The 288,358-nt window shown below is 40.5% G+C and overlaps 1 protein-coding gene across 1 annotated transcript; it reads right to left on the reverse strand.

Moving 5' to 3' along the window:
• Positions 1-4,638: 4,638 nt before the first annotated feature.
• On the reverse strand, positions 4,639-235,487 carry TCERG1L (transcription elongation regulator 1 like). Its single transcript, XM_030570766.1, has 13 exons — positions 235,125-235,487; positions 232,830-232,976; positions 231,951-232,131; positions 211,573-211,764; positions 69,429-69,554; positions 55,932-56,026; positions 52,736-52,824; positions 45,874-46,028; positions 32,303-32,372; positions 21,690-21,825; positions 12,985-13,074; positions 8,257-8,375; positions 4,639-5,565 (listed from the first exon to the last, which is right to left on the reverse strand). Exons 1-13 carry the CDS (start codon positions 235,422-235,424, stop codon positions 5,409-5,411), a joined length of 1,857 nt encoding a protein of 618 aa, XP_030426626.1. The 5' UTR covers positions 235,425-235,487; the 3' UTR covers positions 4,639-5,408.
• Positions 235,488-288,358: the final 52,871 nt, after the last annotated feature.

Below are 288,358 nucleotides of genomic sequence, written 5' to 3' on the forward strand. Positions count from 1 at the left end.
GTGAAATCTGTTCCTCTCTACGGCATTCTCCTTCTGAAAACCACAGCAGATATTCTGCAACTGATTTGAAATTATAAGAGGGAACTTTTCCATAACTGAGTCCAGCTGAATCTCTGAATCTCCCCTTCCCTGGCAGCCACTGTGTGCTGGTAATGTGTCAAAGTCAGACTTTGGCTGCCAAGGTTCCTGTGATTTCCAAAATTTCCATGAAATTATCACTGTGGACAGATTCTTGGGCCCTGCTACAGTCACACTCGTTTGAAGACATTGCAGGGGCATGGGTTCACTGGCTAGAAATTCAAATATCAGCACTCTCTTTGCCTAAGAAGCTGCTGGATTTGCCATAAGGAATATTCTCAATGTTCACCCCTTGGTGGGGCCAGTTAAACCCACACTGTAGTACCAAAAGCTGTCAGTATCAGCCACAGTGCTAACATGAGCACCCCCTGTTAATCCACAGTTGCACAAATTCCCTCACTTGACCCACCAATCAATTGGATTGGATGTGAAATCAGTCAGTCACACTTGGCACATTTCTGCAATGAGTGGAATCAGCATTGTAGTGGAAATGCTAGCATTTGGAGAAATACTCTAGATCAGAGAAAAGTTGTGAAATTTTCAAAACTTCACAGAGAAGAAAGGGAAAAATGACACTTATGAGATCTTCAGGGTCCTGCAGCTCATAGAGCATTTACATTTATTAAAGTGACATGAATCTAAACAATAAAAATAAATGCTTTCAAATATATTCATGGATACTCTATATTCTATATTATCTCAATCCACAAGATGATTCTGTACATGCAAAAAACCCCACAAATCAAGATGAGACTGTACTATTAAGTTTTATTAAAGGGAGTTTCTCTAGCATATTATGCATGAATAATAAATATTTTATATGTAAATATATCAATGTTTTGTTTAATTACAAATATGGCAAAAATGGTACATGAATAAAATTGATTGTAATGGTTTCTTCTGGACTGAAAAATCTATGAAAATCATTATCTATGCTCCTGTATCTATATACAACTATTCAGAACTGTAAAGAACTAGTTTTGAGTTTTCTGTTACAGTATACACATACCTCAGCTGATGTTCTGAGGCACATGATTTGGAGGCAAATGCTCCCAACATCTGAAAAATTGCACATATTTCATTATGGCCTGTCATGTATAGAACATATATACAAGGTTGGCAGTGGCATATCTATCCTAACTGTTCAAAAGGGAAGTCCAAATTCAAAGAGAGATGAGCAAACATGCCTGAACACTCACTTGTAATCAGGGGAATAAACTATTTCTAATAGATGCTCTTCCAAAATATGAAGACCTAAATAACACACCAAGATTATGAATCAAATCCAGAAAATCTTTGACTTGTAGCATAAGAGCTTGAAGACTTGGGTTTTCCCTCCAAAGATCAATGGCAAGCAAGGTGGAAGGACACCAATATCTCCAACTAATACCTCATTAAAGACCAAACAATCCAGTGGCTTTTCATTCCCATAGAAAATATGGTCCACCTTGAACAGCATCCACACCTCACATGGCAGAAGCACCTACGATCTTCATAAATGGGGACGGATACAATCCTATCTGTGACTGCAGAAATAGACTTCTAACTATGGAACACTCATCAATGTCCCAAACGATCATATCCCAGCAGTATCTCTGACATCCACTCTGTATCACTTGAAGTAATCAATTGGATTGCCAGTCTGGACTTGGACATCTAACATTGCTGGTTTTAAGCCGTACAAAAGAATAAGGTGGAGAATAAATATAGCATCCTACTGTCCATCAGTTTGTATCTTATTTTCATTACAGTCTTTGTATGTGTGTATATCTATCTATCTATCTATATAGATAAATAGATAGATACACACACACACACACTTGATGTTTTCCAGTAGTCTCCTAATATATGTTCATTACTTAGCTCTGTTTCATTTTGTGCTCCCGAAGGAGATGAAATGTTGAATGTTGTCTTTGCCCATTTCTTGAGGAGAATTCTGACACTGGTAAATCTTTTGAAGTTTGTTTGTGTAGGAAAGCATAAAAAGAAATATGACAGACTCAACTGACAAAGTCATTATATGTTTTCTGAACTTTTGTTTATGGGACCAAGATATAAGGGAGAGCAGATGTCATTATTTGTGATTTTTTTTAATTTAATTCAGATTAGGTTTAGGAGCATCATGGCAAGGTGACAGAAGATAAGCAGCAATATATGATTTTGGATAAGAGCATGTCAACATGTATAATCTTGAAGGGAATTGTCAAGGTAAATACCTCATATTACATGCATTACTACTACTATCTAATATGCTAAATTCTGTTGTAATATGACACTTTCTGGTCAATTACATCTGGACCATCTGCACTGATTTTAGTGAAGTTTGTCTAAATTTAGAATGGCAGAACAGAGCAGAATTTGGCTTTTAGATTATTATTGTTGAAAGTATTATTAAAATTGAAGTTACATATCACCATTTAGGGTGCTTACTTTTTGCATTTCACTCTGCTACACTAAGAGAATCGGACAAGTCTCATGCACTAGTTATAACAATGGTGTTGTATTAATGGTTTCCAACAATGCAAGGGATTAAATTAAAAAAAAAACGAAGAAATTATTTTATTTAGATATAAAGGTGACTAGCCTTTCTTCTGATTTAGAGAGACAAATATATGTAAAACTTAAAGCAACACAGGACAAATCACTGGAAATTGGGTGGTCTTCTCTCACTGGAGTAAGACTTCATGAGTTTAACAAGTCTTCCATTCATTTAACCTGGAAGAACTTCCTTCTTTTGAAAAACCCATGCACTTTTAGTGGTCTGCACTCACCAGTCACATCATATTTACAGTAAGTGAACTGCACCTGTCTAAGCAAGATACTTCATACATATCTCTGAGCTACACATAGCTAGAAACACACCAGTGAATTCTGGTAGTGACGTCCAGATAACCATCAAAGCAAAGCTTGTAAAGTGTGGGGTGTCATAAAACTTCCAAGCTGCATGTGTAAGTACATTGGCCATTTATTATAGTTGGTATATCTGTGATGAATCACACAAAAGATTCCCTCTGTCCTTCTAAACTCTAGCTCACTTCATCCTGAAGTATCAGTCTGGCACTTTAATGAATACAAAATGCACATAAAAATTAGACCTGGCTGAATTTTTTTGTGTGAACCACTTTTTCCATGAAAAAAAGACATATTTGACTGAAACAATTCATAAATTTGGGTTGATTTTGGCAAACTGTCGATTTAAAAAAAATGTTGACAGCTCATTTCTGTCTTTTGGAAATGTTCCACCTTTTTTTGTTCAGAAAGACATATTTCAGAATTTCATTCAAACATTTAAAGAAATTACAAACTCTCAAACAAAATGTTTTGATATTTTGTTCAAGCCAAAACAATTTTTCCACAATTTTTCAGTTTGGCCACCAAACTGAAAAATCAATTATTTGCATTACATAAAATGACAGCATCTATGTAATATAGTGATACTAATAGAACAACATGTTTTCACACCATTGTCAATATGAATTTTGGGACCTGATCCTGCTTTCTATGAAATAAATGGGAATTTTGCCATTCAATGGATGTAAAAATAGGTCCTCTCTATGTTGTTATGTTGCTCCGTTTCATGTGATTCATCAGATGTATTACTTAAATCAAATTGGAAAAAAGTTTAAATAATGAACAAAGATGAAAAAATATATATACCCCAAAAAAGCAGCAGAACATTAACATTTTTGGTTTACAAGTTGGCCACTTGGAGTGCTATACAATAAGCACTTCATTTTAATGGTTCATAGAATCATAAAAGTAGTGGACTGGAAGGTGCCTCAGTAAATCATCTAGTCCAGCCCTCTGCACTCAAGGCGAGACTAAGTAATAACTAGACCATTTCTGACAGATGTTCTTAAAAACCTCCAGTGACGGAGATTCCATAACCTCCCTTGGCAATTTGTTCCTGTGCTTAACTACCCTGACTGTTGGAGAATTTTCCCAAATGCCCAACCTAAACCTCCCCTGCTGCAGTTTAAGCCCATTCTTCATTTTGAATTCTTTGGGGGTAATTATTTAAATTTAATAAGTAGATTTTATTTTCTTAAATTGTAAGAAATACACGAGAAATACCTATGGAAAACTTAACTTAACTTGGAAGAAATGGCAAATTTCAAGCAGAAAATAGAAAATCTGAAAAGCATCCAGACTGACTCTGAAGTATTTACATTAGATCTTAACAGAAATAAGCTCAGAAACTGCATGGAATATGGAAAGAAGACACAGGACAGTTTAGTCCTCTGCTGGTATAAATTGGGCTAGCTCTATTGACTTCAGTGGAACTATACTGATTTACACTAGATGCTTTATATAATTTATTGTTATTGTGGGATCTATTTGGTCCTCAATGCTCTCATAACTCCAGTTGACATTAGTAAAAATTTACATAAAAATCAAGGGCAACAACGTGTTCCTCATACATATAGTAGCTCTCAAACCAAATATTGTCTGAATTCTAATGCTAGAGACTAAAAAATAAAAATGAATTGGCTTAAAATATTTATTAATTAAAAAAGTTAAAATATTTGTTTATACAAAGATGATGAGAAAATGCTCATGCAAAATCTTCACATACAATAAAAATAACTCAAATATTAATATGATAGTTTTATAAGATAGCTTCTTTATAGTAACTTTGATGGGGAAGTGTTGCTGTAATCTGTATGCCTGAAAGCACCATTCAAAGTAATTCCAAAGCCATATTTGAAAGTTATAAGTTTTTCTATGACACTTATACCAAGATTTACACACTCATTACTATGATTAACAATAAATACCCTATTACTACTACTCAGAAAACTAGCCATAAACATATGAACATTGAGTGATGAATTCCTCAATACCACTGTACTTCTAAACAATTTATGTTAATGCATAAAGTTGCCAAAAAATAGATTTAGATAATTCCCTTAAATGATGAACATATATTGTAATGGATGACATGTTTTCTGCTTAATTACAAATCTGCATTGAATTTATAATTTGTGTATATTACAAGTAATTTGCATAATTAAAACAATTAAGGGATTGACATATCATGGCAATTAGAAATGCATCAAACTATGACTGTTGTACAAAAGAGAGCTTCAATATGAAACATTAATTCTCTGAGAACTAAATATCTTACAGGTTCCTGCAGAGGAACCTGAACAAATTTAACTTGTGTTCACTGAACCTCAGTATGAAAAGATATTTCTCAGGGATATCTGGTTCTTCTTTAAACTGTTGGAAATTGAATCAGAAAAAGACAAAAAATGCTGTTTCTTCATTTCATTTTCTATGGCAGTCACAGTATTAACTTGTGTGTTTATTGCAGATTTCAAGAATTCTTATCTCATTTTCCGTAGCCTTATTCTGTTTTCTTTGTCCCTCTTTTTAAGAATAAGAATGAACTGGTTGAAAAAATGCTCTTGGTCTTTTTTCTTCTGAACAAGTCGAAACCGCTGATCTCTGCCATATTTCTCTGCAAACTCTTTAAATGTTGTTCTGCAGAAAAAAGTCAAACATGAGCAAGGCATCATTTAAAGCTTTGCACTTTTGAATATATTATCAGATTATTTAGTCCTTAGTTTTACATCTTACTTTTCATACTGCTCTTAAAAGTACCAAGATTGTTCTTCCTGAAACTATTTGTCAAGAAGGTCAGTGTCACAACTGTGAGAGAAGAGGCAACACCAAGGTTAAAATCAGCTTTGCTCCATGATTTGCTTGAGTTGTCTGCACTAATTATTATTCTCATATTCATATACTGTATATTTATTGAATTTTTTAACCCTGGTGATATAGAATCATGGACATGGTGGTTGCTAAAATATGTTTTTTATTTACTACTCTAGCTAGGTAATATTTTTTGTTGCTGAATGATATTTTTAGAGAGGCTTATCCTCGGCTTTTCCATGATTATTTAGCATCATAACAGAAAATACTATGATGTCTAACCAACAGCAAAAAATATTTGTCAGCAACACATGGTATATGATACCTGAAGAAAGAACTGTAGTTTGATCTCTTCTAACATGACACAGGAAATTTGCCTAAGGATGACATGATCAGGCCTAGTATTTTCAAATGTGATTGCTATATATGAGAACAAAGCTCCTGGATTATATTTGACTCAGATATTATGGTGCTGAGCATGGTAAGCACCTGGATAAATAGACATTTGGCTGAACAAACTCATATGATGTGTAAGTAAGTTTCTGCTCAGAAATCGCCAATAGCAAAGTCAGGAAATATGTTAATTAGTTATAGAATATAATAAAACATTGGCATTCTGTTTCACTCAAAAGTCACTAATATGTTATTTTCTTTTCCTGGATATCTAACTTGATATTTCCCCTTTGTTGTTGTTTATTTTAAGTTACACTCAAATTATTTTGATAAGTCCTGGAAAACTACAGAGGTAACAGAATATTGGAGAAAAGTAATTATAATATGTAGGAGCTGGTATACAGAATGTGATGTGAACTGGAGATGGGCCCAAACTGCAAAAGCAATACTGGGATCTATCTCTGATTCGGCCATTAACTTGCTGTGTGACCTTGCACAAAGTTATTTATCCTCTCTGTGCCTCAGTCTCTTCATTAGTAAAATTTGGATTGTGATACACTCTTTTGTGAAGTGCTTTGAGATCTTCAGATAACTGGTATTAAACAAAATAAAAGATCTAAATGTCACAAAAGTTTAGTTGGAATAAGATCCAGAGTTTTGTCTTAATACATCCATGCAGCACTTGGATATTATCGAAAATTTATAAACATAGAATTGTGTGTGTGTGTGCGCGTGTGCGTGTGTGTGGAGTTGTGACATTTGGATCCAGAAAGTACAAGGGGGGTTATATCTAGAGATGGTTTAGGATCATCTCTAGAATGAATGTTGGGAATTCTGGAGATTGGTTTGCTATGTGCTCCTCTGTGTCTATTGTGACAATACTTGTGGCTGGTTGCTTTACACTCCAATTGGTTTATTTTGTCAACATTGGGGCTAGCTTGCTGCCTCCTTCTTTATTTTAGTTACTATTCACTCCCATAAGAATGTTGGCAATGATGGTTGTTCACTAACTGTGTGCTGTTGATAGTACACAGATTTGTACGTTCATCTTGGAAATTATCCGTTCTCTATTTGATAATACTACAGACTGATCAAGGATAATTTAAAGGGTGAGATTATTACTGCAGTTTGGGTGTCACAGATGAATAGGGCAACCTGAGAAAGTGTAAAATCCTCTATACTCCTGTAGGCCACGAATATTACAACTACACCCAGAGTAGTTTTGTTCTTGCAAACTAAAACACAACTGCTGAGCAATTATTAGCTGTCACATTAGCCTGAAGTATTCTTAGTCCCATTGTCAAAGAGATATTTTTACTTATTACTTCAATACAATCTGAAAAAAGGTTTACTTCTTTTTGTGTGTGAGCACACAGTGCCATGTAATTGTCTTCAATTTTTAGTAACAGAATTGTAATTTCTTCTTTATTTCTAATGATTTACCCAAAGTCAAAAAATAAAGAAAAAATATTTATCTACACGATTTACAATGAAAAAGGAGTATCATAAGAATTTTATTTCTTATATATGGTTCTTGACCCTATTACTTGAAAAGGCTTTGAAGAAACAAGCAATAGCAACTTAAAATCTCATTGAGATGCACAGGCACGGCATTAATGATAACTTCTTTAGCAAATGTAATTTCTTTTTTGTCAAAAACCAACAAATGGAAAATGCTTAGTGATTTTACATTAAAGACACTTATATATATATATAAAAGTCTTCACTAGCAAGCCCAAGTACTGATTTTGCCCCAGATTCCTAAAGTGGCCCCCTCAAGGATTGAACTCACAATCCTGAGTTTAGCAAGCCTACGCTCAAACCACTGAGCTATCCCTCCCCTTGTGGTATATACCTCTTCCCAGTAATGTCACAAGGTACTACATAGCATTATTGAGAAAGAAAGCATAAGATAACCTTAGCGTTTAGGGCAACAGTAAAAGAAGAATAAGCCAATGACTTTATCCCACCCACAGGACTCAATTTGCAATGTAATTTTTTTCACAAAAATTGACATTGAAATTTTACTGGATGCCAAGAATAACAATCATAAACTAATGTTACTATTTTTTGTTTTCATTAAAAAGAGACAATAAGTATTAATTGTTTCACAAAGTAGCTCCATACCGTGGTGACAGTTTGGATTCCTCCAGAAGTTTTTTAAATTCTTCTTTGGCTTGCAATAATTTATTTTTCTTTTCCTTGTACTCTTCTCTTATTCTGGTCTTGACAAACTGCTCAAATATCTTTTTTTTTAAAAGAGAGAAAAATATAGAAGCATTTATTAACAAACACATTGGGGTATACCTGCTTGATCTAAGGGTTACAGACTTTCACAACTGCAATGCTTTATCTGCATAATGGGCTGGAGGTGCCAGTTTAGGCAGTTAGTGTCTACATCCTAACACAAAGTGCAACCTTAATCAGAACTTCTTGTCATAGCTGTAGATCACTCGTCATGCTCACAGCTAAATATTCATAAGATTCACATTGTGTTTATTTGGTTTGAAGTATGCATTTTCCCTGAACTGCTTGAATTCCTGACTGTGGACCAGAAAACAGTCCATGGTGCTCAGATAGCAATTTCTGGAAGTTACATAAAGAAAGATTGAATGATCCTTGAGCTCAGCTTGATGCACTGTACACATGTATATGAAGCCAATAATGCCTATGTGAGATCAGTGGGATGCAGGCACCTAGATTCTTTAAAAAATCCCTCAAGATGCCCATCTGCATCTCTAGGCACCAAAATATCTCTGTGAATTGTGCTCGAAAAAGAAAGAGCTGTGTAGGCACAAATAAAATTAAATGTTTTGCTTACAAATATTTACAGTTGTTTAACAGTGAAATGGTGGAACAAAAGGAGCTGTTCATCAAAACACTCTCAGTTCGCTTTATCTGCCAATTTCTTGTTTGCACTGTAAAAAGTACACAAACCTAGTCTGGGTACTAAGGAGTTTCCATTTACTCATGAATGATGCATCTGTGCAAATCTACATTTCATGCAAGATAAAGTGAAAAATCATTCGGTCTACTCTATGAAACTGAAATGAAACTGGTATGTAGTAACATGGATTCTTATCCGATGCACAGTTAAGGGAAGAAATAGATCTGGTAAAGTGTACACTCAAAAGTGGTATAAGAAAGAGGGACCAGGAAACTCAAGCCAAAAATGGAGATGAATTGATTGTAAGTGTTCTTACATTTTGGCTAAATAAGTGCATGATAGGAACAAATGAAATACATAAAAACAGTTGATGATGCCTCTGCTAGTGTTACCGCCATGCTTTCACCTTCAATATTGGCAAAGCCATTATCATTTAGTTCTATCGACTGCAAAAGTGCTGGGCTAGCAGGGCTGGTGCAACCATTTAGGCAAACTAGGCGGCTGCCTAGGGCGCCTAGTGGTTGGGGGCGCCTAAAAGTCCCCTCAGACGAGGAGGTGGAGTGGAGGTGAGCTGGGTAGGGGGGCGCGCGGGGAGGGCTGCCCGCAGTAACGGGGGGGGGGCGCACAGAGGAACAGCTCCCCGCCCCAGCTTACCTCCACTCTGCCTCCTCCGCTGAGCACACAGCCCAGCTCTATCAATCAATCTCCTTCAATCAGCTCCGCAAGCCTGGGCAAGGAGAATTAGAGCAGCGCCAGTGTGCTTAGTGGAGGAGGCGGAGCCGAGGTGAGCTGGGGCGGGCTACCCAGGCAGGGTTAGCTGCCGTGGCGGGGGGAGGAGAGGGAGGAAGTCTCCCCAGGCAGGGTTAGCTGCCGTGGGAGGATGGGGGGGAGTGGGGTTAGCTGTTGCGGTGGTGGGAGGTAGCTGCTGGGGGGGGCGCTCCCTGGGTCGGATGCTGAGTTAGCTGCTGTGGGGGGGTGGGGTTAGCTGGGGAGGGGGTGCAAGGTGGAAGTTTCGCCTAGGGCGTGAAACTTCCTTGCACCGGCCCTGTGGGCTAGCAATCATAATTGTTTTCTAAAAGTACTAACATATGAAAGAGCTTGTCAAAGAATATATAGTTTGCCTCTTGAGGCCAATGGAAGGCACTCCGATCATACTGCTTACACAGTATTTATTTTTGTCCAAATCTCTCAGTGTTCAATCTCTCCTTTATCAACAGACAATTCCAATGAATAATGGAATTTTTAAGCAACCTCTTTGTTAGTGTTACAGAAAAGGAGTGTCTAAATTGACACTTGGTGATCTTAATAAATCAAAATTAATAGATCACTTATTATCTAATACAATTATCTCCTTCGCACATCATTATTTCTTGCCATAGGTTTCCCCATACTCTAATATATGATGCTGTCTTTCCACTGAGTGGTAAGAACCCTTTGGGAAATGCTGATAAGTAAACAGACAAAGCATGTAGTATTCCATAAAAGATCATTCTATTCCTCAGACAGCACCAAGAAGCTACACACAAACATAAAAACCAGAGTTCACATCACAATCAAACTAACACTAGTAAAAGATCAAGTCAAGAGACCCTGCTCTTTCAGACACCTGCAGCTAAAATGGGTTCCTGCCCTTTCTGGTTGTGGGCAAAATTAACCTATACTTTTCAAGCTTCCTCTTTGTCTGAGACCAAACGAAGAAGGCCGCATCAATTATTTATATAAAAAGCCATCACGTGGACACTGATTCCTTTATTTAATTTGTATGTGTTCTTCACAAACTCATCATAGAGTCTCCACAACATGGATTAATTCAGATAACTCCAAAACTGCATGGACATGCATCTACCTAATGCCAAAAACTTACAGATTTACAGCAGAGATGATTTTTCTCCCTCCCACACTGATAGTTTAACCTGAAATAAGGCAAAATTTTCCATGTATCTGATGATAGGGGAAATAATGTTTCTTACTAATTTTAGCCATATTGAAACTAATATATGATGATTCATTAAGTCGGTCATCTAATCTTGTCCAAGGCCACCCTCCCACTCAGGTCACTTGAAACAAAAGAGAATAATGGCTAAATAAGTGTAATTGGCTCCAGTTCGAGGCCACAATATCTAAGTGTCCATAATTCCAGTATTCAAACCACTTACTAAAATATGTTAGACCCATGGCACTTGGCTCACAGTTCAATATTTCTATCCAGCAAGTCATCTAAGATTGGAAATCTCTGTTTTGATTGACCTTTACTTACAATGAACTATTTTAGGTAACGGTCCTCAAAAATGCATGGATTAGTTTTTAGTATATGCACATTTAAAAATAGTTCCCAGACTGGTTCATTTGATTGCTGGCTCAGAAAATCCAGGGCTCACTCTCTCGTCACCTTCTCCATGCTTCTTAACACGGCGTCTAATTATTTTCCACTTCTACATTGATTTTAAGTTTGAATTATTTTCTGTCTCAGTACCAGCATTAGCATGACTTTGATCTTCTCTATATAGTTATGCCAAGTCCTTGCTTTTCATAATCATTTTCCTTGAGTATTTAATATATCCCATAAATGAGGCCCATGTCAGCAAGACTTCAAGCTAAAGCCTATATGATATGTTTTTATTATGTGTATTCATTATGGTTTTTTATTGTATCATGCATACGCTTGATAGAAAGAAAGAAGCAATAAAGCCTGATTGATTGAGCAAGGTCTACATTGTGCCCTTGTTGAGTCACTGAAGGAAATACAAAGCCTTCTTGCTATGTCATCCTGTCTCCTTGATCAGTTACTAAGCTCCCATTCTAATTGTTTCTCTCATATTTTCACAATCAAACATTTAAAGAAAAAAAAATTTGGAAAGGGATTACATGGAAACGGTATGTTAATATATTTTTAATATTAATGACAAAAGAGTATTACTGTATGTGTTTCTTTAAGGAGTTTTCCACATGTACTCTGTATCACAGGCAACTGTTCCCTCCCTATAGAGCCCCACAGTGCTTTTCATCATCCCAGTCAATAACTATATGAAGCCATTTTGGGAACAATAGAGATAATAATATCGGCGGAAGCATCAGCAATACATCCGGTTCAGTTCAACACCCGGACAATACAAGTTGAGCAATACAGTTCAACACCCGGACAAAAATCACTTCTATATCTCTTGTATGACAAAAGTTAACATGACCATATCCCAGCTTCCCCAAGCTCTTGGATGATGATTGGGAGCTAAACCCAGAGTGACTGAGGTAATGATAAGATGGAACATTTTGGAGAACAGACCTTCTTCATAACATTCCTATTATTGGGAGCAGTTGTCCTCAGTTTGTTAGGTTGGTTTGAGCCCTGGATTCCTTTTAGTACTGGATACCCAAATAACCATGGTTACAAAAAAAAATCTACTTCCATTCACAGCTTGCTAGAAAACTATGCTCATCCTATCAGACACAAACCTATCCATCCCAATTCCATTCATCCATTAACTCCAGGGCTGACTACTGCAACATATCTCAATGAATAAAGCCAAACACTCTGAGAAAATTTTAGCTGGTACAAAGTGCATCAGTACATCTGCTAAAGTAACACAAATCACTGTAGAAACAGCACTCTATTGTCCACCCTCCCTGATTTTCAAAACTATTTTGGGGATTGGTCCTAGCTATATGAGCGCCCATCTATCTGTCTCTACAATCCTGGCCAACAGTGACAAATATGTTCTATGGGTTGATCAACATGGAGACTTGTGAGTACAGGAGACAGGACTTTCACAAGAACAGCGCCCAGACTCAGTCTCATTCACAATTTTTTTTTAAATCCTTAACTGTAGTTAACATTATAAATCCAGGGAGGAAGAGAGGGAGGTTACTCCTGTTTATTTTTTAACAGTTACATACAGTTACAATGGTAAGTGTCACCAATAAGATACTGGATAGACAGATAGCATACATTACTAATTCTCTTTTGAACTCACCTGTTTACGTTCTTCAGAGTTTAGCAGAAGGTAGCGTGGGTCAAATACTATTTTGTGTAATTCTTTTTCCCATGTAGAAAATGCTGAGACCTGAAGAAATACATGAATGCATCTGCTTTAGACAATATTACTAGAAGGTTCTGTAATAAAGAAGTGTTCCAATTTCCAAAACAATGTTTAATTGCATTGATTCTCCTGGCAAAATATTCAGTAAAAGGTGACGGGTAGAATGTTTTTGGAGGGAAATAAAATGAAGAATCAAAGTTAAAGGGAAAACTAGATGAAGAAAACCAACCTGAAAGTGAGAGTACCATTTCAGAGACTTGTCAACTCAAACAAACAAGATAGCATTCTGATAGATGGCTTTCTTGAACTAGTGTGGGAAAATATTGTACCTGACAGGACAAATATAAGGAAGCAAACATATATGAGCAAATAAACAGGGGAAATTATTGTAATTTTTCAATCCCTTGAGTTAATTTTAATTGCTTTCTCACCTTCGCTATACATTATTTTATATTTTCACTTACTAGACACCTCTATTTAGCCATCTCTGCTTATCTCTAGTTAAATATATCCTTTGATCTTTATTTACATGTAATCTGACCATCTGACTACTAATATTTCCTTAAATATAGCCTTTAATTCTATTTTTTCTGGAAGTTTGTCTGTTTATGTGAAAATTTTTATAATCATAAGCCCCTAAATAGAAAGAGGTTGGCTTTAACTAAAAAAACAACAATTAAAAACCCTCTTGTTGTGGATATTGTGTGGGGCAAGCACACCTGAAAGCGGGAGAACAGACAGATAGTTAATGAGCACTTTGAAAACAGGTTGGTAAAATATATTGTGATTGAGTGGCAAAGGATGGTTGAATTCTAATCTGTGTGTGCAAAGTGACAGTTTATCTGATTAGTGCCAGACTATCAATACTGATTGTTAAAGATACAGTGTAACCATTAGGTAGGTTTACATAAAAAAAGGAAATTCCACATGCCTTCTCTCCCTCCCCCCAATAAAAAATTTCACTGAACATTTTTAAAAACAAGTGACTGAATGATGCATGTAATCTAGTGGATTAAGATATGATTAGTTATTTACATAATGGTAGTGAGTAGAGGCCTGGGCTCCATTTGCTAGGCACTGTACAAATATATAACAAAAAAGATAGCCATTGTCCTGAAAAGGTAGCCCCCTCAATGCTCCTGAAGAATACTCTCCACCAGTAAATCAAGTCAAACTTCAGTTAATTTAAAGCAATATATATCATCATCTTTACCCAAATAAAATTAAGGGCCCAATTATGGCTGCTTATGTGAAGGTGCACTAAGGAAATTTATAATAATTGGGCCTACAAATTTACCCTCATTGTAAGCTCAACTTGGGGGGGAAGTGGTTAAAAATTTATAAAATGCCACAATAACCTTTACTAAAAAGGGGAGAGGCTGATGGGGAATGACTGAAGCCTGAGACCCACGGTGGGGGAAGACAGCCTGAATTTTGCTGGGTGGGGGAGAGGAGGCTCCAGCATCCACTGCCAGGGCAGCTGACAACTCCAAGCCCTCGCCGTCCATGGCACTCCAGGGCCCCCACTGGCTGACAGCTCCAGCCCTGCCACTCCAAGGCTGAAGCTGCAGGACAAAATGTCACGGAGGTCTCTGAAAGTCATAGAATCTGTGACAAATGCTTATCCTTAACCATAATGCTTCCTTCCACCACCCTTCTTCAGGTGTTCCAGCAGTTCCATCCTGCATTGCGCTCATCCTAGTTCCCCACTAACCCCGCAGAATGACCATTTCACCCTAGATTACATTATTTTATATATATATGTAGAACTGATAAATGAAATTGTTTTATTAAATGAAATTTATTTATTAATATTGTTCACTTTATTAATGTAACTTCTGTTCACCATTTATTATACTTGTCTATATTGTAACTTCTGTTCACTGTTTGCCATAATGTAATTCAAACCCCATTTTAAAACGCTCACTCCATTCTGTAAAAGTTTCCTCCAACCTTCATTTTTGCAAACCCTGCTGTAATCTTATTAGTTTAGTTTAGATGTGCGACTGAGGTGTGTATGGATGATGGAATCAACCTCCAACCACCAGTCTGTCCTGATGAAATAAAGTTCAAACACCAACGGCTGAAGATGCAGACAAGAGCTCTAACAAAGTAAGAAGAGTCCACCCTAAAAAGAAAAGGTACAATGGAAGGAAGTTCAAAGCCAGGTCCCAGGCTGAAAGTCACGCCTGCAACTGATGGGTGATCAATCACCAAACCCAGAGGCAGCATGACACAGCAAGACCTATAAACTCTGGATTCAAACTAAAGCCTACAAAGAGGATGGGTGAGATGGAAGACTTTGGAGGGTAACATTCTGCTGCCAACATGGAAGGGCATCGGTGCATGCCCAACAGAGACCCAGCCCTTCTTTGTGCCCGGCTTTCCTAGCCAGTTAGCTGCCACAAGCTACGAACCCAAACTGCAAAATCAAGCCACAAACTCAAGCTATATCCAGGACTGGTAACTATGCAGCAGCTGCAGAACATCTGATGGATATGTGTGTGTATAGGTATTAGGTATAATGTGTGTGTATAAGGGTTAAGATATTAGTTATTGGTCATAAATCAAATTGTTATCATAATAAAAGTGGCATCTTTGTCTTGCTCCCTGAAAAGATCCTGTGTAGTTTTGTCTGTACAACACACACACACACACACACACACACACACACACACACACACACACACACACACACACACACACATTTTAAAAAGGCTTCATTCAACCAAACAAGAGCTGTTTAGTAATATTATGAAAGCTCAACTAAATCCAAAAAGGTATATACACAAATCAGTGGAATGAGAGAAACACTCTAATGGGGAGCATCTGCCTTTTCTTTTAGACTGTACACTCTTCGTGGAAGGAACTGTGCCTCCATCTGTTTTTGGAAAGCAGCAGCACTTTAGGTGATAGAATAATCTAAATAATAATAAGAATAAATTGTAACAAAAAGACTTCCTGATGTTCTCAGAAACATCCCTGCGGTTCCTCACTCTGAATGTGTTATTCTTTTAGGAAGCCATCAGAGGCAAGCATGCAAACAACTCCGCCTCTTTTGGTGCAGAATTATCTTTCGAGTGCCCCAGGCGGACTCATTTTGCTGCCATTAGCTCAATTATCAATCAAGCATTTTTCTTTGCAGCTAAGTCCCTGATATCAGAAGCATCATTAAACTCATAAGGCCAATGGGGACAAAACATTAGAGATGAGGATCTTTTATTTTCTTATAGACCTTTGCCCAGAAACTTTTATGATGTGGCATCCTCAATACATATGTGTTAAATCCTTAGCATGGCTTTCAAATTCCTACATCTAATTACAAAGAAGAGTAAATCACTAAAAATAAAATAAGTACGTGAAATATAATTTAAAAAGAATAGTTAACAATCAATCAGGAAACTTTTGATTACGCAAAATGGATCTAAAGGAATTGGCTTTGCTACTAGAAAGCAATGGGAGCCAGAAAGTTTCAAAGTTATCTCAAGCAAATGTATAGAATTTAAAAAGATTGATTAACTTAAAAGTTGCTAGTTAAATTGTTACTATCCCTTGTGTCCTTCTGTAACATGATGCCATTGGATGGGTCATCATCATCTGTGAAGATTGAATGTGGATCCTTGGATCTAGAAGCACAAAAAGAACTCTAAAGCCCCCTGAAATTTTTTAATTTTTTATATTTTATTTTTCGAGACTTTCATGTTATTTTGTTCAATCCATTTAAAGCATACAAGAAGAGTGTATGTGTGGGGTTGATGGCCCTGGATAGGGCGGAGTTTGCAGAACGAGCTTGCCCCGTACACACTGCACAGTGGCAGCTTCTGTTCCACGGGTGCTAGGCCCAGTTCTTTGTTTCAGGTGTTGCAACCTCATGTATGGGGTCACAGTGCTGCTCAGGTTTGGCTCAGCCACCCCTCCATCATGATGACAGAATAGAGGCCGAGCCAAATTTGAGTGAGTGGTACTGTGATCCCATGCACCAGCTGCAACTCCACACACTCAAATTTGGCCTGGCTGCCCCCTTTTCCTGATGGAGGGGCAGTCAGGTCAAACCTGAGCAGTACCGAGACTCTCTTCATGAGGTCACAAAGCCTGGAGCAGGGCGCCAGGCCCAGGCCTTCAGGACACCAGCTGCAACTGCAGGGTGAGTTTTTTGTTTTATTTCATTTTATACATTGATTGTGGTTTCATTTCATGTCATTTTGCATTTGCAAAAAACCCCAGGGCTCTAAAAATCTCTCTTGCCTGAGCCTAAGAATCAATGTAACTTAGTTCAAAGGCTGTAGCAGCCTTAAACCCCTAGATATGGAATAGTCACTGCAGGGGACAGAGAGTCACATTATGTTAGTGTGGGTAACACTTCCAGAGTCTCCTTGTATCTTGTGGTTCAAAGTCAAATTAGACCAGATGAAGGACTTCTCCATTCTGAGTAATCAGCTCTGGAGGAGTGGGGATCTACTCCTGCAACTGTTTTTTGGAGTCTGTCTATGGCATATGACTTAGGGTTGGCTTATCATTTACCATTTTGTCTTCCTTTTTTATCCTTGGTATTTTTTAAATCTCCCGAGTATATACACAAATTCTCTTTTTTTGGGGGGGAAAAAAAAGTTGAGCTATTAAAGTCATTATTGTTTTAGTTGCTGCTATAGATCTCTGCATGATGTTCCAGCTGTTTGTAATGGACATTTTAGAAATCAATTTGAAACAGTAAATATCCTGACTACAATAAACTAAATTCCATGTGAACATTGTACTGTGGTCTTTCTACTGATTACATGCTACTTTGTCAAAGAACTGGAGCATGCAGAGTGGAAGACAGGTAGAGATACTCTGATGACATCCAGAAATCAAGCAAGAAAATCCTCCCAGAACAAACCATGACCTCTGCAGCCTTATCCCCTAGCACAGAAAGAAGAGAAAGAACAGATTTGAGTTTGCTCTTGCTTTTTAATAATGCATTTGTGCTTTTTACCAGTGTTCAAAGCACAGTGAACAAATTCATTAAATTCAATATATTGAGTTTGAAGAGTGTGTTTAGAAGTTTAAGGAAGTTGAAATAGTTCATGTTATTACCCTTAGATTCCAAGGCTGTGTGTTTAATATAAAAATTTATAAGAACAGAAAAGAGCAAAGAGTAAAAGAGTCCCAGCTTTCGGTGACTCATCAGACCAATGAGAAAGAATGCCACAGCATGACACCATTTAGTGAGGCCAGGCAAAAGTGGCAAGACATAGTTAGCTAGTTGCCCTGTCGGAGATACAGTTCAGGTGATGTTATTGTTCTGAGACTGTCTGGAAAAGGCAGCCTTGGAAGAAACAGTACATTATAGCATAGTTTTAATTCGGCTGCTCAGTTACAGCAGGAGCTATCTATTTAAGTACATATATGGCCCGCTTACCCCAAGTACTCTGACTTCTTCATGTGTCTCGTTCCCAAGGCCAGCCACCATAAGCAGCAAAAGTTATATCAATGTGTGATAACTACTGCTATCTGTTGCATGAAATTTCAGGGGTGAATGTGTGTGAGAGAGAAATCGTAGGAACTCTATTGCCTAAATACTACCATAAAAGTTATTGACATTTTAAAGTCTGTGCAATCCTGACACTCTTTAATAGCTGCATCCCATTGGACTGTAAACTCTATTACTTCTGCCAGGGGCTCCTAGAGTGTGTGTCAAAATCTGGCCCCTCCTCTCCAGTAAACCTACAACTGCATTAGTTTGTGTCTATACTGGTGCCTTATTTGACATGCTTTCTCTTATCCAAGGGGACAACTACAAAAATGGAGGCACTGGATTACACAGAACCGCCATCCACAACCTAGCAGAAAATGAAATGTATTTTACTAATGGTTAATATGAGTAGGGGTATAGTTCTGTAGTCCCTAATAAGGCGAAACTGCCTTTGACTTCACTCTAAGTTTTGCCTTTGTACTGAATATTCAGGACTGGGCCCTGGAGCTGACAAAATTAATCCTAAATAGGAGATCATATCATTGAGACTGGGCTTTTACATAGGAAATCTTGCCATATACTTACATGTAGTGCTACTGTTTTACACTATAATAAATAAAATCATATAACTGAAAACTATATTTATGTTTAGCATTCTGTTATTCACACATATATATAAATATTTTATATATGTAAAAACACACACACACACACACACACACACACACACACACACACACACACACACACACACACACACACACACACACACAGGTATACGAACAGAATATTCTGTGCTAAACAGTAATCTTGACTGGCTGATGTGCTCTGTATTCTTAAAAATGCCTGCAGCAGCACTAATGCTATTCCAAGAAATCATCTATGAAAAAACAATGGCACTGCTGGAAAATGGCAAATGATATTTAAATAATCAGTGTGAAACAGCAGTAATGACTTCACTCCACTGCATTTCTTGATGAAGTTATAACCAACTGGGATTAACCATCAACTTGCCCTGGACAGTTAGTGTTTAGTAAGTGCCTTGGGCCTCAGTCATTAAGCAATGTAGAATCAATATATATTTAAGTAATAATGGAAATGGCAAATTTCTGATTGTTCTAACAAGTTAATCTGAATTTCAGCAATATACAGCAATTTCAAAATGCCTTTCATATAACAATGCTGGTACTTTTAAACTTTGAGCATGTCATTTGACCTGAATCATTGCACATTTATGGTGCTATAAAAATGTTTAGTAAAATTTTTAAGTATTCTGTACATTTTTGAGCATAAATAATGAAATCGTAATAAGATAATTTACTGATAGACTGCAGACATGCATATCTTAAATTCTGTCATCCCACAGTGTGTGGATTATTGATTAAAAACTTCCCCCCACCCTACAGTGTGTGTGTGTGCTTTTGCTTAAAAATCACATATTTTCCTATAGGAAATATATCTGGGGGCTCTATCCTCCTTTTGATGCAGGGAAGATTAAAGGCTCTGATTCTATAACACTTATATATCTGATTAGCCCACCAAATACAGTGGGACTACGCATGTACTTAGATATGTATGTGCATAATTTTTTGCAGGATCAGGGCATATATGTATAATGTCTGTTAATTCCAACAGGATTTTATTGGTGGTGGGGATTGTTGGACTGATATATCTGATTTATTCTAGCTGTAATTTAAATGTACACTTTATCTACCTGGTCATAAAGTTGATTATACAACATTAAAATGGCCTGGACAACTCCAACTACTTCAATAACTAATAATAATAAATCCAAGTAGGCTGGTCTAATTTACAGCCAGCAACCAAAGGCCCTAGCATATGGTCAAGAGTTGAGTCTCCACACCTGAAACCTGCACAACTTTCAGGAATTGTGTGGATTCCAGGAGATATTCTGCAGGAGGCAAGAGTCACTTGTGCAGATGCTCCTTGCATTCGTGCTGCTGCCCAGCTTCACTGGTCCCTGGTAATTCAGCTCTTGTGTTTTCAGGGTCTTCTCTCTTCATAAAAGTGAGTTATCAGGCAGTATTAACCTGTGCTGCTTTCCCTTGATGCTTCGGGCAAAACATGGTTTGAGCCCAGCCAGTCCCACCTGTCTTTTAAACTTCAGCTATATTAAGCTGGAACCAGGCTGAGTTCATATGACCAGAGAGAAGAGCATACCTCATAGAGCCCTGAGGCTCCAGTCTCACAATCACAAACAGTCATGGAGGGAAACATGGAGCTATTAATGCTTGTGTCACTCATCTTTGCCGAGTGTCTAACAAAACACTACATAGGAAGTGTATGTACTGCAGCTGCATTTAGTGCAGGCACCTGAGCTGAAGCCCCCCCTTCAGTATAAGAGAGAGTGCGTGGTTCGCAGGGTGTTCACTATTAGAACCCTAGACTTTTGGAACTCTCTTCTCCCCCAGGTTTGTAACAAAGTGAAGTGTTGGCTTTCAGGGCAACCTCCAAGGTCTACATTTCTCTTTGCCTCAGGATGAAATCGGTGTTGGGCAGGGCTGATGTGGGATTCTAGGGACTGTGTGTGAGGTTGATTAATTTCACTTATATTGATGTTGCTGAGTATTTGAATCGATTAGGGGGAATTGATGGATCTTTTAATTTTTGTGTATTTTAAAAAAAATTCTCAATAGTGCCTACACATTAGTGCTAACATAAATCTAGATGAAGAAATAAATAATAAACATTTTCTGAACATCACTGATCAAGTAAAGTAAGGAAAAATAAAAATGTATTTATAGAAAAATGTTCACTTTTTAAGATATTGCAGTGACAAACTATGTATCTTTGCTGGAAGCTTTTATAGGCCACTCTGCCAAAGCAAAACACAATTTCATAACAACACTATTTTATTGCCAAAATGCTGGGTTAAAATCATTTACTCTGGTTCATTTTAGGTTACAAAGCAGGCAATTTTCTTTACAATTCTTTCCAATTTCTTTTTTCTATGGTGATTCCTTCATATAACATTAACATGAATACATTCCACAGTGCCAGATGTTTACAGGAAAGTGACATAGCATCTTAAAAAGCAAGCAAAAAAAAACAAACTCATTGCAGTTAGATTGGGGGCTAGAATTCCAAGGTGCTTGCTATAGATTTCAGATTAGGTATAGTATTTCCATAATTTACAAGATTCAAATAAACAAAACCTGTTTCTTACCCCTCTTTCCAGAAGCATATCTCGGAAATGGGCAATGCGTTCTTCTAAAGGAAGAATAATCTGATGGGCTGATGTTTTCACAATTTTCTCTTTCACGTCAACCTTCTCCTGATCAGCATTCTGGGGAGCTTCCGTTCTTTAACAATGTAAGATATGAATGGTTCAGTAAATACACTGTGTATCCCTCTACTTTCTCTAGAAAACACTTTAGGAAAGAGGTTTAAAGCAGGATTTCTTTGTAAAAAGTATGTAATATTGACAGCTAATTAGCTAAATCTAATCTTTGGTATTTAATTAATAAAATAGAATTGTTCTTGAGGACACTTCATTGAAGATGAGGACAAATATGTATATTGAAGTAAAGTATTTCTGTGTGGTCAGAGCACATGATTGAACATGAGACATTACACTGCGCTTCAAGTGATGGGAAAACTACTATTCTCTGTTATGTTTGACAATGAGTGAAGATTTCAGAGTAGTGACTAGAGAAAATAATCTTATTGCTTTTGAGCTTAAAAATCAACGCTAATATTTATTTTAAGCTCCCAAGAGTCCCTTAAATTCACTCCTAGAGGAAACGGTTTGACATATTGTTACATGTACACAACCTGTAATGAAACATCGGTGAAGAGTGCCTCTATCAGTGTAAAAAATCTTTACAGACATTTATAATAATTTTCCAGGATGACTTCATTTTAGAATAAATAGCTGCTTCCAAGGAACTAATTACCACTTTGCTTTAAAGATTCAGTGGAGGATGACAGACATTTAGCATGACTGTGTTGATTGAAGTCATGCACATTTTTACTTAAATGTATATCAATAAGATATTAAAAATACATGGACAGATTTTCATCAGGTGTAAATATGCAGGGCTCTCCGTAGGGAGGCACGGGGAATGGGGCGGGAATTGACAAATCCGTCACTTCTGGGACCAACTGCACTGACCAATTGCACCGGCCCACAGGGTCCCCCAAAGTGCAGGGCCTGGAGCGGTCGCCCCCATTCGCCGTACCCAAGGGCTGGCTCTGTAAATTTGTATAGTTCCCTTGGAACCACATGAGCTACACCAATTTACACCTACTGAGGATCTGCTCCATGTATTTTTAACTTAGTCTAGTGATCACTAAAATTACCATTAAAAACTCCAGACCAAAGCAAAACAAACAACAAAACAATGCACACTACTTGGAAACTAAAATTCACTATTTTTCTACTGTGTAAGTGCAGCACTGTAGTACAAGCTCTGCCTTAACACTGGCTTTGTGAGGAGCAGCTCCAGCGATAGGCTAATTAGAAACTAAACTTCAGCTCGAACTTGTCAATAGCTCTGTCAATAGCAGTTTTGTTTGTTATGAAGCAGATATTTGTCCACATGGACAAAAGTGAAACCATAAACTCATGTCACAAAGTCCACTGAACATCTGTGAGTATAGAATGACTTTTGGTCTCTACTAATAAGTTGGATTACAGTGGCAGATGAATCCACGGCTTTAGTGTGGACCTGAACATCCATAATTGAATTGTGGAAGTATAGATCTAGACTCAATTTTTTTGTCTTATTCCCATCTCTACTATCAATATCCTAACCTATGTTTAAAAAATAAGGACCAAAAGATGTGATAATATTGGCCAAATTTTTCAGACCTCAGTGCTACACTAAGGCACTTTCATTTTAGGCACTTTATTCAAGGTGACATGATTATCAGAGGCACTGCAGTTCTCACTGAAAATATAACTAACTTTCTGCATCCAAATTTGAAACTGTTGAACATCGGGTAGAGGAGGGAGGAAATAATATCCAAAGTGCTTTAACTTGCACAGTTTGAAAATGGAAAAAGTTAAAATATTATTTTCATTTAATAAATTCTATCAGTCAGTAATGCAATATGAGTCCTACCATATTATCTCCCTTCTATCAATAACTGCACTGTACTTAAATCATACTAAAATTGTATTATATAGAATTAGCAGTTTCAAAGGCATCAAATTGTTACTCTTCATATTATTATTGTGATTTTTATATTGTGTTAGCAATTTTCATTTTCCCTAAATCATACTATTTCATAATATAATCCATGAACCTTCCATTCTAATTTATAGTATCCACACAGAACTTTTTCAAGCTGAAACTGATAGAAATCCACAATGCTACTCAATCAGCTAAGACAGCAGGAGAGACTGTTTCTCCTTTAGTTTGGTTAATTGAAAACGATCCTTAAAATCAGTTGGATTTTTCATTTATTCTCAAACCAAAAACTACAATAAAGGAAACAAAGTAGTGACACAATGCAATCAAATATGGAAATTCATAGTTAAAAACACACATTAAAAGTCTATTTTACTTTTTACTTTATTCCTATCACAGTTTTTGAAGCCTACAAATCTCAAAATAGACAGGAAGTATTTTTTTTTTACATAGAATTCTGTTTCTTATTTGTACTGGGATTTGCAGATGAATATTACAAACTTTCTATGGGGACAAGAATCACAGTGAAAGCTGTCATTCCTGATAGGGGATGAATCTTTCTAGATTTCTACACTTTCCAAATTATCGCATCTGATTGACCTTAATATGCTCTTTGGATTACATTCTGACCAAATACAGCAAGATAGCAGATGGGACTCAGTTCTGAAGATGACCAATTAAAACCTATGACATGAATGGTGCTGATGAATTTTTAAAGTAGACCAAGGCCTTAAGGCAAAGTTGGTAGGCAAATATAGTTGTCTGTATTTAAAAAAACCCTGATCTTAAACCCATGCATTTGGAGTTACAATCTGGACTCCTAGAGCCTTTAAAATCTAGTGTAAAAATGCATTGGATCTTCTAAGCAGATAAAGGTATTAAGACATATGCTGCCTTAGCTTCCACTGAAGTAAATGGCAGCCATGTGGTAATCCAGAGACTGAACAGGTCACACTACATTGCACATTCTGTCACATGAGAACTGAAAATTTTTCACACGATCTCACAGAAACAATGTAGTAGATGTACTCACAATTGCCCCATATTATTAAGCAATTAAGAATAGGCAATTTGAAGACATTACAGATAAACTCCTGCTTCTAAGTAATTTGACTCTTTAGGAGAAAAGAAAGATTTTGCCGCCTTTGCATACAGTATAATTATTGTATTGCTTGAGTAAGTATGTGGTCTGCATACTTTAAGTACTATAATTAAACTGTAAATGCAAATTAAACTACAGTAATAGGTACAGAGCTTCTTACAGACAATAGCTTGTTGAATCCCAAACTACTGAACTGTAAGTGTAGATTCAGGACTGGAAATATGAAATAAGGAAATATAAAACAGACTTGATCCAAAGTCTGTTGCAGTAAAATGGGTGTCTTTCCATTCACTTCAGTGGATCAGGCCTTAAACCAGCTATTGAAAATATATTACCATTGCAAAAAACAATGAGAGGAAGAGAATTAGAGTGTGAAGTATAAACCATTTCTGCTAATGTGCACCTGACCTGTCCATGAGAAAATCAGGAAAGGCAACAGACATAAATATACAAGGATTAGCAAACTTTAACATATATATACAGTATACAGTATACTTGCTGAGCACTAAGTATAATGAATTATGGTTTAATTTTGATGAAAGTGAATATTAGCTTTAGAATAAGACTTTCTTTGTATCAAATGATTTATTGTGTGTCAAATGAATAATATAATTTACTTAGGTAAGTTTACTTTCACTGATGGAAAATAACTGAAAATTCAGTGAGGAACAGGGCAGGTTTTCCAAACCATTATGTTTATGTTTATCACACTCAACCAAATTTGACATAGTAATTATCGAATAGGTATTTCCTACAACATGTAGCTACAAGTCTATTGGCTGGGGCACAAGGTATTTGGGAGTTCCCAAGTTCAATTAACTGTTCTGCCAGACTTCCTGTGTGAGGCTGGACAAGTTACTCTGGGGCAGAGTTAGTCTCAGTGTTGCAAAACTAACTTTAGTTGCTGTACCACCTAATTGAATCCACAGTCCTGAGTTAGGTGTCCAACTCTCTATACAATGCATGGGGAAAGTTAAGCTCCTAAGAATAGGAATCACTGAAGCCAGCATACTGAGTGGGGAGCTGCCTGAGCTAGCAAATAGGTGTAGGCCAGTGGGCTAGCTTACCTCTTTTATAGTCACTGCTTTGTATTATATTCTGCTTTATTATAGTCATCAGTACTGCAAGGAACTTGCATCCTGTAAGACATTGGCTTCAGCAGTTGGCATGAGGCTTGAGGCCTATTAATTTTAGCATAAATAAACTTAGGTAACCCCTACATTTTGGGGAACTGGAAGTAGAGAAGAGGGAATTTTGTCCATAATGATATTCAGCCAGCCACAGAAACATGAACACACACCAGCTTCTGGAAGGTTTTGGATGGATCATCCAACTGCAATAGTGCCATGGGAACGAATTGATATATATGATAATGGAGTGAAATCACAAATATACTAACCTATAGAAAAAGGACACTTTAACATCGGTAAGGGGAGGAAATACAAATAAGGAAGAGGGAAGAAACCCGCACTGAATATGTATTAGACATGGTAATGTCAGCGTAACATTCTATAAAAGTGGCATCCCCACCTGTGGGCAGTAGGAGAGAGAGATGTAGCCCTTGGGAGGGACCAGATCGATGGCCACTGGTGAAGATGAGGAAGGGGATGGTGATGAGGAAGAAAATGGCTAACATTTCAAGTGGTTCTGCAAGGAATGGTGTGAGTATGGATGTTCAGATGTACTTTCTGTATTCTATCTATCTACCTTACTGAGTTAGAGTGTGTGTGTGACTTTGCTAAACGTATTAATAACTTATTTATTTGTAAAAATAAAAGAGATCCTATAGTGTGAGTGTTGCACCTGTGCACATCGGGGTTCTCAACTGTATAATATTCTAATAATACTGGGCCTGATATCGGGACAAGAACCTGTCTTCCCTCAAAGTGATAACTTGGATCTCTCATATAGATCAGGCTACATAGGAAATGTGGAGAACTGAAGTATGGCATAAACTCCACCCCTCAAAGGGAGTTGGAGGAAAACACTTATCTCCACTTGGGACTCATAATCATCCATGAACCTTCTCCTGGAGGTAAGCACCTAAGTCAGGTCTGTGCCCTCTCACCAAAAAAACAATAAAAAACAAAACAAAACAAAAAGTTGTTGTAGTAGTGCTCCCCCTAATAGCCCAGTGGTTAGGGCACTCACCTGGGCTGTTGGAGAATCAGGTTCAAGTTCTTGCTCCAATAAATAAGTATTTTATACAAAGTGGAACAGCCTCAACAGGAGAAATGGAGAGACATCCACCCCAGAATACCCCATAAGACAGTAGTTAGGGCACTCACTTGGGAGGTAGTGGGAGACCAGAGTTCAAATGCCTGCTCTGAATCAGGCAGAGTGAGTATTCTCCACATCCAGGTATCAGCTCCAACCAGTGGGCTAAGGGGCATAAGAAGGGGGGGCACCCCCACAAGCCAGGAATGCCTGGTGGGGCTTACATATTCCAAGAAAGGACTATCTATTTAGGAGCCCAATTATCCTCTCACTTACAACTGTATGGCAATATCTCCAAATGAGTTGCCATAGCCTTACACAGATATGAAAGGCAGAACCAAGACTATCGAGCCAAATTGTCCTCTTCATTCTGGACTCTCTGTGCTACTCAAGCAGCTGAAAAGGTGTATAGTCTTAATTGGGTGGAAAAGGTAGAGATGGCTCCAACATCACCCACCCTTAAAGGCTCTTGTGCTCATGCTATTCTTGGGTGGCATAACAGGCTTATAGCTAGCTGGTATATTTAGAGAAGCCCAGAGACTACTGGAAAATATGCCAGGGCTGGAGACAATATAGAACTAGAACCAGGCAGGATTAGACGCTGCAATTGGTTGTTCTGTGGCCCACCCCTCTCCAACAGCACAAATGAGAATCTGAAATAATGAACAATAATATCCTCATGCTTCTAATAAGTTTATATCTGAGGCCTTACTACAAATATAGGTAGAAGGACTTTCCAATGGCATATACATGTCATGACCTCCAACCCCTAAGAATCTCATTCATAACCCAAGTATTATGGCAGGAGAGCTTGTTAGGAGTGTTAACTATTTCAAAATATTCAACAAACTTTTAAAGGGGGAATAACTGTACTATACCTTTATCAATACAGATTCCACCTGGCCCTTATGTGGGCCCACAATGTGAGGGAGGGAGACTATTAACCAATACTATGAGCAGCCCAAAAGCGTGCCAGCCACAATTCCTGATGTAAGCGGGGGAATGGTCCCGCTATTGTGGGGAACTTTCCTGGCTTCTGCACTACCCCGATGAAGTGGGCTGGCGAAAGGATCTGAGTCCTCACTCCCACTTCCTTTACCCAGAGGCCTCCCTGCCCTTGAGGACTCCCCTTCCATTCTCCTGTCTGGCAGAGTCCTCGTAACCCCAACAAGGCTGGGCCCAGGATTCCCAGGGAGCTCAACCCCCAATCCTGCTGTGGTCACCCAGGACAGGGGCAAGGGTGTCCCCACTCCAGGGTACTCTCTTTGCACTGCGCACCTCCCTGACCCGCTGATCACATCATACAATTTAAAGCAAATACAAGTTATTTAATTAACAATTAATTTTAAAAAAGAATAAGGAAAAATGGGAAAGGTTAAAGGAAAACACATCACCCCGCTCTGTGGCAGGGACCATTACAAACAGTGTCTCTGGTCATCAGGGCGCTTCACAGTCTGTTCCTTGTAGGTCCCAGGCCTCCTTCTCAGGCCCTGGCTGTGCTGCAGGAACACTGCGGGTCAGACAGTTGCTCTGGCGGTGGCCACACTCTCTCAGGCTCTGGGTGGCAGGACCCTTCTCCCCAGTGTCACCCCTGCTCTGTCAGGGTTATGATTCCCCTACAAGTCTGGCCTGCAGAGCCTGATGGCTGAGGCGTCTCCCTGTGCTGGGCCCACTGCCCAGGATCCCCCTCGCTCTCCTCAGCTGCTCACCGCACCCAGCTCCGGACTGCTCCAGCCCCAGCTCCGCACTGCCTCAGCACGGCTGCTGCTGCTGCTCTGCCTCCAGCTCCCTGGGCTGCTTCTCTGGCTCCAGTTGTACAGCTCTGCTCCCAGGGAAGGTCTGCTCTGCAGGCTGCTTCTGTGACTCTGCTTTGAGCTCTCACCTGCTTCCTGGGCTGCTTGTCTGGCCCCTCTGGCTCTGGTTGCTGCAGCTCTGCTCCCAGGGCAGGTCTGCTCTCCCTGGGCTGTGCTCTGGCTTTCTGCGTTGCAGCTCTGCCCCCAGCAGCTTAGCTTGGGCCCCTGCTCTCGCCTTAGCTCAGCCCCACTCTGTCAAACCCAGGCAATTTCAGCTCACGGGACCCACCCTGGCCTTCTGTCTCTTTGATTAGCCTGCCCGCCCTGTCAATCAGGCTGACCTGGAGCATTGGCCTCTAGCCATTGTTCCTGGGGACTGTCAGTCTCATGGTCCTGAATTGCCATCGATCCCTCCCCTTTTAGTGCTGGGAGCTGGCAACCAAAACACTCCCACTGAATGTTAGTAAGGGGATAACAGTCCCCTTACACTGACCTTGTGCTCAAGTGAACAGGGACAGCTCCCACCGTACTACCCCGATGGCACACACAGCCCAAAGGGAACAGGGAGTAGGTGGAGCCATGACTCTTTTGCCATTACCCACAAGCCAGTGGAGCTGGCTGTGTTCATAGAATGAGGGATGGAGAATATGCTACAGCCTTCTAAGTAAGAAATTTGTAGGAGGCATTCTGCTGCCTTGAGAATGCATCCTTATGCTGTCTCTGAGACAAGGTATTTCTGTCCCATCTCTTACTATAGGGCAGGCTATGTGTCATCATTTTAAAATAAATTCTCCTTTCAGCTACAGAACATCTTGTACACATAAACATGCTGGCATAGGGAACCCATTGCTCTTAAGCAGCTGTATTTCAGTTCCAGGTGCTGCTGGCTTTTCAGTGGTTCCTACTGCTGCAGAAGCAACAATTATCAGCTTGAGGATACATAAATTTCCTTGTTGAAGCAATTACCTGGAGAGACTAGAAATATATAGAAGGAACATTTGACGGGCTTTCTATCATCAGTGGGGTACACAGAATACCAGAATGACTAGTACTACAAGAAAGTCACCTGGAACATTCTCTTATGTATCTAATTAATTAAAAAAACTAATATAAAAGACAGAAATAGAACTAAGAAAGTAAGATAAACTCCATTTTATGAAAAACTGCAGTTTATTTCTTAGAAATTCTTTGAATGCTTTAATGTCATAGATTTGCAGCTACAGTCCAAATGTTGATATATTTAAAATATATATTTAGACTAAATATCTTTAAAGTAATTGTTGAAATGTTAGCTTTCTAAAAATCCATGTAAGTGCTGATTTTCCTGTAGGATAGTTTCACCATGTCAGGAATTCCTTATATGTTACTAGAAATAAAGTAAAATTCAAAAGGATACTGCTTAAACCATATAGTAATTTGTGCATGTTTGTATGACTACTGAGATATCAATACATTAGGGAGGTCAAATCATTGAGGGATTGGAATCACAGCAATGAAGTTTGAAGGACTACTAAATTTTTTAGCCAATTATATGAATCATGTAAATAATGTCTTTGATTTATTCCTTGTGAGAGTAAAGCAACCATTCCTCATCAGGACAGTTATTTTTAAAAAGTGGAAAATTGTAGGGCTCTCAGTGTCTTTTAAGATATGTGTATATCTTGTCGCAAATTTCAAATATGATAAAAATTGCACTATTTGTTACACTTGTGCAGTATATTGTTTCAGGCAAGAGTGAGAAAACCTTGCTATCAAATTCAAAATTCTATAGACGGTATGTAATGCACTTTTACTAGGTGCTCTTTTGACTTCTACTGCTATGTAAATTTACTCCTGATAGCAGTCTCTGTTGCTTGTGTATCAAAATACGCTTAGAGTAAAGAAAAAAAGAAAGATAACTTGCCATCCTTTATGTACAATTCACTATAGGCAAAATTCATTTGTGGTGTGGATAGCCAATATAAAGCACTCTACAGTAATTATTCATCACACTGGAGCGTCCCTGGTCCTTGCTCACTCTGTGTTTGCTGTGGAAGTGGTCTCTGTACTGGCTGCACCATGAGATCTGTGATGGAGGAGATAAGCCAGAGGAGCTATATTTATGCAAGTGATGCAGACATGCTGCCCTAGCGCATTGGGAGCGGAGGGCTGTGTGACAATTCAGAGGTCTGGGCCCCCAGGTGTGGGGCTGCATTTAACTGCCTCAACCTGAATGACATTTATGTATTTAAAACAAAAATATGTATTTCATGGACTTTGCAAGGAAAATATAGACAAAAAGGTAGGTCAAATTTGGGGTCTCTCAATTTTGACAGTGCCCTTTTGAATGTATAGAAGATAAGAGACCATAAAAGAGTCACCTTTTAAAAGATGAATAAATAATTGCAATCCAACCAACATGGGACAAATAATCTCTATTCACAAGTAGGCAGTGGAGGAGTCACTGTTTGACCTCATGACATTCTGGGTAGCAAATTTTTTATGATCAACACACAGGAATGGAATAAATATGGTTTTCTTGAGATTGCTAAAGAACAGTCGCTGCCAGGAGTTCTTGGAACTTTTAGATCGGGCATATTAACAGCCAGAGGTTTTAACACTTTCCCACCCTGTCTTTAAAAAAACCCATCTTACTCGAACGTTGAAAATATTCACTTACACTGATATAATGAAGCTATGACCTATTGAAGAAGCAAAACTGACAATGACTTCTATAAGGGCAGGTATAATCAAGAGGAACTCCAATGAAGTCAGTAAAACTACAGTGGCAGAAAAGCAGCATAAATGAAAAGATAATTAGCCCCACAATGTCCATCTTGGAAATGTAGAAACACTTTGTCTCCACTGTTCAAAATTGGCCCAAAGCATATCAGTTGACATCTATACAGACTCTATTATGCAGGCAATGCTTATGCCATCTTATATAAAAGCAACAGTGTTGGAAATAACTACTATTTGGGGTAGGAAATAATTCCTCACTAACCATCCTCCAGAATACATTTATTCCCTATTTTATTTTATTTTTTGCAAGGAACTATTTTTGTCCTGTTCTGGTATGGCATGTGCAAAAGGATATTGGATGAAGACAAATCCAACAACACGTAGCAGAAACATCTTGAAATATAATTTAGGGACCAAATTCTCTGCTGGTTAAACAGGCATAGCTTTGATTGAGTTTTGCCCAGTTAAACCAGCAGAAAATTTGACTCATTGAGTGAAATCCTGGCCCCATGGAATTCAATGGCAAAACTCCTATTGATTTCAGTGGAGTTAGGATTTCATCTAATGTTTTTAACAGTCATCATCTTTCTTGAAAGCTTAATGTAAACATTTATTTGTTCTGATGTAAACAATTTCCAGTTACAAAACGAATAGATGGTATGTATGGAAAATGGCTCTTCTGAAGCACAAGGGTGAATAGACATCTTGAGGATTGCTGTCACCGTTGATGCATACAAATGACATAAATTAGTTTCTTCTTAGACTTTGGCTTCCTTACAGAACATATGAATTAAGAAAGAATAAAACTTACTTATTTCTCTTGGTTTTGGTGCTATGGTCATCACTTACTTCCTCTGGACAAGAACTATCACTTTTATCTGCTAAAAAGAAATGCATAAAATTGGAATTATTAGACAGTTACTATATACATGAGAATAAAAGTCTTAGAAGTCACCCTTCACTTGCCCTTTTGTTCTGATACTCATAATATTGGCTAATTTCTGCAATGATTTTTTTTTAGCTTTACAAGATACTTCATAAAATCTGCATAGGTGAGCTCATCAAAACAGAGGGATAAATACCAAAAAATGACACTTTTCTTATTTTTGCTCTGAAGGGCTTCTCACTGTACATTTGTGATTGTTTAAATATCACATTTGGCTGATAAACTGAAAAAATATAACCACAAAGATGTTTCTGTTACATTGTTATTTCAATCCTGACAGGGTGAATGATTTGAGAATGCTCACTTCCATCACAACTGCTTCCTTTTTCCTATTTTTCATTCCCATTTACTGAAACATAATGCTGTTTTCTTGTTAAATCTGACACACTGTATGGGTATGGAAACAAAGATAAGCAGATATTGTGGACTCTCAAACTCACAATGTACCAAAACCTACTTTGGCCTTTGAGGGCTTTGAGATGAGGTTGTAATTCATAATGAATGTGAAGGTTATTGAGAGGACATCTATTTTTACAATTTCAAGTACTTCATTGTTTTTTTCATATACAAATTACAATCTCCAAAGTAACAGTGCTCTGAATTCAAATGCACTGGCTACCAGAATTTACTTCCACTCAATGCCTACGTTGATTTTTGGAGTTTTAAGCAGTTTACTGGGAAAAATATCATCCTATACGTACTGAGCTCCTAGTATATTTAAACAACAGGAAGACCAACCCTGAGCCTCTCTGCAGCAGACTGCCAATCCTGAAATTCTATGTGATATGAACACAGAACACTATGATGAGATAAAAAAAACATAATTTCATTTGTGACTTTAAAAATAGATCTGAATCCAGATTTCCAGATCCACAGCCTTACATTGACCCTTAGGGCTTGTCTACACTACTCGTCAGATCGGCGGGCAGTGATCGATCCAGTAGGGGGTGATTTATCCCATCTAGTATAGACAGGATAAATCGACCGCTGAGCACTCTCCCATCGACTCCGGTACTCCACTAGAATGAGAAGCACAAGCGGCGTTGACGGGAGAGCATCAGCTGTTGACTTACTACAGTGAAGACACCGCAGTAAGTAGATCTAAGTACATTGACTTCAGCTACGCTATTCATGTAGCTGAAGTTGCATATCTTAGATTGACCCCGCACGGTAGTGTAGGCAAGTCCTTAGAGCATAATCCTATCCTCATTGAAGTCAGTGGCAAAACTCTGACTTCAGTGGGGTCAAGATTTTACCTCTAAAGCCTACACTAATTAACATATAAATAGTAGTATGATTTCTTAAACTATATTTAACAATATATATTATTAATTATTTTAAATCAATAAGTCCTTTGTATTTGTGCTTAATACTAAATTTACATTATGGGTCAAATCCTCCTTATATTGAGGCCAATTGGAATTTGGCATTTTACTTCAAAGGGAGCAAAGTCTAGTCCTTGACTGTTTTTGCCTCCTTGTTTTAAGGAATATTGATTGTGTTTCAATGAACAGAACATAAACCAAACTACAGCATAAGGGAGAACTACAGTAATATAAAAAGCCTCAAAAACTCTGATCACAGGTATTTGGAGGTTAAGGACAGGAGCAGAAACCCTAACAGAAGGAAATATATACCAGATTACAATTATTTAAACTCTGCTGACTACAGAGTAAATTCCGGGGAAGCAAAAATGAATGGCACTTTAAAATAAAAAGGCTATGGCCTTTATAATACTTATAAATACATCAGCACAAGTATCATGAATATACTTTGATATATGGTAATGAACCTAAGTATTGTTTTCAGTATCAGTACAATGCATGAAGATAGTTATCCATAGCTGCTAAATTCTTCTATAGAGAAGCCTCCATACAAAACAATTCAGGGACTCAGAAAATAGAGTAAAATAATACAGTCTTGCTATTTTAAAGCCATTAATCAGTAGCTATTCATCCTGCTGAGACAGCAGTGATCTTAACTTTAATAAATTCCTAAGAGAGTAATATGTAATCTTTTAACAGCATACTTGATGTTGCTTTCAAAGAGAATTCAAGTTAAAAATGACCTGAGGTTCAGGGCTGATTGGGCAAGCAGAATCCTATTTCTACAAAATGGCACCTCTAGTAAAAAAAAAAACCAAACCATGCTCAGCAGGCATCTATGCCAAATAAAAATCAATTGTCTCTTATCTGAGTTAAGCTTTAACACGCTAGCAAACTTCTTAGACTGAATATCTACAAAACCCTTTATCATGCCATAGATAGCCCTCCCAGAGTTGATTAGAAGATACGTACTGCAAATGTTATTAATCTCAATGTGAGACCATGTTTCTTGAATAAAGAAGGTAGGGAAAGCAAGTAGAAAGAATATGAGTCCTGTCTGAAGTAGTAAGATTCTACTCTACATCTGAATAGGGCAAAGAAAAATACTGATCAACGACAGTCCAATACTATGCGTAGTTCTGAAGCAACTGAAAGTTGGATATATAAAATTGACTGAAAAACAGTTATAAGACCCCATATAGTTCTCTAAAGAAAGCCATCTATCTGTTAATCGTTGCTATGAAACAGATATATAAACTGTAAATCTAAGAAACCTAGCAGAGGTCAAAAAATGTAACAGAATATTAGGAACCATTAGGGAAGGGATTGATATTAAGGCAGTAAATATCATAATGCCACTATATAAATCCACCTTTGATACCGTGTGCAGTTCTCGTTGCCCCATCTCAAAAAATGTATATTAGAAATGGAAAAGGTACAGAGAAGGGCAACAAAAATGATTAAGGTATGAAACTGCTTCCATATGAGGAGAGATTAAAAAGATGACTGTTCAGCTTGAAAAAGAGACAATTGAGGTGAGGGGGCATATAAGAGAGAAGACAGGGTACTGGGTTGGATGGACCATTGGTCTCACCCAGAATAGTCATTTTTATGTTCTTATAGTGTATAGTTACTGTATGCATTTTAGAAAGAAAAAAATCTGAAATCAAATTAGAGTGTAGTAGTATTTTTATGTTGTTTCTGATGCACAGCCTCATCTCAAACTCTCCTATCGTCCTGCTTGTCTTACTCACTTGAGTTATCCTGTTAACTGCAATGGGACTACTTGCTTGAGTAAGTTGTGCAAAATCTGTCCCAAAATGTTTACTTTAAACACCACCTATGCAAATTTTAAGTGGCAAGCTCTGCAACACAAGACAGAAACTATCCAAGATCTCCCACAAGGAAATAAAAATCAAGTATGGTACTATTATTGGGCCCAACTGCAGGATCATATTCTTGGGAGATGAGGGACCAGAGGAAAAAAAAATCTAATAATGGATTTATAACTTGAGAAACAATATTACTTGATTATAATCACTCTGTATAGTATTAAGAAGGAGTGCTACACTGAATCTGATGAACTGTCAAGCTTCATTCTAACTAGTTCATTAATTCTTTGCAACACTGAAAAAATATCACCACATTACTAGTGTTAAGTTGGTTAAGGATTCCATGATGACAAAGAAAACATCACTCATTATTTTATAAAAATAATTTAATTTATAAGTAAACTTAATAAATATATTCCACTGGTCTGAGACAATGTTTTACACATCTATTTAATAGACCTGTACTAATATTTTTGCCTGAATATTAATGAAACCAAATTTCTTGCTGAATTCTTGAGTAAAGAGGGTGGATCAATTCATATTTGTTTTTGAATATGGCTCCTGTCCAAATATAAGAGCTAAATACGAAACAGAAAACAGTTCTCTGTGCATAAAAACTGCCTTTCTGTTCAGCTAAAAAAAAAAATCCCAAAGCCTGATTTCAATATTATGGGGCACCACAGGCACTGTTGTCAAAAGAGATTGAAAAATCATTCGATTAGGGTCCTCCTCTCATCCCAAACTGCCTGGAGTTTTTTCTCTGTGACAAGAATTCTTATATCTAGTTCTATCTATATGGTTTCAATCTCTCTTGCTAGTGGCTGAATGAGAAGGAGTAAGCCAAGAGCACAGCCTTTGGCTGGAAACAAATGGAGGTTAGGGAAGGCATTGGCCTGAGGCCATGGTTCTCTTTTCTTGGTTTCCTATATGTGCCAAGTTCCATTTTTCAGTTTCCACCTCTGGAGGCTGTTCTGTGTGGGAGGACAATGACAACAACTCTACTGAATCCCTGGTGCAGGTTTCATTCCAACCAACTTTTTAAAAGTACATGTTTCAATAATAAGTTGGTAATAACTTAACCTTGCCTCATTAGTCTGTGGGACTTTTAGTCAACTGGTCCCTTTCTGGCAACCACTGGACTACTCAGATGATTACTATGGAGTGGAATGGACATTAGATGGACATTTATGGTGATATTGCTTTTGCCCTGGTGTATGGGACCTGTAAGGCTTATCTCTTGTTTAGTTTTTTTTTAGGTAGGAATGGACAAGAAAGAAGGGATATTGGTACAATTTCATCCATAAAAAAGTTTGACTTTATTCATATCAGAATTTTAGACCAAATAGTAGATGCCCCATTCTGCCTTGTATCCAATACACTCTTTTAAAAAAGCAAAATATTATTGCTCATAACCTCAGTAGCCTATCCTGGCATTCCATTGGGTGATAATTTTTCTAGTTCATTTACATATTCTAATGATCTGGGTGGTTTTATGACTTTGGATACACAAATTGAAGTAGACACATGTTTCTGAACACACCGTTCCAATATATGAAAATGTCATTGCCTATAGAAATAAGCTGACAAAAATCCTCAAAAATCTTTGAAAAGAGAAAGGGATATCATGGTTGGTATCTGATCACAATATGATTCAGTGGAGTAATGATACATAGCACCAACAAAATAGTGCTATTGTCAAAATGAGTTACAGCAGAGACTCTTACTTACAAGAAATGACAGGTCAAGGATATGCCCTCTTACATGTATTGTCTAATCTTAAAAAGTTAAAGTCTATAAATTGGCCATAAGCTTTGCTGTTAATGATTTGTACTTTGCCTGTAAAGATCAGTAGGAGTTGAACATATGTCTGCAGGGCTACCAGGCAAACAACAGCCCCACATTGCTACCCAGCTGTAACCTGGTCACTTCCTGTCACCCACAATCCAGAGGTTCAACACCATGGGAAGTTTAGCCTTCAGTGGTCTGACTGACAGTGGCTTTAGCAATCCCTGATTGGCTCATTGTCCTGATATAAACTCAGGGGAAGTATCAGGAAGCATTTAGGCAACAATGTGGATCCCTATCTAGCTAGCTGCCTGCCCTGACTCTCTGTTCCTGAACTCCTTGTATTGGTCTCAGCTCTGAGTTAGATTATAATTCCTGATTGATCCCTGGAATCCCAATACCTGACACTGACCCTCAGCCTGATTCTGATTATGGCTTGACCCTCAGCTTGACTCTTGACCCTGATCCTGGCTCTGATCCTTGGCTTCAATTCTGGAAACCCAAGCTCCTGCTACTAATCTTGCTTACCTTCGCCCAGGATCCTGACACTACCTAAATTGATATAATTCCAGCTTCTCAATTATGTTACAGTGGTGTGATGCTGGTGTAACTCCATTCAAGACAACTGAGTTGCACTAGTGTAAAGCTGGTACTGAGGGGTGGAGAATGAGGTCTTCAATCTCTAAGCAGCTGAGTATATTGTATTAAATCACACATTCCTTACCATGTTCATACTCCAACTCCTCCCATAGATTTCAAAGACAATGGAAATTTTGCCCACATTTGGACTGAGAGAAATGGCCCAGTATGAATCCATTAGTAAAGAATCATGACACCTTCATAAATCTCTATAAGAACTAATTTTAACAAAGGTGGAATAATTGATAAATGCCTAAATGTCATTCCTGAATTACAAATGCACTTGATCTTTTCATTCAGTGATGTACTGATAACCTATGATACTCTGAAAATAATTAGGCTTGTTCACATTTTTGTGTGCCTTTGATTTAAAAAATTTAATTAAACTCAACAGTAACTAAACTAAGTACATTTGGCAACTATCTCACAAACATGTAGTTTATTTGGTTTATTTATTTACTCAAGAGTTTCAGTTAATTGTTATGCTGCAAATAATTTATTTGATCTCATCAGCTAATATATTCTAAGTATAAGCTGATTTTCTGAAATACTCATACAAATCCCATTTATATCAATGGAAGCTGCAAATTATTAGCAACAATGAAAATCCAGCTATAATTCATCAGAATAACTTGACAAAATACTCAAGGCATAATGTGACACACACACAATAGCATGGAAAGAATAGGACACACAACAGAAAAGGAATTTCTTAAATAACACATACCAACAATGGCACTGGCACTATGATGTTTTGAGGATTAATGATAGGCTAATGAATGGCCCTCAGTTTTGTCTTGGGTTATCATCCCCACCTACCCAGTCATTAGTTAATCCTCCAGAATGCCCTACACTTTATTGCTGTTGCTAAACAAAACCTATGTTGCATTGTGCTTCTGAACCAGAACTTCAGAAGATTTGGTCTTGAAGCCTTTGGTCACTGTGTTTATCAGAAAGTTATCTGCTTCATATGAAGAAAGCTTTGATTTTGTTCCAAGTCTCTTTTAAAATTGAATTTATATCTCATAGACTCATAGGTCAGAAGGGACCAATCTGATCATCTTGTCTGACCTCCTGCACAAGGCAGGCCACAGAACCCCACCCATCCAATTTTATAACAACCCCTGTCCCAGGACCGAGTTATTGAAATCCTTAAAATTGGTCTGAAGACCTCAAGCTGCAGAGAAACCACCAGCAAGCGGCCCGTGCCCCACGCTGCAGGGGAAGGCGAAAAACCTCCATGGCCCCTGCCAATCCGCCCTGGAGGAAAATTCCTTCCCGACCCCAAATATGGTGATCAGCTAAACCCTGAGCATGTGGGCAAGAGTCACCAGCCAGCACCCAAGAAGGAATTCTCTGCAGTAACTCAGTTCCCATTCCATCCAACATCTCCCCGCAGACCATTGAGCAGACCTATCTGGTGGTAATCCAAGATCAATTGCCCAAATTAACAATCCTATCATAACATCCCCTCCATATACTTATCAAGCTTTGTCTTAAAGCCAGGAAAGTCTTTTGCCCCCACTACTTCCCTTGGAAGGCTGTTCCAGAACTTCACTCCCCTAATGGTTAGAAACCTTCGTCTAATTTCAAGTCTAAACTTCCTAATACCAGTTTATACCCATTCGTCCTCGTGCCTACATTAGTACTAAACTTAAATAATTCCTCTCCCTCCCTAACGTTAACCCCCCTGATATATTTATATAGAGTAAGCATATCCCCCCGCAGCCTTCTTTTGGCCAGGCTAAACAAGCCAAGCTCTTTGAGTCTCCTTTCATAAGGCAGTTTTTCCATTCCTCGGATCATCCTTGTAGCCCGTCTCTGAAGCTGTTCCAGTTTGAATTCATCCTTCTTGAACATGGGACACCAGAACTGCACACAGTATTCCAGATGGGGTCTCACCAACGCCTTGTATAACGGTACTAACACCTCCTTATCCTTGCAGGAAATACCCCGCCTGATGCATCCCAAAATCGCATTTGCTTTTTTAACAGCCGTATCACATTGGCGACTCATAGTCATCCTGCTATCAACTAGTACCCCAAGGTCCTTCTCTTCCTCCGTCGCCTCCAACTGATGCGCCCCCAACGTATATCCAAAATTCTTATTATTAATTCCTAAGTGCATGACCTTGCACTTTTCACTATTGTATTTCATCCTATTTCTATTACTCCAGTTTACAAGGTGGTTCAGATCTTCCTGAATAGTATCCCTGTCCTTCTCCGTGTTAGCAATACCCCCCAGCTTCGTGTCATCCGCAAACTTTATTAGCACATTCCCGCTCTTTGTGCCAAGGTCAGTAATAAAAAGGTTAAATAAGATCGGTCCCAAAACCGATCCTTGAGGGACTCCACTAGTGACCTCCTTCCAGCCTGACAATTCACCTTTCAATACGACCCTCTGGAGTCTCCCCTTTAACCAGTTCCTTATCCACCTTACAACTTTCATATTCATTCCCATCTTTTCCAATTTGACTAACAGTTCCCCGTGTGGAACCGTGTCGAACGCCTTACTGAAATGTAGGTAAATTATATCTACCGCATTTCCTTTATCTAAGTAATCCGTCATCTTCTCAAAGAAGGATATCAGATTGGTTTGACACGATCTACCTTTACTAAATCCGTGTTGCAATTCGTCCCAATTACCATTGACCTCTATGTCCTTAATTACTTTCTCCCTTAAAATTTTTTCCAAGACCTTGCATACTACAGACGTCAAGCTAACAGGCCTATAATTACCCGGATCACTTTTATTCCCTTTCTTAAAATAGGAACTACATTAGCAATCCTCCAGTCATACGGCACAACCCCCGAGTTTATCGAATGCTTAAAAATTCTCACTAACGGGCTCGCAATTTCACGCGCCAGTTCCTTTAATATCCTCGGATGGAGATTGTCCAGGCCCTCCGACTTCGTCCCATCGAGCTGTTCAAGTACGGCCTCTACCTCAGTTGCTGTAATATCCACTTCCATATCCACATTCCCGTTTATCATCCCTCCATCATCGCAAGGTTCCTCACTAGTCTTATTAAAAACTGAAGCAAAGTACTTGTTTAGATGTTGGGCCATGCCTAGGTTATCCTTAACCTCCATTCCATCCTCAGTGTATAGCGGCCCCACTTCTTCTTTCTTTGTTTTCTTCTTATTTATGTGGCTGTAGAACCTTTTACTATTGGTTTTGATTCCCTTTGCAAGGTCCAGTTCAATGCGGCTTTTAGCCTTCCTCACTTTATCCCTACATGTTCTGACCTCACCAAGGTAGCTTTCCTTACTGATCCTGCCTTTCTTCCACTCCCTGTAAGCTTTCTGCTTTTGTCTAATCCCCTCTCTGAGTTGCTTGCTCATCCAGTTTGGCCTACAACTCCTGCCCATGGTTTTTTTCCCCTTTCTTGGGATGCAGGCTTCCGACAGTCTCCGCAGCTGCGACTTAAAATAATTCCAGGCCTCCTCCGCATTTAAATCCACTAATTCCTCTGTCCAATCCACTTCCCTAACTAATTTCCTTAACTCTTTAAAATTAGCCCTCGAGAAGTCAAAAACCCTAATCCCAGATCTACATTTGTTTATCCTTCCATCTAGTTTGAACTGAATCAGCTCATGATCACTCGAACCAAGGTTGTCCCCTACCACCATTTCTTCTACAAGGTCCTCACTGCTCACCAACACCAAATCTAAAATGGCATCTCCTCTCGTAGGTACTTCAACTACTTGATGAAGAAATCCAACCGCTATCACATCCAGAAAAATCTGACCCCTATTATTCTTGCAAGTACTCGTCCTCCAGTCTATATCTGGGAAGTTGAAGTCCCCCATAATCACACATTTCCCCTTTGTGTTTACTTCATTAAAGACATTAAACAGGTCTCTATCCATATCCCAATCAGATCCTGGTGGTATGTAGCACACGCCAAGCACTATCTCAGGGGAAGCTCTAGTTGCTTTTTTACCCAGTGTGATTTTTGCCCAGACAGACTCGGTCTTATCCATTCCATTGCTTCTTATTTCGCTACAGTTAATTTCATCATTGATGTACAAGGCTACTCCACCAACCTTTGCCTTTCTTCCTGTCTTTTCTAAACAGCACATAGCCTTCAATAACCGTGCTCCAGTCATGAGTACTATTCCACCAGGTTTCAGTTGTCCCTATAATATCCGGTTTCACTTCCTGCACCAGTAACTCCAGTTCCTCCATCTTGTTACCTAGGCTCCTCGCATTAGTGTACAGACCTTTTAATTTTCGGCGTTTGGTGTCAGTGACATTCTTTCCCCCGTCGTGCAGAGACCTTTTACCACCAGCATCACCCGTTACTCTGGTTTCTGCTCCACTATTCCTCCTTGGATCAAATCTTGGGACCGCAAGGGTATCCCCTCTCACTTTGTTTACTTTCCTCTCCAGGTTATATTCCGGCGTGGAGATCTCCCGAACATCTCCCAACCATTGCCCCCAACTTCCTAGTTTAAAGCTCTCTTGATGAGGTCGGCGAGCCTCCATCCTAGAATTCTATTTCCCTCCTTGCTTAGATGAAGTCCATCCTGAGCGAACAGTTGTCTATCCGTAAACGCTTCTCAGTGACCGTACATCCCAAAGCCCTCCTTATAACACCACTCCCTAAGCCATCTGTTGATCGCCATAATCTTCTCACTCCTTCGTCACCCCGCTCTAGGAACCGGCAGAATCCCACTGAAGATCACCTGAGCCTCCATGTCTTTGAGCCTCTTCCCCAGTCTGGCATAGTCCTCCTTGATACAGTCCAGCGAGTAACTAGCCGTATCATTCGTTCCCACATGAAGGATAATCAACGGATTCTTTCCCGCTCCCGCTAAGATCGTATTCAGCCTCAGGTCCACATCCTGTATCTTAGCCCCTGGCAGACAGCACACCCTTCTGTTCTCCCGATCAGATCTAGTTACAGGCCTATCTACTCTTCTCAGTAAAGAGTCTCCAATCACGTAGACTTGTCTTTTCCTGGCGACAGTGTGATTCTGCGGTCTATCCCCCACAGCAGGTGGTCGCAATTCCTTTCGATTTGTATTCGCCCTTACAGTCCTCCTAGGGCTCATATTTGGTGTCGCCTCCATTGACTCCTCCCCTCCTTCTGCAGGACTAGCTGCTCGCCTCTTCTTCCTCGCCCTTTGTCCTTCAGCAGCCTGCTGTGCTCCATCTTCATTTCCCAACTCAGCAAACCTGTTCCTGAGTTCTATTTCTCCATCGCTGGCCCGTCTTTTCCTCTGCCTGGTTCTCCTAGTCACATGCTTCCACCGTCCACTTTCCTCACCCAGCAGCCCCTCCTCAGAGTCCTTTGGTCCTGCTTCTATCTGCTCGTCTGAGCTTGTCCCCTGTGCCTCATCATGTCTGTGTTCCATCATCTGCTCAAATCCCCTTCTAAACTCAGCCAGAGTTTCCACTTGCATCTCCAGTCCCCTTACCTTTTCCTCCAGCAGCTCTATCAGGCGGCACTTCATGCAGATGAAACACCTTTCAGGTGCTCCCTCTAGGACCATGTACATGCCGCAGCTACCGCATCCGGTCATCCTCAGTGTGTCTGCACCTGCTACCTCCGCCTCCATCGTAGCGCTCCAACTCTGTGCCTGGCAATCCACGCCTCACACCACACCGCAGGCCACCAACAAGGGTTGGGCTGCTGGCAGACCCCTGCCTCTTCCCTAGTCTGCCTTCCTGGTTCCTCTGCCTTGGTCTCCCCTGTAACCTCCCCCTGGAAACTCCCACTGGAACTCCCCTGTTAGCCGCTCTGTTCGCCGCCTCCTGTGCCGCTGCAGCTGACTGTGCCGCTGCCTGAGTGCCTGGCTCCTTATATAGGTATCAGGTAAGCCCCGCCCCCAACTCAGGGCTCAGCCTCGCTCCCAGCACACAGCCCCTAGCAGCCTGCACACACACTCACTCACACACAAACACCACAAACTACAAAAACTACAAAAACCTGCTCCTCCAACAGCACTCCCACTGAAACTCCCCTGTTAGCCGCTCTGTTCGCCGCCTCCTGTGCCGCTGCAGCTGACTGTAAAGGAAAGAAACTCATCTCCTAAATAATGTTAAGTGATATATAAATACATCCCCTATACTAACAATGAGGAGTCCAGTGGCACCTTAAAGACTAATACATCCCCTATAGTAACAGTCTATGGAATTTTTTCTATCAAACATTTACAGCAAGGTCCTGATTATTACTTACTTATATCAGCTTGCAAGAACACCCTTTCATATCCTCAGTTCATCCTCACAATTCCTATTTAGGAGTAGTCCATTGGGAATTGTTTGCGGATCAACAATATACACTATGCCCTTTAAAATTTACTGTGTCTTTTTACTTTCATCATAGATGAAAAATAAATCTCATTTGATGTACCTTCATGGGAAATGTGGGGATTGTTTTCGCTTAGTTACAATATATTAGGTTTTCAAAAATAATTTTTAAGTTTACTTTTCTTCTTCATGGACCTCACCACTAAGTATAGACATGGATTAAAGAAGCTTTGCAAGTGTAACTATACTATGAAATACATTATTCAATCCATATGTGCTGGTGGTGATGATCCCCCAATGCAATCAGCTAATTAAATATAAACAATGTATCAAATAATTGGTGTGCACGTAGACCTTTTCCTAACAAGGGCAGAAAAGTTGTTGTTCACCCAGTGCTAATGTCCAGACAGCGTGGCTTAATCTTTCTAGTGGTTCCCCACTTCAACCAAAAAAACCCCACCTGTCAAAGTACCACACTGGGGAGAGGGAAGAAGAGGGAAACAGCTGAGGTCTGCATTGCGCCCAACTCCCTCACAATAACTGCAGCCAAGAATTATCACACAGCTCAAAAAGCAACACTAAATGTTGTGGAGACCAGTAATAACCCAGGGCAGACAGGCATCAGCTGGCAAAGCAGGTTTTTAAGGAGCAGTATTTACTTTTATAAGGCTAAATAACTGGTAAAGGGGGAGATTGAGGGCCCAGCTCATGTTGCTGAGCAAATACTGACATGAATTGTCTCAGTGGGGACTACTCCTATAAGTGGCCACTAACGTAAGTAATTGCTGCACCACTGGCGGCTGAGTGAGCAATTAAATAGGGGGTGGTAGATTAGAAATACAGTGAGTGAGCTGTGAGCAGGAAAGCTGAAAGAAGTGGGTGGGATGGGATAGAGATGAGCAGGGGAAATTAGTTCATCAAATTGACCTTCTTCATGGCAGACCAGATGGCAAATCGTTGTTCTCCAAGAAGTGATCTTTAAAAAAAAAATACATTTGAAACACTTAACATGCACTACTGCAAAGCAAATTCTCTCTTCAGTCAACACCAAGAATGTCATTCTGAAATCTACAGTGCTTGAGGGTTGATTGGCAAAGCCATTTTTGGATTGTGGTACCCAGATGTCCGCCAAACCTTTCAGCAGTCCTCAGAGATTTACTTTTGGGATTATTTTCTTACAGCTGGGTTAAATAATCCTTTATTACTGTACAACTGCTTTTGGTAGCATGGTCAATAAGATATTTGCAGAAATCATGCTATCCAAACACATTCCTAAGGTATGTTTTGGAATTATGAGTGTATTAAAGGTAAAGACAAAGTCTTTGAAGGTGTTATTTTTTAAATCAAAGATTCTTTCAACATAAGAAGCCACCTATTTTTACTTCCTTGCTAATAATGAGAGAACTCCAGTGCAAATGTTAGAATTTCAGTGTAAATAAAGATTTTGCAAGCAGCATCACTGTTAACAAAATACTTTACACAAAATCCAACAGGAAAATCATCATTCTGATAATTTTTACTTAATATATTTAACAATCAAGTTTCATTTAGCATTTAAGTTTAAATAGATGCAAATAATCACAGCTTTAGTTACTTGCTGAAGTTTCCAGCTTGCGTTTATGAGGTGGATCTTCAATGATTCTATTAATATCACCACGATTCTTTAGATCCACTGGTTTCTCCCATACTGACAGCTGCATTGTAGGGTTGAAGAAGAAGACTCGGTCATCTCCAGTCCAGACTACACACCTATTTTAATTAATGAACTATGCTTAGATAATCTCACATATACATAGAAACAAGATATTAAACTCATGGCTAATTCAATATTCTCCATAGTCATATACAGCCTGGGTGAAATTCACCTCAGGCTGATAGCCCTCCTCTCCAACTTAAGGCCTCTGCACTAAGGAAATTTCTCCCCATACTAATAAAATGTCATTATCAGTGGTCAGAACAGTACATGGGCACATGCACACACACACACTCTCTCTCTCTCTCTCCAACAGGGAAAAAACAAACAAAAAAGGGACCAGGGTAAAACAATGATGCTTATAACAACTGAGGCCAAGGTAAAGGATTACATTTCATATTTTCAAAATGTACCTGTGAAGGTGGTGAACCACAGAGGTCTCAAGCTGTTTTGCATAGTCAGTGCCTACTCAACACCCATATATGATAGATTCAGGGGGGTTGCCATTGGGTAGAAGGCAGCCACAGAAACCTCATGTGGCTGCCTCTAAGGTAGAAGGCCTAGCCAGAATTCCATTAGGCCTCTGTGGCCATGGATCTCAGCCAAACCCTACAAAGGTTCCATGCTACAAAAGACAGAAAGGCCCTGATCCAAAGTCCACTGAAATCAATTAAAAAAACCCCTCCCATTGATTTATTTGAGCGTTTGGACCAAATATGCAATGTGCCCAAGCCATGACTGCTACGCAAACCAGAATTTCCTGACTTGTGCAATTTAAATGTCAGCCTCCACATTGAATTAAATTAGTTCCTTGTATTAAATTTGTGTTTTAAAACAGGAAAAATATTATTTTAATAAGAGGTATGATATCACAATAATGGATATTCACGTAAACCTGGATGCACTTGATTAAACGTATAGTTTTTACAGACATATAGTACCATATATGCATCTGAAGCCTGTACTTTGTGCATACTTAAGAAAAGTAGTATACAACACGTATGCATTATGCCATTCTAAAACACATATAAAGGGCCAGCTCCTGACCTCCTTGAATCAGAAACATCTGCAAGTTCTCCACCACTTGGTGGTTCTCAATGGCACAGGGGAATAGAGCCATCAAAAAGACATGCTTAAAACGAAACCTGTTCTGTGTAAAAGACTGAGAACACAAAAAGTGATATATAAATGCTAAGATCTATTATTGGATAATTGGAAGTTTTCTGTGAACTAATAATAAGAGAGCACCATTGATTGCCTGTCCAGGTAATAAACAATATATATAACCTTTGGAGTGGCTAAAGGGAGACTGTATATCTTTATAGTGCAGAAAACAGAGGCAAGAAGTGTTTTCTATTGGTAAAAGTAAGAAGATAAAAGTAATTGAGAATGCTTTCTTGGGAATACATTCCCAAGGTAGAAGACAAAGTTGGAACTGAACACAAAACTGTCGACTTCTCAGTTACAGTTATCCCTCGTACCTTTGGAGTTAAAATAGTGGGGACCTGATACATATTTTAATGATTTTCATATTATTATAATATACAAATGCTTCAGCTTTGAAATTAGCATCCCAGAATGGCTGACCTATTCTTTTATGTGGTAATAATTAGGTGAAAACAACATTTGGTACTTTGTGTCCCAGAGCTGTAGTTCTCAGTTCTATCACAGACACCGTTAATCAGATCAAGAACTCTAAATGTACCATTAAGCATTAGTCTTTGGCTCACAATAGATCAGGATGGAGTTGATGGAAGACTTTAGGAACAAGAAATCAAACTACCATAAATATCACAGTCCTACTGGCAGGCACCTTAGAAGTCAAGCATTAGGGGGAAGAAGGGAGTAATTAGCAGTTAACTGATTTATTTAATAATACAGTTACATTTCTCCCTTTACCTAAATCTGTGAATAATGGGCCCAATAGTATCAAATGGTGCATGCCTCCCGCAAAATGCTGAGCACTCTCAATTGTAATTAGCTTTAATGGCAATTGAGCTCATTCAGCCCTTTTGCAGAATCTGTCCCTGTAGGAGTACTATGTGGAGCTCATGGTGTGCTTCAAAAGCAGGAAGCCAGTATACTGTGAGTGTCACAGTCATGCCATCATACACATTTAGGACAGTCTCAGCACCTGCCAATTGTGCACATCAGCATTTCTGGCTAGGAGGAGATGAGAACAAGGCTATTTTCAAAAAGCAGTTGATGCTGCTCTCTAGTAATTTAATAGTGACCTCTCTCATGCACAAGTTCAAAGTCTCTGATCTCACACACAGTTTCTACCACTTTGGGTGATGGGAGACCACATTTGAGGCTGATAATGTATTAGTCATTTGAAGCGTACTGCTAGGCCATCTGGAGTCTCAGCATTTATCTAATAAAAACAAGGTGATTGCTAAAATGGAAATGACACATTTCCACATCTGATTGAAAGACCAAGAAAGCATCTCTAGAGAGCTCTAAAAATGGATCCAAATGGCAGGTCCCTCATGAAGACTTTTCATTTTCCATAACTAACCCAATTTGACATTTAATTTAAAAATAGTACCCCCTTCTCCCACATTACATATCACCTGTACCTCTTTGGCATAATAAAAATTTCATTATCCAAAAGGGACAATATGGTATTTGGTTTCAGTCACAGATCACAAACTGAAAAAGTGCAGATGATGCTATGTTCTTTACACTGGAATTATTTTTTAACTAAAATAATGTCATTTAAATATGTAAGAAAATAAACTTAATATTACATATACTGTATTTACGTGGTAGTTAGGCAGGGTTAACTAATATTTCTGAGAACTGTTTAGTCATATAAACAAATCTGGCTAATTGTTGCCCTGCTCTAATCTCTCCTTTTTATTGGAATTTATTCATCAGGTGGAGGCCAGGAAATGTTTATGAGACCTGAAGTCCTTAAATTCGCTAGTACCTTTTAGTCAGACATTAGTTTTCTGGTCTCATTAATATATGCTCTCCTCTGAGCAATAAACAATAGTTGGGTGCCCAAGTTGCCTCAAACGTGCCATAAAACCATAGATTCATAGAATCATAGGGTTGAAAGGAACCACAGGAGGTCATCTATTCCAACTCCCTGCTCAAAGCAGGACCTAATCCCCAACTAAATCATTCCAGCCAGGGCTTTATCAAGCCTAACCTTAAAAACATCTAAGGATGGAGATTCCACCACCGCCCGAGATAGCCCATTCCAGTGCTTCACCATCCTCCTAGTGAAAAAGTTTTTCCTAATATCCAACCTAAACCTCCCCCACTGCAACTTGAGACCATTACTCCTTGTTCTGTCATCTGCTACCACTGAGAACAGTCTAGATCCATCCTCTTTGGAACCCCCTTTCAGGTAGTTGAAAGCAGCTATCAAATGCCCCCTATTCTTCTCTTCTGCAGACTAAAAAATCCCAGTTCCCTCAGCCTCTCCTCATAAGTCATGTGCTCCAGCCCCCTAATCATTTTTGCTGCCCTCCGCTGGACTCTCTCCAATTTTTCCACATCCTTCTTGTAATGTGGGGCGCAAAACCGGACACAGTACTCCAGCTGAGGCCTCACCAATGACAAATAAAGGGGAGTGATCACGTCCTTTGATCTGCTGGTAATGTTCCTACTTATACAGCCCAAAATGCCCTAAGCCTTCTTGGCAACAAAGGCACACTGTTGACTCATATCCAGCTTCTCGTCCACAGTAACTTCAGTCCTTTTGATACCATCAGAGGTCAATCAAACTGGGGAGAAGAAAAGAGTGGAAGCAGTCCCTTCTCTTTGGCTCTCCCATCTTCATCTTGCTCTTTCTCCAATGGCCTCTTGTACTTTCACTGACTGTTTCCCCCTTCCCCTGTCCCTATCCCTTGAAGCTCTCTCACTCTCTGCTTCTCTTCCATTTCAGGCCCTGAAAATGCTTCCTGAACTTTATCCACTGTCCATGGTCCTTATGAAATCAATGGATCTACTCAGTGCATAAAGTTAAGCGTTTGTCTTTGTAGGATTGGGGTCTTAGCAGCTAACTTTTTTTTCTGTCCTGTTCCCATGGAGAATCCCATTCAGATTGAAAATTCTCCCTAGGAGTTATGGAATGAAATGAATGAAGGAAAAATTCCAGCTGAAAAAATTAAGCAAAAATTCCTAATGATGAAGATTCTGTTAGGCTGTGGAAAAGTCATCCATTGCGAGAGGTGAGGGAAGTGTAACTTCTTGGGACCTTTAAAAATAGACCGGACAAACCATTGGAACCATATTGGCTGCTGAATTTTCTACAGAATTCATCAGCACTTGAACAAAATTCTACATCAGAACTTAAAGTTTTCATTAAAAGATTTAAAGCAGAGTCACAATGTGCTCCGTCTCTTTCAAGTCACGTTGATGACAAAAAATTAGTGTAAACCCAGCTTAACTCACGAACTAAATTTAGTTGCCCAAGCAGTGCAAAGCAGCCAGAGTGGACTGGTGAATTTGGGCCTAAATTTCTAGCCCTTATAGTTGTGAGGTGTATAAACTTCCAAAAGTGAGTCACACAATGCTGTGTTTTCTGCCTGAATCTGTGTACAGATTGCCTGCAACAACAGCTCTAAGAAGCACAAATTGCTCTTATTCACTGTAATGGGATATTAACTTCAAATAATATGCTTCACATGTATTTGTTATTCATTCTATGATATGTACTATATATATATATATATATATATTTAAAATCAAAGTAAAATATTTATTTTTGTTGTAAAATTGGTCAATTTCACTGGATATCTGGAGGAACTATATTTATTTAAAATAGTTTTAAATACAACACATTGTATGTAAAACATATTAATGGGATTCCATACATTTTAAATATCCACATTACAAAACACGTACATCAATGCTTTTACAAAGCACAACAAGTGCCTTACTTTTCTTCTTTTCAGGTGACCCAGACAAAGGAGGGTTTTTCACTCTACTTTGCAACTGTTTTGCCTGAATAAGAAGTGCAAGATGGGGCTCTGAATTTCCTACATTCCATTACCTTTGGCACTATGTGCTGAATGCCCTACAAGACTAAGAGGGGCTGGCAGCACATTAACAATTGAAAACTCACCTTTTGGTTTGTTTTAAGTGGCAAAACCTCCAGCCCCACTCTGGTTTCTCCAGTATGACACCCCAGCATACACCTAGTGATGTTACATCAACCATGGAATCCTGCGGAAGCATGGAGCCAACCTATAGGTGGAGAGGGGTTGAAGTAAATTCCAGGCTTTTGTTGAACTTGTTAATATATTTAGCTATTCGGCATGGCTTTGTAAACCTGTTCTTAAAGAACGATTTTATATCCCAAAGGGTGTAAATTATATAGACGCCTCACACAGGCATGCTCCATGTTCCAGTGTGATTCATGGTGGATCTGAGGGCATCAGCATGGTGCATATTGGGTATTGCCACATCAAGCAGGGAACGACTGTCAGTAATAGGGCTAGTCATTGTGGGACCTAATAAAAAGGACCAGATTGTGATACCATTATTCCCTTTGAGTAATGTCTTGCTCATCAAATAGTCTTACTGAAATCAATGGCACTATTAGAAAAGTAAGGTATTAATCATTGTGAGTAAGGGTATCACAAATCAGGACCAAAGAAATGTGCAACTTCAACTGATGTGCTGAATGGTCCTTTCACCATTCAACACAAGCTGCTCAAGATGATGGAATGCTGTGAATTTCTTTTTTAGGTTTTCAGTTGATTACAGACTCTACTATACAAGAACAGATTACTAGGATATGCTATAAATGGCTTATGATACTGTTGGATTTAAATGGTTACAGTTCCCTAGGTATCACTATTTTCACATAGTAGCAGATGTCATGAAGAGGAGTGGTTATCAAGGATCTTAAACATAGGTCATGATTAATGATTACATTATACTGTATGTATATCATGTTGACCTGCAATAAGACACAATATAATAATAAATCATAATTATAGATATTTACATAGGACCTTTTATCCAGAGATCACACAAATCTCTACAAACCAATGAAAACAACAGGGATCACTTCCTCTGCCACTAAAATGTAGCCATGTCTGGGATAAAGAAAAGAAACAAACACACACACACACACATACACGCAGAGTTCAGGACAGAAAGTAAAGAATTATCTTTGTCCAGTTGAAACCACAGAGGGGTTTTAGTTAGGCAGATTGCCTGAACTGGGATTTGGACAGAAAAACAAGCTCACAGGACACAAGTTACTCATAAATATCACCTGAGATCTACTACAAACCCGCAAGACAATGAGTTTCCTCAACTCCCACTGAAGTCACTGGGAGAGGAGGATGATCAGGCCCTAAATAATCAATAGCATTTCTTGCAGTACTAAAGTTGTCTTTTCTGGTCATTCAAGCACTAACCAGACCTGACCCTCTTCATTTGTGAGATCTGATAAGATCAGAGCTCAAGCTAGTGATATGAACTATCAAAAAAACCCACAATCATTACATTCTTAAGCCTGAGTTGGTATCAGGTGCAAACTCAACCTTTCTTATAAATGCTTGATAGCTGTCTTAGACTGTACCTGTGGCTATGTCTTACCATTTTGTGTAACTATATGAATAGTGATATAAATCTACAAAGCCACTTTGTAAAAGAAAATAGTGCAATATTGTTAAACATCCAGAATTGTATTACTGTTGCTGCTATGCATTCATAAAGACACAGACCATTAATATATGTTTGGCAATAACAATGATATTGATGAGTCATTATTATTTATCCTGAATATACTTACCATGGCGATCCTGGTACAGGAGTAGATGCCACAGGCTTGTTGCCATTTGATATGCTATCATCTTCATTTACTAGTTTCAAAGGATGATCCTTGACATAGAAAGACACAAAAATTAGTCAGAAAGTGAAACTGATGCTCAGGAGTGCAACCATTATACAAACAACTCTGTTTAAACTGGAGGTGGATTATTAAATCATCATTATACCACTGGAGACCATATGGACAACCATCTACCTGTAAACCAGCTGGTTAGATTGGAAAGAATATAAACACTGCCCTATTTGGAATGTTATGCATGCAAAGCTTGAGAGATAAAAAGTCTTCCATATACAGCACAGGTGATAGCTCACTTGGAATACTGTGTATAATTTTGTGCATCTCACCATAACTAGGACAGGCCACATCATCATCAGAAAGAAAGAAACCAACCGACCATGTGGGTTGGAATACCCAGAAAGCTCAGGATCAGGTGGGGCTTTGGAACCAGAAAGCCAGCGAAAAAATGCAGAGTGCTCTGAAGGAACATGCAGGGGCAAAGAAAACTTGCACATCTGGACGGGTGTGACAAAGAGGTTAGAAGGCAATGCGTGCTGATGTTTGTGCCTCGGGTGGCAGCAAAACACTCTTGTTTGGCAGTGAAGAGCATGTGGTTGCAGGAGGCAGTTTGCATGGTAAGCAACTGGAACTGCTGGAAGTCAGGCATCAGGGGAGTTGAGGGTGCTCTGCATAAGTTAACAATTCAGTTATTTCTATTAATAATTCAGTCCTCTATTATTTGTAGACAATTTTGCCTTACTTTGCTCAAGATAATGCTGTTGAGAGTGATTCTCCACTGGCCTGTGTGTATGTCTGACAACCGTTCTTATGATACCAGCCATTGCACTAAGAGATTTTTGCTCTTTAGCTGGAAGCCTGGCATATATAGACCAGTTAACTATTTGAAAATTGCAGACAGGCAATCGCCGAAACATTTATTTATCAGGTCATCCGGAAAGCTACAGGTAATAAGTGTTTTAAGGGTGAAAAAATCCATTTATATCAGTAGCTTAAAAAAATGAATGGAACGGAGGAAGGGAACGCTATGATAGCTCCCATGCAGTGTCAATGCTTGAGAGGATGTAATATGATTAAAAAATAATAAGCACATATACAGAGCTCTTAATCTTCAAAGTACTTTACAAATTTTAAGCACTCAATAATGTTTCTGAGAACCAGTGCAGCACTCTGGAGCAGCTGCAGTCTGAGGGATGATGGACTGAGACATTATGATTATATAAAGTGTAATGTCTCCAAGGTGCTGGGGGAGGGTGGGATAGGAATGGGAGTGGAGAGAATGAAACACACTGAACAGTGGCACTTGTTATACCTTTCCAAAAGGTTGAGGGTGTTCTCCGTGCAGCACTGCCTTACTGGGGTAAACTGGTGCGGCAGGGAGAAAAGAGAGGCTGGCCACACATATCACCTTTGAGTTGTGTGACACTGCCAGTAGTTGGAGTAGTCTCCTCTTGTTTTCAAGGGAACTAAGCAGACTCCTTATTGTTACCTACAGCATGGAGGTGCAGAGGGTGAGGTGCTGAATATAAGGGTAGGGCTGTCCCATGCAAGCACACTCATTAAAGACATCCCTAATTTGGCCCTAGCTGTTTAATCTCCATATTGTCTTCATGAGGAAAGCAGCAAAGAGTCCTGTGGCACCTTAGAGACTAACAGACATATTGGAGCATAAGCTTTTGTGGGTGAATACCCACTTCGTCGGATGCATGTAGGATTCATGAGGAAAGTAAGTCTTTCTGCAAATCTTAAAAGATGTTGATTCAGGCCCTATCTCATAGAATCATAGGACTGGAAGGGACCTCGAGAGGTCATTTAGTCCTGTCCCCCACACTCATGGCAGGACTAAGTACCATCAAGACTATCCCTGAAAGGTATTTGTCTAACCTGCTCTTAAAAATCTCCAATGATGGAGATTCCACAACCTCCCTAGGCAATTTATTCCAGTGCTTAACCACCCTGACAGTTAGGAAGTTTTTCCTAATGTTCAACCTAAACCTCCCATGCTGCAATTTAAACCCATTGCTTCTTGTCCTATCCTCAGAGGTTAAAGAGAATTTTTTTTTCTCCCTCCTCCTAGTAACAACATTTTATGTACTCGAAAACTGTAATCATGTTCCCTCTTAGTCTTCTCTGTTCCAGACTAAACAAACCCAGTTTTTTCAATCTTCCCTTATAGGTCATGTTTTCTAGACCTTTCATCATTTTTGTTGTTCTTTCTGGGCTTTTTCCATATCCTTTATAATCCACTGAGAAAGAATTTGTGTATGAAAAAGCTACACAAATACTACGTATGTACAATGCCAGTGTTGCTGTTAATCTCTACTCTTACCTAAAAGTGTAATGATCATTAACATTTGTAATCCATATATATAAAATTATGATCTTTATGTAATGACCTCATTAATGATCTTTAAGAAGGGGTAAAAGTATATTAATTATATACACAGAGGGTATCAAATTGGGAAGTGTTGCAATGACAGGGAGGTAGGGCCCTAAAAATGAGTCCTGGTGCACTTATCTCTCATGGCTTGTGGACATTTCTGCACACACATCTGGAGTTTGGGGGTCTCTAGATGCTTGATGTTGGGGCCTTGGAGATCCTGATTCTTCAAATCATTTAAATTGGCATATAAAGGGACAAAAAAGAGCTGGTCTCTATTAAAGTGTTGCCTTAATGTCCCCTCTCCTTCACTCCCCAACACTATTTAGAACGTACAAGGTTGCAAAATTGAGAGAGATTGGATGGGAAGATAGAAAGAAAGTCTCCCACAATGTCTATGGAACTAAAACACTTTCAGAATTAAAGGGAACTCTATTCTTCTCTTTAGTTTTCTATCAACTGAGTTTCACACATAGACATACCCCACACTCTCTCACTCATGCACAAACATAAACAAGTAAATAATTAAAAAAACCAGTATTTAAATACTTAGGAAGCACTCAGATGCTACTGTACACAAGGCCATATATAAAATACCACAATGGACAGATTTGACAAAAACATCTAGAAAAATAGGGAGTAGGGAACACTCCTGACTTGATAGGAAGCGCTCCAGATCACATGATAGTCCTTTACTCAATCTCTGATTTCCACAGTTCAATATTTTAAAAATGAGAACAAAATCCATAATGAGAATCAGACCTTATCCTCATCATTCTCTGTTGGCTTGCTTTTCCTGTCAGTATGTAAAATCAATGTTGGTTGGCAGGAGGCTCTGCTTGATTCTTTGCTTTTATCTGTAAGGGAAAAATATATATATATATATATTTAAATTCACAATAAACATATTTCTAATGACCCACTGAGATATCTCAAGAGTTTATATTCTATCACTTGGGAGCTTAGAGTTTAGCTGTAAAGACAGAGTCCTCATTAGTGAATAAGCTGTATGATGAGACAAAACGTTCCGTTATTTAAAATAAGTGATTGTGGTGTTTGCTAGAAGTGATCTATTCAGTTTCCAAGCGTATGCGGCCACATCACAGGACCTGCTTGAATCCTCTATAAGGTGTTGGGATGAAGTTACACTAACAATGCTAGGTCAGGGATAGAACAATGAGCCTGTAGTGCTGGAAAATACAGGAAATAAAAGCATTCATGGGCTGTCTGGACTGTGTGTTTATGAATTTCATCCTAGCACATCACCCAATTCAAGACAGCATCTTTTTTCTAGAACAAGGAATATGGAGAACTCCACGGAGATCTGAATCTTCTCCTACCTACCTCAAAACTCCCTTCCCACACAAAAGGAAAGGACTATATTACATTACAAAATGTTGACATAAATCAACACATTTTACTGTGCTACATTCGAACACACCATAACTTGCTGAGTATTTATTGTACTGTATTCTCCATTCTGCTCCTATGGAAGTCAATGGCAAAACTGTTTTTGAGTTCTACAAAAGCATAATCATTTGTCCTTAGCTGCTTAGAGCATGGAAGAAGCTGGAAAATCTTTTGGAAGTTCATTGTCTCCAAAGTTTGTTGGGCTATCATCTCCTCAGTACAGTGAAATTGTTTTAAGCAAACATTTAAGGGACTGACTGAAGTCTAGCTGCTTAACAAAAGTGGCCAAATAAATGGAGTACAAAAATGCATTCAATAAGTTTGGGGATATCTTAAAGTTGTTCTTTAAACAGGAGGTTCATAATTAGAGTGGTCTTCAGTACTACAGATTTAATTCTATTTACTGCTGTGTACATTAATCAATTATACCCAAAGTGACTGCAAATTGGGTGTAAAATAATGCCGTATCAGAACAGTGCATCTTACACTCACTTTTGCATAGGGGCAAACAGCAACATAAGGAGTACGGGCAGTGGAGAACTAGCCCCTGACTTGTGTGATAAAAAGTGTTCAAAATGGAGGATAGGATACTTTGGCTCTTTCCTACATACTACTTTGCCACTCCGTGAAGACAATAAAGTTACACTGGTGAGTAGCAGAGTGGATAGCCAGACCTATGAGCACACACACAAATTTCCCCTTGTTAATGGACAAATTTAGCTCCAGAAAAGATAAGATCTGGACTATTTTTGATCCTTAAAAGAGAATGTCTTTCCTCATTCTCCTTTCCCTGATATGTCTATTTATTGATTCCTTCATCATTAACTTGCACTCCCTCCGTAATCACATTGTATTGGATGTGATTCTCTTCTTACTTCCAGTAGCTTTAAGCTTTTGAAACTCAATTGACTTAATTGGAATTACCCCAGTGTGAGTGAATGAGTGAAGACATATGCCCTATACACTGTATTACAAAATCTGGATACAGGATTGCCACTTCTTACTAGAAATTTCTAGCAGAAAAGATGATTAACCACTGGAATAAACTTCTAAAGGAAGTGTTGGCTTCTTAATCTTTGGATGTCTTCAGATCAAGATTGGATGCCTATATGGAAGATATGCTTTTACCAAATACAACTTATTGGGTTCAATGCAGGGATGAAATTCTAGGGTCTGTGATATACAGATCAGAATAGATGATCTAATGCTCCTTTCTGGCCTTAAAATCTATTAATCTATCAAATGGATCCCACACCAGGAAGTTCAGATCTCCAAAGTTCAGGGATATTTAGCGGTAAGGTTTCTCTGTTTGGAATCCTCCACTACAACACACCAAGCAATGATGATGCTTCAACATATCCAAGCTAAAATTTCCAGCAGTAGCATTTACGTATAAAATAAACATTATCATATTTTCCTAAATTCATAGATGAAGAGCTCTGATCATGAGAGCCCTGTACAAATTATCGAAAGGAGAACTGGATCATGAAGAAATGAGTTTTCTTACAACACACCCTTTGGGACTATAGTACATCTGAGAGCCCTTGGCATATATTAAGCCTGCTTCACAATGAAATAGCCATTTTATATTTTGTCACTTACTAATATTAACAGATTATTCATAATCCAAGCAAAAGTTTATATTTGAACTCCCAAAGAGATCTGTTAACACTATAACATAAAGATGAGGAGATGCTTCCATCTTAGATCCAAATTGGTGGGATGAGGGCAATATACAAGGACATTCCTACATCCTGGTTGCCAACCGCCTTAGCTTGGAGTCCAGAAACAGTTGTCATTCTGCAAACTATAGTCTCTGACTTTTGTTCAGTATCTTATAACAGATATATTTGCAATTATTATTGGAGAATTCATTATATGATTATTGCAATGCTCTTTCGAGAATGCATTATAAAGCAGAACCACATACAGGAATACTACACACAAATAGCATGGATGTTACTCAGAGTACAGCGTGTGAACATGTCAGCAAACACATAACAAAAAATAAAATGACACCAACAAGCATGCCTCAGAAAATTCCAGTCTGACCATTACTCTCCTAATAAGTGAACAGAGACATTCTCCTTTTATCTATGAGTTCTCCAGTGAAGTCTTCCCACTGGCATTCTATTTTCCTCCATTATTTGTAGGAAGAATGACTCCAGCCAGTGCTGGTGTGCTTCTCCTCAGCACACACTTCTCAAAATCACAATACAGCCATTATTTTGTACATAATGAATAGGTAGGAGAACCTGATTTTTAGAGTGATTAATCTCACTCACATTGTTTTGCTTAACATTGTAAAATGAGATTAGAGCTGCGAACAGCCCGTCTGACATAACAGCTTCTCACAGATCCCCTCACTCAAGTCTAAGGGCTTGCATCCCATACTTCTAGGAAACAAGAAGCTTGATGTTTACCCAGACTGTATTAAAGCCATGATGAACGAGAAATATACATTTTTTAAAAAAGCGAACACCACTCTGGAGAAAAAATGCTGGATGCATGTAAATATTTGACACTGCTCCACCAAAGTGAAAATATATATTTTAGCGGGTGATGGAGAAATCACTTTTTCCAGAAAGGATTTGGATTAGGTGTTCTCTTGTTAAATGTCATGGATAATCAGGAGGAAGACTGAATAGATTTATCAATTGATTTCCCCATTAGAGCACGGAAGAGTGCAGAGTGGCTATTACATATCCAAATAATCTCTAAATATATTTTCCTACACTAGACACCTGTTAATACTGGATCAAAGCATTAAGGGCAAGATCCATGTCTGATATAACACAATGAAGTCACACCTGGCATGAATTCGACTGTATTCCAAACTATGTTTCACCATATTGAATTTCTCAACATGCTAATCTCTGCCAAATCTAAAGGAACACCACAGTGATTCTGGTAGATGAAACTTCAGTCATGCTGAGAAGGAGGCTGTGGCATGCATAGACATGCAATTGAAGAGAGATGTTTTCTTAGGGAGGAGCATTCTGGACTGATGTGGAGCATCCTGCACTGATGCATGACTATGCTTTTTGTGTTTTGGTTCTGTTGCTGATTGTAACACAGTGAGTCATGGGGCTCTCTCTCCCTGCCTCTCACAACTCTCTCTCCTGAAGACTTTATGTTTGTTTTTATTGTTTGTCCTTTTCCTTCATCTGTAGTAAATGTTCTCATTAGACTGAAAAATGTATTTTGTTCTATGTTTTTTGGGGAAAAAAGATTAAAAAAACCCTTCAAAACCTGTTTGTTAACAAAACTAGAGAGAAGTGACATTTGAGAATCCAAGCTGACTCTGACCATCATTAGAGAAATATACAAGATGACTCTCACAATCATTAGAGAAATATGGAGGATTCACTTATGAGAACCTAATCCAGACTCAATTCTGATATTATGTTATCACTGTTCTAGAGTTGACACCTCTGAAATCTTTCTCAGATTTGCAATTTCTTCTGAATTGTTTCACAAAGTCATCCTGTCCATTAGCTCTGCTCTATGATATCTTTCCATTAGTTTGATTCTCTCTTCAGTGTCAGCCTCAAAGCCATCTTATGGTTATTTGTTTTCTCTTTATTTTCAATACCACAATAGGTTTAGTTCTCTGCTTGTATTTTACTAGTGAAATCCCAGACGTTCACCTTTTTATCTGAAACTGCAGAAGCAATGGACAAACAAAAGGTGTTATTTATAAATTCCTACCCCACTGATAGGGATTTTTAAATTAAATATCCTTAATGTGTCTGCTGAAAAAGCTGGAGAAATTTCCTTTTGTAGTAGGTACTCCTTTAACAGACATTGATTTTGCGGCAGCTTCAGAGGCATGTGGATTAAGCTGACTACTCTAGGCTTTTTACACACATAATTGCCTCCGGTGCTGTGCCTATTCTAGCACAGCAGAACTTATTCTAGAGCTCTCTGAGGGCTAGCGCTAGTGTAAAATATAACATGTCTAAGTACTCCTGGCTTTGTGCTCTTCCACAAACTCTGATGCTTTTGTCATGAAATAATCCCTGTGTGGAAAACAGACATTTCATGATGGAATAGTCAAGACACTAGATGACTATAAGATAAAGTAACAAAATACTCCTAATTACATAATTATAATCAGAAGCAAGAAAACGTGAGGCAAAATCTTTTGTACATGAATGCCTAATAAAATGGAGATTGTGATTTTTTCCCTCCCAGTTTAGGTGGAAATCACAATAGCCCTTCCTCCAGTTCTTCCTTCTGACTTGGATAATCCAAGGAAGAAGCTGTTTTATGTTTTATTGAGTATTAATCACTGTTCTGGTTTAAAATTGGTTAAGATCTTTTTGTTTCTTATTCAGACATATTTATATATATAATGCATATATTTATAAGTGTGTATGCGGAGCTCAAAAGAAAGAAAGAAGGCATTAGTAAGTTTAAACAGTCACAGTTGTAATTTAATTGGTAAATATAATAAATTCATTTGGTACATACACGCAGGGCCGGCTCGAGGCACCAGCTCAGCAAGCAGGTGCTTGGGGTGGCAAAGGAGTAGGGATGGCTCGTCGGGCTCTTCAGTGGCAAGTCCCTCGGTCCCTCTCAGAGGGAAAGACCTGCCACTGAATTGCTGCCGAAGAAGAAAGCAGCGCCGTGGAGCTGCCACCGATTGCGGCTTCTTTTTTTTTTCCACTGCTTGGGGCGCAAAAACCCTGGAGCCAGCCCTGCATATATGAAATATTTTTGAATATGGGATGGGACACTTAACTCAGCAACTCCTCAACACTTTGTTCCTAGACCTGAAATTGCAGGAATTAATCAAATGAGATACACAAAGATATGACTACATCCCAAGCAGCTAAGACTGAGAGCACACACGATTACTAAATCACTGCCGAGATACTGACATGGTGACAAAAAGTGGAGGCCTACAAATTCAGCCAATGTTCTTGTTTTTCTTGTATTTTTGTATATATGGGTATCTAACCTTCGCTCCACCCAAATATCTCCCACTCCAGACAGAATCCTGGCATCAGCACTATATACTCAAATGGAAGATATGTGACTGCAGATAGGATTATACACATACTCACGAAGAACAATGACTTTATGTGAAAGCAATAAGAGGGAGTTGAATGTTAAGCAATAAGTATGGCTTCCAGAACTTTGTGTCTCTCTTTCTTTTCTTCTGTCAGAAGTAACCTGGTTGTCACATTCCACATATATAGCCAAATGTAATGTTTTTCCTTGTGGAAAGGAGGAATTGAAAAGCTTTAAAATATCCTAAAATTCTACAGTCCTGCTCATGGGAATGGGGTGGTGGAGAGAGGAAGTATGATCCAGGATGGTAACATTCAAGATTAGATTTTGTGTGTGCGTGCAAGATTGGATGTTTTTTCTAAAAGCTACGCTCTAGGAATTATTTTCTGAAAGTTCTGGCATCCAACTTGTGGTTCCCAAGCTCCAGTTTGTCTTCTGTCTCTGACCCACTGGTATCCTCACCTGACCTGACTCTGGTTCCTGACTCGTGATTCTGATCTCCAGTTTGCCTACTGCATCTGATCTTCCAGTAACCTGACCCAGCTGACTCTTGACTCCTGTCCCGTTACTGTGGACTCTGACTCTGCCCACATGAGAGACCCCATATGACAATACCTTTGCACAAAACTTTTGGAAAACAGTTTTGAATAGTGAAGGAACTCAACATTCTGACAACAAACCATTCATAAACATAACTTCACCAGACTCACTGCATGTTTCACAGATTTTAAAGCCATAAGAAACCCTCATAACACTCTATTCTAACTTTCTGTACAGCACAGGCATAGAATTTCAGCCAAGTGATCCCTGCATCTGACCCTCAAAAATTGCAGTAGAACTAGAGTACATCTAGCTGAGAACTGTTCTTTCAGCTCAAGTCATGCTGAACTAATAAGGCAGCCTAAGAACTAGAAAAACAATCCATTAGAACTGGATTTGCCAAATAGGAAAGTAAGGTTTAGAGAATCCACTCTACACAGTGGGAAGGAAGCCTGCACTGTGTATATGGGGAATCTATTGAAATGAAGGACATCAAAAAAGATGCACGTTTATCCTGTCTTCAAGTTGGTATGCTTCTCTTCTATAGATTTATTCTTCCTCTTTTAATCAGTTCTTTTTCCACTTCTATTTGAATAAGTTTATACAATATTCCACAGTATAACACTAATGATGCCATTATATATTTTCAGCATAATCAGACATTTTTTCTAAACTTATCACCTTAATTAACGATATACTGCTGTAGTTGCTTTACTGCCACCTACTGGCATACTGAAAACTGCAAAAACAATAACTGATTTCTCCAACTTCTTGCAGATAGAGTTGAATGAATAATATATTTTAACAGTGTAAAAGTAAAGATTGTATCAGCAACATTATCGTGGCTGCTAACAGTATGTTGCTAATAGTATGTGATAATGTTTGTACACATTTTATTAACAATAGGACTATAGGAGCTACGTATTTTACCCAAAAGGGGAAAACAAACCCAAGTAGGAAAGGCAGCATTCATGCGAATGCATGCTATTCCTATCATTTATGCTAATTAACTGTAATGATTCAGGACTAGATCTTCAGCTGGTGGTAAAGCAGAAAAGCATCAATGAAAACAATAGAGCATGGCCTATTTACACCATCTTATATGCTGACCCTCAGATCTGAGATTCCTTAGACAGCTTTATTATCATCCAGTTCTTGCATCTATAAAGCCATATATATTATTTCCCTTTCTGCATCTCTTCTCTCATTTCATCATACTATCCCTCTCACCCCCGGATCCTTCCTACACTCTTTTCAAGACAGAAGAAAAATAGTTCAAGCTAGTCTTTAGGCTGCGATTCAGCCCTTTGATAATTCTTGTTGACATGCTGTCCTCCACTCTCTATGCTGACTTCCAAGACAATATCCAGTTTAAGATACTGGTCCTAATCTTCAAAGCTTTCAGTGGTGTGGGCTCAGGCCATCTTTTAGATCACCTAAACTTCTGGGATGAAGACTACTGTGGTTAACAACTCTTCTACTCAGGTACAACAGGACTTTCTACCACGAGGATCCAGAGTAGTAGCCATGGAGAATATAGTAAGAAGATATAGATATATACAGAGAACATGAAAAAATGAGCGTTGCCATACCAACTCTAATGAGACTAATTGATTAAGGTGGGCTATTATCAGCAAGAGGAAAAAAAAACTTTTGTACTGAGATTAGGGTGTTCTCTGTATATAATAATCATGTTCTCTGTACATATCGATAGATAGAGAGATATCTTCCTACTGTATTTTCCACTTCATGCATCTAATGAAGTGGGCTTCAGAAAGACTCTGAGTAAACATTCATCTTACTTTCAGCTTATGCTCAAATAAATTTGTTAGTTTCTAAGGTGCCACAAGTACTCCTAGTTCTTTTTACCACAAGGATAACACTCATCTGTGCAGGGGACAGAGCTTTCTTGTGAGCCGGTCAGACTGTGGAATTAACTCCTCCAGGAATGAAGGGTCATCACAAATCTCACCACCTTCTGTTTTAAGTGCAACACATACATTTAAAAAAAACCCAAAACTTTATTAAAACAAAACACTACACTGAGCACACAATTCTTCCCCCAGGAAGAAGGGGAGACAAAGAACAAACCACATGTGACAGCTGTTAGTCACATTACTTAATACAGTAGAAAAAGGCACTCAGATACTACAGTAACTATAGTGGTACAAGAACCTATGTAAAACAGAATAGATGAGAACAGAATAGAATAAAATAGTTCCCAATCCCAGCTGCTAACAGAAAATTTAGAGATATAACTCATTACAATAATACATATTCACCCTAATGATTTTAAAGGTATTTCTAGAATTAGATGGGGCTTTACTTAGATGCAATCCAGTTGAAATAACTAAGCATACTGTATTTGTATGCGGTCAGTTATATATCATGTCTCTTAGAAGTCTGATAAATGAATAAACTTTTCAGAGGACCATCTCTCCTGTTTTAGCACTGACTCAAGAAAGTGAGTTTTATTATGCTGTGGCTATCACCATTGTAAAATTCCTTATTTAGACTTGTATTTTGACAGAAGGAAAAGCTACTAATGGGCCTCTAAGTGTTACTTGTGATGAAGGGAAAAAAATCAGTATTATCTATGTAGATTGTTGTACAGTGTTCTACAGAATATTTGTGGTGAATATAATTTGAATTTAAAAATGTTCTAGTGAGTGAGGCTAGTGAATCTGTCACTAGAGTACAGTAAAATCTGGATTATATGCACTTCAGTTATCTAAAACAGTGTCATATTCCCAAAGTCTATTAATCACATTCAAATTCTCCTCAGTTATAGAACCTCAATACTCTAATGTATTCACTTGTACCCCATGACATTTGAATTATCAAGGTTTTAGTATTCTTGCCTACAGACAATGCAGCTCCCCTCTGTCAATGACAGTCACGATAAAGAAAGGTATATTTAGTATTGGTCATTGAATTATTGAAATGTGTATGGTTATGAAATATAATTACCAGAGAAACATAGCTGTACCAGAACAGATGTCACTGGTTTGTGTCTAGTCTCTGATCTTACTAATACATAAGCATATGACTAACTTTTTAGATGTAAGCAGCCCTATCTATTTAAATCAATGGAACCACTCATATATATGGATTTAGGCACAAGCTTTGGTCTTTTTCAGGATCAGGGCCCTTTTTTGGTACCTTGGTTACCACCGTGGCAAGTATTTGATGTTTCAGGGAAAAGTCTACTCAGAGCACTAGCTCAGTCATGCTACAGTGTTTTGTGTGGAAAAAAAAAAACATTGAGAAGACGTTACACTATATTTTCCCTTTCGTATCTCCTCAAATTATTTGCCCAGCATGAAAGTTTATAATCCTTGTGACATTTTGACACTTGCACGTCTGGTTGCAAACGTTAAAAGATCTATTGCTTTTTGAATTCCCCCAAAGTATTTGCCCATGGCAGGGAATTTCCACAGATTAGTTACACACTGTGTAGGAAAGTTGTCAACGTTCCTTTCCCACTCTGAACTTTAGGGTACAAATGTGGGGACCTGCATGGACACTTCTAAGCTTAATTACTAGCTTAGATCTTAGGTACACTTCCACCATCCAGAAGTCAGTGTCTGGAGCACTTCCTGTCCCCCCCAAACTCTCCCCTCCCTGGGTGGCCTTGAGGGACTTCACCAATTCCCTGGTGAACACAGATCCAAACCCCTTGGATCTTAAAACAAGGAGAAATTAACCATCCCCCCTCCTTTCCCCCACCAATCCCTGGTGAGTCCAGATCCAATCCCCTTGGATCTTAAAACAAGGAAAAATCAATCAGGTTCTTAAAAAGAAAGCTTTTAATTAAAGAATAAAGGTAAAAAGCATCTCTGTAAAATCAGGATGGAAAATACTTTACAGGGTAATCAAATTCGTATAGCCCAGAGGAACCCCCTCTAGCCTTAGGTTCAAAGTTACAGCAAACAGAGGTAAAATCCTCTCAGCAAAAAAGGACATTTACAAGTTGAGAAAACAAAAATAAAACTAATCCGCCTTGCCTGGCTGTTACTTACAATTTTGAAATATGAGAGACTGGTTTAGAAAGATTTGGAGAGCCTGGATTGACGTCTGGTCCCTCTTAGTCCCAAGAGCGAACAACCCCCAAAACAAAGAGCACAAACAAAGACTTCCCTCCACCAAGATTTGAAAGTATCTTGTCCCCTTATTGGTCCTCTGGTCAGGTGTCAGCCAGGTTTACTGAGTTTCTTAACCCTTTACAGGTAAAAGAGATATTAACCCTTAACCATCTGTTTATGACAAAAGTATTTCCTTCTATCTATTTTAATTCTTTGCCTTTAGAGATCACTTCATATATGCATTTACTCAAGGTTTGAAAATGTTCAAACTTGGCAATGATATAAAGAATTACTTTAGTACAGTCAGAATACAGGAAGTGCAGCACAGTACAGTTATCACCCTAGCTAGACTATATATACATGATTCTTTGCACCACTAAGAAAGAGATATCTAGTTCCCTGGAAGATGTATGTTTTCTTTTGTTTTATAAAGATTCAAATTCTGACCTTTTTAGGGATGTTTTCTCTCCCCTTTGTTCTGTATCCTGCATAGATGGGAACTTTTAAAATGGAGGTTCCTCTGACTCCTTTGCAAACACCTCAAAGTGGTATACTGCTTTCCCTCTCTTCACTTCTTTCTAGGGTCCAGGCAGGCAAGGTCCAATAAGCTCCCTGTACACTTTTGATGGGAAAAAAAGGGAGATCTATAGATGGAGTTTCCCTAACACATATGGATGGATCTCAGCCGGGGAGAAAGGGAACAAAATGATCCACAGGTAAGTGTAATCTAATAGCCTAGAAGCCCTTTCAACAATCAAGAGAGCATTGCACAGATCTCGTGCATGTCACCTTCTATATTTCTTCAAACAGAAACTTTCATATGGCATCACACTCAATGGTAAGAGATTTGGGTTCTCAGCTCTGTTACTTAGTCACTTTTTGACCTGGGGCAAGTCATTTTACCTTTCTGTGACTCATCTGCATAATGAGGATAATCGTATTTAACCATCTTTGTAAAGCACTTTGAGATTAGTGGGTGAAAGACCCTGCACAATTGTGAATTGTTATTGCTTATTGTTATTAATTTGATTTTTCCATTGAACACAAGGATCACTGAAAGTGCTAACTTGTAGTAATCCATGGAAATACTGTTGTGTCATCTTGGATAATATTAAAGAATAACTCATGGCATGGCTTTCTTTCACTGAAATTACCAGGAAATCAAACAAGAAAAACTGGAAAAGATGAATGAATTATATATTTATAAGAAAAAACTGGAAGTAAAAGTATAATGCTCATCTTACTTACATTACGTGGGTAAGTGGAAAAATGTAATGAATGCTGTTATACACCTATTACATTTCAATGAGCCTGTTGCAATAGTGCTTGTTTGATTGAGGAAACCAATTGAACAAATGTCACACCAGACTTACAGAAAATATTGATAGTCACAAAAAAGGCTCTATACAATCAAATCACCAAACATTATGATGGATAAAATGGGGAGGTTGGTTGTTTTTCAGTCTGTCAATAAGAAGATTATTAATGGGGTCTCAGAACAACTATAAATCTTGTTACCCACCTGCAATTGACTACACAACTACAAATCAGAAAGACTCTGAGTAAACGTTCATCTTACTTTCAGTGCATTCCTTAAACAGTATTAAAATCTATTTACTCCAAAGGATTTGCTTTCAATAAGGAAACATAACACAATTTAGCACAGTCCTCTCATTCTTAATGATTCACATGCAGGAGTTTTTTGGGTCTCCAACATAACTCTGCAGGTGATGAAAGCAGCTAAACTTCTGAAGAGTGGATAATGACTGAAGAAAGACAAACACATTTGAGTTAAAATACATCAAAAAGGAAACACACACAAACGTCTTTGAAGTTTTCCAAAAGATCTCACAATGAAAATATGACGAATGCCTGAAAACTGTGTGTAGACATGTGTAAGAAAGACAGACAGAGAGAATATTCAGTGCAATCACAAATAAATCAGAAGATCTTATCTGGGGACAGACATAGCAAGAAAATAGTCAACTCTCCTCTTCAGGGGAACCTATGATTCCATTAAAGTATTTGTGTAGAACAGCCCATAATTATCAATTCCATGGGACAAACCTTCAGCCCAGCCTACTCCAGACCTTAATTTTCATCCTGGGTGTATTTTACCAGCACGATTTAGGTGACTTGAACATGGCTGCACTGTAATTTCTGAGCACAAAAAAGTAGATCAGCTTCTGAAATGTGACCATCTCACTCTACATCTTTGCGTGCAACACATTTTTTGTGCTAATATTGCTTAAATATAAGAGATCTGATATAATTACACCAGGACTAGAAACTATCAAAAATATGCCCTAGAACATGTGCTTACCGACATGTCCAAGTGGTGGTGGGCGTGTGGGGTTGCAACTACTTTCAAACACTTTCTCTTCCTTTATGCTAGCTGGAGGAGGGGAGTTCTTGCAAGTTTTTTCTGTTGTAACATTGGGTCAGGGTATGGACATGCTGGAGAACCTATGGCTTATCTGTTCTTCCAGCATCATGAGGTGCTTCAGTTCAATTCATCCCCTCATTCTAATAAGGAAGAGAAAGCACTTTGCTTAGTCCAAAATCAGTCATCCTACACTAAAATGCAGCTGTAATTCATGGTCAGTTAGCCAGTATTTCACATAGTTAGAAAACTATAATTACAATTTCACATCAAATTCCAGTCTCCCTTTCACTATGACTTGCCATATGTAAATATGAATTGAGACAAAGCCTCAAGGATCTTTCACACCTTTGGGAAGGACCAGCTCCCCTCCTTCCAACCACATCCTCTCACCTACAAATACATGCACATTTAGATGGCTGTGGACACAATACTTGGACCAGTGTGGCACATCAAAAAGCATCCTCTGCAGTTTCTGACAGTCTGACTCCATAGACCAACTATGACATGGTGGTTATATTATATCTGCAATCCCTGTGAGCACTACCGACGTGGAACATGAGAGGCCTAAGGATGGCTCCAGAAATTAATCTTTTGCACCACCAAATGCAAAGCTGCTGCCAAGGGCCAGACAGGAAAAACAAGATCTAAAATATTTTGAAAAAACTCCTAATTAACCAGAGTAAATTCTGTAGAATTTGCACAGCATTTTTTTCAGTTTTGCATTACTATGCAGTATGGGAAACATGATTTGGTCACAAGTACAGAAATACGGAACATATGGTTTAGTAATATAATAAGTACACTGAAACCTACACACACCTGTTAATGTCTGATCCACGAAATTGGTTGCCATGAAAGTCACAGCTGGTGTAGATACAGCAGCAACCCTGGTGACTTGCGTTGGCATCAAAGGAGTCATATGAGCATCCACTCTGGAAGCAGCACCTGCATACAGACCATAAGGAAAACATTACTTTTTTCCCCACTAAATAAATTTACTAAAAATTGACTTTGCTTGTGCAATCTAATTTCAAAATGACTTTATTCAGTTGTCGTTAAATATAACTGGGCAAATACTTCAAAGCATTTTTCTGAATAATCATTTGAATGTTTAAACTAGTTTATTTTCACTGTGTTCATGCCCCTTTTTGTGTTTGCTATATTCACTGGCTGAGATGTTCATAGAGACTGAATTTTAAGCAAATATTGGAGAATAATCACAGAAGGTGATTCTGAATTAGTTAACATGGAACAGTTTTGCCAGGAAGCAAATTTTCAGGAATACACTCATTCAATCAAGAAACAGAATACACCAAGTAACCTATTTGCCCATCATGACTACCCAACACAGCTCTATTTTCTAATGCGGATTACTCACAGTGAACTGCTTCTGGCCAAGAATTATTCTCCAAAATTATTTCACTAATGATTTAAAACAAGTATCAGAGGGGTAGCTGTGTTAGTCTGGATCTGTAAAAGCAGCAAAGAGTCCTGTGGCACCTTATAGTCTGTTAGTCTATAAGGTGCCACAGGACTCTTTGCCGATTTAAAACAAGAGTACCTCCAAGAAAATCACAACCTTCTCAGACACTTCAAAAATGGAGAAAGTCTAAATGAATCAAATACATTTTTTATGATGAATTAGTCGCTGTTGCTCAGCTCCATTGCCAAATCTATGCTAATTAAAACTGAGCTACTTAGACCTTAAGATACATTTCAATTTAGAGCTACTGCAAAATTCACTGTTAAAATTAAGTATTAATTTTGAGCTATGTGTGAGTTTACTCATATAATGTCTACTCTGGCCAAGCATAATATAGTATGACCAGATTTTTCCAGTCTTTTGCTTCACTGAGTAGTATAACTGTATTTGGGGTAGTTGTCAACCCCACTTTTTCTATATTATACAGTAGTTTGTGTGGAATATTTCTGTAGTACTTGCTCTTTGTTGTAGCGAGAATCCATAAACACACTTGGAGTCTTTTGACTCTCTGATTACAAGTTTTCGAAGGAAAGTTAATAAGCAAAACTATTAACATATAAAATATTGATCATGCTGTTGACTATAACCACCATTTCACAAAATAAATGATATATCTTAAATCACACTTATTCCTTAAAAAGTAGTATTTGTGATTGTTTATACCTTTGGCAGCAACTCAGTCTGGTATTTCTTATTCATATCTGAGATGTAAATAAGCATATACAAAAATAATGTTAGGACTTTTACATACTTTTATAATTAGAACCACAAGAACTTTAGAACTCAGTAGTCAAAGATGCATAATGCATCCTAGCCACAGACAACTGAAGAGATTTGGCATGTTCAAAGGGTCACACTTCTGGAAACAGTCAATTTAAAGTAACAAAAAAAAAAAAAGATTATGTGTATATTCTGCTGCTTAGCATACATATCCCCTAACGGATTTTATAAAAGCTGTTCATGCAAAGAGTATAGAATAAACTACTCCTGCTGAAAATCCAGTAAGTCCCCCCCACCTCCTCCAGCTTTGATATTCAGGAGTCAATAGTGAGATCTATTATTTGACTGAGAGAAACTGCTCCAGAAAGTGGTGAAAGCCACAGTAATTGAATCACTCACACCTTTGGGCAAATTCTGGGAATGAATGGGACCTCAATTATGGGGAGTGGCTGGAGAGGGGCCTTGACCTGGTCTTGAGGCTTTCCCACTCTTTGGCATACCTCACAAGACCGGACATACTTGGCAACGTCCTTGCCCATCCCCTCCCAGTGGAAGGACTTCCCCAACCGGTCTTTGGTTCTGTTCATCCCAGCATGGCCACTGGGATGATCATGGGCTAAGCTTAAAAGCTTCCCCCGGTACTTAGTTGGAACCACCAACTGTTTTTGCGGCTGCCATTCTTCCTGGTGTCCACCAGAAAGAATTTTCTTGTATAAAAATCCTTGGTTTATAACAAACCGGGATCGATTAGAAGAGCTGAGAGGCGGTGGGGTGCTCCGTGCCACCGCCCAAGCTTTTTGAAGGCTGTCATCTGCTTTCTGCTCAGTCTGGAACTGTTCCCTTGAGGCTGGGGTCACCAGTTTTTTCTCAGACTGGGGACTTGGGCTTGGTCCCTCTGGAAGCGATGTAGGTGATGGGGTTGTTTCCGTTGCTGGTGAACCGCTCTCCGCTGGTGCACCTGAGGGTATTTCAGGCTCTGGCTGAGCCTTTTGGGTATGGCTGTATGTTGCTTCTGCCAGTTCTGGCTCGCTGGCGCCCTCTGGCGTTGAGTTTGAAGCTGTGGTTGCAATTGCTGGTGCTGGTTGCTGTTCCAGTTCTGGGCCTGGGACTGGAGGTGCTGTGGCTGTTTCAGTGGTAGGAATGGAATCCGGGTCCACTACCTCTGTCTGGGTCTCTGGTAACACAGACGGGGCCTTTGTGGATGGCTCAGGAACAGGAATGGGTCTGGAAGCTTGCCTGGTTTGGCTACGTGTAACCATTCCCACTCTCTTGGCCTGCTTCACCTGGTTGGCCAAGTCTTTCCCCAGTAGCATGGGGATAGGATAATTGTCATAGACTGCAAAAGTCCACATTCCTGACCAGCCTTTGTACTGGACAGGCAGTTCAGCTGTAGGCAAGTCTACCGCTTGTGACATGAAGGGGTAAATTGTAACTTTGGCCTTTGGGTTGATGAATTTGGGGTCAACGAAGGATTGGTGGATAGCTGACACTTGTGCCTCCGTGTCTCTCCATGCAGTAACCTTCTTTCCTCCTACTCTCAAATTTTCCCTTCGCTCTAAGGGTATTTGAGAGGCATCCGGGCCTGGGGATCTTTGGTGTGATGGTGGTGTAATGAATTGCACTTGCATGGTGTTCTTTGGACAGTTGGCCTTGATATGTCCCAGTTTATTACACTTAAAGCATCTTTCATCTGATGGGTCACTGGGCCGAGGTGAGTTACTGGAGACTGGTGAGGTGGAAGAATAGGGCATCTGTGGCTTTACTTGGGTTGTATGTGGGGTCCTTGGCTGTCCTCGGTTGTAGGGTTTATGGTCGGTGTGCCCCCTGGGGTATTTGTTCCCCTTGACCGTAGCTTTTTGCCACTTCCATCCATTTGGCTCCAATCTCCCCCGCCTCAGTGAGATTTTTGGGTTTTCCATCTTGTATGTACCGTGTTATGTCCTCAGGAACATCATCCAAGAACTGCTCCATTTGTATGAGGAGGTGCAGTTCTTCCAGGGTTTTAACATTGTGTCCTGATATCCAGGCCTCATAATTTTTTCCAACGTAGTAGGCGTGTTTGGGAAATGACACATCTGGTTTCCACTTTTGGGTTCTGAAACGCCGACGGGCATGATCCGGGGTTATTCCCATTCTGTATCTGGCCTTGGTTTGAAAAAGTTTATAGTCGTTCATGTTCTCCTTAGGCATTTCAGCTGCCACCTCTGCTAAAGGTCCACTGAGCTGTGGCCTCAATTCTACCATGTACTGGTCTTCAGGGATGCTGTACCCAAGACAGGCTCTTTCAAAATTTTCCAAGAAGGCCTCAGTGTCATCACCTGCCTTGTAGGTGGGAAATTTTCTGTGCTGTGGAACAATCATTGGCGCAGGGTTGTTAGGGTTGGCTGTGTTTTGCTTAGCCTTTTCTAATTCCGTGGCCTGTCAGTGCGCTTCCCTCTGGAGTTCCAGCTGTTTTTGGTGGTCTGCATCTTTGGCTGCTTGCTCTTTTTTGTAGGCTGCCTCTCTTTCTCTTTCTCTCAGCTCCATCTCTTGTAGTCTTTTTTTCAGTTCTCGCCTGTGTTTAGCTTCTTTGATTTGTTCTTCGGCCTCCATTTTTGTCTTGGTAGGCATGGTTCCTGTTTTTTTGTGTTGGGGTGCCCTCCGGTGTTTATCTTCTGAACTGCAGGCTCTGTTGCCTCCTGGGGTCTGCCTAGCAACAGGGCTTTTGCCCTTTGTTTTCAATGTAAAGCAAACCAGAAAAACCACTTTATTTGCATGTATATAGTGCTGGTAATTGACTCCTAATGGGAGTGCTATTGTGTGACAAAAGACCCTTAACAGCCTCTTAATGGCTTCTTGCTTACTATGCAAGCCACAAACTGCCAGAGAGAGCAGAAAAAAAATTTTCTCTGGTTTCCTTTTAAAACCAAACTGTTTCTCTCTGCTAAAAAGCCCTTAGCAGAGAAAAGAAAAATATAATATTCCTACTGGCTTCTGGATTCTGTCTATCCCACCTCTGCCACCATGTCATAACTTTAGTCCCAGATTTGGACCTTAGCGTCCAAAATATGGGGGTTAGCATGAAAACCTCCAAGCTTAGTTACCAGCTTGGACCTGGTACTTGCTGCCACCACCCAAAAATTTAGAGTGTTTTGGGGCACTCTGGTCCCCCTGAAAAACCTTCCCTGGGGACCCCAAGACCCAAATCCCTTGAGTCTCACAACAAAGGGAAATAATCCTTTTCCCCTTCCCCCCTCCAGGTGCTCCTGGAGAGATACACAGACACAAGCTCTGCGAATCCAAACAGAGTGACTCCCCCTCTCCATTCCCAGTCCTGGAAACCAGAATCACCGAGTCAATCTCCCTTACCCCCGCAACCCAGAGGGTATGCAAGGTCAGGCAAACAAATCCAACACACACAGATCTCCTTCTGACTCCTTCCTCCCACCAATTCTTTGGTGAGTACAGACTCAACTTCCCTGAAGTTTCCCAGTAAAGAAAACTCCAACAGGTCTTAAAAGAAAGCTTTATATAAAAGAAAGAAAATTACATACAAATGGTCTCTCTGTATTAAGGTGACAAATACAGGGTCGATTGCTTAAAAGAAATATGAATAAACAGCCTTATTCAAAAAGAATACAAATCAAAGCATTCCAGCACTATATTCATGTAAATACAAAAGAAACAAACTCTTTGGTACTCACAATTTGGAAACAAAAGATTAGAAAGCAGAAATACTTCTCCAAAGCTCAGAGAAAGCAGGCAGACAGAAAACAAAGACTCAGACACAAAACTCCCTCCACCCAGAGTTGAAAAAATCTGGTTTCCTGATTGGTCCTCTGGTCAGATGCTTCAGGTGAAAGAGACATTAACCCTTAGCTATCTGTTTATGACAGTATAGTAGTGATCTATGGCATGCAATGAAGTGGGTGATTTGATCTGTAGGCTTTGTCCATCTCTAGTTTCTAAGGGACAGATTGTCCTCACCCATCATGGGAAGGGCTAGGACCAAGAGAAAGTCTCATTGATTTCTGTTGCACAGTTTACAAAAAATGATCCTGCCACAAATGGGGTTCTGGCTCCCAATAGGGATAAACTGCCAGGGTCTCTTTGACTTTCCACAGACTCTTGAACTACTGAAGGGGTTTCTACAGCACAGAGGAGTCTGCTGAAAATGTAATGAGTGTTCAGGCTGCTTTAACTTTAATTGGTTTCCTGTTGGTGGGAACAACGCTTAACACCCAAATTCACCTCTCAATATGGAGACTGGGGACTATGCCACAGAGGTGTCTCACCTCCACTCTGAAGCAGTGAAAGATCCCCATGCACAGACCTGGGCACGCATGATCTGGGCCGAGAATCTCTACAAAAATACATCTCCAAGATCACTGACTAATATTTATTGCCTTTTCCGGTTAACAGGTTTTTAAGCTGCTATTTTAATAACTTATTTCTTCTATTATCAATTACATTTTCCCAGATGAACACCAGATATTAGGCTACAAACCAGCACCACAAGGTCTACCTTGCTCACAGGTGAAAAGGATTTAAAAAACACAGTAAGTCATTTTAATGGTGCTCCATTTTTTAGAAGACTCGATATTTTACTGCAGCAGAAATGGCAAAAAATATATAATTTATTAAAGTAATAATGCTTTATAAAACTGGAAAGGAAAAGTTGTTATAAAGGGTTTACTAAGGAACCACCTAGGAAAAATAAATAAATAAATAAATAAATGTTCTGCCAAAAATGTCAGGTACTTGAGAAAGAGCTAGGAGTTATTTAAGGCATTAAAAGGATGGGATAGATTTTTGCAGTTCAGTGAATACTCCCGGTGATGCATTTTTATAACGTAAACTAGTATAAACCAGGATGGCTCCAAGACATCATAACATGGCACAGGACACAGGTAAAGTGATCTATTCATTTCAACTTTGTTTCATTTTTGTGTTGTGAAAGCAATGCAGATACCAGTGGCACCAACCCAGCAGGGGTGCTTTCCAGCTCTAAGAGACATCAGGAATATGGGACAACCATAGACCAAATGAGAGTCCAAATGTGCTGAGAGCATTGTGGAACTATCAGAGTTATTTAGGAGTGAAGATGTGAACCTATAGAGATGGACAGTTACTTTGGGGTCAAAGTGATGAGTATGCTCCTTTTGCTATTGGCATTTAAAACTATTGGTATATTAGTAGTACATAGTTTTGGAATACATAGTTTCCTTTAACCACAGGCCCAGTTCCAGCCTTTCAATCTTCTGAGGTGGATAAATTGCATACTGTGCATGTGTGTACTCTGTGCGAGGGACTTTCAACTTAGATCTTAAAATCTGAGGCATGTCTGCTCCATGAAGACATTAATGATCCAATATCACTTTTCCATAAGAGTAGGAGTTGGGCCTGTGTTCTGTTCATGCTGTACAGTGGCGGTGGTGGTGGGGTTACCTTCTGATCCAAAGTGGCTGCATGTCAATGGCACTGTTTTATTAAATACCTTGGGAGCTAGTGCAGCAGGAAGAAAAGAGACTCTGCAAGTCTTCAATATGAAACAAAGATTTATATCAAACAGGATTCAAACAGAAGGAAAAAGACTTAAATCATGCAATGCATGGAAAAGGAATGCATTATACATTAAGGTGCACTTTTATCTTTGTATTGTGGCAGTATCCAAAGGATCACATCAGAACTGGCACTGTACTGTACTTAATGTTGCACAGACACACAAGTAAGTGTGAAAAACACTAGAAGGGAAGGGCCCATATATTGTGATAGTAATAGAAATAAGATCACATGGCTGCATAGTCCATAGTGGTTCAAAATAATCTGAAATAACTAAATAGAATTAGCTATTCCTAAATGCTGTACAATTTAGCCATCCATGGTTCGCTGATTTCTTGTAGGCATCAGAACAGATGTGTGGCTTGAGGGATATGAAGGATGAGAGGGCAGTGTCATTGTGGACTAATTCAGGAGGGCTTTCCAAGCACAAGGGGCAGCATAGAATAAAGGAAGGACATGCTAGCGGAGGAACTGGTCAAATGAACAGGCTAGGCTGGAAATGTTTGGTGGAGCAAAAGGGATAGGAGAGCCGGTGATGCCATAAGACCTCTCTAGTCTGCTTAACCAGAAACAGCCCATAGTCTTCTTCCTGCTACTCCCATCCCTTTGGGAGGATAGTTGCCTGATAGCAATTACCCTTGATGAGCTAGTAGGGGTTACTTGAGAGAAATGCAGAAAAGTTTAATTGCCAGCAGCTGTGGGAAATTCTCCAGTAAAGAAGCATTTCATTATCCCTTCTTATTTTTAGTCATTAAATCAGTGACAAGAAATTCCTACAAGACATCTGAGTAGCATGAGCAAGGAATCACTTTGCAATGTACTATAATTAATTTAATACAGACACACTCAATGGAAGTCTCCAAAATAGATCATACGTAAGAGATGAATTAGATACCATAATAATAGGCACCTTAAATAGTGTTTTATTAAATATAGAAGCCTTTGAACTTGACAATCACTAACAAGATATCAAACCATTCTCCAGTTGGAGGAGATTCCAGTGATGATTACTTTTTAGGGCCTGCCTCTTCTCCCATTGAAGACAATGACAATACTTATATTAACTTTTATAAGAACAGGGTCTTAGAAGAAACAGTAGCTCTGAGGAACACCCTCTGCTCACAAGGGTTCTACCATCTGAGTCTTGGGTGTCTCTAAATATACAAGAAATCTCCACAGAAGACCACTCATATAAGGTGTCCCCCTGTCTTACAAAGCCTTCCTACCATATCCTCTGACATATTGAGTAAAAATCTTGTTTCACATTTATTGGAAAACCATTTCTTAAACTATAATTTAGATCTATGCTATGATTTATACTACATAAGCATGTTTAGAAATTAAATATATAATATTTATTATAGAACAAGGGATGACATTTTAGGTTGTTTCCTTTAGCTTTGTAAAATAGTATTAATGATCACAAGGAGGAAATATTTCTCTTATCACTTTAAACAATTACAGAAACAGGTTACAATGATATTCACTCTTCTAGACTCTTCTAATTTTGGTGAGGCAAGAATAAATATGTACATAATGAGTTCCTTGTTATCTCCCTTAGGAAGGAATAGACAGGGAAGGCTAGATAACCAGTTTGAATTTATTGAAAAGGGTCATTTTCAAGATAATGACAAGCTTCATTATGAAAGTTAGAAGGGAAATGTCATGCTTCGTTCTCTCATATTATTAACATTTCAATATTTCCCTATAATTTCCAGGCAGACTCTAGGAGCCAAATTCCCTGAAAACCCATACTACACTATATTGCTGGGTTATTCCCTAGTGACAGACCATATTCCAAAACAGAAGGCTGTGGAGGTGCAATGTAAACATGATATCTTATACTGAAATTGGAGCCACTGGCTGGAAAGTGGCCATGTCCAGTGTGGCTGGTGCATCAGTTGATTGAGTAGTTCCACAGATATTCTCCTACCAGCACAACTCCTACTCAAACACAAGCCATCAGAACTGCTCCCTAATGGAAAACCCACAGAAGACAAGAACACAAACGATGCTTGCCATTCATGGAATTAATACCTCCCTGAACCAGTTGTTGCCTTTGACTGAGAGACATCAGAGTGGCTTGTGTCTATACCAGATATCCAAATTCATCCCAGACAGATGATAAAAATAACCTCTCAGTACCTGATGAAAGTCTAGTCTATGAAAAGAATATAGAAGGTCAAATTCTTTTCCTGATGGAAAAAGGTTTGCAGGTGCTATTTGTTCATGTTAATTTTTCTGTTTAACATGAGAGTGAACTTAGTGTTCATTACAACTGACCGATAACACTTGCTTGTCTTCCCCCACATAGCTTTGCCTAGGTTCTTCAATGCTTACAATGACTTCCAATTATGACAACCTGAGTAGTGGTTCAATGATGTAGACAAATGGCAATTAGGATGAGACCACCTTTTTGCTTGTGAGCTAAGAAAGGGTTTGAACTTAGGTATGATACATGTGGCCCATCCTGCACCTCCACCATATGCAACTAATGCATTGACCAGGTGACCTTGCCTGAGATAAGATAACATTTAATGCATATATCGGGCCTGATCCTGCATCTCTGAAGTTAAAGGGAGCTTTGCCATTGATGTTGACGGGTGCACGATTGAGCCCAGATCACCTGCAGTATGATATCCTGTCTTCCTTTACATTTATTTCACCTTTGACACCCTCAAACTACAGATTTCTATAAAAAAGTAATAAAAATAAGGTATTTCTGATTGCCCACACTGATTTAATCTTTTTAGAAATGCACTGTAATCCTTAGTTACAGTTTTGCTGCTGTTGATGTGCTGAAATATCATTATAAGCACTTATAACAATTATTCTCATTTCCTATAGTTAAAAGCAATGGGAGTATTTCCATTTGGAGAACAAAATAAAAAATATTAGAGATGAGCTTGAATCAGAACATCAAGTCTATCCCTTCACATCATTTATTTTGCAGGGGAAGGAGGAGATTTGGGTTCCTATCTGAAGATCTAAACCTTTCTCTGCGGTTTTCTTTCTAAGTTGGATACAGTTCAGTTATAGCACCAAATAATGAAAATCTAACAAGAACAGCTAGTCTGAAGCGAGTTCCATATCTCTGGGCCAAAATCGTGAGAGAACAGCAATCTGACCCAAAACCTAAACCTCAGTCATGGCTTAGCCATCACGACTTGCAAGGCAGCCTAAAAAAAAAAATTAGAACTTTATGAAAACTGCTTTAGAATGCATCTGAGAAAGTCACAAATGTAAAACTCATGCAGTGCAACTATGCCTTGCAATTTACTTCAAGTTTGCAGGAATAAAGATCATTCCATGGCTATCCTGACAATCACAATTCAGTGCACTTGTATTTCCCCTTTGTGACCCAGCAAGGGCACCCACTCCAGTCTCCTGACTCCTCAGGTGTCACCTCTCTTGGGCAGAGACCCATCTCCCTCTCTCTCTGCCCTCTCCTGCCTGGGTTTTCCCATGCTGCACAATTCCCTGTGAATGCTGATTTCCCTACCAAGTCACACTAACTAAGAATCTATACTTCTCTCTTTCCAGAGCCTACAAACAGCATAATTATCTACAAGCATAAATTACTACATAGCCCTTTCTAAGCAAGCAGACTTATTCTTTATATTACATTACAGAAAAAAATATAAAACCATAAAAGACCCTACACACATGCTAATAAGTTTACTAGAGATCACCTCAACTCCAACCTCGAGTTCTGGCAGGTGTCAGTCCTTCAAACTCATCAAAAAAAATTTTTTCTGTGATCACAAATTCATAACAACTTCAGCTCAGAACAAGCATACCTGTGGATCTGCATGTCACTCTTTTAAACAGATTGGGCCTTTGATCTTGGGACCCTGGGAACAGACCCTCTCCTCAGGGCATAGCTTCAAAGGGCTGGGTTTTGCATAATCATTGGCAGGAGGGGGAGAATTTGCATTCAGCTCTCCCTAGATATTTCCCAGGAATTTGACTTCCCAAAGTTCATTCTTGTCTGCCATATTGTTCAATATAGTCCTTTGATCATCCAGGTTCACAATAACACATAACTTTTTTATTTAATACAATGGACTCTAAAACTTAATTTTAAAATGTGTCTCAAAGATATTAAAGGAAGCTGCCATATGTGTCATACTAACCACACAGAGTGTGAGATATAAATGAGCCAGCAATTCAAAGCTAGGCATACAAAATGCTCACAAATGGTGAGATATCTAAGCACATCAGGCATCTGCATACAAAAATTAGAGATGCATAAATACATAATACAATTATGTATGTCTAACTTTGGAAATCAGTGTATCTGTATTTGTTATGGTATATATTTAATTATTTCTTTTAGCTTGCCATATGATTTATATACATACACCTTTTGAGAGGTTCATTCTATTAATTCTGTCAATGTGCATGTTGTATGTTCAGACATGATTCTCCATGTTTCATTGTCTCTTTAGCTCTTTTCTTAATGTTAATTTATTTTCACATTTAGTTACAATAAAATTAATAGCACAGCTCTCACCACAACTGAATAAATTAGTTCATAGCTCTCATCCAATTCATTCAGGCTTTTTTTTTTCATGTCTCTGAACCATGTCCCCTTGTTCAGTTTAAGTTTATCTTATGCTCACCCCAATACACTTGATTGATGTAAGGCAATCATATCCTTTAAGGAATAAATATTTGTGATTTTTAGCACTTCATGCTCATAAAAAAGCAATCTTTGCAATAGATTGCTTTGGTATACAAATGCCAGATAAACATTAAGGATTTGGTTTGATGTCATAATGTAACATAAGCTTTCAAAATGAACTTAATATAACCTTCAGAAATGGAGTATTACCTAAGCACAAATCATAAAGAACCGAACACATACGCACATATACAGTGAGCATTTTATGATTAAGTTAAGGAATATTGTGTTGCAAAATTATAATGAAGTATTTAACATTTATTTAAAAAATACAAGCAACTTATAAGTAAGTATAACTATGCTCAGGGAAACATTACTGAGAGCAATGAGACCATATCTGCTGGAGGTTCAGAAATCTGAAGAGTTATTGCAAATGACTCAGTGTCCTGATTTGCATATTTGATAAATAAACATCACCTTGTTTACATAAATGACAGCAAACATCTGAATACCAGAACTTAGGACCGACATAGTTGCAGCACTGAATGAGTTTTAGGGACATAGGCTTCTCTATTATCCAGACTGGCTCTGATGTTGCCTCGGGGCAGTATCCAAATAACTCTGACAGCTCCTTGGGGCTTCCCCTTGTCCAGGACTGGGTGGAGATCTGCAATTGAGGTGCTCATTTCCTGGGGAGTTCTGCTGTCAGCTGAGGGATGCTCTGCCTGGGGTGCTGGCTCCTTGCTGGGTGCATAGAACGGGTAGTAACTTATTATCTCATTGTGGGGGCTCTTGCTTCTTTGTGTGTGTTGTGGGGAAGTGGTCTGGCTGCCCTGCCTGGTTCCTGTAGCCAGGGAGAGAGCTTGACTGTAAAGCCACAGATGGGTTGGAGAACTATGCTCGAGGCTACAACTCTGAGGTTAGAGTCTTGGAAACATAGCATAGCCCTAACCTGCAAGAAACAGTACAGAGCAGAGTATCAAACATTCAACTCTTGGGTTGGGTTGGATCTGGTTCCCAGGGTGTATTTGAGCAGCCTGCTTGACATATTCATATTGTGCAGAACAATAGCCTTTTTAAAAGGATTTTTCTAGCCCTCATGTCAGCAGAGGAAACACTCCAAATGTGAAATAATTTCTGCCTGAGGCTTCAAACAGTCTGAAACAATGACTCAAAGAGGTGAACTCCACTGTTCCTTATTAATCTCAAGCTGCAGGACACGTCATTCTATTTTGGTTCCATCCCCTGAAAGATCAGCAAAGAGGGGTGGGAATGAAGCTGTCCAGGGGTGGAAATTGGTATTTGCTGCAGTGAGTAAAATGCAGAAAGAAGACTAGAGGAAAAGTGTAAAAACAGAAACAAGGAAGAAAAACAGAGAAAAGACATTTGGGAAGAAGGAGAAACAATGATCAGAAAAAACATCTGGTTTAAAAGGGGTGGGAGAGTTCTCACTGGTGTTTGATACTGAATGTGAAAATAAAGGACTGAACAAATAGGGTGAAATTGCAGTCAATTAAATTCAATGCACATTTTTACTTCAACAAGGGAAAGTTGTCACCCATAATAAACAAAAATGTAGTTATTGCATAAAAACTGTATCACATCTTCATCCCTGGGCAAACCTTGCTGTGACACCAGTGACAGATCTGCTGTGGATTGAGAGGAGTATGAAGTCCTGAATTATATACCCCAGCCCAGGGACCATAATTAAACAGGAAACCTGGCCCTCTCCTCCGAATGAGTTTGATACCTTCGACACAGAATACCTCCTCAGCATTCTATAGCTCCAGTTCCTCAAAGCATTAAAGCATGTCTTTAAGTCCCTAGGCAGAAGCATTACAGACGGCAGCTCAAAACAGGAGACTCCCAGCCAGAATGGGAATGTTAATGGACATATATGAAGTAATTTCAGAGGAAACAAGTTAACCAGTGCAGAACATATATGTTTATAATCTGATGGGCTCCACTGGCATTTTCCTTAATTAATGTTGGGTGACTTGCTCCTTTCATTAAAAGTTTATTTGCTACACTCAGACTGTGCTTGCGAGTGGGGAAATATAGCCTCTCAGAATCACCCAGGGCTGGTGTGTAATTTTCCCCAGTAACTTCGTCGGAGCCGGTTCTGTGTTGCATTGTTGAAAAGGAACTCCTAGATTTTGAACCCGGCTCTGGTTGCTGCTAGCTCCACATGGTAGAAGGGTTACAGTTACAAGAAACTGAGAAGTCAATCTACTATGTGTGAAAATTATAGCAGATATTCTTTTTCGCCTTTCACTTTTTGAGTTTTTTCCAGAATAGATTACTCTTACACCATTATTGTTGTTTATAACTAATATTAAAGAGGCAAAATTTTTTGCCCATGGAGCCTGAAGATCTATCACCTTTGCTAGGTCTCCTGTCTAGTTGCTTGTGGCCCTAATAGACCCTAGAAGAGATAGGATATAAGGTACTTGCTTCATTATAAAAGAGTAAAACTGAATGCAGGTAAAGTTGAACAAATTAAATTTTATTAAACTTCATCTGTTGTCTATTCTCCCAGTGTCCCCTCAATAAGATCCCCTCCCACAGGCCTTCTGACTCCAGTTCCATTGTGCATGATACATCTTCCCTATTTTAGAAATGTTTTAATATAAACATTAAAAACAAACAATTGATATCCAGACCTCACTCCTTGTCACTTCAGCCAGAGGTTGCTAGCACATAGACAGCTAGATACTTGTCTTTATTATAGTTAGTTGGTTACATAGTCTTTGAGGTAGTTTGGTCTCCTCAACAGATAACCAAATCAAGACAGCCCTCTCTCTGTTTCCTGGTTACTGGTCTCAGAGTCTAGCAAACAGTCTCTTCCCTCTCTGTAAGGTTGGCCTCCCAATGGTTCCTCTGTCTCTCTGTTCCATAGTAATCTCTGTAGGCTTTCTCTGGATGTTGTGTCTGGTGGATCATAAGTGTCTCTTGTTCCTTCAGGTTACAGGTCCCTCTCTCAGCATATGCACAGTGTGCCCAGCCATTTGATAATAAAAATAATTGGAGATATACCTATCTCCTAGAATTGGAAGGGACCTTAAAAGGTCATTGAGTCCAGCCCCTGGCCTTCACTAGCAGGACCAAGTACTGATTTTTGCCCCAGATCCCTAAGTGGTCCCCTCAAGGACTGAACTCACAACCCTGGGTTTAGCAGGCCAATCAGATAGGTGAAGAGCCTGCTGTTGAAATAAGTCAATGGGTGCTTGTGAATGATATGTGACATAATCTGAAGTTGACCGCATCTACATCATGGGATGTTAGAGAAACCCCATCTGAAGAGATTTGCCGCATAATTGCCCTGTCCTGTTTGAAACCGATTCATGGATGCTACTAAGTATTGGAAGCCTGGACAACAGTGGTAACACTGTGCATAGCTTTGTTAAGCTCTACCTTGACCAGCCTAGAGTGAGACAAGCGACAGCAGACAGAAACACAGAACTCTGCTGTTGAATAGCAAAGGGCAAGAGCTGATGTTCTAAGAGTCCAGATGCTCACACCCTCAGGTTGAGCTGGCCAGTTTTCTGTGCTAACTGTTCTGAGTGCTAACTTTGGCTGTTGTTTTCTTCAAGTGGTTGCGGTATCTCAATGACCTATCCAATGTCACGCTGAGGTAAACAGGGTTTGGGTCATGCTGCAGGCATTCACCATTTAAGAAAATATTTAATTGGTGGTTTACACTTGAATTATACAGATGAAGTATGCTAGAAACCATCTTGGAAAAGCTCAGCTGCAGGCACCATCAACTACAGTAGTCTTCCATGAGCTTCATATCATCATTCAGGACCATGTCAATTTCTGAGAAGGCCTGAGCTTGATAGCTGCAGCAGATGTCGTTGGCATAAATAAATTTTCATGAGAGCATTACTGGCAAGTCGTTGACGTATATATTGAACAGTATTGGTGAAAAAACGCAACATTGAGGGAGAGCATTAATCTGACATTTTCAGGAACTGAAACAGTCACCATGTGTACTCTGAACCACCTATTTTGGAGAAAGAGCTCTACTATTTCAACCACTCAACATGGGGCAAGTTAAGAGAGTTTACACAGAAGGCCTCTGTGACAAACCATGCCATAAGCAGTGGACAAATCCAGTAAGATTGCTCCTGTCTTTAAATTTTGTTGAAAACCATTTTCAATAAAGGTGGTCAAGGTCAAGATTTGATCAAAGGTGCTACATCGTTTCTTCAACCTTGCCTGCTCAACTTGCAAGACATCGTCCAACTCTGGAGCAATTTGTTGGAGTATCAAGCAGTCAAACACGTTAAAACATACTGACAGCAAGTGTATTAGGTGGTAACTTGCCACATTGTGAGGGTCCTTGCCCAGCTTGAGAATGGCAATAATCTTTGCTTGATGCCTAGTGTGTGGTACTTTCTTCTCATTAATGACCCATATACAGAAGTTAGTGAGCCACCATGATGCCTTTGGTCAAAGATGCTGAAGGAATCCTGACAAGATGTTATCATACTTTGCTTTGGTGCCTGGTTTGATGGAGTTAAGAGACTTATCTAGCTCATCAGCCATGAATGGCTCTGGTTGACTCCTGCCCACATTCTGATGTTGAAGCTGATGCTAATCATTATATAACTTTTCATTTAAATTGCATCTCCAGTGGAACCTTTGCTACCCACAGTAGATGGTTTGCAACCTCACTGGGCTTAACCAGTGGGTGATTTTGGCCTAGTAGCCATTGGGCAGCACCCAGCCAGCAGATCAGTTTCCAGCACTTGTGCCCAGAATAAGTGAAATCAAGCTTCTCCATACAGTCTTTCTACTGCGTGAAGCTGGCTCTGTCCAGAGACCTAGATAGTCTGCAATGTCTGGATCTCTAGATATTTCAAATTTCCTAAGCAAGGCTTTGTAATCAGCACTCAGGTAGGGTATGTAAATCGGTCAACAGCCCTGTGGTATAGCTGAGCATGCAGCTTTGTAAATGGCTCCTTGGAATCAGCAGTAGGCTTGGGGTACAACATGATGAATGGGAACCACACTACATTCCAGAACATTACAGAATTTTTCCCAAATCTGCCTTACAACAATTCCACCAATGCTTGATTGAACTTTGAATGATGGGTAACTAGAGTCCAACATGGATGAGTGATGATTTATGTTGGCTGTGAGGAAAGTTATCCAGTACTGTATGACTCACTAGTTGTGGATGCCCATCTACTGAACAGATCCAACAAAGATCGGGTGAGTACTCTTTTGACCATCTAGTGGAGAGAAATGTGCCACATTCTTTTGTGTCATGAAACAACATGAAATTGTTGTTAATTGCCAGTCCATCAACTGCTCACTGTCATCATCTGAATCAGCATACCCCCACTCAGAGTGATGCCTGTTGAAATCTCCAACAAAGATTGCTAGATGATCATGTGTTGGGAGGACCTGCTGGTCCCAGCGCACATTTGGAAGCTTACACTGGCAATCCTAAAGCCGCCATCATGGATCAGGTCATAAAAACTGGAAGAAGAGAGTGGAATAGCATCAGATATGTTGGAATGCAAGTACACTGCTACCTCGATATAATGCCACCCAATATAACACAAATTTGGCCTATAACACAATAAAGCAGAGCTCGGGGGAGGGGGGGCTGCACATTCCAGTGGATCAAAGCAAGTTCAATATAACACGGTTTCACCTATAATGCGGTAAGATTTTTTGACTCCCAAGGACAGCAGTATATTGAGGTAGAGGTGTATGTTGCACAGCCATGTTTAACATCTGGGTAGTGTGAGACGAGGTCAAAGCCATCAATACCATAACATCATACTACTCTGCTAGCATGAGTTACTTGCAAACAGATTATGTTGATGCTGTGACAAGTGGATAAGGTACTTGTCCCTCTTGTGTAGTCATTCATATGACCTGGGTGCCACTGTATCCATCATGACTCCTTTAGTCCATTCTTTCTGGTGTGTCTTTAATGGCTGAATCCTCACAGGACTGCTTATCTCCAAAGCTGGTAGATTGTACTCTAGGGTCTGCTTTCTCTGATTGTTGGCCATCTCCTCTTGGTGATGGTGTGTATTCATTCCAGGCCAGTAAACAGACTCTCAAGCCGGTCTAAGACAGCTATCAATGCCCAGGCATGTGGCACATTTTTTGCAGTACATTGTTACATAACAAGGCAGGGACAACAGCTCTCTCTGTTTGCAATATGATTTCTTTCTGAACACTCACTTTCTTTCATTTGAAAATACAGTTCTGCTCCTACGAGTAGTTGGCTTTTGGTCTTCCACACTGCTAGTATCACTCTCATGACTGCATATAGTTGGATGACCCTTTCCATAGCCCCTTTGATGTCCATCAGCTTGGCTGCTGAAATTAGGAAATAGTGCAACATGTTAATGGATTCAATATCCTGATCCCTTCCTCCAACTCACTGATGCTGGCTACATCCCCTGATCATGGTGTCAGCTAATATTAGTAATCATCTTGGACAACAGCCACTCTCTATCTAGATGCACTGGAGACATATCAACACAAGCTGCAAACTCTTTGGAGTACTAAAAAGATACTTGAAATGATTGTCTCTAGGGATTTGTGGTCTGTTTGCACTATCACTGGGTGGCCATTGGTGTACTGATGGAATTGATGCACTCCAAATACCACACCCAGAAACTCTTTTTCTATCTATTCAAAAAACCACACAGTGTCACTGGCACTCCTGGCTGGCAGTACCTCAGGATGGCACATCCTTTATCATTTGTTTCAATGTGTCAAATGCTTGCTGCTGAGGACCTGCCTAGTCCCACTCAATATTCTGTCTTATGAGTTGATATATGGATTCTGCTACTGAAGCCATGTGTGGACAGAACTTGGACAGAAAATGTATCATTCCTGTGCAGCGCTGCACTCCTTTCACATCAACTAGCACTACCAGGTCTCTGACTTCCTTGATATTGCTTTCAGTCCCTCTCTCGTGAGTAAATATTCAATGTATGTCACTCATGTTATCTGAGACATTTTGGGATGGAAGGGGGTTGTGTTTTATGTTCCTGTCCCTGCGTCACTCAAAAAAAGCATGTAGTTTTTCTCACGGTCTTGTTCAGCTTCTGTATCATTGTTCTCTTTACCTCCAATAAGGATATCTGAAATTGTTTTCACCCTAGACAGTCATTCCAGCACTTGGATGAGTCTTCTCTGGAACACTTCTGATGATGGGCTCAATCAAATAGTGCTGCAAAGGTTGTCAGAGTGCTGGACTCTTTATCCAGGATTAGTGCCAAAACCTTCATACAACAGACAAATCCTCAGATCACACCATTAAGATTCTGGCTTTGGACAGTTCTGTCAAGATGTCATGAATTGTGGGCAGTGGAAAGTGGCATGCTTTCAATGCCCGGTTCAGAGGCTTTGAATTTATGCAGAAGTGTAATTTGCCCAATGGCTTCTTTACAACCACCGTGCTGCCTACACAGTTTGTACTAGCTTTTGCAGGTGCTATAATGCCCCTGCTCTGCAGATTTTCAAGCTCATTAAATATTGGATTATACTGCCATTGGTGAGCACACAGGTTCCATGGCTTCCAGTCGCTGCTTTCTTTTGAAGTACCGATCACATTTCAAACTATCCCGATGTGCTTTTAAAATTGCCTACATTGTCCCTGGGACTTCCCCTTTTGGATCTTGCACTGCAGCTATGAAGTTCTGAAACTGCATCCTTCTCAGATCCCTGGCTTGTATGGCCATAGTCCCCAAGAGGGGTCTGTTGTGGTTATCATCCACAACCGCAAACTTCAGATGGTACTGTCTGTTATTTTTCAGGTGAGTTACTATGAGGTCACATTTTCCTATAGGTTGCATTATGCTCTCATTGTACATTATTAGACTGCGTCTGCTTTCTGTAATGGGCGTGTTCAAGTCAAATTCACCCTGAGGACTGCAGGAGGTCCTGCTAACCAGCTGAAATTGTGCAGCGTGTTTCCCTATTAACATTGTCACATGCACAGAAGTTGGCATTGTCCCTTGTTGTTTTTCTGTCCTGTCAGCCTGAACCTAATATGTTTTCAGACATAAGGAGAGAGTCAGGATGTCATCTCCACTGTTTGATTTGCCATCACCCTCTTGTATAAGACCAAATCTTTCCGGAAACTTTCTCTGCTCTTGTGCATACTGCTTAAATGGTTCAACGTGCCACATTCCTGAAAATGCTGTCCTAGTGTGGAGGACTGCAACTTTATCCATTATGGTTATATTCTGCAGAAAATGCATCTCACTATTGGTATGGAGCCTGGCCACCTGCTCTCCTTTGCTTCTGTCTCACTGCATGTATTTCTGGGGGTGTTGCACCTCCACAGGCTTTCATCTGTTCTCTTATGGTTTCTGCTGCGAACCCCAAATCTAAGGATCTGTTTAATGAGAGGGTGCCTTTCTGGAGCAGCCACTCGAGAATATCCTGTCCCAAATCAGGGAATCTATCAAGCCCCAAAAAGTGCATGCAGCAGCCAGTGTGCATAAGGCAGTAACATAGGGGTCTATATGCTCCCCTTTGGATTGATCTGTAGTGAAAAACCTGTGCCACTTCACAATTTCTTTCTGCTTTGAGGAAAAGTAGGTCCGCAGGACTCCTAGGACTGCTGTAAGGCTTGAGACAGTCATGAGCTTCAAGGTGGTGCAGACTTCTCTGACTTGGTTGCACAATAAAGTAAAATAACAGTTATGCTTTCCTGTTGCTGTCATCCTTCTGCATGACCAGGTCTGTTTGCAGCTCTAACTCCTCCTTCCATCAGGTCCTTCATTGCCTCATGTTTGTGACTGCAAAATCCAGAGTTTCAGGGAGTCAGATTGAGTTCCGTGGCTCACAGCGCCAGCTCCTGCACTTCAGAGAACCCACGGCTCCAATCCCGCTAAGTCAGTACAAGTGCTGTCCTGAATAAGAATGCTTTACTGATTTGGGGCTACAAATGTTTTTTTTTAATGTAGTCATATTGGAAACATATGCAGTAATCTTAAACTAAGAGAAGTTAGTAGAAACCTTTCTATTGAGTTGAATGGTCGATCAGGCCTTGTATGTATGGTAAAACTAACTAATGCTTTGCTCTCTTGCAATTCATTTTCTCTCTAGTTTGACTACTGTATTTGTACCATTGGACAAAATAACACTGTATTATTGAAAAGCATCATTTGTCATTTATATTTATTTTAATGGAGCATGTATAATTACAGTGGATAGAAAACAAAACTTGTTTTCATTAAAAGCACTCCAAACCTGTTACATGAATGGTATCAATTCTGAACAGCAATCCTTTTCAGATGAGAGCACAAATACAGAGATATAAATAAATTCTAAAATTCAGCTTCACTTTGGAAATGCTAGTCTGCATAGGAAATACTAGGATATAGAAATTTCCCGGAAAGAGTTATTTGTGTTTTTCTGAGGAAAAAGGTATGTTAGGCAGGAAAGAGACATCATTGTTCCATGCCTCCTTTGCAATTACGGACACTTTCACACAGTGTGTGACAAGAAGACAGAGTGTTTTGTAGTGACGGTGGCTAATTGGTAGTTTTATTTATGTATTTGGAAAGCTTGTGAAGATCTCTCACTGTTTCTGATGTAATTAGTTTCATTGATACCAAATTTTATAAGCTGAGATAGGCAAAGCTTCAATTGCCTGCTAACACCCTGGAACATAGTCAAAGTGATTATTTATATGCCATCCTCTGTGCAAAACATGTTGGAAAAAGCTTTCAAGGTTTTAGAAAAGAAAAGAACCTGCCCACACAATTATCCTTTATTATACACTTGAAGTACAAGAGTTTAACTAAAAAAAAAATAAGCTCTGGAGATAAAAGGCATAATGCATGAATTTTCAGAAAAAAGTTGTTCAATTTGAAAAAAATTACTTTGTTTATCTACTGAGCAAAGAGTCATAGTTCTATATTTCCAATTATTCTGTCAAAAGTACAGTAACTGGTTTTCAAATCAAACAATTAAAAGCAAATACAAATGACATATTGCACATGCTGCCCCAGCCCCTTGATGGTTTAAACTGTCTGTCAAGATAAAAAATATGACTTTGGGTGTTTGTTTCTTTATAGCATGATAAATGCTAAGATACATTTTTTCATCTCTTTGTTGTCTAATTATAAATACTAGCTATGGACACAAGTGCAAAATTTGGATCCGGAACAGGATTTTGGATTCCTCAAATTTCAAGCTTGATTTGATCTGGGTTTTGATTTAGCCCACTATTAAAACAGGGGCCATCTGTAACATTAGACTGAAGTTCTAGTTTCAAACAGTTAGAGATTTTCCTGTGCACATAAAAGTTTTCTACCCTATTATATTCTCTCACTTTCATGATGTGTTTCAAATTTACTTTAAAAGCTGGTTGTATAAAAATCCAGATTCACTTGCAAATTTGTGTTTCTGCACTGTTGAAATAAAACTACTAAAATAGAAAGATAAGCATGATAGGTTTTTGGCAAAGAAAAGTAGGGTCCATTTGAAATGAATAACTATGTTTGAAATCAAGAATCAATCATGAATTCTAGGCATGATATATTTTTACACACTAAAACCACTACAATTATATTATCGATTACAAAAATAATAAAATATAATCCAAAATAAAGGTAAGGATTTATCTGAATCATTCATTTGCTCTTTATTATAACAGAACTAACATCTCCTAACTACTTGGTAAGATCATTGTTCAATCAATCATGAGTTTAAGTGGCAGATTAATAGCTCAAGAAATGAGTTTCTACTTTTTAAGAAAGTGAAGGAGACTTTCAGAGGAACATGCAGGGAGTTATGCTCACAAATCCAACTACTGTTAATAAAAGTTGTGTATATCGATCCCCATTGACTGTGCTGAGAAAGTTCTAACATTTAGTTCTAGGCTTCTCTTCAAACATAACACCCTTCTTCCCCCATGCTTCAGGGTATCGGCCAACCACCAACTGTCTGAGATTAGCCAAACATTTCCAAGATATGCATGTTATTATATTTTCTATTATGAAGTTTCTTGCATCTTCATTTGTAACATCTGGTACTCGTCAATGTTGATTGGAAGACATGGGAATAGATGGAATACAGGTTTGATCCATATTGCAATTACTATGGTCCCTGCTTTGCTTTGTAACTGTGTGCATGGTCTAGAACAGGGGTTCCCAAACTTGGGTCTCAGCTTGTTCAGGATAAGCCCCTAGCGGGCAGCGAGATGATTTGTTTACCTGAGTGTCCACAGGTACGGCCACTCGCAGTTTCCAGTGGCCGCAGTTCACCATTCCCGGCCAAGGGGAGCTATGGGAAGCTGCACAGGCTGGCCCACTGCTTCCCACAGTTCCCATTGGCCGGAAACAGCAAATCGTGACCAATGGAAGCTGTGAGTGGCCGTACCTGCAGAAGCTCAGGTAAACAAAGTGTCTTGCGACCTGCTTGGGGCTTTCCTTGAACAAGCCGCAAGTCGTTTGGGAAACCCTGATCTAGAAAAAGGATCAGTTAACCAGTCTGTAAAAATAACATAGGCCTGAACCATGCATTTTTTATATATCCAAGAGGAATGAGGATGTTTCTATAGATGCCTCTCAGTTCAGAGTAAAATAAGAGAGCATGTCTACGTTTTGCAGACTCTGATTAAGAGGGTCCTATGACTACTAGAATACAGTTCTGAAAATGTTTGTCATTCTGAATAAAAATTGGGTTTATGAAGTACCATTCATGTAAACTCTCATCAAGACTACGTGGAGAATACACAGACTTAAATTCTAGCATACCACCACTCCTGAACAAAGAGATCTATTAATTAAAAAAAAAAAAGAGACTCCAGTAACATCTCGCTTTGGAGTACTTTGTTTTTTAAATGGCTAGTACTTTAGTAGTTTAAAATCTGTCTAAACTCACTGAAGTGAGTGGGTGGATGATCTCCTTCATTACTTCCAATGTGTCTGTCTAGTGTTGCTCATTGGGGGGTTTATACCTAAGACACAGCTGTTTTCACAGCTCATTTAGATGGAGTATAGAATGTTTAATGAGTTTGATAGCAAAGGAGCAACACAGGAATGTTCCTTTTTTCCAGGATATACAGTATAAGACTTCATCCACAATACTCCCATATATCCATACCTAGGTGGGTAATTTAATTAAAGATGTATATAAAGATAAACAGATTTTGTGGTCCTAATTCAGCAAGGTACCTACCCAACTATAAACATGAGAGTAGTCCCATTTCATTAAATTCCAAATAGTGACCATTTTAATTAAAAATATTCCCAGTAGGAAGCAGAGGGAACGGAGTCCAGGGACCATCAAACTATTGCAGATCCTAGCCTGGCCCACTTCCCACAGCTGAGGCTACTGTGGTAGGATGGATGCCCCTTTATAACTCTTTATCATATAATCAGCAACAGATAATAGTTCTGGATCTGGTACACAAATGGGGCATGGAGTAATTATACCTTTGCATAGTGCTCATCTTTCTGTGTGTGTGTGTGTTTGGATATATATGTATGTTTACATATTTTTCTCTGAAAATTTCTAAAAATATTATGAAAAGGTGGTTTCCAGATGGCTTAGTACACTTGTAATAATATCACTGGTGCAGAGGCCCAACTTTTATGAATCCCTGATTATGATTCATCCATTTTGACAAATGTATTGACTTGGTTTAGGTGATATTATATTTGGCCAAGACTAAGATGATGTGGTTAATTTAAAAATAGGCTAATTAAACTCCTAATACAATGACATATGTATTTGAGACTGTTCCTTTAGCAATGGTATGATTATTTTATGACTTTCAGAAATCTCACATTGGTATGTATTTATTGTTTTAAGAAATCCTTCTAATTGATTTTTGAATCAGGGAAAAATTCAATCCCTTATTCCACAGTCACTGGAGAACCTTCCAGATGCAGCACCAGCGTTGTTCTTTTGTACAGGGGGAAAAGGTGTGTAGAAATCACCATACCAGTTGAGATCAGTGGTCCAATATATTCTGGGACTCTGCAGAGGGAATTACCCTGCGTGTTCTGGAAGCCTAATCTGTGGGATTTATTAAATCTCATTTGGGAAAGGAGGGTTGGGAGTGTTTCTGTGGCCCTATTAGTCCATTGCCCATTACCCACTGCTATTGAGGGGGTCACAAACCAGTATATTAGCCACAAAATACCAGCCACCCCATGGGGGGAATGAGAGAGAAGAATATTCTATCCCAGCACTATCCCTGCTACTGAGTCTCAGTACAAGGAACAGGATTAGCCCCCTCTGACCATAATTTACTTACTTAATTTGCATAGATCTAACCAATGGTCTTTTAAACTAAGAAATATAAATAAAAGTTTTGTTCATTCTCTGTTTTCTCAGTAATAAGTGCCCTGCCTACATTTTCTGGGATAAATCCTGACTTGTGGTTAGGAGGCAGTAAAGGACATTAAGCCATTTACTTCCATGGAGCCTGGCACCGTATCATCCAGACCTGTACAGAGAGTCCTCAGACTTATGACACAATGTAATTCCGAGGAACAAATTGTAAATCAAAACTTTGTAAGCTGCTTTTCACATAGGAATCAATGGTATGAAGGGGGGAGTGGGTTCCTGAACCAAGGCTTGATACACTATTTTCACCACAATAACCCAGATTTTTGTACTAAATGAATTATAGATGACTAATGTTTCAACATCAGTGTATTTACTGTACACTGTATTTTGTAAATAGCATTCAAACAAACATACAGACTCACATACACTGACCACAATGCCAGCAACACAGGTCAGAAAGGCAGGGAGAACGACACACATGCTGAGCCTCCGCCTATCATTGTTCAAACTTTCTGATTGGCTTCCGGCCCCAGGCTCAGATAATCAAAAACAAGCAGCAACCCTACCTGGCAACAAGCTACCCTACTGCCCCAAAGCCAATCAGAGGTGGCCCCTTCTAGCTCCATACCAGTGTAATGCAACCAGGAAGTGATTTCAAGCTAACTTTATGCAAATCGAGCATCCTAGGGGCAAAACAAGCACTGAAGGGATGAAATGGGCAGTCACTTGAAACGAGTTGTAAGTGGCATCCGATGTAAGTCAGGCGTCATAAGTCTGAGGACTTCCTGTACTCCGCAGCTCAGACCCAATGTGAACAAGGGAGTGTACAGGGGTAGGCAACCTATGGCATGTGTGCCAAAGGCTGCATGGGAGCTGATTTTCAGTGGCACTCACACTGCCCAGGTCCTGGCCAACGGTCTGGGGTGTGTGTGGGTGTTTGTATTTTAATTTAATTTTAAATGAAGCTTCTTAAACATTTTAAAAACCTTGTTTACTTTATATACAACAATAGCTTAATTATATATTATAGACTTATAGAAAGAGACCCTCTAAAAACATTAAAATGTATTACTGGCACACGAAACCTTAAATTTGAGTGAATAAATGAAGACTCGGCACAGCACTTGTGAAAGGTTGCCGACCCCTGCCCTTGGGTGTAGTTTTTCAGCCACCCTGTAGCAGACTAGTGTGGCTGCTCAGAAAGAAGTGGCAACAAAGAGTTGGTTTTTTAAATGAGCTCCAAATACTCCCAAAGCAGACGTTTATACCTCCAGCCCCTCTCTGTCCTTCCTTCAGGTTATTTCAGCCCTGGGGTAAAATCCAGTAGAAATGACACAGGGAATGAGTCCCTAAACAGTCATGTCTGTACCAAAATGTATTCACAGTACCTCTTGGGAGCGGGGGCTGCGTAGGGAGAGATTCTTTCAGATTGCCATTTAAAAGGGGAGAGAAATTATCTCTCTCATAGGCCCACTGTCTATTACATCCAACAGCCCTGTTTCAGAACTAGCATCCAAGAGCCCAGTCTCAGCATGCATCTACACTGCATGTTTTTTTTGGCAGAGTATAATGTATATAGCTCCATTACCATGGGTAAAAACAGCAGAGTAGATGCTAAGGCACGGCTTAGGCAAGTAAAGACATGGTTGAAGGGTTTGGACAGGTACTCATATCCATATCCTACCTGGCTGTCTACTCACCCAAGCCATGCGTCCCTGTTGACACCACTATGTTTATCAGCGTAGTGTCCCGTTGCCTCCCTACTGCTGGGGTCTTCACCTGGAAAAGACTCTAGTAGTGGGGAAAGGCTCTGCAGGGAGGAGGCAGCGTGGAAAGGCTCTGTCAGCTCCTGGATGCTGGAGCCTTTCCCCACTGCAAGGAAAGACCTTCCCTGTGGCAGGGGAAGGGCTCCAGAGTGCTTCCCTCACCGCAGGGAAAGGCTCCGGTGGCGGGGAAGCAGTGGGGAAAGGCTGAAGCTTTCTCCAATGCCTCACTTCCACCTGAGCCTTTCACTGACATGCGTAGCTATACATGGTGTGTGGATGTGATGTGCTTTTTATGCTGGTGTGTAGCTACACATAAACTACACACCACTGAGAGTGGTATGTGGTATTGAAGTAGCCTTAGGTTATACAGTCCCAGTAACTTTATCTGTGGCTGGTTGTCAACCTTCTGTGGAGACATCCTTCCCTTCATTCTCCTGCCATTCACAGCGCTTCCAGGACATAATTGGAAAGACCTTAGGGAGAGAGTCAGAGACACTACCCTTTAGTGCCCTGTAACAGCACCACAGTCACCCCAGAGTGTGTGCAAAAACTCTTGGGACATATTTATCATTTCATTGTCATAGAAGGATGTACTCCCAGAGGGAGTAGAGGCAGAATTTGATCTAGCATAAGTGCCTGTCCTGAATAAAAAACTATCATCAATACGTAAAATCTCCAGTCAGCACCTTTTTTTAAAAAAATGGTAACCCACACATACACTTCCATGGGTGAAACCAAACAGACATAACAATCATACGAAGATAGCCATTGTTTTACCTCATTTTCCCCGACAGAACATTTTTTTTTGACCAGTGCCCATATACACAGAAGTAATACATTCTTTAAAACAAAACAAAACAAACCCACCCACACCAGAAATATATTTTATTTATTAAAATCACATGTATGGTTTAGGTTTTTTTAAAAAATGTTTTTTGCAGTAGATTTGTTATTCACCATAATTTTCACAATTGTATCCACTTTGTAGTTAGAACTTGGTAGACAACAGTCTGTAAAAGAAATCTCAGATTCTGTCATTTTCTTAAACACATGCTCATGCACACACACATGATAGAGTGTTACTATTCTGTTTGTATTTGTTCTACAAAGTTTCCTAAGTGTTCTCTTGAGTTTAGAATTAAACAAAGCTCAATTTGCACCTGGCTTGAGTGGACATATGATAGAACAGGGGTGGGCAAAGTTTTTGGCCTGAAGGCCACATTGGGTTTTGGAAATTGTATGGAGGACCAGTTAGGGGAGGCTGTGCCTCCCCAAACAGCCAGGCATGGCCCAGCCCCTGCCCCCTATCCGCCCTCCCGCCCGCTTCTCATCCCCTGACACACACACCCCAGGATCCCTGCCCCATCCACCTACTCCCTGCTCCATGTCCCCAGACCATCCCCGGAACCCTCGCTGCTGACTGCCCCCTGCTGCCCCTCGAACTCCCCCCTCCTTCCTGACTGCCCCCCTGAGACTCCCGCCCCATCCAACAACCCCTTCTCCCTGTCCCCTGACTGCCTCTGGAACCCCTGCCCCTGACTGCCCCCCGCTGCCATAGCCAACCCACTCTTTCCTACCTGACTGTCCCCCCAGGATCCCAGCCTCCATTCAACCCTCCTGTTCCCTGCCCTCTGACTGCCCTGACCCCTATCCACACCCCCATCCCCTGACCACCACCCTGAACTCCCCTGCTCTCTATCCAACTCCCCCCCACCCTCTGCTCGGAGCACTGGTGGCTGGCAGCCACCCAGCTGGAGACAGCCACACACCAAGCAGCACAGAGCACCGGGTCAAGCCCCGGCTCTGCAGCCCCGCCACGCAGAGCATTGTGCCAGCGGTGGGGTGAGCTGAGGCTGCGTGGAAGGGGGAAGAGAAAGGAAGGGGCTGAGGCCTAGACTTCCAGTCCAGGAGCTCAGGGGCCGGACAGGTGGCCCGCAGGCCATAGTTTGCGCACCTCTGTGATAGATGGAAATTAAATGATCTATAGTAATAGTATACTATAGATCTATAATCTAGTGTCTATAATCTAGTATACTATACTGTACTATCAACAAAAAAAGAAAAAGCATTGTGCCAATGGGGCTATGACTTTTAACCTAAGAACCTGTAAACAAAGAGTCTGAGGTTAAAAATTGTTTACTAAACCTGAAGACAAAATCACCCAAAGAATCAGTTTACCATATATAATGCAGTACACTATCATTAGAAATTATTAGACTAATGAAAGAGATCATGCAACTTGTCATCTTTAACAGTTATTGTACAATGCAATATCAGGCTGTTATTAAATGGGTTGTGTTGTTTATGACCTTCCAGTTCTACAGCCCTCACAGAAACAGTCACAGGTGCTGCTTATTTCTAATTCAAATGCACAAAAATCCTCCTGATTCATTGAGAGTTTTCCTCTTTAAAAAAAAGAATAAAAATTTGCATACATTTGGAAGAACATTAACATACGGGAAAACATATGGGAAGTAAATATACAAACCAAACAAATGGCAAGCAGCAGAAAGTTTTGAAGTTAACTATATGCTACTGCTAATATGCTATTATGGATAGATTGCCTTTGTTTGGCAAATAAGGGTGAAATGCTTAAATGATGATCTTACAATCAAACAAAAAAACAGAAAGAGAAAGAAGCATAAAAGGCTAAAAGAAGAGAGCTAAGAGGAGAAAAAATGAAATGACACCAAATACTGGGTCTACACTAGAAAATTTGGCACCCATTTTCCAGTAATGGTGCAATCATATGGATATTAACAAGTGTGGCCCCGGCTCAGATCTTTTCAGCACCATGCCATGAAACCTTGAACAGCTTTTCATTATACTATAGTGGAAATGACTGTAGTCTGTCTTCCCCCATGACTTTCATCATTGCTAGCCGCATTTTTACTGGCATATAGGTACAAAATGTTCTAGTCTAGGTGCAGCCAAAGATGAAACAATCTTATATATAAAGCTGGTCAGGAATTTTCAATGAAACTTTTTTGTCAGAGAGGTTTTTCAGGTCCAGGATGGATTTTCTGGGGGTGGTAAAGGAAGAAAAAGACCCCAGAATAGCCTGGTGGTTAGAGCACTCACTTTGGGTGTTGGATGCCTCGGTTCATCTGTGCTTTTGAATCAGGCATAGCAGATGGAGGTTCAAGGTGCTGCTTTATCTAATTAGGAGCAGGGACTTGAACCCAGATCTCCCACCTCTGAAGTGAGGGCCCTAACCACCAGGTTACTAGCTCTTTGGGGATGGGAAGAGGATGGCTTTTTTTTCTTGAAAATTGGTCTTGGTTTTATCCCAATGAAAAATGAACCCCAATGCCAAAACTTTGAACTTTTTTTGAAAACAGAATTCTATTTTCCCTCACCAGCACTAGTTATAAATCTATTGAAAAAAGTGTGATTCAAACGACCTAGCATGGATGATTCAGTTACAACATTGTGAAAATACAGTCTCTTGTTTCTTAAAACAACTTTCTATTAATTCATATTTATTACAACTAAAGAGTCATTCTGGTAATTTCAATCTAGTTTTAAACCACCCCTCCCCCTCAGCTTATAATTAAGAACTCTTTTCTGGCCCATGTTTTTTTGTTAGTACTTCTACTCATTCAACCCCTCTCCATAACTCCCTGGGACTGTATTTTTTGCTGTATGATACCGTAGCACTATTTACATGATTGCCTTTGTTCCTTTCATTTGGGTAGCTTACTTTATCTTGTCCACATTGGCAAACTGTGCACACAGTTTATTCAAACAGAACATGAAGATGAAGCAACATCATATGGAATTTTAAATAATGGAAAAACTGACAAAGGACTTCATGTGAAATGTTTTATATCTGAAATAGATAGAAATCTTCCAAAGCTAGAGTTCCAACTTCAAAAACAAATTAATTCAAGTAGATGGAAAACAAGACATTTTAAATGGCCAGAGAATGACAGAGTGGGTCTCTGCAAAATAAAATGAGGATCATTGATATCACTTGAGTCCAAGTGGTTTCCCACTGTACTACACGGTAATCACAGTCAGGAAAACTCAGAGACTAACTGTGGGGAAGGGATAGCTATATGCAAAAGGCAAAATGACTGATCTGAAAAGCAAAAGGGAAAAATATGCTCTTTGGAGGTAGGGTTTAAGAACAGCAACTGAACCAGAACAGAGGAGAACAAGGAACAGAATGTGTAAGTGCTGCTTGTGACACACAGAGTTCTTCCTGAGAAATTGTAGCTGCAGCTGGTAAGTAAATAGGATTAAGGGGGTGGGGGGTTGTCAAGGAGTGGCTACTGACTTTGTTTCTGCATTCAAAGCTAATTTTTCAGTATCTGTATGAATTGTAAATGAGATATAATGATTTATTAATCCTGTATCTACTCATTTCTCTCCTAAAACAGAACTAAATAACTTACATGATAACCCACATGCCGGTCACTGTTACTTCTGCTTTACTTGGAATCCCCAAGTATTGTAGAGCAGATAACCAACTCTATAGCATGCCCCCTATCAGCCCTGGCATTGAGAACATGGCCAGAGTGCTGCTGCACTCCAGTACCCTTAGTTGTTGGAAAGCACTGTTCTCCCATCACTGTCCCAGTCTGCCATATGTCCCAAGGAACTGTCAGGTTGCCAGGGGTTGGAAATTCTGCCAAGCCCTTGGGAGAGGGAGTATTACATGTTACCCTCCTTTGGTCAGGACAGAAGCAAAGTTGATGAACTTCAAAATGAGAGGGTCACACGCAGCACTCCCATGGCCAAGTGGGAGCCAGTGCGGAGTGAAACTGAGTGTAATCCTTCCATTAAAATCTCACTGTGAAGCCTTGAGAGGAAATAAAATGCTTATGCTTTGTTGTTTTCTCTTTTTCAGACAGAAAGTTTTAAAGATACAAGGTCTAAGCATCTTTGCAAACATAACAGCAAGCTTGCCGTGGCAGATTTATGCAGTTGTCTGCAGATACATATAGAAACCAGGGTAGGTGTATGGTGGGTGAGCGCCTTTGAAAATTTGGCCTTTAAGTAAAGAGGAATAGTTCGTCACCTAGCTTTAGTTTAAATCCCTCTAATTATATTTCAATAAACCAGTATGTTTCATGCAACAAAAAACTGTGCATTTTGCAAAGAGATTGCAATCTTAAGTAACTGCACACAGCCTATTTTTGTTATAGGAGAAAACAACCAAAATGGTACCTATTATTAAGCTTCTTATTTTACAAATAAAGCTAAAACCTTTATGTGAAGGATAGTTGGGAGTTGGAGATAAGACAATACACATGCCATTTGATTCTCAAAGGATCTGATACAAAGTCTATTTAACTAAATGGAAAGACACCAATGGTCTTCCAATCAATCCCAATGTGTATAAACTTCACTCCGAAACTTAATTAGTTCATAAAACAGAACAAAAGCAGCAGAGCATAATAAATTCAAAAATTACCCCTTTCCATATTTAATTTGAGCATACAGTCTTCAATGTATGAATAACCATAAAATGTGCTTTTGTAAATACTGTAATACTGCACTGAAGACTGTACATGCTTCCATAATTATGGCAGAACTGAAAGTGTCTGTTCACAACAGGCGGAGGAAGGAGGACAATTTTCCAATTAAATGATACATCCATTCAGACGGCAGAATTATCTCACTAAGTACATGAGCGTAGAAGTTCAGAGCTTTACATTCTGATAAAAAAAGTTAGTCTTTTTATTGTCGCTTTTTTCCCAGCTTAATCTTATGGTTGAGACAAAGACCCTAAAATTTATATTGGTCAGCTTTATAAAGTATTACTTATTGCTTGGCTGTATAGAGATGAGATGCTGAAAAGTTCTGTACAAAAGCTTTAATCAATAAAATCAGTTCCTTGCCAGTGTAATTGGGCTCAGGTCTGGGAAGATGAGAAATTTGCTGCCTTTATATAATAATTTGCATTACTGGCACCTTATCCACAGTCATTGTGGATTCTCCTGTTTGGTCAGACATGTTATTATTGCTTGTTTGTAAATGTATTCTGTATCTTCTGTTGCATATATAAAGGATCTTATTGGTATCAAAAGATGGCAGTAATTTTCAATGAAAGTCATTAAGTCCAAGGGCAGGATTTTCAAAAGAACATCAATGACTTAGGAGCATAAATCCCACTGAAAGTCAAGAGGACTTGTGCCTCTAAATCACTGATGTGTGCTTCTAAATCACTAATGTGCTTTTGAAAATCCCATGCTGAGTGCTGAGCAGAACAGGTATTCTCTGGAAATGCATATTTCTAGGGTTAGTTTCAATTTTAAAAATATTTATTTTTAGCTTCAAACGGAGATGGAGAAGAGAATAGAGAAGATCTATGTATTAACAACAAGTATTTAAAATTACTGACACTCTAGGTTCTCCTTAGAAAAAGCCCAGGATGGACTCTTTCAGATATATTTGGAAGGCAATATGATGTACTGGAGCTTTTAGCCTCTTAAAACCATTTGGAACAATCTCTACATGCTGTACAAGAAAGCAGAGCACAGCACAACATATAAATATAAAAGATAATGGTGACATTAAATATAAACATTAAAATCAGTGCTCCCACCCACATAGATTTAGTTACTAGGGCTTTTTATGGCAAGCATACACAAAAAGCCACTGTATTGGGCACAGGCAGCATTACTCTTGTGTAATATACCAGCTACTTGTTATCATCAAAATATATTGCTGATAATATGCTGCATGGCTGTAGTGTGATACAGCACATAAACACAGTGCTACATGTTAGTTAAGAGACAACAGATAAAATTCCAGTCTTATTAAAGTCAATGGCATAACTTCTATTTACTTAAGTGTGGTCAGAACTTCAGCCATGATGTTCGAGTACTGGGGAGTCTGAAGGATCAGTGCTTTGCCATAAGGGCTAGGCAGTTGGACTGCAGGTTCCAACTGCAGTTTCTGATGGGATGCCCCGAGTGTGTGCCAACAGACCTGAGACTGAGGGGATGGCAGAACTCAGCTCAGGCTCCACAAGCTTAAAACAACTCTGAGAATCCAGAACACAGAGGCTTAGATTCTCTTCAAAGCCATCCTAATGGTTAGCCAGAAAGGGGCACTTACTTGGATCTGTGACACCTCTGTCCTTTGGTGTTTGTGGTCTAGAGGCCTGCACACGGAAAGTGCAGAGCTCCTACTGAAAGCATAGTAGGATTTTGCCATGTTACGAGAATATATAATGGTCTCATGCCTTTAGCATTATCAACCAAAAAGGTAATTTTAGGAACTTCATACATACAAACCAAAAGCCATATGCAGGTACAGGTGCCTGGCTTGTTTTAAAACAATACAAAGTGAAAAATCACTAATATTCCATTAGCTACTCTCTAGAATTCAGTTGTATGAAAAATACACATTAATCATGTGTCATTTAAGGTCTACCATCAATCAAATTTTGTCCCTACCCCGAATCCCATAAGTCCCTGCCCCATAAACCCCTCCCCCCGGGGAATTGCATCCTGGCCAAAGGTTGGCATGTGTTGGAAGCAAGACATAACATGTGACCTAAGAACTCTCCCCAGCACCCTCTATCAACTGGAGAGGGTTTCAGCCCTATAGTACCTTCCCAAGAGTAGGGATAATTAATCAGGGCAAGTTCTGGGGTGGCCCCTCTGGAAGAGGATCATTTGACCCTTGTAAGACCTCCTCTCACTTCCCTCTACAAATTGGAGTGATTTTCAGCCCCACAAAACTTCCAAGAATATAGACAGAATAGATATAGCACAGGAATCTAGGCTGGAAACCTCGGCCTCTGGAGTTTAACTGTTGGCTGATTGGAAGTGCTGCCCAGAAACCTCTTGCTGTGTGGAAGAGGTCATCTTGTTTCAATAATGTGTTTACAGAAATCATGGAAATATTGAGAGAAAACATGGTTTCCATCACCCTCATGTAAACTATGGAATTCATTTTAGGTCCTAAGGTTGCCTGCAAAGAAAGTGCTATATCAGTGACAGTTCTGAGGAGCCGGGAGCAGCTGAGAGGAACTCTTTGGCCTGACAGTGAGACCTAGATAACTGTGAGTCAGACTGATGAGTGCTGTGCCTATCTGATGTCTGACTCCCTGGAGTCACTGTTGGACAAGATTGACTGAGAAGACACCATTCAGGTAAATAGACTATAGAAAGTGAAGTTCAAGGGGATGGAATGGGCAGGAATCAGCCTGGAGTTGTGTAAATCTAAAATCGGAGACTTACAGCTGTTTGTTTTCTGGAAATATTTCAACAACTCAATTATGCCTTTCTAGAGGAACAAGAGGCCTTAGACAGCTTTGCATCAGAGAGCAAAGATGAATCAAGCGTAACTTGTTTTTGCTCAACACTAAGGCCTCGTCCAGACTAGGGGAGGAAAATCGATCTTAGATACGCAACTTCAGCTACGTGAATAACGTAGCTGAAGTCGAATATTTAAGATCAAATTACTCACCCGTCCAGACGGCGCGGGATCGATGTCCGCGGCTCTCCGTGTCAATTCCGGAACTCCGTTCGGGTTGATGGCGTTCCGGAATCGATGTAAGCGCTCGGGGATCGATATATCGCGTCTAGACTAGACGCGATATATCGATCCCCGAGCAATCGATTTTAACCCGCCGATACGGCGGGGTAGTCTGGACGTGGGCTAAGACAGATTGTTCAAGGGGGCCACCAAGTGTGAAGATTTGGATTTAAGACAGGCATTTGGCATAGAGTTAACGGAGCCTGTGCCATGTAATGGGTGTAAAAGCATTATGCTGTCTCTTGCACCCCTTTCTATTTATGCTGTCCTAATCTTTGTTTTATGGAGAAGCTTTCTAAAGATTGTGAGGGCTGAGTGAATTGAACTTCAGAGGGTATAAACTGCAAGTTCTCGGCCCTGGTGCTGACATGTGTCTTGAAAGCTAATTAAACACGGATGGTGGTGTAGGTTATGCAATGCAATGTCTGTTCTTAACCCAAGAAAATTTAGCATAAGGAGTAGCCTTGGTAAATGCTGTGCAAAGCACTTGAGACCCTAATAGTGTTTTAAACAAAATTATTAAACCAAAGGATACCCATGTTAATATATTATCGACCACCTAATCCACACGAAAAGCTACAGAACCCTACTTAGGAAAAAGACTATTTGTAAAAAAAATCTAAAAAGATTAAGTTAGAGAATGGTGAGGAGACCAACATGGGGTATTAAAACTTGGTATCTGAAGACAGAAATACTTGTTGAAAAGAACTTTGTGACTCTCTCAGTTTCTGTTACAAGGTCTGTGTGATCCTTAAATAAAATGAAGGGTTTGATTGAATCTGGTTATTTATTTTCAAGTGCTGTATGTCTTTTAAATTAAATAGTCTGTGAGACACCCCCTCCCCCAATATTGGGGGTGGGAACTAAAGACCTATTCACAGAAGAAGAAAAAAAAAACTTTCAGTAGTAGACTCCAGGGGAAATAAAAATACCATGTATTTAAAATAAAGTAAAAGCTACTACACTGGGTATCTTTATGAAACATGGAGGTTTGAGACAAGTGCTGGAATACAACAGATCTATCTCATTGCGCTTGAACTGATTGGTTTAACAACCACCTATTGAAAAAATCGAGTTGTGTGGAACTATTGCGTTCAGATGTAATTACTCACCTGGGCCCCCTAACTTCCCATCAGTGACAAAGATATTATGCCTCATAGAAGCTACAGCGTTATCAATAAACAAATTTGCTGAATGTTCAGACTAAGCAATTTAGGTAATGCCCACAGAAAGGGGATGGTATGCACTGATTAATAGTAAAAAACATAGTATTTTGTAAAATGCTATGGGTCAATTTTCTAGGAAGTCATAAAAAGTTTAAAAACATGGTGATATGAGGTAGAGCTCTCCTTTATTTTGTTACAGGATAGAAGTGGGATAAGGAATAGAAATTAACAACACTAGGACTGTTTGCATCGGCTTCTCATTCCCCTATGCAGCTACACAGAGTGGGCTCTGCAGAAAAGTTTGTTAGTGCACACAGAGATCTCCTAGGAATCCTACATAGAGATCTCTAGGAAACTTTTCTGAAGATACTCTGTAATCCTCTTGTAATGGGGTTGGCACCCACATCTCACTAGTGCCCCTCTCTGGTTGCACATGTCCACATTCTTTAGTTCTGGTGACCCCCTTTGATGTTTCTCAGGTGGGTTTGTCAGTGACACAGCACTCTGGCTGAGTCACACTGTCTGCATGTTAACCAGCACAAACCCCTTCCAAGGTATAAGGTCCACCAAGGCCTCTCTCAGTGTCTCTCTCTAGCCCTCCCTGGGCTTTGGTCTTTAAGTAGCTCCATCCAAATTACAAGTTGAAATAAAAGTTGGCAATTTTTATTTATAATCATGAAAGCAGCTATACTAAATAATGATGATTGATGGCACATACGTGTGTAATACTGTATCTTGTTCATTGGTCTGGAACATATTAATATCTCATTCACTTCTTATCTGGAAAGTAAAAAAAAAATTCTGTAAATTACAAAATAAGATATAAACACTATGTATATTTGTCAGTGGGGGAAGCAGCAGGGGAGGCTTTAGTTGAAAGAGCTTAAATAATGGATTCTCAACCTGGGAGTCCTACAGTTCTTGGATGAGTCATGATCACCCATTGTTTTTTAAGGCTCGATACGAGGATTCTGAGTTTTTTTCACTCCTGCTGTAACATGGGATTATAGTATGGACAATGTGGAAAACCACTGGTTTAACATTTTTCTACCGACTGTGGGCCTCAATTTGAAGTCAAAACAAATCCAAAGATTTACCGGGTCACAAACTATTAAAGAAAACAAGAGGGGGGGTGGGAACATCTGGAAAGCTGGTTGTTATCACAGCTAGAGTCTTTGAGTATGCAGCATAAAATTATTGCCTAGTCTATTTTTTTAAATAGAGGATTCATGTGGATTTGTGATGGCATAATTTTAATAAGAATGGGCAATTTCCATTATTTTCTTTATAGAGCTCAGTCATTGTATTATAACCATATATTGAAGTTATTTCTGTAAAAGAGAATTTCAATCAGTTTTATTCCAGAAAGATTGTATGTAACTTTGTGTTGTCAGGAAAACTAGAATATTATTGTTTTTCTGCCCAGTTTCTTCAATGTTTTTGATGTAAATATACTTCCATTTAAAGCCAGGTCTACAGTGCCACTTGCTTCAGTATAATTTATATTGCTCAGGGGTGTGAATAAGCCACCCTGAGTGACATAAGTTACAATGACCCTAAGCACTGGTGTGGACAGTGCTATGTTGGTGGGAGAAATAGCAATCACCTCTCACAGAGGCAAATTTATTATGCTGATAGGAGAGCTCTCTCCCATAGGCTCTGTCTTTCTGATTTCTCAGAGGTTGCTTAACCCCCCACTCCACCCCTTCCCCACCTCTTTCTGCCCCCAACTCCACTCCCTCCCCTGAGTTCACCCACCCTCCCTCTGCCTCTTCCTCTCCCTTCTCCTCCCCCACACCCCCTGTGTCTCCTGCATGTCACTGAACAGCTGATCAGTGGCTGGTAAAAGGTTCGGGTGCGGGTGGGAGGGGGCAGAAGAACGGCCATACTGGATCAGACCAAAGGTCCATCAAGCCCAGTATCCTGTCTTCTGACAGTGGCCAAAGGCAAGTGCCCCAAAGGGAATGAACAGCCAGGTTATCATCAAGTAATCCATGCCCTGTCACCCAAACCCAGCTTCCTGCAAACAGAGGCTAGTGACACCATTCCTGCCCATCCTGGCTAATAGATTCATGGAAGGGAGCCATTGATGGACCTATCTAGCTCCCTTTTGAACCCCATTATAGTATGGCCTTCACAACACCCTCTAGCAAGGAGTTCCAGAGGTTGACAGTGCGTTGAGTGAAAAAATACTTTCTTGTGTTTGTTTTAAATCTGCTATCTATTAATTTCATTTGGTGGCCCCTTGTGAGGAGGAGTAAATAACAGTTCCTTATGTACTTTCTGTATACCACTCATGATTTTATAGACCTCTATCATATCCCCACTCCCTTAGTTGCCTCTTTTCCAAGCTGAAAAGTCTCAGTCTTATTAATCTCTCCTCATATGGAAGCCATTCTATACCCCTAATCATTTTTGTTGCCTTCCCTCTTACCCCATGACTGTTTTGCTTAAGAGCCTTTGGTGAGGGACCTTGTCAAAGGCTTTCTGAAAATCTAAATACACTATATCCACTGGATCTCCTTTGTCCGCATGCTTGTTGACACCCCTCAAAGAATTCTAGTAGATTGGTTAGGCATGATTTTTCTTTACAAAAAACATGTTGACTATTTCCAAACAAATTATGTTCATCTATGTGTCTGACAATTTTGTTCTTTACGAAAGTGTCAACCAATTTTCCCGGTACTGAAGTGAGACTTACTGGCCTGTAGTTGCCAGGGTCACCTCTGGAGCACTTTTTAAAAACTGGCATCACATTAGCTATCCTTCAGTCATTTGGTGCAGAAGCTGATTTAAATGATAGGTTTCAGATGAGAGCTAGTAGTCCTGCAATTTCACATTTGAGTTCTTTCAGAACTCTTGGGTGAATACCATCAGGTCCTGGAGACTTATTACTGTTTAGTTTATCAATTTGTTCCAAAACCTCCTCTAATCACACTTCAATTTGGGACAGTTCCTCAGATCCGTCACCCAAAAAGAATGGCTCAGGTTTGGGAATCCCCCTCACATCCTCAACAGTGAAGACCGATGCAAACAATTAATTTAGTTTCTCCGCAATGGCCTTATCTTTGAGTGCTCGCTTAGCATCTCGATCGCCCAGTGGCCCCACTGGTTGTTTAGCAGGCTTTCTGCTTCTGATGTATTTTAAAAAAATTGCTATTACTTTTGGAGTCTTTGGCTATTCTTCAAATTCTTTTTTGGTCTTTCTAATTATATTTTTACACTTCATTTCCCAGAGTTTATGCTCTTTTCTATTTTCCTCATTAGGATTTATCTTCCACTTTTTAAAGGATGCTTTTTTGCCTCTCACTGCTTCTTTTACTTTGTTGCTTAACCACGGTGGCTCTTATTCGTTATCTTACTAGTTTTTTAAATTGGTGTATACATTTAAGTTGAGCCTCTATTATAGTGTCTTTAAAAAGTTTCCAGGCAGCTTGCAGGGATTTTACTTTTGGTACCATACCTTTTAATTTCTGTTTCACTAGCCTCCTCATTTTTGTGTAGTTCCCTTTTCTGAAATTAAATGCTACAGTGTTGGGCCACTGTGGCGTTTTTCCCACCAAAGGGATGTTAAATTTAATTATATTATGGTCACTATTACCAAGCAGTCCAGCTATATTCACCTATTGGACCTGATCCTGTGCTCCACTTAGGACTAAATCAAGAATTGCCTCTCCTCTTGTGGGTTCCAGGACTAGCTTCTCCAAGAAGCAGTCAGTTAAGGTGTCAAGAAACTTTATTTCAGCATCCCTTTCTGAGGTGATATGTACCCAGTCAATATGGGGATAGTTGAAATCCCCCATTATTATTATTGAGTTTTTTTTTAAATTTTAATAGCCTCTCTAATTTCCCTTTGCATTTCAGAGTCACTAACACCATTCTGGTCAGGTGGTCTGTAATTAGCCCTACTGCTATATTATTATTTTACAAGCACGGAATTACTATCCATAGAGATTCTATAGTACAATTTAGTTCATTTAAGATTTCTACTGCATTTGAGAGAGGAGGAGCTGATCAGTTGGTTGAAGGCACTGGGGAGTGGGAAGGAGGGACGGATTGGCAAGGTCTGTCAGCAGGTGGGAAGCATGGGGGGAAGCTGATCAGTGGGGCCACCAGTGGGTGCTGAGCACTCACTGTTTTTTCCATGGGTGCTCCAGCCCCAGAGCATCACTGGAGTTGGCATCTATGAGTGCAGCTGTGCCAACTAGCACTTCTAGTGTCAACTAGCCCTTAGAAGCAGTGCTGTCAAGTAATCAGAGAAAGTGATGGATTTGAGGGGCCATGGGATGAGATTCTAAACTGCTGTTTGTAAGAGGCACAGCACAGAACCTGCAGTCCCAGGTAAGGGGAGGGAGACAGAGCTAAATTTGGGTTTAAGGCACCTATGAGCTGACACAATCCTGGCTTGCTCTGGAGCTTGTCTATGGTACAGCTGGCTACTCAGGCTGCCCTATGGATTGCAGTGCTGCTTGGAACCTCTGCAGTGCTGAATGTTGCAGCTGTCCCGCTAATGCTCCTCCCTTGCCCCTAGCCTCACACCCTGTCATAGCATTCTTTCTCAAATCTGAACCTTAGAGTCCAGGAATGAGATACTAGCATGAATTTCCCTAAGCTTAATTACCATCTTAGATCTGATATGCTGCCACCAATCAGGAATTTTCCAGGGCCTGATACCCTCTGGTCCCCCCAAAACCTTCCCTGGGGACCCCAAGAACCCAGATCCCTTGGGCTCTTAAAACAAGGAGAAATAAGCCATTCCCCCACCTCTCCCCCTCCCAGAATTTCCCTCCCTGGGCTAATCTGAGAGATACTGATCTAACCTCTTAAATCACCATACAGAGAAGCATCTCCCTTCCTTTACACAAAGAGGCAAACAGATTCAAGGAAAACAGAGAGAGATTTTATCACTCCCTCCTCCCATCTCCCCCACCAGGCCTGGTGAGTTATCCCAATCCCCTGGGATAAAACAAGGAAAACAAGAAAAAAATCAGTCAGGTTCTCTAAAAAGAAATCTTTTAATAAAAGAAAGAAAAAGTAAAGAATTATCTCTGTAACTTCAAGATGTAAATATACAGAGTCCTATAGCTTACAGATATCAGAGAGAGACTTTCCCCCAGTACCAATACAAATCAAAATATTCCCAGCAACTACACATATAAAAGTTAACCAGCCAGATCCACAATTGCAAATAGAGTAAAACAATTAAAAAGCCTAAACCACCTGGTTTTTACCTTCTATTTGAAAAGAAACTTAGAGAGCCTATAGTAATGTCTGGTCTCTCTCAGACCCTCCGAGAGAAGAACAAAGAACTCACACCCAAACTTCCCTCCACCCGAATTTAAAAGTATCTTGTCTTCTGATTGGTCTTCTGGTCAGGTGTCCAGTTTCCTGCTTGTAAGCCTTTACAGGTATAAGAGACATTAACCCTTAACACTCTGTTTATGACACGCCCCCAAATGGCAGACAGTGGGGAATCTCACTGGCGGCAATTTCTTCCTAGAACTCAAAAATAACCAGATTAATACAACACATGCACCTTTACATATACTACTAAGTATATAACTAACAGACTTACATTTTAAGAACACTTTTTAACTACTGGATTCTGGGAAACTTTCACGAGAGAGTGCATCAGCTACTTTGTTAGAATCTCCTGAAATGTGTTGAATTTCAAAATCAAAATCTTGGAGAGCTAAACTCCATTGAAGAAGTTTTTTGTTGTTCCCCTTGGCAGTATGAAGCCCCCTTAGTGCAGCATGGTCGGTCTGTAAGTGGAACCGCCGTCCCCAAACGTATGGGTGTAGCTTTTCCAGGGCGTACACAATGGCGTAGCATTCCTTTTCACTGACTGACCAGTGGCTTTCCCTCTCCGACAGTTTCTTGCTGAGAAACACGACAGGATGGAAGTTGAGATCCGGTCCCTCCTGCATGAGAACTGCTCCTATACCACGCTCAGATGCATCTGTGGTTACTAGGAATGGCTTGTCAAAGTCCGGGGCCCTGAGCATAGGGTCAGACATGAGTGTCGCCTTAAGCTGGATAAAGGCTTTCTGACACTCATTAGTCCACTTGACTGCATTCGGCTGGGTCTTTTTGGTCAGGTCGGTCAGTGGGCAGCGATTTGGCTGTAGTGTGGTACAAATCGCCTGTAGTACCCAGCCAAGCCTAAGAAGGATTGGACCTGTTTCTTGGGCTTTGGGACAGGCCACTTTTGGATAGCATCCCCCTTGGCCTTTAGGGGGTTTATGGTGCCTTGACCCACCTGGTGTCCCAGGTAAGTTACTCTGTTTTGGCCTATTTGACACTTTTTGGCCTTAACAGTTAGTCCGGCCTGCCTGATGCGCTCAAAGACCTTTTCCAGGTGTTCTAGGTGTTCGGGCCAGGAGTCAGAAAAGATGGCCACATCATCGAGGCAGGCAACTGCATATTCGCCCAGTCCTGCTAGTAGACCATCTACCAGCCTCTGGAAGGTGGCGGGTGCATTTTGCAGCCCAAAAGGAAGGACATTAAATTCATACACCCCCACATGGGTGATGAATGCTGACCTCTCTTTGGCAGGTTCATCTAGTGGTACTTGCCAGTACCCCTTGGTTAAGTCTATTGTAGAGATGAACTGGGCATGTCCCAACTTTTCCAATAGCTCATCGGTGCGTGGCACTGGATAGTTGTCTGGACGAGTTACCGCATTTAGCTTATGGTAGTCCACGCAAAAGCGTATTTCCCCATCTGGTTTGTGTACCAGAACCACTGGAGATGCCCATGCACTGGTAGATGGGCGGATAATACCCATCTGTAGCATGTTCTGGATCTCCCGTTCTATAGCAGCTTGGGCATGAGGAGACACCTGGTATGGTGGGGTTCTAACTGGGTGAGCATTACCTGTGTCAATGGAGTGGTATGCCCGTTCAGTCCGTCCTAGGGTGGCTGAGAACAATGGGGCGAAGCTAGTGCACAGCTCCTTGATTTGTTGCCACTGCAGACGTTCCAGGGTGGTTGAGAGGTTCACCTCTTCCAAGCCACCGTCTTTTTTCCCTTCATAGTAGACACTGTCAGGCCACTCAGCATCATCTCCTCCCTGGACTGTAAACTGACAAACCTGTAAGTCTCTGGAATAAAAGGGCTTGAGAGAATTAACATGGTAAACTCTGGGCTTTAGGGAGGAATTGGGAAATGCTATGAGGTAGTTAACACTCCCAGGCGCTCTTGGACCGTGAATGGCCCTTCCCATGATGCTTCCATCTTATGGGCCTGTTGCGCCTTCAAGACAATAACCTGGTCTCCTACCTTGAAGGAACGCTCTCTGGTATGTTTATCATACCAGACCTTTTGCTCTTTTTGAGTATGCTTTAAGTTTTCTTTAGCAAGGGCTAAAGAATGTCGGAGGGTGTTTTGTAGGTTGCTTACAAAGTCCAGAATGTTAGTTCCTGGAGAGGGTGTAAACCCCTCCCATTGCTGCTTCACCAACTGCAATGGCCCCTTAACCTCGTGACCATACACAAGTTCAAACGGTGAAAACCCTAAACTGGGATGTAGTACAGCCCTGTAGGCAAAAAGCAACCGTTGCAACACTAGGTCCCAGTTATTGGAGTGTTCATTGATGAATTTACGTATCATGGCCCCCGAAGTTCCATTAAACCTTTCCACCAGGCCATTGGTTTGATGGTGGTACGGGGTGGTAACCAAGTGGTTCACCCCATGTGTTTCCCACAGTTCTTTCATGGTCCCTGCCAGGAAATTTGTCCCTGAATCTGTAAGGATATCGGAGGGCCAACCTACCCTGGCAAAAATGTCAGTAAGGGCCTGGAACACAGCTTTAGCTCTGGTGTTGCCTAGAGCTACTGCTTCCGGCCATCGGGTAGCAAAGTCCACGAAAGTCAGTATGTACTGCTTTCCTCTGGGTGTCTTTTTTGGGAAAGGACCCAGAATATCCACAGCTACTCGCTGAAATGGGACCTTAATTATAGGGAGTGGCTGGAGAGGGGCCTTGACCTGGTCTTGGGGCTTTCCCACCCTTTGGCATACCTCACAAAACCGGACATATTTGGCAACGTCCTTGCCCATCCCCTCCCAGTGGAAGGACTTCCCCAACCGGTCCCTGGTTCTGTTCACCCCAGCATGGCCACTGGGATGATCATGGGCTAAGCTTAAGAGCTTTTCCCTGTACTGAGTTGGAACCACCAACTGTTTTTTGCGGATGCCAGTCTTCCTGGTGTCCACCAGAAAGAGTCTCCTTGTATAAAAGTCCTTGTTCTACAACAAACCGGGATCGATTAGAAGAGCTGAGGCGGTGGGGTGCTCCGTGCCTCCGCCCAAGCTTTCTGAAGGCTGTCATCTGCTTCCTGCTCAGTCTGGAACTGTTCCCTTGAAACTGGAGACACCAGTTCTTCCTTAGACTGGGGACTTGGGCTTGGTCCCTCTGGAAGCGATGTAGGTGATGGGGTTGTTTCCGTTGCTGGTGAGCCACTTTCTGCTGGTGCACCAGGGGTTATTTCAGGCTCTGGCTGAGCCTCTTGGGTGTGGTTGTCTGCTACTTCTGCCAGTTCAGGCTCGCTGGCGCACTCTGGCGTTGGGGTTGAAGATGGATTTGCAAGCACTGTCATCAGTGCTGGCAACGGTTCTGGTGCTGGCTGCTTTTCCAGTTCCTGGTCTTGGACTGGAAGCACTGTGGCTGTTTTTGTTGTTGGCATGGGATCCGGGTCCACTATCTCTGTCTGGGTCTCTTGTAACACAGACACAGAAAAGCTGGAGACACCTTCAACTGAACCCACAGTAACAGCATTGACATAAAAGGTGGCAATGTTGGGGTACATTTGGTTACACCCTGACAACTGCTCAGAGTTATGCCAGGGACTGCAGTGAGGGGTCCTTAGGAGGTAGCCTTTTGCCTGTCTTCCCCAGTGTGTGTGCCAGTGGATTCCTCCTGTAGCTGGATACAGGGATTTGAGGGCCCCTTTATGCTGCTCTGACCTGCATAAAGTGGCTGTAGTGGCGGTGAATACCTCACCCCAGATTCATCTGCTGTTTGGCATTGTCTTTGCAGTTTTAGCATCACAAAAATCTGAGTCTCATCTTCTCCATGTGTAAAAATGGGTTTAATAATGTATGCACATCTTTGTAACGTATTTTGAGAACTCTATATGAAAGTGCAAATATTATTTGCTTATTTAATTAAACGTCACTGTTTATTATGGTCCATATTCCAAGCAAATATATACACATAATGGATTCATTGTCCTCCCCCCCTCCAGGAAAAATCATGGAGAATTTGGTTTTCAATTTCATTTCTGTTCTCTTTTCAAAATCTAATGTCAGGGAATGAGTGGCATAGTGAGTTAAGGAGCAATTGTTCAACCCCTATAAAAACCTGGGTTCAGTTTTGGATCACTTGACAAATGAAATGTGTTTGGATGTCTCAGCCTAGTCCCTACAGAACTTTGCTCCTCTCACATAGAGCACAACATAATTTATCACAATTCTGACTGATTAGTAACCTCTGCTCATTGGAAGCATCAAGCTGGATTCTAATGGCTGCTGTAAACCAGGATTGAGGGAAGCATGCATAGCTTGTGAGTGCGATTCATGGCTCTTGCCATTATTATTAGCCTCATGATCACTATAATTTACTCCCAGTTTTAAGAACAAGAAATGAAAAGCAACACAATCTCAAAGCCACTGTGAACAAATCAACATTTGGGGATGGAGGTTTCATAAAAGGTAGATAATAACTGCCACAAAGGCAAATATTCATTGTACTTTATATGAATATTTAAGCAAGTATTCACATAAAAAAATCCATCAGAAGCATAAGTATCCCTTACAGCAAATCAGTAACCCCATCCACACCGTCAAGAGGGCTAAATTACATGCATCAGCCAGAACTTCCCTCAGGTTTGAACATTCTCAAAACTACTGTCAAATAAACTGTCAGTCACTACAGGCTAGTCAGTCTTTCACACTGAAAAACATGGTGAGATTTGAATTGATCATTGCCCAATGGAAGGACAATAACTCTGCAAAGCAAATGCAGCACTTATATCGGAAAAAATACAAGAGACAGAGGTGAAAGTAACTTAAAAGACTTACCAGTATGCTGGAGTCCTGAGTGGGAGGCGTGGTTTCCACTGGAAGAGGCAGGGCCTCAACCAGAAGGGGCAGGATCTTTCAAGATTTAAATGCCCTGGGGCTCCGACTGGCTGGGAGCCCCAGGGCCTTTAAGTCACCCCAGAGCTACCAGCTGCAGAAGTGGCTGGAGCCCTGGGGCGAATTAAAGGGCCGGCTGCTGGAAGTCCAGAGGGAATTTAAAGGGCCTGGGGCTCCCCACAGCAGCAGGAGCACAGAACCCTTTAAATCCTCGCCCGAGCCCAGCTTGCGGAGCTCCAGCAGGGATTTAAAGGGCCTGGGACTACCCAGAGCAACTGGAGCCCTGGGCCCCTTTAAACCACCACCACTGAAGCCGGTCCAGTCCGGCAGAGTGTACTGGCTCTTGCCAGTACACCATACTGGACCGTACCGGCATACTTTCATCTCTGACAAGAGATTCTCCAAATCAATCCTTTTGTTTTGTTTTTAATGTAAAAAACACAAACAGATTATGGTTTAAGCATTGGCAGCATTCACTGACTTTTGCAGAAATAGTCTAGTTATATTGCCCTTGTTTATCTGAGCTTTTCTCTGGTTTGCTCTTTTCAATATTCTTAGCTGTAGCAAAGTGACGACTAACTGGTGCGGTGTCTCCTGCTGGTCATCCTGGGAATTAGCTCTTTTCCATCTCCAGAGCACCCTCTGCCGGCTGATGTCTCGCCTGCCTCAGGCCCCGTGTCCCCCCAGATCCCAGTGCCCTTTTACTCAGGGTTCTACCTAGGGGCGACTCCAGGTATTTTGCCGCCCCAAGCACGGCAGGCAGGCTGCCTTCGATGGTTTGCCTGCAGGAGGTTCCCGGTCCCGTGGATTCGGCGGCATGCCTACGGGAGGTCTGCCGAAGCTGCGGAACCAGCAGACCGTCCGCAGGCCTGCCACCGAAGGCAACCTGCCTGCCGCCCTCATGGCCACCGGCAGAGTGCCCCCTTTGGCTTGCCGCCCCAAGCACGTGCTTGGCGTGCTGGTGCCTGGAACCGCCCCTGGTTCTACCCCCACACTCTGGGTCTCCCCTTTCAGGGGAACCCCCAACCCTCTAACCCCACCTTGCCTCAGTGGCTACTGACAGTCATCATCTATCCCCCATTCGCTGGGGCAAACTGCAGCCTGTAAAAGGCCACTCATTATTGGCAAGAGGGTTGGACCAGCTGACTCTTCCTAAACCTGGGCAGCATCCTCTGCAACCCCAGGGTGGCCCAGAGGATTCAGGGGGCCTGGGGCAAAGCGAGGGAGCAGACATAAAAAAGGCACCACCCACTGCGGCACGTGTACTTACCGAGTGGCGCTCCAAGTCTTCAGCGGCGGCGGGTCCTGCACTCACTCCGTGTCTTCGGCAGCCCTGAAGGATCTGCCACCAAAGTGCCGCCGAAGACCCGGACCACCGCCACGTGAGTAAAAATTAAAAAGGCACCCCTAGCCAGGGAAGGGATTCTTGGCCAGGGCTCATGGGGCCCCTCCGGGGCCCGAGGCAAATTGCCCAACTTGCCCACACCCGGGCAGCCCTGTGGAATCCCAGTTTCTGTTTTGGCCTTTAATCAGGCCCGCAGCCTGGGGAGTTGCCAGGCTGGAGCTCCCCAGCTCCTCTTGCCTTTCCCCCAGCCCTGTGCCATTCCCTGTAACCTGAGCTCCCAGGCAGCCAGGTCCTTCTCCCTCCAAGGCTGGAGAGAGACTGATGCAGCTCTTCCCTGAGCCCTTATAACAGGGCCAGGTGTGGCCTGATTGGGGCATGGCCCCAGCTGTGGCTGCCTTCCTAATCAGCCTACCCTATTAGCTCCCCGGGGCAGCCCTTTCCCAGGGCTGTTTTAACCTCTTCAGGGCTGGAGCAGGGTGACTGTCCCACTACATTAGCCCTTGTTGGTTTTCAATAAAGTAATGCAGGATGCACTATGCACCTCTTGTGTTTTTACTATCAATTTTGTTTGTTTTATTATTTTTTGTACTACAATAGTGCCGAGGAACCACTGTTAAGGATCTATTTTGCTAGCGTACTGACAAGTAAAGCAGACAGTCCCAGCTCCAGAGACCTCACAAGGTAAATCTTAGACAGGATGAAACAGACAAGGGTGGGGAATGAGTTGGTAGCAATAAAACAAACATATTTGCAAAAGAGCAGAGGTCTCAGCTGGTTGCTTTCCCAATGCCAGATGCAAGTGATTAGTAGGTGTTGCAGGAGAGGAGGGATTTAAAAGAGGGTAAGGTGGTAGGTCTTATTAATTTTGACAGGGAGATTTATTTCATCCATATAGGTGGCACAGAAGGAAACATGGAGGTACTTGAGGAAGAGGGAGACAAATTTGTGGTCAAAGCTGGCATGATTGACAGAACTAAGGTGGAGGTCAATATGTAGTCGATGAATAAGTTGTACTATGTTATAGCTCAGGGTTCTCAGTTCTAGGTCAAATGAAGAACAGTGAGAGGATTCAACATTAAAATACCAGTCAAGAACAACACAGAACAAGAACAATACAGAGCTGTCTGTAATTAGATGTTAGTGTTTGGGTTCTCAAAGACTATAGGATCGGGTTTTGAATTAAGCAGAGAAAATAATCAATCTGGCCATAAATAGCAATACATTGCTTGAGAATTGATGGTGAGTGAAGCCATGTGGCACTTTAAAAAAAACTTACATTATTTAATGTCAAGCTGAAAATAATTTCAAGTGATTTCTACAGGATACATCAGACTTCCTCCCCCAACACCTTGTCTCCCAAATGTTGGGAATCAGATAACATGGAATCAAGAAATTTGCTCACTTCATAGTAATTTCAATTATTTGAGTCTTCAATAGTTACCCCAGCACGTAAACTCTCACCTGCAGCTTTTCCCTTATGAAGCACACAGCCCAGTTTTGATTTGTGTCTTGCTGGCAGATTCACTCAAAGAATGAAAAAGAGAAATGTGTGCTTAATTATTACTAGCCATTCATATTACTGTACCATTTCGTGGCCCCAATGTTTTAGGCACTGTATAAATGCACATAAAAAGAGACAATGGTTCCCTTGAGTACAATGCAGTCGCATTCTTGTCTATCCTATGATTAACTTTCAGGGAAAATCAAAATTACAACTAGCAAACTGAAACTATTGGATCCCAGTTACTGTGGGCCTAGACAAGGACATGGAAATGTTATAAATGTTGCCCCTGCCCTCGAGATGGATGCTACAGTTCTCTGTTCTTGAAAACATTATCTCCTAACACAACGTTAGTGTCATCTGCCTTCATGAAACACGTGTTAATTCCCATAAGCTCTGATTTTGACCTCAAAGTACAGTTTGCATGAACAATATGGCTGAGCCACTTATGTAAAGTCCAACTTAGTTGATGTAGATGGTAGACTTTCCACATCTAACTACTGTGACATTAGAAGCATCAGCCAATTTAAAGTGGCTAATGTCTAAAAATCCCCTAATCAGCTCCAGCTTTACCATCGCTCTAGCATCTAGGCTGGAGACTTCAATAGCCAGCACACAGTCTGGGACTATAGAGAATCTGATCAAAGCAGAATAGACTTTGCAAATTGGGCTTCTCTCAATAAATTACATTTTCTTCATGCCCTTAAGTAACCAGCAACTTTTCATTCTACCTGCTGGAAACAAGGCTAATTCCCTGACTTCAGTTGGGTCATGTCTGCTGGAGACTGCCTTTTATAAACCACCTGTGGGCTAAGTTCCCTCTAAACTGCATGGCCGCCCAGCAGTCTATCAAGTCCTGCACACTTCAGGTGCCTCTCCCCACACTGCCATGCTGCTTCTGCTCTCTGCCTTGGGTTGGAGCCCCAGACCAGCTGCACCTGGGAACCTTCTGCTTGCTGCACATTGCGGAGGGGGGTCGTTGATGTCAGGATGTCCCCCTCCCCCCACACCCATTTACCTCATCCTCGCAGATCGGGGGGAGGGATACGACAGGGCTCAGGAGTGGGACATAGGATGGAGCTTACTGGCGGCTTCTGCTGTGTCTGAACAAGGAGCCTTCAGACTGGTGAGTGCCAATCTACTTAAAAGGGCAGCATACTTAAAGGGGCGACATCTCTCTCTCTCTCTCTCTCTCTCTCTCTCTCTCTCTCTCTCTCACACGCACACACAACCACTGTGTGTTTCTCACACTCACCTTCCAACACATACTTGTGTTGTTATTACTTCTTGATACTTCCTGCAATGCACATATATTCTCTGTAATTTTATTCTTTGAAAGTGCTGTTATTTTAGTTTCTGGACTGGAGTAATTCTCCCTATGGTAACTTTTAAAACTATATACTACATCTAGGTTTTTTGTTTCTACTGGTGGTACGCATCCACACATGACCTTGATATTGGTGCACATAACAAAATTCATTCCGCACATGGATGTAAAAAAATAAGAGGAAACATTGTCTGAGGGGCCCTGGAAATTCCTATCATGGCCAGCATAAGGACAGCCATGCTGGGTCAGATCCATGATCCATTTACCCCAGTATCCTGTCCCTGACAGGGACTAGTGCCAGACACTTCAGCGGGAATAATCAGAACAGGGCAATTTCAAGTAATCCATTCCCTGATGTCCAGTCCGACCTTCCGGCAGTTGGAGGTTTAGGTACTCCCAGAGCATGGGGTTGCATCCCTGACCACATCTTGTCTAATAGCCATTGATGTAACTATCCTCCTTGAATGTATCTACTTCTTTTTTGAACCAAGTTATACTTTTTGCCTTCACAACATCCTCTAGCAACAAGTTCCACTGGTTCACTGTGCATTGTGTGAAGTACTTCATTTTATTTCTTCTAAACTTGCTTCCTATTTAATTTCATTGTTCTTGTGTTTTGTGAAAGGATAGATATCACTTCCCTATTCACTTTCTCCATACCATTCATGATTTTGTAGACCTTTACTATATCCCCTCTTATTTTTCTTTTGTCTAAGATGAACAGTCCAAGTCTATTTAAGCTCTCTTTGTATAAAAGTGTTCCATAACCTTAAATCATTTCAATGGCCTTCTCTGCACCTTTCCAATTCTAATACGTCTTTTTTGAGATGAGGCAACTAGGACTTCTTGCAGTATTCAAGGTGTGGGTGTAACATGGATTTATATAGTGGCATTATGATATTTTCTGTTATTATCTATTCCGTTCCTAATGGTTCCTAACATTCTACTAGCTTTCTTTTTTTTTATTACTGCTGAACATTGAGTGGATGTTTTCAGGTAACTATTCATAATGACTCTAAGATCTTTCTTTTGAGTGATAACACCTAATTTAGACCCCATAAATTATCAACACTGAGTTTCACCTGCCATTTTGTTGTCCTGTTTAGTGAGATCCTTTTGTAACTTTTTGCAGTCAGCTTTGGACTTAACTATCTTGAATAATTGCACATCATCTGCAAATTTTGCCACCTCACTGGTCACCCATTTTTCCAGATCATTTCTGAATATGTTGAACAGCACTCTCATCTATCAGCATCCCTTATCCAAATAAAGGTTATCGTATCTATTTTGACCACCAGCCTAAGGCTTCATTCGAACTACAGAAAAGCAGACTGGGACAAAGCTCAATGACAGATATACAGTTTGTATCCAGCATAACATCTCAAAAAAACCAAAAGCATATTCAGGGTTTAGCAAAGTAAATTTTAAGACTGTTTCCATGTCCCTCCCATGTGCTGCCCAAAAATCCTATATATAATCTCTGGACAAAGAATGATCAGAACTCTTTAAACAGTATAAAAAAATTCAACGATCCAGAATAGCCAACCGTCTCCTAGACAGCCTGAATGTAGCCCAAAAAGCATTGTGGGAAAAGTAATCTCAGAAATAGACATATCAAGATCATGGACACTTATTGAGAAGTATTTGTAGTACAAAATTCACCAGATACGTGAAAACAGAATGTGTCTCCAAATAATGTTGCCGTACACCTGACCAACATCACTAAAGCAGGCAAAGATACAATTTTTGAGGCAAAGAAATGGCATCAATACAAGCCATCTCCACAGCTCAACCAAGATGAAAGCTTAGAACTATCCTCTAGTTCTAGAAAAAAATAGAAAAGGCACTGAAATGAATGAAAACAGTGAAAGCCTGCAGCTTTAATAATGTATTACCTAGACTCCTACAATATCTTTAGAAGAAAAACCACCACTGACTGCCTATCTTCATGTCTCGTATCATACAGGAGAACATGATACCAAAGATATGGCAAACAGCTAAGGTGATTGTTTTTCATTCGGCTTTGGTAAAACTAACAAATAAAACTCCCACTGTTTAGCAGCCAGCTATCACCCACTATCACTCTTGATATGTAGCTACAAAATCCTGAAGCGGAAGATCCTACAAAGAATTATACCCATGACAGAACAACTTTTGAGTGATAATCAGCCAGGTTTCTAAGCAAATCAAAACATCTGTGACCACTTACCATGTGCATTGAGAATTGCTTTCAAAGGGAGAAGAAAACTGGAACAGGTTTTTTTGACCTTAGAGCAGACTATGACATCATCTGTCACCTGATCTGCTGTGTAAGATGTCAAGAGTTATTCCTAGAAGTGTTGTCACTGGCAACTGAGCTGGTGGTTAAGTAGACCTTTTCAGATCCCTCTAAACTACACCAGCACTTGGAGATTTCAGAAGAATGGACTCCCTCAAGGCTTAGTGCTGGCACCAGCTTTATTTAATATATTCACTAATGACCTACCAGACACCATTTCCAGGTGATTCATTTATACCCACAATATCTGCTTGGCCTCAAGGGACCATGATTTCCAAAAGATTGACAAGAACCTGAACAGTAACATGGCAGTCTTTGATTACTTTTGCAACCAAGTACATCAAAGACCATGTCAACGTGCTTCTATATACACCATGCTCAGAGCAAACGTGAACTTAAATCTCTTTGAACGATCAGGAATGTTGAATTCAAAGCCAACGTATCTATGGGTCACCCTAAACTGCATACACATACAAATACCATCTAATGGAAGCAGGGCCAGCTCCAGCTTTTCTGCCGCCCCAAGCAGCAAAAAAACAAAACAAAATGAAAACGAGGGGCGGCACTTTGGTGGCAGCTCAAACATACCGCTTCTTCGGCGGCAATTTGGTAGCGGGTCCTTCACTCCCTCTCCTCCTCTTCAGCGGCACTTTGGTGGCAGCTCAAAGAGGAAGAGAGGGAATGAGGGACCCACCGCCGAATTACCGCCGAAGACCCGGACGTGCCGCCCCGATACCAGACGGAGTGCTGCCCCTTTGAATTGGCTGCCCAAGCACCAGCTTCCTTAGCTAGTGCCTGGAGCCAGTCCTGAACTGAAGTAGATCAAAAGACCAAGAGCAGAAACTGCTTCCTGAACAAACTGGTAGGGTCCACCTGGGGAATCAATGCACAAACAGTTGGTGGTTACTGTGCCCAAGTTTGGTTAAACTTTTCCCCCTCTAGTCTAGTAGACACAGAGCTTAATTATACCATCAGAATTAACACAGGCACACTGAAGTCAATAAAACTAGTATTGTTACAAGTCCTCGTCAATATTCCTACACTAACATTTGGAATCAGAGTGCAGTCAACAAACTGATCACCAAGAGAGGCTGAGGGAACTGGGATTGTTTAGTCTGCAGAAGAGAAGCATGAGGGGGGATTTGATAGCTGCTTTCAACTACCGGAAAGGGGGTTCCAAAGGGATGGATCTAGACTGTTCTCAGTGGTACCAGATGACAGAACAAGGACTAATGATCTCAAGTTGCAGTGAGGGAGGTTTAGGTGGCATATTAAGAAAATACTTTTTCATTAGGAGTGTGGTGAAGCACTGGAATGGGTTACCTAGGGAGGTGGTGGAATCTCCTTCCTTAGAGGTTTTTAAGGTCAGGCTTGACAAAGCCCTGGCTGAGATGATTTAGTTGGGGATTAGTCCTGCTTTGAGCAGGGGATTGGACTAGATGACTTCCTGAGGTCCCTTCCAACCCTGATATTCTATGATTCTATGATACAGAAAATGCCAATCTTGCCACTGGTCAGGGTTATATGGGATGCACTACTGACTGCATAGCAGAAATCCTATCTCAACAGTACTGCATACTTTGCATTCACTGTTAATATCATCAGCTTACAGTGGTTGACAGAATGGGAGACTACTTCAGCCTCTGACAGGAACTCCAACATCATAATGACCCCAGATGAATGGCTACCTGGCTTTGGGCTCCCACACCAATTTTGGAGCCAGCTTAATGGGTTCAGGTACTGCGTGGGCCACTGTGCCAAGAACGACCATACTCTGTGCCTCTCTGGTGGATGCTGCACGTTTGGATGGTTGTTCTGTTTCTGTTGGGCTCCCTGGAGGGTCTTGACTGGCTCAAGACTATTTTTCTGTTTGTTTACTTACTTGTTTATTTTAAAACCTTGCCTTGCCAACCTCCCCCAGTGTCTAGTTCCTGCTCTAAGGAACTGACATTCTAAATAGACAAGGCAGAGAAAAGCTGTGAGGGGAAGCAATGGCAGAGAAGTCCAGTGACTCACCTGGCAGGTCAGTGACAGAACTGAGAACAGAAGTCTAGTGCCTTATCCACTTCTAGACCACCCAGCTCCTAAGAATTAACTTTCTCAGTCAAACGTATTTGGAATCTTTGAACACGGCAGCCCAAGTAGCTTGAACACCCAGGCTGTCTTGATACTGATAGAGCCTACTTCTTCCCACTGCTTTTATTTTTACTGCTTTCTTGATGTCTGAGAAGCAGTTATTTACAGTTATGTTTTATGCATTTGTGTATAATGAGTACAGAGGAGGCTGAGCGTAAACACTGGATGCAAGCACCCACAAACACTGATAACGCAGAGATAGGAATTTGAAATTTGCAGCTAGATCCTAGTTGCATAACTGAACAAACCAACACCCATAATTTAATGTCTCTTCCCTGAACTTTGAAGCTTGGAGCTGAACTTGCCTCTCAGGACCGTCTCTGCATATAAGCTACTTTATGATTGGTTACAGTAATTTGTACATTTCAAACTTTTATCGGGGAATAACAGTCAACCTGCTAGCATGCTGATTGCCCAGCTGATGTTTCTTATCTTGGCAGACCTTTGTGTGTTATCTTGGCTGACTGCTGATTGCCTGTTATCTTGCCTTCTAAATGCCTTGTTTTAGTATATTTAATCTCAGAGGAATTAAGGATTGCTTTGTTTTAAATAGTGAATTCTGCATGGATTTACTTTCAGAGTCTAATGAAAAGAGTGGTTCTCCATAGTAAATTAGTTAACTATGTTTTCTATGCATAGCATGTACCCCCCTCCTTTTTTTCCCCTAGCATCCCTTTACATGTTCCATTTGTATAGTGAATATGAAGGGAGTTCATAAGCTTTTCTGCATTGTGGAAATAAAGCTTTGCTCAGAGCCCCAAGAGTTCAAAAACTAGCTACAAATGATTGAACCAGATGTTTGAACAGTATGCCTGAATATTTCTGACATACAGCAGTTGATTCGAAACAGAAAAAGCCCTGTGTTTTGAAAATATTTACATTTCATTAAAATTAACCTCTGTTATGTTTCTGAACACCAGGCTGGCAAGTCAACTCTGGATAAAATGACTTTTGGCTGAGTTTTCCCTACTTAATACATACATAATGAGATGATCTCAGGGATCATGCACATTGCAGCTTTGCCATTTCCACAGTTTCAGGGCCTGATCCTGTAACTTCTTACCACTAGGACTAATCCACACTCATGCAGAAAATGTCAATGAAGACAATGGGATTACACATAATATTGCAAGTATGAGCTGACTCTTATCACCATATCAGAACTAATCAGTGTTACTTCTATATTTATTATGAAACTGCAACAAATAGTAAATAAAACTGAAAAACAAGACCCCCACAGGTGAATGTTCTCAGAAGTTAGCCAAAGTGGTTAAAAATATGATCTATTCATTATCAGTAAATTGACTGAGACTCATAATGGATAAGAATAAGTTAATTCATGATGAAATTTGGGAAGTAGTCATAACATTTCTTGGATCAGATCAGCCCCCTGACTGAAAACATTTCTTCATCCTCTGATACCAAAGCTTGCAACTTGGGGCTCTTGTAAGATTTTCAGCTGCCTTCAGATGATCAAATAGCTATTGCTTCTCTTTTTCATCTGCATCTGGCCAGGAGGTTGCAACCTTTTCTCTTGTATTTGGATTTTGCTATAGTGACCCACACAACTGCCACTTTTAGATTAGCCCACTGCATAGCATTACTCTTTTGATTTATTTGGAAGCTGAAGCTGGTGCAGAACATAGCAATTCTTGCATGTACACATGACATCAATACTCCAAGATCTACACTGGCTGCTTATGCTCATCGAGGTAGATTTTAAAGTTTTGGATTTGACTTATAAAACCACCAAAGCCCTGGAGACTGCCTCTCTTCCTGCATCCTATGCTGCTTTGGAAGTTAATCAAGGATGCTCAAGCTGGAAACTCCTTGATATATAAGGGAAGAAGCTACTGACTGAGCATTCCCCATGGTAGGCTCATAACTTGGTAATACACATCCCTTCCGTGACGTGAAGTAGCCCACATTTCTTGAATTTCCAGGCATCTTACCTAGTCCATCCTTTTGAGACAATTTGGCAAAGTGGCTTGTGATGAGGTTTATGTGGGATACTAGAAGGATGGGGCATTTTACATAAGGTTTGTAATATTTTCTTGCTGACCCTTTGAGTGCACGTGAGGGGAAAAGTGTACCTGTTTTGTTCTTTCATGGGTTTTGTATTGTATTTTGAACTCGACAGACAAGCATTCTGGTACGTTTGCTTATTTAAACACAAATAAAGAAGTATAAGGTATTCTTTTATTTGCCCAGTCTATATAAAATGATACTACTACTACTACCTAGCTCTTAGATTGCAATCTTTTGATGAAAAGCTCCAAATGCTTTGCAAAGTAGGTCAGCATAGTTCTCTCCATTTTACAGATGAGAAAACTCAGGCACTGTGACTAAGGTGACTTGCCCATAGTCACCAAGCAGGCCAGTGGCAGAGCAGGGAATAGAAGAGAGGTCTCCTGAGTTCCAGCCCAGGGCTTTATCATCTAGACTAATCTGCACCAATACCTAGTAAGATAGCTTGTGTTTTACTTTAGCAAACAGCATTATAGTGGGGTTGTAGTACATGCTTACTCAGATTGCCTTAAGAATTGCTGTGCCTCATGGGGTTTGGGGGCAGATTAGTGATCTGGATTTGAGATTATATCATAGAATCATAGAAGATTAGGATTGGAGAGACCTCAGGAGGCCATCTAGTCCAACCCCCTACTCAAAGCAGGACTAACACCAACTAAACCGGGCCTTAAAAACCTCTATGGATGGAGATTCCATCACCTCCCTAGGTGCTTCATCACCATCCCTGTGCAACAGTGCGCACGTCCAGACTAACCCGCGGCATCGGCGGGTTAAAATCGATTGCTCGGGGATCGATATATCGAGTCTAGTCTGGACGCGATGTATCGATCCCCGAGCGCGCTTACATCAATTCTGGAACTCCATCAACCCGAATGGAGTTCCGGAATCGACACGGAGAGCCGCGGACATTGATGACGCGACGTCTGGACGGGTGAGTACCTCGATTTTAGAAATTCGACTTCAGCTACGTTATTCACGTAGCTGAAGTTGCATATCTAAAATCGATTTTAATGCCCTAGTCTGGATGTGGCCAGTGTTTCCTAATATCCAGCCTAGACCTCCCCCTGCAACTTCTGCCCAGTTTCCTCAGCCTCTCCTCATAAGTTATATGCCCTTGCCCCCAATCATTTTTGTTGCCCTCTGCTGTATTCTCTCCAATTTGTCCACATCCTTTCTGTAGTGCAAGGCCCAAAACTGCATTCAGTACTCCAGATGTGGCCTCATCAGTGATGAACAGAAGAGAATAATCACTTCCCTTGATCTGCTGGCAACACGCCGTTAGTCTTCTTGGCAACAAGGGCATGCTGTTGACTCAAATCCAGCTTCTCGTCCACTGTAATCCCCAGGTCTTTTTCTGCAGAACTGCAGCTTAGCCAGTCGGTCCCCAGCCAGTAGCAGGATGGAAGAATCCCATGCACTAAGTGCAGGACTCTGCATTTGTCCTTATTGAACCTCATAAGATTTCTTTTGGCCCAATCCTCCAATTTGTTTAGGTCTCTCTGGACCCTATCCCTGTACCCTCCAGCGTATCTAGTGCTCCCCCCGCCTTAGTGTCATCCACGAACTTGCTGAGGGTGCAATTCATCCCATCATCCAGGTCGTTAATAAAGATGTTGAACAAAACCAGCCCTAGGACTGACCCCTCGGGCACTCCGCTTAATACTGGCTTCCAACTAGACATTGAGCCATTGATTACTACCCATTGAGCCCAACAGTCTAGTTAGCTTTCTATCCACCTTATAGTCTATTCATCCAATCCATACTTTTTTAACTTGCTGGCAAGAATACTGTGAGAGACCGTATCAAAAGCTTTGCTACAGTTGAGATATATCATGTCCACTGCTTTCCCCATATCCATAGAGCCAGTTATTTCATCATAGAAGGCAATTAGGTTGGTCAGGCATGACTTGTCTTTAGTGAATCCATGTTGACTGTTCCTTTGATCATCTTCCTCTCCTCCAAGTGCTTCAAACTGGATTCCTCTAGGACCTTCTCCATGATTTTTCCAGGGACTGTGGTCAGCCTCACCTGTCTGCAGTTCCTTGGATTCTCCTTCTTCCCTTTTTTAAAGATTGGCACTATATTTGCCTTTTCCCAATCATCCGGGACCTCCCCCAATCACCACAAGATTTCAAAGATAATGACCTGAAGTCTGTTGAAATGTTGGTCTGTTGAAATTAACTTTTTGAGGGAAAGGGTTGGTTTTCATAAATTTCTCATATAAAAAACACTTTGGAAAAAGTTTCAAAGTTGTCCCATTTTGACATTTTTGAAACAAAAAGTTCTATTTTTGTGGTTCAGAATGTTCTTGTTTTGTAATTTCAGTTTTAAAAAAATGGCAAAATTGAAATAGTTTGAGATTAAGCCACTCCCTACTCAATTTTTAGTTCATGAATTTTTTTAGATTTTGACTTTTTACCCCTATTTGGAACAGAGACATTTTTTTGAAATGTCAAAATATGGGGAAATTGTTTTCTGCCTTGCTCTATCAGTGATCTGTTTGAGTAGAGATACATCTCTTCTCGTATCACAGTGTGAGCTGTGATAACTTGTGATTGTGATCCTTCCATCATTCAATACCTACCACAATGTAGGGCAGCTGGAGTGCATGCAGGTGAATGAGAATATAAGTCTGAGGGACACAATGTGCCACATAAAATGACTGATTTATTTAGTTACGCGTCATGTCTGCTTATTACAGTACAGTGAAACATATATACATTGAAAAATGACTTTTTGCCAGTTCCAGGGAGCAGAGGTAAGGTTGTGGAGCAAGGCTGGTGTGTGCCTTAACACTATTTCCAGGTTTTCAGATATTTAAATCTAGGTACAGTCAACATTCTGGCAGGACCTCCTGTCAAAATTACCCCTGTGTTACTGAACTTTTGGGGCAGTGAATAGTAAGTGGAATCTTTCATTATGAACATTCAGTGTTACAAATGACTAAACTTAGCCAAGATATTATATTTGTTAGCTGACTATGCAATACTGCTTAATAATTTAACTTACAGTTGTTCTTTTGCCACCCAATATATGTGCTAGTCTAACATTTCAAATGATAGAGAAGTATGAAAATATGTCAAACCAATTTCTTTGACCACAAAAGCTTTTGTGTGTTTTGGACATTTGCTACAGAGACCTCATGAATAATAAAGAAGTGTGAACTGAGCCATTATAGAAGTTAGAATCAATATGTGCATTATTTGGTTTCCACTTGATGAAAACAAGCAAATTGGCTTGTCCCCATTCTCTCATTCTGAACACAAGTCATTTGAAATGACGCTGGTGTGTGAAGAGACAGGCGAAGGAAGGAGAAAATAAATCAGGTTTAAATTTCTGTATAGCTCTGAATCACTACATGCCCATGCTACTTATAAACTGACCCATTATCAGGGGTGTTAAAACATTTCTCTCTCTCTCTAGAGAGGGTCATTAGTATTGAACTCCCCTTTTAAAGTAAGGCAGTGAAATAAATAAAAGCAATGGCCCGTTGGTGACAGGATTTCTTCATGACATCTCCCTTGTGGAAACAGCATACTGCTCCACCTGTAAGATCCTCTCCTCCTACACACTGTTGTACCCTCATAATCAATTTTTAAAAGTTTCCTGGCTTATTTTATAACAAAACTCTCACCTAAAATTCACCAAACACTCAATTGAGTCAATACTTACATGAAAAAATAAATCATAACAGAAAATGAAGAAACATATCAGTCCTAGGGCTGTGCATACAGAGTTTGAGCCTTCCTGCCTGCAGTATGCATAACCATGTACCATATAAAATAGTCTAAGGTAAAACTTGCACGTGTGAACTAGCTGATTTGACAAAAGACACAACCAAAGCTCTATACATTTCACAACAAACTGCACTCAATCTGTGGTGATATTCCTGGATTCAAAAGCACTCTGTTGTTTACTCCATAATTTCTTGTCATGGAATTTTTTGGACAATCACCCAGACACAGAGAATGTAATATAGGAAGCCATTTCTCAGGCCTGCCCTGTAGCTTTTATAGTCAGTTCAAATCCTATCCTTAGTAACCTTTCTATAGGAATTTCAAGAGCTGAGATATTTTTCTCATGCATTTTTATTATCTGTCATATACCTTCTTAGTATATTTTCCCTCTTTTAAAAAATGCAGCTCTGTGGAATCCAGCTGTTCATTTGCTTCTGTATTTCATCTGGAAATGTTCAATGGCTACAATCATTCAGTGGACACAATAAGGAAACTTCTTACTTGAGCACTAATGTATTTTAAGATGGTGTTATTGTTTCTTAAATATATAGTCTTTGTTTTGGTGAAGAAACAAGCCATAGCCTAAAGCAACTGAAGCAGACTGGGGCAGCCTCAGAGGTGAAAGGCAGTAAAAAATAAAGGTTCTTCTAGAACCAAAAAAACCCTGTACTAATATTATCCAAACTTGTTATGATGTTACAGTTTGACTTTGTCACCTCCACAGACAAAACGCTTGCGCTAGTATGTGTTATAAGGAAATCTGGAGCATCTGACCAGATGTGAAACAGCTGAGAGGTAAGTGTAACAGATGCAATATTTTCTAAAATAGCACATTTTAAAAATATGTCAAACATATGTTTCCAACTATACTGATATTATATTTCATTAAAAACAGATTAGGGTTCTTAACAAAATGAAGTTGCTTGGCACCATTTTTTCCCCACCGGCAGTGTCTCCTTTCAATGATTTCTGGAACTTACTTAGCATAGAAATTAGCATATATTATCACTAACGCTGTTTGGAAAAGTTCCAACAAAGCATTTTGTTCCTCAAAAATTGCCAATTTGTTGTAATCGGAACATTAGACGGCAATAGTTCGATTTTGATGAACTTCTGATGGACTCCATGCAAGATTCTATTGGAAACCTGTCTGGTTTCCTGCCAGCTTATCAACTCAGCTCCTTGGCAGCCTGCTAAAATAGGGCCTTTGAGCTTGGGAGTCAGTGGTCCTAGGACATCCAGACTCCTGACTCTCCGTTAGCCTGCCATACTGGCTGCCATGGAGCTGGAGAACATGGAAGCCCTGGCAGGGGTGGTTTAAAATGAACGTTCTTGTCATTTTCACTGTTGCCTGGCAACGAACAGCAGCAGTGGCCAGACTTTTGTTAAAGTGACAAGAGTCTGATCAGTTTCATCTCTGCAAAACATTGGTGGACAGCTGTGAAAATAGCAACATTGGTGGACAGCTGTGAAAATAGCAAGAATCAGAGGAGTCCCAAAGCAGTGGGAGATCTCACCAGATCCCATCCCATCCCTTTGTGCCTCTCATTAGAGATGGAAAAAACTGGGCTTTTATTTATCTCGCATTGTGCTATCACACAATTTTTTTGGCATTAGGATTCTTCCATATACAGGGCCAGACCTAGACCAAATGGTGCTCTTGGTAAGGAGCAGTCTTCAGTGTCCCTCCTCCCATTTATTAAACTTTTGAATACCTATTTTTATTGCATTTGTAGCCCATTTCACGACTTTGATGCACAAGTTGCATGCATGATTTATCTCTCATAAGATAAATTTGCACACTAGAATCTGTAAATCTGTATTTATTCATGCCATATATATAAGCAAATAAAATAGTTTCCTCTAATCTTATAGAAATTTTTTAATTTTAATAATAACTAAAATGTACTAACATCAAGAAATTGAACTGTATACTAACATTGGGTGCACCAGTATTAAATAGTGTTACAGTCAGTGATAGCCTTAGAATATTAACCTTAGTCCTCACATTTCCATTCATAGATTCATAGACTCTAGGACTGGAAGGGACCTCGAGAGGTCATCCCCTGCCCTCGTGGTAGGACCAAATACTGTCTAGACCATCTCTGATAGACATTTATCTAACCTACTCTTAAATATCTCCAGAGATGGAGATTCCACAACCTCCCTAGGCAATTTATTCCAGTGTTTAACTACCCTGACAGTTAGGAACTTTTTCCTAATGTCCAACCTAAATCTCCCTTGCTGCAGCTTAAGCCCATGGCTTCTTGTTCTATCATTGAAGGCTAAGGTGAACAAGTTTTCTCCCTCCTCCTGATGACACCCTTTTAGATACCTGAAAACTGCTATCATGTCCCCTCTCAGTCTTCTCTTTTCCAAACTAAATAAACCCAATTCTTTCAGCCTTCCTTCATAGGTCATGTTCTCAAGACCTTTAATCATTCTTGCTGCTCTTCTCTGGACCCTCTCCAATTTCTCCACATCTTTCTTGAAATGCGGTGCCCAGAACTGGACACAATACTCCAGTTGAGGCCTAACCAGCACAGAGTAAAGCGGAAGAATGACTTCTCGTGTCTTGTTTACAACACACCTGTTAATGCATCCCAGAATCACGTTTGCTTTTTTTGCAACAGTATCACACTGTTGACTCATATTTGGCTTGTGGTCCACTATGACCCCTAGATCTCTTTCTGCCATACTCCTTCCTAGACAGTCTCTTCCCATTCTGTGTGTGTGAAACTGATTGTTCCTTCCTAAGTGGAGCACTTTGCATTTGTCTTTATTGAACTTCATCTGGTTTACTTCAGACCATTTCTCCAATTTGTCCAGATCATTTTGAATTTTTACCCTGTCCTCCAAAGCAGTTGGAGGCAATTTACCTCATCTTCAGGTAAATCTGCTAATTTTTTAGTAATAGGATTTCCATCATTTATGTTTCACTCATCAATTTCTTCTGCACTGAGATGATCACTACCGCCTAAAGCCTGGTCTATGTTACGTTTCAGATATTTCCCCATCAAATTTGACCTTTCCTGCAAACTAAATTGCAATTGAGCTTTTCACTTCCTATACTGAGCTCCTGATCGCTTCTTTGGGTAAAACAGACAGTATTAGTGAAAGCAAAAGTCGATGTTCCACAGTTTTAGTAAGTCATCAAACATTACATGTTCAGCATGGCAAAAGAAGTAACAGTATTTCTTTTACACTGTAGTGTGGGGTTTGACAGATATCTGGCATTGCATTAAATATGTCCTTTATTAGCCACTACTTACACTCTTCAAATCTTAAAACATTACACAATAAAATAAGGTTCACAATATCGCAGCTGGGCTCTCACTTCGTTCTTACATTTCACTGACTGACTGGTGATGTCCTGCCCCTTATATAACTATGAGGGTATGACTGACAACATTCTAGGCGGTTCAAGGAAAATGTAGTTCTCAAAGTCTGGAAAGTTCCACAAGATTCTACAATGGTCCAGAACATTCTAGGAAATTAGTGAAAAATGAATCCACATGCAGAATACTTGAAACATTTTACTTCAAACATTCTTTTTTGTCACTAACAAAAATAGCATCCCTAGGCCAGTGCCATCTATGTCTGGCACCCCAGGTAGTCGCCTGGGTCGCATGTCCCTGAATATGGCCCTGTCCATATAGAAATGATTTACTAGGATTTTCAGCACGGCCTCCAGGAATTTTGCAAGTTCAAATAATTTGGGCCTTAGTAAGAGTCATTTGCACACATAAATATCTGATTTGCAGGCACATTCTGTTACTTAGGTGTTTCAGTGATAATTTTGCTCATAGTTTGGAATGGAAAAAGCAGAGGGTTTTTTTTTAATACACAATAGTCCTTTAAATAGACAATAGCCACATCATAATGACAGTTCTACACATTAGCCAATATTTATGCATTATATATTAATGTAAACAGGGGTGGCCTTACCATGAGGCAAACTGAGGTGGCCGCCTCAGGTGCCAGACTGTGCGGGGGGACACCACTTAAACCCAGAGTATAGAAAATTGTGTCTGCTGCTGGTGCATATGTATTCTCTCTGCTCTAGATGCACAGAGATGGTGGAGTGCTGTGCTAGATGAAGGGGGGGCACAAAGACATGACAAGCAGACAGGAGGAAAGGTGAGATGAATAACAGGAGCCGCTGGGAGAGAGAGGAGGAGGAGCCTCTTATGTACCTCTCTAGCACTCCCAGGAGCCTGGACTGATTAACACCAGCTTCTCAGGGAGTTTCCTGTTTCCTGCTGCTTCCCTGAACCCATGTGAGGAGAACAGGCAGCCACTGAAGTAGTAGGAGCCAGTTAGACCCTTAAGACACTGATATCTTCCCTCACTCAGGCCCTGCTAGCAGCCTGAGTATTTGTCACCTTCAATTAAGTGTTGAGAGCCACTATAGCTGGCACAAAATAGCAGTCATGAGTGAAAGAAGAAAACACCGCTCTGGGGCAGCATTCGGAAGAAAGAAAGAAAGCAAAGGAAGCTTTTCTATCTAAGCAGGAAGGAGTTCTCCTGAAATACATAGACACAAATGTTCACAGTGAGCCTTCCAGCCCCAGTGAGGATGTGAGTGGTGAGGAGTTGCCTGATCTTCCAGTTAGTCAGAGTGCAGGTGACCTGGCAGCTACTGCAGTATCCATATCTCCATCTCAAATGGATGTAACCATGCACATTCCTGAAGAAAACTGTAGATCAGAGAAGAGTGTGGTGGAGGCGCAAGAAACAGCTGCTGATGAGTTTAGTTCCTTAAATCTAGATGATCCAGGACTGTGGACACACTTGAGCAGTAGCCCGAGGGACTTCCTTGTACTACATGGGCCACAGCAAGTGGAAAACTTCATGCTCTCCAAAGACAATGAAAATAGGTTTCCATCCAACACATTACTGGAGTGAAATTCCCAATGGTGACAAAGTGGAGAGGCCATGGCTTATGTACTCAAAAACCCAGAATGCTGCATACTGTTTTTGTTGTAAACTCTTCCAATCTAATGTTCCAGCCACATTGGGTTCTACAGGAACAAAGGACTGGAAAAATCTAGCTAGAAATCTGGCATGCCATGAGAAGGCAGCAAATCACCAGAAAGCATTTCATAGGTGGAAAGAGCTTGATATGAGACTAAGGTTAAAGGCTACCATAGCTGATCAGCATCAAGAGAAGAGTGCATCAGAATCCCTTTACTGGCAAAATTTTCTGAAAAGGCTCATTGCCATTGTGAGAATGCTTACTACCAAAAACCTACCACTGCCTGGCACTTCAGATCAGCTGTATGTGCCAAACAATGGAAACATCTTTAAAATTGTGGAGCTGATGACTGAGTTTGATACTGTACTCCAGAAGCATCTAAGAAGAGTCACCACCCAAGAAATGTACACACACCACTACCTTGGAAAAAAAACAATACAAAATGAGATCATATAGTTACTGGCAACAAAAGTCAAACGGAAGATTGTGGCAGATCTGAAGTCAGCAAGATATTACTGTTATTCTAGACTGCACATCTGACATCAGCCATACGGAACAAATGATATTAATGGTGCGTTTTGTAACAACAACAGAACCTAGTGAAAATGTCCCTGCAATGGTGACTGTTAGAGAGCATTTTCTAGAATTTATTGACATTGATGATACTACAGGAGCTGGTATGACATGTGCTTCTTAAAAAGATGGAAGTTATGGGAATTGCAATAGCTGACATGAGAGGCCAGGGCTATGATAATGGTGCCAATATGAGAGGAAAGAACAGAGGAGTGAAGACACGGATCCAAGAGTTAAACCCTCAAGTTTTTTTTGTCCCATGCAGTTCTCATTCATTGAACTTGGTGGCCAGTGATGCAGCATCAGCTTCTAGTGGGGCTGCTGAATTTTGTAATGTAATTCAAAGCATCTATGTATTTTTCTCTGCATCAACTCATCAATGGCAAATTTTGAAGCAAAATCTGGGAACATCCTCTCTGACACTGAAACCACTGAGTGCCACATGATGGGAAAGTCAAGTGGAGGCAATGAAGCCTATCAAACACCAAATTGGGAAAACAGATGATGCCATAGTTGCCATTATGGAGGATAATATTATGACAGGAATTGTTTGTAGGAGAACAGTGGTAGAAGGAAAAGGAATCACCAGAAACATACATAACTTCAAATTTCTGTGTGGCTTACTGTTGTGGAATGAAATGTTGTTTGAAATAAATGTTGTAAGCAAGAGACTCCAAGGTTTGACCTTGATATATCTGGAGCATATATGCTTGGACATATATATACAAAGCAAAGTCATACCTACAATCTTACCGGTCAGATGAGGGATTTCAAAACGTTCTGAAGAGTACACAGAAGTTGGCAGAGGAACTTCATACTGAAGCTATTTTCCCATCCATTCAAGAGTCACCAAAGAAGAAGACATTTTGATTACGAGGCACGGGATAATCCCATAAGAGACCCCAAACAACAATTCAAAGTTGAATTCTTTAACAAGGTGCTAGCTTGCGCAATACAGTCAATTGAATGTTTCATGCAGCTCAAGGAACACAGCAGTATATTTGGGATGTTGTATGATATTCCAAAACTCCTCACTATACCTGAAGAAGACAATGCACCAGCAATGCAGGGCACTAGAGACAGTGTTGACACATGATGACCTTCACGATATTGATGTGAGTGATTTAGGTGATGAATTGAAAGCCCTTTCAAGATAAATTTCAGCAGGATCAACTCCAAAGGCTGTTCTGGAATATATGTGCACAAATAAGATGACCACCCTCTTTCCAAATGCTTTTGTTGCTCTATGCATACTTCTAACACTTCGTGTAACAGTTGCCAGTGAAGAATGCAGCTTCTCCAAGCTGAAGTTAATAAAAACACATCTATGCTCCACAATGACATAGGAGAGGCTGCTCGGCCTTGCAACCATTTCAATAGAGCATGAGCTGGCCCAGACTGTTGACCTTCAGTAGCAGTTCAAATCTTTGCAACCAAGAAGGCACGGGAAGCACCACTTTGATTATTTAAACAGATAAAAATGCCAGTGTTTACTACGCAGGCAAGAAAAGTTACATTTGCTGTTCAGGTGTTTGAAAGTTAAGTGTTACTTAAAATTTTTGAACAAGGCATTTTAAGTTTAGTTCTCCTTTACTGGGGTAGATAGCATAGCAGTACCATGAGAGGAGTAGAACAGGAAGAAAGCAGAATTGAGACATTTTTGCCAAAGCAAGGGGGCATCATTTGAGCTCCCGCCTCAGGTGCTGAAACGTTGTGTGCCAGCCCTGACTGTAACCGAAACTGAAACTCTTAATGAAACATTATAAATTGTTTATTTACATTTGGCAGCACAGGCTATTTTGACACTTTCAAATTATCAAAATCTGATTTTTGTTTGAACATTAATGACTCCAAATTTGTTAGCGCAAGTTAAGGATGACTAGCTGTGCCTCATACACTGCCAGAGTCAAATTCACCCATACTTAAACTTGTGAAAACCGCGAAATATGGAGTTAAGGTACACTCCAGTCCTGCTCTGCAACCTTAAATTCTGCCTTGTTTAAATGATGTCCCAATCTGCCAGACAGAGATTGTAGCACTTAAGCCTTCCAAGTGTTAATGGAGCACTGTGGATACAACATGTGGATAAATACAGAGAAACTGTTAGACCATGTCCTAACTATAATGCAAAAGTTGTGTTTACATTCGAGCCATCTTGTAGATCCAACTTTTACCCTGAATAAATTTAATAAATGTTGCTTTCCCAAAAGGGCATTGGATGCCAAACGCCAGGTGAGATCAATCTCTAACAAGTTATATCAGTTTGGCAAGGATCAAACTATTGTTTACACCACCAGATGTATGCAACATAATTTAAATGGGGGATGGTAATTTATGAACCCCTTGCTAAATTAGCTCAGATTTCAACCGTTAACCCTATTCCAGATGCTCAAAAGACACAGCAATTATCAAGAAAGCATGTGGATTTAATGCACTTCTAAAAAAATTGGCTGCTAACCAGTAAACTATTCTCAACCTTAACTGTCACCTCACTATAATTGTATCTAAATATTATTATTTATACTGCAACACCTTAATTATAATGGTGTTACAATGACATAATGGTGTAATGATGTGTGATAGAAAGTTAGTCTAAAAAGATACCAATTTTGAAGGAATCTGAATATTCTTGGATAACTTTCAACAGTTATCTCAGGAAAATTCTAATCTCTGCTATCCAAAAACTCCTTGTTACAGTTTGTCCATTTCAAACAAATGCCGAATATAAATGCACAGATTATTAGATCCCTTTGGTAATGGAATAGTAGGACTGACATTAACAAATATGCCAAGAACTTAAGCCACTATTGTCTTACACCGATCTTTGACAGGCTGTTGTTTAGGTCCCTCAGCACAATTTATAGCAGCCCAAGAACAGTTCTAAATTACACTGCTGCACATGTCCTCAAAAAGTAGATCCTGGGGGATCACAGAGAAGCCACGGTTATGTCCTTATGCTGGCCACAGGGTGAGCGTGGATGTGAAGGAGTCATTACATCAGCTTCATGCCAACATTGCTGTAATTCTCCCAAGGTCAGCTGTGTTGTTTGTAGGCCAGCTTTGCTCTACCAGTGTGAAGCAAAACAATCATAGAGTAGCCCAAGATCTGAGACATGATGTATAAATTCATGTATTGTTGAAAAAAAGTCTTATCACCAGAAAGCTGCAGTAACCTTAGGTTTATTGTGGCTTCCCTATTGTTCTCCCATCCCTATTGTTTAGAGAGACAATACTATTACTGGAATTTGCACTTCCAAAATCCACATAACCTATAATTCACACACACACTCAAATACCAGAAGTCTTTCCCTGTTTTTGAGCAATAATTTAATAGCAGAGTGCCCTAGTGAGGTCTGAGATTACTAAAATGTTTTTACTTTAAAAAAATATGCAAACACTAATACACTATCAATATGATCATAAATTATTACAATTATACTACACTCAAAAACACAAAGTACACTTTGTGCTTCTTGATTTATATTAATTGCTTTTGATGCTTACCTCCCAATTCACAGAATTCAGCCATTTGCAGTCATTAGTGTCAATTAGTGATGTTCTACTTTAGTTTTCATGGGTGTTCTTAGCTTTTCACCTATTCTCTTAGTTTGCTTAGACTCTGGGTAAAATATTCCAGGCAAACCAAAACACTGATTGCCTGCTCAAGTTCACACACACTCTAAACATTACTACAGCCAGCCAAAATATGTAATGAAGTATATAACTCACAGGGATGTTTTGAATCTTAGTTTTTGCAAAGCACTTTGAGAATGTCTGATGAAAGATGGAAAAAAGAGAGAGTTTATTATTATTCAGTACATTATTACACCTTAGTGTACAAAATATTATTAGTTACAAAACTATAGAAAGAAAAACCAGGCTGCATTGTGAGGATTACACAACTCGAGAACAACTGTGTTCAATGATACTAGGCAGATATGTGAAATTATATATGAATTTAAGTGTTTGGAAGGTTGGGGTCTGAGACTAAGTTTTTTGGGAGGGACTATATCTTCTTGTATGTATGTTGCCTGGCATACTTTGGGTGCTGCCACAATATAAATAAATAAATAAATGTCTCTGCCTTTGTTCCCACTTTTCTAAAACCAGAATTGTCACACTTCTCTGTATCTGATGAGCTATTCTAAGATACACTGACTATTTTCAGTTGGTTAGCAAGTGTAGTGAAGAAGCAGAGACAAGAAAATGTGAAATCTATACTTAAAAATACCCATAAATGGAATTCTTACAATGTTCTAAGAAGATTTTGTGCTTTGAGCTACTGCATGGTATTTGTACATCTGTCTTTATTCTGGAACTGGCAGGGGCACAGTATAATAAATGTTGGTTCTCTGTTCTTTTGGATCCAACTACATTGGTGGCAGTGAGGTGAACTAGAGATTTTGCAGAGTTGAGCTAAGACCTTCAAATATATTCCAGCTGTTGCTTACTTTGAGCAGGACACACCTGCATCTCAGAGCCAGCAACAACTGTCTCCTTTTGGCCAAGCTTTATCATGTCTGTAAAGTAATATACAAGCATCACCACCAACAAAAACCCTCTTCAATCCTATACTTCCAGCATGTTCAAAATAGGTGCTATTACACTGGCCACCACCAGTGTGCTGAAATAACTGCAATTAAGCCCAGGAATGTCTTTACTCATTGTAATAACTAACATTTTAACATAATTTGAAATAGAGATCACAGAAAGAGAGAATTATGAAATGCGAATGGCAATTAAAAATTTTGTTAAATTCCTTTGCCCTTTTATTCATTTTACATTGTGCTTAGTAATACAGCATGCTTATAAACCTGTCCCCTTGAACACAAGGCTGACAGGCTTATTTTTGTTCTGAGAGCAATTCTGAATCTGGAAAAAGACTGTTTTCTTGTGGAGCCATGAAAATTGGGATTATAGCCATAAAAATCAGTATTACAGAAGAAACAGATTTTCTGCTCTGCAGCTGAAGCACCGAAGCGTAGTCTTAGTAAGCAAGCAACCAAAGGAAGGAAAAAATTAATCTATGAAATGCATGGGGAGAAAGGAAGCAAAATACATAATCCTGGATCTGGTTTTGATACATTTGGGATAAATTAGACACTTATATAAATGCATATTGAAAATCAATTATCTATTGTATCATTTTTAAAACAAATAAGATAAATTTTAATTCAAGAATATAAGACCCTTTTGCTGAAGGCTATTTTCAACAGAAGTCCATAATTCATTATCTTCTCAAGCACAGCAGAGGAGCTGCAGAATTTTACACCAGGCATGATCGTGTTGCGAGAGAGAGACTGTGCTAGGAAGCATCTGTCAAAAGCTCTGTGCACAGTTTTACCTCTGCAGCAGATAGGTCAAAATTGGATGCTAATTGATTTCTTCAGACAAATTTGTGATGTAATATTATTTAAGGAGGAGATTTTCAGAGATACTAAGGGGAGTTTATGGGAAATGAACTCCTAACTACTCATTGTACCATTGAAAATTTCCCCCTAATATTGAAAATGGATTCAGAACTGTTTAAATCATGACTCATTCACAGTAGAAGCAGAATTCTGCTGGCTAAAATAGCTTTCAGGATTGGAGGCCTGTCTCTCAAACACTTACTTTACTACTCATCTTAAGCCTGAAAGCTGAAGTAAATGGGATTACCTCATGGTAGTAAGGTTTATGCCCAACAGTACTAGTAAACCAGTGCAAAACCATTCCTAATATGTTTTTTTTGTAGTGTACATTTATGTGTGTGGGCGGGTTAACTTATATTTGCCTACAGTTTATGCCAACAGCATTATCATAACATATGAGTGCATAACATAAAGAATCTTATTTGCTTGTCCTCTCTCTCTCCCTCCCTCCCCCTGCTTTTAAAATTGGGTTAAAGAAGTGATTTTTCCATTTTGTTCTGACAGTGGCAAGATTTGTGCTCATCCTGATGTGTTCTATAGCATTACCCAGCTCACAAACAGCCTCTGTATCATCATGCAATAGCCTCTGTCATTTTGCTGCCAAAGAAGGTAGCTGCTGATGGTTGACATGGTGGTTAATGGTGAGACATCTCGTTACGTATCTTGCATCCTTTTCACTAGAGGCCTTAAAAATAAGGACAGATGCCTTGAACTTGACTCAATATTCAGCAGAAAGCCATTGTAGTGAGTGGAGCCCCAATGTGAAGTACTGTTGGTAATACCTGGAGAGCCCAAAGGCTGCACTAGAGAGATTCCTTGGTATTTCATCTGTTCTCTCTCTTTTTTGTTGTTTTTTTTTTTTTTGGGGGGGGGTTGTTTTTGATGAACTGAATTCCTCTAAGTATTTATGGTTATTTGAACTACAAAACTCCCTGTTTGGTTATCTTTACATGTGGGGAACAATAGTTACAACAGGCAATTAAGTGCTGTGTAAAACACACATAAAGAAAAAGGAATGCCAACTAGGGGCTTGTCTACACTACAGAGTTTTGTCGACAAAAGTCATGTTGACACTCAAAGGAGGATAATAAAAATCGGTATTGCATGTTCACATTTGCTCACTCTGTTGGTAAAGCATGTCCAAAGTTGGGGCACTGTCATCAATAGTGTGAGCAATGCACTGTGGGTACCTATCCCACAGTCCAGCTCAACACCTTCTACCACTAAGTCTTGTGGGAAGCTCTCCTATGCTCTGATAACTGTTATTAAGACATCGCAGATGGCAGTGCAGTTAATCATGAAGTTCCTAACTGAAAAAGATTCCCAGTTGCTTGACATGCTGTGTAATAGGGATAAGAGCAACTTTAGATTGCGTTTGGCATTCACAGAACAGCTGCAGACAGCGAATTGTTGTTTTTGGGCTTGGGAAAGGAGCACTGAATAGTGGGATCGTATTGCCGTGCAGGTCTGGGATGATGAGCAGTGGCTACAGAACTTTCAGATGCAGAAAGTGACCTTCCTGGAACTGTGTGCAGAGCTCGCCCCAGCACTATGGCACAAGGACACCAGAATGAGAGCTGCCCTATTGGTAGAGAAATGTGTGGCAATTGCTGTGTGGAAGCAGGATACTCCAGACTGCTACCAGTCGGTCATGAATCAATTTGCAGTTGGGAAGTTAACTGTTGGGGCTGCGTTAATGCAAGTGTGAAGGGCAATTAATCGCATCCTTCTACGAAGCACCGTGACTCTGGGAAATGTGTGTGAAATAGTAGACAGCTCTGAAGAAATGGGTTCCCCTAACTGTGGAGGGGCAATAGATGGCGTACATGTTCCTATTTTGGCACCAAACCCACCTTGCAGTGGAGTCAGGGGCAGCTCCAGGCACCAGCACTGCAAGCGCGTGCCAGTAGCGGCAGTCAGGCTGCCTTTGGCAGCTTTCTGCGGGACATCTGCTGGTCCTGAGGCTTCGGTGGTAATTCGATGGTGAGTACGCCGAAGGCACGTGACCAGCAGATCACCCACAGAGCTGCGGCCAAATCCGTCTGACTGGCGGATTTGGTGGCACAAACGCTGCCGACAGCTTCCTGACTGCCGTGCATGGGGCGGCAAAAAACAGAACCATCCCTGAATGGAGTACATCAATAGGAAGGGGTACTTCTCCACAGTGTTGCACGCACTTGTGGATCACCGTGTGCATTTCACTGACATCAGTGTGGGGTGGTCAGGAAAGATGCATGACGCATGCATCTTCAAGAACACGGGCCAATACAGAAAGCTACAAGCGGGAACTTTCTTTCTAGATCAGAAGATTACAGTGGAGGATTTTGAAATGCCTAGAGTGATCCTGGGAGACCCAGCATACTCCTTACAGCCATGGCTCATGAAACCTTAATGGGAAATCAGGACTGCAGTAAGGAGCAGCACAACAACAGGCTGAGAATGTGCTGGATGACAGTGGAATGTGCCTTTGGCAGACTAAAGGTGCGCTGGCAATGCCTTTCTGGCAAGTTAGATCTCGATGATAATATTCCAATTGTCATAGCTGCATGTTGTACATTGCATAATCTTTGTGAAGCTAAGGGTGAAAGGTTTGCTCCCGGTGGAGTGTTGAGGCAAACTGCTTAGCTGCTGATTTTGAGCAGCCAGATACTAGGACTATCATAGGGGCCCATAGTGGGGCAATTAGAATCAGGGAGGCTTTGAGGCAACACTCTGAAAATGTGTGAACCAGTAATATATAACATTGTGATTGGTGCTACAATATTATATAACATGTCATTTTCCTAGGAAGCAATGGTGAATTTGGGGGCCTTACATTCCAGTAAGCAAATGATTGAACTGCCTGTACATGTATTGGTAGCGCCTGCTATCTTAATTTGTAGGAAGCAAATAAAGATGAGTTACCATTCAAAAACTTTGCTTTTATTGCACAAGAAATACACACCCACACAAAGATGCTTGGTGGGAAAGGAGGTACCAGGGAAAGGCAGATTTTCAGAGCTGTGTGCAGGTCCAGCTATCATTCTGAAAGTTGTCCAAGTCGAAGGAGTGAAGGGAGACAGAGAAGTCCCAGAAAGCAAAAAGGACTGTGCAGGCGGCGTTTGGAGTGTGGGGCATGGAAAAGAGTTCTGAATCTGCTGCAGAGGAGGGAAGGCATGCATCTTCTCAGTCTACAGCATTATTAAGGACTTCCACATCTGCATTTGCTCTTCCCTGACTTTAATCATCCTCTCAGTAGCATCCTTAACAAACTCCTGATTTTCTTTTCTGTCTTGCCTTTTGGCTTCCCTCCACTTCTTGTGTTCCTTTTTCTCTGCCTTGGAGAAGTGTAGTACCTCCCAGAACATATCGTCTTCACTCTATCTTGGGCGCTTTGTTATCTGGCAGAGCTGCTCGGCCAGTACGTTTGGGGTGTTCCTAAAGGCCACATTTACCGAAACACAAGGAACAATGCACAAGAAGAATGATTGTTAAGTTAATGCGCAGTATTGAAACATTTCAGTAAAATATATCTCTGATAACATAACAATCCCTTTCTCACTGACCGTTGGCAAGCACACATCTTAGCGAACACCCAAAGCATGTTGAATGTTGGCTAGGGAGAGGGGAGGAGTGCTCTACATAGGGAAAAAGAGCATTCCGCAAGGGCTGTGGTGCAGCCAACTAGGGAAAAAATTCTAAAATTCTCCCACACTTTTCCACAGGTAGGGGTCATGATAGCAGATATCTCACTGCTGACGGTAAGCAGGGAAGTGAGGGTACATCTACTACATGCTTGTGGCCTCTGCCCTGCTCCCTATACTGCTCGCCTGTGTGCCTCTTTGGTCCCTGCACAAATGATTGCCAAATAGCATGGGAAAATTTCCTATAATGGGGGAAGGAACAAAGCAGCTCTGCCAAGGAACCTTTGGCAGAGGATTGCAGAGTACCTCAAAGAAACTTTCCTAGAGATCTCTCTGAAGGAGTCCCATGCTATCTTAGCATGCATCAACACCCTGTTCTGCCGTACTGATTAGCTACACAGGGAAATGTCCATCTCACAGAAACACAGTCAGCCTTCTACATTTCTATACCTTGAACCCACCTGTGCACTACCCAAACCACAGCCACTTACTAGGCATTGTATCTCCTGCTTCTTGCTCCGGAGAGTGGCTGATGAGACTGGCTAGGCACCTCTGGAGTGGAGGACAATTCCTAGCTGCCTGCCCCACTGGGTGACCCAACTGGGACCTGCACATCCTCGTCTAACTCCACTTCTTCATCAACAATTTCATCCTAAGGGTTAGGTCCTCTTTCCACCATCTCCATGCCCTCCAAAATATCCATGGGGCTCTTGGCGATGGAGGTGGGATCGTCACTGAGGATAGTGTCCAGCTCCCTATAGAACTGGCAGGTCTTCAGTGCAGCACTGGAGTGACAGTTTGCCTCTCTCGCCTTATGGTACACTTGTCTCAGCAACTTTATCTTCAAAGTGCACTGCAGCATGTCTCTATCATAGCCCTTTTCATGCAAGCTTCAAGAAATCTGCCCATAGGTATTAAAATTCCTATGACTCAAGCACAGCAGGACTGCACACCCTCCTCTTCCCATATACTTAGCAGATCCAGCAGCTCTGCAGTGGTCCAAGCAGGAGAATGTTTGCTGCGATAAGCTATCATGGTCACCTAGGAAGATGCAAGGAGATCTCTCCATGTTGAGCCAACAGGAAATGGAATTTCAAAAATTCCCGGGGCTTCTAAGGGGGAAGGGGCAGGTGGTTGTTTACCTGGCTGCAGGACAGTGGAATTCAAACTACTGACCAGAGCTGTCAGGATGGGCATTGTGGGACACCTCCTGGAGGCCAATTAAAGTGATCAAATCAAGCATGGTGTCTATACTGTCACTTTGTTGACAAAAATTTTGCACAAAAAGCCTTATGTCTCTCATCAAGTTGGCTTTATTTTGTCACCATAACAGGGCATTTTTGCCACCAAAAGTCTCATTTCAGTGTGTACGCATTCACTGTTTTATTGACAAAAGCCACCTTTTGTCGACAAAATTCTGTAGTGTAGACAAGGCCTAGGAAAAAGCTGTATTTTTAACCCAACTTAAGCTAATTCATGATAACTAACTCATTATTTATAATCATAGTAAAGACAAGGCAACTGTAGTTTTAACCTATGTCAAGGTATACCCTAGGTGTGAGCAGAGGATTTACCTTGAACAGTTAGACTGGACTGAAACTAAAACTGCTTTGTTTTCACTAGTATTTAAATAATGTGGATTTATTCAGTACAGATAAAATACACTTTTTACCTAGTCAAGGTCAATCTTCCAGTCCTTTCACATTCAAAACCCTCATTCACTTCCAGAGGTTGATGCAGAAACATTGTGGGACCATGCTAACCAAGCAAGTAAACTATTTTTCACTCTTTCTGTATAAAGCTTGAGGCATTTTTGCTTTTTTCTGCAAAACCCAGAGTCCATTGTCACATGCTGCCTGTATGATTTATTATTAGTTAGAAGATGGAATTTTGACATTTTTAACTGGGATAAACTTGCCTTACTAATGGTGGAAGTATTTTCATTTCACTCTTAAATTTACTAACTCGCACCAAAAAAGTTTGCAAAGCTCAGTTTTTGCCCACTGGAATGAATAGTTTTGCAAAGCACTAAAGGAGGCAACTTAACAATGACTTAGTACATCTATCCTTATCTATTTTAATCAAAGTTCCTTCTTTCCTTTGCTGTCATATACACAGTGGATACTCAGCCTGTAGTGGGGGAAAACAAGAGGGAACTGAGGTAAGGGAAAAAAATCTCTTAAATCCAACAAGCTATTTCCAGATTACATCTCATCTTCCTGTTGTGAACCCCACTTCAAACACAAAGTAGGGTGAGAAGAGAAAGACTATAAATAGGATCTCGCAAACTTCCTTGTTTAGGATTTATACAAACACAGAAAAAAAGGAAGTAACATTTTCCCCAGTTCCTGAACTTTTAACCTGATCTCCCTTATGCTGCACTATACAGACTAGCATACCAAAAAAATCAGATGAAGAATATTTTTACATAATACATTATGAAACCAAGGCAGCTTCAGCAGGGTTAAAGGTTAAAACAATAGGTTCCAATGCCAATTTACACCAGCAGAGATTTTGGCCTGTATGTGACTAGCCTCTCTTACTTAGGGCACATTAACTACAGGAGGCAACAGTGATCATCCTTTTATTTCTTTGTTTAGACAGCTGTGAAAGAGACATGATACCAGGTTTCAAGGAAAAGAGTTAAGTACAGGAATTATCATTAAACTTTGTCCATCCTTAACACTATTATAGAAATTCATTTCACATTCATTTTTGACAGACATGTAAATCCTAATTCTTTCTCAACAACCCTGGTATTTTCATACACCACACATTCATTTGCTACGCAACTCTTAGCATCTGAAACTGGCAGAGTAAATGAGTGGCATTAAACATAAGTACCTTCTTTTGTCAATGTCATTGCTTATTACATGTATTCTACTAACTGCCATCTACCAAAGCAGATGTACTATTGAGGAAATGCCAGTTCTTTGCAAGAACAGTATGCCTCATGCTAAGTCATTTGTGTGAACATGACGCTTCTTTTGATGTTTTTGAATATGGTAGCACATCATTTTTCCTGTACAAATTATGTACTTCTCTTCATATGATGAAAAGCAATGTTTTTTCCATTCCCATAACTGAAAATCATACTGAAATGTGAGTGATTTAATCATCTCATCTTCTGTAAATGAGAGTATACGTTTATATAAGACTTTTTCTTACTCATACAATTAAGATTTTCTGAGTGGTGGGTGATTCTAGAAAAGTGTGCAATTGACATAGGAACATAAGATTGAAATTCCTGACAAGATTTTCAAAATTACTAAAGCTGCATTTAAAGTGGCAAAATTTGGACGCATAATTCACTGGGTTAGATGACATAGTGGTAAAAATCCTGAGTTCTGTCTATATCACAGCTTCCACCACTGTTACTACCAATGCAAGGGGGGACATATCAGTGGTTTAAGCATTGGCCTACTAAACCCAGGGCTGTGAGTTCAATCCTTGAGGGGGACACTTAGGGATGTGGGGCAAAATGAGTACTTGGTCCTGCTAGTGAAAGCAGGAGGCTGGATTCAATGACCCTTCTGGGTCCCTTCCAGTTTTGTGAGATAGGTATATCTCCATATATTAAATGGCCCTGCACTGGTGATGACTTATGTGTCTAATATTTCCTAATGCTACTTTCCTAGACACAGCCCAAAGATCTTCCAGAGAATCCTTTTCACACTGAACCAGCTGCATCCTGGTATGGAACTATGGGTGTTCAGCAAGTGCTTTATAGGCATGCAGGGCCAGAATGGTCAGTAAAGCTTTCCACTCAGTGCTGAGTTACCTCGGAAGTTACTGGCGGCTCTGTAACAATGGGCACAGCTGAACAGATCTGGAAGTTATTTAGTTTGGATAAGCATCCTTACAAATCTACAATGTGGACTAGAAATTATTATTATTTAATATTTATATTGCAGTGGCACCTAAAAGCCTACAATCATGCTGGAGTGTACTGTACTTCAGCTCATACAAACACATAAGACAGTCCCTGGCCCCAAAGAGTTAGAAATCTCTGTCAACAGAGACTATAACCAAGAAGTGAAGAGGTGCATGATACTATATAATGGGAAACAAATTATTCTGATTTTATTAAAAACTTTCAACAAATGTTTGATTCATGTATATTTTATGTGAGTGGTGAAGGTTTGGTTCTCTTTTATCCTTATTTTATCCTATTTTATCCAGTCCTGTGGTGAGAGTAAAATCATCATAGTAATATTGGGGAATAAAGTGGTACCTGGAGAGATCAAACAGTTTTTTGTCCAGTTGTATTACAAAGCCTTGCTTCTATTCTGTTTGTATCTGCAAATCAGAATGAAAATTCCAACAATTACTTGGATTTGAATGGGATTGTTAGTCTCTATAGAAACAAAACCATGCTGGGAAGGAGAGGACAAATAGTCTTCTTTGCTTGATACTCAGCCAGAGTCACTCACTAAGGTTCTGGAATTGCTTCAGGAATTCCAAGGTATGGCCTGAAAGTTAGATTTTATCATCCTAAAAGGAGGAGTCTAATTGAGACATCATGAGGTGCCTTCAATATACACATTGGACCTAGATAGTGCAGTTTAGTAATTTTATGGATTCATGGATTATAAAGCCAGACGGGACAAATATGATAATCTAGTCTGCCTTCGGTACAGCACAGGTTATAGAATTTATCTAAAATAATTCATTTTGAACTAGAGCATCTCTTTTTAAAAAAATAATCAAATCTTGATCTAAAAATTGCCAGCGATAGAGAACCCACCATAACCCTTAATAAAGTGGTCCTATAATTAATTACTCTCACTGTTAAAATTTTGTGTTTTATTTCCAGTCCAAATACGCCTATCTTCAACTTCCAGCCATTGGATCTTGTTATGCCCTTTTCTGCTAGAATAAATAGCCCATTATCAAATTTTTGTTCTTCATGTAAGTACTTATAGTTTGTGATCATGGAACCGCTTACCCTTCTTTTTGTTCAGCTAAACAGATTGAGCTCCTTGGGTCTATCATTGTAAGACATTTTCCACTCCTTTAATCATTCTCATGGCTCTTCTCTGAGCTTTCTCCAATTTATTAACATCCTTTTTGAGTTTTTGACATCAGTACTGGACACAGTATTCCAGTACTGGTTGCGCCAGTGCAAAATACAAAGGTAAAATAGCCTCCCTCCTCCTACTCAATATTCTCCTGTTTATACATCCAAGGATCGCATTAGTCCCGTTGGACACAGTGTTACATTGTGAACTTGTGTTCAGCTGATTATCTACCTGGATCCCAAGTCTTTCAGAATCACTGCTTCCCAGGATAGAACTCCCCCATTATGCAAGTATAGTCTGCATTCTCTAGATGTATAACTTTGCATTTGGACACATTGAAACCCATTGTTTGCATGAACCCAGCTTACCAAACAATCCAAGATTGCTATGTTTTAATGATCCGTCCTCCTCATGTACCACCTCTCCAATCTTTGTGTTATTTGCAAACTTTATTAGTGATGATTTTATGTTTTCTTCCATAGCACTTATAAAAATGTTAAATAATATGGTGCCAGGAACTGATCCCTGTGAGAACCAAATAAAAACACACTCACTTGAAGATGATTTCCCATTTACAATTATATTTTGAGATCTATCAGTTAGCCAGTTTTTAATCAATTTAATTTGTGTCATGTTAATTGTGTCATCCTAATAGTTTCATCAAAATGTCATGTGGTACCAAGTCAAACACCTTACAGAAATCTAAGTATATTACATCAACATTATTATCTTTATCAACCAAATTTATACATTCAATCATCAAAAAATATCAAATTAGTTTGACTGGATGTATTTTCCATAAAAAACTATGTTTATGGGCATTAATTGTATTTTCCTCTTGAATAATCAAGTCCCATATCAGCCATTCCATTATTTTGTCCAGGATTCTATAACCAGCTGAGACTGAAGCCAGGTTGAGAGCCCTTTGGCAAAAGTCAATCCAGATAAAGCAGAGTTAATGTGCGTTAGCCGGTGTAAAATATGTTTAGAATTATGAGCCAGTAACATTAAAATATCAGCATTAATTGTAGCTATTAGGTACACCTTTGAGGTAAATAATTCTCCGATTTAGGCATTCGATGGAATCTCAAATGGAAATATTTTATCAAAGCTATGTCTACACTTAAAAAGCTGCAGCAGCACCACTGCAGTGCTTCAGGGTAGCCTCTCACTTCAGTGACAGGAGGTGTTCTCCCATCACTGTAGTTAATCTACCTCCCTGAGAGGTGGTAGCTAGCTCAAAGGAAGATTTTTTCTGCTTATCTAGCATGGTCTACACTGGGGGTTAAGTTGGCATAGCTATGCCTCTTGGGGGTGTGGTTTTCTCACATCCCTGAGAGATGTGTCTATGCCAATGTAAATGTTCAATGTAGACCAGCCCTGAGGTGCTCTTTTTGGTTTGGCTGTTGTGTCAGATTAATAGAATAAGATTTAAAACCATTGTAAAAGATAGTTAAAGGGCCACACCTCCAACAAAGCCTAACAGAGTTTTCTCTATGAAGCAGCTGTTACCTGCTCTTTCTGTAGACATACATTGGGGGCCCTCTTAAAGGCACACAAGAGTGGCTCTCAAAACATATAGACCTTTTACACCTTTTATGAACTTGATGAAATATTGTCTGGAGTTAAAACCGCTTTCAAACTGATGTGTGAATAGAATGGGTGCAGTCTGTCTCAGCCAGGAAATTCCACGGAACCAATAGCCATTGTGAGTGAAATGGGATCCCTCCCTGGTAGATGAAAAGAAATCCAGAGGAAAAAAAGCCCCAAAAGAGATTTGCATCGGAATAAAATTCTTTTATATCAGTGATGTCAAATTGTCCTGAAAGAAAGGAACTGTAAAGCAGTGGTGGGCAACCTGCAGCCCACGGGCCACATTCGGCAGTGGCAGGCCATGAGACAGTTTGATTGTACGCAGGCACGGACACCCGCAGATCCCAGCCAATGGGAGGTGCGGACTGCAGGGATGTTCTGGCCGCTGCTTCCTGCAGCTCCCATTGGACGGGAACAGCAAACTGGGAGCTGCAGGCACCTATGCCTGTGGAGAACCAATGTAAACAAGCTCTCTCGTGGCCCACCAGCAGATTATTCTGACAGGCTTTTATCAATTGTAATGCAATAGATTATTTCTTTTCAGTATGGGTTATTGTGTTTCACCATTTTAGGCCTTATGAGGATGATGAGAAAAGCTGAGGGTGAAGGTGGGGTGTTATGAGCTGGGTGTTATGGCTTGGGTTAAAATCTCTTTCAAACTGAGGTGTGAATGAGTCACCCATTTAGCACAGTTGTAAGAGACCGCTAAAGGGCACACCTAAAACAAAGCCTACTAAAGTCTGCCCATAAACTAGCATCAGGTGGGTAGAGGGTTCAGCTGGAATTTGTAACCAGGTAGGTATATGGGGATAGGGTGGGAAAGAACACTCAGAAAACTGGAAAAGACTAAAAGCTTGTCTACACTTGAAATGCTACAGCCACTCAGCTGTAGTGCTTTTTCCATCCAACACCCCCCGAGTGCAGCAAGTTTCAATGCTGTAAAGTGCCAGTGTAGACAGTGCACCAGTGCTGAGAGCTCTCTCCCAGCGCTGTGCTGCGACTACACAAGCCATGTTAAAGTACTGCCATGGCAGCGCTTTAACGTTACCAGTGTACACTGGCCCTTATGGGCTAGGTCAGCTTAATTATGTCACTCGGGTGTATTTTTGATACCCCGAGTGAGACAGCTGGGTTGATTTAGTTTTCTAGTGTAGACCAGCCCTGAGAAGGAGAAAGAGCCTGAAGAAGTAGCTGATATGGTAGCTGACCCTGGAAGAAACTTGGGAAAAGGTTTTTGGGTCAGGGGTGCAGGCTGAAAAGAGTGATCTTGGTGCCTTGAGCAGAAGAGGTTGTTTCCTGCTATTTGATCCCTTCTCAGTTCAGAGACACAGGACTTTGTACAGTATTTGTAAATAAACAAAACTGTATCAAAGAAATACCTGTTACCAGTTTCTACTCCCTACAGGAACACCCGCAGGCTGCTCAGGTTGAAAAGAGATCACAGACCCTATCTCTTTCCCCAGTTCTTGCCTAAAAAACAAACTGAAAGGGCGGGCTCCATTACTGAAATCCACAATATTTGTTGCCTCCACACTCCACTTATTCCTAAGCTCTTCAGCACAGAGCTGGTGGCAGAGTGCAATGGCCAGGAATGTAGTTGTCAGTTCTCGGGGATAGCTGAGATCCACAACTATGAGCTACGCAACCCCAAGAGATTTTGTCATAAAACTCTTTTTGGAATTCCCTGTACTAGCAGCAAGGTTGGTTGCTCCCATCTATTCTCCTGTAACCTCCTGGTTCACAGAGCACACAGTGAAAGCTAATACAGCTCTAATTTTAAGGTGTTTTTCATGTGTAACTAAAGCCAGGTAGGAAGGGAACATGCCATGAGAAGCAGCACTTCCATGCCTCCGCCTTCCTCCTCCTGAACCTACTCTGCTTGTCCATGCTCTCCAGCAGCACAGAAATGAGCTGGCATGCTTTGTGCTGCAGAAGGGAAGCTACGCCATGGGGGATGTGCCTCTCCTGCACATAGTTCTTTGAATACATTTTTCCCCACACATTTACTTCCCTCTATTACAAACACCAAAAGGAAGCATATGGCATTTAATTGTGGCATTTTGAGTAATAAAACTGGGTACCACCAAACATGCTACACATGCTTTTGAGAGTGCTACATGTTCATTAAAGGTCTGATTGAGCCACTGTTATTCATATGGAACGGTACTTGCTCAGTAGTAGCTCTATTCATTTCAATGCATGGGAGTAAGGTTAGCAGAATCAGCGCCTTAATAGCTAACAGGTACAATTCAGGGGTACCAGGGTAAATCTTCCACTTTAGGCCTAACCAGTCTCTAATAATCTATGAACCAAAGCTGTCATGTTATTGTGCTCATTCAAAAGACAACCTCTAGAGCTTGTTTATGTTTTCCTGCTACATTTTGTTGCCTAAGAAACTCTGACTTAAATCTAGTCTGTATCACAGTTTGGTACCTTCAAGTAGAGAATACATGAGATGTGACAGAAAAGGAATATGATGAGTGATAATTGCCCCACCCCCTAAAAACCACCAAAAAAAGACAGTGGATAGTTTTTTTTGTGTAGCTAGTACTAGTTCACTTACAGTTAAAATAAAAAGTAATTTAGAATTTCAAACAAATGGCAAGCTGTGAGTCAGCATCATTCTTAAACAATTCACAGTGAATTATGGAAGAGAGCCAAGTCCAAATAATATTATAATCACTAATATGGACCCTAGTCAAGATAATATCACTCCCCTTCATTGCTTTAAATCTCAAAGTTTATGTTGAGAGATTTCAATGAAACAAAAGCATAGAAGCCTACAGGAAAGCATAATAGCTGTAGGGCACAACCAGGGCCGGCTCTAGGCACCAGCATTCCAAGCATGTGCTTGGGGCGGCACTTCTGAAGGGATGGCATTCTGGCCCCTTGGGGACGGCTCTTATCCCTTTTGTTTTTGTTTCGGCAGCGGCATGCCGGCTTTTTTTTTTTTGTCTTGGAGTGGCAAAAAACCTGGAGCTGGCCTTGGGCACTACAAAAAATTTGCATGGAATTGCTGAACACTTTGCTTGAATGTAAAAATCCTGTGAAAATTGACTCGTTAGCTAAATGCAAATGGGTAGTTCAATGGCACTTTTAGTGACTAAGAGCCCCCAATGACAGTAGTGCCATGTCCATATCAGGACATTCTCAGGCATCAGGGCAATTAGTCAAGTATCATGTGTTCGCCCCCACTTTATATATTTCAGTCACTCCCCTATGGCAAACTCGAAGAAGTTATTATACAAAATAAAGGGAGCTGGGGGCAGGAGAGGAATTATGTGATGCATACCATGCAAAACAAGCAACCTCACCTTCTTGTTCTGTTTTCCAATCTCTCTCCTTCCCTGATAGTAGATCTCTTTTTGTGTCATGATAAATCATGCCATATGCAGCCTGCATCTATGTGCCTTGGATGAAGGGACTAAATATTCATTCTTTTTGGAAAGTAGCATACATATCTATGGTGCAATACACACATTTATTAATAGCAGCAGCTGCACAGGAGCCAGGTGTCATGGAACAGACACAGGTGTTGTATCTGAACTTCCTAAATGCTGTACTTGTCAGGTATTTATTTATTTCATTCCTGACCTCCAACTCATTTTTCCCCATGTAAATTAACTAATTTCATAGGATAAGTTTTGTCTGTGAATTTAAGATCTTCTGCTGGAGTGTGGGACTTTATACCACACTATTTCAAAGGGAAATTCCCTTCTGACCTAGGAGTGTTGAAACTGTCATGAGACTATAATTTATGTATTTTTTGGTAAGTGAATGAGAAGGTGGGTTTTGCTGTGGTAAAGGCAACATGCCTCTTAATCTCCCTGAAAAGCCATGGTAAACATCTTTAAACACTAAATGTGAAAAAATTACGGTCATCAGCTTCCATCAAGTAATATTTTCTTGTACTGAGACTATCTTTTTATACTACCATCATCATACAGACTTCTTAGTACCTTCCAAGTCATTGCAAGCACAGCAGCCACCGTTGGATGCTTCTAAGCACAGTAAATTCTGAAATTAATAAAGAAACCTCTCCTTTCCCTACTTAAACAATACATGCACAACAAAGTCCCTCAACAATTTCACTTCATAGTCCTCTGCAGTGTCCTGTACTTGATTTCTTTATTTAAGCAGCTTTTAGATACAATAATTCCCTAAGTGAGAGAAAAAAGAAAACTCATTTTCTCCCTGCAGAAAGTTGAGTCATCATTAGAAAAGGGAAGTTGTAATTAGATATTCCTCCAGGATGCATCTTTCCACATTTAATAGTCACACAAATACTGCATATCAAAATACAACATTTGCACTTGCACATAACACAGACAGCTAAATGGCTGTGAGGATACATGTTCTGTTTGTTTAAATCTGTAACAAGAAGCCAGGCAGGAGGGTTTGGAGATGGTTCTATTGAGGCATAATAACTTATTGGATAATATTGTTTCCCCAATTACTAATCAAGTTCTTCAGTGTTAGAAGAGGGCAGCTATTTCTGGGATTCTTTACTAGTACCACATGGCAAAAGTGGTACACATTTCTTGCACAGAAATATTCTTTACCATATTACTCAACACCCTAGTCAGAATTTTCAAATATAGGAGCCTTAAGTTATATGAACATTTAGAAAAGAAGATGCTCCATTGGGGGGGGGGGGAAGGTGTAACGTTTGCTGTTGCAGCTGCCCTCCCGGACATTTTTAGATGTTTAAATAGGGTTACCATACATCTGTATTTTTCCAGGAGGAATTCTTAAAATTTAAAAATTCCTCCTGGACGGCGATTTAAGAAACAAAAAGCCTGACATGTCCAGGAAAATACTGATGTATGGTAAACTTACCTAAAGTTCTTTTTTAAAAAGATGGGCCTGAAGTAGAAATGAACTCCATTTCACATGTGTGGGTCCCAGCTGCTCCCTGTCCCCCTCATTGAAGCAGGTGTGCTGGGTTACTGCCCTGGGAACTGCAGGGCACCAGTGGACGTGTGGCTGGCTGCAGACAGGGGCATGTAGCAGGGCTAGCTGGAGGCAGGTGGTGTGGGACTGGCTGTGGGCAGGGTAGGAGGTGCGGAGCTAGCTGGAGACAGGGTGTGGGGTTGGCTGGAGGCAGGCCCGGGGGTGCAGCCAGGGGGTTTGTGGCTGGCTGTGGGCAGGGCGGGGAGTACGACATGGGCTGGAGACGGGGGCTGGTTGTGGGCAGGGGCTGCAGGGCTGGCTGCGGGCAGGGCAGGGGGTGGAGACAGGAGTTGGCTGTGTGCACGGTGGCAGGTACTCACAGGGAGAGTGGCTTGGGGAAGCAGCGCACTGGGCAGCAGTGCATGGACCATCCCGAGCCATGCAGCAGGACCCAGTCCAGGCCAGTAGAGCAGCCAGGGACCTGTCAAGCGGCAGCAGCAGCGGGAGCCCTAGGGCCAGGGGAGCAGCACAGCAACAGGGCCCATACCCAGGGACAGGCAGTGACCCACATGGCTCCCTCTCCCACAGCTCCACACTCCCAACCGGTGGGTCTGGAAGAGGAATGACATCACTTCCTGGCTGGCCAGAGCCCATCAAAGCCACAACCCCGCCTTGCACAGTTGGGGGAAGTGGGTTACACGTTTAGCTGGGGCTGGGCGAGCATCCCAGACATGCAGCTCCTGCAGGTAACTCTAGGCTTACCATGCCTCCCTGTTTTCCCGGAGATGTTTGGCTTTTTGGACATTCCTCCCAGACAGCAATTTGAGAACCAAAAAGCCAGACATGTCTGGGAAAATGCGGACTTATGGTAATCCTACTAAGAAACCCCCCTTAGCAACATCATTTACACCACCCTAAGCGCCGGTGTGGACAGCAGTATGTCGGCTGGAGAGCTTCTCCCACCAACCTAGCTATGCCTTTCACTGAAGTGGATTTATGATGCTGACGGGAGACAGTTCTCCCATCGGCATAGAGCGTCCTCACCAGACATGGTACAGCTGTACTGATGTAGTGCGTCTAGTGTAGATTAGCCCTAAATTAAGATTCAGAAGCCTAAATTTATCCCTGTTTTTGGAAATCTTGGCCCTAGAGTCCCCCTTTAACTAGTCCAACCTTCCAATGAGAGCCCCTGCAGCAAGCTCACAGAAAGGCCGTAAATCTTATTTACTTTGTGGGGCTCTATATGAAAGAAATAGCAATCATACTGACCGATTAAATTCTGTCAATCAGAGTTGGATACACTTACTCATAGCAAGTAGACCCTTATTCTGGAAGCAATCCCTTGAACTTCAGCGTGATTTATCAGAGATACTACCCAACATTAGTAAGGGGCTCAAAATCCACATCTTGGCTCTGGTGAGTTACCCCCAAATTTGACATCTGAGGAGGTTCTAAAATGGACAGTGTGCTATCAAAAAAAGAGAAGGCAGCCAAAATGGAGTCTGTCAGTTATTGCTCATGTGCATTTTAACATTCACAATTACCATTCTATTTCCAACCAAACTGAATTGCCAGTAAAGAGGCATTCCCAACTGTCTATTTATCTTTTCCATTCAGCACAGGTTAATGTGATGACAGTTTTTATACCCAAAAGTAAACTACAAAAAAAAAAGTTTGGATCATACCATTTGATTACAAATTATAAATCTACTCTATGATCTATAACTTTTATTGAGTATGATATTTAAGACAATTGATTTTAAGTGAAGTATACAGAATATGATTTCATTATCTCATTTAGTGCAAATAAAGTATTTTCAACTCAAATCTTAAAAAGGACATTGGGACACAACTGAGATAGACCTAAGTTTGACCTACACTGAAAATAATGACATCTGATACTTCTCACCTATAGAAATCTAACTCCGTATATTTTACCATTATATTTTCTCCTGATCATCATTGCCACTGAAAATCTATTTTCAAAACAAGTAGTCACTCGACTTTTTTGGTAAGGCTTCATATTTAGCAAGTTGTTGAAAATATACAGGGTCCAATTTTTCCATTGCCCTGCACCCAGGTGAAGAAATCCTATCTCCATCTCTGGCCTGTCCTAAACAGAAGAATCCATAGGAGACTTTATCATCACCACACAAATTGTTCCAAGAAAGATCTGTACATCAAAGGATACAGTGCATAAGTCTGCTTCTGGTCAAAATGCATGTGCATTTTAATGTCGCTTTTTGGGAGGCTGAGTGTGGGAATGAGCTTGTTTGACAATTTTGCCTTATTGCTAAAACTGTGCTTTAACTTTATATGATCTGAAACCTAAGCACAGTACTCAGGTAGTCCTAAACCACAAGCTTCAGTGCCAGACATGGAAGGGAGAAAAGCAAAAGTCCACGAAATCCTGTGAGAACTTGTATTATTTACTATGTGCAGGACATTTTTATCCAGGACATTTTTATTGTTTTATTGCAAGATCTCAGAACCAGACATTTGAAGGATGCACAATAGCTTTAAAAATGCTACAGTTATAAGGATTGAGAGAAAATAAACACAAATAAATTGTGATACAAAACCAGCTTTGAACTTCAAACTATAAATATCTGCATTGGCAATGAAAGGCGTCAATAGCATGATGGACAAGACAGCAATGAAACATGACAGGCTATTCACAGACGCTCTCTGCTCTACACTAATGTCCAAATCCACGTATTTGTGATCCACTTATTTGTCTTTACAGATCTTAGCAGGCTTGGGATACATAACTTGGAGGCTGTTTTTCTACTTCCTTAATCCTCACTCTCATATATATCAACAGGCACATGGTAGCTTGCTAATCACAGAATAATATACAGTGGTTGTCATTAAAATCTTTAATTATGGTAAAGTGGCTGCAATAATCACAGTATTACTAGAAATACCAGAGTAATGTTAATTAGGTAAAAGGCAATATGTAAAAGTTTTAATAGCAATCACTGTGCAATATATATCCAAACACAGAATCTGGTTGTTAATGGAGACTTGGTTCAGAAGATTGTCTAAACCTCCTGACCCCAACCAGTTCTTTCCATCCATTTATGTCAATCTCTGTAATGAAAATGAAATAGCTACAAAGTATGCGGGGCCCACACACAGTATTAAAGATGCTAAAATACAACAATCCTGCCTCAGTGTGGGGGATGGACTAGCTGACTTCTTGATGTCCTTTCTACCCTATATTTCCATAATTCTATAAACTGGTCCATCAAACAGCAGGATTGAACTTCAAATGAATTCTCATTTCTAGTCAGTATCTCTTCATTCTCCATCAATCAGTCCCAAAATGAAAATAGGAAATAAAAAACTTGTTGAAAGGCCACTGTGAAGCAAAACACTGAAATATATTTTGCCCATTCTTTACAAATGCTCAGACTTGTAGGTAGAATTATGAAGAATGCATGTGTACTTCAACACAAGTATTATGAGATCAATCTAAAATAAATCTACACTTGCTGTTTGAATAAAAGACCCTCAGGATGCATGGAAGGATCCCCATAAACCTGCATATCCCACAGTCTCACTCTTGCCCTTCAGGTCAATCTTCCATCATTGACTTCCATCCCACACGTAATTCCATTGGCCTCATGAGGAACAAACCTAATGCGTTCCTAACAATCAACTATTTCATAATCTATTATTATATATTATTTATATTACCATAGTAGGTAGGAGACCTAGTCATGAACTAGGCTATTTATTATCATGCTATGCAGTGTTGTGTCTAATTTAGATTTTAAATTCTTGGGGGATTGATACACAGTGGCAAGGTATTGTGATATATTAATAGAGCTCCCCTTAGCGGTGTTTCTATAAATACTGCAAGTTACAGAGATGAACACATTTATAGTTGCAGCTAGTTTTGTAAACAAAGCCTAACAAAGTCATATTTGGCCATAAGGATGTATTTAAAGCATCTGGCTAAATGATCTGGCTTACTGATTTTGGTCTGACTACTAACTATTGCACTAATACTCCTATTCAGTTGTAAAGACATCACTGGACCTAGGCACAATTCCAGCCTCGCTATGTTAAAAACCATTTGGCAGATCCCCACTCCCCAAAACATCATGGCATTGGCTTAAAAATCAGGAGATTTAAAATAAAAAAAATGCATCTTGTCAGTTTGGGATCTGATTCTTTGACTATTCGCAGAAGAGCTTCCTGAACACAATTTGTGTGTGTGTGTGTGTGCAGATGTCAGCATAAAAATGCACCTGACATAAACACAAAATGGGAACTCATTCTGCTGAAACAAGTACCAGTTTTCCCTCACAGTCCTGCGCTTGACACCATTTTCCTCACTGAACCCATTCCCTTCCCACCTGGTCCTACCCAGAAACCCCCATCTCTACTTCCCTCAATCTTTCCAGTCACTTTTCCCCTTTTTCTTCTCAAACCTGATTCCACACTGCTCCCTAACAGTCCATTGTCACTAGTCTTCCTTCCTGCCTCCCCCCAACCTAGGCATGCTCCAAAGGCCCACCCACATCCTTCTCCTTCCCCCTATGCAAGCTAGCTTCAAAAACCACAGCAGTTTTTTTCCTCCCACTCAACAGGCTCCAAAGTCTGCCTCCATCCTGCTCCCCATTACCTTAGAGATGTGTCCAATTTCCCCTTGTCCATAGAACTCTTTGATCTTCCACCCCCAAATAGCTGGGTTCATTGCCTGCACGTATTCCTGTGATGACTGAGAATCTCATATTGCAAGACTACATTTGTTTCTTTTTTCAAGTACTGTAACAGATGACACAGGTAGCATCCATTTTGAGCCTTACATGAAGTAAACCTTAGGGCCTGGTACATACACTCAGAGCATAATTAAAGCCAAAAGAGAAGAGTCATACAGAGATTATAGCTATTTTCCAAAGACATTTGTCCAAACCCACGGACATAACAGAACATAAGAAAAACAGCATCCTGCAGGGTCTATCAGTGCATACATGGTAGCACTAAGAATTTAAACCAGCACTGTGAATATGGAGCAGATTTGCCTTGTGCTTTGAGAGATGGTTTAGCATCTGGTCTGCGATATGAAGCCATGCAGAATCATTTGCTTACAGAGGCTGAGCTTATGTATTCCAATATGGAGACTCCTTTAAAAGACACAAAAGAAATGCCACATAATCAGAGTGATTTATTTGATTAATGCCTCAGTAACCAAGCATTGGACTGGATGACCTCACTTTAAGAGTGTGAGTGGCCAAACAGACCATATAGCAGATGATTGTCTTTTCAAAGGGGAGTTGTGTTGGAAGTACCATGAGAAAGGACATGTACAGTGTATGGATAAAGAAAATGCAGTTTTGAGAAATTCATCTGAATAAATTAAGCATTTCTGCTGTAGTTCTGGCTGTAAAAGAGTGATCCTCTGCCAGTTGAAGTGACACTGGTGTAAACAGAGCCAATATATATCTATATATTACACAGTAAACCAGTCCCAGAAAAGATCTGACGTAATTTGGGTAGAATTGCAAAGGGCTGAGATTTCTTTAAGCATGTTCATAAAGAACCATGTACCTCAATGGTGCTGCATAAATACCTCAGCTCAGTCCAAACTAGCTTGTATTCAATATAAATTTTTTCCTAGACTTTGCTCATGCATCACTATTTTAAGTATCAGTTCCTCAGAAATGGTTGGATTGTAGTTGAAGATTAGTTACTCCCTTGCTCTCATTGGTGAGTGATTATTCACACAAGTATTTCCATTTTCTTCAATGGGATGATTTACGTGAATAACTGTTCAGCAACAGAAGTAATGGAGTCACAGTTTGGCCCATTAAAAACATAGATGAACAGGTGCCCCAGGTCCCTGCAGAGTTCCACATAAAAAACACTTTTAAGTACATTATAAAGTTATTGCCATTTAGCCTGGTGACCTATTTCATTGTGTTCCTTGTTATTTTGTGTGCAATTCTGCCTGATAAAATTGAGCTGAAAATGGTTTGCTCAGCTAGCTATAGAAGAAACAAGATGTAAAAGGTTTATAGACTGTTTCATGTCTGATCAGAAGTATGGGAGATTTCTTAAGATATTTCTAAATGTGTTCCTTTCATTTTTAAATCTAGAGCAACAAATATAAACATCATTAAACCAAATAAAGGGATAATGTGTGTCAGCACTCACATTTTAATAAAAAGTGTTATTTCTCCAACAGAAAACACAAAACTGTGGTGTGTATGAGCAAGACAGTAAACCTATTGAGCATACTTACAGTATGTTCCTAACAGTTTCCTTAGAGTAACTACAGAAGATGGAGTATACCTATCTAAATCCAAAAGTCATGATATAAATACAAATGAATTCCAAAGACCTTTGGTATGGCAAAATGCCTATTGTTTGCTATTAGATGCTTCCTCACTGCTTCTTAAGCAGAAGTATCTTCTACACTTGTGTTTTTGGAACATAATTTTAGGTCTTCATTTCAATGTGCTTTCATACAACAATTTTTCAAGCAACTAAATGAGGAAGTAAATTGTTCATTGAAGTGGGAACTACAGGTGTACAGATACAACTCTGGCAAAAAAAACTGTATGTCAATGCATGTCACATCTGCTGCAAATGAATAGGTATTGGATAAGATGTCTGTTATCTGCGTTACTTTACTGTCTGCTAACAAATGTCTTTTTCCCCATAAATTCCGATAGGTGATAAAAAAAACAAGGTTAAGAGGAAATGGGTTTGAAAAGTCAGAAAATTTTGAAAAATAGCAGTTGAACTGTTGTTAAAATTCTTTAGCAACTGACTACTTTTATTATTAGTGCCTGTAAATACTGTAGATAAAAAGTGAGAAGGCAATAATTCAGAGCAAACACACATTTGATTTGGACTTCAAAATGGTGGGCTGTCCTAGAACATGCAAAGTAACTAATCTAGCAGAGATAAATCTGGTCTATAGCTGTTCTATAGGTCAGAAATCTTGCATCTTGGCATCTGAATAGTAAACTAAAGGAGATTACACAGTATATTATTATTACTCAGTAACTTTCCAATATTGCTCTGTACCACAGAGACTTATATTGGTGCTTTGTACTGAACTATGCAAGGCAGGAAGAACAGACTTGCAGCATAAGACTAGAAGACAGGATATTTGAATTCTTTACCTGGTTGCAGATTTGCCGTGTGACAACTAGAAAGACCTTAAGCTTTCGGTGCCTCTGTTTCTTTATTTGCAAAATCGGGATAATTACTTACCTACCTCACAGGGCTATTGAGAAGCTTAAATAATTATAGCAAAGAATCCTGTGGCACCTTATAGACTAACAGACGTTTTGGAGCATGAGCTTTCGTGGGTGAATACCCACTTCCTCAGATGCATCTGAGGAAGTGGGTATTCACCCACGAAAGCTCATGCTCCAAAACGTCTGTTAGTCTATAAGGTGCCACAGGATTCTTTGCTGCTTTTACAGATCCAGACTAACACGGCTACCCTCTGATACTTAAATAATTATGTTGTTAAACCACGTTGGTTACAGTTTAAAGATGAAATTCTCTCCTCTGCAGAGGATGGCCACAGGTTTACTTACATCCCACTTAAGCCCTCAAAATAGAAGCATACCTAATACTGTACATGGGCCTTGTGCAGTCCCTGAGTGAATAGCCACAACTTTATTCATTATGTAATATGGACAACACCAACACCAACTACCTAGCAGGAAAACTATTCCAATAATTATCTGCTCAAGCAACAGGTGTAGCAGGCTTCCAAAGAGAAAAGAATGACAGAAAGACACACTCATTGAGATGATGCTCAGGACAGAAATCTGCCAGCAAGTTCTCTCCAGGTGCAAACTGGGCATGAACGAGGGATGTTTGTAATCTGTGTTTCCCCTATTTCAAGCTCTCACTGCATTCCACATCTCATTGCTTTCCATCACTGTATTTGGGTTAGCAATATTCACCTTTGGATTTTGGCTCATAAGAGTTGGGATCAATCTGTTGCACATGAAAAGCTCCTCCTTACCCCACAGTGGTCTATAACCCAGAGTAGACTGGGAAGCATAATACAAAACTGGCATCCCATCACATCCAGTTAACATAAACCCAATTGCACTGCCAGTCTTTTATTAAGCAGATTCCCTGATTCAAACTCCTACCTCCTCATCTTAAACTAATAACCAATTTGCCAGGAAAGGTTTTTATTGAAGCACAGAGGGGGAAAATGGACTCCAATCTATTAAATCTCTAGTAAACATACTAGATCACAATATTCTAGTTGATTTTAATTTAGGCAAACTTATTCAATGAGTGTAAGATTTTCAAAGTCGGACGGCTGCTGAAGATGAAATTTGGAGAAATCTGTTTTTCCCCCACTGTTTAAACATTCAAAAGAAAATAACTACAAACAGTTAGACTTCTCACTGCTTTTAGAAAGTCTACATGCTACATTTTGGAAAGCAGAAATTTCTAATTTTTAAAGAATCCTCAGAGTGATCCTTTTCAGATGGGTTTTTAACTTCTTGTTCCTTTAAGTTTTGTTTTGTTTTTTTTTAATATGGCTATAGAAGTCTACAGATTTCCCTGAAGAAATATCCCACCAGAGAGCACAACTGGGCCTGCAGTCCCTACCTCTACTTCTTTTATGACGGCTCTCTTTACACGTGAATAAGGTCAAAGCCAGGAATGAATTCCTTCTGTGCTTCAAATGAGAGATCTTCTCTGTACATGGGGTTTTAACAGAAGTGGTCTCCAGTTATTTTCCAACATGTAATGAGATTTCTCACTACAGTAATCTTAAAAAGTAAAATGTTATTTATTTGTATTGCAAATAAATAAAAAGCATGGACAAATAATAATACAAGACTAATGGATAACTGTTATGACTTTTTAAACCTACTCCTTTTTTGAAAAAGTAAATTAACTAAGCTTAAGGAGTTTCAGCTAGTACCATCTAATTCCCCAGCTGCCTGAAATTCCATTGTTTCTAATGCTTGTGACATTTTACTTGTGATAAATTTCCACCTCTTTAAATAATCTGAAAATATAAATCTTGCCAGGAAATTCGAGTCTTATCCTCGCAGGACATAAAACTGTAAAGTTAATCCCCAGCCTCCTCACATGAGGTCTGACATCTCGAAAACTTTCCTTTCTTCAAAATATGAGATGTATAAGCCAGAAAGTATCCAGTTTTTGACCCATTAAAAACTGATTATCAGTTTCACTTGAAGCTTCAAGCACAGAATTAATCATTTCCAGTGTTTCACATTATGAGAGCAGTCCTGGGGAGAGCTGGGGTGTTCTCTTCTAACATTTAGCAGAAGAAACCTAATGCACGTAAAGTCTCTGCTCAAAGACAGACCTCGAACCATTTAGCAAAACAACTCTCTCAACCACCATTTTGAGAATGCTCCAGAACTGCTTTAAGAAATGCTAGGTTAGATATCTTAATTTTGCTTTCATGACTGAACTTTTCTGATCTATCATCATAAGCAAAAATGATTCAACAACCAGCACAGGAGTGCTATGTGGCTTGATGAGGTTGGGACCTTCACACGCAATTCCATCTCTTGGGTTTTCTTCAATACAGTCTGTTATACTTCTGTCATAACATTTTTTCCCAGATCTGGACCTTAGCGTCCAAAATATGGGTGTTAGCATGAAAACCTCCAAGCTTAGTTACCAGCTTGGAGCTGGTAAAGCTGCCACCAGCCAGGAATTATACAGTGCCTAGCTCACTGTGGTCTCCCCAAAACCTTCCCTGGGGGACCCCCAGACTCAGATGCCTTGAGTCCTACAACAAAGGGAAATAACCCCCTCCCCTTGTTTCCTGGTTACTTCCTCCCAGGCTCCCCTCCCTGGATGACCCTAGGAGATTCCCTGCTTCCAGTCCTGGAAACACAAGTACCAAGAGATCTAATCTCTCCACCTCACCCAGAGGGTATGCAAAAGTCAGGCTTAGTAAATCTAACACAAAGAGATTTTCCCCCTGACTTCTTCCTCCCACCAATTCCCTGGTGAGCTGCAGACTCAATTCCCTGGAGTCCCCACTAAAGAAAAACTCCAACAGGTCTTAAAAAGAAAGCTTTATATAAAAAAAGAAAGAAAAAGACATTAAAAATAGTCTCTGTAATAAGATGACACTATACAGGGTCAATTGCTTAAAGGAAAAAAATGAATAAACAGCCTTATCCAAAAAGAATAGAATTTAACACATTTCAGCAACTACACACGTGTAAATTAAAAAAAAAACAATATAAACTTATTGTCTTACTATCCTTGAACTTACAACTTGGAAACAGAAGATTAGAAAGCCAGGAGACAGAAAGATCACTCTCAGAGCCGAGAGGGCACAGGCACAAGACAAAGAACAAAGAACTCACACCCAAAACTTCCCTCCACCCAGATTTGAAAAAGTCTTGTTTTCTGATTGGTCCTCTGGTCAGGTGTTTTTTGTTACTCCTTTCCAGGTGAAAGCGTGTCATAAACAGATAGCTAAGGGTTAATGTCTCTTTCACCTGAAAAAAAAAAAAGTAACCTGAAGCACCTGACCAAAGGACCAATCAGGAAACAGGATTTTTTCAGCTCTGGGTGGAGGGAAGTTTGTGTGTGAGTCCTTTGTTCTTGGTCTTCTGCCTGTATGCTCTCTCGGCTATGAGGGGATTTCTATTTCTTGCTTTCTAATCTTCTGTTTCCCAGTTGTAAGTACAAAGGATCAGCTAGTAATTTATATGGGTTTTTTTGTATTTACATGTCTATAGTTGCTGGAGTGCTTTGAATTGTATTCTTTTTGAATAAGGCTGTTTATTCAATATTCTTTTAAGCAATTGACCCTGTATTTGTCACCTTAATACAGAGAGACCATTTTTGTGTATTTTTCTTTCTTTTTATATAAAACTTTCTTTTAAGACCTGTTGAAGTTTTTCTTTAGTGGGAAACTCTAGGGAATTGAGTCTGCAGCTCACCAGGGAATTGGTGGGAGGAAAAAGTCAGGGGAAAATCTGTGTGTGTTAGATTTACTAGCCTGACTTTGCATTCCCTCTGGGTGAAGAGGGAAGTGCTTGTGTTTCCCAGCTGGAAACGGGGAAGGGTGGAATCCCTCTACTTAGATTCACGGAGGTTGCTTCTGTGTATCTCTCCAGGAACACCTGGAGGGGGGAAGGGAAAAGGTTTATTTCCCTTTGTTGTGAAACTCAAGGAATTTGGGTCTTGGGGTCCCCAGGGAAGGTTTTTGTGGGGACCAGAGTGCCCCAAAACACTCTAATTTTTTGGGTGGTGGCAGCTTTACCAGGTCCAAGCTGATAACTAAGCTTGGAGGTTTTCATGCTAATCCCCATATTTTGGACGCTAAGGTCCAAATCTGGGACTAGGTTATGATATGGTGTGCAGCCTAGTGGGAAAGATAGAATCCAAAAGCCAGTAGGAATATTATATTTTTCTTTTCTCTGCTAGGGGCTTTTAAGCAGAAATAGTTTGGTTTTAAAAGGGTGAAAGAGACATTAACCCTTAGCTATCTGTTTATGACAACTTCATCTACCTGAAAGCTTTTCTTTGTTCCAAAAGAATCCAAGCAATATTTTAAGCTATCACGACTTTGTTTCCACTGATAATACACAGAGTGTCTGTCTGTTCTATATCAATCTTATTTCCATTTATTTAAAAAATACTTCTGAGTATTAGTGGCTTCAACCTATGTCAAGGTTACTGTGATTTTAAAAACAAACAGTGTATTATATTGTATTAAATAATATAAAATTATTCAAAGTCCAGCCTATCAACCCACAAACTAAGATGAGATTTTATTTTCAGTCATCAAGAAAATACATGCTGTGTGTTATAAAATTACATTTTCTATTTTTATGTACTATTGGTTTAGTGAAGAATTCTATTCAGTACTTCTTTTAAAAGGTAAATGTCATAGATAATTTGGTTTGTATTTTTATTTTTAAATCAACATGTTTCATTATGGACCATGTTGTTTTATTTTACTACACATTTAAAATAGTATAAGAACAAAGGGGCTGAGAATTAGGGTTTCAGAACACAGGAAATAGAGGACAGATGGTGAAAACTACCAGGAAAAAAACGGGTAACTTTAATGGAGCCAGGACATCTCTTCTAGAAGACCTCCCCTCAGACCAGGGCTGGCTCCAGGCCCCAGCACGCCACACGCGTGCTTGGGGCGGCATGCCGCGGGGGGCGCTCTGCCAGTTGCTGGGAGGGCGGCAGGCAGCTCCGGTGGACATCCCACAGGCGTGCCTGCGGATGCTCCACCAGAGCCGTGGGACCAGCGGACCCTCCGCTGCCACATCTGCGGGAGATCCACCAGAGTCGCGGGACCGGCAAGCGGCAGAGCGCCTCCCACAGCGTGCCACCGTGCTTGGGGTGGCAAAATGGTGAGAGCCGGCCCTGCCTCAGACCTCTACATCCAAAGGTCTCCACAATCAGGAAATAATTGAGCCTGTGGTTCCATCTGTCACACACTTAAAATGTTGTGGCCATGGGCAGACCAGTGACATTTATTCTTGAAGAATAATTCCAAGCACTTGTGAAAATATCACTTTTTCCACATACATTTTTAAAAGGAAAGTGGGTCATTTTACATAATTCTATTTACAGGTGAAACTTAGTATAGAATTTTCATCTTCATACTACAAAACCACTACTTTTGGTATGGTTTAGCAGTATATTCGAGAAGCATCTAGGAATGGACAAAAAAAAGTGAGGAGGAGGAGAGTTGTAGGATTTAAAGTATTCATTGACAGTGTTCTCTAAGGGGATACTTACCCAGCTGTTGCCATACTTGGCTCAAACCAAGGGATTAATCACTCATTTTCAAAAGTACTGAAATCACTCACAAAAATTTAAAAGGTTTATGTCCTATCTGTTAATTTCATATGGTCAATACAGAAGAATAATGAGTGATACAAAACTGGCATTAGCACAGCATTACTTTGTAAGCTTCTTTCTAACTGAACTTTGCAGCAACTGGGTGATGGCAGAGACTGTTGTTTTAAATCAACTTCCCAAACCTAGGGTTTTTTTGTAATATTAAATGAACATAGAAATTCGAATAAATTCTATTAATTTAGCTCAGTTAAGTTCCTTCCAGACTCTAAAAGGAAATCTTCAGGGTGCAGCAGTGATACAAGAATAGTCACAAATGAAAATTAAGTTTTTAATCTTTTAGCCTGTCGAAGATAAACTGCGTAAGTGTAACTAACTCATATTATTCTGGCATTGACCTTAGACAGTGGGAACTAATTTAATCTTAACATATTATGGATTTACAGTGTATTAAAATTCAATAGTTTCAGTATGAATTTATTCTGAAGGTTAAAGTAACTGAGTAGAGGCTACAGATTAATCATTTACACTGTATTTTCCAAACCTAAAAGCAAACAAGTATTAGGGACATCTACAAACATCACAACCAGTAAAAGACAAATAATTTAGTAGCATCAAATATATACCTTTTTATAATTATTAGCTTCGGTTAAGCATATGCAAAGTAATGCTGTTACCTAACATTTTAAATTCTATAGCATAAATATCGTAGGCACCCCAACAGCATGCTGCATTTGACTTGTGACTAAGGCACAATTCCTAGGACTCTACATTGGTATTTAAAAAAGGAATTTCAAGGAGTTAAGTACATTATTCCCATTCAGTAATTTGTACAGCCCGATTCTTCATCACTGCCACTAGTTCAATACCATGCTGTTTTTAAATGGCAGAGTCCTAAGCATATTTAGACACATGGCTCAGAAAAAGGTAATTATTGTCATTCACAAGTTGACACAATGTCAATTTTCTTTTTGTATTGATGCAGTTTAACCAGTTCAAGCAATTCTTGACAACAGAAGCTGGCAAAGGAGGAAACAACTGGTGCTGTCTTGCTCTATGGGATTGCTAGCTGACTGTTAATGTGAAACAAAACAAGACACTCCACTTTGTCTTAGTGATGCAATGATTTATGAGAGATACTGAAGCTCTCCCAGAGAACAGTGAGCTGTTGCTGCTGCAAACTCAGCACACCTATTAACTCAGTTATACCACAAAATGCAAAACAATTTATTTTATTTACTTCCCCACCACAATATTTGGCTCTTCTTATTTTGACAGATAAGAGTCAGGTTATCTCTGTTTCCTCTGCCACACTTTTACCTTATCTGCTCTTAGAGAACTCAGTCCCCTTCTGTTTGAAATCTACAGAGTACTTAAATGCATATAAAATTGAACTTTCAGCTGTTCCTGCCATGCCCTCATTAGTGTACATCTGCTCCACATAGTCTATATGTGTCTTAAAAATATAGTGTAAACTGCAAGCAATTGATTCTCTTACCAGTGGCTCAAAATTATTCTGAATTATGACATGTTTCTACTTGATACTAAAAATGTGTTGGAAAAATGGAAGTGACACTCCTTTAACGTCGCAGTTTGAAATATATTATGTGAAAACTCATGCTTTTTTTGTGATTAGCTACTATCATTTCTCACTATGCAGAATATGTCTCACCTTTAGGTTTTTCCTTATATTTGATACTCACTAGTGGTCATGCTGCCTATCTTCTGAAATATTAAAGTAATATTATTGGGGGGAAACCAAGTTCATGAGACAGTAGGCATTGGAATTAAATGCAAGACCTAAGACAAGATATTGATAATGCGTATCTCCTGCATATCTACTTAGATTTATAATACAAAGGGGGAAAGTCTTCCATTGAAGTCAAGGGGCATTAGACACCTAACCTCCTTCAGTGGTTTTGAACATCCCAGTAGGTGCTGATCTGTATCTTTTGGTGCTTAAATACATTTGAAAAGCTGTACGTTTGTGACTATGTCATGGAAATTAGGTTCCTAAGTCACTAAGACACTTTTGAAAATGTTACCTCAACTCTCAGAAAGGACTCTTTAATTGAATATATTGTAAGTTTGTATTTCATGTCAATATTGATACAGAAGAGTTAGGGTACCTTTGAAGTAGTACCAGTCACTGTTTTTATAGGATTAGATCTCTCCTAAATGTATGGTCAGATCCTCCTTTTATTTGCCTCCCAACATTCTCACTGAGCCACAGAAAACACTCCCAAAAATTGGGATATAAAAAAACCATTTGGGCAAGAATTTAGCAGCTGGGAATAGCCTGGATCAGCATCTCATTTAAACAAAACTTTGTACACCCAGTTTCACAGAGACAGTGTTTTTTATGGTTTAAAGTCATTACAGCTTACTACTCTCGAGATTTTATGGATTTCTTCTATGCTGTGGGTCTTTCATCCAAAATCTAAATATTTTTCTGTGGCATCTCAGATCTCAAGACTTCTCTTTTAATATTACAGTTGGCATTACTACATCATCAACCTACGCCAACACCCTGCATTTTCCTTAAAGCCTATTGGGCTCATTTCTGTATTTTGCCACAGTTTCAGAGCAGCTAAATTGTAACTATGCTCATTTCATCAAGGGTAGATCCTAAAACTCGCTCTCTGGAAATGAAGGGCCCAGTTCTCTGTCTGATTATGTGAGAACTCAATAGAGTTGCACTAATGCAAAATTGGGGTAAGTAGGGAAATCATGAGTAAAGTATTTATAAACTACTTTGAGCATCTAGGGATGATTGCCCACATTCAACTATAATTTGTACTAAAATTCACTGTTCATATTGCTCAAGGACATTGTTTGGACTGCCTTCTTATCATGTCCATGATATTCCTAAAACGACAGGCAATAGCCAAATTAGCTTTCGGGGAAAATTCTGTTCTTAGTTACATCAGGGCACCTCCATTAACTTCAACAATAACGGAGCAGAATGTAGCCCTTTGTCTTTTAGTAACTGTAACTAAAATTCATTTTTGTGTATTGTGAATAATGTCCATTTTCATAAATTATATGATTATGCAAAGGCACAAGGATAATTTAAATTAATTCACACAATACATTTCTTGGATATGTGTGGCTAGTAATGTAGGTTTGCATACATAATATACCCTACGTCACTGAAGTATTCTTCAGTGAATACTAACAGGACTGTTATCTTTATCTTTTTCAAAATGATTACAGCCTTCCAAAACCAAGCAAATATGATCCTTCAGAAAGCAAACAATAAGCTAATTCTGAAAAAATCAAACACTACTATTCTTCCAACAAAATAATCTTTGCCTACAGTAAACAGAGTGCACCTGTTGGAGATAATAAAAGAAAGGGCACTAGAATTGCGCAATACTATATGGCAAGCCAGACTATTCTTTTGTTAAAAATTAATGAAACTAGCATGCTTATATTATGTGGTTTACAAATCTTGTAAAATCACATCATCATCCAGGTTTAGCCTAGAAATAACAACATCAACATGTGAATTGAATTCAAGCATATTTCCCCAAAAATAAAGCTCCAACAATATATGATTTGTTTTACCTTTTCATTTTAAAAGCTTTCTCCTTTTCCCTCTCATTTTAATACAAGTTAAAATTAATACCACCTGGCAAAGATGACAACATGTAGATTTTCATTTCCAAAGAAACTTTTAAAATTTGTTCTCATTAAAAACAAAAATGAAAATCTCTAGCTTGAGGGAAATGATGCCTTGAGTTACTGATAATGGGCTGCACTATGCACTGTTTAGTCGGTGGGTCCCTGATTCAGATTCAGCTCAACATCCAAAGACTGCTTGATAGCATACTATACGTGTAATAAATCTTAGGTTAGTTCCTAATGAACCAATGCCCATGTCACAAAAAACTTCCACCAAAATTGGTACAAGTAGTACTCTCAGCAGAGAGGCTAAGAATGACTATAGCAGTGGTCCCTAAACTTTTCCTGTAACACTCCTTATCAGTAATGGAATCTGGTTGTGTCCCTGCTTTATTACTGTGCAGTTGTCTCAGCAGAGGAGCCTGGACTGACAGCACAGCTGGGGTCAGAACTGGGGACGGCAGAGGAGCTGGGGCTAGAGGTAGAGCTGGCCTGGGGGTAGAGAGTAGCTGTGACTGGAGCCGGATCCAGGGCTGAGGGCTAAGGGGGCTGGTCCTGGCCCTGCTGCGCACCCCCCAAACATTTCTCATCAGCCCCTTAGGTGGGTGTACCCCATAGTTTGAGGACCACTGGACTATAGAGACTGAACTTCCTATACTCTTCCCTAGAGGCAAAGTCATTGAGGTCAAGGATGAGGTGCATTGGTGGGGCAATATGATAACACTCTGCAGAAGCTGTCCATTCTGTACCTATTTTTGAGGATTCCAGTCTTCCATGCAGTTATGAGATGACTTTTCAGGCACTAAACTCACTTAAATAATTTCTGCCTGCCATATTTGCATTACCATAAAAAGGCATAACTTCTGTTTACAAAGTTATCCTCTCACTCCTGTGCTTTTGGCATGCAAATATTTATTTTCTGGGCTTCATACTGATATAGGAAAAACATATTTAAAACATCAAGGATCTCTGATTATTTTGCTGTGACTATACACATTCTGAAAATTCTTTCTTCGGAAGAGGACTATTTGAATTAGAGTAACTGTCATGTATGCATATGTTCAAGTCCTGCTGTATGTTTGTGCTGCTGTGTCCTTATGTAAAACCTGCTTCTGTTTTGGGTAGACGGCTCTGGAAAGCATATTGCAACAAATTGCAGCAAAGCATGTCTCAGAGCCTTCAATGCGTATGAATAAGCCAATCTCTTAATTATTGTACCACAATATCTCAGATATCTTAAAGTGAAATGATTTGTTTCAAAAAATGTAGTATTTCTAAATGATGTGCTTTAGATGATAGCATTTTACAGGTTATATACTCTTAATTCCCTTTTATGCAGAGCATCATCTGGGCATTATTACTTTAATCCTCAGTAAAAAGCAAATGAGATGTAACTGAGTTCTAAAAGGCAGGAGAGGTGCAGTGGCTACTGAGACGCACTGTTTTTCTAAGCCTGGTTTGTATGTGTTTCTAGTATACAGAACAAGAACTCCACTGAATCCATTTTAAGCACTGTTGGTTCTATTGCATTAAAGAACATTATTATGGTATCCTCTATGAGAAAAAAAGAGATAATATTACAATTTCAACTATTTCTCCAAATCAATGACATTTAACCTGTGTGAACTACTTACAACGGGAGGCTTTCCTGAGTGAGATATGCGTGGTCAAGCACTTAATGAAGGATAGTTTTTGAATTATTCATTTGGTATATTGCATAAACGTAGGAAACCTGAAAAAAAATGACCATATAGTCACACAGCCAAACTGTTGTTCATTTGCATCCAGTGCAGCCCTGAAGATTTCCATAATTTAGTGTAGGATTTGAGCCATAGTCTCAGGTTACAGCATCTTTTCTTTAGACACAATATACATTACATAAAGATAAGCTATTATGCATTATTTATACTGTCATTCCTTACCCCCAAACCTTCCTCCTTCCAAAAGTTATCAGGCCACACACTTGGATCTGTCCATTGTGCACTCACCACAGCTTATGAGTCAGTGGGGAGGTAGAGCCGGGGGAGGAGAAAAGATCTAGATAAAATTACTGTAAGGCAGGTACACAACTGGTTGAAAGACTGTACTCAACGACTAGTTATCAATCTGGTGGCATCTTGCAGGGGTCAGTACTGGTCCGATACTATTCACTATTTTCATCAATGACTTGGATAATGGAGTGGAGAGCAGACTCATACAATTTGCAGATGGCACCAAGCTGGGTGGGGTTGCATGCACTTTGGAAGACAGGATTAGAATTCCAAACAATCTTGACAAATTGGAGAATTGGTCTGAAATCAACTAGATGAAATTCAATAAAGATAAGTGCAAAGTACTTCACTGAAGGAAAAAATCAAATGCACAACAACAAAATGCAGAATAATTGGTTATGCAGTAGTGCTGGGTAAAAGGATCTGGGAGTTAAAGGGGATCACAAACTGAATGAGTCAACAATATGACAGTTGAAAAAAAAAAAGACAAGACTCCTATCATTCTAGCATGTATTAACAGGAGTGTTGTTGGTAAGACATAGGAGGAAATTGTCCCACTCTACTTGGCACTGGTAAGGCCTCAGCTGGAGTACTGTGTCCAATTCTGAATGCCACAGTTTAGGAAAGAAGTGAGCAAATTAGAGAGAGTCCAAGGGCAGCAACAAAAAAGATTAAAGACTTAGAAAACCGATCCTATGAGAAAAGGTTAAAAAAACCTGGGCATGTTTAGTCTTGAGGAAAAAAAAGGCTGAAGGGGAACATGATAGTAATATTCAAATGTGTCAAGGGCTGTTATAAAAGAGGACTGTGATCAATTGTTCTCCATGTCCACTGCAGACAGGGCAAGAAATAATGGGCTTAAACTGTAGTAAGGGGGAATTAGATTAGATATTAGGGAAAGAAAAAATGTTAATTATAAAGATAGTTAAGCTCTGGAATAGGCTTCCAAGGAAGGGTGTGGAATTCCCAGCATTGGATTTTAAGAAAAGGTTGGACAAACATCTGTTAGGGATGGTTCTAGTTTACCTGGTCCTGCCTCAGTGGAGGGAGCTGGACTTGATGACTTCTCAAGGTCTCTTCCTGTCCTACATTTCTATGATTCTATGAATAGGTGGCTAGTGTAAGCTAGATCAGCTTACCATTCAGACATCCAGGTATTACTAAAACACATGGATGCCTTGGTTATGCACTCTTTTCTCTGGATATGCCCCTTGCACTAGCAAGAGGAATCTACACTGGCTAGCAAAGTCAACAATAGAGCTGCATAGTGCTACAGGGATGCAATGAAGGATCAGGGCCTTTATGTCCACTCCTGAAGAGCTCTTTAGCCACTTTTCTGCAGCACTGTTCTTTTCTTTGTAACCAATGAGTTTGCTTCTGTTAGAAGATCCAAATCATTTTCATTTTTTGTCAGAGAGAGTGAACTCCTCTGACACTTTCTCAAATGGGCAGGTGGAGTTTAACATTTTTTGGTGTGTGTTGGGGGGGAGATGCTATAGCTCTGAATTTCTTTTAGCTACTGACACAAGTACACAGTAATAGTCGGTTAGGATGGCAAAGTTGTAACAACTGTCTTCATGGTCTAAATTCCATCTGAAGACAATGAAATTATTCACGTGAATAAAGAGGTAGAAGCATTTGATTCTTGGTGCTTTTACTTCTGAGCCAAAAGGTATTTTTACCAATGACTGTGTTTGGCCTAGGCATTACTTTTTCATATGTAGTAGAACTTGACATGAATATCTTTCAGCTAATGCTGGTTGTTTGCTCTTTCATTCAGTGTTGAAAAACAATAGACTTAGCATACAATTGTTATAATGAACCTAGCTGATTTTTTTTATGCTGAAGCACCCTGCATATTTCCATATCTTTCAGTACAGATAAAGATCATAAGAATATTTTCTCTTTTTATAAAACTTTTTACTGCCTGTTAATATATTTATATTTGTAAAACTTCTCCAATTTACTTCCAGTCTGGTGAAAATTATCTCCAGCACAAATATGAATTTTTCAGTTAAATAGTGAGTAATTTTGAAGGAGTACGATAAATTATGCAGCATCTTAAATCTTTGGAACTTCACATTTCTGTTACAGCAGATCAATTATTTTTCCATAAACTAGTCCATTGTATTTCAGAGTAATATCTTTCCAATTTTTTATTCCCAGGAGGATCTTAGCTGCAGTGTAGGTTTGGAATTGCTTAAAGTAATAAAATAGTACAAACTATAGACCTGATTTTACTCTGTTCTGCTTACGTATATTCTTGTGCACAATCATCTCTGTAGTATATGAGCTGAGGTTTGAATATTTATTTCTTTTGTTTACATTTGTAGGTTGACAATACCAGATGTGACAATTTTTACAGAGAATATGGAGGTCTGTACAGAATTTCTATTTGTCTTTTTTGTAGTTTTACAGTCAGGTAAAGGGTTTTGCAAATCTGTCATCATATACTGGAGGCCCTCAATCCACTTTTCTCAGCGTATTCCTTTTCAAGCTCTTTTTCAGTTCACTGCCAATTTAACAGTTATCCAGTCATTATGGTTGAGGAACTGTTCCCATGGTACGCCTTTAACGGTACAGATTTCATTCCTACATTATGTACCTTATTCTATATTTTCAGTTATGGATTATGACATGTTCCTTTTACAATCACAGTAAATGTGCCTCCATATCAGATGTGTGCATTAGGTGTCCATCCATGCACAGCCAAGGAATTTGGTTAGAATCCTTAATTTTCCTTACTTCTTCGTAATTGTTTGGTGCTCTAGATGCCAGGGCAATCAACACTTTGTATATTTCTAAAACAGATAATGTATTGGCTTAGGAAAGACTAAAGGCCATTGTGCATCAACAAAGTTTTGGGAGTTCAAAACCATCACCACTCTCCAGCAAATATACATGCTTCAGTATATAATCTACAAGACAGCATAACAGCTCCTCAGAGCAAGATAAAAATCTGGAGCAAAGAACTATTTGCACACACAATGCCATAACTGTTACTTTCCTTCAGCTGGAGTCCCTCTTGAGGCAGGTTTCTGCTAAACAGGTTCTGCTTTTCTGCAATGAGATCCCAGCTCACACTAATGTTTTCTCAATTCAAAGAGAGTTGTTTCCCCAACTCTAACTGCATTTATCTTTTTGATGAGTAACCATTAGGAATCAGCATAATTCCAGCACTGCAATCTTCCCAGACAGGAAAGTAGGACTCCATTCTTGATTAGGAAGAGAAATATAATTCTTTGTCCAGTCAGTAGAGACTGTGGTCTATATATCCCGATTTGAAACCAACCCATATAAATTTCAAAATAGCTTGGTTAATTTTAGTTAACACCTCAAAATATCCGAGGGTAACATCTAAATCGTGAACTTAGACTCCACAGTTTAAGTCATTTTTTACTGAAAATATTCTGTTCCACAAGCTAAACTTCATTTTATTCCACTTCTTAAACTCTTATACTTTTAGACCATAGAGGTCTGATCCAGTCCCTCAGGAAGTAAACTGGAAGACTTCCATTGACTTCTGACTTCCCCCAGTTTATTCAAGATCATGAGATTCCTACGCATTTATTTCTCAGTGTCTAGGGGACTGAATAAACATGACTTTCTCACTGGCAAAAATATGATATCTGTATTTTTTCCTGTTTACTACTATCTCACATTCCAGTTATCTTTGATGTCCCTGGTGGTAACGGTTAAAAGTTGCAGGACTTAAAGCAATTTGTAAATGGAGGAGAAGGCACCTTTCCATGGTACTGTTTTGTAAGCTAAATGAAACAGATCTTAAGTGTCCAATCTGAATTGCTAATGGATAAGAGCAAATAATTGCTAAGGTTTACTGAAATTAACATCCAAATTCAATGTTCTTTAGTATAAACTTCCAAAGAAATAGTACCAGGTAGGCCTAAATTACTTTTAAACTTCCAAGATTAAATGTAATGATGCTAAATTATCTGAAGCATACTTTTGGGGCATGGAATTTACTTGATATCTATTAGGTTCATAATTATATTATGCAAACTGTTAAGTGGAAGATTAAAACATTAGCCTTTTGAGCATGCACTGCATTCTCTACTTCATGGAATGCTCAATATCATTTTCTGACGTAACATATCACAAAGTATATTTTCTATCAAAATTTATAAATTGACAGAGACCAAGGAAATTTTTTCAGCAGATTTAGTTTTTTCTGTAGTAAGTTTTAATTTATTGATTTATATTAGATAAGGGCCATTTCAAAACCCTAGATAAGAATCTAACTTTGAGGAAGTCTGGACTCAGATATAAATCTCAACTTCATGGCTGGGTCACATCTCTAGTTTATAACATTAAAACAAATCAAAAGTACAAGTTGAAAAACAGAATAGTTTGATTAAACATATTCAGACAAACTGAAGATTACAATGAGAGAGAGAGAGAGTGCACGTACACACACAGGCATCAAAATAACTAACAAAAAAATCTGAGCTTCTCTTGACTGATGCATACTTAACACAAAATACTTAGCACTAATGCACAATTTCCATTTACTTGTACTGACCAAGAGCAGAATTTTGCTCTTATACTATACTTAGCAGTTCTACAATATTTCTCACTTCAGCATATCACGGCATCAGAGAAGATGGCTTTGTGTCATTGGCACTTGTGCTATTTTGTGATGCAGCAATGTAACATCATAACTGTAAACATATATGGTAAAAGGAGATACATATCAAATTCATAATAGTATACTAGTACCAATAAACTCGAGCAAATGATAACAGCAATAACCAAAATGATATTATTTCACTTTAACTCCAGTTAAAGTAAAGACTCATGAATGCACACAATAAATCTTGCCTGTAATTCTAAGTTTTTCTATAGGGGGCTACTGCAATTATTTTCCAGTCTAAATCTTCTATTCTCCCTTCACCACTTCTGCTTCCTGGTTTTAGATACACTCTTTCTCTTTTGACTTCCAATACTCCTACAGAATCATAGAACTGGAAGGGACATCGAGAGATCATCTAGTCCAGTCCCCTGCTCTCATGGCAGGACTAAGTATTATCTAGATCATTTCTAACTGGTGTTTGTCTAACCCACTCTTAAAAATCTCTAATGATGGAGATTACACAACCTCCCTAGGCAATTTATTCCAGTGCTTAACCACCCTGACAGTTAGGAATTTTCTCCTAATGTCTAATCTAAACCTCCCTTGCTGCAATTTAAGCCCATTGCTTCTTGTCCTATCCTCAGAGGTTAAGAAGAACAATTCTTCTCCCTCCTCTTTGTAACAATCTTTTATGTAATTGAAAACTTATGTCCCCAATCAGTCTTCTCTTTTTCCAGACGAAACAAACTCAGTTTTTCCAAACTTCCCTCATAGGTCATGTTTTCTAGACCTTTAATCATTTTTGTTGCTCTTCTCTGGACTGTCTCCAATTTGTCCACATCTTTCCTGAAATGGGGTGCCCAGAACTGGACACAATACTCCAGCTGAGGCCTAATCAGCGTGGAATAGAGCCAAAGAATTACTTCTCACGTCTTGCCTACAACACTCTTGCTAATACATCTCAGAATGATGTTTGCTTTTTTTGCAACAGTGTTACACTGTTGATTCATATTTAGCTTGTGGTTCACTATGATCCCCAGATCCCTTTCTGCGGTACTCCTAGGTAGTCATTACTCATTTTGTATGTGTGCAACTGACTGTTCCTTCCTAAATGGAGTACTTTGCATTTGTCCTTATTGAATTTCATCCTATTTACTTCAAACCATTTCTCCAGTTTGTCCAGATCATTTTGAATTTTAATCCTATCCTCCAAAGCACTTGCAACTTCTCCCATCTTGGTATCATCCACAAACATAAATGTACTCTCTATGCCATTATCTGTACAACCCTAGGTATAATCCTAGGTGAAGATAAGGTACAAGTAGTTTTACCTTGATCCAGCTGCTCAACATAAACACTGGTAGTACTGACAACCCAAGAGTTAAATGTCATGGTCAGACCTCAAAACATCAGTAGATTGGCCTACTAACCATTGTTAAAAAACAAAACATGCAAAAGTCCTGGACCGTTCTGCTGTACGCTGCCAGACCTGGTTCTCTGCCCACACAGAGCATATAGGGAGGAGGCTCCAGTACTACAGGCAGCTGCTATGTCTGCGCCTTGCACAAGTGGCAGAGCAGCCTCTAGTGATTAAAGGAAGAAATTACAGACTTTGCAAAAATCCTGAGCTGCCTCTATTTTTTGCCGAGAGCCCCCTAAAACAACACTTGTGTTGGCAAAATTGCTGAGGTTTACATCTCTCATTCCTCATCTGGATGAGACCAGTTTGGGTTTCCATGACTCATATTACAAGCAAAACTCAATCCAAGGTATTCTAGCAGTGCTGCAGCCTAGTAACATTTTGGAGAAAACAAACAAACAAACAAACCCTTTATTTTAAAGCCAAAACTTTAGTAAATTAAGTCTGAATTTCATGATATTTTGCATGCAAAGAATTTAGCATGTATGAGGAAATTCAATTTGTCTGCATTCGGTAAGTACTATATAAAATGTTTAATTTTTTGTCATTGTCAATAAGTTTCTAATATAGCCAAGACATTGCTGGGCTCTCTCCACTAGGCAACTGAAAAAAATTGTAATGTATTGTTCATCCCTCCCTCTTCCTCTGGAAGAAGTGTGTTTATCTTTGTAGATTAAGCAGTTGACTTTAGTAAAGAAGGCTGTAAACTCATTTTTATTGCTGCTGTGTTTTCACTAGCATGCTATTAAAAGCACCTGTTTTTCTTCTAACCAAAGTCTGGTGAATACAGTCTCACCACTACTTATTTTTCCTGTAAAACAAAAACTAGAGAAGTGACACTGAGTAAAGACATTTTGAATTATGCACTAAGTAGAAAGAAAAATGCAAGCCATGTTGCCTTCCTTCCTCTTCCCCACAGGGTTAGGAATGTGTGTGTGGGTAAGAGTGAGAGATTCATTTGGGCCAGCAGGAAAAGGGAAACTCTAGGGTCTTTTAAGGATTCCCCATTCCCCACCCATGGGTTCTCAGCCTTCTGGTGGCCTTGAGGAGAGAAAGCATTCTGTAGCTGATTGGCTGCACTGAAGTGTACAGTGGAAGACTACTAGTTATTTATACCCAAGAGGAGGGCCTAAAAACCCTTTTCCCTTCCCAGGGTACCATTCTACACCTGTGAGCAACAGCTTCCTCCCACATTTAGGATTAGAGTACGAGTGGAGTTTGGGGCCTTGCTGAGGAAACTGTTTTAGTCACTTTTCGGGGGCTGGGAAGAAATCTCCCACTCACTGCCAAATTGGCCTGGGTGAGGAGGCTTTCACCACTACCATCTTCCTCTCAGTAGCCCAGGAACCCAGTGGGTAGGCTAGGTCATAATGTGTTCATGTTGTTGCAACTTGCGAGGGATCTAGTGCAGGCAATCCTTCAATATGAAGTCTTTTTCCCTGATAAAACTGGTATTGGAGTCATGATTAGGGTAAGGCTCCTGTAAAGGAGCTTGAGGCTTTTTATGTTTGTTACAGTGGGGAGACACTCCACTTTTTCCCCATGTCCTTAAGCCTCATATAGGAAAGGTTAGTGGGCTCACTGCTGGAAATAGGTTAAGGTTTTGGAGTGTTGACATAGACATCAATAGGAGCTAGACTTTTTCACATGGTGTCTTGTCTTCTATTCTGTGGTATCCAGAACAAAAATGCTGTGACTAATACAAACAAACACACAAAAGACATTGGGTTTGGTTCAGTACATTGGGAGCAATTTACTCATCCCTATAGGTTTCATTAACCCATACTTAAGAGTTTTCAATATCTTATATCTGTTATTGCATATTTTCTTCACCCTGCACTTCTAAATGAAAATAAGTTGCCCTCCCTGCTGCAGATCTACCTGCAAAAGAGGACATACACACACTGAATATTGCAGAATTAGAGAGCACAGTGCAAGAATGATTAAAGGCATTGAAAGATTCATATGAATCAAGATTGAACAGACTGAAATTGTGCCTTAGCAAGGAGATAAATAAGAGGGGATATGATAAAAAATATATAAAATAAGGAATTATATAGAGATGGTAGATCAGGAGCTTCTGTCCTCATAACACAAGGACAAGGGGAAATTCCATGAATGAAAAGGTTGCAAATTTAAAATTGATAAAGGCAAATACTTTTTTTAATGCAAAGCAGAATTCGACTGTGGCACTCATGGCCACAAGAAGTAATTGAGACCAAAAATTAGCAAAATTCAAAAAGGAATTGGACAATTACGAGCATAACAAGTATATATAACAAGTTGTTATAATGAATTATAAGAAGAAATTTGTAAGAGATATCAAACGTCATCGTTTACACCAATCTCTAACTATTAAATGTTGGCAAGAACCTAATGTGAGGAGCCAAATTAACCCACATCTGCCTACTGTAGGGCTCCGACACCTTTGAAGCATCTGATACTGGTCACTGGACAAGATAAACTTTAGGAATTGCCATACTGGATCACACCTATGTTCCTAAAACCTTCCTTTTTGTCTCCATCTCCTCCTACCACCTTCCCTTCCCTCGCCCCCACATCTCTTGTTCTCTATAGAAAATGTGTGGTGTAACTTGACTGTCAATAATACACCGGCCACCCTCAAAATTATTCTACACAGCCTATAAGAAGAAACACTGACTTACTAATCAAGACAATTTAGTTTATGTAAAAAACACCACTATTTCCACAGGCTCTATATTTATCAGAAGACTAATCTTTACAAACACATCAAAAGATATTTTGTAAATGCTAAGAAACCACTCTCACACTTCATCACTAAGCATGATGTTCAGAAAAATCTTTGACAAATTTTATAGGAAAATTGCAATTTGATCTGTTATTTATGATATGGTATCATGAGCAAAGAGAAAATAAATACTTTGAATAATAAATAAAGAATAATAAAATAAAAATGAAAGGCAGGCTCTACTCATGCTATATTTACTGTACTATTGCAAACAGATTTCCCTTTTGGCTACCCCCAACTTGAGACAATGAGACTTGCTGAGCAGAACAAAAGGATGGCTCAGGGGGTGCCTAAACTTACTTTTCAAAATCTTATTGACTTATTCAAGGTACCTAATTTATGTTCAGATGGTGTGTCTCAAGTCAAATATATAAATCCCTAACTGGAGTGATATGCCTTTCTGGTAAGCCTACACAGCATCTAATAGAAAGTGATTCTTTAATAGTATGTTATTTTTATAGATTATTCAATTTTGTTGGTGTTTAGTTTCCTTTGGCATTTGAAAATCTTACTTCCAAAAATCCTATAGTTTACAACTACCATAATATATGGATAGTCAGCTATTTCACAGTTCATTTGTTGTACTTTACCTAGGGGAACATCTGTAATGTTTACTGCTTGCTGATACATGGATTTCAGTTATGGCCATAGTATTTTCATGTTTAGAGTTTAATGTTTTGATCAACAGAGAGCACAAAGGACAGTGGGCCACTAGCATTTCTTCTCTTACTGGCTTGTTATAGCTTAATCTATAACCACTGAAGTTAATGAGTTTTGCTATTGACTTCAACAAGAGCAGGAACAGGTGTTTAATCTGTGAAGAATGAACAAATAGCCCTAACGTTTGGGATTTAAACACCACCTCATTTTATGATTCCTGAGCTATATGGTGCCTATACATAAGAAAAAAGCATACAAGTAAAAAATCCTCAAATTAAAAATAAAACCCAAACCCCAAAACACTTTGTACTCTGACATGCTGTTAAAACTGTTTATAACGACATGTTGCAATACCATCTAATGGTCATGGACAAAAAGTAGTCATCTATGCTCACAGACTGCATTAAAGAACAACAAGGCAAGTACATTGCCTTTTGGACACTGTATCATCAGTATTATGTATATCAAAACCTAAACTGAAGAAAAGAAAAGACTATGTCATGAAACCCACATAACTTCCTTTCTGTGATGGAATTTTCACTGATTTTTTTATCGTGGCCTGGTTCATCTGCTATTTCTGTTAGGCTTCACTTCAAGGATACATGCTGATTAGGGCAGCCTTCACTTGGAATAATCTTTAAAAGTTTATGAAGGGTACTATATGTCGTAATTATCTTTTCTTCCTCCATCTTGCACATGACAATTTTCTATTTTCAGATGTACTGTGGATAGTTGTGTGTTGCTGCCATTCATAACATTCAATAGCAAAGACATGGAAAATTATCTTTGCAGCTGCTTTCTGAATGGATATGAGGCAAGATTGTATTTGTCAAGGCAAGAAAAAAAAACATAGTAAATCAGGATGTGAGATGAGAGGTCAGACGAGAGTTTTAGCACTGTGCATAGTCTGTATCTTAGCAATGTTGTACAGAAAGAAATCCGCAATATTTAGATTATAGCCTGGATGTGCGGACCTAGAGAGTCCTCAGAGATGATGCTTAGGTTATCGGCTTGAGGGACAGTCAAAATAGCATGCTATCAAAAGAGAAGTAGCAAGGATAGGTCATTTTTTTAAAGGGAGAATATTAGGAGCTTCATTTTAGCCATATTGAGCTAACTACTAGACATTCACAAGAATATATCAGAGAGAGACAAGCAGAGATTTTAATTTGGACAGAAGAAATCAGGTCTGGAGTCAAAGGTAGATCTTTGAGTCACCAGGATGGAATGAGAGTTGAATTCATATTTGTGGATAAGGTTACTTGGAGAAGGTATAGAAGGAGAAGTGAAGGAGACATAGGACAGTCCTTTCCACAGAAAGTTGGAGCAGGAAAGAGGATGATCCTCTGAAGGACAAGCTCAATAAGCAGTTAGAGAGGTAGAAGGAGAACCAGGAGAGGGAAGAATCAATCAAGAAAGTTTTGAAAGGACAAGTTTTCAAGACAAAGAGCATGGCTGATGGTGTCAAAGTTGGCTGCCAGGTCAAAAAGGGTCAGGGTGGAGTACTGGTAGACAGTGCATTCAGTGAGCTTATAAATGAAAGGGAGAAGGGGGTTGGGAGAGAATAGTTTGAGATGTAAGTGGAGTCAACAGTGGTGTTTTCTTCTCATTTTGTTTGTGTGCTTGTTAAGATGAGAGAGACTAAAGTGTGTTTGTGTTGTGAAGGGATGGAACCAGACGAGAGTGAGAGGTTAAGGAAAAGAATGGGTGGGGGGAGTTGAGAGTGGGCACAAGAGACATCAAGACATGAAATAGGATGGAGCACTAGGGCAAGTGGAGGGGTTGAAGGAGAAGAATAGATGAGAAATCTCTGCATCTCTGATGGGGAGAAAGAGGATAGAGTTGCAGGAGGGTAAGGGTAAGGAGACAACCTGAGCAGAGGGAGAAGGTCACATTTTATTTTGTCAATTCTCTTAGAAGAAATTGGGAAAATCAGCAGAAACAGAGGAGAGAAGAGTTTCAGAAGTGAATCAAAAAGTCAGCTGAGATTGAGAACATAATATTTAATTATTTTGGTGAAGTAGAGTTGTTTAGCTAAGAAGATGGCAGAAATGAAGGAGGAAAGAAGGAATTTGTAGTAACGGAAGTCAGCCTGGTCACTGAATTTTCAGAGATGAAATGTATTTCAGAGTTACACAATCTCTGCAAGTAGCAGTTGTATTTTCACCACATTTGAGAAGTTCTAACCTTGCTGAAAAGGTTCAAGAATTAGGAAGACAGATTTTTTTTTCCTTCTTACTGGGGCATCCACCATGCCAATGACAAAAGCAGTATCAACGAGATATTTTCCTAGATCCATTCCATTCCACTATACTCAAATTGGACATAAAAATCCAAGCTCTATGGATAAACTAGTTGAATCACCAACCATAAAGCCAGCTGGGATCTGGTCATTCTTAGAGCAGTGTCAGATCAACATATGCACTAACTTTTGGGAAAGAATTATGGTATGGAAATCTTTTGCCTTAGTTAATTCAGGGAGAGCAAAAATGTCCATTTCTCTTTTCTAAGGTACATTTACCCTTGCAATCATCCTTAATTATGAAAGATGTTACAGTAATTTCAGAATAAGATCTTTAGGAAAAACAACTAAAACTGAATAAAAGAAATAGATGGTTTTTTCTTTTAAGAGTAAAAAGCACCTTAAGACGGATCATCCAATTTCTAGAGACTTATTTAGAGAAGCAGAACATTCACAGATTGCAATGGGTGTTTGTTCACCAACAATAGGAGAAAATTGACATTTGATAGTGGCTTTAACTCAACTAGGAAAGCAATCCAAAGACAAAATTACTTTTCAGATGTATATCTATGCTCAAGATTAGTTTGAGGAGAAAAATATCACTTTAATAACTATAGACGTTAATTTGTTTGCTCCATTACACAACATTAAAGAGGGGCAAATAATTTTGGAGTGAATAATTGATCTGCTGATTCTCTCTTGTTCATCCGAATTTTCCTGAGTTTATTTTTTAAATAATTTTGAATAATATAATTTGTGAATAATTCTTGCTGTTTAGATCCTTTACAAAAGAAAGCTTGTAGTGACTAATCAATATTCAAGCTGTTTTATTGTTACACACATAGGTCACGTGATAAATTTCTCCTTCCTGAAAAGATTGTCATAGAATCATGTTTCTATTGTGGAAGATCAAATAAGCAATTACAATTATTCACAAGTGTTATTCAATATTCACTTGCAATTCAGTTTCCAGTAAATTCATTTGCTAAGATAGTTTCTGAGAATGAACACAAAAAAGAGACCACAACAAAGTCAACTGTCTTAATAATGTGAATGAGGGAAAAACAATAAAATCAGTAGTCACCTGGCTCTACAAAATATAAAGATACAATCTAATATGCCCAAATTCCATAATGTAGGCACTCTGTATTTATTGCATTTACACTTGTAGTGAAGTGAAGAGTCACCAGTGCGGCACCTCCTGCTGGTCATCTCAGGAATTAGCTCTCCAGCATATGGAGACCCCTCTGCTGGCCAGTGGCTCACCTGCCGCTGGCCCCATGTCTCTCCCGGCCCCAGGTGCCCTTTACCTTCTGCCCAAAGCAGTATCCTTTTCCTCTGAGTTTCCCCTCCCAGGAGAACCCCCAACCATCTACACCCACCTTGCCTCAGTGGCTACTGCCAGTCATCATCAAGCCCCCTCTCACTGAGGCCAACTGCAGTCTGTAAAAGCCACTTATCCTTGACAAGTGGGTCAGACCAGCTGCCTCTGCCTACCCTGGGCTGCACCTCTGCAACCCCAGTACATGCTTGGGCCTTTAGTAAGATCCTCAGCCTGGGGATTTGCCAAGCTGGAGCTCCACAGCCCTACTCTACTCCTGATACCCTGAGCCCCCAGGCAGTCAGGTCCTTCTCTATCCACTTCGAGAGAGATTCCTCCAGCTTCTGGCCCCCAGCCCTCTTATCAGGGCCAGCTGGGCCCTAATTGAGCTGGCCATGGCTGTGGCTGCTTCCCCAATGAGCCTAGCTTGGCTGCTCTCACTCCTCTTCCTAACTGCAGCCCTCTCCAGGGCTGCTTTTAACTCCTATTCTGTGGGAATGGGAGAAGCCCCACTACATGCTATTAATAAATGTATTTGTAGACTAATTTTTATAGAGTGTGTGAATAATATTTCTGATAAGTAGGACCCAGGAAATGTAGTGATTGTTTTCCATTTCTGTTAATGTCCTCTCTCACAGATATCTATTCATGCAAAGTGCAATATTGGGGAAGTCTGGATACTTAGAATTCGTAACAATGAGCAGTTGCATGGATCAACATAAAGACTGTGAAAAACAATTAAAGATACACGGGTATTCTCATTTTTTCCCCACAAAGCTTTTATAATTATTTCTCTGTGCTAAATCCTGTATTTCTCCTTTAAACTAGGGTCCAATCCAAAGTCCATTGAAGTAAATGAAAATCTTGTATTTCAGGGAATACTAAACAGCTCTAGAACTTCTACATATCAATATATCAATTTTTAACTTCTACTTAATGCGTCAGAGAAGATGGTTTTTTGGCATTGCACCTTATATTATTTTGTGATATAATAATTTATAGGATACGCACAAAATTTGTAATAGTATAATAACTCAATAAACTCAAGCAAATGATAACAGGAGTAATCAAAACAAAATTTATTAGGGCCTCTCCGGTTTTGCCATTAACTTCAATGAAGACAGGATCTCATTTACACAGCCTGCAGAAGCGAGCCTCGAAGCCTGGTTCGATAGACTCAGGTTTGTGGGGCTTGCACTAGCACTCTAAAAATAGCAGTATAGACAGTGCTGAAGCCCACTCCCCTCTCTAGGCTTCAGAGCCCAAACCAAAACGTCAAGGCGCTGTCTACACTGCTATTTTTAGAGTAAGCCCGCTAGCCCAACTCTGTAAACCCTGCTGGGATCTCGCTTCTGTGGGCTGTGGGGGATGCACCCATATAGTCCCAACTTTCAAGATGATGAGTGCCCACAAGACTTATTGAAATCATAGGATGTAGTCCAAGCTGACATTTTTTTAAAAATTTGTCTAAGCTGTCTAATTTCATTCCTCTATTATAACCCCCCAAAGATGTTTATCTTGGGCCAGATTAATCCAGCCTTACTCACATTGAGTAGGTAGAGTGAGTAAGAATGAATTAATCTGGTCCTGTGTGAGGAATTTGAATTGTAGGATTGCACGGGTAATTCCTTTGTTACTGTAACAATTCCTTTGATACTGCAATAAGTATTATGACAATTTTGAATTGGCCATCGTTTTGTTTATCACAGAGAAGGAAATATTTCTAAAAAAAATGCCATCCAAAAATGTTTGGATAATTGTTAAAAAAACTTCCATTTACTATCAGCAAAATTTGCTAATGAGGTAAGTTGACAGACACGTGAAAGGCCATGTAGCAAACTCCTGGCATTAAGAGGTGTTTTTACATGTAATGTGCTTGGTTGTTAAGTTACTGATAGGAAAAATACTTAGTCACATCCCAGCTGTTCTGTGAAAGGCTAGAACATTAAATCTAAACCATTAAGTAATTCTGAAAGCAAGAGAACAGGTGGCAAATGGTTTATATGGCAGATGGTGCGTTTTTTAATATTTGTACTCACTGCTAATTTACAATACCGAGTCCACAACTACCAACTCATATTTTACCTTTTTCACTTGAACGATTAGAAAACTGTAAGAGAAAGTATGAAAATAGACACCATAATTATTTTTAAAAGGATAATTTTTTCACTTGCCTTACTTGATCTTCAATCAATAAACAAAAAGTCAGTAATTTCTAATTCCAGGAGTCCTAAAGTCCTCAAATCTAAATTAAATTCCAGAGTTGTATAAACTCCAGAAGTTTATCACAATTTTAAGTTTTAATTTTTAAGTTAATATAGCACTCTTGAAGGATGCTGTCTTGACACCACTCAAGAATGAATTCCTGTCTTTAACCATAGAGTAGATAGAGCACAGCTGCTAGAGTGTGATTTTCCTTACTATAATTTATTGTCTCTCTAGAGACATATCAATAACGTGTGCTGAGTTTAGCACATGGATCCTGTGATGAGGTGTACTTACCCTGAACTGGAGATGAAGGGGTTAAATCTGTATTCTGGGCAGAGGAAGCCATGCCCCCTCACCACTGATCGGCATGCTCCAACTGGAGCAGCAGTTTAAAAGGGAGTAGCCCAGTTCACCACCAAGGCAAGAGGATGCATGGTTCAGGCTACCTGATGGGAAATTGGTGGAGACCCAGATTGTGAAGGCCAAGCCCCCTGAGACTGGATGGATACCCAGCTACCTGTGTACACTCAGAAGACCTTGGAACCGTGAAAAGCTCCACAAACCAAAGACCCTGGAGACCCATAGACTATACTGCTGGAGGACAGGGTAGGAAGTTGCCCAAGAGGCCTAGCCATTGTTCCAGTTGCAGGACAAGGAACTTAGTGTGCTTTGGTTGGATCCCTGCTGACCCAGTGGCTAGTATTCTCATTGCTGACAGGGCCCTGGAATGGGACCTGGTGAAGTACGGAGGGCCTGGGTCTCCTAACCTTGGCCACCATGCCTCTAGGTGGTGGCCCATCCCCCACTGGCCATTAGCCTTATAGCCCTGGAGAGATGGCAGCTGTATTGACTGTTGCTACTAGGCATGGTTGTCCTGAAGCTAAGGGTGTCAGGTGGACACAGCTACTGGGATTGTAGAACCCCTTTGTCCACCCCAAAGGCCCAGCATAAAAGTGTATGTAAATAGATAAATAAATAAATATTTAAGAAAGGGAAATAAGTCAACTGAAACAATGAAATATAATGTAATTTCTGGAACTTTTTTCACTTCCCTTCAGACCTGTGAAATCATTTGTATCTTACCTCCAACCTACAGCCATGTAAGCACACTGCTGTGTGGATTATTATTGCATTCCTCTTTCACCATCCTCCAACCCATACTTTTTGGTACTTCACATCAAATGTCTCCAATGCCCACACTTCCTGTTATTGCTGGAAATGAGTGAATTCTGCCTCAAACAAAGATGATAAGGGTCAGTTAAACACACCAGTTACTCTAGATTTGTTTCCACCTTGCCTCACCTGTGGGCACCTTTCCAGTTCATTTGCCCACAAGACCTTTCTTTCTCTTCATCCATCATCATTTGCAGTCTTCTGAACATCTTAAGTCACAAAGTTACTGTTAAATCACAAAAAATGTCTACATAAGCTCAACAACAAAGAAGTCAACCACTGGGTTTTCCTTTGTGCCTGTCCAAATGTGTGGTTTCCAAAACATCCACTGTTACTCTCAACTAAATCATAAGAATCTTTGTTGACTTATGAGAGAAGAATGAAAGGAACCTTTGGCAAGTGAACTACAAGAGGTCAAAAATCAGAATATGACTGCAAAACTTGCTCATAATTCAAAATAATCTTGTTGCTATTCCTCCATCAAAGCTGTATTGCACAGATTTGTTTCCCAATTTCAGAGGGGAATTATATTACGTCTAATACTTTATTGCACTGATACTTTGTATAGTAATTTTCCATATGTTTTGATGTGTTTAGCTGGGAGTGTAGTTGGGGGTTACTGCAAGGTATGTAGCAAGAGACTATTTAATTTTTCTTGCATTCAAATTGTTGAAATTGCCAGAAACAACTATGTAGATATACTGTCTTTGCCATGGCTCAGGCATTTTCAGAAGCAGATATTAACACCTTGAGCACTGTATTAGTGCACTGTATTCACTGCCACAGGTGAAGCTTCTAGTACGGTGGCTATAATGTAGGTTTCATTCAATAACTTACCTAAGAAGTTGGTCATGATTAGTGGAATTTCATTTAATTTCATCATGCCAAAGTAAGTTTAGCAATGCTTGACGATATATTGAAGGTGAATTTCATCATTTCAAGAGTCCTTAATTATCAAAACTTCTGACCACTTTCAGAAGACGTTGAATCAAATATCTGGTATGGCTGATGTACAACAGCTAAGTCAAGATCATATGTTTTGTTGCTTTGTACAGTGTATGGAAGGCATCGTGTTCTTTGTTCAGAAAGAACAAGATTATCCAAAACTATCAAGCTTGTAATTGGAAAGTGACTTGATTTTTTTTTTTTGCATAATCCACTAAACACTTAAATGAACTATATGTAGAACATCAAGTTTGCAGAAGGATGAGTTAAACATAATCAAATCTCATTAAAAGAAATTTGGCCTTAAAATTATTTTTGAACAATGGAAAGCTAGAATATTTCATTTGTTAAACATATAAATAAACTCCTTTCATGGACAATACTGGAAACAAAAGTGATCTAGTCATATTAAGCTACAACCGGGAAATTGTTGGAAATATTTTCAAGATGGATTCTTAAGTTACAAAAGCCAGAAAATATACTACAATTCATCATGTCACCACATGCAAATAAATATGAAGAAGATCTCTACGTTATGGGTCTTGAGTGGTTATATAGCAAGAACCTTAAGACAGACCTGGTTGAGTTATGGGGGAATTATCTGGAAAACCAAGATGGAGATCTCAGTTCTAAGCTGGAAAATATCAACTATTATAAGACTATTCCCTTTAATCAATGAACTTCCTGAAGTAAAATGTTGATTTGGATTAATACTTTATTCAATAAAAATGCAGTTTTGATTGATCTGAAACTATTCACAAATTTGACCTAAATTAATTTAATAGTTTTGTCCAAAAAAATGTTTGGGGCTAGATTCACATGGGGACTAGGTGCCATTCACCAAATGGCCAGAGGAGGTTGTGGTGGTACCACCTCCCACCTGTCAGGAATCAGGGCCTGCAGTACAGCCAGTCTCTGGGAAACCTACTGAGGGCTGCCTGATTGGCTACACAGCCTGACTGATTTGACAAGTCAGCAGAGCACCTCTTAAGCCTAGCAGCAATTCAGCAGCTGCTCTGAGCACTTGCCTGTGGCTGTGATAGCTCTTGTGCCTGGTTGTTCACAGCCCTACTCCTGCCTTGGCTCATTCCAGATAACCTGGTTCTGATGCTTGGCTCTGACTCTGGCTGTGAACCTTGGCTCTGACACCTGGCTTCTGACCGTGGAATCCAACTCCTGGCTACTGAAGCCTATGTTCAGCCACTAGGCAAAACACCTGCTCTAACCACAAGGCACAAGTGCCCATGCCCCAGTCTTTGACCCACCTTATAACTTTTATCTTAGTGTTAGGGCACTCACATGGAATGTAGAATATTACCAAATTATTTTGTTTTTATGAATAAGGACAAAAAAACCCTAGTTATAGCTTTATTGAGGACCTTCAGTTCTCCACACACCTATCAATAACTTTTATAACCATTAACTTTGTCAAATTAATTGCTTTGGCATCAGGAATTAACTAAGAAATTATATGAGACCAGCATGTGAAGTGCAGAAAACTATAAAACAAGCCTAGAATTGAAATGTCCTCCAAAAGTCAACGGCAGAAGTCCCACAGACTGAACAGCTTCCTCTGAACTTTGGGCACAATGTGAGGCTCCCCTCCTTTTGTAATTTCTTGGCACATAGTACAAAAGATTTGTCAGAGTTGCACTGGCTGCATTCCTATCTTGAAAGGATCACATCAAGAGACAGTCAAAAGGGGGGTCATTATCAATGTGCATTCAGTCCTTGGCTCTCTAAGAATGTCACTTGTATTTCTGATTTTTCTGATGTTGACATTTGTCCACAGAAAATAGATTATTGCCACCAATTCATATTATTATTGCCTAGTGAAAAGCCATTCATTGGTAACAGCTTGTGACTACCACTTGTGGCCTTGGATAGAACTACCTACCAATATGTGAAGGCTTTGTTACCCATTATCAATGATCTAAGATTGAATGTGACAGATTTTCTCTACCTATACCTCTTCAATAAAGAGACTGCTTCATATGTGATAGTCAGAATAAAGATAGTTCATGACTGAACAGTTTCAGTCAGTTATTCTTTATCACATTTCTTGTGAGATCAAAGTATTTCTTCTTCTTTGGCTGTATAGCGCTCTCTAGTACACACACACACACACACACACACACACACACACACACACACACACGCACACACACTCTCTCTCTCTCTCTCTCTTCAAAGACAGTGCTTTCCTGCTCAAGAGACCAGCCCCTCTCTTTCATGTTTTCTTTTCACAACTAAGCCATGGTCAGGGCTGTCAGTTTGTGAAGTGTGGATAAGAATGGACTTGATTTGAGCAGTCAGTTGCTAGATCTCCCCTCTAGGCGACTGAGTTCAGTCTGTCTTTTATATCTTTTCCAGAATCTTCCGGAGTCCAGCTGGATCCATGAATCTTTAGGGACTAACCAAAATATAACTATCATTTTGGTTCTATCACAGGAATAACATTCAGTTTTAAGCATGCTTTATGTTTACCCTCACAGACTATCTAAGTTCAGAAGGGACCATCATGATCATCTAGTCTAATTACCTGCACACTGCAGTTCACAGAATCTCACACACCAATTCCTGTAGACTTATAACCTCTGGCTGAGTTACTGAAGTCATCAAATCATGATTTAAAGATGTCAAGTGACAGAGAATCCACCGTTTATACTAGTTTAAACCTACAAGTGACCCATGCCCCATGCTGCAGAGGAAGGAAAAAAAAACTAGTGTCTCTGCCAATCTGACACAGGAGAAAATTTCTTCCCTTTCCCAAATATGGCAATCAGTTAAACCCTGAGCATGTGGGCAAGACCCACCAGCCACACACCTAGGAAAGAATTCTCTGAACTATGAAGAGTTAACTATCTAAAACCTGCGGAGACCAATTTGTAATTACATAATCTTGAGACTTGGAACCTGTAAAATAATCTCATTGTTTATATCAAATATCTTCTCTCAGTTTTAAAGACTGTCATCCATATTATCTGATTTGAGTGAGGTGCACTCAGTACTGGACCAGATGATGCAGGGTACCTGGTTTTAAACTATCTTTTGTAGCCTATGAATTCTATAACCAATCAGGGACCAACCTGGTTCCCCCAGTAAACTGTAGCAACTCAAAGACTACTCTCTTTTACACATGGTTTCCCACATCCCCAACTGGTTGTTCTGATAAATGGAGATAGCCAGAGTGGAGACATATCCCTGATTCATCCTGTTTCCCCAAGAAATCTGCTGTGTTCCAGGGGCCAGGAGAGAGTGTCTAACCTAGCTCTCCATCAGCCAGGGATCACCTTAGACAAGAGGAACTGGCAGAAGACCAGGTAACTGGCTTTTCAGCTGCCACAGCACCTCAGTGCTCCTGGAGTTGGAGTGAGAATTTGGTCCAACACATTTTGGTATATAATATAAATGACATTGGTACAGCCTAGAAAGCAGAAGCTTTCAACGAGCAACCTCATTTCAATGTAATCCCCAAGAGAAAACAAAATAGCTGTTTTAATTTTAGTCAACAAAGAATTTGAATAAGCACTTTCCCCACACAATAAGAATAGATTATTAAAAAAAACCCAAAAAGACTGACCCAATAAATGTAAAGATAAACCTGAAAGGCTGGCATTGATGTTAAAAACAAAAACAAAATTTAAATATTTATCTGAAATATGTACATAATCCTGATTTATCATCATCTTTTTTTATTTCTAAAGTATTCCACTGAAGGTCTTTTATTGGCATTCAGTCAATAAGATTTAAAACTAAATTACAATGCAATATCAGATACAGATAATAGCAGCAGCTTATACTGTACATTCAAATATTAACTAAAGTAAAATTCTGTGACCAAATTAGCAAAGCAGAAGCTACTCCACTAAGATGTCAAAACTTCTGGTGGTCTTTCTGTTGCCCACTGGTAAGTGTGTGCAACATATTCCCTTCTGTGCCCAATACACAAAGGATCCGAGTCTATTTCAGATCCAACTAGCTTTGGAGTTATCCAGTTCAATCCTTGGTGCTTTGGACAAGATAGAGGAAAGGAATAGAATTTTGCAATCAGTTTGATTGGAAGCGAGATCAGTCCTGAAGAGTATCTCTATCAGTGTTGGTGTTTTGATGAGCCAACAAGTGGTGCAAGGACAGGGCTTTCCACCTGTAATCACTTGGTCTGCACCTAGTAGTACCTCTCTGAATCCATAAATATCCTTAGGATGCCAAATTTTTCTGCCTCACCAACATTCTACTCACTGCTTATGGGCCTGATCATACAATCATTCAAGTCAATGGCAAAACTCTGATCTGAATGATGCAGGATCAGGGAGGGCCTCAGTGTTTTAGGCTCTTATGGATTGGACTTTGAAAGGAAACTATCACTTCAATTTCTGTACACAGCTCTGCCACTTTTTAAACTATATGGAATTTAGGGAATTAAGGGAAAAAATTAGTGCTACCTTTGTATATTACCTATCCAAACAAGAAAAAATTGCATTTAAGTCCTCCATGTACACTGTCAAAATAATCAAATTAAATATTTAAAAAATAAAAAAACAATTAAAAAAGAAGGAATTCCAAAGGAAGATATTTATTCCAAATCTCTGCCCAGTCCTTCACACTCTAGTTCAGATTCTCCACTTTCTCACAGGAGGTTATATCAGGAGTAACGCCATAGATGTCCATGGAACTACATTCATGTATAACCAGTAATTGAGAAGAGAGTCAAACTATTGGTGTTAATCTCAATAGACCTGTTATAACCTTATTCCCAGATTCTGGACCTTAGCGTCCAAAATATGGGGGTTAGCATGAAAACCTCCAAGCTTAGTTACCAGCTTGGACCTGGTACTGCTGCCACCACCCAAAAAATTAGAGTGTTTTGGGGCACTCTGGTCCCACTGAAAAACCTTCCCTGGGGACCCAAGACCCAAATCCCTTGAGTCTCACAACAAAGGGAAATAATCCTTTTTCCCTTCCCCCCTCCAGATGCTCCTGGAGAGATACCCAGACACAAGCTCTGTGAAACTACGCAGAGTGATTCCCCCTCTCCGTTCCCAATCCTGGAACACAAGCACTTTCCTCTTCACCCAGAGGAAATGCCAAATCAGGCTAGCAATCCAACACACAGCTCTCCCCTTGATTTCTTCCTCCCACCAATTCCCTGGTGAGTACAGACTTAATTTCCCTGAAGTAAAGAAAAACTCCAACAGGTCTTAAAAGAAAACTTTATATAAAAAAGAAAGAAAAAATACAAATGTTCTCTCTGTATTAAGATGATACAACACAGGGTCAATTGCTTAAAAGAATATTGAATAAACAGCCTTATTCAAAAAGAATACAAATCAAAGCATTCCAGCACTTATATTCATGCAAATACCAAAGAAAAGAAACCATATAACTTACTATCTGATCTCTTTGTCCTTACTCTTAGAAACAGAAGACTAGAAAGTAGAAAGTACTTCTCCAAAGCTCAGAGAAAACAGGCAGACAGACAAAAGACTCAGAGACACAACAGCCTTATTCAAAAAGAATACAAATCAAAGCATTCCAGCACTTATATTCATGCAAATACCAAAGAAAAGAAACCATATAACTTACTATCTGATCTCTTTGTCCTTACTCTTAGAAACAGAAGACTAGAAAGTAGAAAGTACTTCTCCAAAGCTCAGAGAAAACAGGCAGACAGACAAAAGACTCAGAGACACACTTCCCTCCACCCAAGGTTGAAAAAATCCGGTTTCCTGATTGGTTCTCTGGTCAGGTGTTTCAGGTGAAAGAGACATTAACCCTTAGCTATCTGTTTATGACACGCCCCCCAAATTGCAGACAGTGGGGAAGCTCACTGGCGGCAATTTCCTTCTAGAACTTGAAAATAAACAGATTAATACAACACATGCACCTTTACATATACTACTAAGTATATAACTAACAGACTTTTACATTTTAAGAACACTTTTTAACTACTGGATTCTGGGAAACTCTCACGGGAGAGTGCATCAGCAACTTTGTTAGAAGCTCCTGTGATGTGTTGAATTTCAAAATCAAAATCTTGGAGAGCTAAACTCCAACGAAGAAGTTTCTTGTTGTTCCCCTTGGCAGTATGAAGCCACTTTAGTGCAGCATGGTCAGTTTGTAGTTGGAACCGCCGTCCCCAAACATATGGGCGTAGCTTTTCCAGGGCGTACACAATGGCATAGCATTCCTTTTCACTGACTGACCAGTGACTTTCCCTCTCAGACAGTTTCTTGCTGAGAAACACGACAGGATGGAAGTTGTGATCTGTTGCTTCCTGCATGAGCACTGCTCCTATACCACGCTCAGATGCATCTGTGGTTACTAGGAATGGCTTGTTAAAGTCCGGGGCCCTGAGCACAGGGCCAGACATGAGCATCGCCTTAAGCTGGGTAAAGGCCTCTTGACACTCATTAGTCCACTTAACGGCATTTGGCTGGGTCTTTTTGGTTAGGTCGGTTAATGGGGCAGCGATTTGGCTGTAGTGTGGTACAAATCGCCTGTAGTATCCGGCCAAGCCTAAGAAGGATTGGACCTGTTTCTTTGACCTTGGGACAGGCCACTTTTGGATAGCATCCACCTTGGCCTGTAGGGGGTTTATGGTTCCTCGACCCACCTGGTGCCCCAGGTAAGTTACTCTGTTTTGGCCTATTTGACACTTTTTGGCCTTAACAGTTAGTCCTGCCTGCCTGATGCGCTCAAAGACCTTTTCCAGGTGGAGTAGGTGTTCGGGCCAGGAGTCTGAAAAAATGGCCACATCATCGAGGTAGGCAACTGCGAATTCTCCCAGTCCAGCTAGTAGACCATCTACCAGCCTCTGGAAGGTGGCGGGTGCATTTCGAAGGCCGAAAGGAAGGACATTGAATTCATACACCCCCGCATGGGTGACGAATGCTGACCTCTCCTTGGCAGGTTCATCTAGCGGTACTTGCCAGTACCCCTTGGTTAAGTCTATTGTAGAGATGAACTGGGCACGTCCCAACTTTTCCAATAGCTCATCGGTACGTGGCATTGGATAGTTGTCCGGACGAGTTACAGCATTTAGCTTATGGTAGTCCACGCAAAAGCGTATTTCCCCATCTGGTTTGGGTACCAGAACCACTGGAGATGCCCATGCACTGGTAGATGGGCGGATTATACCCATCTGTAGCATGTTTTGGATCTCCCGTTCTATAGCAGCTTGGGCATGAGGAGACACCCGGTAGGGTGGGGTTCTGATTGGGTGAGCATTACCTGTATCAATGGAGTGGTATGCCCGTTCAGTCCGTCCTGGGGTGGCTGAGAACAATGGGGCGAAGCTAGTGCACAGCTCCTTGATTTGTTGCCGCTGCAGACGTTCCAGGGTGGTTGAGAGGTTCACCTCTTCCACGCCACCGTCTTTTTTCCCGTCGTAGTAGACACCGTCAGGCCACTCAGCATCATCTCCCTGGACTGTAAACTGACAAACCTGTACGTCTCTGGAATAGAAAGGCTTGAGAGAATTAACATGGTACACTTTAGGCTTTAGTGAGGAATTGGGAAATGCTATGAGGTAGTTTACAGCTCCCAGGCGCTCTTGGACCGTGAATGGCCCTTCCCATGATGCTTCCATCTTATGGGCCTGTTGCGCCTTCAAGACCATAACCTGGTCTCCTACCTTGAAGGAACGTTCTCTGGCATGTCTGTCATACCAGGCCTTTTGCTCTTCTTGAGCATCCTTTAGGTTCTCTCTAGCAAGGGCTAAAGAGTGTCGGAGGGTGCTTTGTAGGTTGCTTACAAAGTCCAGAATGTTAGTTCCTGGAGAAGGCGTAAACCCCTCCCATTGCTGCTTCACCAACTGTAATGGCCCCTTAACCTCGTGACCATACACCAGTTCAAATGGTGAAAACCCTAAACTGGGATGTGGTACAGCCCTGTAGGCAAACAGCAACTGCTGCAACACTAGGTCCCAATTACTGGAGAATTCGTTGATGAATTTTCTTATCATGGCCCCCAAAGTTCCATTGAACCTTTCCACCAGGCCATTGGTTTGATGGTGGTACGGGGTGGCAACCAAGTGATTCACCCCATGAGTTTCCCACAGTTTTTCCATGGTCCCTGCCAGGAAATTAGACCCTGAATCTGTAAGGATGTCAGAGGGCCAACCTACCCTGGCAAAGATGTCTGTTAGGGCCAGGCACACAGTGTTAGCCCGGGTGTTGCCTAGAGCTACTGCTTCTGGCCATCGGGTAGCAAAGTCCACTAAAGTCAGTACGTACTGCTTTCCTCTGGGCGTCTTTTTTGGGAAAGGGCCCAGAATATCCACAGCTACTCGCTGAAATGGGACCTCAATTATGGGGAGTGGCTGGAGAGGGGCCTTGACCTGGTCTTGAGGCTTACCCACTCTTTGACATACTTGGCAACATCCTTGCCCATCCCCTCCCAGTGGAAGGACTTTCCCAACCGGTCCTTGGTTCTGTTCACCCCAGCATGGCCACTGGGATGATCATGGGCTAAGCTTAAGAGCTTCTCCCGGTACTTAGTTGGAACCACCAACTGTTTTTGCGGCTGCCATTCTTCCCGGTGTCCACCAGAAAGAATTTCCTTGTATAAAAGTCCTTGGTCTATAACAAACCGGGATCGATTAGAAGAGCTGAGAGGCGGTGGGGTGCTCCGTGCCGCCGCCCACGCTTTCTGAAGGCTGTCATCTGCTTCCTGCTCAGCCTGGAACTGTTCCCTTGAGGCTGGGGTCACCAGTTCTTCCTCAGACTGTGGACTTGGGCTTGGTCCCTCTGGAAGCGATGTAGGTGATGGGGTTGTTTCCGTTGCTGGTGAACCGCTCTCCGCTGGTGCACCTGAGGGTATTTCAGGCTCTGGCTGAGCCTTTTGGGTATGGCTGTCGTGTGCTTCTGCCAGTTCTGGCTCGCTGGCGCCCTCTGGCGTTGAGTTTGAAGATGTGGTTGCACTTGCTGGTGCTGGTTGCTGTTCCAGTTCCGGGCCTGGGACTGGAGATGCTGTGGCTGTTTCAGTGGTAGGCATGGAATCCGGGTCCACTACCTCTGTCTGGGTCTCTGGTAACACAGACGGGGCCTCTGTGGACGGCTCAGGAACAGGAAGGGGTCTGGAAGCTTGCCTGGTTTGGCTACGGGTAACCATTCCCACTCTCTTGGCCCGCTTCACTTGGTTGGCCAAGTCTTCCCCCAGTAGCATGGGGATAGGATAATTGTCATAGACTGCAAAAGTCCACATTCCTGACCAGCCTTTGTACTGGACAGGCAGTTCAGCTGTAGGCAAGTCTACAGCTTGTGACATGAAGGGGTAAATGGTAACTTTGGCCTTTGGGTTGATGAATTTGGGGTCAACGAAGGATTGGTGGATAGCTGACACTTGTGCCCCCGTGTCTCTCCACGCAGTAACCTTCTTTCCGCCCACTCTCAAATTTTCCCTTCGCTCCAAGGGTATTTGAGAGGCATCTGGGCCTGGGGATCTTTGGGGTGATGGTGGTGTAATGAATTGCACTCGCATGGTGTTCTTGGGACAGTTGGCCTTGATATGTCCCAGTTCATTACACTTAAAGCATCTTCCATCTGATGGGTCACTGGGCCGAGGTGAGTTACTGGAGACTGGTGAGGTTGAAGAGTAGGGTATCTATGGCTTTACTTGGGTGGTATGGAGGGTCTTTGGCTGTCCTCGGTTGTAGGGTTTATGGTCTGTGTGCCCCCTGGGGTAATCGTTCCCCTTGACAGTAGCTTTTTTGCTTTCTGCCAGTTCCATCCATTTGGCTCCAATCTCCCCCGCCTCAGCGATAGTTTTGGGATTTCTATCTTGTATGTACCGTGTGATGTCTTCAGGAACACCATCCAAGAACTGCTCCATTTGTATGAGGAGGTTCACTTCTTCCAAGGTTTGAATGTTGTTTCCTGTTAACCAGGCCTCATAGTTTTTTGCAATGTAGTAGGCGTGTTTGGGAAATGACACCTCTGGTTTCCATTTTTGGGTTCTGAAGCGCCGACGGGCATGATCTGGGGTTATCCCCATCCTGTATCTGGCCTTGGTTTGAAAAAGTTTATAGTCATTCATTTGCGGCTTGGGCATTTCAGCTGCCACCTCTGCTAAAGGTCCACTGAGGTGTGGCCTTAATTCTACCATGTACTGGTCTTCGGGGATGCTGTACCCAAGACAGGCTCTTTCAAAATTTTCCAAGAAGGCCTCGGTGTCATCACCTGCCTTGTAGGTGGGAAATTTCCTGTGCTGGGGAGCAATAATTGGCGCCGGGTTGTTAGGGTTGGCTGGCACATGCAGCCCAGCTTTTGCCATCTCCAGTTCATGTTTTCTCTGTTTTTCCTTCTCTTCATTCTCTTTTGTTGTTTTTCCATTTCTTTTTGGTGCTTTTCCATTTCTTTTTGGTGCTTTTCCATTTCTCGGCGGTGGGCCACCTCTTCTTCTTCTTGCTTCCTTCTGTGGGCCAACTCTTCTTCTGCTTGCTTCCTTCGGTGGGCCACCTCTTCTTCTTCTAGTTTTCTTTCGTGTGCTGCCTCTTGGGCTGCCTGTTCTCTTTGGAAGGCTGCCAGTTTGAGGCTTTCTTCCTTTTCTTTCATCTCCATCTGTCGCCTGTGTTCAGCGTCTTTGATTTGTTCTTCGGCGTCAATCTTTGCCTTAGAAGTCATGGTTCCTGTTTTCTTGTGTTGGGGTGCCCTCCGGTGTTTATTTTCTGAACTGCAGGCTCTCTGTTGCCTCCTGAAGTCTGCCTAGCAACAGTGCTTTTTTCCTTTTCTCTCTAGCTAATGTTCAATGAAGGGAAACCAGAAAAACCACTTTATTTGCATGCATATAAGTGCTGGTACTTGCCTGCTAATGGGAGGGCTATTGCATGACAAAAGACCCTTAACAGTCTTCTCGCTTAATATGCAAACCACAACTGCTAGAGAGAGCAGAAAAAAAAAATTCTCTCTGGTTCCCTTTTAAAACCAAACTGTTTCTCTCTGCTAAAAAGCCCTTAGCAGAGAAAAGAAAAATATAATATTCCTACTGGCTTCTGGATTCTGTCTATATCCCGCCGCTGCTACACCATGTTATAACCTTATTCCCAGATTCTGGACCTTAGCGTCCAAAATATGGGGGTTAGCATGAAAACCTCCAAGCTTAGTTACCAGCTTGGACCTGGTACTGCTGCCACCACCCAAAAAATTAGAGTGTTTTGGGGCACTCTGGTCCCACTGAAAAACCTTCCCTGGGGACCCAAGACCCAAATCCCTTGAGTCTCACAACAAAGGGAAATAATCCTTTTTCCCTTCCCCCCTCCAGATGCTCCTGGAGAGATACCCAGACACAAGCTCTGTGAAACTACGCAGAGTGATTCCCCCTCTCCGTTCCCAATCCTGGAACACAAGCACTTTCCTCTTCACCCAGAGGAAATGCCAAATCAGGCTAGCAATCCAACACACAGCTCTCCCCTTGATTTCTTCCTCCCACCAATTCCCTGGTGAGTACAGACTTAATTTCCCTGAAGTAAAGAAAAACTCCAACAGGTCTTAAAAGAAAACTTTATATAAAAAGAAAGAAAAAATACAAATGTTCTCTCTGTATTAAGATGATACAACACAGGGTCAATTGCTTAAAAGAATATTGAATAAACAGCCTTATTCAAAAAGAATACAAATCAAAGCATTCCAGCACTTATATTCATGCAAATACCAAAGAAAAGAAACCATATAACTTACTATCTGATCTCTTTGTCCTTACTCTTAGAAACAGAAGACTAGAAAGTAGAAAGTACTTCTCCAAAGCTCAGAGAAAACAGGCAGACAGACAAAAGACTCAGAGACACACTTCCCTCCACCCAAGGTTGAAAAAATCCGGTTTCCTGATTGGTTCTCTGGTCAGGTGTTTCAGGTGAAAGAGACATTAACCCTTAGCTATCTGTTTATGACAAGACCTAATAAATGCATCACTTTCTAAGATTATTTTTGTCTTTAAAAAACAACAAAATAATGAAGCTGTGATTGAAATGTCTTAACTCTCTTGTTTAAGGCAAGGCTATTCTTTGTATGTAGCTACAAAAACAGTGAGAAGATTACATTTTTCTCAACCTTACTCCAATTAAACTAGGTATTAACACAGCTCAGAATAGACTTTTTTATGGATGTTTGTTTAGAAATATCGTTTCACACACTGGAGACAATTAAATTAGGACTGTCAAGCGATTAAAAAAATAATCGTGCTATTAAAAAATAATAGAATACCATTTATTTAAATATTTTTGGTGTTTTCTACATTTTCAACTATATTAATTTCAATTACAACACAGAATACAACGTGTACAGTGCTCACTTTATATTTATTTTTATTACAAATATTTGCACTGTAAAAAACAAAAGAAATAACATTTTTCAGTTCACCTAAAACAAGTACTGTAATGTAGTCTCTTTATCTGAAAGTTGAACTTGCAAATGTAGCATTTTTTAAAAAAACAAAATACCCTCCTGTCATAAACAGATAAGAAAGGTTAATAGCACAGAAGTACTTTATATCTCTTTGACTATAAAGGGTTAACAAATTCAGTAAGCCTGGCTGTCACCTGACCAGAGGACCAATCAGGAGACAGGATACTTTCAAATCTTGAGGGAGGGAAGTTTCTGTGTGTGCTGTTAGAATTTGGTTGTTGTTCACTCTGGGGGCTCAGAGTGACCAGATGTGCAACCAGGTTTCTCTCTAATCTCCCTGATACACGTTCTTATAGATCCAGAATAGTGAGTACTAGGTAGCTAAAGCGAGTTAGGCTTATGTTTGTTTTCTTTATTTGCAAATGTGTATTTGGCTGGAAGGAGTTAAAATTGGTATTTTGGTGAAAGGATTTTAATTTGTACTTGTATACTTAGGCTGGGAGGGTATTCCCAGTGTCTATAGCTGAAAGACCCTGTACCTATTCCATTTTAAATTTACAAAGATAATTTTTACTGTTTTTTCTTTCTTTAATTAAAAGCTTTTCTTGTTTAAGAACCTGATTGTTTTTTTTTTATTCTGGTGTGAGACCCCAGGGGACGGGGTCTGGATTCACCAGGGAATTGGTGGGGAGAAAGGAGGGAAGGGGGAGAGAGAGGCTATTCTCTCTCTGTGTCAGGATTACTGTCTCTCTCAGGAAGAGTCTGGGAGGGGGAAAGAGAAGGAGGGGGGAAGGTGAATTGACCTCTCTGTTCTGTGATTCAAGGAGTTTGAATCATGGTGATCTTCCAGGGTAACCCAGGGAGGGGAAGTCTGGGAGAGGTAAAGGTGGGGGAAAGGGTTTGCTTTTTTTGTGTTAAGACCCAGAGGGTCTGGGTCTTGCGGGGTCCCCGGGCAAGGTTTTGAGGGGACCAGAGTGTACCAGGCACTGGAATTCCTGGTTGGTGGCAGCGCTACAGGTTCTAAGCTGGTAATTGAGCTTAGAGGAATTCATGCTGGTACCCCATCTTTTGGACGCTAAGGTTCAGAGTGGGGAATTGTACCATGACACCTCCCCACCCGCATTCAAAAATAAAACAATGTAAAACTTTAGAGCCTACAAATCCAGTCAGTCCTACTTCTTTTTAGCCAATCACCCAGACATACAAATTTGTTTACATTTGCAGAAGATAATGCTGCCTGCTTCTTAATTACAATGTCACCTGAAAGTGAGAACAGGCATTTGGATGGCACTGTTGTAGCCGGTGTCGCAAGAAATTTACATGCTAGATGAGCTAAACATTCATATGTCCCTTGATGCTTCAACCACCATTCCAGAGGAGGTGTCCATGCTGATGATGGGGTCTGTTCAATAATAATCCAAAGCAGTGTGGACCGACGCATGTTCATTTTCATCATCTGAGTCAAATGCCACCAGGAGAAGGTTGATTTTCTTTTTTGGTGGTTTGGGTTCTGTAGTTTCCACATCAGAGTGTTGCTCCTCACCTCATCCCTCTCAGATTTTGGAAGATACTTCAGATTCTTAAACTTTGGGTCGAGTGCTGTAGCTATCTTTAGAAATTTTTCATTGGTATCTTCTTTGCATGGTGTCAAATTTACAGTGAAAGTGTTAAAACAAACAACATGTGCTGGGTCCTCATCCAAGAGAGCTATAATATGAAATATATGGCAGAATGCAGGTAGAACTGCAGGATACATACAAGTCTTTCCCAGGGAGTTCAGTCACAAATTTAATAACACACTAGTATTTTTAACAAGCGTCGTCAGCATGGAAGCATGTCCTCTGGAATGGTGGCCAAAGCATGAAGGTGCATATGAATGTTAGCATATCTGTCACGTAAATACCTTGCAACACCGACACTGTAATTAAAAAGTGGGCAGCATTATCTCCCATAAATGTAAACAAACTTGTTTCTCTTAGCGATTGGCTAACAAGAAGTAGGACTGACTGGACTTGTAGGCTCTAAAGTTTTACATTGCTTTGTTTTTGAGTGCAGTTATGTAAGAAAAATACATTTGTAAGTTGCACTTTCATGATAGAGATTGCACTATAGTATGAGGTGAATTGAAAAATACTATTTCTTTTATTTTTACAGTGCAAATATTGTAATAAAAAGAGCACTGTACACGTCGTATTCTATTTTGTAATTGAAACAAATTTATTTGAAAATGTAGAAAACAAACAATATTTAAGTTCAATTTGAAGTCTATTTAACAGTGTGATTAATTGTGATTAATTTTTTTGAGTTAATCGCGTGAGTTAACTGTGATTAATCGACAGTCCTACTTTAAAGCATTCAAAATCATAACTGATACACACACACACACACACACTAGGAATTACACTGCATAAGTAGTAACATTTTAAAACTTAGTCTAGCAGAATTAACAGATGAGAATCAGTATTCATAATTATGTTAAGTGGGGCTGGATGTGCCAGGGTGCTTGCAGGCTGCAGTGGATTTATTATTCCTCTTAAGGGACAGAAAGCTTTGTTGTGCTCCCCAATAATATACAACCACATCAGTACTGATGATCAGAACTGGAATCTTTGCTCTTTAGGATTAGTCAAGCCTATTTATTTTACTGTTGCATTACAGTGGTTCTTGCTGGCTCATGGCCACTTGTTTCTATCTAAATGATTCTTGGTTGCAGTTGCTGGCCTTAAGAGAATGGCAGCAAAGTAGCATTTGTTGAGCTGCTATTTTTACAGATATTGATATAACTCATTTCATGTCAATGCCAGTTTCTGGAATGCACAAGTTTCCCCCTGAATTCCACCCCCCCCCACACACGGAAAAGAACTATGCTGGGCTATAGCCACCCTTACCAACATATTTCATCTCCGTCTGAAGCATCACCTCCATGATCAGTTTAGTGCAGCTCTTATTCACATACCTGCTCTTTGCTTACCATGACCATTCACCCTTCTTGACTAGCGTGAACCTGCTGCTCCAAAGAAATTTTTACCTTCAGATCAGAAGAATTTTTGCCTGTCACAACTAAGGTCCCTGCATGCTTAGGAGAGAAAGAATTTACTAATCTTTATCTGATCCAGGTAAGTGCCCCACCCCCCAAAAAACAAATGAAGGGTAAACTTTAACCAGACTCCACCTCCAAATAAGTACGTTCTCCAATTTCTTAGGTCCAATCAGCCAAATTTATCATCCCCATAGAAACCATCCTGTGCTAGAGGGAGTTTGTCTGTCAAAGTGTAAACCCAATTTTGAATTAGGGCCTCCATTTGGTATTATGTGCTCAACACATGCCAAAGGCAAATCACTTTGATTTATTCCAGAAGAAGCCCTGCCCAATAACGATGCTTGATACTTCATTGAAGGAGCATCATAGAGGAGACATCACTGAGCAACGTAGACCAATCAACTTTGATTGTATCTCAACTGCTCCTCTCACCCCCCTCCAAAATAAAGGTTTTTCTATACAGGGGCATCAACATGACTGGTGGGTCTCCACCTTCTCAGCCTGAGCACATGACAAAAAGAGACAAAGGCTATACTTAAGAAGTGGTGCCATTCTCTGCAAGGGAAGCCAACCATGGCTATGTGTAAGTGGCACATGCAGGAGAGAAGAAGAAAGGATTGCCTGAAATATAGACATACCTCACACTCACAGAAGGCATAAAACACCCTCCCTTGGTCTGATATCTCAATACTTTTTTTGTTATTTTGCAATGTTCTGTAACTGTCAAGTATAACTCTTAAGAGTACAGACACTGTGGTTAAGAACTTCCTTTGCTAAGCCTGTGTCACTTTTTTTCCTGTCATGTTGTCCCCAAAAGGAGTTAAACTAGAAGCCAGAGTTCCCACAGTGAGACAAAACTCTGAAGGAGCACATGTAAGCAAGTAGGAGACTTGGGAGATCTAAAGTACTGGTACCAGGGTTTGGGACAGCTGGACTGCTTAGTCCCATGTCACAAGGAAGGGCTCAGACAAGAGGTCTGAGCCTGCTAGTGTGTCCTATAGATCCAGACCAAGAAAGATGACTAGACTCTGCCCAGACCAAGTTGACTTAGAAGCATATGGGGCACAGTGGATGGGTACAATTACAACAGACTGTCCTCTCTTGCCACGTCCCCTTAGTGACATCATTATGGAGGGGAAACTAACAATGATCAGTAGTAACAAAACCTCACATGTTGCTATTGCTGCCTCTGATGGATAGGGTGTATATCTCTCTATCAAAGGGTCTTATGCTTGCAGTGCCAGGGTCAAGACATTTGGGAAACACAGGGAGGTCACAGGCAGGGGACTTGTATAAACCCTTATTAGTGGTATATGTAAAAGGCTTTAGCCTTGGCCTAAGACTGCTCCCAATGAAGTCAAGCCTCTACACAGCCTAAATCACCCAGCATTTGCAGCATAATTGACTGATTGGGCCTGCCTGAGCTAATTCAACTCTCTCAGGGCCAGTGTGAGTAGTATACCCATCATGCTACAGTTATAGCGCTGTCCAGTATAACTGATTATAGAGATTAGTTTTAACAAGATAATGTTAAGGCTGATAGCTTGAAGACAGATATAACATATTCTGCTATTTTCAAACTTTTCATGCAAATTATTTTGACATTGCCTTACATAAATTTTATACAAGGAGAACATGGAAAGATCATCAATTACCAACTTACTTTATAAATCATACATGAGACAAGAAAAATGCAATTGCCCCCAGGGTACACAAATTATGTTCTTTTAAAGATTTATTTTTCTTTGAGAACAATAAGTCATCCTTAATAAATGTCAATGCACTGATGTTTTTAACTCAAAGGCAGACAGCATCGTAAAGTATGTCCTACACAGGGGATTATCTGTATATTAGATTATTTTTCCTTGATGCTTTTCCAGTCATTAACTTCTGTGGAGAAATAGAAATGTAATTTTGTTCTTGACAGCAAAGGGCTACTTTTGACCAATTGACCATTTTTTCCCTGCAAGGGAAGGTACTTTAATTTAACTTCAATATCTCCTCCACTGTGTATTTCAATAGAAGAGATCATGAGTAGTCATTTTACAAGAGTTATGTGTACTAGGTTATGACTAAAAATACACAGCATCTGCAGAGGATATAACTGATGTAATGAGAAGTGAATTCAGCTCACTCCATTAATATTTACATGGTAAGTTAGGCTTTTAAACAGGTGTTTATTGCATTAGCATTTATAGGAATCTTTCTATAATTTTCTATATAAACTTGTTTGCATTTCTGTGAACTCAGTCATAGAATGCCATATACAGTTTGAAAATATACATGTCCCTTATTAAGGCAATGGGAACAAGCATAAATATAATAGAACAAAAACCTTAGATCAGGGGTAGGCAACCTATGGCACGTGTGCCAAAGGTGGCACGCAAGCTGATTTTCAGTGGCACTCACACTGCCTGGATCCTGGCCACCGGTCCGGGGGGCTCTGCATTTTAATTTAATTTTAAATGAAGCTTCTTAAACATTTTTAAAACCTTAATTACTTTACATACAACAATAGTTTAGTTATATTTTATAGACTTATAGAAAGAGACCTTCTAAAAACGTTAAAATGTATTACTGGCATGCAAAACTTTAAATTGGAATGAATAAATGAAGACTCGACACACCACTTCTGAAAGGTTGCCAACCCCGACTTAGACTTTGATCCAAAGTCCCTGGAAGTCAACAGTGGTCCTTCCATTTGGCTTATACTGAGTAAGGTTGTCTAAGATGGACACCTTCATCCCCATCTCACTGTTAGCTTATTCCATTAAATCCTTTTTACTGTGTTTTACATAAGCATATTGATAGTCTTTGCAAAGTGAACAGCATCAAATGTATGGGCTGACTGATTAATGTATAGGTGAAATCCCAAATCTATTTAGCATGTTCAAGCACATACTTTCAAGCTTGTCTGCCTTCAAGAAGCAACTATATACTCCACAAGAGAAAATATCCATAAAAAAGTAGTTTAGTGTGAAAGATTGATAATGGGATTATTGCTCAGACACTCAAAGCTTGATATTTGATATCCTATCAGCCTTTCATTTGTAAGGAAAGCTACAATTGTCCTAGCCTGACATGTTTATCCTTGCAAAGCTGAGCCAGTTATCTAAATGTGATAGCTCCTTGGTTTGATAATATTCTATCATGTCTATAGCAATTCATGCAGAGCATGTTAGCGCAACTGTAAATCAAAAGTACATTTCTTATGGTGACTTCTGCTTCTTAGAATACTTCAGTATTTCAATTCAAGAAGTCTTTTCTCTAAACGGATACATCTCGCATGATGTGATTTTTTTTTCAGTATAGGAAAGTATGACTCCCCTGTGTTTAGATTTTTCTCAAAGAACCTGTTTTTAACTACAGACCTAGAGAACATAATTTTTAGTATATATACACATTCTCCATACATACATCTCACAAGGGTTTTATAATGACCAGTGTGACACAGGCTTTCACTAGAGATCTTATATGACATTGTTTTGGTGAATTCAGTGGATCTCTGTACCCAGATATACCCCAGTGCTTTCTGCCAGTTGGCATCCAGAGGTTCTTGAGTCACAAAGTATAATTGATTAACTCACCAAAAACTAGCACTACTTTATTCTTAATCAACTCCTACTGTATGTCTAACAGATGCCTTCCAATAGTAGGTGATTACAATATGGAGGGCCACCCAACCTGGCACAGATTTACAGTGCTTTCTCACTGAAGTAAATAGAGTGGTATGGGATAAAATTTAGACATTTTGTGCACATATTTTTGTAATCCATTATTATTACATAACTACATAGAATTGGTTAAGATTTGAGTTTCAAGCTCACCTCTGAATTTCTTCTTATTTGCACATTTGAATCAAGCTGAATCAAAGTAGTGGCTTTATAAATGCCTGGATCATTTAAAAATGACACCTCAATTTAACACAACAATAAATACTAATAATTGTTCTTCTCTCGCGATTAAAATACAGAAGCCCACATATATCACAATCTGTTAAATTCAATTCCTACTCAACAGTCATTTAACAAAAAGCATTTGTGACAAAAAAAAAATCACACTGCACAGTTTCTGTATGATTCAGATTGAATAGAAGCAGCTACATGGTATCAAAGAAAATCTCTTACCTGGAAAAGATGAAGTCAAAACTGGTATTTTGACAGGTGACAGAGTGAGCACATGGCAAGGTTGGATACTTGTAGGTGATGGTCCCTGAGGTGCTTCTGAATCTACGGAAACCATGGCAGCTGCTGCAGCTGCAGCAGCTAATGCAATCGTCTGATGACTGCCCACTTGTTTAAGACTATTCTGGCAACCACCTATGGAAGAGTTAAGTAAAATATGTTTTATTTTACATTTGTAACAAATATTTGTTGGCAAGTTAAGACACACACTCTATAAATAATAGTGTTTTTCAATCTTCCTATATTACAATATAAGAAACACCAAAATGTCTTTATTATTATTGCAATATTCATAGCTTAGTCTTCTACTGGCTGCACATCCAGCCATCCAACTTAATTTCATAGGGTATCAAGATGCATCAGAATTCTATGTTAATACACTGGAGTGGTAGGTGTCATTTTACACAGTCTAAAGTTGCTTCACACGTTGACTCACCCAACGTCACAGGATGTGTATGGTTGAGCCAGTAACTGAACACAGATTTCCCAAGTCCCCGGGGAGCACCTTATCCACCAGACCACCCCTCTACCCTTAACTCATAGCTTTTGTGCCATAGACTGCTTTTTGTGTTATAAATGTCCCTGTATAGTACATTTAAAAATAATAATAAGAATGTTTTCATGCTTTCAAATATAGGTTCTAACATAAAGAAATGGTGATTTGTGCATGATTTGAAAACATCATGTATATTGTAATTTATCTATATAGTTATCACAATCACACGAAGAGCTCTGGATGGGGAGGCGGGAGGGCACAATAGTAGCAGCTGCTGTCACTTACCCTATCTTTAGCCTAGGGGAAAGTGCACTGAACCATGAAGAGACCAAGAATTCTAGTTTCACGGAACGGTGTTAGTTCTGTATACTTTATTGTCCTTATAACTGAACAAGGTCTATCTTATAAAGGCAGACAAGTGTCATATACCTATTTTACAAATAAAGTAACCAAGAGGTAGCATGAGGTCCCTTCTGCGAATAGAACCCAGGTATCTAAAATGGCAAGTCTCGTCCACTTCACTATGCTACTTTTTAGGATGAATGTGCTAAATCTTTGTACTTGGGTGATATCTGTAACTACTAGGTCACATTACCATCAGAACTAGGAACAGAATCCTGCATGGACTCTACATTCCAGCATTTCCTGACTTCTGATTTTGTAATCGAACCATTTGTATTTTTTTTATATTACCTATATCTATAGGACTATTCTCCTGTAATTATAGGCATGTAATTGCCATCAATGATACCAAGTTGCATGTACATAGAAGCCCTGCCACTGTAAGCACTCCATCCACAGAGAGCCGCCTGATTTAAATGGGAGTTCCATTGGCCCTGAAGAGAAGAATGTATCCCGTACTATGTAACATTTACCTTTAACATATAACAAGCTTAGGGGAAGACCTTTAGAGCTCAGTCACGTCTAAGTATGTTAAATAAACAAGAAAATGAGTAGTAAAAATCCTAAGAAGGAAACCTAATTTGACAAACACCAGCTGTTACCCTCTCAGACACTCTCTATGTATTCAAAAATTAAGCCATCATTAGCTTATTATGTCATTTAGCAAATGTTTTCAGTTCATGTGGAAATCCTTTAGGCAATAAGAGCCAACTGGTAATTCTGCGAAAATCACTATTTGATCAGAGCTGTCACTTTAGGCATTTCACAGGTTTATAGCATTTCTTTTTCCAAATGAATTTGGAGACTAAAGGAACCCTTAGGGCCAGATCCTGGTACATCTTGTGGCCATTTCCCACATGCCTACTGACATAAACCACTTGAAGAGCTGGCAGAAGTGGCTGTCTAGGGATTCCTCTGACATGGGAGAACCTCTCCTGGCTATATTAGGCTATACCTCTCCTGCCCCCAGTGAAGGGGGCTTGGCCAAGATAAAAGTGGAAAGGTCAGTGCACCCTGTATTCTGGTGATTTCTGGCAGCTAGAAGAGTCCCTTACATCCATGTACAGCTCACCCAACTTGGAGCAGTGCGGAGATTGCTTTGTGTTGTGCATTATGGCTAAGTTAGAGCACACAAAGGTGGCTTTATACCACCACCCTTATGTCTCACTCCACCACTGAGCTTGGTACAGAAGGGTAAGATCTGAGACTCTGACCCTTGGTTCTTACTATATTCCAGTATATTTCTAAAAAAGGTAAAGTAAACCAGTGGCCAAATTTAACACAGGCATAAGAGGAGTCATTCCACTGAAGTCAACAGAATTGTGAATGTTTTGAATTTAGCTAAACAGGAGAGTGGGCTGTGTGGGTAAAGAGATTTCCTTTAGTATCTATATTTCCTAAGCTTGCACTCCCCTCTTTATTAGTCTTTGTTTGCAATGCAGATATAAGCAAAATATGTTGCCCAAAAATAGGCTTTACAACATTAGTAACACATACCAAGTTATACAATAGTCATTTCAAGTAATTTCTGTTATTCCTGATGTTATTGTCAGTTCTAAGATATTTTCTATTAAAAAAACCAACAAAATAACAACCACATGTAAGCCATATATAAGCACATCCTTGTTAGTAAAACAAGCACATGGGCCAGAGATACACTAGCAAACACAAATACCAAGTCTTTGATATTTCAACCTGCAACAATTGAAAGATAGATTACATCTACCAGGGCCAAAAAGGTAATAGTCAAAAATGGCAAGTCAAACCATCTGATGACAATGATTTTGTTGTGGTTTCTAACATGTCCTTTTGGGATCTCATGGGCCTATGGGTTAAGTTAATCAAATCCTCATCAGTAGTCTGCCTTTGGATAGAGAGTATGTGTTTCCAATTCCAGGGATTTTCTGCTGTCACCAAACACAGCAGAAAAAAAAATCCTATAACTGTTCATGGACAAAGTATATAAAGAAAAGAGACTCTCCTACATTTCCCAAAAGACTATTGTTAAGCAGGGAGAATGTTCTCTTCTAGCTTGATTTTTTCATTAAAAAAGGATTCTGCAACATAAAGATACAATTCTCAACATGGGTGAAGGAAAGGAACAAAACAACAGTATAGGAACTAGAACAGTGGGCAAACTAAGCCATGCCATCTTCTTCTTAGCGTATGTGCAACGTGCCTCAGATGGCACATGACCAGAATTATCACCAAATTTGGTCCACTGTTTGGATCATTAGCTTCCCTGGCCCAGGCTGGGTACTAACAGTGAGCATGACATGAATGCTGATCCATGCTCCCAGCCTTGCCATGAGCACATGTGGGTGAAATTAGTGAAGTGCTGAAAGTTTTCAGGACTTGAGGCCTTTTGTTACCATTTCACCAATCAATTAATAAAGTTTTGGTGATTTCCCTGCCTTTGATGGAGTTTACTCTCTCTCTCTGGACAGTATTAAATCATTCCTGGAAGAGAGGGCATATCTAGGGATCCTAATACATCGTTCAGATAAAAAACTTTCTTCTCTGGAACATATCAGATTGTGCCAAATAGCAGATATTTTCAAAAAATTTCTTAGAACCACCGCTATAAGGTCAACACTCAAATACTTCAAAAGTTGAATAATGTTCTACACTATCATCAGTATATGTCTGAGAAACAAAGACTAATGCTTTTCAGTGATGTTCACTTCTAAGAAGGTTTTTTTAATCTACAGATGCTTGCTTATCACAGAGGATTTCTATTTAAATGAGAAAACACATTAATATGTTGCACAGTTCTTTGCCACATCTCTTTACAAGCAGACATCCACCATCTTGCTACAAGATGTTTACCACAGGTTAAGGGGAAAATATTTGTGGGAGGCTTTTGTTAAAAATGATAGCAGCACATTTATGTGTGAAACAACTGAAGAACAAGATAGCAGGGCTAGCCATAAAAACATGAACAAGAAAGGACAAGAGAATCAACCTAAGATTAAAGAAAACAGGGGAGTAGGTAGATAACCCAGGTTCCACAGCAAATACCATTTGATCCCCAAACATCCATTATATAGGCAATTACATGGTAAAGTATCTAGACACACAGCAGCCTACGACTAACTGTTCCTGTTAGACCTGCTTCTTTACTCTCTCACGAGGTTATCTATGTAGTTTTGGGATTCAGGAATTGTCCCTGCTTTCCGGTTCTTGACCCATATGCCTCATGTCCATCTGACAGTTCAGACATGCTGAAGTTCTTACTACAGTGCATGCATGGTGTGTTTAAAGAATGAACCACTATTCCTAAAGACCTACAGGAATAACCAGCCTGAGGAGCCACACAGCATACCACGGATTGTGCTTCATTTAGGTCATGAATTATTTCACTTTTTCTCTTCCACAATAGCATACTTTTTCCATTCACAGTGACTTTGTCCATGACATACAGACAATAAAACAGGATTCTGTACTGCTGTTTTGTCGGCCCAATGTCCTCCCCAACCTCATGTTCCTTTTATGACTTCTTTCTCTGCAGCCATAAAGGACATATCAGAATATGCTCTCTCATTATTACTACTATTAACAAACAGTCAAAACCATTACATTTCTTCTTCAGGATCAACAAAAAAGGCTGTTTCTTTTCTTTAACAAAACAGAAATAAGGATTTTGGATGCCACTGGAATTTACAGGTTCAGTCCTATCTGAAGAGGGCAATTCTAGCTTTTCTTTTAAAAAAAAAAGTTCTTTGTACTATAGAATCTCACTGTGCAAATTAACTGATTAAACTGATTTTAAAATGTTCTGCAGTTTTACAGGTTTACTGTCTGTTTTTTTTTAAATTCTGCCTACAGTGGACTTTTCTAAAGATCTTTCCCATAAGATCTACAGAAAAAAATTAAAACAGCAAAATCAAGTCATCCACAAAGGAAAGTAAATTCTGTGATTGCACCAACCAGCAGAGGTGCTGGAACAATTTTTATGGTGGGGGTGCTGAGAGCCATTGAACCAAACTGTAAACCCTGTTTATGGTGGAAACAATTTCATGCCAGGGGGTGCGGCAGTATCCCCAGCACCCGTAATTCCAGCACTTATGTCAAACAGTTAAAAGCCTTTGGAATACTTCAGTCATCTAGGAGGGGTGGAATATCTTAAATATAGCAGCTTAGTGCTCCTTGCAACTTGCTTTATATCTGTTCATTAGGATCAGTGACATATATGGGGTTTGCTTTTAATTTTGTTTTAATTTGTGTTGCAGATTCCCATTCATAGTTTATTTTTTTGTTAAGTCCCTCACAGGGACTTACTTTTTGTATTAAAATGGCATTTTCTTCACTTTGATGAGAAAATTAGTCGGACTTTAATTTTGCAGTCCTTTCTACCTCACTGCATATCTTCAAAAGACATCAGTCTGATACAAATAGAACTATGTTTCAATGTGCATGTGTCTGTACGTACACACAACCCCTCCACATGTAGTGATAATAGCTTTATAACAAACTGTAAAACAATTGATACATTTTATAACTCTAAAACATTTCTAAAATACTTTTTTCCGTAACATATATTGTATGCATGTTCAACAGTAGAGTGTGGGAGGAAATATCAAGGACAACACTTGTAAAAAAGTGAAAAACACTCTGAAACTGCTAAATCTTTATGTATAAATTATGTTTAAAAATAAGTTAAAATATTTTTCAAGCCTTATAAATATATTTGTGGCAAATGAAAGCATTATAACATGAAATATCATTTAAATCCCTTTAGGATTATAAATGTATTAACTTTTAATGTACAGTTGTTGACCTTTTTTAATTTAACACATTGTACACAGGAGAAGATATATACCCTTTTTTTTTTAAGATAGAGATTTATTTCTTTAATTCATAAAACTAATTTGTTGAATGTGTATTTCCTTGTTTAATAGCTTGAATCAAGAAGTTAGTAAACAGAATAAACAAAGGGTCAGATTCCCCTCTCATACCCGCTGAACACATGCATAATGTCATCATGTGGCCATGCATATTGTCATGTAATTCCTCTTGTTTTTGAATTTACTAAGTAATTGTGCAGCAGAATCCAAGATTTCATTTAACAAGGAATTATGTCTATCACTTATGATTGTTAAGACACCTGTAAAAATGTGAATCTCAAGTGATGCAGTGATGTTTGCCTGAGGTCTATAGAGAGCTTGAAACAAGAGTTTTGAGAGGTCTGATCTGCCCCATTTTTACCAACTAAAACCTTAGGCCAGACTCAGACTTTATGATCTATCCCACAGCAGTGGGCAATATGTTGTTGTGCTGCCCCTGGAGCAGCCCTGGAGGGAATAAGAGGTGACAGATCCACACCTGTCACAGCATATGCTCCCTCCCTGTCAAACTGTGTAACTATGCTACCAGATATGTTGAGGGCTCAGAGATAAAGTTTCACCCACAACCATTCCCACCCACCTGTACAAATTGGTGATGTAGCAGCTCCACAGAGCCTGCACCCCCCAGCCCCCCATGCTCAGAAAGCTGAAGTAAGGCGCACCAGTGGAAATAAGTAAGGTGGTGCTTTAAATTCTTTCTATTCCCTTAAACTAGAATGCAGGATAGGCTATAATTAGTTCCCTAATTAGGAGTCTTCTGATGACAACATTATTAACTATTTCACTACCAGTTATTTCAGCAGAAAAATCAAGGTACTGTCCTCTGGCATTGCTGGATGTAGTGGCTGGCTGATACTGGAAAACTGTTTGACAGGGCAACTAGTTGCCATCAGTGATTTCGGAGATAACAAAAGAAATTCAATCCTGTTACCAAACCTGAAGTCAGCACCACCCTTCCCAAAAGGGGGAGAAAAGAAGGAGATACATCCTCCCCCCACTACTGGAGACAGAAGCAAAACTCCCTTCATCTTCCAGAGTACCAAAGGCCCTTATTGTCAGCTACCCAATGGCAGAACTTCTAGCTTCTACATGACACCTGTACAATGCAGTTTTACATTTTTCAATACAAAGGTCTAGTGCAGACCAAAAAAAAAAAAAATTGTAAACTTGGGCCCTGTTTAAAATAAACTGAATTTACTATCAGAATAAACATACCACACAGATATTATATGAACTGGAATGAGGAAGGTCAGTTGGGACTTCGGGGTCAAAATCTCAACTGTCTGGAAATTCTATTATATAATTCACGGCTCCAGGCCACATAATCTGTCTCTCTGAGTGTTGCACTGAACCCAAGGCCTTGCTTATATTGGTGTGAATCAGGAATAGCTATACTGAAATCAATAGGGATACACAGAGATATGTTTAATCAGGATTATATATTTATTTAATTTTAATATTAATTTTGCCACAAAGGTTGCCATATTTAAGGTATTCAACACACACTAATATACAGGGCCAGCTCTAGGTTTTTTTGCCACTCCTGGAATTGTGCCGTCCCAAGCACATGTTTGGTTTGCTGGTGCCTAAAGCCAGTCCTGCTAATATAGTAGCTGGAAAGGAGTCATGCCTACTTGCAAAAATAACACTTAATCCTAACATATGATTGTGATACTTCCTGAGCTAACTGCGCCTCTGACCTCTAGGTGGCCTTCTTGAGGGCACTCCACTTAGGCTTCTGGCTATTACATTTCTCAGGGCAGTATCTTGTGATCCTCTCCCTCCAGACAGGGGACCTAGGTCTGCAGATTCCTGTAATTCACATTCAGGTCTCACCTTCATTCAGTACAGGCAGTCCTATTCTCTCAGGGGAAATGACAGGGTTAACCACTGACTAGCCAACTCTTGTAAAGCAGAGTACTATTTATTCTGAGAGACAGATCTGTCAATTCCTTGCAGTATCTTTGGAAGATCTCACTGAATTAAGTTTATGAATCATTTTGGGTCAGGAATTTATGTAATTTCACGGGAGAGAGTAACTACACTTCCTCCAGGAACAGTGCCACCCAGAGGATTCAGGAGGCCTGGGGCAAAGTAGAGGAGCTTGTACTCACTGGGCGGCATTCTGAGTCTGCGAGGGCGGCATTTCAGTGGCGGGGGACTCTTCAGTCGCTCCATGTCTTCAGCAGCACTGAAGGACCCGCCGTCGAAATGTCACCACTGGGTGAGGAAAGGGATACTTGGCCAGGACTCGCAGGGCCCCTGCGGGGCCTGAGGCCTGGGGCAAACTGCCCCACTTGCCCCCGCAGTGTGGGCGGCCCTTTCCAGGAACTAAGAACAGTGGGGAATGATTAGGCAAATTCACTCTGGCTATAGCACCTCCATAAGGGTACCACCACCTGGAAATGCTGGCATATAATAGTTCAAACTGGATTCTTCAGAGACCAATAGACAAAGAAAGGACTTTTGGATAAAAAGCTTGAATTCAAACTAACTCAGGCCTGCTTTCTGATCCCATCAGGTCTCAGGGTCCAGCTATCACCTGTGTCTGAGCAGGGACCCTTGTCTGACTGCCTTAAGAGTCTTAAGACCACACAGCCTCCTGCCATACACTGTGGTAACCCCAGAAAGCTAGTCTACCTAACAGCCAGCACCTTTGCTTTGCTTTCTCTCCAAGGGCTATGACCAGCATAGCTAGCAGTTACAAGTTATCACAAAGCTCTCTCTCAGCACAGACATTTTTTCTTAAGATAAAACCATCACAGAGAAAACAAAAAATCAATACCTGCTTACAAAACATAGCACAATCTCCTATCTACCATCCAGAGATCCAGTTCCAGAGTGTTTGAACCATGTGATTGCACTCTTAAGGAATATGAAGGAAGTCGAGCCTTTCACTGAGGAATGAGTTAAGAGGGACTAAAAGAGGTCTAAAGAATGGCTCACCTTTTTACTGTGACATCATCCTTTCATTTCCTGCAATTCCCTCTCACTTATTACACACCTTCCAACTTTTGCAACAAATGAAACAGGGATCTGCTTCAATACACTGCACTGTTTCATCCTCAGAACAAGTCCAAACTGTGCACTAAACCAAACAGGGGATGCTGAGCTAAAAATAGTATGTGATCTTGTAGGTAAAGATTGTTTTATAATGGATATGAATTAAAGTCTTAAGTTCTTGGCTTTGCAACCTTAATATTCTTTTAATATATTTGTGTGTCTAATTTCCTAGGTTTACATATAAAACTGGATAAACAAGTTCCATCATGTGTACTCACATGGGTCATCAGCAGGACACCATACAGATCCACCATAGAGCCACCATACAGACCTCTGCCACCTGATCCAACAGAGTAACTCATAGCAACAGGGGGCTGTCATCCTCTATGTGGATCAGCATATAACACAGTCAACCTGTGGAACTCCTTGCCAGAGGCTGTTGTGAAAGCCAATATTATAACAGGGTTCAAAAAGAAAATGAGATAAATTCATAGAGGATAGGTCCATTAATGGCTATTAGCCAGGTTGGCAGGAATGGTGTCACTAGCCTAGTTTTGCAAGAAGTTGGAAATGGGCAACAGGGGATGGATCACTTGATGATTACCTGTTCTGTTAATTCCCTATGAAGCACCTGGCATTGGCCACAGTTGGAAGACAGGATACTGGGCTAGATGAACTTTTGGTCTGACCCAGTTTGGCTGTTCTTATGTTCTTATTAGAGGGGCATGGGTAACTTTGCGTATGGGTTTCACAGATATTTGCTGACAGAAGAGGAATGGTGAGACTCAGGAATCTTGGGTTTCATTCCAGGCTCTGGAAGTTAGTGCTCCCTAGTGGGCACAAACTTCTACTCATTTCAACACCCTCCCCCACAGCACGGCTGCTTCTGTTCTATTTCCTTCAACTTGTCCTTGTCCCATTCCTGTCTCTTCTCCATCCCTGGTTCCTTGTCCCAGTCCCATCCTCTTCATCTAACTAGTCTCAGTTCAATTTCTCAAGCTTCTCATCTCACCAAGTTCCAGTCTTCTCCATGGCAAGTCATAGTTTCAGGCCTCTGAACTCCCTGGTTCAGTCTTCTCTCCCGACCCCCAACTCTCAGCCCCTTTTCCCACCAATCCCAGTTCTCACCTTCCTGGTTCCTCATCTGATCTTTCTCCATCACTACCACACTGGCCTCCAATCACCCCTTTCCCAGCCATGTTCCTCATTCAATCACGCTCCCCATGTCTTTGTCGCAGGTTCTTGTCCCAATCTTTATGCCCAGCCCATCAAGTTCTTCCCCAGTATACTAGCTAGTCCTCAGATCTGTCTCCACTCCCCACTCACCCCTTTACTCTGCCCCACTGGTTCTTAGTCCTAGTCACCTTGCCGAATCCAGTTGCAACCTCTCCCCCTGCAATGGGTCCTCATCTAATTACAGTCTCTCTCCACTTACTAGCTCCCAGTCCACTCCATTTTTCCTTTCCATCTCCCAGTTTCAGCCTCATTGCCCAACCAGACCCTGTCTCTCACACCTGCCACCCAACTCCCAGGCTCTGCCCCTCATTGCCTCCTTGCCCAGCCAGTGCTACTCTCCTTCTGCTCCCAAACTCCTCGTTCAGCCAGTCCCAATTTCCACCCCCATCCACAAACTCTTTGTCCCAATCTACTCTGTTCTCCCCTCCCCCTGCAGATCTAGCTGTTATCACCCTTTGAACCAGGCCATTTTTTCCTCCATGCTGCCTGGGCCCAGCAAGCTCATCGACAGCACAGGACAGACAGGCTTACTGCTCTCAGTTTAACTACCCAGACATGGATCCAGCATGGCCTATAACAGCAATTGAAAGGCTGGAACATGCTCATTGGAGACCAAATCTTCAGGAAATTTATCAGCTATAAATGTAAAAAAATCTCTACTGAGCATGTGCGAACTGCAATTTTTCAAAAGCTTATAATTCACCAAATAAGGGCAGACTTTTACAGGGGTAGGAAAGAGTGTACCCCAGAAACAAAGGACACTTCTTTGCCAAATTTCAAGTCCATGATGCATGGAGGTGTTAGAACTGTTCAAAGAAAAAGTCACTAGAATTTAACATGGGCAAAAAAAATGTATTTTCCCTATCTTTGTTTTTGGAAACAGATGAAATATATTAGTTAATTTTTTTTCAAAAAGACTCAGGAGAATTATAACCTACTGAAGACAGGGTCTTAGAATAGGAATAACAATGACCTTATTATGGGAGGGGCTGGAAACATCTTTTATTAATATGTTCCATCTACAATTTTAAAGCCTTCTGCATACTTTACAAAATATGAAAAATGACATCCCTTTTGATATTTCCCTTCAAGCAGATGAAAGAAGCCGAAGATTTGTTTCTTTGAGCAACAGTGTATTGATGGGAGAGCTAGTCAGGAATTGTCCACTGGAATGATTTTGCAAATGAAAATGCAATTTCTGCAAAACAAATTTTTTGTGGGAATATTTTCCTTTTGATGAAAATAATTGATTTTCCATTAGGAAAATTAAACATAATATTTTATTTCAAGTTGGTTCAGACAAAAATCAAAACATTTCAAATTTGGAACTGATCAAAAATGTTTAATCTCAAGTCAGTTCTAAAAAACATTAAACTACAGTCACATTGCCTTACAGAAATGGTAGTTCTGGCCCCCATTTTCTCTCATGGGCCAGGCTCTTTGGAGGACAGCATCTCCCACAAAGTATTTCTTCTGCATAGTACATCATGGGAGCCACATGACTAGATGCATTACGGGAGGCGCAGTCTCGCCAGGGAGCCTTGTCCATATGAGAGAATGGTGGCCAGAACTACATCTCCCATGAGACAATTGGGAAATGCAGTTTAATGTCAAAATGAGGTTTTATGGTCCAAAACAAAAATTTCTCAGGAATGCCAAAATGTTTCATGACTAAACAAATGTGGAAGTTGTCAGAATTTTGCTCGGCTCTAGTGGGATGGGTGGATTGAGACATTATATCATCATTTATCCAACAAACCAACTGAAGCCCCTCCACATGTCAGAGTGCCAAAGGTTCCCAGACAGCCTAGCTGAGTGTTTGTCCAGTTGCTTAAGATGAGCCCAGTGTGTTGGCACCCTGCAAAATTGCCTCTGCATTTTCTCTTAAGGTTATGAGGGATTGTAACTTGCTATATATTTGAGTTTACTTGTACTTTTGCCTGCACTGATTATAATCAGCAGTCAGGTATTTTGGGATACTTCACAATATGGAAAGTATTACTTCTATTTAAATAGCAGCAACTCTGTTTCTTAATATAATGAAGATATTTTTCTATTTCTTCACAGCATGCTATATGAAAGGCTTGTTCAACAAGATTTCTATGGAAAGCCTTTTGGAACACTAATAAAAAGTGTACTACTTAAAAAAAAAAAGGAACAAAAAAAGAACATTGCCTGCAAAACAGTGACTGAGAAGCAAACCTGCCAACAAACCGTAACCACACAGCTTGAAATATTAAAACAATTTCAATAATTTTAATAGTAATGATATGAAACATAGGGGATATTTTTCCTCATGCTCCCCCTTCCCCCCCCAAAAAAAATTTCTCACAAAAATCCCAAGGAATTTCTAATAATTCAACTCAACACATGGAACCAGTTCTGAAGACCATGACCACCTTAGACAGCTAATTCAAGACTCCTGGAAAGACTTCCAGTGTTCATATAGCTTTCGGCTTGTCTCATCCCTTAAGTGAGGATACAAGGAAAAGCAGGCACATCCGACTCATTGCAAACCAGTCATGCCTTTATTCCATATGGCAGACTGCACAATGTAGTAGAGAAAAATATAAATCATTTTCCTTGCAAAAAGATATAGACACTATATCCACAACATAAGATACAGGATAGTGCTTTGTCTAGTGGAAATAAAAAAATAAACAATCATTTCAGGTGAGAAAATAATGTGTCGTTATTTTCTTTAGATAAATAAAATTGTAAGTGCATAAATTCAAGGCTTTGCAATCCATTTTTATCTGCCAGGGAACAATAACCAATTACGTTTCTTCAGAACAAATAATACCTTCCAGTACCTAATATGTGCAACTGCCAAATTATTTGTGTTAGCATTAAATTATGCATGTTAGCATTTACCAACCCCCAACAATTCATAGTTAGGCTAGGAAAGATTAGATTTTTATCAGTAAATATCAATTTCACTGTACACCCATAAATCAAATATTTCTATCAATAATAGAAATGTACAGCTAGACAAAGAAAAATACTGCCTGAGAACTTATTAGCTTGATTTATGGCTATTTTGCATATTTGGATATGTGATTGTGACAACCTGTTATAAAGCTATAACTTTGTGAATCTCAAGGTTTCCTGTCAATAAATAATTATCTGACCTCCCTACTGCCTGACACTGCACCCCCCCACCAGTTTCCCACAACTGTGAAAATTTAAAAAAAAGAAAAAATGCTTAAAAATCAATATTATCCATCAAAATTATAAAAAACAAAAATCGAATCCCACAAGCCTATTCTTAATGAATTTTCTTTTTTCATTCTAAAATGGCCACTGAACTGAAGAAACAAGGACATTGTTACTAATAACTGACTCCTGGTATGGATCCAATGTATAGACTTGACTGGACAAGAGTCTCCCGGGGCTTTTGGCGGCGGTGGGGGTGGAGGGGGGGAACAAAACAGAAAACCATTCTGATCTAAGTAGGGCCAGCATCTTCCACAATTGGCAACTGAAGCATCTGATTCCACGTGGTGTGGGTTTCCATTTCCTTTTATAGTTCTGTGTCAAGTAATCTGAAAAGTTAGGATTTGCAATGCAATAAAGGCTCAACCCTTCTGATAGTCAAAGTAGTATAGAGTAAGGTGGCTTTAGCAACACTAGACCTACCTGTAATATCATTTTTATTTGGCAGCTTAAGATTTAACACCTACTGCAACTGGAGAGGGCAAAATGGTGGAGAAAACAAACACCCATTTCTTGTTGGCAAACACTATTTGCTGTCCCTACATTGCAGCTTTCCTAGTGGATAGAAGTTCTGCTGTGTGCCACAGCTACAGAGGATAGAGAGAACAGCAGGTTTGCAGCAGGTTTTAAGAGCCCACACTAGCCAAGGCCTTTGCATTCCCCTTCTCCACCCCACTTTCAACCTCTTCATTGTGTGCATGTTTCAACAATTCAGTCCAGGAAAGATTAGACAAAATTTGTGGCTTCAGTAGAATGCTATTGATTTCCACAGTGACAACATCTATTGTTTCTATTCTGATAGCATGCACAGACCTTAAATGAGATTGGAGCCCCAGTGTGATGGACGCTGTACAAATTACAGCTAAATGAAAATGTCTATCCTGGAGGGCTTAAAAGACACAAAACAGATGAAGGGTTGAGGATAAGGAAGACATACAAGCAAATGAATATGGTGAAGAACTGGAACAACTCTGTTATTTTTTTTCCTTTTTTTTTTAATTGAAGGTAGAAAGAGGATGAGGAATGGCAGGAATGGGTAAATTAATAAGAGTGAGGGAGTAAGAAAAGAAAGGAAGAGGAAGAGGAATAATTCCTATAATAGCCATAGTCAGTAGACAGTGTTTTGTAGGCATTGCAGCAGAGGTGAGTTTTAAGAAGAGAACTGGAAAATAAGGCAGGGGATGAATGAATTATAAGAACATAAGACCGGCCATACTGGATCCATCTAATCCAGTATACTGTCTTCAGACAGTAGCCAGTGTCAGATGCTTGAGAGGGAATGAACAGAATAGGACAGTTACTGTGTAATCCAACCCATCATCCAGTCACAGCTTCTGGCAGTCACGGGCTTAGGGACACCCAGAGCACGGGATACTATCCATAATCATCTTGGCTAACAGCCACTGATGGACCTATACTCCATGAACTTATCTTGTTTTTTTTTTAAACCCAGTTACACTTTTCCCCTTCACAGCATTCCCTGCCAATGAGTTCTTCTGTACTTTGTGTGAAGAAGTAGATGTTTTCAGAGAACTATTCACTATTACTCCAAGATCTCTTTCTTGAGTCATAACAGCTAATTTAGACCCCATCATTTTGCATGTATAGCTGGGATTATGTTTTTCAGTGTGCATTACTTTGCATTTATCAACATGGAATTCCAGCTGCCATTTTGTTGTCCGTCACACAATTAGTGAGATCGCTTTGTAACTTTTTCTTGAGTAATTTTGTATCAACTGCAAACATTGTCAGCTCATTGTTTACTTCTTTTTCCATATGGTTTTATTAATATGTTGAACAGCACTGGTTCCTGTACAGATTCTTGGGAGACTCTGCTGTTTGCCTCTCTCCATTGTGAAAGCAGACCATTTATTCCTGCTCTTTGTTTCCTAGCTTTTAACCAGTTACTGATCATGAGGACCCTCCCTCTTATGCTATGACTGCTTACTTTGCTTAACAGCCTTTGGTGTTGACCTTGTCAATGGCTTTCTGAAAGTCCAAGTACAACTATACCAGCTGAAACACCCTGTCCATATTTGTTGATACCCTCAAAAAATTCTAATAGAGAGGTGAAGCATACTTTCCCTTTAGAAAAGCTGAGCTGACTCTTCCCCAACATATCACATCCATCTATGTGTCTGATAATTCTGTTCTTTACCTCAGTTTCAACCAATTTGCCAGGTACTGAAGTTAGGTTTACTGGCATGTAATTGCCAGGATCACCTCTGGAGTTTAAAAAAAAAAGAAATTAACTCTATATTAGCTACCTTCCAGTCACCTGGTACAGAGACTGATTTAAGCAATAGTGAATACCAGCTGGCCCTGGTGACTTATTACTGTTTATCAATTTGTTCCATATCCTTCCCTATTGACACCTCAATCTGGGACAGTTCCTCAGATTTGCCACCTAAAGACCATGTCTTAGATTGAGAATGTCCCTCACATCCTCTGCAGAGAAGACTGATGCAAATAATTAATTTGCCTTGTCTTCCTTGAGTGCTCCTTTAGCACCTTAATTGTCCAGTGGTCCCACTGATTATTTGGCCAATTTCTTGTTTCTGATTCACTTAGTTTTTGTGTTTTTTACTAGTTTCTCTACAAATGCTTTTTTGCCCTGCCTAATTATACTTTTACACTTGATTTGCCACAGTTTATGTTCCTTTCTATTTTCCTCAAAAGGACTTTACTTCCATTTTTTAATTGACGTGTTTTTATCTCTAACTGCCTCTTTTACTCTGTTGTTTAGCCATATTTTTTTTGATCCTCTTATTGTTTTTCTGGTGGGGGTATATATTTAGTTTGAGCCTCTATTATGGTGTTTTTTAAAGTGTCAATGCAGCTTGTAGGCATTTCACTCTTGTGACTGTACCTTTTAATTTCCATTTAACTAGCTTCCTCATGTTTGTGTAATGCCCTTTCTTGAAGTTAAAAGCTATAGTGCTGAGTTTATTTGGAATTTTCTCCCCTACAGGAATGTTAAATTTAATTATATCAGGGACTTTTCCTTCTGCATAAAGGGCAAAATAGAAGAAAGTGCAAAAGTATTTGAAAGTGAAGCTGACTGGTGGATATTAAAGGCTGAGAACATTGCAGAAATAAAGGCAGGGGTTGGCATCATGTTAAGTTATTAGACGAACATCGTTGAATGGTGTGAAGGGTTTAAAAGGTGAAGACAAAGAGATGAAAACCTGACCCTATTGAGATCAATGGCTAAATTCCCATTCACTTCAGTGGGGACAGGATTTAACTCAAAAAGCTTAAGTTTGGAGATGAAAAGGGAGCCACTGAAGGTGCTGATTGCATGAGGTGGGCAGAGCAATGAGCCAGGCAGGTTATCTTGGCAGCAGCATTTTGAGTGAACTTGAGGAGGGCAAAGATGCAGTAGTCCAAGCCAGATAGGAGGAGATTACAATAGTCAAAACATGAAATGAGGACAATTTGGAAGAGATGGAAGGCTGGATTTTAGAGGTATTGTGTAGGAAGTAGCAACATGTTTTAGACACGGCCTGAATGTGTGGGCCTGGGAGGGCAGTCAAAGATGATACCCAGGTCGCGCGCACCAGTAACTTGGAGGAGATGGAGGTTCATGCCGAGACAGAGAAAGGAGATGGTATAGGGGAGGGCAGAAAAGGGACTGTGGAGAGACTCCAAAGATGGCTGGAAATGTAAGTATCGGACTCACTGAAGGAGAAGTAGAGCTAAGAAGGTGGCACAATTAAATGAAGAAAGAGTGAATTTTTAATGGAGACACTCAGCATGATCAGAAGACTTCTGCCAGACACACGGCATAAGAACAAGAGCTGAGAAAGTGAAGTCAGTGGAACTATACTGATTTATTCCAGTGGAGGATTGGCCCTGTGTGTCTATTTGAGTGCTAATAGTAGACTAGATCCTGTGGTCTTTATTCAGGAAAAACTCCTAATTAAATTTAGTGTAGATGGTCCAGGCCTCTGGTCCAAGATCTTGCGGGATCCACAATGGCAGAGATAGATGGTCCCAATCCACCTTTGCAGGGGCGGCTCTAAGTATTTTTGTAGAACTGATAAATGAAATTGTTTTATTAATGTAACTTCTGTTCACCATTCACTACACTTGCCTATACTGTAACTTCTGTTCCATATTGTAATTCACACCCCATTTTAAAACACTCACTCCATTTTGTAAAAGCTTCCTCCAACCTTCATTTTTGCAAACCCTGCTGTAATCTTATTAGTTTAGATGTGTGAATGAGGTATGTATGAATGATGGAATCAACCTCCAGCCCCAGCCTGTTCTGATGAGATAAAGTTCAAATTCCAACGGCTGAAGACCTAGACAACAGCCCTAAACAAAGTAAGAAGCATCCACCCTAAAAAGAAAAGGACAACAGAACAACAGAAGGAAGATCAAAGCCAGGTCCAAGGCTGAAAGTCACGCCTGCAATTGATGGGTGATCAATCAAAACCCAGAGGCAGCGTGACACAGCAAGACCTATAGACTTTGAATCCAAACTAAAAGCCTATAAAAAAGAAGGGTGAGATGAGAGACTCTGGGTAACATTCTGCTGCCAACATGGAAGAACATCGGTGCCTGCCCAACAGAGATCCAGCTCAGCCTTGTGCCCAGCTTTCCTGCCCAGTTAGCTGCCACAAGCTACGAACCCACGCTGCAAAATCAAGCCATGAACTTAAGCTATCTTCAGGACTGGTGACTATGCAGCAGCTGCAGAACACCTGATGAATGTGGGTGTGTGTGTGTGAGTGTGTGTATGTGTGTGTGTATAGGTATTAGGTATTATAATGTGAATGTGTGTGTGTGTGTGTGTGTATAGGTAATAGGTATAATGTGTGTGTATAAGAATTAAGATATTAGTTATTAGTCATAAATTGTTATCATAATAAATGTGGCATCTTTGCCTTGTCCCCTTTAATAAGATCCTGCTCGTTTTTACTGGTCTAATATAATTGGTACAACATTTTGCTGCCCCAAGCATGGCAGGCAGGCTGCCTTCAGTAGCTTGCCTGCAGGAGGTCCCTGGTCCCGCGGATTCAGCGGCATGCCTGCAGGAGGTCCGCCAAAGCTGCAGGATCAGCGGATCCTCCACAGGCATGCCACCGAAGGCCACCTGCCTGCCAGCCTCGCGTCAACCGGCAGAGCGGCCCTGGTGGCTTGCTGCCGCAGGCACGTGCTTGGCGTGCTCGTGCCTGGAGATGCCCCTGCACCTTTGATATGATAATGAAGAAACTCCAAGAAATGCAAACATGGCATTTCCAGTCCCCATGAATAGAAATAAATTTAACAGAGACACAGAGGGTCCGGGGGGCAGGGGGGGTGGGGAGGTATTTCTTAATGAGTGTGAATTTCGAAAGCTCCTAAGTATGTTAGGCACCTAACTCTCATTGAAAGTCAATGTAAATTAGGCACCTAATTCATTTCGGTGTTTTTCAAAATCCCATTCATAGACTTCAATGGGAGCTGGAGCAGACTAACTCCAGTAGTTTACATTTAATTACATTAATATGAGTTGATTGTGAGTTTTACTTAAGTTAGCACTACAGTATTAGGCCCTCTTTGTGTATTACTACTAGGAGATATTTATAAACAGAAGTCACCAGAAAAAAAAAAGAACCCAATGCAACCAGTTCCTAGACCACCAATGCATGTGGGAACCAGTATTTTACTTCCAAATATACTCCATCAGGCACTTATAAAAGCATCCATCAACATGGCAGCCAGCCACAGATATAAACTTCAAAACAGTGCATACATTTTTGGGTCACAAATTAAGTAAAAGGCATCCAGGTAGAGATGCATAAGCAGTATAATTATTTTGCCCATCAGTATACTTATTTATGGTCCCTATCATCCATTATGGAAAGCTGAACAACACTAGAGTTGATCAATAATTAACAGTGGCAAGAACAGAAAGCAGCTTATTGTAAAGTATTATTACAACCTTTGAAATACAGAAATTATTTGAATTGTTCTGCTTAATTCCTAAGTGCTGAATAAGATTAGTTGATAATTGAAATAAAAAAGTCTGGCAAACAGACAGAAAATGGATTTTCCCCCTCATTGAGCATTGGCCTGCTAAACCCAGGGTTGTGAGCTCAATCCCTGAGGGGGCCATTTGGGGATTGGCCCTGCTTTGAGCAGGGGGTTGGACTAGATGATCTCCTGAGGTCCCTTCCAACACTAATAATCTATGATAATAAATCTCTGCATTATCCTAAAGAATGTTGCCTTATTACATTCAGCAGAAAATTGAGAAAATACAAGAAAGTAGAAAATTACATGTCTACAGTACAGTTTCAGAATAATAACAATTCCATAATAATGAAGGCTAGGACAGCTATGGTTTTGCCATTATTTAAAATGGCATTAGCTTTGATCTCAGTAAGACAGACATTTGTTTAAAAAGTACCTTGTTGGTTTTTTTTAGTATCTACATTTGTGCTTCAATTATCTTTATTCTAATTACTTGTTTATTAGTGTTTTCTATGGGGCAACTAGCATGTTAGATCAATACAACAAAATACTAATGAAAGGTCACATCCATCTTTTCAGCAATACATTTTCTGGCCTTTTCTGGGTATAAAACGTAGCACTAGCACAAAATTTATTATACCACCAGCAGCTGTAACATACCTTATTTATGTAGATTAATGGAATTTATTTCATGCATGTTATCTTGCATAAGTTAGTTTTAATGAACTGATGGATTAATTAGTGTTCCTTATTAATAATTAACTATCTATACCCAGACTACATCAAATTCTAAAAATAAGCAACTGATGTTAAAATTACACATTAAATATTATGTCAACAATCTCACTAGTATGTTTGAAAATAAACCAAGTCATCACTGGGCTGGATATACCCTCGATCAATGGAGTGGATTGCTGAGGAATCTGGGTTCCAATTTTCCATAAGTTTATACTTTTTCTTTCCACGTCATTTTTTAAAATTTAAATAAAGGTGAAATGTTCTTGTTCTGGATCTTGTTATCAAGGTTACAACCTAAATGGGAATTTTGCCTGAGAAAAGAATTCAGGACTGAAGCAACTATCTAAATTAAAAATAAGATCAATAGAATGAAAATGGATAGTGAAAAAAAGTGTTCATAATTATTTATTACTAACCTGGTATGGTCTGAGGTGTTAACACCACTGTGGGAAGAGGCCTTGAGGCAATAGCTGGCCTAGATATAGCCATTGCTACTTGATTTGTCATTAAAAGAGGTTTCTCATGTCCCTGGAAGATTCTTGATTCCTCAGGATGTATCCACGCTGAATCCAAAGCAAATGCATTATTTAAATATATCTGCGAAGGATAAATAAAAAGTATGTTGAAGCTGAAGATAATATAGTTTCATTGCTTATTGTTTTCCTGGTTTTTAGGTCTTTGATTCAAGCTCTCATAGCTATATATACACATGTTTATACTATTGTTCATGATTTAGGACATGATCTGTCTTATATATAGATTGATTTATGCTTCCTAACTATTGGGAGGGCATGGTTACCTAACAATCTCATAAGGGGACTATCCAGTTTAGGAAGTACTACCAAATCAAAAAAAAAACAAAACAAAAAATCCAAACCCCACAATATGAAAGAATAAGGCCAATCCTACCCCAGAGACAGCTATGGCAGAACAAATGTATCTATAACATTTAGTAGCCCAAGGTTGTTCCAGTGAGGGCTGAGAGATGGAGGAGGTGAAAAAAGATAAGACCATCCTATAGTTACTCATATGCTTAAATTTACATATACTTAATATAGAACTAATGTTAAAGCTATTTCAGTCCTTTTCACTATTTAAGAGAATTGCTGATTTATACCTTCAGAAATAGCCTATTTATTGATCAACTTTTTATAGCATTAACTTTTCTACAGGATTTTTGCTTGACCTAGATTGCTGACCTTCTGCATGCTTTCACAGTTTACAAAACTCATTGTTTTCCAGTTGTTATGATAAGATCTTAATATAAAAATGTCCCAAGTAAAGTTCAGAGTTACCTTGCAATTAGGTAGTCTCTTATCTCTCCAACTTTTCCTGGCATGAGGTGGAATAGTAGATGTGTATACATGTGGGAAGACAGGAACAAATTCCAAACTAGAAGAATGTGAAAATCCTATAACTGGAGAATGAGCTCCAAACATCCACTTAAAAAAAAAAGGAAAATAAAAAATTAAATGAATTAAAAATATTCTAGAATAAATCAACCAGTGTTAGTACACACTGTATTAAAAGAGTGAATTTCAAGCAAATGTAATGTATCAACCTCTTTAGTCTAAACATTGGGTTTAAAAAAAATGTATCAGTCTCATGTATTGTGTGCCACTCAAAGCTAAACTGCTATAGAAACCTACAAATAGAAAGCTCAGAGTTAGAGTACCTAGTCAATACCATTACTAATCAGCAATGAACTGCAAAAAAAGTCACATATAAATAGAAAATATCATCATACAAGATAATGTATGTGTTTCTGTCTCCAGAGGCAAAGGACAAAGCAAAGACAAGGCAGAATGTGTGATTTCCTGACTCTTGAATTCTTTGGACAAATACATTGATATTGTAGAAACATTTCTGCATTTCATTCAAATTTCCTCCCACTTCAAAATAATTGATGTTATCCTTCCATTAAACACAAAAGCAAGTAGCTTTTTCTCCTGCTCACCCTCTTTCCAAATCACTAACTTCCAAGAGACATTCACAGCTAAAATGTTTGACTGGAAATCTCCAGATGAAATTAATCTAAGATTATGGAGTTCAAGTTTTATGTGAAACAGCATTAAAATACAACAGAAGTGCTAAACTACTATGAAATTAACATAGCTATTAATATCTAATACATTAAAACTTATTAAAGTTGACCAGCAAAAGTAATTTGAAGTGGCCTTACAATACTGACAAATAATTGAAACATTCATCAAAAAGCACCACTAAGATGTATTGCTTACATTAATATGGTTCAAAATATCTTAGCATCTGTTGTATTTATTATGTATATAGGAGACACTAAATTTAATGGCTTATATTGTTAGAGTGCCCTTTTGTTACCAGCCTGCTTTTCCACAGCAAATAGGAAAAGATCAAAGGGTTAAAAAATGAACAAGACAAGCCTTAATGAGCCAATTCATGAGCCGTCTCCCATCCCTTTCTTTTATTAAGAAAAAAATATTGCAGGTAACGTGTTTCTAAACATTAAGGGAAAAAAATCTAGTTCCTAGACATTAAATACCTCTAGTGGCAGCATCATGACACTACAACATAAAAACATGTTGCAACGGCATCCAGTTTTTTTTTTTTAATTTATATTATGCATATGGAAAAGCCTTATGGGACATTCACAAATATTTTAAAAATAGGACTGTTTAGGTGATTATTGCCTTATGTCTTCTACTAGGGCGATATTAAAAATGGAAAGGCAACTTTGTTTTAAAGCAAGAAGGAGAAACAGGCTTAAGTTACTTGGCTGAATGAAAGACCCTTATATCTTTATCTTTCACTTATTTAAATGGAGTAATAAACGCTATTCCTAGCCTGCCCTTCTGCAGCTAATATAAAACAAGATTATCTTCTACAGAAAATAAATGCCTCTTCCTGGAACAAATACATTGGAACCGACCAAAGACAGCCCTCAGTTCATTGCTCAGCCCCAGCATTAGGGTTCTCTTTGCAACGCAATTAATGCAGTCTCTGCTCTCTCAATCCTCCGCTTTTTCCAGTCGAACTCTCATATGCTGTGTTATGCCACTGACCAACTGTATGGCCCAGACTCTGACAGGACATTAACTCTTAGCACATTCGAGTCTGACGACAGGGTTCTATACGGTTCTATACCTTACAAACACAGGGTATGTGGCTTAAGAACGAAGACTCACGCCCGGAATCCGAAATAAACTCCGATTAATAGTTTATGCGGTCTCCCCCTGCCTTTGAAGTCTGATGCAGCCGGTGCAGTTACTAACGGATGCGCAGAAACTGTGTGGGTCTGCCACAAACGGGGCTGTGCGGGGTAACTTCAGCACCACCGCGCGCTGGACAGCAGGCAAAAGTTCTGCCCTCGGCTTTCTGCACGGGCAGTCACCACCGCATCCCCCCCCCCCCCATGCACCCCCAACCTGCGCCTCGCCAGCGTGGCTTTTACTGGCCCCGAAAATGACACGCAAGAACTTGCATGGATGAAGTCGGCTTGTGCTATTGTAGCAGCACTTCGGGGGTCAAACACCCGGATCGGGAAAGAGAGAGGGAGAGACCGGGGAGGAGGAAGGGAGGCGAAGGGAACCGAAGGGAACCGCATTCATTACCTGCCCATTCAGGAAGGGATACTGGTGCACGGCAGGGCGCTGATCTGGCGCAGAGGGCACTGAGAGAGGCAGGAAAGGCTCGCAGGGGACTTGCCAGCCGGGAAGCCCTTGGAGCAGAGGAGCAGGGTGGGGAGGATGTGGCGAGGAGAGCAGAAGCGGAGGGGGCACCACCCCGGCCCCACCTATCCTGAAGAGCCCAGCCGCACTCGGGACCATCCAAATCCAGGGAGGCGGTGGGGGCTCCGCATTCATCTGCCAGAGGAGAGGCTGCTGCCGCTTGGCTCTCGGAGCCGGGAGCATTCTACATGGCACGGTGCAGTCCCTCCGCTCGCGGGGCTCGCCGCCGGGACGCGCAGGGGCAGGCAGCAGCGGGGCCGGCACCGGGACAGCTCCGCCGAGGGGGCGATGCCCATCCGTGACCCCGCCGGCTCTGGCGGCTGGAGCAGCGGCGGCGGCGGCAGCACCAGAGCCGAGCGAAACTCCGCTCCATTCAGCGGGGCTGCTGCCGGCAGGCTCCGCCCTCTGCCCAGACCTCCCTCCCCTTCTGCTGATGCATAGCCCGGCAGGAGACTCCTACTCGGGGGGGTGGGGGGCCGGGGACACCAGCTGGTGGCAGGTCTCAGGCAGCGTCGCCACCAACTCCTTCCCCCTCTGTGAGCAGAGGGAAGGACGGCCCCGGGCAGCGGGGCCGCCGCTCAGTCTCTGGCCGGGGGAGGAAAGAGGGAGATGTGTAAAGGCGGGGAGGGGAGCTGGGCTAACAGGCCAGGAACGGGAGGGGAGAGGGCCCCTGCCTAAGAGGGGCGGAGGGAGAGCCCGCTCCTCGGGCTTGGGAGGCAGCAGCAGGGGGCGAGGGGGAGGCCCGGCTCCCAGCTATAACAGAAGCCCCCCGGCACACACACGCCCAGCTAACCCGGCTGAGGGTGCCCCTAGGGGAGACCGCTGGGCGCTCAGTCCTTCCCCCCGTCAGCTCCCCAGACAAGAGGATGCGAGCAGAGCGAGGTCCCTGCTCCCAGAAGCTGGCTCCAAGACACCGCTTTCAGGCACTGAGCAAGGGGGCTTTCCACCGTGCCCACCAGGAGCTCCCCGGATGATCATCACCCCAGGAAAAGGGTGACCGGTGAAGCTGGTGGAAAGTCAGAATTTCCCTTTCACAGAAATAGCCACGTTTCAAAATGTGTTTTCACTTCATTCCAGAGAAAGAAAAACAACAAAACTTAAAACATTAACATAAGTTCAAGATTTCCGTGGAAGGGGGCATAAGAAAAATTATTGGGGTCAACAGCAGTGTTTGGTCTCACCAAAATTGAAATGTTTTGTTCTGATTTTGACTTCAAACCATTATATTACGTAAGGTTTAAGAAGATTTGGCTAAAGTCATTTCAGAACTTGAAAAATCCCATCCTGAAATGGAACATTTTGCCCTTATCAAAAAATAATCAAAATTAAATTAAACAAAAAAATTGTCAAATTTCCAAGAAATGTTTGATGAAACAGCACTTTCCTAGGGGAAAACAAAACAGACAAAACAAAACCTTCCACTGGAAAATTTCCATCTAGCTCTAGTTATAGGCAGTCTGAGTTTGATGCAGGGATTTTCTCACTTAACACCTCTGCTTATACTTTTCTATGTAAGTGCTAAGTTCCTGGGGGACTGGACACTGCTACAAGTCACTGAATATTTTTACCAGCAAACGCTGGCTCTTAAAAACTCTTATCCACAGTTACAGATGGAGGCAGTGCACCCAGTGGTTAGGACATTGGATGGGGATTCAGGATTCCTAGGTTTTAGTAGCGGCTCTGCCACTGACCTGCCACAGACACTTCACCTCTTTACCCATTTTCCCTTCTGTCCTCTGTCTGTTTATTTAGACTACATACTTTTTGAGAAAGGGACTGTCTCTTGCTTTGTGTGTATAGCACCAAGAACGATGGGACAATAAACAATGATAATACAAATCAAACAAAAAAGACTCAGCAAACAGGCCAAGAACTAAGTTTTCACTATGAATGTACAGTAGCTTTGAAGACATTCAGGAAACATTACAACAGAAAGCAAGATAACCTGGCTCGTAGAATGTGTCCAGGTTTGGGCTGAGGTACTTTAGATAGCACTGTAGAGAACGCGCCTGTGTGAGGACATGTCTTCAGTATCCTAGAGAGGCACACCTCTTCTATCTAATAAAATGAACAATGGGAAATTTCTCCTTTCTGTCAAAAACATGAAGGAGAGAGCTTAGGGCTGGTGAAGACTCCTTGAGATCTTCCACTCCATGAGTCTGAATCTCCCTGCTCCCCTCTCCATTATCTTCCTTGCAGAAGATATTTAGTCCCCAGAACCCACATACATCAGGGAATTTGTCAAAGGCACAGGACTATCTACACAAAGACCCAGAGTCATGGCAGCTCCAGAGGACCCCTGCTTTCCACCTTACCCCACCTCTTCTGTCCCCTTCGCTACACAAAAGTGAATGCAGCCTCATGCAATATTAATGTTTTCATAATTTTTTTCCACTGATGATAGAATAATGCACATCCGGCTTCCCTTGCTCCCCTAGCCTCAGCCTTCAGAAGGCAGAAGTGCAATACGGATGGAGAAGGATGCTGTAAAGGCAATTTAGACCCCATAGAGAGAGAAGGGAAGATCTGAACACAGAGGGTCCTCTCTATACATAGAAGGGGGAGTGTAGTCCGACACCCAAATAATGTATATAGTCCCATAAAAATCAGGAGCTTCGTTTAAAAAAACAAAAAACAAAACAAAACAACCACCACCCAGAAGCATTCCAAACTCTCAGCCATGTTCTCTTATATGGGTCTATTTTCCAATCATTAGTACATATATCACCCCTCTTCTTCATACAAGTGAGCAGCTCCCACTATAGATAAATGTATCAAGAGTTTAACTGTCAAAGAAATGCGCTTTCAGCAGCACGTTTGGTGCACCGCCGACCTCTATTGGCACTATCAGTTAAAAACACCTAAGTTTACTCCCACTATTCTTAGAACAAAATAATATCCATGGCCACTAGTTATTCAGACTTATCTGCTATGTTTTTCCAAAGGATAAAGGATGACTTCTACATTATGCTGCTAACAAAATTATTTGTTGCATATTTTAAAATTGAACTTTCAAGATAAACACATGAAAATGTCAGATATTCTGTGGTCACATTTAAAGATCTGATAATTTAAAGGTGGTGGTGAAGGGCTGACAAATTTTAGTGTTATGAAATAATCGAGGGTTAAGAAAGAGTGAGTGTGAAAGTGTGTGTATGTGTGGAGGGGGAAACCAGAGTTCCTCATCCTCTGCTAAAAGCAGAGAGGAGCATTCTTTCTCTAGCTCTCTCTCCTCCTTGGCTTGGGCAAGCACCTCTCCTCAACAGTACCTCTTCCTCTCTGGTGGGTGCAGTGAAAGCTTCCCTCCTGTTTCATCTACTTTAAATCACTAGATTTTTTGCTGCTCACTCATTTAAGTTAACTGGCTGCTTTTTTCCTGCAAGGCATAAGTTAAGCACATAGTAAGGGTCAGGAAGGTATTTCCCTACCTTGCCCTCCTTCTCCCCCCAGCAGTGTGTAATACACTAGTTTTTTTCTCTCCCTTTAAATATAGACACTGACCACTGCTGGAAGGATACTAAATAGGCAAGTGTTCTGACTGGCTAATGTCATCACAGCTTCCAACATCTCTAACCAAATAAATAAATAAATAGAATATATTAAAATCAATTGTACCTGCATTTATAAAAATGCATAAAGTCTTGGAAATTTGAAAAAAAATCACACGTTAGAAGTCACTGCATGCATTTCTCTGCCAAATGCCCAGTATTGTTCCTATTTTCTTTTTCACACTGACAATCATACGGCAAAATGCGGAGCAGGAGAAAATTATCACTAATCTTATTTTTGTAGGCTCTTAATTCCCAAAATGTCAAAAAGTAATAATACTGTTTAGCCCTTTTTCAACAAATCTATGCTGTTATCTTAAAACAACTAGCAAGAGACATGTTAAGCCTGTACACAAGGAAGTCAGGGATAATAACAAAATAATTTCTTCCCCCCAACTTCTCTATTTTATTCACTGTGAAAAAGTTTGCTCTTCGAGTCCAGAGAATAACCCTGAAGAAGTTTCAATGGCAAATATGAATCAAGAAAAACACTTTCCATATTTTTCTTCATGTTTGGTTATAATTATATGCTGATAGAGAGGAGTACTGGGAAATACAGATTTGAATAATCTGAATTCTGACAAATAACATTTAATATTTAAATATTTTAGTGCCAGCGTTATTTTTTGTACATATCACTCCACATTTCATATTAACATCCCACATTGAGCCCAGAACCAGAAAAAGCAGTAGACTTAGGAGGTCTGAATCCAGCATTTCAGTCTCTTTCACTTGCAAAGTGTTCAGTATTACAGTGAAATAGCAGGTGAAGAGCTTGGTTAGTAGTAAATGTTATAAACTAGCTGTATCCCTTGAAAATCACACATTGTCTGTGCACATTCTGGTTTTTTTTAAGAGGCACTCTCTCTTCCTCTTTGTTTGCATCTTTTGGGTTAGTGTAAGATAATTATAAGGTGTCACGGAGTCCCCAGGCGATGCTCTGGAACTGCTCCCCACAAAGCCAGGCAGGACTTTGGGGAGCCTCCTCTCCCTTGGAGCAGACTTGTTCAGGGCAAGAAGCTCACATGGCTTCACCTCCTGGGTCTCTCCTTGGAGCATTTAGCATCCTCTGCCCCTCCATGCGCTTCCCACAGCGAACCCACCCCAGTGGGGTCCTGGGGAAGCCACAGGGTCCTGCACCCCCACTTTGCAGTCAGACGTGACTCTCAGCCAGCCAGTAAAACAGAGATTTATTCGATGACAGGAACAAGGTCTAAAACAGAGCTTGTAGATACAGCGAACCGGACCCCTCGACCGGGTCTATTCTGGGGGTCAGTGAGCCAGAGCCCCACGTCCTCCCTCAGCCGGCTCCAGACTAACAACTCCCTCCAGCCCCTCCTCCTCTGCTCAGTTCCTTTCCTGGGCCAGGAGGTCACCTGATCTCTTTGTCTCCAACACCTTCAGTTGGCACCTTTGCAGAGAAGAGGCCCAGGCCATCAGTTGCTAGGAGACAGAGGGTCAGGCATTTAGGTGCACTGGCCCTTTGCTCTGCCAGATACTTAAGAACTGCATAGGGGACACTGAGGCACCAACACAGTATTTAGAGAAAACATTAAGAACATTCCCAGTTCGTCACATAAGGTCCTCAAGGTTTCAAGTGATCTTTAATAAAAAAATAAGTAAATAGAGTTGTGGATAGCATGTTATTCTCTCCCATAAACAGCAAAAGTTGAAAAGAACCATAGTTTTCTTTGAACGTATTTGTCTCTTATGCTCGGGGAGAGGTTGTTTCTTCTAAGATTTTTTTCTATTTGAAAAGGGTGCTGTTCAACTCCTAATTGTGGGTATTTGGTTTTTATCTCACAGATCCACATTTTTTCTTAAAAATAATCATGAGAGAGTCCAAGATCATCTATAGCAAAATCAGATACTAATCGTCAAAAACAATTTTATTATTCAGATGGGCAGAGGATACCTACAAATAAACCAAAGTCATAAGGCAAGATATTCCATTGCAGCCAAAATATTTCACTGAATGTGGGGGACTGGGGCAAGGATGTTCCCATCTTTGTGCTCTCCTGATTCTAGCAATAGAAGCATCAGTCTGATTTTGATATATCAAGAACTTTATCTATGGAGTGACCAGCAATCCATGAGCCAAAGGGCTATTCCATACCCAGTTGCTGGTGTACAAGATGCCTCAGCAACCCTGCTTTTTTCTGGGAATGCTCCTTATGCCTGGAGTGATGGAGGAAACAGTTGTATAGATATACAGTAGCTCTGCCCCTGCCAAGGATTATCCTTACAAAAGAGGAATCCTCAGCTAGCCAGGTCAAATGATAGCCAGAATGAACACAGCAAGAAATCCAATCTATAGTTCTGGTTGGAAAAACAAAAACAAAAAAACCTCTTTCCCTGTACCATTAATGTTCATAGGAGTGTCAAAGGGCATACCTACTCTGCAATACTTGCTGCTAGCCAGCATGGCTCTACTGAGGCCTGCCTTAGTTTCCCATTCACTTTGGGCCCCTTGAAAGGTCCACAGAGTCCAGATGTTCAAAACATTCCCCTTTCTGGGGTCCAGTTTACTAAGGCTTCCCCCAAAGTCTTTCAAAAGAATACTCAGACTTACAAAGTGTTCATCCCACTTTCAGCTGGGACCTTCCTCCCTGAGGGTCTGTCCTCTTTTTAAGAGTTCATTTCTCTTGCCCCACTCCTAAGCTGAGCACAGCTCCTCTTCTCCAAAGGTGTGTTTTGCCCTCAGAATTCAAACAAATGTTTTTTTGCTTCAGTGCTGAGTTATGTACAGCCATTCCTCTGCAAGAGTCTGTGTCCTTGTTCTCCACTAGCCTAGAGCTTAGCCTTCTCTACAGATCTTCCATGCTGCTGTCTTCTTCCTGCTAACTCATAGCTATGCAGGAGCCTTCTTTCTCCTTGCCTGTCTGCAGGCCTCTGCCAGCACCCACTTCCAGCAAACTCCCCACTTAACTAGGCCCAGGTGCCTTACCTTAAACCCAGCTGATCAATTTAATCAGACCAGGTAAACTGGACCATGCCCTTTTGTAAAGAGGCCAGTAACCATGTGACAGAGAGGTATAGTTAATGCCATCATGCTGAAAATGTGTATTCAGACATATTTTGCCTTGCTCCTTACTACCTTCTGTATTCTGTACATGTATTCCCTTTTCTATCTGGTTTGAGAGAGGGAAAATTTAATCAATAAAGATGTGATTCTAAGGCTCATTTGCATAAAAAGAGGGACAGTTGTAGTTAGTATATTGAACTAATGTTACATAAAGGTGTGGGGGACAGGAGAGGTATACAGTATGTCATGCTACATGGCAATTGTTTGTAATTGTCTTCATTCCTCCTCCTCCTGAAAAAAATCCATACCCCACATGTTATTATGGTTTATCATCTCAGGAAACCCCTTGCAAGACTCTAATATACACTGTTAAATGCCAGAAATGTGTCTTGTTTTTAATTTGTTACAAATATCAGCATACCCAATCAAACATTTTGCTGATCTTCAACGAGAATGCTTTGTTTACACTGAAGGTCAGAAAGCCACTTCTGCTTTTAGCTGATCAGAATAAAGTCTATGATACTGCATCATTTGGTAGAAGAGACACATTCTATAGCCTACCCTCACAGACACAAATATCAGTTGCTTTTTCACTCAGCCTTCCTCCTCTCTAACTAACTAAAATAGATGTGCCGTTCCTCTCTATACCTGGGGAAATCTTTGGTTGTTACCCAAGCTAATTGTGTGGCAGCTTTATAACATGCCAATATTCAAGAGATTCAGCTTTATGGAAATTTTGTACTTTCATTCTACAGGCTGGGGGAGGATGAGATAGCTACAGAAGTGACAAGCTTGATCACCTTAGAAAATGCTAATTACACTAGTCTCATTCTGCCTTTCTTGGTCAATCCATGGAGTGGCAGTGGTGTTGAGTTTAGTTGAAGCAGAGCAAAAAAAAACAACAGCAAACCCCACAGTAACAACTTCTAGATGGTGAGAGGTTACTAGGGAGCAATCCCAGCAACAAAATATGGAGTGACAGGAAAAACTCACACCCTCCTCTATAATATTCAGAATATTTGTGCTGAATTCACCCTTCTGACAAAACTCTGCACTCTGAACTGAATGAAGCCAGCATAGTGGTGGAGTGCCATGCATTACCAAAAGAAAGATCCGAGTATAATTTCCACATCTTGGCATCATGCCCCATGCATGAGTTCCCTTCCTTAGGAAATGGTAACCCACTGGTCATTGCAGTAGTAATCCTTCTCAACTATTCTAACATTAACTATCTTCAAAAAGGATCTCTGTCCAGTACTTCATGCTAGAGGAAATTCACAACAATGCTGCTAATTGGGCTGTTATTAAGATGGAAGGTTAGTAAGGAGGCCTGAGGCCTGTGTAGGTTACACAATGTTGTGTGCCGCAGCCACGCTCCCAATACACATCTTCTTCCCCCAGTTGGTTTCCATGATAGAACTAGTGAAAGGGTCCATGGGAGGCAGCCTTACATATGTCCTCTACAATGCCTGCCCCTTTGCACTGTTCAAAAAAGACTAGATCAGCATAAATGGGGTTGTAGTGGGAATGAGGTTCTCATATGATGTTTTTGATACATAACATTACGTATAAATGGAAGGGAGTGCAAGTGTGAGCAGGCTTTCCTCTTTCTATGCAGAATCACTCTCTTCCCCCTTCCACAGCAGTGTAGGAATAATGAACCTCATTGTATGAGGTGTTATTTCTTTCCCCAAAAGAGGTGTCAGAATGTTAAGCCAAATAAACAACTCGACTGACTTAATATTCTTTTGCGCTTTCTAACAGCAACATATTAATTGACACAAGTGAAAAGTCTGTTAGGCCCGGTCTATGCTACAAAGTTAGGTCAGTGTAAATTGCCTTGTGTTAACATATTTTTGCATCTATTTACACTCTAATTTGTATCCCATTGACAAAAGCACCTTGTAATGGTGATGCAGGAAAACGACCACTTCAACTGGTGTTGCGCAATGGCTAATATACCATGGTCAATGCAGTATGAATATAAACACTACGTGATCTATGTTGACCCTAACAGTCCTCCAGCAGCTATCCCATAACACCTGATACAGATCACTCTGGTCACAATTGTGAACTCCATTGCACAGAAGTCATGGAAACTGGAAATCCACCTCTATTAAAATACTCTGTATATTTTTAAATGCCTTTCCCTGACTTGCCAACTTGGTGAGCAGCACAAAGAGCAGCTCACCCTTGTGTGCAGCTGCCCAACAGACCATGCTGGTTACACATTCCAGCACACTCCAGCCTGGAGTAGACAGGAGGTATTGGATCTTCTGGGCCTGTGAGAAGAAGAGGTTGTGGAGGCACAGCTATGGAGCAGTCATAGAATTATGGCCATCTATGAGAGGATTGCACAGGGGAGGCAGATGAAAAGGTACAATGCTGTGTAAATGTGAAGGAATTGCAGCAAGGCATATCACAAAGCCAGGAAGGCCAACAGTCAATCTGGTACTGAGCTTCAGACTATGACAAGTTGCACATCATACCTGGTGGAGGCCCCACTAGCACTGTGCAGACCACCCTGGATAACTCAATGGAGCCTGAGACATAGATCCCTGCTGAGAATTCCAAGGATCAGGAGTGGGAGCAGAGACACATGGTGGGGGTTCTGGCTATGCCTCGAGCCAGAGTCTGTTTGAGACTTTGCAGTATAGCTAAGCATAGACAAGCCCATTCCAAAGGAAGAAACCTCAGGGAAGCATGTGCATGCATTTTGCCTTACAATGTTTAAATGTAAAGATGGTGCCTGGCTCATCCCAAGTTACCAAAGACATATCTATTAATTTTCATTGTTTTACCTGTATGAGAAGAGGTAGTGGTACAACAAGCAGAGATAGAGCTATTATCTGGTTTTCATTCCCTGTAGGATTAAATGGAGGTGGTGGAGGCAGCTTATATATGTACAGAGGGATATCCCTTGTATCCCCCTTACAGATCTCAGCGAAACCTTCCTTCATGGATATATTCAGCATATATGTTCAGCAAGGTTCTGCAAGCCAGTGCTGCACTGGATCACAAACCAAGGATGTGGCAGGCCAACACTGGAGGAGCATGGAGAGGTATCGACTGGACAGGAGAAAATGGAGAAAGACCCAAGAACCCCATCAAGAAAAGGAGAGGGAGACAGAGATGCTCCAGGATGTAATGGGGCTTCTCAAGCAGCAAACACAAATGATACAAACTCCAGTTGCTCTACAGGTCCAACAATCAAGGACTTGCCACCATTTGCAGTCCCTGGAAATCTCCATGGTGGCAGCTCCCTACACTCTTCAACATTTTATTTGGCACTATGGGTTCATCCCTACCCCCCTACTATCCAACACTGGGGGGTGGGGGTGGGGGCAGTAAGGACAACCACAGCTTCACATGCACTGATCTATGAGGGGCATGGCTGGGGTATGTATAACCAAAATGCACTGCATTTCTGCACTGAAATGGACAGAGCTGTTAATTGCCTTTCTAAATTTAAAGTTCCATTCAATTTATTTGTGGTTGAAGTTTGTACTGTACTGTCTATTTTTATTTGCACGTTATTTTTCCCCACTGCTTTTGTCAGTCACTAAATATCTATTTTCTTTTAAAAATAAACTTAAGCTGCATTAGTTCACCATACACACTATGGAACATATAGCACTACTTAAAGCACCCTGCACTTGTACGTGTACAGCACCACAGAACTCATAGATTCAAGAAAATACCTAGTTATGTGTGTAAATATACAGCAAGCACCACATAACCCATAGCTTCAGTAGAAGACAGTGCACTAGCTATATATGTGCAGTAAAACACAACAATACAAAGGCTCATTATAAGACATAGCGTTATAGGTATAAATATACACCAAGCACTACACAATTCCTAACAGCCCACAAACCTTCAGGGTCAGAGTGCAGTCAAGCACAGTGCATTAACATGGCTGACTGTTAAAATGTTCTTTCAAAGCCTCATGCATAGCTCCACGTTGTGCTCTTATAATGCCTCTGCGTCTGGCTGTTCAAACTCAGCAGAAAGCTGTTCCTCCTCTGCCCTCCACCCTGGTAACTTGTTCCCCTTTGCCTCACTTATATTACACATCACACAACTAACCATAAGAATATTTTTCTTACAGAGATCCAATCTTGAAAGTAAATATCTATCAAAAGCACATTCAATTGTCATTCTGTATCTGCTGAGTCAGTAGTTGAATCTTTCCTTGGCGCTGTCAAGGTGGCCATTATATGACTTCATGAGCCAAGTGATCAACGGGTAGGCTGGGTCCCCCAAAGTTCTACTGGCATTTCAAACATCATCAATGGTAATCTGCTGGTTGGGAAAGAATGTTCCTGCCTGAAGCTTTCTTAACAATCCAGCGTTCTCAAAGAGGCAAGTATCATGCATCTTCCCTGACCAGCCAAAGCAGATATCAGTGAAGCATCCCTGATGATCCATCTTGGTTTGCATAACCATGGAAAAGACGTACTCTTTGGCAAGGTGGGCTGGTGCCAATATTGGGAATGTGTGCCATCTATCACCCCGCTGCATTTCAGCAGCCACATTGCTTCAAATCCATCCATTATGTCCTCTATATTGCCAAGAGTCACAGTCATGCATACCAAGACATGATTTATGGCCCTACACATTTGCATGACAATGGCCCTTACTATTTTCCAACTCCAAAATGATTTCTCACTGACTGATGATAATCTGGCATTGCAAGTTTCCAGAATGTGATCACCACTCATTTCTCAATTGTAAGCACAGCTCTCATTCTGGTGTCCATGCTATGAAAGCAAATTCAGAACACAGTTCCAGGAATGTGTCCGTTCTCATCCTAAAGTTCTTCAGCCACTGCTCATCATTCCAATCCTACATTACGATGTATTCCAGAAGTCAGTGCTTGTTTCTTAGGCCTCAAAATGGTGCTTCATTGTCTGAAGCTGCTGTGTTAATGCCACCAACAACCTTTAATTGTTTTTCACTATATCCTTCAGCAATCTATCCTCAAAGAAATCATTATGTCTCCCACTGTTGCAGTTCTTCTTGTGGCTCTGATGATGCCAGATAAGTGTGTGTCCTGTACTTGCAATGTGCCTGAGAATAGTACAGAGCTGTATGGGTTGCATGTTTCTGTCAGAGATGGTGACACAAACAAAGCTGCGCAGGTTTGTGTGATCTTAAAAACAGGTGTAAAAATTAAAAGGATAGGGATGACATTGTGGGATGAAGAAAGTTTCATGATGGGAACTTAGCTCCCAGAGTTCCCTGAGTGACTCATTTCTACCCCACAACACATTGTGAAAACTTCCCAGAAGGCGTTATGCTAGATGGCTGCATGTGGCATGCTGGGATACCTACCCATACTGTGCATTGCCACAAGCATTCCTGGTGAGTACGCCAAGTGGTGATACAAGCAGCAAAGTATGCACACACGAGTGATATGCTAACTGTGGCAGCTATATGCTGATGTAACTTGTGTCAACCAAAGTTTATTGCGTAGACAGGGTCTGAGTCTATCTGCTGTAATACAATCATTTATTTCCAGCAGTAGTAAATATCAGATACCTCAGAAATGTATCAAATAAACCCACACTGCACCTAATTGTGCAATACTACATCATAAAGGACTATGAAGATTGTCATTGCCTTTGTACTTTTTATTCTAGCTAGCATAACAACAAATGCTATTTTTATTCCTATATACATATAAAATAGAGATTTGACAAATCTCTTTTTTTGGAAATGGTGGACATCAAATAGTGTTTTATTTATAACCAAATAGAGGGACTAGACCTAAAAATATCAGAAATGTTATGTTCATATATTATTTAGCAACTGCACATGCTAATATTATGCCTTTGACTGAGCAATGTCAAAGCATGGGAAACAAACAGACTGCAAGTGTCTCGTTGAATGCAACAAGTCAAAACTCTGCTAAACAAATCTTGAAAAAAAACTAAGAGGTAAAATGCTGAACTCAATTTCCAGTTGTTAAGACTCATTTTTTTTCACAGTGGGCTTAATCCAATATTCATTGGAATCATTTAGAGACTTTCCACTGATTTTAATGGCATTGGATCATGCTTTATAAGCCTAGCCCAATTCCTGTTAAAAGTAATAGAAGTACTCCAATGGATGTTACCTCAGACCATATACAAAAATGGCTAGTGGGTTCTGTTCCCACAACAGGACCAAACCTACTGAACTAAATCCTTCACAGTATGGAACTGCATATTTTCTATGAACCACCTTCTAGTGTACCAGGATATCAATAAAGGGAAAGAGGCAGCAAAGAACTGGAGAAGCTGGTGCCCAGAGACAGTGGGAGAAAATATCTGTCAGTGACTGGGATGTAGGTGGTTGTACCCAGTGGTTAGAGCAGGACTTAGGGCCAGTGGTTAAAGCAGGAGTCAGTAGCCAGGAATCAGAGCCCAGGGTCAGAGCTGAAGACGGAGACCAGATGCCAAAGCCCAGTGGCCAAGCCAAAGTCAGATGTCAGAACTGAGGGTCAGAAGTAGGGTTTCTGGAGTGAGGCCAGGCAGGAGCAAGTTTAGGATGAAGGCAGAAGCAGGACTGAGTGTAAGGCTGGAAAAAGGCAGGGGCAGAAGCTACTGTAGCTGTGGGCAAATGCTTTGAGTGGCCACTGAACTGCTGCTGCTGCTGCTGGACATACTAGCTGCTCTGCTGACTCTTTCAACCTATCAAGCAGAGTAGCCAATCAGGCAGCCTACTGCCTACCACAGGCTTGCTGCCCAGAGACTGGCTCTGCTGCAGGCCCTGATTCCTGACAATGTCAAGGAGCTACAGCCAGACTTGTCTGGCCAAAATCTTTACATTGTAGAAGACAGGCTGATCTCGGAAACTAGCCACATATTCCATTAAAGATAATGGAGAGGGAAGCTGAGAATCTTACCAGAAATGGAATGTAGTTACACATGGGAGTGACTATAGTTGTGTCAAGTGTAAATGTAAATCTGACACACACACAGAGTTCAGCATGCAATATGCATTTTATTTTTTCATGAGGAGTCAGTGACTGTTACTGAATTTCTTTTTTGGGGGTTGGGAGGATAAATGGAATGCAGGAGAAGATGGGAGGCAAAGAGCTATTAAGCATATCTGTTAAGGTGACTACCAAGCCTGCTTATTACAATCTATATATAAACTAATCATTCATAGTGGAATGAGAAGTCGAATATGCATTATCTGTGTCAGGGATGCTTTTTTTGATTAAATATGCAATCTAGAATAGGGCACCATGCTGTTCTGCATGTAAGAAGTCCTTTTCAATTGAGTTATTCAAATTAAGGTAGCTGAGGAAAGAAATGGCAAGGGGCACAGAAGAAGAGAGAAAATATTAAATTATTAAATAAAAGCATACATATGTATTAACAGAATATTTTACATATACATATATAGGATAGCAGATTCCAGTGTTAACTGGGGGAGGGGTGGGGGGAGTTAATAGGACTCAAAGGTGATAGGACTAAAAGTCTTATTTTCCCTTTCAAAATTAGCAGGGGAAAAGTAGTTCAGCAGTATACTTTACTGTCCTCTTAGGAAAGATTTTTTTTTTAATTGTCAAGTTAAATGAAACAAAACTTAACTGACTCCCTTACCTTCTCATTCTCCAGTTCCATCCTTCATCTGAGCTATACTCAGCACAGTATCAGAGGGATGGGGGCAAAGTTGGCTTAAAGCCACCTTTGAGCTGCCCTGATCCTGGGGGCATAATTTGGAACAGATTTGAGACTACTCCAATTCATTCCTGCTTATAACAGTCCCATGGGAGCTGTTATGACACTTGGATACTACCAGCATTCAAAATATTTTGGCCACACCCTATTTTGCCCTATGCTGATGTAAGTAGATATGGATGGCTACGCCCATTAGGGATTCCCCTACGCACCTTTATATCCCATAATATAATCAGAGCCAAGATATGTCTCTTCAAGCTCCAATGTGTCAGTATATAAAATCAAATATGACATATTACAGTAACTCCTCACTTAACGTTGTAGTTATGTTCCTAAAAAATGTGACTTTAAGTGAAACGATGTTAAGCAAATCCAATTTCCCTACAAGAATGAATGTAAATGGGGAGTTAGGTTCCAGGGAATTTTTTTTTTTGCTATACTGTACAGTACTATAGTAGGGAAGTGTCCCCACCTTACCCTACACAAGCACTGCCCACTGGCATTGGAGACAATGAGGCAGGCAAGGTGGTTGAAGGCACTGTAGGCTAGGATAAGCACGTTGCGCAGCAGCAGCAGCTTCCCCTACTTTGGCAAGCACCAGGGGCCGGGGGGAGTGGGCTCAACCCTCAGCCTGCCCATGCCACCCTTTTCCCCAAGCCCCCACCCTTAACCCATCTCTTCTTTCCCCCCTCCTCCCCCTTTACTCTGCACACTGCTTCCTCGCTCCTCCCCCCTTCCTCCCCTGCCTCCTGCCCACAGCAATCAGCTGGTTTGCAGCATTTGGAAAGGAGGGGGAACCTGTGCACAGAGTCCTTGCTCCTCCCCTTCCCTCCTGAACAGGGGCGGCTCCAGGTACTTTGCCGTTCCAAGCACGACAGGCAGGTTGCCCTCAGCAGAATGCCTGCGGGAGGCCCGCCGAAGCTGCGGGACCTGCAGATCCTCTGCAGGCATGCCACTGAAGGTAACCTGCCTGCCGCCCTTGCGGCAACTGGCAGATCGCTCCCCCTGGCTTGCCGCCCCAGGCACGCACTTGGCGTGCTGGTGCCTGGAGCCGCCCCTGCTCCTGAATGCCACAAGCCAGCTGATTGCAGCGGTTGGGAGGAGGGGGAAGGTGCTGATCCATGGGATATGCTGGAGGGTGGGAGGCGCTGTTGGGGAGGGGGTGCACAGGGGAGCTGATAGCGGGGCTGCCAGCAGTGGACAAAGCAGGCAGCCAAACAACATTATAGTGAAGCATTACACAACTTTAAATGGAGCATGTTCTGTAACTGAGCAGGGACATAAGATTGAAACAACGTTAAGGGAGAGGACGTTGAGTGGGGAGTTACTGTATCTGTAAATGTGAAATGTTTAACTCCCTCTAAAAGCTATGAAAAAAATCTTTTCAAAACCTTGGAAAAATATTGCAATTATTGTTAAGGATCATAACCCATAAATTTTACTTTATTCAAAATGTCCAAAAATAGTAATTTAACATAAAAACATGAAATTATAAACATTGGCAAATTTAATGAAAAACATTGATCTTCATTGGAACAAATGCTGAGGCTTTTGCTTGACAATGGAACTGTTTTCCACTAGGAAAGGATCATTTTTCAAAGAAAAAATATCTCACAATATTTCACTCTCTTTTTAAATAAATTGGAACAATCTTATAAAATTAAAATAAAATGAGTAAACTTCAGGTTCTGTGGCTTTTTAATTTTTTATGAGTACTTTGCACAAGCCTAGTCTTGTTCAACTTAAACTCTTAAATGACTATGTCCTTTTTCTAAAAGGATATTTATAGATATCATAAGGTCTATCCAGCCCAGTATCCTGTCTACCAACAGTGACCAATGCCAGGTGTCCCAGAGGGAGTGAACCTAACAGGTAATGATCAAGTGATCTCTCTCCTGCCATCCATTTCCGCCCTCTGACAAACAGAGGCTAGGGACACCATTCCTTACCCATCCTGGCTAATAGCTATTAATGGACTTAACCTCCATGAATTTATCTAGTTCTCTTTTAAACCTAGTTACAGTCCTAGCCTTCACAACCTTCTCAGGCAAGGAGTTCCACAGGTTGACTGTGCATTGTGTGAAGAACTTCCTTTTATTTGTTTTAAACCTGCTGCCCATTAATTTCATTTAGTGGTCCCTAGTTCTTATATTATGGGAACAAGTAAATAACTTTTTCTTATTCACTTTCTCCACACCACTCATGATTTTATATACCTCTATCATATCCCCACTAGTTGCCTCTTTTCCAAGCTGAAAAGTCCTAGCCTCTTTAATCTCTCCTCATATGGGACCCATTCCAAACCCCTTACTCTGAAGACTGCGAGGGTGCCTCAGTTATGGCCGACTCTCTGTTGCCTGGCAACTAATGACCTGGACCCTTCCCCCCTGCAAGGGGATGCTAAAGGTGTGGGAGAACAAAGAGGTCAGGTGACCTCCTAGCTCGGGAAAGAGACGACGAAGCTGAGGAAGGAGCGACTGGAGGGGGTTTAGCAGTTGTGGAAGCTGGCTGGGAAATGGAGGGGAGCCCCAATGGGGCTCGGGCCTCCCAACAGGACTGTGGCCTCCCTGGGGCCCCAGATGGACCTAACTAAAGGTGTTCCTGTTGTCTGTACCGGCAAGACCTGTTTTGGACTGTGTTCCTGTCATCTACATGAACCTCTGCTTTACTGGCTGGCTAAGAGTCACGTCTGACTGCAAAGTGGGGGTGCAGGACCTGGTGGCTTCCCCAGGACCCAGCCTGGGCGGACTCACTGTGGGAAGCGCATGGAGGGGCATATACTGAATGCTCCTAGGAGAGACCCAGGAGGTGAGGCCATGTGAGCTTCTTGCCCTGAAGACAGTCTGCTCCGAGGGAGAGGAGGCTCCCCAAAGTCCTGACTGACTTGGTGGGGAGCATTCCAGAGCATCGCCCGGGGACTCCATGTCATTTTAGTTGCCCTTCTCTGAACCTTTTCTATTGCCAGTATATCTTTTTTGAGATGAGAAGGTCACATCTGTATGCAGTATTCAAGATATGGGCGTACCACGGATTTATATAAGGGCAATAAGATATTCTCTGTCTTATTCTCTATCCCTTTTTTAATGATTCCTAACATCCTGTTTGCTTTTTTGACTTCCGCTGCACACTGTGTGAACATCTTCAGAGAACTATCCTTGATGACTCCAAGATCTCTTTCCTCATTAGTTGTAGCTAACTTAGCCCCCATCATATTGTATGTACAGTTGGGGTTATTTTTTCCAATGTGCATTACTTTACATTTATCCACATTAAATTTCATTTGCCATTTTGTTGCTCAATCACTTAATTTTGTGAGATCTTTTTGAAGTTATTCACAATCTGCTTTGGTCTTAACTATCTTGACCAGTTTAGTATCATCTGCAAACTTTGCCACCTCCCTCTTTACCCCTTTCTCCAGATCATTTATGAATAAATTGAATAGGACTGGTCCTAGGAATGACCCTTGGGGAACACCACTAGTTAACCCTTTCCATTCCAAAAATTTAACATTTATCTCTACCCTTTGTTCCCTGTCTTTTAACCAGTTCTCAATCCATGAAAGAATCTTCCCTCTTATCCCATGACAACTTAATTTATGTAAGAGCCTTTGGTGAGGGATCTTGTCAAAGGCTTTCTGGAAATCTAAGTACACTATGCCCACTGGATTCCTCTTGTCCACATGTTTGTTGACCCCTTCAAAGAATTCTAATAGATTAGTAAGACAGGATTTCCCTTTACCAAAACCATGTTTACTTTTGCCCAACAATTTATGTTCTTCTGTGTGTCTGACATTTTATTCTTTACTACTGTTTCAACTAATTTGTCTGGTATGATGTTATCCTTAGACTTACTGGTCTGTAATTGCCAGGATCACCTCTACAGCCCTTTTAAAATATTGGTGTTACATTAGCTATCTTCCAGTTATTGGGTACAGAAGCTGATTTAAAGGACAGATTACAAACCATAGTTAATAGTACCGCAATTTCACATTTGAGTTCTTTCAGAACTCTTGGGTGAATGCCATCTGGTCCCGGTGACTTGTTACTGTTAAGTTTATCAATTAATTCCAAAACCTCCTCTAGTGACACTTCAGTCTGTGACAATTCCTCAGATTTGTCTCCAACAAAAGACGGCTCAGGTTTGGGAATCTCCCTAACATCCTCAGCCATGAAGACTGAAGCAAATAATCCATTTAATTTCTCTGCAATGACTTTATTGTCTTTAAGTGCTCCTTTTGTATCTCGATCATCCAAGGACCCCACTGGCTGTTTAGCAGGCTTCCTGCTTCTGATGTACTTAAAAAACATTTTATTACCTTTTGAGTTTTTGGCTAACTGTTCTTCAAACTCCTTTTTGGCTTTTCTTACTACATTTTTACACTTAATTTGGCAGTGTTTATGCTCCTTTCTATTTACCTCACTAGAATTTGACTTCCACTTTTTAAAGGATGTCTTTTTATCTCTGCTTCTTTTACATGGTTGTTAAGCCACGGTGGCTCTTTTTTAGTTCTTTTACTGTGTTTTTTAATTTGGGGTATACACTCAAGTTGGGCCTCTATTATGGTGTCTTTGAAAAGTGTCCATGCAGCTTGCAGGGATTTCACTCTAGTCACTATACCTTTTAATTTCTGTTTAACTAACCTCCCTTTTTTGCATAGTTCCCCTTTCTGAAATTAAATGCAACAGTGTTGGGCTGTTGAGGTATTCTTCCCACCACAGGAATGTTAAATGTTATTATATTATGATCACTATTTCCAAGAGGTCCTGTTATTATATTGTAACCTATCTCACTAGCTGGGTTGCAGGTAAGTACAGTCTGAGAAAGAGGCTGGGGAATGGAAATTGAACAAAGTTCTCATTTGGAGTAGACTGCTGGTCGCCAGCTCTAGGGAAGTAGGTACTACTGTGTGAGGATCTGGCTGCACTGAAATTTGTTGGATTTTTAACCATATGATCTCATCTCATTCCTTTGAATACCCTTATGCTATAATATCTTTATATGGCTGAGCTGTCCTGGATAATTTTATATATGAAATATTTGAATCAGATTTATTATTTCCTGCTTTAAAATGACATCAGCTGGGCCCAGGCAGTGGATCAATGTGCCTGTTGGAAGTCTCAGACCCCTCTCTCTGAGGCTGAATTGCATAGGCTGAATTGCACAACAGAGTAGATAATTGTCATGACCATGACTTCCATAATAAAAACTTTGCCTTTTAGGGACATCACGCTATAGCACAAGAGGATTTTTTTTAAATAAATTTCGCTCCATATATGTAGTGGGGTAAGCCTAGGGAGAGTGACTAGGGTTTTTTAAAAAAGTATCAAACCAAGTGATTTTGAAATGAAGGTAATCAGAATTACTTGCCTTATTTTGAGGCTGACTAATGGGCAGGAAGAACACATGGATGCTCAGATAAAAGGTGTTATAAAAATGTAAAGTACTTAGAATCAGGGTAAAAGCTTTCAAACCCTCAAGGAAGAAAAGCTATAGTATCAGGACAACAGCTAAGCTTAAATTTAAGGTTTTGAGAAACTTTAATATTTTGGGGATATACTGGTCTGTAGCTAGTCAAGTTCAAACTCTCAATGGGGCTTACACACGTGCTTTTATGCATAGGAACATTTTCCTGAATTGTAGTCTCTGGCTGAGGCTGAGGCTGAAAACCCACGGGGCCTTTGTGTCACCACACACCTCACATCCTGCTTATTCATTAACTTCCCAGGTAGCATAGGATGTAACTTTACACTTTCACTGAAGTTTGTTCAGCTAATTACTATCCATCCCCAACAATTTATGTACAAATTTACAGTATGTTTCTTTTTAAAACTACTTTTACGGAGTGACTGAAGCACATAAAATGTCTGTTCTCAAAGCAGCCAGAAAACAGTAAATTACAAAATGATACAACAAACAACAGATGGTACCACCTTATATCTACCTCTTCAAACTCAAACTAAAGTGTTGCTTCATGGATAGTCTGATAAACTCCCTGTAAAATCTCAGCCCTAAACCATAAGTTATATTGTAATTCAGATATTTCCTTCTATCCATTAATAGCCTGACTTATAAATAAGAGGATGAAGAACAGCAGTCAAATTCTGCATATTGCATAGCAATAGTAGATGAATGCAGGGTAGACTACAGTGCAATGTCAGGATCCTGTCACATACACAGCAACTTTCCTTTTTACTTTCAGAAACAAGTGGCAGTAAACACTGGAGGAGCATGAAGCTGTCCTACTCTTGCTGCTGTAAGCCACTCATTTTTAGCAGTTTGTGATGAAACTTGGAAATTGGAAAATGGCTATTCTTCATATCAATGCTTTTAGCCACATGTGAACACCAGTATTTGTGCCTGAACAAAAATATTTGCTATTTGTCATTCTCCAGTTTTAAAAGATTCAGTCATCCAATGAGGGCGCAGCAACACCACTGTGTGATGTAGCACATCATAAATAATACAAAGTGATTAGTCAAAGAAAACAGTTCATATCCCAAGTATTTTGTCCAAACTATGTGCTAAATATTTACAAACAAGTAATATGAAACTAGCTTATTTTGTACATGACATGCAAACGGCAAAGGACTAAAAAAATTATGAGATAGTTTATCTGCAAACAAATAATTCAGCCAGCTCTAATCTGGATCTATAAACTGGTCCATAAAAGTGACACATTAACCATGATTTACATTTTGTATTGTGGAAAGTGTTTGGGGGTGAAAGTCTTTGCCTAAATTCAGACAAAACAGTCCCTAGCACGTACTAAACTCTTTTCCTCCAGCTTTGATTTCCAAGAGGCATAGTGTCTCCCTAACTCAGATATTAATTATGGTAATTCATCAAACCAGCAGGATTCTGGGTACAGAAATAATATCCTACAGTGGTACCCTGGATATAAAGTAGGAGTGTTTGAAAGGTGCTATACCCACCCACAACACTACTGTTGCACATAACATACACCAGATCAGTTGATGAATCAATAGTAATATTTCATTCCAAGGACAAACTTTTCCTAAGGCACTTAATTACCATCAGCCCACACGCTATTTCTTTATTTTCACAAATTGTTTAGAAGGGCTTGTTGCCTAGTCAGTCAGCATTATAAGACAGCTGGTGTGCTGAACTCAGGTTATTTAGAATATTATGGGGGTGGATATTGGGTACTTTGGTCTTCATAGAAGGTGGAAAATCATTGCTTCCTATCTTTTTTACATGTTTTTCCAAGTTATGATTTTTTATTAAATCTCAAAGCTCTTACCTTGATACAACTCATGTTAACATGGGTACATACAAGCACATTACAAGTCCTCTTCATTAAAACTTCATCTTATGAGCCATCAGTTTGATTTTTATTAATACTGTCCTTTTATTTTACAATATTTTAATCCAAAAGCTAAGGCTGAATTCCCTTGCCCTCACCACTCTGTATGCTGGCCAGACTGGCTCCTATTCCACCTCCAGATCCTTAGGAAGAAAAGCTTTTACAGTCATTTCCTACTGCAGTTCCCCCTGGGCATGATCTCACTGCCCCTTTAAGGGGGATTTAGACGTCAGCACTATTAATTTGTGGTGATTTTTCCCCCTGCAGTTTTGGATAGTGATGGAGTTATCTCCAGAGAAGTGGGTGACTACTTCACCCCACCTCCAGCCAGTACCTTCTCCACCCCCTTCGAATTCTACAGAGGAATGGTACAGTCTTTCACAAAAGACAGAACTCCTCTATTCTGCAGACACTTGCTCCACTCCATATTTAAAAGGCTGATAGGTCACTAAAGGAAAAGTTATGTTAAGATCTTCTAACCAAGAATTATCTGACACAAAAAATGGCTAGTGATATTATCTGTACTAAATTAAGACTGAGCTTGATAAATTTATGGAGGGGATGGTATGATGGAACTGCTTATGTTGGCATGTGGCCCATTAGCAACTAACGGTAGCAAAAATCTCCAACTGCTGGAGACAAGACACTAGATGGAGAGGGCTCAGACTTGCTAGGGAGAATTCTTTCTCAAGTATCTGCCTGGAAGGTCTTGCCCCTGGGCTCAGGGTTTACTGATTGCCATATTTGGGGTTGGGAAGAAATTTCCCCACAGATCAGATTGGCAGAGACCTTGGGTTTTTTTTTTTGCCTTCCTCTGCAGCATGGGCACAGGTTACCTGCAGGCTTAAGTTAGTGTAAATGGTGAATTGTCTGTAACCTGAAGTCTTTAAATCATGATTTGAGAACTTCAGTAGCTCAGCCAGAGGTTAGGGTTCTATTTCAGGGGTGGGTGAAGTCTGCAATGTGCAGGTGGTCAGACTAGATGTTCACGATGGTCCTTCTGACCTTAGAGTCTATGAGTCAAAACTCCATGGCAAATATTTTCTAAATGATATTGAGACACAGTAAAGCTATTCCAGATGGCATGTGTTGCAAGGGAGAAATCTTTTAGCAGTTAAGGTCAGATTTTATGGAGGTGGAGAGACAAAGTAGAAGTCTGAATTACAAGAACAGAGGTCAATAGGAGCTGACAACTTAATTATAAAATAATGAATATACTTTGCACTTATATAGCTCAGTTTTTTCCCTAGATTTCAAAATGCTGCAAAATGGTGGGTAAGTATTATTTCCATTCACAGATGGAAAACTAGGAAAAGAGAGGTTAAGTGACTTGACTGAGTCTACAGTCAGCTATTTACAGAAATGAGACTACAACCTAGGTCTTCTAGTTCTCAGTCCTGTACTCAGTGCACTAGAGCACAACCCCCCTTCTGTCACATTCCTACAGTCAATATTTGAAAGTACATTTTAAAAACAATTAGTTCCAATATAAATATAACAAATTTAAAGTGTTTCTGCTGATTTGTTCCATGTTCTAATCAATTGTAGACACAAGATGAATTGGCATTTTAAGGCGATTATCCCTAGCAGAAGCAAAATAATTGTTTTTTTATTAGACCATTAATTTTCTTTCCATTGACTATGAATTCCAGATTTTTCTAGTGAGCTAGGAGACTGCAGTGAAACAAAATTATTCTTAGTATAGCAATCAGTCTTTTCTAACTGCATTGTATGTGCCTCACTTTTATTAAATGCTTCAAGCCATTAAAAACAGCAATTAGCTGTCAATCATAGTATATTTCTTCTTGAAGCCCTCATGAAAGTAATCCTTGACATCTACTTTGGGAAGGGGAAACTGCACTCCATGCAACGTGATTCATTGAAGTCATCATTTCAAATAAGAGCCTGACACAAAATGAATAGCTGTGGATAATATTGACATTATGCGTAGAGAAGCTGCTCATTAGGAGTAACTAGTACGTTCTGCAAGTTTTAAAGACAACGGAGAGCATTATTGTATGGAACAAATTGTGAATAGTGTTGATTAGATGGTGGCTTACTGCCTTTTGTCTTAATTAATGCAGGAACAAGTACCACAAATAGTTATTTTCATATTTACTAGCAACAGAAAAAGTCTTTTCCTGGGAATGAGCTATGGATCTTTTTGAAACAGAAAAATACTGAGCAGGTAATGAAAGAAAGAGCAACCCAACTGGCCCAACTGGCAAATGAAACAGAGATTCGGAAGCTCAGATTCCTCAACATCTGAAGGATATCTCTGTCAACTTCCGAGAAGTTAAAATGCAGGTGGGTATTTAACATACAAAGGAGCTTGAGTTAACATAGGAAGTACCCAACCCATCACCTGGGGAAATGTAGGGAAAATTCATGGGATGGGAGAAGATTGTTTATTTTTTATTACTAAGAGTAGGGGGGTTTTATTTTGTTTTTAAATCTTCAAATAGCCAAAGAAATATTAAATAAAAATTTCTAAAAAATCAGATTCAGAATATTGAAGAAAGCATTTAAAAATACATGTCATTGTTTATAGACTTGAATGGTGCCAAATCCCAATACCCATCATTAACTTTAATGGAAATTGCAGGAATTCCGTAGACCTCAGAATCAGGCCATATGGTTCCAATTTTTCCTCTTCTTTTTTCATCTTCCTATGTGTTTCTCCCCAAGATAGTTATTTGATTAGGGCTTGTTAATTTTTGTTTGTTTGTTTGTTTGGTGGCCAAATCAGTAAAAAAAAATCATTTCAGGTCAAACAAAATGTTTTTTTCAACTTGAAATGGATCATCATTTCATTTTCAAGGTTTTTGCTTTTAGATTTTTAAAATTAAATTGAACCACATTTCCAAATTAAAAATTGATTTGAATCAAAACATTCTGTTTAAAAAAATGTCAAAATGAAATATTTTGATTTTCTGAATTGTTATTTGTCTCTCCTCCCGCCCCTCCCCCATGCGAACCAAAATAATTAGGTGAATTCAATCCAAGTTTTGGTCGACCCAAATTGCATTTTTGATGAAAGAAAGTTTCAGATTAAAAATTTCAACCATCTTGAATTCTGATCCTACAGTTCCCCCACTAGTTCTACCTCCTCTGCATTCATCTTCACTTTCTCCATCTTCTTTACCACAATATTGGCATTTTCCCTCCATTTTTCCCAGGTGCCTGATGCCCTTTCACCTCACCCCCCACCATTTGGGTCCTCAGCTTGTACTGTGCTTGCCCCCACCGCCACTTTAAACCTACCATGTTCCTCTCCCATCTACATTCTCTGTCTCTTATCCCAGTATTCCTTATTTATAATACTATGCTCCCCACAACTTCCAGTTCATTCTCCTCTCTCAGCCACAGTCCACTCAGACTTGCTGGTTGCTGTGGCCCAGGAAGGGAGTGAAGCACTATGCTCTTTCCTTCCCGTATTGAACCACATGCAGAAGATGAGGAAAAAGTGCTATAGTATTTGAGCTTACTTCGAGCACTCCTTCCTCACCTTCAGACAGGGATAAAATGGACCAGTGGGGTGTGCGTATGTGTGTGTGTGTGTATGCGCGCGCGCATGTGTGTGTGTCAGGAGCCTTTTCTGTGAAAAGGGGCTGAAGGACCTCTTAGACCAGTGTTTCTCAATGACCATCCATGGATCAGGGCAGGTCCCTGAGATTTCCCTGACACAGTTTAGGAAGGCAGCAAGACAGTCCCTGGTATCAAAAAGGTTGGGAAACACTGGTTTATACAAACTATATGTGAAGTACAAGGATGACAATTAATGTAAGCTGTCATGGTATAACCCCCACTCTGAACCTTAGCGTCCAAAAGATGGGGTACCAGCATGAATCCCCCTAAGCTTAATTACCAGCTTAGATCTTGTAGTGCTGCCACCAACCAGGACTTGCAGTGCCTGGTACACTCTGGTCTCCCCAAAACCTTCCCAGAGGACCCCAAGACCCAGACCCCCTGGATCTTACACAAGGAAAGTAAACCCTTTCCCCCACTGTTGCCTCTCCCAGGCTTTCCCTCCCTGGGTTACCCTGGAAGATCACTGTGATTCAAATTCCTTGAATCTTAAAACAAAGGGAAATGCACCTTCCCCCCTCCTCTTTTCCCCGCCCCAAAGAGGTAATACAGATTCAGGCTCCGTGAATCTAAAACAGAGGAATTCCACCTTTCCCCCTCCCTTCTCTCTCCCTGTCTCCCACCAATTCCCTGGTGAGTACAGACTCAATTCCCTTGAGCCTTAACAAGGGGAAAAAATCAATCAGGTCTTAAAAAAGAACAGTTTTTAATAAAAGAAAGAAAAAGTAAATCTTGTCTCTGTAATTAAGATGGTAAAGGTTACAGGGTCTTTCAGCTTATAGACACTAGAGAGAAACCTTCCCCCCAGCACAAATACAAATTAAACTCCTTCCAGCAAAATACACATTTGCAAATAAAGAAAACAATCCAAAAGACTAAACTGCCTTCTACTTGTACTTACTATTTGAACAGAAAATTAGAGAGCCTGTAGGTACGTCTAGTCACTCTCAGAACCCAGAGAGAACAACAGATAAAAGAAACAACACAAAACAAAGACTTCCCTCCACCGAGATTTGAAAGTATCTTGTCTTCTGATTGGTCCTCTGGTCAGATGCTCCAGGTTCACTGCTTGTAACCCTTTACAGGTAAAAGAGACATTAACCCTTAACTATCTGTTTATGACATAAGCAATTAAGGCATTCCCACCAGGGACAGAAACTGGCTGTCAGCCAACAAATGCTAGCAAGCTGATAGCAATGAAAGAAGCTCATATTCATCTCAAATGATAGACTTACATGCAGTGCTGGTGAGGAGCCGGTGATCATGTTACATGTAGGTACCAATGACATAGGGAAGGATAGGAGAGAGTTCCTGGAGGCCAAATTTAGGCTGGTAGGTACAAGATTGAAGTCCAGGACCTCCATGGTAACATTCTCTGAAATGCTTCCAGTTTCATGCACGGGGTCAGTTAGACAGGCAGAACTGCAGGGTCTCAATGCATGAATGAGGTGATGGTGTAGGGAGAAAGGTTTAGATTTATTAAGAACTGGGGAAATTTTGGGGAAAGGGGGGCCTATATAGGAAAGATGGGCTCCACCTAAATCAAAATGGAACCAGATTGCCAGCACTTAAAATTAAAAAGGTTTTAGAGCGTTTTTTAAACTAAAGGCTGGGGGAAAGCCAACAGGTGTGGAGGAGCATGTAGTTTGAGACATCCATTGTGGGGGGGATCTATGAATGGAGATTCTCTGTGTCCTAGTAAGGAGAAGAGGCTGGAAGATGATAAAATACAGCTAGGCTCTGATGAGAAACAATCCAATGAAAAAGAGTCCCATTCAATTACATCATGTAATGACAGACAGCTAAAAAGTGACAAGCTTTTAAAGTACTTATATACTAATGCTAGAAGTCTAAATAATAAGATGGTTGAACTATTGTGCCTCATATTAAATGAGGATATTGCTATAATAGGCATCACAGAACCTTGGTGAAATAAGGATAATCAATGGGATACAGTAAAACCAGGGTACAAAATATATTGGAAGGACAGAACAGGTCGTGCTGGTGGGGGAGTGCCACTACATATAAAAGAAAACATAGAATCAAAGGAAGTAAAAATCTTAAATGAACCAAAAAATGTACCATAAATGTACCATAAAATCTCTATGAATAGCAATTCCATGCTTAAATAATAATATAACAGTAGGGCTATATTACCAACCACCTGACCAGGATAATGATAGTGACTATGAAATGCTCAGGGAGATTAAAGAGACTATTAAAATAAAAAAAAATCTCAATAATAATATTTTCAACTATCCCCATATTCACTGGGTATATGTCACCTCTGGATGAGATGCAGAGATAAAGATTCTTGACACCTTAAATGGCTGCTTCTTGGAGCAGCTAGTCCTGGAACCCACAAGAGGAGAGGTAATTCTTTATTTAACCCTAAGTGGACCACAGGATCTGGTCCAAGAGGTGAATATAGCTAGACCGCTTAGTATTAGTGACCATAATATAATTAAATTTAACATCACTGTGGCGGGGAAAACACAACAGCAGCCCAACACTGTAGCATTTAGTTTCAGAAAATGAGGAGGTTAGTTAAAAAGAAATTAAAAGGTACAGCACCAAAGGAGAAAAGAGAAATGTCTTTATGTTCTTAATATTAGAATCATGGAAGAGACATCAGGAGGTTATCTAGTCCAACCCCCTGCTCAAAGCAGGACCAACACCAACTAAATCATCCCAGCCAGGGCTTTGACAAGCCAGACCTTAAAAACCTCTAAGGAAGGAAAATACGGCACTCTGTTCCTAAAACAACAGCTATACACTTCCTCCTTTGTTTGAGATCTTAAAGAAGTTTTTAGTTTTCAGCCAAGCCTTTGGAGTTCAGTTTTTAGGGCAATCTCTCTGGTTTATATACTCAACACACAGCTCAGCAAAACTCCAAGGGTTGATTTTTGTTATATTTATCCATACTAGCTAAATGTATGCACTTATTCCTCTAGAGGCCTTTCTGAACTTTGTATCTCTTTCTTCTAGATTAGGACATTAGCAAAATTATAACTTATGTAAGTTTTTTTTAATTGAAGAGGACAGTACCTGAGGGTTAAAAAGAATCACTGGATGGCAGAAGCAGAAACATTGTTTTACTTCTTGCACTTTCTCTTCATTAACTAGAAATATTGTGTGACCCCTGGGTTTTGCATTTCTTTAAGCAAGGTGCTCTTCAGAAAAAGTTGTGTTCTTTCAGCAAGAGCAGACACAGGTTCCCTGTTAAGGTAGCATTCCTGCCTGGCACTTTTCCACAATGTGTCACTAATATCACAAGACCTGATTTATATTTTGTTTGCTGCCAGGATAGATAATTTAGTTGAATAATAATCTTCCTTGTGTGAGAACTTCTATTTTCAAAGCAGTTCATCACTTAATAAGTCTTCCTACAGGCTATTAATTGACATCGGGAACCTTTGCCAGTTGGCATCTTTCATAGAAGAATTAATTTTAGATGCAAAAACTAACTGTCAGGTACTGAAAAAGCAGAGCTTCTCATGTTATGCAGCATCACAAGATGAATCTAACAGACGCATACACGGTGGTGGAACCTTCTTATAGCAAAGCCATTCCTATTCCAGAATTAATTCACTACAAGGAGAGATTCACTGAATCCAGAATTACAATTTTCACATTTCAATGCATTGGAACATTTTGAAACTTGCATTTAAACCAAACTATCACATTGATGTAAGCACAGTCAGGATGAGCTCTACCCTGACATCTGGTGGTGAATTATGGTGAGTGTGGAAAAGAATTTCAAAGGTTGATCGTGTTTGCATAGGCACACCCACCCCGCCTAGCATAGCCCATGGCAGCCTAAAATGATTACTTTCACAGCTGTGAGATCCCCAATTTCTTTGTTATTGGCGCAGGAGGAATAAAGTGTTGTCACCCTGATTAAGTAAATGAGGAACTATGAAACTACTTTATGATAAAGGGTTTCACCATCAACTAAATAGCACTTGTTAGACAAGGGACATGAGTTCCAAAACCCAGTGAAGGGAGAGAGGCTGGGGACAGATATCTGTACCTGGTGTTGTGGGCTCCTTGTGTGAGCCAGAAGCACCAATTATACCTACTCATCTCTCCACTGTTGAATATCAGAGCTGATTTTTGATTCCCTTAAGAATCTAGATATAGGTTACTGAGCTGAACTCACTTTGGGCTAATGGTGCACCAGCACTGGGGCTCCCCTACTGTAAGCTGAAATCACTAAAGAGCTAAAATTACTGAGCTGAGAGCACTGAGTACTGTGCTAACTGGTGGGGGAGCCTGAAGCTATACTGCGGGGCAGAGCGGAGTGGAGCAGTTTGTGGGGACACAGAGCGAGCAGAGCCGAGCAGTTTGTGGGGATGGTTGGAGTGGATCACAGGACTGCTGGTGAAGCAAAGCAGCTGGCAGAGCGGAGCAGTTGTGGGACAGTTGGAGCGGCCCATGGAGCAAGCAGAGCTGAGCATTTTGCGGGGATGGCTGGAGCGGATCACAGGACAGCTGGTGGAGCAAAGCCGCTGGCAAAGCGGAGCGGAGCAGTTTGTGAGGATGGCTGGAGGAGCAGAGTGGAGTGACTGGTAGAGCAGAGCAGTTCGTGGAGAAGGCGGAAGCAGAACCCCACGGACAGGCAGGGCAGTTGGCCCTGGACCACGTAAGGTGCCCCTTTCTACCCAGGCTGGGGCGGGGGAAGCCTCTGCAGATAGACTCTCGAACTCTGGGGCTGCACTGACCCGGTACAGAGACTTTTGAGTTGCGAGACTTTTGGGACTGTGGGTGATCTTTGGGTTGCAGGACTCTAGGGACATTTGGAGTATTGGACTTTGGAATCTTGGGGTGATTTTGGGGGTGCTGGACTCAAGTGCCCAGGGAAAAGGACACAGCCCAATTTCCTAGGGTGGGTCTTTGCTCATGGTTTGGTCTATGAACTCTAGTTGAGGTGTTTTCCCAATTTAATGCTTGTTGTTTATCTCATGTTATTAAACATTTTCTGCTACACCAAGACTCTGTGCTTGCGAGAGAGGAAGTATTGCCTCTTTGAGGTGCCCAGGGGTGTGTGTAAGATTTTCCCAGGTCACTGGATGGGGGCTTGAGCTGGTTTTGCATTACGTTGTAGGGAAGGGACCTCTATGTATTGAACCCCACCCTTGCTGCTATCAATTTGGCCTGGCAGAAGGGTTACATTTCATTATGCCCATGTTCACTATGGATGAAACTCAACCTTGTAAAGCACAAGGCCAATAGATCAGCTTAAGGCCTACAAATCATTGAAGTCTTATTTTGAGAGCTTTGTGCTGGTCACCTGCCCAGAAGTGATTTTCAACCTATACACTGTACTCCTGTTCACTGTACTTCTCTATTTCTTGTAATAGTCAGCAGTAACAACCATATTTTCTATGTACAGTAAACTCTTATGATGACCAATTTTCCTTTTATTTTCTATTATTTTCTTTATCCTTCATAATAATGTCTTTAAGAGCCAACATTTCCATTAGAAAACCCTAACAACAATACAGGTTCTCTCTCAGGAATCAGTTCTCCAGCAATTAATGTATGTTTGCTACAACACAACCACAAACACAATCAGTACTACTTGATTTATCTATACAATTGGACAAAAGCTTTGACTGTTTAGTCTTTGATAATTTCAGGGTTCTTTTGGCTATGTTCTAGTATTGAATAGCAATGCTGGTCAAAGTTTACCAAATGTTAGTTTTCTATTTTTGCTGCTGTTGTTGTAAAAAAATAAATTTTCAATGGTCCCACCCCTTCCCAAGTTGTTGAAATTCCAATATCATAGCAACCTATTTTTGGTTTAGATTGATGTAAAAATATACACAAATTACATCATGTACTATATTATATTTTCAGTTCTACACAAAGTTAAACATGAACATGATCATAAAACTAATATTAGATCCATTTCTGCCACTTTTATAGGAGGGTTTGATGAGATTACTTGTGTAGGTAAGATACTACTCAAGATGAATAAAAGAGGCAGAATTGGGCCCTTATTTTTTTTTCTGACTTTCAACTTCAAAAAGCCAGTACTACATTATAAATATACATCAAACTTATTTGAAAATTTTGATCAGGCCAAAGTATATGTGGCTAATTCATCATTTGACTAAATGTTACTGTATATAAATCAGTCCCTGTTATTCAAATAATAGTGTTCCTTTGTAATTTCAGTCAGCCAATTTAATGATACCTTTTTGACTCTATTTTTATATGCTTTGCCCTCAGAAAACATTATTAAAGAAATACAAACCAAAAAAACCCTGGGGACAAATATTTCATTTGATATATTTTATATAGGAGAGGTTGAGATTATTTTTAATACAGAAATTCTTATGATCTTAGATTTCATAACAGAGATAGGAAGGTGGAGAAGAGGAGAATTTATAAAGTAAATTTTTATAAAAAAATCAATTACTGCAGCTCTTCTGTAAGAAGATATGTCTCCTCATCTCAGCTGTTCTCATTTCTCCACAGTAAAGTGAATATTTTGCTGAGTCTAATATTTGACCTAATAAGACATAGTTAAATTCCCTACAATTTTTCAGGATAACTCCCCATAGCTAAGGCCTGGTCTATACTATGCGTTTAAACCAATTTTAGCAGCGTTAATCCGATTTAACCCTGCACCCGTCCACACAACGAGACCCTTTATATCAATATAAAGGGCTCTTTAAACTGGTTTCTGTACTCCTTCCCAACGAGAGGAGTAGCACTGAAATCGGTATTGCCATGTCGGATTAGGGTTAGTGTGGCCGCAAATCGATGGTATTGGCCTCCAAGTGGTATCCCACAGTGCACCATTGTGACCGCTCTGGAAAGCAATCTGAACTCGGATGTACTGGCCAGGTAGACAGGAAAAGCCCCGCGAACTTTTGAATTTCATTTCCTGTTTGCCCAGCGTGGAGCTCTGATCAGCATGGGTGGCCATGCAGTCCCAAATCCAAAAAGAGCTCCAGCATGGACCATACGGGAGATACTGGATCTGATCGCTGTATGGGGAGACAAATCTGTTCTATCAGAGCTCCGTTACAGAAGATGAAATGACAAAGCATTTGAAAAAATCTCCAGGCTATGATAGACAGAGGCCACAGCATAGTGCTGTGTGACAAGTGTAACGGAAAGCCAAAGAATCAAATGGACGCTCATGGAGGGAGGGAGTGGGTACTGAGGACTCCAGCTATCCCTAAGTCCCAGCAGTCTCTGAAAAGCATTTGCATTCTTGGCTGAGCTCCCGATGCCTGTAGGGTCAAACACATTGTCCGGGGTGGTTCAGGGTATACCTCGTCAATTTACCACCCCCCCTTCCCCGTGAAAGAAAAGAGAAAAATATCGTTTCTTGACTTTTTTCAATGTCACGGTATGTCTACTGCACGCTGCTGGTAGACACAGTGCTGCGGCACTGAACAGCAGCATCCTCGCCCCTCCCCTCCCTGGTGGCAGATGGTATCAGTACAAAATAACTGATATGCATCCTCATCATCCTGTGAGTGCTCCTGGCTGGGTTCCTCTCCCCCGCCACCATTTAATGTCCTGCCTAGACTATCATAGCAGCTGGAGGCTGCCTCCCCCTCATTTTATCTCACTAAAAAGTCAGTGTTTCTTATTCCTGTATTCTTTATTACTTCATCACACAAATGGGGGGACACTGCCACGGTAGCCCAGGAGGGTTGGGGGAGGATGGAAGCAAAGGGTGGGGTTGTTGCAGGGGCACCCCCTCGAATGGCGTGCTGCTCATCATTTTTGCGGGATCTGACACGGAGCGGCTGTGCTCTCTGGCTCTCTGGTACACTTGCCCCATATTCTAGGCAGGACTGACTCTATTTTTAGATAAAACATAAAGGAGGGAATGACCCGGGGAGTCATTCTCATTTTTGTCTTTGCACTCCCATCCAACCTCAGCGAAGGCCAGTCAGGAGCACCCATGACAGCAGCAGACGGTACAGAATGACTGATATCCGTCATCTCATCGCCAATTTACAATGGCATGGCAGACGGTACAATAGAGATGGTAACCATCTCTGCTACCTTGCAAAGGCAAATGAATGCTGCTGTGTAGTACTGCAGTACCACCTCTGTCAGCATCATCCAGTACACATACGGTGACAGGGACAAAAGGCAAAACGGCTCCATAATTGCCATGCTATGGCATCTGCCAGGGCAATCCAGGGAAAAAGGGTGCAAAATGATTGTCTGCCATTGCTTTCACAGAGGAAGGAATGAGTGATGACATTTACTCAGAATCACCAGCGACACTGTTTTTGCACTATCATGCATTGGGACCTCAACCCAGAATTCCAATGGGAGGGGGAGACTGCGGGAACTATGGGATAGCTACGGGATAGCTACCCACAGTACAATGCTCTGGAAATCGACGCTAGCCTCGGTACATGGACGCACACCGCCGAATTATTGTGCCGTGTGGCCGTGTGCACTCGACCTTATACAATCTGTTTTACAAAACCGTTTTATGTAAAATCGGAATAATCCCGTAGTGTAGACATATCCATAGTTAAAAACCAGGATAGCATAGAGAGCAGTATGATTTATTTTACATTTTTATGTATATACCTATACAAAAGAAAGGAACTTACCAAGCTATGGTTTTGTAGAAATAAGACTAATAGCTAAGAATTGTTCACATTTATTGAAACCCCAATGGGCGGGGGAGACTGCGGGAACTATGGGATAGCTACAGGATAGCTACCCACAGTGCAACGCTCCAGAAATCAACGCTAGCCCCGGTACATGGACGCACACCACCGAATTATTGTGCTTTGTGTGGCCGTGTGCACTCGACTTTATATAATCTGTTTTACAAAACCAGTTTATGTAAAATCGAAATAATCCTGTAGAGTAGACGTACCCTGAGTTTGCAAAGTCAAAGAACAGCTATTTATTATTTGAAGTAAGATTTATAGTTTTTGCACTGATCAATAATACTACATGGAAGCAAGGCTAATTAATTAGCTCTATTTTACACAGTTTATGTTTCAGAGAGCAGCTGCATGGCAGCTAGAGGAATCTGTGAGTGTTAACCAATGCTCTTACTATTTTCTCTGTATCTCCGCCCTTTTTTGCTTAATTTTCTTGAACAGCGCTCAATAAGCATGACTTGTATACAAGACTGTACCATTCATAAAGAGGCCTACAAAGTGAATCCTGAAGTTTGTAGGTGTTGAAAGTAAACAAAATCCTGTAGATCTGACAGGCATCTGATTTCAATGAACTGGAACCTCCCAGCTATGAAGGTGATCAGGAAGGTAGGCCAAAGAGAGGCTGTGGCATTTTTTAGGAGAGTGAATGACTTGTAACCTGAATTTCGGGAGCAAAGCCTGAGGTTACTCAATATATGGGATTCTTAAACCCAGAGCTAAATTTGAGATTCAGTGCAAATATTTGGCACAGCTCTCCTGACTTGTAGATATCCCCTCACATCAGAATTCATGCATATGATAATTTTACATTAAAGGTGATTGAGTTGTTCAGCGCTTCCATTTAGTGTGTTTTAAATTTTCATTAATCTATAAAAAAAATTGTCCACTTATAAGCCACTAAATGTCATCTGCACTTGATTCCATAGAATCACATTTCCAGATAAACAAGACTATTTATTTGCGTGTAACAAATTGATAAGTCCCTTCCCTCCAAACTGAGTACCTAATAATATTAACAGTACAGGACAATTACCATAAGTCACTTAGCAGTAAAATAAAATATACATATTTAACTCCATCCTGTATGTAGCTCGAAAGATTAAGATTTTTTTAATGCCAGATACTTAACAGTCTGTTATATTCCAGTAAATTCTGAGTGTCATCTTCTGCAGACAGTTTATGCCCTTTCCCATGTGTTGCAATTTAGAACTAAGTTTGTTGGCCTGTGTGTGTGAAAGGAGAAGAGGTTGTAGGTAGCCTTCTCCCCCCTGTTCCTCTGTCCCTAACAGCTAGGCAGGCCCTTTCTGCAGCACTCAAGAACACCATAAGAGACTGATCTTGATAGCAGTCTGACCATAATACTTTCTCCCTGGCAGGACAGAGCGGGTGTTGTAGGGGAAGGTTTCCTACAATCTTTATTACTTCTGCCAGCAACAGGAGCTAAGCAAATGTGGGAGCTTCCTCTATCCAAAGATTGTTCAGAGTATATCTATAACATGAGCAAATTGCACCCTGAACAGCAGGATTCCTGTAACAGAGAATGCACTGTGCTATGTTTCCATGCCAGCCAAGACAGTGTGTGGCCTAACTATCCTTTTCCAGGACCTATCTCTCAGAGGGGGAAAGAAAAAAAAGAAGGTTGCAGGCTGAGTGCCTTCTAGTGCAGTCATTGCAATGTGTTTCTTCCTGTGCACTACAGGCATAGGCATTTCCCCATTACAAACACCATCCCTATGCACATTTCTCTCAAAACTTGAGATAGAATATGTATTATGAACTGGGTGATAAGATAGCAAAAGTCTTATGCAGAGGTTATAGTCATAGGATCATTTTGTCCTTCATATCTGGAAAAGAAGCAAGAGGAAAATCTAAAGAAAAATAATAGTGACTGAAAAAATGTCGTATGATAGGAAAATGTACTAGTCTGTTTCATTTAAAATGAACTTAAGCAGTTGTTGACAATTCCAGTATTCCAAGGAGAAGGAGATGCAAGCCTTTGATTGGAATATTTCTGAGCAGATGAAAATTGAAAGGAAATAAAAAGTATTTAATGAAAAGCCAGGCTTGACTGATGAGAAATCCCCTAAAGGGAAAAAAGTAATCAGTGAATGAGGGTCCTGCTGTTAGGTGGCTATTACGAAAGACGATATTGTGGATCATTGATTTCTGTTGTTCCAATATCCAGCAGAAACGGGTGAGTAGCACAGAACTTTGTCTGACACAATCTCAGGAAAATGAAGTCTATTTAGAGTCTAAACAGAGTTTCTTGTGGAAAACCATATGCATCTTCACACTAGTCTCTAACAGACACCCCTTATGAAGCGTATAACAGAGCACAAACTCAACTATATCTGTTTTCTTTTTGAAGGGAGGGGGAAGCCACTGTAATATTGAGTTGAACAAGCTGACAAAGGGTTGTCTTGTCCTTCTCTAAATCCTAATAGTTGACTTAAGGAGAAAAAAAAAGGAGTATTAAGTCTGGCATTATGAGCAATGGCTGTCACAACTTCTTTAAAATATAGTCCACATACTACATAGAGTGCCTGGGAATTGATTTAAAGAAATTAACAAGATGAAGTTTAACTTCTGTGTTCTCCCCATGATTGTTTGCTCACAGAGTTCTTCCTTCAGGGCTATTCAGCCTACATTTTTCATCTGAAAGACTCTTACAGTTAGGGTAATTGTGAACCATTAGAACCTTTACCAGGAGCGGCGCCAAGGTTTTTGGGGCCCTAGGCGGCGGTCCTTCCACGCTTCCGGTCGTTGGCGGCAATTCTTCAGTGGAGGGAGTCCTTCCGCGCTCCCGGTCTTCAGGGCACTTCGGCGGCGGGTCCTGGAGCGAGTGAAGGACCCACTGCAGAATTGCCGACAACAACCCACAGCGCGGAAGGACCCCCCGCAGCCCTCCCAAATCCTGGTGTCCTAGGCAACCGCCTAGGTTGCCTAAATGGAAGCGCAGGCCCTGACCTTTACTGATTTTCCAGCAAGATGAACAACTTCCAACAGGGAAGTTCAGCTGTTTCAGGCAAATATTGTCAGCTTGTTATAGGCATATGTTTTATCCTTGTAGAACAGAACATTTCTCTCAAGGTTTATTAAAAAAAAAGTCAGAGAATAATGTACAATCTATGCAAGGGTATATTATGTTAAAGCAAGCACTCCAAGCCAAAAAATGTTACCATCTCTGTAGAAAAGTAAGGGGAACCAAAAAAGCTTACTTAAGATGGAAGGAGTTGATATTTAAGTGAGCTGTAGTATCTGGTTGTGAACATTGTGAGTCAACAGTTCCTGAGGGTAAGCTGAGGGTAAGCAGACAGAGGTACATTAAGAATTTAATATAGAGTTATTGATATTATGAATACTAGCACACATCCCTCAGAAAGAGATGTATCAGATCCCACTTTTTGTAAACTACTGAGAGCTCTAAAGTTCTTTACAAATATTAATCACAATACTTCAATAGATTATATTATTATTTTTTTATCCCTGCCTTTTTAAAAAACAAAAAAAGGCTTATATTCTCTCTCGGTGCTTCTTCTCTTTCCTATATATTATATTACCCTGTGATTGTTTCCCCTCGACTTTATTTCTACTCTAACACTTTCCTTTCCCATTCCAATATTTTTACTTTAGCTCTTTCAGTTAGCTTTCTTTCTTGTATGTATTCTCTGTCCCAATCCCTATTCCCCTGGTCACAGGTCTGGTTATGATGCCTCCTGTTGGATACTTGCAAGGGGATCTAAGTGCTGAATCTCTCATGCCCTTTGCTTGCTGGGGCTGAACAGAGTTTACAAATTCTTCCTAGATTTGGGATTCTAGGCACGAACTCCATGGCAAGACTGTGTGTCTAACACCCCACTTGGCAGTGGGGACTCCACAATCCAATTGCCTATGCCTTAAAATGAGTGCTACTTTACCCCAAGCCTCTCCAGCAGCTCTTGCATATTCCCCAGAGTCTCACCAAAGATGTGAGCTTTCTGGTTTACAGTTTACCTCCTCAAAGGAGAAGGACAGGGATACTATTCAGGAAGATCTGAACCACCTTGTAAACTGGAGTAATAGAAATAGGATGAAATACAATAGTGAAAAGTGCAAGGTTATGCATTTAGGAACTAATAATAAGAATTTTGGATATACGTTGGGGGCGCATCAGTTGGAAGCGACGGAGGAGGAGAAGGACCTTGGGGTGCTGGTTGATAGCAGGATGACTATGAGTCGCCAATGTGATACGGCTGTTAAAAAAGCAAATGCGATTTTGGGATGCATCAGGCGGGGTATTTCCTGCAAGGATAAGGAGGTGTTAGTACCGTTATACAAGGCGTTGGTGAGACCCCATCTGGAATACTGTGTGCAGTTCTGGTGTCCCATGTTCAAGAAGGATGAATTCAAACTGGAACAGGTTCAGAGACGGGCTACAAGGATGATCCGAGGAATGGAAAAACTGCCTTATGAAAGGAGACTCAAAGAGCTTGGCTTGTTTAGCCTGGCCAAAAGAAGGCTGCGGGGGGATATGCTTGCTCTATATAAATATATCAGGGGGGTTAACGTTAGGGAGGGAGAGGAATTATTTAAGTTTAGTACTAATGTAGGCACGAGGACGAATGGGTATAAACTGGATATTAGGAAGTTTAGACTTGAAATTAGACGAAGGTTTCTAACCATTAGGGGAGTGAAGTTCTGGAACAGCCTTCCGAGGGAAGTAGTGGGGGCAAAAGACTTTCCTGGCTTTAAGACAAAGCTTGATAAGTATATGGAGGGGATGTTATGATAGGATTGTTAATTTGGGCAATTGATCTTGGATTACCACCAGATAGGTCTGCTCAATGATCTGCGGGGAGATGTTGGATGGCATGGGAACTGAGTTACTGCAGAGAATTCCTTCTTGGGTGCTGGCTGGTGACTCTTGCCCACATGCTCAGGGTTTAGCTGATCGCCATATTTGGGGTCGGGAAGGAATTTTCCTCCAGGGCGGATTGGCAGGGGCCCTGGAGGTTTTTCGCCTTCCCCTGCAGCGTGGGGCATGGGTCGCTTGCTGGTGGTTTCTCTGCAGCTTGAGGTCTTCAAACCAGTTTTGAAGATTTCAATAACTCGATCCTGGGATAGGGGTTGTTATAAAACTGGATGGGTGGGGTTCTGTGGCCTGCCTTGTGCAGGAGGTCAGACTAGATGATCAGATTGGTCCCTTCTGACCTATGAGTCTATGAGTCTATGAGGTACACAGTAATGAAAGCCAACAGACACAGGCAGACTTTGCACAGGACTCTAAGGCACCATTACTCTTTATTTAATAGTATGAGGAAATATGCAGGTCTGTATAAAACAATAAGCACAGTATTGTAAGGTGACATTGGCCCTTTAAAAAAGAGGCCAGTGCACCTGTGATTGGTTGCTTGCCATCCCCCCGCCCAGTCAGGCTTGAAGGAAGGAAAGTGAGTGAGTCAGAGCCTGAGACAGTCAGAATGGGACAGGTGAAAGCTGCTTGAAAGTCAGAGGAGAGCAGCAAGGAAGAGCTGGCAGGAGTTGCTTGGGAGAGAGCAGAGTTTGGGAGGAGAGCAGGAACTATCAGCTGCTGGTGAGGAATTTGAAAGAAAGCTGTTGATGAGAACTGGCCAAAGTAGAGGATCCCTGATGAGCGTATGGCTTGGGCAGTGGCCTCGAGGAAAAGGGGAAAATCCAGCTTAGTTAGGGGAAGTTGAACCCAGAAGCAAGAGGATTGATGTGAAAGGATAGGTCCCCCAAGCAGGGGTAGGACTTCCATTCCTCCAGGGAGACCTGGAGGAATGGAACAGTGCAAGAAGGGGAAAATCTTGTGTGAGGGGCTGTGGGAAACTCATCGTTCTTAATCAGGGAGGCCTGGAGAATGAGGTCCTGGATTGGGGCCATAGGAACAGAACACAGTGCTGCTATTGACTCTTGGGGAGTGACTTGCTGAGGATGTCCCAGGAGAGGGGAATTGGGGTAAAAAACTATTGCATGTTTACTGTGGAAATTACAAAATAATTTTACTACAAAGTTTTGAGGGAATGTACTGCACAGGTGTATGTGTATAAATCATGTTCAGTGGTAGAGTTTTTATCAAACACCGAGACACTATATTCCTTTCATGGTCGGAGACAGAGGGAAACTGAGGCAGGTATGCCTGTTGTGCCACTGGAGGTCGCTTCAGCAGTGGTTGCCTTATGAAAATACATCTATATGCATTTCCTTCCTTTACTCTGGCGAGTTTTGTGGGCTTAGGTAAAGTCCTCTGGGCTGTCTAGGATTCTTCCCCTGCAGTTCATGACTTCTCTTCCTAATCATGGAGCTGAATCATCAGCTCTCTCTGACTTTTGGTTGGTGCTGCAGTTTAACAGTACCACCCGCACCCTGCTACAAAAGCATGCCCATCTCCCGCTCTAACCTTCTTCTTCCTCCTTCATGTCAGAGTTGCCAGTCAGCAAGCTAAGGCAAGAGCAGATGAAAGCTAGAACAGAGGCTGACTAGTGCATAAGCAGGAGCAAGGCAGTATGTTGAAACTAGTGACAGCGGGTGTGTTCCTGGCCAGAAGTGATACTGAGCAAACTGAAAAGACTGCATCCCTTCAAAGCCTATATACACACCTTGGGATCACCTGAGTGGACAGGCTGAACCCTGATTTAATGGAGTAGGGCCTATCTCAAGAAGGGCAGGTAAAATGCCTCCGGGTTGTGGGTGACAGGACTGGAGGACAGCATGATACCATTGATCTGTGCCACTGGGTCTGGGATGAGCTTTCTTTGTATCGGAAGCTGGTTAGTCTAAGCACACCTGGCATCCACAAAAAGAGGCTCCAGAATCCATAAGTGCAAGCAGGGTGTACTCACCTCAGGTGTAGATGGGATGCAGATATGGAACAAAACTTGCAAGTGGGGGGATTGCAACTATCCATTGATGTTAAAGAGCATGTTGGCAGAAGAATGGTTTCTGTTCGGGGAACCCAATTCCATGATTATTCAAGCCACAACCCTTATAATGGGACTGCATGTGGTCATATCCCAGGTCTGCTGCAGATCTGGATTTTGTGGGGGCATTTAGTGGCAAAGTGGCCTTCTCCACCATAGTCCTGGCAAAGGCTGTTCCTTCCTTCTCCTGATCCATGAGGCATCTTCACATCACATTGACCTGTATGGGCTCTGGCACAGGGGCTGCCTTTGAGGGTGACTAAAATGGAGTAGGACTAGACTGGGATTGATCAGATCTCTTCTTTTCTTCCTGATGCCATTTAAACAGTCAACTGCCAATCCATATGCCCAGTTCGATGAATGAGTTCAGCACAGTGGAGAGCGGGGTTAACCCAGATGAACACATCCTTTACATCATTTTTTAGACCTGACAAAAATGATAGATCCATGCTGCCTTGTTCCAGTACGTCACTGAGAAAACCTTGAAAGTGAGTGACAAATGCTGAGATGGACTGACAGGACTGTTTAGGAAACTGAATGGCCACTTCAGTCATACAGGTATGGTTTGGGCCATCAAATATGAGTGAAAAGGCCCAGAAAAACTTGTTGAAAAGGCCAAGCACCGGAATGACCTGTTCTAAGAGAGGTGAGGCCCAGTCTAGGACTTCACCAGTCAATAGACTGATGATAAGTCCTATTTTGGTCTGATCAGTGGTGTACATCATCAGGCACATTGGGAACAACATATGGCCTTGGTTGAGGAACTGCAGAACTTCTAGTGGTTCCCATCGAACCTCTCAGGCAGTGGGATCTTTGGGCCTCATTCTAGGGCACTGTGGCTCACTGCACTGGGTGTACTGGGCTATGAGCATCTGTGAGTGGAGAGAAGCATTCTCCAACTGCAGCAAGGCAACTGAGCTCTGAACTAACTCTGACATCTTGATAACGGATGTGCTGGGGGATTCCATCTTGGCTGCCAGGCCAAACACAAAAAGTGGAGTCAGAATAACCAGGTGGCTGGCTGTGGCAGGAGCAGATGCAGGTTGGAAACAGGCAGGCGCTAGAACAGGAGCAAGGGCAATCTGTGGTCATTATTTGCAATGGGAATGCCTTGGCAAGGTAGTGACATTGAGCAGACTGGAGACTCTGCTTCCCTTAGGAGTCTATGTACCTGCTTTGGAATCCACTGGGTAAGTCCTCACCTATGGATTGGCGGAACCCTGGTTGAATAGTGTGGGGACTATCGCAAGACCTGCAGGTAATTGCCTTTGACTCATCACACTCACTGGCTCAGGAATAATTCATCAAGCTTAAACAGGCTCAGGCTCAGAGCCTCAAGGATGACTCATCAGTTTAAAGAGGCTCAGACTCAGAGGTAACTCAGGCTCGAAGTATTACACTTTGTTCCCCCTGTGAGTGCTTTTTAAACACCTGCTTTTTCACCTCTGCCCCTTTGTTCTGTTTGGGAATTTTCCACTCCCCTCTTCCTACAGAGAAACTTGGTTAAACTTGTTTCCTCAGACAGGCAGCCTCCTGACCGTATCCATCTTTTGATGCAGAGCAGACAGATCTGATTCTTTGCTATTCACTAATAATACACCAGGGAAAAGGGAGTTCAAATCCCAGCACTGCCACTTATTATAAAGCCTTAAACATGTAACTTCACTTCTCTTCTTCTGTTCCCCCAGCTATTAAACAGAGATCATATCCTCTCCGGCATTACTATCAACAGGTAAGGTGGTACATAAGGGTAAGTATTTGTGATATCTGGGGAATGAAAACCCACACAAACAAAATTTTCATTGAGCCCCTATGACAGGAAATATAGAGTTTCTACAACTATACTTAGTACTCCAGTAACATTAATGGACCATTCAATTCTCTAGCTGTTCATACTCGATACCCAAAAATGCCAGCAGAATAAGAATATTGCATACTTTCATATCCTAGCAATTATTTGACAGTCTAAGATTGATAAAATCTGTCTGCATTATTTATTCATTACTTGCTGAGTATCAACAATGGGTATGTCTACACTGCAGATGAGAGCATGCTTCCCAACTTAGGTAGACTGCTTGAACTAGTGCACAAAACATAGCAGTGTAGCTGGGAGTAGCACAAGTGGTGGCTCAGCCTAGCCACCCAAGTATGTACCCAGGCATGTGGGTGGCTTTATACTCAGGTGGCTAGTGCAAGCTGCTGCCTGTGCTACCTCTTCCTACATTGATATTTTTAGTGTGCTAACTTGAATAGATCTAGAGTGTGTCTGTTCTCCCAAGCTTTGAAGCATGCTGCCAGCTGTAGTATAGATGTAACTAATGAGAAGTTAATCAAACAACCCTCTTCATTATTTTGTTTATAGTGTCAGCCTGTTGAATGACTGACCAGTGTGAGAATATTGCCCAAAATTTCCTACACGAACTGTTGTCCTGTCTAGGCTTGATCTAACTCCCACTGAAGTCAGAGGAAGCCTTTCCATTTAGATGGATTAAGTGCTATGTGCAGAATCCACAGGCTTCCTCTCTTAATTCCTGCTACCTTTCCTGACTAATGCAGTGCATGACAATATACCACCTGGCCACTTAGCAAAAAACAGCATGTTCTTCTTGGCTGAAAATCCTGCAGATTGGGCATTTTGTATTGTCATGTGTGAATGCATTGCTCAGCCAAACATATTTCTTTTTTGCACTTCACACATTCAGTAAATCTACTGAAATTTATTTTTCTCTACTAGAAAATCTTCCAAGTCATTAGTTTTAAAGAAATTGGCAGTTTCTGACAGCAAAATTGGCATGCTTGATTAATCTCCAGATCCTTCATGTCAGGGCTTTGTTGTTAAACTGCTTTCTTTTTCATATGCATCACTAGCAAGAGGAAAATTCCCTAATCTCTACTTTAAGGTAGAATGCAGTTAAACTGTAGAGCCAATGTCCAAATAAAAAATGTCAATAAATGTGAACAGTTCTTAGCTATTAGTCTGATTTCTACAAAACCATAGCTTGGTAAGTTCCTTTCTTTTGTATAGGTATATACATAAAAATGTAAAATAAATCATACTGCTCTCTATGCTATCCTGGTTTTTAACTATGGGTATATCTACACTACGAGATTATTCCGATTTTACATAAACCGGTTTTGTAAAACAGATTGTATAAATTTGAGTGCACACGGCCACACTAAGCACATTAATTCGGCGGTGTGCGTCCATGTACCGAGGCGAGCATCGATTTCCGGAGCGTTGCACTGTGGGTAGCTATCCCGTAGCTATCCCCATAGTTCCTGCAGTCTCCCCCGCCCATTGGAATTCTGGGTTGAGATCCCAATGCATGATGGTGCAAAAACAGTGTCGCGGGTGATTCTGGGTAAATGTCGTCACTCATTCCTTCCTCTGCAAAAGCAACAGCAGACAATCATTTTGCGCCCTTTTTCCCTAGATTGCCCTGGCAGACGCCATAGCATGGCAACCATGGAGCCCGTTTTGCCTTTTGTCACTGTCACCGTATGTGTACTGGATGCCGCTGACAGAGGCGGTACTGCAGTGCTACACAGCAGCATTCACTTGCCATTGCAAGGTAGCAGAGATGGTTACCTGTCATTCTGTACTGTCTGCCATGCCATTGTAAATTGGCGATGAGATGACGGATATCAGTAGTTCTATACCATCTGCTGCTGTCACGGGTGCTCCTGGCTGGCCTTAGCTGAGGTTGGCCGGGGGTGCAAAAACAAAAATGGGAATGACTCCCTGAGTCAATCTCTCTTTTATGGTTTATCTAAAAATAGAGTCAGTCCTGCCTAGAATGTGGGGCAAGTGTACCAGAGAACCAGTGTATCAGAGAACCAGAGAGCACAGCCGCTCCATGTCAGATCCCGCAGAAATGATGAGTTGCATGCCATTCACGGGGGGGGTGCCCCTGCAACAACCCCACCCGTTGATTCCCTTCTCCCCCAACCTTTCTGGGCTACCATGGCAGTGTCCCCCATTTGTGTGATGAAGTAATAAAGAATGCAGGAATAAGAAACATCGACTTTTTAGTGAGATAAAATGAGGGGGAGGCAGCCTCCAGCTGCTATGATAATCCAGGCAGGACATTAAATGGTGGGGGGGGGATAGGAGCCCAGCATCCCGCTGCTATGATAGTCCAGGCAGTACAGAATCTTTTCTTTAGACATGAAGGGGGCTGGGGCTGATGGAACTCAGCCCCCAGTTGCTATGATGAGGACGGTTACCAGCCGTTCTGTACCATCTACTGGGAATGACCGGGAGTCATTCCTATTTTTACCCAGGTGCCCCCGGCCGACCTCACCTGAGGCCAGCCAGGAGCACTCACGGGCTGATGATGATGATGGATAGCAGTCATATTGTAGTGTCTGCGGGAGGGGAGGGAAGGGGAGAGGATGCTGCTGTTCATTGCCGCAGCACCGCATCTAACAGCAGCATGCAGTAGACATAATGTGACATTGAAAAAAGTCAAGAAATGATTCTTTTCCCTTTTCTTTCACAGGAGGGTGGGGAGGTAAATTGACGACATATACCCTGAACCACCCCGGACAATGTGTTTGACCCTACAGGCATTGGGAGGTCAGCCAAGAATGCAAATGCTTTTCGGAGACTGCAGGGACTGTGGAATAGCTGGAGTCCTCAGTACCCAGTCCCTCCCTCCATGAGCATCCATTTGATTCTTTGGCTTTCCGTTACGCTTGTCACATAGCACTGTGCTGTGGCCTCTTCTATCATAGCCTGGAGATTTTTTCAAATGCTTTGTCATTTCATCTTCTGTAACGGAGCTCTGATAGAACAGATTTGTCTCCCCATACAGCGATCAGATCCAGTATCTCCCGTACAGCCCATGCTGGAGTGCTTTTTGGATTTGGGACTGCATGGCCACCCATGCTGATCAGAGCTCCACGCTGGGCAAACAGGAAATGAAATTCAAAAGTTCGCGGGGCTTTTCCTGTTTACCTGGCCAGGGCATCTGAGTTCGGATTGCTGTCCAGAGCAGTCACAATGGTGCACTGTGGGATACCGCTTGGAGGCCAATACCGTCGATTTGTGGCCACACTAACCCTAATCCGACCTGGTAATACCGATTTCAGCGCTACTCCTCTCGTCGGGGAGGAGAGGAGAAACCGGTTTAAAGAGCCCTTTATATCGATATAAAGGGCCTCGTTGTGTGGACAGGTGCAGCATTAAATCGGTTTAACGCTGCTAAAATCGGTTTAAACGCATAGTGTAGACCAGGCCTATGTTTCACAGGCAATAAAAATATCTTGCTACCACAACCATTTCCCAGTGCATCAGAATGAAAGTCCAGTAAGGGGAAGGCTGAAGTCTTTGACTTGGCATAATATGTTGATGGTTTGGTGGGATTAGAAAAATGAATATGTAAACACTACAGATATATGCAAACTTCTCTAGCTGGTTGATATCTCACTTAGGATTCAGAATATTAAATCTGAATGACTGCATATGTAACCCGTGCATGAGTTACACATAGTCTCCTGGAAATCTTTGCACAACACAGCTCTTTTTAATGTGGTTTGTTCCAGAAGCCATGTCAGCATTGCCCCTACCTCATATGCTTGAACAAGTCAACACTCTTGTCCACTTTCCTAAAGAAATGCATTTTGAACAAAAGTAGATTATTTTTTAGGGAAAGTTAGTCATCAGGAAAGATGCCATGTTGACATACCTGGATATATGAAGTTCTCTATCAATCATAAACGTTACTGTGTGGTAGTCCATGCAGTGTGCCTCCAGCCTGTTCTGGAGGTACTTCAAAGGATTCTGTTTCAGAGCCAAGTTAATCTTTGGTGTCTCTGATGAATCTGCATACAAAGGTGCCAATTAATATCTGTTGTAATGGACAGATGTCCACATCACACACACAAAATATGGACTACACTGAGATCACCCACTAATTTTAAATGCGCCAGGCTCCAAATGATAAGGACCTTTATCTTATTATTGATCTCGTATTTGAGATTTGAAATGGTGATCCAGGACTTGGAAAAGCTGTGTTCCATGATGAGTTCCTTGAGCCAGCCTGTTCTAGGGAAAAAGAAAAAAAAAGGCAGATTAAATCTTCTGAAGATTTTAGTAGCTCCCATTTCTAATACTCACATTTATTTAAAATCAAGGCAAAATACAGGAATCATTTTGTTTTTAAGGTGGAACTCATCTAAATGGTCTGATATCAACATGTGATCCAGAATTTTGGTGATGCAGCTGGGCAGAATTGAAAATGCAGGGTTTTGTGGTGGGGGACTCTCCAAAAGAAGTTTGTCTTTTTTATGGTTGCTAATGTCACTTACATGTAAAGATTAACACTAATTGTATTTTGCTAGCAAGAATCTTGTGACTCAAATCAGGATTATACCCAATAACCCTATCAGCACATTCAGATACCTCAACTGTATATTTTATATGAGTTAAAATATCAATTCCTACATATTCAGTTACACTGTAGATTTTTAATACAATTTTTTTTAAAAATCACTATTTATGGAGTGAGATATTGTACTTCTGCCAAATGATCTCTTCACCAGAACTAGTGTCACACACATTGCCTAGAGAAATACTAACACCTAGCACATTTCATGAGCAGATCTCAAAAAGTGTGATGTTGCACCTCACCCCGGAGAGATAGAAAAGTATTATTATCCTGATTTTACAGATGAAGAACTGAGGCACAGATGACATGTCTATAGTGCATTGTAAATCCAGGTCTATGGGCTTTATGTTTCCAAGCCTATTGTTCAGTGTCCACTCTGCATTGTACAATTGCTGAACTTGGTTCTCAAAGCCATGCTAATGCTTCTATGCTGCACTATGCAGTCTTTGTGACTCAGATCTGCAGCTTCTGCTACGTCCACACTGCAAAATGACAGAGCCTTGCCCTGAATCACAGCACGACTCAGTCTCTGAACCACTTCCCTAGTAGGGTCCTGAGTGCTTGCTGACATAAATTAGACTAATTTTTGTGTGGACGGAAGTGAGGCTTAGGTTTGAACCTGAGACACAGACCAGGCTTAATATGCTGTGTAGACCTAGCCAGAGAGTCTTAAGTGACTTGCTGAAGATCACACTGGAAGTCTATGGGGAAAGAAAGGGAATTGAACCCAAATTTCCCCAGGTCCAGGCTAGCACCCTAACCATGGGACCAGCCTTCTGTCCCTTTTCTTGGGTGTGCTCTATGTAAAATTGTTCTGAGAAATAAAAAATGTTTTAATGTTTTCACTGAGTCTTGAACACTCTTTTGTGTTTAAAAAAAAAATCCAGGAAATCTGTTGGGGCACAGTGAAGTATGGCTCACAGTTATTAACATCCTACAGGTAACTGGGGCTTGGAACAGTTTGGATAGATACCAAACATATTTGTAATTTCACAGTATGCTTAAGATGAGTTCTCTGCTAAGTACAAAGGACCATTTTTTGGCCTTGGGTTCTCTGGCAGCGATAGAAGTATTCACAACTTGTGGACCCGTGTCGGCTTCTTGGATCACAGATGGAATCAGAGGCCAAAAAGGCTGGTTTTAATCAGTATCTGGCAAGGCAATTGTGAACATTTCTCTTTGATTGGGACCTTGCCTGCATGTTGGCAGTGGCCGTAGAGAAATCACACCTATTCTGCAGAAGCTGCTCTGGCTTCCTGTTTATTTCCATATTTAATCTGTTGTGTTGGCTTGATTCTATAAACCTATGGGCTTATAGGCCTGGCTTTGAAAGACAGCCTGTCTCTCTACTTCTCCATATTCTACTGCTGCAGATGAGAGCAGCTGTGGTGCTTGTGTGAACAGTCCCTAGCATAAATCTCTGGGATATTGCAGGATGCTCTCAGTAGAGGACCCTCGGCTCAGGATTTTACTTTCAGACCTATCTGTTCACCATTTGCTTCTTCAGATTTTAGTTGGAGAAGGTGGTTATGTGCAGTGTGAGCTGTTTTATGTTCCTTGATCTAAAAAATATGAGTAACATGAAGTTTTCCAGAGATTCCCCTCCCCCGGCTTTGAATTAGTGTCATATTAGGCAAGTGTGAAATGGCTCACAGCACAATGGAAACAGTAAACATGTATACATACCCTTCCCTAATAGACAGTGAAACAGATTTTAAAAAATCTGTCCAATTAGACCAGTCCTTCATTTGAAAATCAGCAATTCTGTCCTTACAAATCTACCTACATTTTAGAAATAGTGAAATCTGCAGTGTAAATAAATATAAGTTCTGAATCAGAAAGTATCTAAGGAACAATAATGTAGAGACACAGGATATTTATAGAAGAGAAAAGGAGAGGTTGTTTACCTGTACAGTAATTGGAGTTCTTTGAGATGTTTTTGTCCCTATGGGTGCTCCACTGTAGCAATGTACATGGATGTGCCCATAGGGACAATAACTCAAAGAAGAATTTTAAGTTATCTGAAATCAATTCTCATTAATTTAGAGGGGGGGAAAAAACCTTAGACTTAAGATTTTTGTAAATCAACTTTCTAAGAACAGATCATTTCCTGTGCATCAGCTCAGGATAAATCTTTGAACTATAATAAATTTAATATGAGAAGAAAAAGTTACCCAAACCTTTAAAATGTGCTTAATAATAAAAAGCTTCCTTTTAAAAATATTTAAGGAAAACAAATGATACATATAACTGTCATTCTCACATTTTCTTTTATTGGAATGAAGATGATGTAACCCATTAAAATTGAGGAGGGAGGGAAAGAGATCTACAATTTGAGAATTCGGACATTAAGATTTCTTGTAGCTATCTAAAATTATGCCACAGAAAATCAGGGCCACCTGGGGGGGGCAAGTGGGGCAATTTCCCCGAGGCCCCACAGGGGCCCTGCAAGCCCAGGCCCAGTGGCATTCTGGGTCTTTGGTGGCATTTCGGTGGCGGGGGACCCTTCAGTCGCTCCGGGTTCTCGGTGGTGGGAGGCCCTTCAGTGCTGCCAAAGACGCAAAGCGACTGAAGGGCCCCCCACTGCCGAAATGCCGCCGAAGACCCAGACCAGTGCAGGATGAGTGCAAACACTGCAGCTCCCCCGCTTTGCCCCATGCCCCTTGAATCCTCTGGAGGGCCCTGCAGAAAATTACTATAGTACTTTCCATAACCTCATATTTCTAAATAGACATAGTAATTTGTATAGATCTATGTTGGGATCTTCCCAAAAAGAATTGCCAAATTATCAGATCCCATTATACTGCTAGTCATAACAGATGACGACAACCTTATGTTGGAAGCCTGTACCAGGGATGAGCTTATATTAGCTATTAATGGTTTGGAAACAAGGCAAGTCTCCAGTGAGGAATGAATTCTGATGAAACTTTATAAGACATTCCAAATATTATTACATCTGACCACTAAATACTTTAAATATAACCTGGAAGTTTCTAACTCACGCACAATCTAAATTGAGATGGAAGGTTCTGGTCTCACTTGTGAAACTTTATATATTATTAGCAAAATGCTGGCCCATCGTATTAAACTGATTTTAACAAAAACACAGATCTATTTTAAGTGAATTTTCTTAATGAGAGATGATTTTGATGAGCATCACAAAGTGCATTAAACTCATTCAAGTGGCATATAAATTGGGAATTATCACAATGAAAAACTGAATATAAAAAAGGCTAAAATTTACATAACTCTCCTGATGGCTAAAGATGAACTAGAAACTAAGTGTGCATTACAAAACTGTCACCTTTCCTAAAAATATATACATACCTCTAGGATATACAAACTACTGCCTTCATAGATCACACAAATTGAAATAATATCTCTGGAAAGTGGTAATTCCTGTAATAATCTACAACAAATCAATCATTTCCCTTAATTTTTAAAATGGATTTTTTTCCAACCAAAATACAAGCATTTTTTCATTCTGTCAGGACTAGAGAATAATAATCTCATTCACATAACACCACCAGCAAGAAATTCAGTGCAATAATGTCTCTAATAACCTGTCTCTGATAATATAGACTCAGACTCAGACTTTAAAGCCAGAAAGGATCATCATAATCATCTAGTCTGATCTCCTGCACACTGCAGGTCACAAAAATTCATACACTCACTCTTCTAATAGATATAACCTCTGGCTAAATTACTCAAGTCCTTAAACCAGGATTTAAAGACTTCAAGTTACAGAGAATCCACCATGTACACCAGTTTAAAGCTGCAAATTACCCCATCCCCTGTCGGTCAGTTTATATGCATTTATTATTGTGTCAACATCGGCACTTAATTTAAATAACTGCTCTCCCGCCCTGGCATTTATTCCTCTGATGTATTTATAGAGCGCAATAATATCTCCCCTCAGTCTTCATTTGTTTAGGCTAAACAAGTCAAGCTCTTTGAGTCTCATCTCATAAGGTAGGATTTCCATTCATCTGATCATCATAATAGTACTTCTTTACACCCGTTCTAATTTAAGTTCATCTTTCTTAAACATGGGAGACCAGAATTGCACACATTATTCCAGATGAGGTCTTACCAGTGCCTTGTATAATGGTACTAACACTTAACTATCTCTACAAGAAATAAAAGACGGTTACTCACCTTTGTAACTGTTGTTCTTCGAGATGTGTTGCTCATATCCATTCCAGTTAGGTGTGCGCGCCGCGCATGCACGTCTGCCGGAAACTTTTTACCCTAGCAACTCCAGTGGGCCGGCAGGTCGCCCCCCTAGAGTGGCGCCACTATGGCACTAGATATATACCCCTGCCGGCCCGCCCGCTCCTCAGTTCCTTCTTACCGCCGTGTCGGTTGCTGGAACTGTGGAGTGCGGTTCGCTGACCTCCACGTCCCTAGCTCTCCTCGTCGTTTAGCTTATAAAACCTTTTTTCTCAGTTAGTTATAGTTACCTTTTCAGTATAGTTGTAGTTAGTTAAGTTTTTGTAAATAGTTATTGAACATTGCCTGTGGGTGGGCTGTTGCCCTCCCCGGCACCCGGCACCGGGCCCATGCCTGGCTCGCCGGGGTTTAAACAGTGCTCGACTTGCAAGAAGCCGATGCCTACAAGCGACCCCCATGACGCGTGCCTGAAGTGCCTGGGGGAGTCACACATTAGTGACAAGTGCCGCATTTGTAAGGCCTTTCTGCCGCGCACAAAAAAGGAAAGAGACCAACGTCTCCGCGCCCTTCTCATGGAGGCAGCTCTCTCTCCGGCACCGGCAGCGCAGTCCACCGCTTCGGCTCCGGCACCGGACCACGTTGGCACCGGCAAGACTCCCCGGCACCGACCATCTCCGGCACCGGGAACAGACCTACGTCCCTCGACGTCTGTCTCCACACCCAGGCAGACCCGAGTGGACCGCCCGGCTCCTACCTTAGCCGTGGCACCGCCTGCAGGACTGATGAGGTCTTACCAGTGCCTTGTATAATGGTACTAACACTTAACTATCTCTAGAAGAAATAGACTGCATTGGCCTTTTTTCATGGCTGCTTCACATTGGAAGCTCATAGTTATCCTGTGATCATGCAGTTTTTAAAGTAGTCTTAATCCAATGAAACGTAAATAGCATGGATCAAAGAACATCCCCAAGGCACAATGAAGAAAAGGCAGCTAACATGAAGTTCAGCAATGTAAAATCCAAAGTGTATTTACTATGTAGGGTAGACAGCCCAAAAGAAGAAGGAAAAAAATCTATATGACTCGTCTTTCAAGCTTACCCCTATACAATAATGCTGTCTAGTCAACTAAAGGGCTTTTTGACTGATCATCAGTTATCATAAATCAACTAATTTCATTAACATGTAGTAACAGAATGTTACATTATACACTGATGATATAGTAACTTGTTTCCATATTCAATTCCAAGTTGCTGAGGAACATGTCCACCCTTGAAATTTATTATAAATCTAATTAAAATTAAAAAAATGTGCTGATTTATTCTCCAGGATCAAATATAGACATAAGATCCAGTTCTGTTAAAGTCCTATTTGCAATTCACAACTGAAGTCTAAATTCTGCCCAAGCCTCTGCTATACTTAAAGGAAAGGTTCTGAAGGACACAACCTAAAGTTTAAGGATTTGACAAGTCATAAGAATGCCCATAATTTCAAGTTATGATACTACAGTTTCCGTTCCTGGCTCAACTTTAACCATGAAAAGATTTATTTTTCAGCTTTATTCATTATCATCTTTCTCCAATATCACCTTCATTCCATCGAAATATAGGGCATTTCATACCCATTTGAAATATTTACCTCGCAGTATTTCAGATAATAGGCTAGATTCTAAGTTGCACCATGTTCATAGTTGGCACAGCTGGGGGGCCGGGCGGGGGCGGGGGGTGGGAAATGTGTTCTATCTTCTTTTCCACTCCATGGACTGTGGAGGTGCTGGGCACTAAACTTAAAACAATCCTTAGCCTACT

Source organism: Gopherus evgoodei, chromosome 7 (assembly GCF_007399415.2).
Source record: "Gopherus evgoodei ecotype Sinaloan lineage chromosome 7, rGopEvg1_v1.p, whole genome shotgun sequence".
Classification (NCBI taxonomy): Eukaryota; Metazoa; Chordata; order Testudines; family Testudinidae; genus Gopherus; species Gopherus evgoodei.

Coding starts and splice junctions, on each gene's coding strand:
- TCERG1L (XM_030570766.1), bottom strand. CDS start 235,424: ATGCTCCCGGCTCCGAGAGCCAAGCGGCAGCAGCCTCTCCTCTGGCAG. Junction 232,132..232,829: donor AGAGACTACCTAATTGCAAG/GTAACTCTGAAC, acceptor TATCCTTCGCAG/ATATATTTAAATAATGCATT. Junction 56,027..69,428: donor CGTGGATCAGACATTAACAG/GTGTGTGTAGGT, acceptor TTTCCCTTACAG/ATAAAAGCAAAGAATCAAGC.